General features: G+C 45.3%; 1 protein-coding gene and 2 long non-coding RNA genes across 8 annotated transcripts; 2 read left to right on the top strand and 1 right to left on the bottom strand.

Moving 5' to 3' along the window:
* Window positions 1-25022: 25022 nt before the first annotated feature.
* LOC128342049 (uncharacterized) lies at window positions 25023-28119 on the bottom strand. The gene is made up of 4 exons (XR_008314737.1): window positions 27963-28119; window positions 26434-26581; window positions 25375-25502; window positions 25023-25129 (listed from the first exon to the last, which is right to left on the bottom strand). It is a non-coding gene; the product is annotated as an uncharacterized LOC128342049 (long non-coding RNA).
* Window positions 28120-46410: 18291 nt separating this feature from the next.
* LOC128342050 (uncharacterized) lies at window positions 46411-64090 on the top strand. The gene is made up of 4 exons (XR_008314738.1): window positions 46411-46606; window positions 47311-47448; window positions 47581-47633; window positions 62305-64090. It is a non-coding gene; the product is annotated as an uncharacterized LOC128342050 (long non-coding RNA).
* Window positions 64091-93649: 29559 nt separating this feature from the next.
* Window positions 93650-285796, top strand: SEMA3F (semaphorin 3F). Of its 6 annotated transcripts, none has more exons than XM_053298939.1 (19): window positions 93650-94239; window positions 114153-114312; window positions 221997-222157; window positions 224760-224822; window positions 227195-227314; window positions 227675-227764; window positions 237664-237757; window positions 253999-254118; window positions 264142-264281; window positions 265957-266071; window positions 269304-269373; window positions 270215-270359; window positions 272673-272895; window positions 276986-277074; window positions 277695-277736; window positions 278106-278263; window positions 279219-279286; window positions 281134-281267; window positions 281875-285796. In XM_053298939.1, exons 2-19 carry the CDS (start codon window positions 114201-114203, stop codon window positions 282307-282309), a joined length of 2379 nt encoding a protein of 792 aa, XP_053154914.1. In that variant the 5' UTR covers window positions 93650-94239; window positions 114153-114200; the 3' UTR covers window positions 282310-285796. The 6 variants fall into 6 exon arrangements, with proteins under 6 accessions (XP_053154914.1, XP_053154915.1, XP_053154919.1 ...); XM_053298940.1 differs by having other exon boundaries at window positions 93650-94417; XM_053298941.1 differs by lacking the exon at window positions 93650-94239 and adding an exon at window positions 96479-96600.
* Window positions 285797-288358: the final 2562 nt, after the last annotated feature.

Here is a 288358-nt window from a genome sequence, read left to right as displayed (position 1 = left end):
TTCTTTGAAAAGCAGTCTGGACCCAGAAATCCATGCATATGCCTAAAATAACTTTTTGGCTTCTTATGCAAGTTTCTAATCTAATCAGTCCAGTCTTACAGTTTGTTGTTCCTTCCAACATTTTATTTCATTTTGGAAATGGGCCATAATACTTTGCATATAGATCAGAGAACTAGGGGGAGAAAGCAGAACTTGCATTCCTCCTCTCCAAGCAAACACAAAGAAGCCAACAAAAGATCAGACTTACCAACAGCCAGCCAGCCAGTCTACCTGCTCTATAACCAAACTGGTGATTGGATTCTTCTAAGTAGCTATAAGAAAAAAACTTCTCCATCCTCTGGGCACTTTGATTAGCTGCCTGAGGAGTCAATCAGCCTAGTCCCTCTCTGATTGGTTTATAGGGCATTCCTACGACCACCCACCTTCCAAAAACAGAAGTGAGCATGCTTTTTGGCTCCTGCCTTATTAATATTGTAAAAGATCTGGGGCTTGTCATTTATTTTTTGCTACCGTTGCCCACCTTACCGCTTTTAAAGCAGCTGCAGGCAAGAGCAGCAGGGAACAACAGAGGGAGGCAGTAGGCACATAAAGGCAGAGAGAACATGGCTGACTTTAAGGTGAGTGTTGCCCACTTTGCCCACAGATAAGATCTGCCCCTGGTATGACACTAATTTATTAAGTTAAATCATGGTTAAAAAAATATAGTAACCCACAAAATATTCATGCATGAATTATCGTATACATAATAATTAGAGGCATGAGGTTTTCAAACTTTATTCGCCCCACATATTCTGCTATCCAGACCTTAACTATGGTAATATACTACTGAATGATATATAGGGTAAACTGTCAAAGAGGTGCCATGACAGGAAAACCATACGGAGTTAATTTTCGGTTAGTAAAGTCAGCTCATCTGTGACATCATATTCAGAAGCCTCAGCTGGCTTTGTGGTACGGGATGTGAGATCAGAAACAGTCCTCATACTCCATGCTTCAATAACCTAAACATCTCCCTGAAGCCTTTCTCTAGCTCCTGCGCAATATTTCTGAAGAAGACTTAATCTTTAGGCTACAGCTCCTTGTTTGTGTTATTAAACCTTTTAAATGGTTGTTTAATGCTATCAGGATCACCAAGAATAAACATAAACTGTTCAAGAAAGCTAAGTGAGATTAAGCAATCCTATTTAGACTGATGCAAAAGTGCTTGGTAATGTTGACATGAAGGCACTATAAAATATGTTCTTGACTCCTCACTTACTGTCATTGGATTGCAGCATGTATGCCTCAGAGAGTTACTTCACATATTAGGTCAGAGAGACACATGTTTTGCCATATAGGTACAAATCACAGTGATTTGTTTCTGTAGTGTGCCCCACCCCCATTTCACATATCTTTTAACATATGTTCTAAAATATAAATGTTGCATTTTAGCATATACAAATTGGCATAGGCTAAAAGCCTAATATTTGAAGCAGATCAGAGCCTAGATTCTAAAATATGTGGAAATATTTCCATATTCTAAATGAAGGAAAATCCACTGAAGAGTTGTCCCATATTTCAGGAGAACATGCTCCACAAGTTTGACTGAAGACAACTAGTGGTTTTGGAGATGTACCAGTACATGTGAGAAATAAAAATGCTGTTTTCATTATTTACACTTGTTGATAAAGGCTGTCCTTTGCCAGCAAATGAGAAATATGAACAAAGTTTGATAATTAGCCAAAGGCAATTGGCTGGCCTTGAGATTTAAAAATAAATGTCAAAAATGTTTGGGCCACAAGGCTTGTTTTGAGCATTTGCAAATTAATTGTGATAAACTCTTATCGGTAAATGATGGAAATGAAGATGAAATTTGGTAATTTACCAGACACGCTTGGTTGATCTTGAAAGTTTGCCAGTAATCATTATTTCTGTGAACTTGTGATGACACTGTGATATGCTACGATGCAGAGGCAGCCCAATATATTGCAGTGCCTGCGGTGAAGTGTCAAATGCTGCCTTGCCCCATCTCCCTGGTGGAGGCCAGCCCCCTTTATTGACCCTTGCAAACTTTGAAAATGGAGCAGGGAAGGTTGCCAGCAGTCTCCTCTAAAATCCTTGTGCTTTTTGCAAGCTTTGCAAGGAGGGAGTGTGAGGAGAGGTGGTCCTTGCAATGCTTATAAAGGTCAGATCAGCCCCAAAGAGTTACTCCAATGGCAGTGGGAGTGGGGATCTTGCTGCCCTGCTTAGAGCTGCCAAATGGAAAAGGGGACAGTTGTCCTATACCTTCAAGAGATGCACAGATGAGGGTATTTCAGTAGATGCATGTGAGGGAAGGAAAGCTGCACCCGCTGAAATTTCCTCTACTGTGCATCTATTAAAGTACAGGAGACCTCTCCTCTTTTCCATATGTCAGCCCTAGCCTTGTTGGCACCCCAATAATCTGCTGCCTGAGGTGAATGCCTCACTTTGCCTCATGAAAGGGCCACCCTTGCTACCATAACACAATACCTGCAGAAAAACATTCTTGGGAAAGTCTGAGAAGCTCTACTCACAATCAGTGAGAAGAGCTTCTGGTGGGTTTGCAGGGAGAGCAGGCTTAACCCGCTCTCCCCACAGACAAGCAGCCTCTAAACCCTGGGTGGCTGGATCAGCCGCCCACATGACTGCCACCTCTGTCACGGAGCTGGTGGAGGCTGCAGGGATCGGGGGGCACCTGGCCCCTAGAAGAATGCCCTGCGAGTGCACAGGGCATTCTGGAGAGACCCCTGAAGCCGGGAGACTGGCTGCTGCCTCCTGGTCGGGGATCTACTCGTGTGTCGACACGGCATGAGGTTAAAAAAATGAGGTTAATGGAGCGCTCGCTCTGTTAACCTCATTTAAGGGGAGGAGGAATTAGGCAAGCTAGCCGCCTTGGAATCACTGGGCTCGCCCATGAGCCCAGTGTTTCCGATGATCAGTCAAAAGCGGGCTAGGTTCCCTTAGCCCGTTTTCTACAGATTGTGGGAATAGCTTCTGAATCTTTTGCAATTTTGTAATAATCACTCAATAAATTTTCCTCTCACACTGCCAGAACTGGTTTACTTGAGTTGATATCTGTTACTTGAAGTCTAATCTTCGAGGAGTTATACTGTCTCCTCCTGAAAGACATCCCTTATGTACATGTCGAGCCTAGACTTCTTATTTTCCTTAATGTCAAGATTTCTCAGCCTAGGTTCCAAAACATGCTTGATTGATTACGCTGATGAGAGTTTCCCCAGATCCATCAGCGGGGGTATTCAGATGTACCTGGATTGTGTTACACACACATGTATCAGTCAGTTCGAAGAAGTACCAGCCCAGAGGGTTTCACTGATGAAAACAGCAGGCAAGGAGACAGAGATGTGAGAAACAGAACTTAGTAAACATACACAGGCCAACACAATGCACTCAGTATAGCACTTTCATGAGCCCTATTCCTTCATTCATTTATATTGTTAAGTGAACCCTCACCTTTCCCAGCCATACTATAGACTATATAGAAATCTGGTGGCAAATTTAATTCACAATGGTGCTGTGACATATTGAGGTCATTCACACAATCAAAAACTATTCTACCCGGGTCTGGTTGCTGTGTAGGCTCCCAATTTTTGGTTGTGTGGAAGCAAGATAAGAGGAAAACCTGGGTAGAAGTGATTGTGTGGAAGCAAGGTAGGAGAAAACTCCTACCTTGCTTCCGCACAATCACTTCTCTCCAGGGAAATTGGGAACACACACAGAGCTCCCAAACCTGGGTAGAACACAGTTTTTGATTGTGTGAATGACCTCATTATGATGCCTCCTTCTATTCTCCCTATATTCATGTGTTCAGATAAATTAAAAGAAGGCAGGCATTTACAAATATGATCTGGTCCTGCAAAGCACACAGAAGAGTTGAATGTTGTATAATTTCCTGATTATAAAAGGACAGGAAAACAATGGGTGTGGCCATATAGCTCTGATTAATAAGAACATATATGAGAGTCCTTGTCTGAGGCAGAATCTCAGCGGCTAATACAAAGAGCATAACAATATAAAGAACTGACTTGCTAGAGCAAAGTCAGACCAAAGACCTATTGCTTCAGCATTGTGTCTCCAATGGTAGTCAACCATATGCCTCTGGGAAGCTCACAAGTAAAACACACTGCCAAAAGCAAATCCTTGTTATTTTCTACTAGTTGTCTGGTATTCAGAGGTATATTGCCTCTGAAAATAGCCATCTTGCTAATTACTGTCCTTAACTACTGTGCAGTTAAGGAATTTGCCTTAACTCCATTTGAGCTAATGGCTACTGCCACATTTTGTGGTAATAAATTCATTGTTATATGTTATGTGAAGAAATACTTCCTAGTCTGTCCCAAATATATGCTAATTGAGTTCAGTGGGTGAACTTATTGGAGTATTGAACGTATTGGAGTATTATGAAAAACACAATGATAAACAGATAGCCATGATTTTTCTGGACGCAGAGAAAACTTTTGACAATGTCTCCTGGCAGTTCATGTGGAGATTATTTGATGCAATGGGAGTTGGTAATAATTTCATTAGGGCTATTAAGACAATTTATTTGGAGCAATATGCTAAAATTATTGTAAATGGGGAATTATCAGATAATTGCAAAATACAGAAAGGAACTAGACAAGGATGTCCACTTTCCCCATTACTTTTTATATTAGTATTGGAAGTGCTCTGTAGAAATATTAGAGAAGATGTTCAATTACAAGGCCCAAAAATTGGAAAACAAGAGTATAAACTAAGAGCCTTTGCGGATGATGTAGTGTTTTTTAATAGAAAATCCATAGACGAGATCAGAAGACTCTTGGACAAAATACAACAATTTGGTCAACTAGTTTTATATAAATAAGATTAAAACAAAGGTCTTGACAAAAAATATGGATCAGAGATCTAAGGACAGACTTTTTGAAATAAGTGAACTGAAAGTGGAGAAAAAAATCAAATATTTGGGCGTCTGGTTGACAAATAATAATTCTTTGTTGTTTTCAAATAACTATACTAAAATATGTTATACAGTAAAAATCGACTTGCAAAGATGGTCAAGAATGAACTTATCTTTAATGGGAAGAATTTCAGTTGTGAAAATGAATGTTTTACCTAAAATGCTGTTTCTTTTTCAGACTATTCCTATAATTAATATGTTAACTTGTTTTAAGCAATGGCAAAAGGACATAACTAAATTTGTTCGGCAGGGTAAAAGACCAAGAATTAACTTTAAAAATTTAACAGATGCTAAAGAAAGCGGTGGTCTTACCCTGCCAGACTTAAGGTTGTATTTTGATGCTGTCTATTTGACGTGGTTAAAAGAATGGATAACATTGAGAAATCCTAGAATACTTGATTTGGAAGGATCTGATAGAAGGTTCGGATGGCATTCATATTTGTGGTATGACAAAAGTAAAATACATAAAGATTTTTTGAATCACTATGTAAGAAGGAGTCTAATGAGAGTGTGGGTAAAATATAAAAAATGGCTGGAACCTAAAACTCCGTTATGGTTATCCCCGATTGAAGCTTTAGTGCGTAAAGAGATAAATATGAAACCGCAATGGGGTACCTATAGGGATCTGTTGTGTTTTCAAGAAAAGGGCTGTAAGTTAAAAAATCTAATTGAAGTACAAAATTTGGTCAGTAATTAGTTCAGTACCATCAGTTAAATGAAGTTTTTAAGAAGGATTTCAAACTTGGATTTGAGGATCAAATGTCGAGATTTGAGAAGGAGCTATGTGAAAATGATGAAAAACTAGTGTCTAAGATGTATAGGCTGTTGCTTTTGGAAGAGACAAGAGACGAAGTGGTTAAAACAACTATGATAAAATGGGCTCAAGATGTGGGTCATAATATAGATATGGCAGCTTGGGAAAAATTATGGAAAACTGATTTAAAGTTCACTGCATGTTACACTTTAAAAGAAAATTATTATAAGATGATGTATAGGTGGTATTTGACGCCAAAAAAATTGGCGATAATGTATAAAAATGTTTCAAACAAATGTTGGAAATGTGGACATTGTGAAGGAACTTTTTTTCATATGTGGTGGTCTTGTAGGAAGTTAAAGGCTTTTTGGGACATGATATATAACGAGTTAAAAAAATTTTTTAATGACATTTCCTAAGAGCCCAGAATCCTTCCTGTTGGGAATAACGCAAGGAGAATTTTCCACAAGCAATTTAACATTCTTAATGTATGCAACCACGGCGGCCAGAATAGTATATACACAGAAATGGAAGGACAATGAACTGCCCACAAAAGAAGATTGGCTGATAAAAATTTTGGAATATGCGGAGATGGCAAAACTTACAGTACTGCTAAGAGATCAAAATTTGGAAGGTTTTAAAGAAGATTGGAAATCATTCTTACTGTACCTAAAGAACTATTTTCCTAATATTGATTTTTCAACAGGTTTGAAATTTAGTAATATTAGCAGGTTGAGTAGATTAAAATCGAGTTTGGTAAGATATAGGTTATATGTTTTGAATTATTATGGCAAGGGTTAATTGTATAGTAGTGATTCGCGCGGATTGGTGAGCTGGAAGTCAATTTTTGTTTAATTGAATGTAATGAGATGTTTAAGATATTGTTAAAATCAATAAAAATTTAATGCAAAAAAAATTGAGTTCAGTGGGTTGTTCAAGACAGTGTGTGTGTGTGTGTGTGTGTGTGTGTGTGTGTGTGTGTGTATAGTCAAATTTGTACACCGCCCCAAACTTTCGTCTCTGGGCAGTTAACAAGAGCATAAAACAAGTAAAAACATATACAAAAACTTAAAACAATTTAACAATTTAAAAATCACCCGCAGATTAAAACCTTAACATTTTAAAGAACTGAAAAAGCTTGGGTGAAGAGGTAGGTTTTCAATTACTTTTAAAAAAATTGTCAGAGATGGGGAGGATCATATCTCAGTAGGGAAAGCATTCCACAGTCTTGGGGCAGCAACCGAGAAAGCCCATCTCTGTGTGGCCACCATCTGAGCTGGCAGCAACTGGACATGGATCTCTCTGGACGACCTCAATGGGCAGTGGGGCTCATAATGAAGAAGACGTTCTCTTAGATACCCAAGGCATAAGCCATTTAGGGCTTTATAAGTTATAACTAGCACTTTGTATTTTGCCCAGAAGCCTATTGGCAGCCAGTGTAACTCTATCAGCAAAGGAGTGATGTAGTTTCTCCAAGATGATCCAGAGACCAACCTGGCCGCCACATTCTGTACCAACTGAAGCTTCCGGACTACATACAAAGGCAGCTTCATGTAGAGCGCATTGCAGAAGTCAAGCCTGGAGGTTACCAACATATGCACCACTGTTTTGAGGTCGTTCATCTCAAGAAACGGACGCAGCTGGTGTATCAGGCGAAACTGATAGAAAGCCCCTCTGGCCACCGCCTCAACCTGAGATACCAGGGAGAGGTGTGAATCCAGAAGTACTTCCAGACTGCGAACCAGTTCCTTTTGGAGAAGTGTGACCCCATCTAGAACAGGGAGATCAAAATTGTCTCTGGAATTCTGACCCCACACAATAAGTACCTCTGTCTTATCTGGATTCAGTCTCAGTTTATTCTCCCTCATCCAGCCCATTACTGCTTCCAGGCAAGCATTCAGGGAAGTTATGCCATCTCCTGAAGAATGCATTTAACTTCCCTAAATGCATTTAACTTCCCTAAATTGCTAGTGGGGTTCATGATCACAACAATAAGATGATCTAAGCACCAAACTAAGGCCAAATTTGAATGTAATGGAAACCTGAGGTCCCTACACCTCTGGTTTCCCAAGCCACACATCTGAATTGAGGAAACTGGAGTTAAGGATTAAAAGGGACCCATGGTTTCCCTCCCCAAACTCCACTCTGAACTTTCAGTGACGTTTCCCTGCCCTTAACTCCAGTTCTGCAGCGCCAGCATTACACCTGAATGCTGGCACTGCAGTTTCAGCTCCATGGAACTGGAGTTGCAGGAGGAAGTGCCTCCCTCACTCCAGCCTAATTGGCTGTGCAGGCTGTCCTTCTGTCAAGAAGGAAGGCCACACAGCCAGCTCCCCCACCTCTCTGCAGTCTTGCAACTTTTGAATTCAGACAGGAGAACATCTGAATTCAGATGGGAGATTGGGGGGGGGGGCACAGAACCATGGTCAATTGGACCTGCAGTTCCGCGTTATGTGTGAATCCAGTCTATATGTGATGCTCAGTCACATGTTGCATTTTCCTCAAGGGTACTGTAGGGGGGAGGGGTTTCTTCCATCCCTGCTCCTTTTCCTCCCCGATTGGAGCAAAGAAATGGATGCATGCAGCTTGGCTCTTATTCACAACAGAAGGCTCACTGACTAACCCACAAACCATTCTACTGAGTTTTATCAGGACAGCTGAAGGTCAACAGCAGAGGAATACTCACAGTCAAAATTCTAGTATTTGCAAAGTTCCTGGGGAGCACTGGGCGTTTAATATCATAGATCCTCTGAAAACCAGCAGCCCTTAACCTTCCTAAAGGATTGTTACTCATTTATATAGCATGTCCTGAATCACAGTGAGGTGGATGAACACATCACAGTGAGACAGCACTTGAAAGAGATTCTATGTGGTAAAAATATATTGTCTATGTTTCAATCCCCATCCATTTGACTCAGAATGAGTCCTTCATTTGAAGCTGGATACTATTCCATTTCTATGACTGCAGGTTCCTAGGGAGCTCTGAAAGTTCATGCAGATGCATTGCTAACCACAAAGTAGTTACAAGATGACTATTGGTTTAGTTCTGCTTGTTCACCATTATCACAGTTTTTCTCTAATTTTAACCATTTCTCTTCCCTGGCTCAGGTATTGGTATTAGTATTAACTGTTGTAGAAGAAAGTTTATCTCCTAGGGACAAAGGGAAGAACTAAACACTTGATGTTGGGAAAACACCACTTCTGTTTAGTACCATAAACTTGGGCAAAAGGAAATATACGGTGAAGGTGAAAAAAGGAGAGAAAAGGTCAGGTATTGTGTATAGGTGGTTAAAGCAATTCATTCGACTTTCCCAACATCTAGTCTGTTTAAGACTGCTATATGGAAAAGAGGTCGCCTGTACCTTCAAGAGATGCACAGCAAAGGGAATTTCACAGCAGGTGCGGCTAGTCATGCAGAGGGAAGAAAAGATGAACATGTTGAAATTCCCTCTGTTGTGTATCTCTTAAAGGTACAGGAGACCCATCCCCTTTTCCATATGGCAGCCCTAGGCCTGCTTGTCTGAGATGGCACTGGACTTCCTGGAGGATAAGGCATATGTACTCCCTTTTACTTTTTATTACATAACTGAATCCTTTACCAGGACTAGAGTAATGGGCATTTCCCAGTACACTTCGTTGTCATCTGCCTCTGAGTAGACAGTTTGCAAATTGATTATGCAAATACAAAATCCAGCCCAAAGGTGATTTTTGCCATCATCTAATGGAATAGTGGTAAGTCTGAATGATATTGGAATAAATAAACTGATAGAGCTGGAAAGAAGTCAGCAGAGTTGTGTTCACATATGTCTATGGAGAATCCTTTGCTGTGAGTTCCATAGACACTGGCTTTACTGAAATAATTTAGACCATCTTAACATGTTATGTTAGCCTGGGTTTATTCAGACTTAGAGGAAAATAACCCCTTGCAAAGGCCCAGCTAATACAGAGATTAAAGGCACCAGACGTGTGGCTTATTCTGGCACAAATCCACTGAAAATAATAGACACAAAGGGAAGTTACTTCTTCCGGTTCTGGGACCTGGAGTTCTGAGCAAGATCAGGAAACTCCAGCTAAAGCAATGTGACCCTAAAACTCACCAGGATGTATGTATATATATTTGATTTACTTATATAATTATTCAAAATATTCCTGAGGTTTTGGGTTAGTACAGTCATTGTTTAATAAAAACAAAGTTTAAAAATATAAAATATACTAAAAATTAGCCTATATTTATTCTCAGCTACAAAATGGGATTGCCTGCCTAACAGAAAATATCTTGTTCAACTTCTGGAAAATCCTTAGTGTCTGTCTACTTAAACAGCTGAAACTTACATTTTTAGCTGTCTTTATTGGTTTTATTACAATGAACAAATACCAGTCTGCCCTTAGCAAGCCTGATAATTGCTAATGCTATTTTCCTAGCTCTGCAGGCCCACAGTGTCTGGAAACGGGTTCTATGTTGTTAATACTGGCCCTTTGCAGACTTTACATTGTACACGCATTCAAGTGGTGCAGACATTGAGGCACTTCACACAATTGCTGTGAAACGCCTCAATGAGGTCTGCGGGAAGAGCGGGCTTGGATCGGCGGTGGAGCCCTGGGCAGCTAGATCAGCCGCCCACACAACTGCCAGCTCCATGTTGCAACTGGCGGGGGCTGCAGAGATCGTGGGCCACGTGGCCCCCGGAAGTCCCAGGATGCTGGGATTACTATTACTATTATTGTAATTATGATTACATCACTATTATTGGCTTCCCTAACTGCACAAACAGACAGAGCCTATGCGCTTACAGTCTGTATGCATGTAGGCACTATAATGAGGTTTGTGGCCTGCTGCTACACTTTCTCCTCACATGTTTACTGTATTCAGTTTTAACATCTGAAGAGGGTTTAATTGCATGTGTTTTTGTGTAACATTTGAACAGGCGACTGCCTCTTTAGGAGAAATCCTATATTCCAACAGCAACATTAAGACATATTAGCTATATATGGTCATTTATTGTATTTTAATCTTATTGTATTGTATTTTAATGTCTCAAGAAATTTCATATTGAATGAGCCCAAAAAGCTCAGCTGAGATAATTTGCATTTGAAAACCAGCTCTGCACTCAGCTGAAGCAGGGGTGTCGCTATAATTGAGCGGATGGGTTCAAAGAACCTGGCCCACCACCACCACCGCCTGAGGACCCCCCCAGCTCCACCCCTCCCTATTTTCTTCATTATCTCCCTCACTCTATTGGGGAGAAGGACAAACACGGCCCCCTCTCCCCTAGCTATGCTCCTGAGCTGAAGTTTTTGTTCTACCTGTCTTCTTCTTGTGGAATTGTATGGGCACTTAGCAGCCATTAGGAGAGTCCCACCTTCCAAAGCAAATAATCAATGAAGTCACACTTTCTTCCTGGAAGCAAGTTATTTGCTTAATTATCCTCCAGCTGTTTCTTGCAACCCTCTCTACATAGCTGGAAAACACCATTGATTACCTTTTCCCTTTTCTATGATAAGTGCAATGTACATAATTAAGTGTTAAATGAGAACTGATGATTGGCAATTACTAACTCTGCACTATGATTAGATTCCTGAGTCCTTCAAACATACAGTAAGGAGATTTCCCTAAGAGTTCTGGCCATGGGGAAAATGTTGATGTCTGACTACTTATGTTTCAGCTAATGTTGTTTGTAGTGCAAGTCTAATATTCCAGCTTGTTGCACATGTCTACCTACATTTGGATTGGGGCCCAAGGTAAGAGGTGCACCTAGGTTATTTTGTTTAATAATTATATTATTAAGAATAACCTAAAGGCCTTTGGAAACCCCCCCCCCCCCACACACACACTGCAAATTAAGCATCATTATGCTCGGCTGGGTGACCACACCACCCTGCATGGACAGACTAAAGAGGATTGGGGGTGGGGCAGGGGCTGTGGAGGTCCTGGACTTTGGCCCAGAAGTCCAGGGGTAAGAGCGCCTCTGCTCAAGGTTCTTGACTTGGCTCAGCTCCTGATGCAATACAAGCAATTCTACTGCTACTTCTCTTCAAATGCCAAACCAGCAAGATAGATAGCTATACAAAAGCAAGCCTAGAAATAAAAGCTGGATTACAGTTGTGCTTTCCTTGGGAAACTATTCTAAACAATTCTTTGGTTTGAATTAATTAGCTAGTAGGCTAGCAAGCCATTTCAATCAGGAAATATTTTAGCAAATATTTTATAAGTCTCTAGAGTTTTCTAGTGCAGGCCAAATGTTGTGCAGGTGGAAGAACCCTTTACATGCCTTTGATCTTCAGGCTCACTCTTTCCTTTTTGTTTTTTCAGACAGTAAAGTGATACTCATTAAGAACTTGGCAGGTCCAAAGACACAAGGCATGGATCAGCTTGCATACAGTGAGATGTGACAGAACTGAACCTACAGAGGCCAGACCCAAGTCATGCATAGCTTGTAAACAGATTATAATCTGACCAGGTCAATAGCTTTAGTCCCTTCTGGATTTGAGGTTGTTACTACTTTGGGATGGGGGAAGCTCCATCATGTCTGTCAATTTGCTTCTGATGGGACCAGGAGAGCAGTAATCCCAGGTCTGGTTTTCGTTATCACTACTACTGCATGGTTGCTATAGTAACGCACTAGGCCGCACTGCAGACTTTTCTTTCTTTATGGTATGGTTTGTATGTGATTGCATATATATGTGAAGATCAGAGGCACACATCCAAATTTAAAGTGGGAATATGGGGTTATCTTCCTGTTCCCTGCTTTTCATTCTAGATTAGCTTCCAAATTTACAAAAACCAGAACACTACCTAGAGAGCTCACAAGTCATTATTTTTACTTGAGAATTTAGAAAACAGGGGTATATTTTTTATTGTTAAACAAAATATAATTCCTATCCTAGAATCCTGTGATCTCAGGCCAGCAACTTGCGCTGGATGTTTGAAATTCAGACCAATGGAGGGAATCCTGAGAGACCCTTGCAGTATGCTACAGCTACACACCTTTGTAAATAAGAGTGTCTGAAACATAATGTCTTTATGAATACACTGGGGTGGAAAAGTAATACCTTCCTAGCCATTATGTGGTCAAACTAGCCATTAGGTGGGAGTTCCATGTTTGGAACTCCCCATGTCTTTTACAAAAAGCAGACACAGGATGCTCAATCTGGAACACCTTCCTTTTAAGGCAAGGTGTTACTAGAACTGCACCAGAGTGCTGGCTAAACACTCTTATTATGCTTTTGGGCTAAAGTGGGGAATCAGCTTGGCTATGGGGGAGCAGTCAGAGGATTAATCTCTGTCAGGTTTTGGTCTGGAAATGATGATGAAGCATGGATGCAGTTTAAAGATTTATTTAGGATAAAAATAGGGTACAGGAAACAAAGGATGGGTTAGGCAAAGCAATAAAATAGTAACTAGCAGTCTTAACAAGAATCTCATGAAGAGGAATTTAGCTTAAGGTCCAAATTGTAAATAAATCAGCTTAAGGCTTGTAATAGAACGGGCTGAGAAACGGAATAGAAAAGGGGTCAAGAAGATTCAGACAGGCTGAAGGTTAGTTTACCTATCCTTGTCCAGTGGTGCATCCTGTGCAGAATGGAGGTGAGAGCAGATTTCCTTGCCAGGGGAAGGCAGCAAAAAAGTGAGGAGAAGAAGAAGAGGCAAGTGGTGTGGAGCTGCCACTCTTGAGAACCTGACTAGTATAAAACCAGGCAGACCCTGATTCCGAGGCAGGTTCAGGTCCCAAGGCCACGTGGAAAGGGCAGGAGTACTTGTACTCCAAAACATGGCCGGGGGCAATACAGAGATCATGCTCCTATACTGGAGGGGGTAAATCTCGTGCAGGACAAAGAAGTCCATAGCTGCATGAATTAGTGAACTTGGGTGTAAACCCAAGGAACAAAAGGCTGGAAATGACTTAGGTGAAGTGTATGTGCAGGTTTGAATGGGTGACCTTAAGCTTACCTGAGAACCAGGATGTCTCTCCCAGGTGGGGAGATAAGTTTTTCTTAACTCCTAACGACTTGGTTCTCACCATCTCATTGGGTTGTTAACAGAGGGGTGGGGATGTGCCACACTTTTCTGAGTTATTGCAGAGGAGAGTCATCTCTTGCAGGAGGGTGGGCTATTCCCTCTGAGAATATGTTTTTAACCTGAGGTCTACTTCACTAGCTTCCTTCTCTTTGACAGAGAGACAAAAAGAGGTTTGGGGGGATGACTCCCTTACAGTCTTTGTTATCATGACCTCGGAGTGGTGTTGCTTCATGTCTTGCTTATGCTAAGTGGCCATTTGCAAGTCTTGCCACTTACGGGCATGAGCAGAGTTCACGATCCCATGAGCTCAGGTATTCCAAGATGGAAGCTGTGGTCCCATACTTTCAAATCGTGCTGTTTGCAGTCCCAAGATGAGCTGTTTTGACAAAGGCTACAATCTTTTTGGTTTGAGGTTTTTAGCTGAGCACCTTCCTTATGAGGCAGGGCTTTTTAGTTTAGGAAAAAAAGATGGAGATATGACAGAGGTCTATAAAATTATGCATGGTGTGGAGAGAGAGAAAAACTTTCCCACATCTCTCACAACACTAGAATCAGGGGTCATCCCATGAAATTTATTGCCAGAAAATTTAGGACTGACAATAGGAAGTACTTTTAACACAGCATATAATTAATCAATAGAATTCTCTGCCACAGGATGGCCACCAGCTTGATTGACTTTAAAGGGGGCTCAGACAAATTCATGGAAGACAGGTATTTTGATGGCTATGGGCTATCTCCAAGCTTGGAGGCAGGATGCCTATGAGTACCAATTGCCTGGAATTAAGGGGATATGCCTTCATCTCTTGCCTGTGGGCTTCTCAGAGGCATCTGGTGGTCCACTTTGTGAAACAGGAAGATGGACTAGATAGGCCTTGGGCCTGATCCAGCAGAGCTGTTCTTATGGATTGGGACCACAGCATGAGAGAGAGCAGTTAACCCTTTCCCTTGTGTGGTTTTCTTGCTGCTGTTTGTGTGCCCATACATTTTTTCAGTTGCGGTAAACAGCAACCAAGTTGGGCTGAAAACTTACTTGGGGAGACTGAAGGGTTAGGGCAGCTCTCTTGGTATCCTTGTTTGGAATTTAACTGATCCCTAAAGTAACTCATCCCCTTAGGACATGAGTGTGGCATAGGTGGCAATTCATTGCTTAAAGGTAGAATTGGGACCATTCCTTGGATCAAAGTGGGTTTTGTTTGCCACAAAGGCATTTTCACTTTTTAACTGAGAAGCTGTACTTGTTTCCCCAGCAGCCGTACTGAAAATGACATCTATGCCTGGATGGCCCAGTAGCTTCCTGAAGTTACTTTGCTATCTCTTGGGATAGTATTAAGCCTGGGTCTCTTAAAAATTCTTCATAGTTAAGTTATTGATCCTAACAAAATCCTCTAGCAAGTATAAAGCTGCCTGGAATCTCACAAGTTTGTCTTTTAAGCTCTGCTTTGTATCGATCTATAAACTGTTTAACCTGGTGGCTGGGCATGAAAGAGGAATTAGTCACTTCCTCCTATTCTGCTCTTTCCAGGAGTCATAAGAACACAAGAACAGCCCTGCTGGATCAGGCCCAAGGCCCATCCAGTTCAGCATCTTGTTTCACACAGTGGCCCACCAGATGTCTCTGAGAAGCCCAGAGGCAAGAGGTGAGGACATGCCCCCTCTCCTGCTGTTAATTCCAGGCGATTGGTACTCATAGGCATCCTGCCTCCGAGCTTGCTGTTCCTCAAATTTTGCCACCATAGGCAAATGCCTACTCTGCCTCTCCGTTAATCTGCCACTGAGAGAATTCCATAGATTAATTATGTATTGTGTGGAAAAAATACTTCCTTTTGTTGGTCCTAAAATTCCCAGCCTTCAGTTTCATGGGATGACCCCTAGTTCTAGTGTTGTGAGAGAGGGAGAAAAATATTATCTCTGTCCACTCTCTCTACTCCATACATAAGTCTCCCCATAGTCCCCTCTTTTCCCAACTAAAGAACCCCAGATGCTGTAGCATCTTGCCTCATAAGGAAGGTGCTCCAGGCTCGTGATCATCTTGATTGCCCTCTTCTGCACCTTTCCCAGCTCTACAATGTCCTTCTTGTTGCAGAATGTGAGCTGTCCATGTAGTTTGCAGAACAAACACCAGTGCAAGGTTTAAGACAACTTTACTTGTGAGACAAACGCTTATAGGTCAGTACAGAACTATCTGACTCACTCACAGGAACAAAAAGAAACAGGAAGGAGCATGGAAACTCCTAACTAGCCCAACCAGTACTGAGGAAGCTAAATTCCCCCACTTGCTTCGTAGCAGATTACATTTAAACAATACACAGTAAGTTACCCTGCAGCTGTTGCATATCCCAACACTTCTTAAGTGACCAGAACTGCACACAGTAGTCCAAATGTGGCCACGCCATAGATTTATATAAGGGCATTATAATATTAGCTGTTTTGTTTTCAGTCCCCTTCCTAATCACTCCTAGCATGGAATTTGCCTTTTTCACAGCTGCCACACACTGAATCAACACTTTCAACAAGTTGTCCACCATGACCCCAAGATCTCTTTCCTGTTCACTGATAGCGTACAGCATATATGAGAAGTGTGTGTGGGGGGGGGGGGGGCGGGCGGTGTTTGCCCCAATATGCATAACTTTACACTTGTTTACATTGAACCACATTTGCCATTTTGTCAACCACCCCCAGCACAGTACCTCCAGTGACTGTTGCTGGTGTGTATCTCATGTTTCTTTTTAGATTGTGAGCCCTTTGGGGACAGGGATTCATCGTATTTATTTATTTCTCTTTGTAAACTGCCCTGAGCCATTTTTGGAAGGGCGGTATAGAAATTGAATTATTATTATTATTATTATTATTATTATTATTATTAACCACTCTCCCAGTTTTGAGAGATCCTTAGGGAGCTCCTCACAGTCTGTTGTGGATTTCACTACCCTAAATAGGTTAGTGTCATCTTCAGATTTGGCCACTTCGCTGCTTACTCCGACTTCTAGATCATTTATGAACAAGTTAAAGAGCACTGGTCCCATTACAGCTCCTTGGGGGACCCCACGTCTTGCTTCCCTCCATTGCGAAAACTGTCCATTTATTCCTACCCTCTGTTCCCTGTCGTTCAACAAGTTACCAATCCACAACTGAACCTGTCCCCTTTTCCCATGACTGCTACCTTTACTCAAGAGCCTTTGGTGAGGAAATTTGTCAAAAGCTATTTGAAAGTCTATGTCAACTGGATCACTCTTATCCACATGCCTGTTGATACTCTCAAATAACTCCAGAAGGTTAGTGAGGCAGGATTTGCCCTTACAGAAGCCGTGCTGGCTGTCCTTCAGCAAGGCATGTTCTTCTATATATTTAACAATTTTCTCCTTATGTATGTTTTCCATCACTTTATCAAACACAGAGGTTAAGCTAACCAGCCTGTAATTTCCTAAATCCCCCTGGATTCCTTTCGAAAATTGAGGTTACATTAGCTACTGGTACAGAGCCTGATTGTAGTGACAAGTTACATATTTTTGATAGGAAATCAGCAATTTCACATTTGAGATCCTTCAGAACTCTTGGGTGGATACGATCAGGCCCTAGCGATTTGTTAATTTTTAGTTTTCAAGACAGTTTAGAACATTCTTTCTCATCACCTCAAGTCAACTAGTTCCTATGAAATTACACATAGGTTATGTCTTCATTCTTGAACACTGAAGAGGTTTGACTATGCCTTATGCTTTCTTTTCCACATATAAATTAGTCAGAAGAATTAATGGATGTCTGGATCTACTAGTGTATTTTTTGGTCATCATGAGTAGTTTGCAGAGGCAGCAATACCTAGCAAGGTAGAGTGAGGCTGAAAAATCAGCCACTTCTGTGGATTAGTTCTCATCAGAGTTCCAGCTTCATTCAAAATTTTCTCAAAATAAGGATTAAAATCATGTAACTGCTGAACATTCTTTGAGCATTCCTTACAAGGGACTTGCGAGAACTAGACTTCTTTAGCTTTCAAGACAGAACTACATCAGGCATCACAGGGGAGAGAAGCTTGCACAGGTAAGAGACACTTGTAACATCAGCAGGAAGAAAATTTTCCTGCTGAGGACAATAAACTCTATGTTGTATCTGTACACTACATCAGGGGAAATGTCCTCTGGGTATTTATACCAAAAACTTTTCAGCAGAAGAAAACAGTGATGTGCACACACCTTAAGTGGATTTTAATAAACGTTGGTTTTTTAAAAATGCATTGCAAGAAATCCATAGACACCTAGGAAGCTCACTCTTATTTACTAAAAGTGAAACATCCAGACAGACAGAACACTGATATTCACCATCTCTCAGGATGAGGCCAATGTAACCACAAAGGATACTAGGATAAATCACTTAAGTGGAAAGGGGGACATTCTATCAAATGCTAAAAATGAACATTCTACCAAATGAACAAAAAGATTTATTCAGCTTCCTTCAGATACAACAGCAGATGCCCTATGTGCCAAACTGTGATATCTAACAATGTTTACAGCTCAAACATCTGCTAGGGAGCATCCTTGGCCCTGATGCTCAGTCCTTAAATACACGATCGGAAGGCTAGGAAAGGGCATTTAATTTCCTCCAGAGCTTCAGTATGTTTTTCTACCTCAGACACTCAAACATACTAAAGCTCTGGAGGAAATGCCCTTTCCAAGCCTTCCCATAGTGCTTTGCAGTCTTATAAAGCAACAGTCTCAAGCAGATTGGATTAGTACAACCTTGATGAAGATCATGAAGTTGAGCCTCAGGCCAGAACACTGGAACAACATTCCTGCAAAATATGTATCCATCAATCTGCACTCAAGAATCATCCACAATAATATTTTGCTTTCAGTGTCTCCTTATTGGTTTTTTATCAGGCTGGATTTATACATGAAGACTGATGCTGGAGGGAGATGTAGCTTAACTGAAATAATTGTCTTTTTAAAAAATATCATTTATTTTGTATGTCTCTGTGTGAGTGTGCATAAACAGGCAAACAATGGGAGGCAGGGAAGACTGACGTCCTGACTAAAGAAGTGCTGGTGCAGCGAGGGAATCAGAATAACAGCACTTCCAGACTAACTGCACTGGCACACTAGGGAAGGGGTGATTTTTTCAATTATTATTAATTCGATTTCTATACCGCCCTTCCAAAAATGGCTCGGGGCGGTTTACAAAGAGAAATAACAAATAAGATGGCTCCCTGTCCCCAAAGGGCTCACATTCTAAAAAGAAACATAAGACACACACCAGCAACAGTCACTGGAAGTAATGTGCTGGGGGTGGATAGGGCCAGTGACTCTCCCCCTGCTAAATAAAGAGAATCGCCATGGTTAAAGGTGCCTCTTTGCCCAGTTAGCAGGGGTTGATTAATTACCTTCCCATCCCCAGGAAACACTCTGTGCCACCCAAAAATAGGTCCCTGAGGGCAGCACAGTGGCACAGATGACTTCCTGGGGCAGGGATAATTTAAAAATCGCCGCTTCTCTGCTGTGGTGCTGTTATTCTGATCCTCCTGCTGCACTGGCACTTCCTTAGTCAGGTTGTCAGCCAGTGTCCTCTTTGTTTCGCAGCTATGCTGTCATCCTTTCCCTTGGGTAGTACATTATCTGTACAAACCAATACAACTCGGGCCAAGTCCTTTAGTATTTCCCTCCCAAAGTCCATCCTAGGTGTTTTGAGTCTCCAGCCACTCGCTGCAGTCCTTCGCCAGCGCAGCTTGTTTGCCCTGGCTCCTTGAATGGAGCATGAGGCAGGGACCTGATTGGTTGAGCCGGGTTTGGGGGTGGAGCTAGCCCAGGCTGTTAGCCGACTCCCACTTCTCTACCTCAGTCTGGCTTGGGAAAGCGACCCCCTCCCTCCCATCCCTGACTACAGTGTGGGACACTAGTTGGGGCCAGGTAGGAATTTTGTGGACCCTCACCAGATTGGCCTTGTGTGCAGGTCCTTTTTCACCTACCTCACACTATACTCTTAGTTTAAGTTCCCTTGGTCACAATGACAGGTACAGTGCAGATTGCAATCATTAGTGTCTGGCTGGTGAGCACCTTAGGCACGTGCTTTGAGAAAAGGGTGACCCCTAGCCATGCCCTAAATGCTTTATGGCTCACAGATTTATGGCTAGGATTGCCTCCAATCTGCATAAGCAGCACCTTCCTGAAAGGCTTTGTGCAGGGGGTGATGCTGTTAGCAGATGTCCATCAGATCAGCTAGGAAGGGCAGCCTCAGCCATAGGGAAAAGGGGCTGTCTGGAGCCAAGGTGTATCGCCCATGGTGTTTTAGGACAGGCTCGCACCATTTATTTATTTTTATTTTTATTTATTTAAAATATTTCTATACCGCCCAAAACCTGCGTCTCTTGTTTGCGAGCCCCTAGTTACTGTACTGTAGAGGGTAGAGAGCCAACCCCCATCTGTTTGAATTGTTATCAATAAATTTGTGGCCCTTTATCATCAGTTTTGTTGCCTCGTGTCTTCATTGTCTGATGCAATCGGAAGTTTTGACTTAATGGGATAATTGGCATGGAATGAGGATCATACAAGAAAAGTGGATAAACTAGTGTACCACACACATTGATCAATGGTTGTAGGAAACCATCATCTTGAAGCCCAGTAGCACCTTTATATTCCTTCATCAGGGGGCCTCAGACAATAGGTTAACCCATTAGTTAGCAGAGTAAGAGTATCAGCAACATCAGGCCTTTCCATTCATCTCTTTCCTGAGCTGTTGCTTCTTGAAACCTGAGCTGCTTTTTTTAGAAACCAGAGATACAGTCCCTCTGTTCATGGTACCTGTATTTCTAATCCCTCCTCCTTCACTACATTTCCCCCTTATCTGATTTCAAACACAAAAAGTTAACATAATTGTCCACTTCTAATTTTCTGATTCCAGGCTTTCAGATTCATTTTGCCCCCATAATTAAAGGCCTGCCTAAAATATGGGATGCTCTTCTCTTGTAAATACTTAAAGACCAGTATTAACTCTCTACCTGACATCTCCTGACTTAAAATAATAAATTTGGATCGCACATTTCCTTTTGCTCAGTTCCAAAGCCTTCCCAAATTGTTTAACATCAGAACTGGCTACATGGTGTTAATAATAACTTCATTTCACCACTGCATTAAACATCCTCTGTTTTGATGCTCTTTTTTACTTAGAGATGGATGAAAACAAATTGTAGTATACAAACTGTTGCAAAAAAGAATTTTGATCTGAAGAACTGGGTTGTTTTACCTGTTGTACTGGTATCCCTTTTTTACTTATTTTGCTTTATTTTCCTTTGTTTTTTATTTTCCTTTATTTTTAATGTGATTTTTTAATGCCTGTTTTATGGTTGTAAACAATCTCAAAAATGCATTTTGATGAGGTGGGATAGAAATCTATTAAATACTATTTTAAAAAATTAAAAACCCGATGTTGAGCATTCTTTTCAGTTACAATACTTTACAATGCTCCAAACTCTTGGTTGCAAATTCCGATTCCCTTCCCACATGTTCTATTTCTATCAGCAATTTTCACTGTCTGTCAAATTCATGGTTATATATTTCATACTCTCCAGGTGGGAATGCCAGATGTTTCCTATTTTAATGGGTTGTCTCATTCCAAAACAATATTGCCCAATAGGACAACAGAGATCCTTGATTTCAGGGTATACCTATCTCCATAGCACTGCATTGAGCAGCTCCACAAAGTCCCTTTTGTTTGGACATCTAAAATCTGACATTACTGTCTTCATCCTCAAGGGGCAAGTCACAGAGTTGTAGTGCAGGAGCTGCTTTTGCAGATGGAGTCTTTTACTATGCAACAACCCCCAGTCCCTTTGGAATAATGCCAGATGAAACTTCACTTCCTTGCTTTACTTCACTTCTCTGCTTGAGTGAAGTAAAGGGTATGGATTATTAAGAGCTCATTAGACCCCTTCATGCCTATTCTACTGCTCCTCCTCCACCTAACACACCCAGGTGAAGCTAATGCATCCAGACAAGTGAACAAAGAGAGGTGATTAGCTCTCTCTGGGCAGTGTCAAACTCCAGGCAATGGTGGCTTTGGGGAGGGGATCCAAGAGATTCCTTGGTTCTTTAAAGGGCCTATGCAAAAAGCACTAGAAAAGGACATATTAACTAGCTCTTAGAGGGTGGAGGGGTGAGGGGGAGGTAAACGTATCCCTAGTCTTTGGGCATGTGGTGAGAAAATAACTTATACAAGGTGACAATTTGAGATAAGTCATTAAAAATCAAAAGGGAAACATCATCCCATAGGGCACTGGGAATGCACAGTGTGAGCATGCCATTAATTACAAACGATTCTCATCGCAGCACACCCTTGTGTCCTAATTCTTAAACCAATCTGCTTTTTCACATATGCCTGAGTGACTCAGGCCATGCTCAGTTTGCCACTGCTCCAAAGCACACTGTCTCACACACTGAACCACATGGTGGGGCTAAGTGCAAGTGCTCATTTGGAGAAGGCAGCAATGCTGGCAAACCACAATTAATCCATCACTTGGATCTTGAATGAGATCCTCAAGCCGTCTTGATTTCAGTGGAAATGATTTTCACATAGGATCAGACTAGATGTGAGGCTCCATTGTAGACAGTTTGTTCCTGACATTTTTTCCTTTGACAAAATGCAGCCATGTGCAAAAGGAGAAGACACAGTAGAAGAAGGGCTTTTAAACTTTCCCCCCATCGGCAATATTTTCACAAAACTTGCCCCTACAAATTGATTTCCCCCCCGCTGGGTGCCTATATTATATAGGTGCTTTATTTTTCCCTGTTTGGCAAAACAACAACAACAAACAGCTGGGGCGTTTGTGCTTTTAGTGGGGAGTCTGCCAGAAGAAAAAGAATTCAGAAATGCCTCCCCTGTCTGTCCCTTTCACGTTAGATTTCAGCCAAAGCCTTTCTCTAAGTTCTTGGGGAAAATGTTCTTTGTTCTTAGTGCTCTAGTTATGCTAGTCTGCTCCTAGTCCCACAGTTGGGCCACCATGTCCTGCAGGGGCATAGCCAGGTTGGAGTGGGTCCTGGGACAAAAAGTGAAGATGGCCCCCTGTCCCCTCCACCTCCTTGCCTTCTTTGGAGAGGTGGGAGGGGAGAGCAAAGAACAAGCTGTTGCTCAGCTGGTGGGTCCCCTCTTCGTCAGGGAGCTAGGGATATTTGTCCCTCCTTGTTCAATTATAGCTATGCCCTTGATACACTGATTTAATAATAAAATTAGTATTTCTATATTAATGCATCATCTGCTGAAAATTCCAGAGATCTGGTGTCCTCTGCTGAAGATAGCTGCAGTGCAAACTCACCAGGGCTTAGGCTTCTTGCTACCTGATGCTCTCACCAGCAGTAGACTGAGGTCTGGGAAAACAGCAGCCTATCTCCATTTTATCCATTCCCAGCAGCCTCTGCCACAGTTGCCAGAGATTGGTTGGTGCAAGGTCCCCAGGACTTGGGCTTCTTGCCAATCTATGCTTTCTCCATCAGCAGGCAAAAATCTGGGGAGGTAGCAGCTCATCTGCAAGAGGCAAGAAGATGGGCAGCAAAGGCTCTGGGGTGGTGACCTGCAACATGTCTGCTGTGTTTGTTTTCTTGCCTGATTTGTATCTGCAGCAAGAATAAACTGGCTGCTTTGTTGGAAAACAAGGTAAGAAGGCAAGAGAAGTGGATTTCTACATTTTACCTCCTTAAAGAAAACAAGGAGTTATTCAACAGAACCCAAAAGATACTGCAGTAAGAACAATATCAAGAGCAGCAAGAGGACAAGATCTGTAGGGGAGAAAAAACTGCATGGAAGAATGTGAGTGTCAAGAGAGCTGGTCTTGTGGTAGCAAGCATGACTTGTCCCCATAGCTAAGCAGGGTCTGCCCTGGTTGCATCTGAATGGGAGACTTGATGTGTGAGCACTGCAAGATATTCCCCTCGGGATGAAGCCGCTCTGGGCAGAGCAGAAGGTTTCAAGTTCCCTCCCTGGCTTCTCCAAGATAGGGCTGAGAGAGATACCTGCCTGCAACCTTGGAGAAGCCGCTGCCAGTTTGTGAAGACAGAACTGAGCAAGATAGACCAATGGTCTGACTCAGTATATGGCAGTTTCCTATGTTCCTATGATCCTAAGAGCACAGGAGTCGGAAGGTATCTTGAGTCACTGGAAATAGCAATTTACTTTCAGTAGCTTTTCTGAGTATCAATAGCTCTGAGTATCCTGATAGAGGAGAGTTACTGCAGGCTACATTAGGTGGGGAGGAAAATGATCAACCCTATAAGAAAAGAGAGGGCTCATCCAAACCTGCAAGAAGAGAAAAGAAAGAGTGGTGATAGTTGGTCACTCCCTACTGAGAAGCACAGAGGTGGCTGTGTGCCTACTAAACCTGATAGCTTATGAAGTGTGCCGCCTCCCAGTACACATATTCAGGATGTGATGGACAGGCTGCCAAGGCTTAGCAAGTCTTGATCATTATTCCTTCTTGCTCATCTGTGTTGGAATGAATGACCAGGCCAGGCACAGCTATACACAGACAGCTACAAGGCTTTGAAAAAGGGAGGAGGACCTTGGGGCTCAGAAAATGTTCCCATCCATTCTTCCTGTAAAAAGGAAAGGACTACAAAGAGAGAGAAGAATACTTCAGTTGGATGACTGAATATGCAGATGGTGTGGGCAAGAGATGGTGTTCTTGTACCACAGTCTAATTTTTCGTAATGAAGAACTCCTGGCAGGAGATGGGCTGCACCTCACAAGGACCGCGAAAAATGTGTTTTGCTGAAGCCTGACAAATCTGATCAAAAGGGCTTGAAACTAAATAATGTGGGGGCTGGAAAAAGCCAGAAGGCAAAGTATGTATTAAAGGCAGAGACTTGGGTGCTACAGGAGAAACTCAAGTTGTTCCTATTTTCACTGTTGCACTGGCTCTCCTAATCTGTTTCTTTCTATCTTCGTTTTCTCCAGATTCAGCCCCATTGCATAATGTAAGGGAATGTGAGAGATCAAGCAAATAGGATGCATAATTTAGTTAGGGGGTGAAGTTTCTTATCTAATGTTCATTGTTATACCTTGCCTACAGGACAAGCCATAAGCATTTTGGCTGCATTCTCAGCTTCTCATGGAAAACCTTGGTGAGATTGAACAGCCTGGCTATCCCTCCTCTGACATAGGCAGCTGCCACATTCTATTCGCCAAGATTAATCAGTTGTGTATTTAATGGCCACCTGGGACAGAATATTATGGCTTAAAGCTGCTATCCATGGTTTAACAGGACTTCCTGAATTCACAAAGTACTTACACTTCACTGACAAGATGATTTCTCTTCTATTCATCTGTTTCAGTTTGCTGTGTGGAGCCATTTCTTGGCCAGGTGTCACGGTGGAAACCCTGTTCTCTCATGCAGCCAAGTGCAGATGAAATGGTGAAGCATGTTTAACCAGCTTTGCTGCAAAAGAACATGCTTGGTCTCCAAAATGGAAGTTTCTGGGGATGGTATTCTAGGTAGTTCTTCAGACAAGCTGATAGAACCTCAACATCTGCTACCTTTAACTTTACTGATGCTCCCTGATATGCTCCACATGCAACTTTCAACTATAGTGATGATAAATGGGGATAGATGAAGGGTTGGTGAAGAGTCCCTGCCCTAGACTGAACAGATAATTGTTTTTAAATAATATCCAGGAGGTATACCTGTGCAGGTTCACGGAGGCTACTCCATGTCAGGACCTTGTGGGATCTGGCCAGAAGATGGTCAGTTGGAAGGGCCAGAAGCAGTCCAGATTAGGCCAAAGGTTAGGTCCAGAACAGCAACCAAAGATCTGGGAAGCAGAGGCAGAGGAGGAGTCAGGTCAAGCAGATGTCAAGGTCTGGGGCAGTAAGCAGAGATCAGAAGCTCCAGAGGCAGGTACATAGTTACAGACAAACAGATGGTTGGATTCAAAAAGGCAGGTCAGGATCTAAGGGGCCAGAGGCCAGAGCTGGATCAAAGGTCGATTCCAGATAAGATGGCAGTTGGGATGGGATGGGGTGAGGCAAGGCAAGTCTGCACTGCCGCTCACATCTACAAATCACTCAGACTGAGAAGTCACACCAGAGGCAACAGTTATATATGGCCAGTCAAGAGCCTCTATTTGCTTTCCTGATGACTTGGTCTGGTTGGGCATGGAGCTGCAACAGCCTCTATGGCCATCCTCTAGCTGGTGCTATGGCGCAGCCAGAGTCAGGCCAATAGCTCCCTCTGCTTGTGAGCTGCTCCTGTGTTGTCCACTGGGAGGAAGGCAGCTGAGCCCTGCTGCAAGCCAGACTCCCTGGTTTGAGCTCTCAGTGGCTTATACTACGGCTCCAATTATGCTGGTAGAGCCTGTGCATATATAGTATAAGCACACTTAGGCTCTGTTCAAAAGTTCTTCTGGTGAGCACAGCAGTTGGGGCAGGGCCAGTGAGTGTGATCATATTATATCAAACAGGAACTCACTCATTGTAAAATTAACCATGCAACATAGTGCACAACAGTGCGAACACTGGCACAAAATTATACCAACAATAAAGCCAAAGAATACCAAACCCAGGAGTAGCTTCATCTTATTCCAAAGGCTCTCGGAAAGAGACAGTTTTGGCTGTACCTATAAAGGCATAGTGCAGTGGCTTAGTGGGATACCTGGGGAGGGACATTCCTTGAAAGGACTAGTGCCACTGGGGGAAAAGGCCTACGTCTAGTAGATGACCATCAAACATTGCTCAGCAGATTACCTGCAGCAGGCCTCAGATGTTGATCAGAGCAAATGGGGTGGTACACACAGAAAAAGGGGGTCCTCAGGCTCTAGGAAAGGCTCAGGAAGGGCTCTAGGAAAGGCTCAGACTCAGGAAAAGGTACTCAGGCTCTAGTCCATATAGGTCCCTGTAGAGATCAAAACCAGCATGTTTAATTGGGCTCAGAAAAACACTGTTAGCCAGTGCAGAGTTTCTGGACACCTTTCAAGGGCAGCCCTGTGTAGAGTACATCACAGTAATCATGCCCGGAGGTTACCAGGGCATTAATGGATGTGGCTAGGGCTGGCCTCGCCAGAAAATGGCATACAAACTGGCATACCAACCAAAGCTGGAAAAAGGCATTCTTTGTCAACACTTCCCTTCTGGTTTTGGGGTGGGGAAATTCATGATCGAGGCTGGAGAAGGGTGAAGGAGGCAGAGCTACCATGCATTGTGCATTGTTTAAAAGCAGGAGTGACTCTAATCTGGTGGAGCAAAAGGGTAGCAAAGAATGTTATTACATTGAGGTCATTCACACAAGCGAAAACAGTGTTCTATCCAGGTTTGGGAGCTGTGTATGCTCCCAATTTTTGATTGTGTGAAAGCAAGGTAAGAGGAAAACCTGGGTAGAAGTGATTGAGATGATTCACACGAGCAGCAGAAACTGGGCTAAGGAAGCCCAGCCCAGTTTCTGCTACTCGTGTGCATCAGTGGCAAGCCCACCTAAATGCCCTCCCTCTTAAACAAGGTTAGCGGAGCGAGCGTTCCACTAATCACATTTTTTTGGTCTTGGGTCTGGCATGGCTGCTTGTAGCCGCGGTGGACACATTCCGGAAGGGGGGGAGAGGGAACCCCAGGAATGCACTGCACACTCGCTTCCCTTCACTTGACTCCCGGAACTTCCGGATGAGCTGCGGACAGGCGCAGGAGTGCCAGAGCGAAGCTGCCACTCGTCTGGGTGGGCAATCTGCTCACCCAGCAACAGATTAGTGATCATCTGCGGGGATAGTGGGTCAAACCTGCTCTCCCCGCAAACTGGGCATCTTTTCCTCCTACCTTGCTTCCACATAATCACTTCTACCTAGGTTTTCCTCTTACCTTGCTTCCGCACATCCGAAAATTGGGAGCACACACAGCTCCCAAACCTGGGTAGAATACTGTTTTGACTTATGTGAATGACCTCATTAAATACTTATAGAGGTAAGGTAATTAATGTTGTTAGTTTATTTACCTTATTCATGAAGCTGAATATTACCTTATTCATGAAGTTGTGACAATCAAATCTGTCTACAGCTTTTTTCAGATCAAGAGACTTTGACAATTCCCCCCTCCTCCCAAATACCCATGATAGCCAAGTCCTTTAACTGGTCATTTGTCATGTGGTTCAGAAAATGGGCCAGATTCTTAGAAAACACTAAGCACTTTCACATATCATCTGGGGGGGGTGATTTGGGGGAAAGAAAACCCCACTGCACCCTCCCTGATCCCGAAAGACAAGCAGACTCTCCGTTTTGGGTTTGCAAACTCACCATCCAGACAATCAATGCAGGTGCAGTTTCCATTATGAGAAAAGGGAACTGGGTCCTCCAAGGTATCCCACAAAGCATTGTGTTTCCAGTAGAGAGGCAGCCCTCTGTACACTGGCAGCTCTCCTCTGATTGGCCCCTCTAGCGGCAGAGCTATCTGACAAACATGGCCACCGGCTTCCAGGAGCTGCTTAATGCTGCAATTTCAACACACAAGCAAACTCTGAGGTAGGACAGCTGCTATTTTCATCCTCCCTTGGTAAAAATCAAGGTACATAAGCAGGCTTCCCAGGTTTGAACGGGTTGGGTGGGCGGGGTTCCTGTGCGTTCTCACAATCAGCAATAGTTGTCTTTACCGCTTCCTAGCCTCTGATTTCTAATCGTGAGAATGGGCTCACTGTATTTTTGGATTAGGCCCAAACCTTTCAGTTTGCTTTTGGGGCTAGTTTCTTCTTCCTGTTGAAGACCATGTGACAGAAAAGACTAGGGTGGGGAGAGAGCAGTGGCATAGAGAGGACTTAGGTGACCTGTGTTCTCACAGGAACTCCCTCCTCCCCCCGCCCACCCGCAGCAGCAGTGCTCTCCCTGACCCAGGTGCCCTGCCCCTGCCGCTCAGCTGGCCAGCACACATGCACAGAGGCCATCTGTGTGGTCAGTGCAGCAGCCACGTTCCATGCTGACCACTCAGCTGGTGTGTGTGCACATGTGCAGAGGCCAGCTGAGCGATGGGAACAGGGCTGTCTCCCTGCGGGCTGCTGGGTCAGGGAGAAAGCCGCTGCCACTGCTGCAGAAAGGCAGCTGCGGGGTGACCGTGGAGGTGAAGTGAGCAGTTCAGTAGGCTGCCGGGAGGAGACGGGGAGACCCCAGAAATGGGCAGGGCACACAGGTCCTGGGACTCCTGAGCCCTATTACAGCTCTGCCTCTGGGATAGAGGTCAGTACCAGACCAGCTGAAATCTGCAGGGGAGAATGACTCTGCATCCCCCTGCACACATGGTCTCACCCAGTCCAGTTCTTGGTCAGGAAGGAAGCTGTGGGGTTGGTCTGGTTCTTGGGAAATGGAAAGCATCTCCTACCTACCTGATTGCACTGGCTTCTGCTGCTTGTTCCGGGGTAGAGGAGTAAGTGAATGAGGCTTCTTTGAACAAAGAGGCCTTTTAAAATAACCAATTCAAGCTATAGGTACATAATACACAATGGCGGGATTGTTGGACTCTTTGCTGCAGAATTCCAGTCTGGTGGATGAGGGATCAAAAGGAGGAGCAAGACTTATTTTAGGGGAGTATTCACTACTTCTTGCTAACCCTTGGAGTCATCCCTGTTTAAAAGCAGAGGAAAAGGCTTGTCAAACACTGAGTTGAAGCTGGTGGTTCTGGCTGAGGAGGAAGTGCCTGCTTTGAAGTCACAAAGCTCCAAATCCTTTAAAGCACTCTCCCTTTTAGTTTGCAAGTGGTGCACTACCGCTTAAGTGGAAAAAGTACTTTGAAGGCTTTTGGCCTGTATGTCTGGATAAGCCCTGCTTGGCGAAGGTCATTGGCCCTAAGGGAGGGTGCACAGTATATCTAGTCTGAAGGAGAGTTTATACAATCAATATGTCTGTGGTTCGTTACCTGACCTAAGAGCAGTCATCTGTCAATTTTTAAATATGCTTTGTCTATGTATGGGAATATGTGGGTAATAAATTAATTTTATTTTACTGGAAGAGAAAGTCAGAGGAGTCGGAGGAGATTCTCAGTTCCCCACCCCAATACAGAAAACAGAGAAGTTACACTGCATGCGTGTGCACAACATGGATAAGCTTTTGTTCAGGGGTTATTCATTAATAAAATTTTATTCCTGAATAAGAAAAGGAATGAAGAGAGAGTAGCATTGTTGAATGAGGTAAGGGAGCTAGAAGCGAAACACAAACAAAGGATTTACAGAGGATTATAAATCCATAGGAAAGATAAGAGCATTGGATTGTAGAGGGTGGAGAAATCTTTAACATGAAATGTTTTGAGAAAGCAAACCTGATAAATTATTGAAAAGATGGAGGGGGAACTGAATAACAACACCCCAACATGTGTGTATGTGTGTGTGTGTGTGTGTGTGCACATGCATACACACACACACACACAACATATCAAGGTCAAGAGATGCACATACATTATTATAGATATTTTAGTGGCTGCACAGATCCGTGTAGCAAAATACTGGAAATGACACACAGTGTGTATTCTTAAGGAATTGTAAAATCAGAGGCTTTATTTAGCAGATATGGAAATTTAATAATCTGAATTCATAGCAATACTGAAGCTGTGGTAAAAACCTCAACTACAATTTGTATAATTGTGTCAGTTGTTCATGGCAATCTTTTAAATTTGAAGCAAGCAAGCAAACAAACAAATGATTTTACCTGGAGTGATTGCAGTATATTTTTTAAAAGTATCTTTGTAATCTACAGAACTTCAATAAGAATAACGTTTAAAAAACCAGACATTACAAGACAACACTATGTTTACTGATCTGGTGATATTTCTTGTGAATTTAGAAACATTTATTAAAATGTATGTACTTCTCATAGTCCAGTGTATGATTCAATCAAGGTTCTTTAAAAACATAATTCAGTTTTCTAAGACTGAACAGGAAGGCACTGAAATAATAATAACAACAACAACAACAACAACAACATCCCCCAGTGAGGCACTACCTTGACGTGGTTGTGGGGCTTATGTGCTCTGATGAAGGTGAGAGCTATGCCAGAGGTCCAACCATACTGGACAGGTCTCACCAGAGGAGCCAGACAAAGAGTGCCTCTCCCATCAACAATATGGTGAGACGTAACTTTAATAAATCTATACCGGCTCGGTCATCGCCCGGGTCAACAAGGACCGCGCCAGGTGCTATAGTCCCTGGACATCTGGTGGCAAGTGGGCTACAGGACTCAGGATCTTCAGTTGAGCAACCAGGGCTGGAGACTGCAAGGCTACTGGAAGAAACGTCGCTTAACCGAAAGAAATATACAAAAAATGCCAACAAGGAAATAATGATCTGCTATTACAAGTCTAGTCCAACTAGAAGAGGTTATTTAAAAATAATGTACCAAATTTGGAAAGAGAAGCATCCAGATACAGAAATAACAGAACAAAGGCTAGCAGACCAGAGAAGATTCATAATAAGAAATAAAGTATTCACAGGAGTTGAGTTGGAAGAACTGCAAAGAGCAACACAGGCTCAAGATATGGAAGAAGAATTACCACCAACTGAAGCAGTTGCTCAGGCACAGATGGAGGAGATGTTGGAAATAGAGGATACCACCGTTGCTGAACTGTTTCAAAATCAAAACCAGGCAACTGCCCCTTTGCCTTCACCTCAAAAACCCAAATGCCATTTAACAGAAAAGCAACAAGAACTAAAGCAAAAAATAACTGAGCACATGAACCAAACAACCACCAGGGCTCGACTTCCCGCTCTAAAAACAGTTGCCAAAAAACAACTTGCTCAGGCATTAAAAGATGTCAATGCTGCACTTGCAGAAATAACTACCAATAATTTGCAAGAAACAAACCAACTAATGTACAGTGCAGCAACAATAACAACACAAGAGCTCGGATATAAGATCAGTGGACCTGTAAAAAAAGAAAGCAGTACATCACCTAAATGGAAGATTCGATTAGAAAATAAAATCGCCAGGCTTAGATCAGATGCTAGTAAATTGAAAGATATGAAAGACAAGAAGCTGAAGAATGAAAACACCAAACAGTATATGATCCAAAAATACCACCTAGATTCAAGGAAAATTAGAGAAGTCCTGGAAATAATAAAGCAGCAAATAACAGCAGTGTCAAAGAAGATTAGCAGATATGAAGCCAGAATTACACAACACAGGCAGAATCTCCAGTTCCAGTCGAATCAGAGACGTTTCTACCAAAGCATAGAAGGAGAAACTGCAAGAAACGTAGAAACACCCAATAAAGAAGAAACAGTGCAATTCTGGGGGAAATTATGGGACAATCCAATAGATTATAATAAAAAAGCAGGCTGGATGAAAGAGGTCAAAAAATGTAACCAACAAATGCAAGATCTAATAATAACACCAGAATTAATAAGTGAAAGAGCAAAGAAAATTAAAAATTGGACTGTGCCAGGCGACGATGAACTGCATGGCTTCTGGCTTAAATACCTAACAAGCCTTCATAAACAACTATCAAAACAGTTCAATCACATTATGAAAGGCGGTGATATTGAACAATGGCTAACAACTGGGAAAACTCGTCTCATAATGAAAGACCCAGCAAAAGGTGCAGTTCCAAGTAATTATAGACCGATCACCTGCCTGCCAACCATGTTCAAATTATTAACTGGAATAATAGCAGATGAAGTCATGCAACACTTATTAACTAACAAACAGCTTCCAGCTGAACAGAAAGGAAATTGCCCGAACACCAGAGGCACAAAAGAGCAGCTGCTGATTGACAAAATGATTTTAGAAAACTGCAAGAGAAGAAAAACCAATCTAAGTGTTGCATGGATTGACTACAAGAAAGCCTTCGATTCATTGCCTCACACATGGATACTAAAATGTTTAGAAACAACTGGTATCAGCAAAAACATTCAGATATTTATTTTAAAAAGCAATGAGCATGTGGAATACACAGTTAACAATCAATGGCGAGGCACTTGGACAGGTTAGCATTAGAAGAGGCATTTTCCAAGGGGACTCACTATCCCCTCTATTGTTTGTAATTGCCATGACCCCACTTTCACAAATACTAAACAAAACAGGCCTCGGATACCAAACATCTAAAACATCCAGTAAAATCAACCATCTGCTGTACATGGACGATCTAAAGTTGTATGGAAAGTCCCAGTCAGAAATCGAATCACTGCTAAACACTGTCCGTATATTCAGTAGCGATATAGCAATGGAGTTTGGACTAGACAAGTGTGCTGCATTAATAATTAACAGAGGGAAAATAACAAAAAGAGAAGGAATAGAACTGCCCAATGGAAGCAAGATCAAGAACCTGGAAGAGAAAGAACCTTACAAATACTTGGGCATTGTCCAGGCTGATAACATCGCACACACTGAAGTTAAAAGAAAAATTGGAAGTGAATACATCAGGAGAGTCAGAAAAATCCTCAAGTCCAAACTCAATGGCGGGAGCATCCATAGCCATAAACACCTAGAACATCCAAGCCATAAACACCTGGGCTATACCTGTTATCAGATACACTGCAGGGATAATAGACTGGACCCAGGCAGAGCTAGAGACGCTAGATCGTAAGACCAGGAAAATCATGACCATCAATCATGCTCTGCACCCCCGCAGTGATGTAGATAGGCTATACCTCCCTCGCAGCTCAGGTGGAAGAGGAATGCTGCAAGTCCATCAAACAGTTGAGGAGGAGAAAAGAGGCCTTGAAGAATATATAAGGGACAGTGAAGAAGATGCACTTCAAATGGTCAAGAATGCGAAACTATTCAACACCAATGAAACAAAACAGGCCTACAAGAAAGAACAAGTCAAGAACCGAGCAGAAAAATGGAGAAATAAGCCCCTGCATGGTCAATATTGACACAATATAAGTGGAAAATCAGACATCACCAAGACCTGGCAATGGCTTAAGAATGGCAACTTGAAGAAAGAAACAGAGGGTTTAATACTGGCTGCACAAGAACAGGCACTAAGAACAAATGCAATAAGAGCAAAAGTCGAAAAATCCACAACAAACATCAAGTGCCGCCTTTGTAAAGAAGCAGATGAAACAGTGGACCACCTAATCAGCTGTTGTCAAAAGATCGCACAGACTGACTACAAACAAAGGCATGACAAGGTAGCAGGGATGATACACTGGAACATCTGCAAAAAATACAAGCTACCTGTAGCCAAGAATTGGTGGGACCATAAAATTGAAAAAGTTGAAGAAAATGAAGATGTAAAAATATTATGGGACTTCTGACTACAAACAGACAAACATCTGCCACACAATACACCAGATATCACTGTAGTCGAGAAGAAAGAAAAACAAGTTAAAATAATCGACATAGCAATACCAGGGGATAGCAGAATAGAAGAAAAAGAAATAGAAAAAATCACAAGATACAAAGATCTACAAATTGAAATTGAAAGGCTGTGGCAGAGAAAGTCCAAAATAATCCCAGTGGTAATTGGCGCCCTGGGTGCAGTTCCAAAAGACCTTGAAGAGCACCTCAACACCATAGGGGCCACAGAAATCACCATCAGCCAATTACAAAAAGCAGCTTTACTGGGAACAGCCTATATGCTGCAACGATATCTATAACCATTGACAATAAAATTCTAGCATCCCAGGTCCTTGGGAAGGACTAGATGTCTGGATAAAACAAACCAGTCAATAACACCTGTCTGACTGTGTAAACAAGTAATAACAACAACAACAACAACAACACTTTAATTCTTAGTGCCCAGAGAACAATTAAATAACAAATTGTTCTCTGGGCAGCTCACAACAGAGGATTAAAACATACAATAAAAACATGTAACACATTAAACCATAACAGACCACAAAAAAGAGGTGAAAATACAATACAAAGCTGCTTAAAAACTCATTTTAAAATTAGTTAAATCTATCAGATCAGATCTATTGGTTGACCCAGTAACTGAACAAAAAGTAACAGAAGCAGTAAACATTTCAAAACTATATTAATACTGAAATAATTTTACAGACTGAAAAAGCAAAAGACTTGCACAGAAAACAAACACATGGCATCGTTTGAAAAGCAATAAAGGAATACAGAGAGCATATAGCGTCAGGGTCATTCATGGCATTGACCAGATAAACAGAGGTGGAATACAAGTATTATGTTAAGATCAGATCATTCAAAAATGATTTATGTTGTGTCGAGTAATGCTGTTAATCGGGTTGTTATTAACATAAGAAATGAAATGAAATGAAACCATTGGGCTGCAAAATTATTTTTTGGGCTAAGCTCCGAGAGAGAGAGAGAGAGAGAGAGAACATCACTGAAAGATTTGGAATTTCATTGTGATTAAAATTGCTTAAGGTTCAATACTCAACACAATGACAAAGATAATAAACACTGTTCCCTAGTACCCTCACTCCCATTTTAAGATGATAGGATAAGTATCCATTTACACACTTTTACAAGTATTTTAGTGGTCTGAATTGTACATAACGTGTTTTTTCACTGCAATACTATCCTCACATTCTGCTGGCTGGACAAGTATAAAATAGCTACTAAATTCGTTTTACTGATTAAAGAAATACTGTTCACTACAACAATGTAGTAAATACAACAAAAACTAGTAAACTGCAATGGTGTGAGTGATGGGGGGAAGGGCATGGTGAGGGCACAGTGGTGGAGAATCAGGAATGGGTAGCTTAGTCTGAACCCTGCCCTCCCCCAAAGCTAAGTCCAGACTCTCCCACTGGCATACAGTAACTCTCACAAAAGAACCGGAATAACAAACTTAGACTGAATCCAAATAAGATGGAGGTACTTATTGTGCAGGATTGGAAATCATGAGACAATTTTGATCTGCCAGTTCTGGATGGGGTCACACCTCCCCAGAAGGAACAGGTATGCAATCTAAGAGTGCTTCTGGATCTTAAGCTCTTCGTGGTTGAGGCTAGAGGTATGCACAAAATCGACTGGCCTGGTTTGGTTCGAGTCTGAACCAGCCGTGAAACGGACTGGACCAGTTCAGTTTTGCCCCCCTCAACCCCCCCAGTTCCATTTGGCTTGTGGGGGCTTACCCCCTCCAAGTGGCTTATCTGATACCACAAGGGGGTCCGCGGAGGTTCCCCTTTCCCCCGCAAGTACTTAACCCCTCAGAGGGGCTTCTCCAAGGCCACAGGGGAGGCACAGAGTTTCCCCCTCCCCCCAACAGCCTCCCTTATGTCACCCCGGAGGCTTATGGATCTGTTTGGATTCCAGACGGCCCTCGGGGAGTTTCCAGTGTCCAGAGCTGGTGACCCTGTCAAGGCCCTGGTTGATCTCTGGAATGGAGAGATGGCCCGGACTGTTGACACGGTTGCTCCTAAACGCCCTCTCCGGATTGGTGGAGCCCGATCTGCTCCTTGGTTTTCCTCGGAGCTTAGGGCGATGAAGCAACTTGGGCAACGGCTGGAACGACGCTGGAGGAAGAGTCGTCACGAATCTGACCAAACACGGGCTAGAGCCCATTTTAGGGACTACTCCATGGCGGTGGGGGTGGCGAAGAAATGCTTTTTCTCCGCCTCCATTGCGTCTGCTCAGTGGAGACAAACAGAGCTGTTTCGTGTGGTAAAAACCTTGCTCCACACATCCCCCAGACAATGGGGCAGGAGTCATCTACAGCTCTTTGTGATCAGTTTGCCTGTCACTTTGCAGATAAAGTCGCTCTCATCCTTGCTGACCTGGACTCCAGAGTTTTGGTAGTTCTGGCAGACGTGCCTTTGGTACCATCTGGTCCCATTGTGTTGGATTCTTTTCGGTTGGTGCAGCTTGAGGATGTGGACAAGATCCTGAGCAGTGTGCGGGCGACTTCGTGCGCTCTTGACCCTTGCCCTTCATGGCTAATAAAAGCTGCCAGGGAGGGGACAGGCAGATGGCTGGAGGTGATCGTTAATGCTTCATTAAGGGAGGGCAGGATGCCATCGTGCCTCAAGGAGGCAGTGGTAAGACCACTATTAAAAAAGCCCTCCCTTGATCCCTCCAACCTGGACAACTATAGACCTGTGTCTAACCTTCCCTTTTTGGGCAAGGTGATGGAGCGTGTGGTGGTGTCCCAGCTGCAGAGGGTCTTGGATGATACGGATTATCTGGACCCTTTTCAATCTGGCTTCCGCCCTGGGTATGGGACTGAGACTGCCTTGGTCGCTCTAGTTGATGACCTATGCCGGGAACTAGACAGGGGGAGTGCGTCCCTATTGGTTCTGCTGGACCTCTCGGCGGCGTTCGATACCATCGACCATGGTATCCTTCTGGGCCGCCTCTCGAGTATGGGAATCGGAGGCACTGCGTTGCAGTGGTTCCGGTCCTTTCTTGGGGGGAGGGTCCAGAAGGTGGTGCTGGGGGACTACTGCTCGGCCTCGTGGCCGTTGGCCTGTGGGGTCCCGCAGGGTTCGGTCTTGTCCCCCATGCTGTTTAACATCTACATGAAGCCGCTGGGAGAGGTCATCTGGGGATTTGGACTGAGTTGTCAGCAATATGCGGATGACTCTCAGCTCTATCTCTCCTTGTAATCTGATCCTAGGGAGGTGGTGGATGTCCTGAATCGGGGGCTTGAGGCCGTGATGGGTTGGATGTGGGCTAACAAACTGAAATTGAATCCAGATAAGACGGAGGTACTGTTGGTCAGTAGGAGAGCCAATCGGGATGAGGAGATTTTACCGGTTCTGGATGGGGTTGCACTCCCCTTGAAGGAGCAAGTACGCAGCTTGGGGGTATTACTGGACCCGGCTCTGCTTTTGGAAGCTCAGGTGGAGGCGGTGGCCAGGGGTGCCTTTGCACGGCTTCGGCTAGTGCGCCAGCTGCGTCCCTTTCTCGAGAAGGCAAATCTGGCCACGGTTACCCATGCCTTAGTCACGTCACGGCTGGATTACTGTAACGCGCTCTACATGGGGCTGCCCTTGAAGAATATCCGGAAACTGCAGCTAGTGCAAAACGCAGCAACAAGGGTTTTATCCGGAGCTGCCCGTTGGGAACACATCACCCCCATTTTGAAAGAGCTGCACTGGCTGCCGGTTCATTTCCAGGTCCAATTCAAGGTGCTGGTTTTGACCTTTAAAGCCCTTAACGGTTTGGGCCCGGGGTATTTGAGGAACCGCCTGCTCCCAAGGGTTGCTGCCCGCTTGACGAGGACATCTGAGGGGGCCCTGCTCCGGGTGCCAACAATGAGAGAGGCCCGGCTGTCGTGCATTCGGGACAGGGCCTTCTCTGTTGCTGCTCCTAGACTCTGGAATGCTCTCCCAGTGGCCATTCGTTCCTCGGACTCCATCACGGCTTTTAGAAAGCTTGTAAAGACTTGGCTTTTTACCCAGGCTTTTACATAATAGTTTTTACTGCTGCTTCTGTGTGTTTTTATCTGTTGTATTATTTTTATGCCTGTTTTTATATGTTTTTATACTTTTTAGCTTGATGTTTTTATTGTCTTTTTATTGTATGTTTTAACTTTTGTAAACCGCCTTGGGGTTGTCTTTTAACAAAAGGCGGTATATAAATGCAAAAATAATAAAAATAAATAAATAAAAAGTGCCCAGTTTGGGTGATCTTCAGCCCTTTCCAGGTCATGACCCCGGCCATGCAGGGGTCCATTGTGCATGCACGGCAGCCTTCAAAATGGCCACCGTGGCAGGAGAAAGGCACAGAAAGGGCTGAAGATCACCTGGAACTGGCACTTTTTGACATAAGGAAGGCTGGTGGGGGGAGGGGGGAACTCCGTGCCTTGGAGAAGCCTCCCTGAGGGGTTAAGTCTAAAACAGTAATAATATATTTTTTAAAAAAAACAAAAACAAAACCATGAACTTCCCTGAATGGCCACGTGTGTTTGTGTTTCGGTCTGATGTCGAGCCAAACCGAGTGTGTAAGGGGGTTCGACTCGACATTGAGCTGTCAAACCGAACCAGTTTTACTTGAAACAGGTTCAGATCCAAACCTGTCCACATATCTCTAGTTGAGGCAGTGGCCAGAGCTGCTTTCTGTCAGCTTCGGCTGATACATCAGCTGAATCTGTTTCTTGAAATAAACAGCCTCAGAACAGTAGTACATATGCTGGTAACCTCCAGACTTGACTACTGAAATGCACTATATGTGGGGCTGCCCTTGTACAGAGTCCGGAAACTGCAGTTGATACACAATGCAGCAACCAGGTTGGTCTCTGGGTCATCTCAGCGAGCCCCTGGTGGCGCAGTGGTAAAACTGCCGCCCTGTAACCAGAAGGTTGCAAGATCAATCCTGACCAGGGGCTCAAGGTTGACTCAGCCTTCCATCCTTCCGAGGTCAGTAAAATGAGTACCCAGAATGTTGGGGGCAATATGCTAAATCATTGTAAACCACTTAGAGAGCTCCGGCTATAAAGCGGTATATAAATGTAAGTGCTATTGCTATTGCTATTGCTATCTCGTAAAGACCATATTACTCCTATATTAAAAGAACTACACTGGCTACCAATAGGTTTTAGGGCAAAATACAAGGTGCTGGTGATAAACTATAAAGCCCTAAACAGCTTAGACCCAGGGTATTTAAGAGAATGTCTTCTTCACTATGAGTCCCATCGCCCATTGAGATAATCCAGAGAGGCTCATCTGCAGTTGCCACCAGTCGTCTGGTGGCTACACAGGGACAGGCCTGCTCTGCTGCTGCCCTGAGACTCTAGAACAGTGATTCTCAAACTTGGGTCCTCAGGTGTTATTGGACTTCAACTCCCATAATCCTCAAGCAAAGGCCACTGAGGCTGGGGATTATGGGAGTTGAAGTCCAATAACACCTGAGGACCCAAGTTTGAGAATCCCTGCTCTAGAATGTGCTCCCCAATGAAATAAGAGCCTCCCCATCTCTGACAACTTTTAAAGAAGTATTTAAAGACATAGTTATTCTAAGGATGTGTGAGCAGGTTTGGAACCGAACCTGTTTGAAGTTGAACTGGTTTGGTTCAAAGCTCAACCCTGGACCGAACCCCTCCCCCCCTCGGCCCATTGGGGGGGTTCGTGGACTCTATCTATCTATCTATCTATCTATCTATCTATCTATCTATCTATCTCTATATAAAAAATTTTTAACTTACCCCCTATGGGGGGCTTCTCCGAGGTGGTGGTGGGTCCCGCAGAGGTTCCGCCTCCCTCTGCCAGCCTTTCTTCCTTCAAAAACAGTCCTGTTTGGCCGTTCTTCAGCCCTTTTGGGCCTTTTCCCCGGCACGGTGGCCATTTTAGAGGCCCTCGTGCCTGCGCAATGGGCCTCTGGCCACACAACGGGCCACAGCTATGGGCCCAAGGGAGATGGGACTGTGGGCTCTGCCATGATCCCAGTCATGGCTGGGGCCCTGAAGACCTCCAAACGATAGTGTGAACAGGCCCTATGTCTTAAAGAATTACTCCTGAACTTTCTCCAACCTCTTCCCACCAAAGGTACATAGTACACGCACATAGCTACATATTGTTTTTTCTTCCCCCTCGAATATGAGGACACTGTACAGGTTTTTAACACCCTTTCTTACTCAGCAGGTTGCAGCAATGCCTTCCATACAAAGACCACAAAGGTAAGTGTAGTTTGAATAGTGGAGGAGCTTGTAGGCCGATCATTTACAATCTTTTCCTAGTGCATGATGGGTAATTATCTGTATTGTCCCCAAATCCAGATAACTGCCCATCACGGTCAAGGAAAAGATTGTAAATGCTCGACCTACTGTTCACATAGATTCCCAGAGAACTGTCACTGTATGCTTTCAACTTTATTCTATTTTTCAATATAAGTGCAGACCTCATACTGATGTAAAAATAACAGCATAGTCAAGATTTTCATTAAAACACTGTCTGATTCTAACTTTATGAGCAGATTTTCAAAATCAAGTGGGTGGTTGCCTCTCAGCCAATGATACAGAAATGATTTAATCTGTGAATATCAGTAGAACTGCTGCTTATATCCTTCCATTACATTTATTAGATCCCCATATGGAAGAACCTATTGTTTTTTAATTAAATCCATGAATTGCATTACCTCTTGCTTCCCCTTCCTTAAAGTTATTATGTTCAAGAGTGGACTATTATATATAGCTGATGCTATCAGAGAAGAAGCTGATCTTAGTACTTACTTAAATATTTATCTCATACCCTTAAAATCAAATTGCTGATAACATGCTTCTTAATTTCCTGTGATCTTTCTTTCTTTTTAATCTGTAAAGAATTACTACGTATTCTGGTTCTAAATCTCCTCAATTAAAAAAACAAAATCTGTTCTAAACCAGGCTTAGAGAGTATTAAACTGAGAAGCATAATAGTAATTCAACAAATCTGGCACAGCAAGTCCAACATTAGAAACTAGTGCATGCATTGTTATCTTAGAGAGTCCTACTTTTTGGGTTGTTCCAGGCAGATTATAACTATACATTCTGTGACTCATTAATTGCTTTTATACATACTGGAAGATTTTGAAGTATAAAGTTGGTATGTATCAATGTGGTATTTTTACAACATAAATGTTAGTCCTAACCATAATACCGCTAGTGTGGGCCATTTTACATAGGCTTATTTGTGAGTTTGAATCAGTGGCAGAAAATTATTTTTTTAATATTGTTCACTTGGTTCTGATACCAAGTTAATACCTAAATCTCTCATGAGAGTTTTGGCCCATCAAACTTAGAAGGAAAGCACATTTTTTTGGCCTGAATCTTAACCATATTGATTAGGAAGTACATCCCATTGCACTAGCAGCACTCTGAATAGACATGCTGTTGGTTTCCTAGGTGTGCCTTTTAATTGTTTGACAGAAGCTCTCATTTACCAGTATCGATCATAGTCCACTGATCTTCTTGAGCATAAGTGCACTGAACATATATCCCTTTACAAGGGGATTCAGTCCTCTCAGCGGATGATAACCACAATAACAGAAGCCCAATCAGAATGAATACCAAAAAGGAGGGAAAGTACCACCAAGTCCGGGAGGATGCCAGCATGGCTAACAAGTAAAGTCAAGGAAGCTATAAAGGGGAAGAAGAATTCCTTCAAAAATGGGAAGGCCTGCCCAAATGAAGAGAACAGAAAGGAACATAAATGCTGGCAAAAGGAATGCAAGGAGACAATGGCTGCATTCAGGCGTGCACTCTAACTGCAGTTAACCCTGACCGGAGTTAAAATTCCTAACTCCAATTAGCATTGCAGACCTACAGCAAACTGCCATTAGCCTAACTGGAGTTGAGGGAGAGGGGAGTCCCTCCCTGCCACTAGGCCTCCCAGCCAAATCCCAGCCAGCTCCGTGGCAAGACTGTGGGCAGAGCATCACTGCATCAGCCACTCGGTCACAAATGGCTGTGATCTCCAGCGGGGCGTGCTGAGCATGATTGTGCATTTTCAGAGTGCCCCGCCCATCACTGGCAGGGGAAACACATTGAAAGCACTTTAAATGCCCTGGGATGCCAGCACCGCTTCTGCCAGCCATGGCACCTCTGCCCCCCCCCCCGTGGCCCTGCACCCTGAAAGCACCATGCCACCTCCAATTCCTGGAGGGGGGTGGGGGTGCCAGAGCAGGGGTTCCACTTCCAGTGTCAGAGGGGAGGAGAAAAGCCACCTTTGCTGGAATTGGATATGCAGATGGGGGAGGGCAGAGGATGCTGGGGGATCTGCCCCACCATGACCAGGGAAGATGTCGCAAGGAAAGACCCAGCAGGGCACTCTAGCCAGAGCCATCCCAAAGCCACTGCAAGCAGCTTACTATCCAGTAGACTATCACTCTAATGAGAGGGCCAGTCTGCTGGGGATATGCCTGGTCCATCCAGGCATTATCTCCACCCATGGACTGTGAGCTCACAATCTGAGGCATCCACTTAACCATCAGGGAATCCAAGGGGTCCCTGCTCTAGGGGGGCCCCTGACTCTCTTTGTTGAAAAATGGAGGGACCCCCAACTTCTCTCTCCCCAAATCCCTCTGCAGCCTTGCACATATCCCAAGGGACACCCTCACATCCCATGTGCCATAACTTGGCAGCACCCATGGCTGTGGGGTGGGCAACCGGACAGTTCATTCGCTCAAGTTTTTAAAATCCCAGGGCTGGTCTGTCTGTGTGCCATGTACAGATAAGCAGGTGCGGGGAATCGCAGGAGAGGGCACTTTCCACTGCTCCCCTGACCCCGGGGCAGCTGGGCTGACTGCAGGGGCTGCTGGTGATGGTGCACCTGTGCACAGGTGTGAATGGCCGGGCAGGGGGCTAGTTTCCCAGACACTTTGGCCGCCATCCCTGGGAGCAGAAAAGCATTCTCTGGGACACCTTGCCCACCGCTTCCCAACACACAGCAACACAGCTCCACTTGGAGCACCCATAGCTTGACATTCTCATGAGTGGGCGTAGTCCAAGTATGACCATTTTGTTGCCACACTCATCATCAAGCCTTGATGAGGAGTTGCCAGGGCCTTGCTCATGAGTAACTAGGGATCGTAACCCCCCCCCCCCAGGGAAGTGGCTGGGCCCCACTTCCCCACCCGTTTTTTGTATTTTTGTTAAAAATAAATAAATAAATCTCCCCCGAAACCTCCCCACACTCTTCCGCTGTGTGGACCTGTAAGCACCCAGAGGGCATCTTTTCCTTTGCCCTCGTTCGTGTGCAGTGTTGGTGGAGCGCTGGACACTAGCATAGACCTTTCTATGCATTCAGAACTCCCTGCCCATCCACCCACTCTATGCAGATCTGCAGGCACGGGAGAGGAAAGCCCCCATTCTTGGGGTGGCTGTTCTGGGGTGCTGGAGAAGGTATACCTGTGCACATGGACATGTGGGCAGGCAGGGGGCACGGTATTGTGGCAGCTTGTCTGCTGTCCCCAAGACTAGGAATGTGTTCCCTGGATAGCACTCCCCGTGGCTGTGAGCCAGAAAACATCCTTGCTCTATGCAGAGCATCCATGACCTGACACTCTCATGAGGGAGGTGTTAGGTGAAGAAGGGATGGTTTGCCATCTGACCAAATAGGAGATCTTTCTGGGCAATACACCTCTTCCTTCTGCACTGTGATGGTCCCTCTCATGGGCTGTCTAGGGGTGTCCCCATGTCACTCTCATGCCCGGCCACTAAGCCCTGGGTCAGGTGGCTGAATCCTGAAAAAGGATCTCAGACGATCCAAAACTGTCTTCAGTGGCCAGCCCTGATCATAAGCAAGCCTCAGGGGGGCATGAAGGGATGTGCACGGACTGAGGAGGCGCTGTCCGACGCCGGGGTGTGTGTCTCACTTTAAGGGCAGGGGGGTTGTACTTATGCCTCCCACCGCTTTCCCCCCTCCGGTGCTCCAATTTCCATTGAAATTTGGGGGGTGGCAGCGTTCCTCCCTGCTGCCCCTGCCCCCTTGTTGACCGGCAAAAACAGAAGTAACTTCTGCGCATGCACACACCACTGATGCACACATGCCCACCTCACACATCACATGTTGTGTGCGCACGCTGCACGGGGGGCATGCGTGCATCAGTGGCGCGTGCATGCGTGGAAGTTACTTCTGCTTTTGCTGGTCAACAAGGGGGCAGGGGCGGCAGGGAGGAACACTGCCGCCCCAAAAGTTTCAATGGAAATTGGAGCGGCGGAGGGAGAAAAGCGGCGGGAGGGGTAAGTACAACCCACCCAGCCCGCCCTTAAAGCGAGACACCCTCCGGCGTCAGACCACCGGACCGGGCCACTTGCGAACCAGATCGCAGGCAACATGGCCTGCGGACCGGTCCATGCACATCTCTGGGCATGAACCCCCAAAAGGAGACTACCCCAAAGGAGATGGGGATGGGCCCCCCCTTCCCCATCCTTTCTGTGTGGAAAATAGAACTTGGCAGCTCCAGCTCCCCTGATTGGGTCTGCCTTTCAGACCCTGCCAATAGGACCCCTGCCAATAGACAAATCATTTGCATGGATGGTGCGGGCAATGGGCAGCAGAGTAGACCCTTCCAGCCATTTGAAATTCCTGGGCCAGAGCCAGCGTCGAGGTATATTTAGATCTCAAGGCGCAGTATTCCCGGGAGTAGAGAGCCCCAGTTTCCAGCCACCCCGGGACAGCTGTATCACCCATTTGGGGCCTCAGGTAGGCGTGAACATCTCCACATTGGCAGATGGGTTGGCAGGGCGTAGGGTTTGACAGTGGTTTGGCAGCAGTCACCAAGATCAGGACTGCACTTGCCCAAGTGCCTATCCCTGCATGGAACATTCTCCCTTGCTTCCTTTAGTCTTCCATTCTCATGAGAGAGGAGTCTGTGGTATAATTCATCACGCAGCGAGAGCACCACCTCGTGCAATCGGAGTACCATTTCATACGTTGTGGCATTTGATGGCATTTGATGGTTCTTCTCTCATGAGGAGAGCAGAGGAGAGCTGGTCAGGAGAGGAGAGCTGGTCTTGTGGTAGCAAGCATGACTTGTCCCTTTAGCTAAACAGGGTCCGCCCTGGTTGCATATGAATGGGAGACTTGATGTGTGAGCACTGTAAAATATTCCCCTTAGGGGATGGAGCCACTCTGAGAAGAGCAGAAGGTTCCAAGTTCCCTCCCTGGCCTCTCCATGATAGGGCTGAGAGAAACTCCTGCCTGCAACCTTGGAGTAGCCTCTGCCAATCTGTGTAGACAATACTGAGCTAGATGGACCAATGGTCTGACTCAGTATATGGCAGCTTTCTATGTTCCTATGTGTAAGACTTAGGGAGCAAATATCCCCACCCAGGGAAGGCGCTGGGCCCTGCTTTCTATGTGAAAAATAGAACTTGGCTGCTATGGCTTCCCTGCTGGAGGATCTGCCTTTTGGCTTCCCCCTCCCAGAGCTGTGATGGGGTGCAGTGCTTGTGCTGCCACTTGGGGTGTTTGTGCTTTTGGACACCCATGACTGCTGCCCCTGAGTAGATGTGCAGCTTGACAGGTTGACCAGTCTGGGATAGCGTGTTGCCCTGTAGCCTGGCAACTCCATAGCTGCACACCTGACAGGAGGGGCGGGGCTGGTTTTCTGAGCGGCTGCCAGCGAGAAGTGCTGAAAGCATGAAGCAGCCACGTCCTTGGGCAAGTCTGTGCTGCTGTGTCTATGATTTGGGGTTGGAAATAGGCACTTAACCACGATTATGGGCAAATCTGCCTTCAGGCGTAACAGTTCAGCGGCAAGACTGTGGTTGTCAGCAGCGAAGCTTAGAGAAAACCTCAGGTTCCAACTGGAGTTTGGCAGGACCAACTGGAGTTAATTTCAGACTGTCTTAACTGCAGCTTTGTCTGTTCGGGTGTACTACAGTTGCAACCTCTGGCAGCTTTAACTGCGGTTAAAGTGTATGTGTGAACCAGGCCAGTAAGGGATGCAAAAAGAGAAGAGTTTGAGGAACATTTAACTAAAATGGGGAATAACATTTAACTAACCAAAGGGAATAACAAAAACTTCTTTAAATACATAAATACATTTGAAGTAGGAAACCTAAGGAGGCATTTGCTAAGGAGGCATCTGCTAAGGAGGCATTTCGTCTGTTAGGTGATGAGGAAATGGAAGGGATTATTAAGGAGGATATGGAGATTGCAGTGAAGTTAAATGAGTTCTTTGCTTCTGTGTTCACAGCAGAAGATACTGAGCATATACCTGTGCCTGAATCGAGCTTCTCAAGGACAGAGGCTAGAGAACTGAGTTAGACAGAGGTGATGAGGTGATGTTCTAAACTGTCTGAAAAAATTAAATATTAACATTTCCCTAGGGCCAGATGGCATTCACCCAAAAATCCTTAAAGAACTCAAATATTAAATTGCTGACCTCCTTGCAAAAATATATGACTTATTGTTCAATTAGGCTCTGTACTGGAGGACTGGAAAGTAACCAATATAACACTGATTTTCAAAAAGGGATCCGGGGGAATCTGGGAAATTACAGTCTAATTAATTTAACATCTGTTCCAGGCAAATTGATGGAAAGCATTCTCAAGGATAAATTTGTCAAGCATATAGAAGAACAGGCCCCACTGAAGGAGAACCAGTGTGGCTTCTGCAAAGGTAAAGCTTGCCTCACCAACCTTTTAGAGTTCTTTGAGAGTGTCAACAGGTGTGTGGATAAAGGTAATCCAGTTGACATAATATACCTGGACTTTCAAAGAGCTTTCAACAAAGTTCTTCATCAAAGACTCTTGAGAAAACATAGCAGTCATGGGATGGGGGATGGGTTCATGTATGGATTGTAATTGGTTGAAGGGCAGGAAACAGGTATAAATTGACAGTTCTCTAAATGGAGGGAAGTAAGAAGTGGGGTCCCCCAGGTATCTGTACTGGAACCAGTGCTTTTTAATTTATTCATAAATTATCTAGAAGTTGGGTTAAGCAGTGAGGTTGCCAAATTTGCAGATGACACCAAACTATTTAGGGTAGTTAGGGAAATCCAAAAGAGATTGCATGGAGCTCCAAAAGGATATCCCTAAACTGGGGGAGTGGGCCACAAAATGCAAAATATGGTTCAGTGTAAGCAAGTGTAAAGTAATGCATATTGGGACAAAAAAAAACCCAAAACATACCCATCTTCACATATACACTAGGGTCTGAGCTGTCAGTGAGAGGACCAGGAGAGGGATCTTGGGGTCATAGTGGACAGCTCGTTGAAAGTGTTGACTCAATGTGTGGCAGCTGTGAAAAAGGCTAATTCCAAGCTAGGGATCATTAGGAAGGGAACTGAAAATAAAACTCTTAATATTATAATACCCTTATAGAAAACTATGGTGTGGCCACATTTCGAGTGCTATGTACAGTTCTGGTCACCATGCCTCAAAAAGGACATTGTAGAACTGGAAAAGGTGCAGAAGAGGGCAACCAAGATGATCAGGGGCCTAGAGCACCTTCCTTACGAGGTAAGGCTACAGCATCTGGGGCTTTTTAGTTTAGAAAAAAGATGATGTGTTTGACAGAGATAAATCTCTCTCTCTCTCTCTCTCTCTCTCTCTCTCTCTCTCTCTCTCTCTCTCTCTCTTGCATAACACTAGAAACAGAGATAATCCCATGAAAATGATTGCCAAGACATTTAGGGCTGACAAAAGTAAGTACTTTTTCACACAGAATTCTCTGCCACAAGATGTGGTGGCAGCCAACAGCCTGGATGGTTTTAAGGGGGGGTTGGATAACTTCATAGAGGAGAAGTCTATCTATGGCTACTAGTCTGAGGGCTATAGACCACCTCCAACCTCAGAGGCAAGATGCCCCTAAATACCATTTGCAGGGGAGTAACAGCAGGAGAGAGGGCAGGCCTGCTGGACTAGATGGGCCTAGCATCCAGCAGGGCTGTTCTTATGTTTTTATGATAGATGCTATCAGAATTGATCAGGAGATTTATCTGTGGACCTGATTCATAATACTATGCATGCAATCCTGGGTACTAGATGTGTTTTTGTACTTGCAGATACATTCAGCAAGGTGATTCATGCACACAAGGCTGCTTCCAGATATGGATCTTGTTTGCAGGTGTGATGCATTCCCAGATAGCACACCAATCTAGCCTTCCTACTAAAATTTGAGAGCAACATTATCTGCATATACAAGAGATTTTCAAACTATGTTCCAGAGAATCTTAGGGTTCCTTGGCTCCATCGCCAACCTCAATGCATTCAAGAGTCCCATTTGCATTCAAAGTCCATGTGCATACACTCCAAAGCTGTAGGTTCCATATATCCAAGATACAGAATACACGTACAGGAGTATATGTACATGTGGGTGTATATGCATAGGCTCTGAGCAAAGGGGGGCACATGTGGATTCAGTCCCCCCTCCAGATGTACGTACAAGCCTTGCATTGCAATGAGAAGATTAGAAATAGCAGAGAAGCTTTCCTGAAAGAGAATGTGTCCAATGTTCGCTATTATGAATCTCTTCTGCAATGTGCAACTGCAGAAAAGTGTGTTTCGGTAGATGGATGGCAATTCATGGGATTAAAGATAAATTCAACTTTCCACAAAGAATTAACAATGCAACATCCCATAATTACCACAAGCTGTGCAGCAGTCGGTGACTTCTGGAGAACTGGGAGAGAATCCTTCATGAAAGCCACACCTCTGCAGTGGAAATGCTCACCACTCATCCCAGAGATAAAGGGAGGTTTGTGGGGCTTATCCTGCTTTTACATCTTCATCTGGCAAGGATTTGTGCTTTTAACTCTAGGACAGATAGGAATTCAACAGGTGTGACTTCCTCTTGAATGAAGATGCAGTGCAACTTCACATGTTAAATAAAAATATTCACCTAACGTGAAGCTGCCAAAGGCACACAAGCCTTCGTCTGAAGGGGTGTGGGTGACTGACAGTGCCTTCCCTAGTCTGCGAAGTATAATAATAAGGCATGTTGTTCTGGAGCCTTTTGTGTCCAGTTCAAACTTTATTTCAGTCATCAACCAGCAAAACGAAAACACACCAATATCTATTCACAGGTTGTGACAACTGTTCAAAACAGAAGACAGCATCATCCTAATTATCCTCAGAAACCAAAAACAAAACAAGGGGTGGGGGGGACCATCTATAGAGCCTTTTGTGTTGTTTCCCTTTGCTCTGTAAAATATCAGGAAAGCCCTGAAATCTGAACTCCTCTCATCCATTCTTGTATTATAAAACCTGATTTCTGGACCAATTACATTCGGTCTTATTGTGAACATACTCTGTCACCCATTAGTCATCCATTCAGCCTTCCATAAGAAACTGCTTTGTGTCCCCCTCTAGGCACCCCTCTACTGCAGACAAGTGTCATGCCCCAAACGACCCACTTACTCTCTCCCTGCTATCATTTCCCCTGGAGAGCTAGTATATTGGTGATAATCTGAACTCCTCCGGTTGGGAATAATAATACTTGTATTCGAATCCTTGCTGGTAGGTTTCCCAGACTATGGGAAACACCTATATCAGGCTGCAGCAATACAGGAAAATGCTGAAAGGCATAGTCTCATGCTATGCAGGAGATGGCAATGGCAACCCCCTCCTGTATTTTACCAAAGACAACCACAGGACTCTGTGGTCGCTAGGAGTCGACACGGACTCAATGGCACAACTTTACTTTACTTTATGTAGACTGCCAGTATTCAAGCAGCAAGTAGTGGAGTAAACTCGTAATTAAACAGCAGATCCTTGTGCTGTTCACTAGAAGAGGCTGCACATTTAAACAAAACATATTTCAGTCCCCACACCTTTCACCTGCAAAGGTAAATGACCCGGAACTAACTGAAGAATCCAGCTGGGTTGATAAGAGGCAGCCTTCCAGCAAGGAGCAAGCTTGACATCACCCCCACTTTCCAGGCCTGTGGCTAATATCTCAGCATAGCCTCACTGAAAGGAAAGTTTTGTCTCCAGTGTATTAGCAAACTTGGAGCACCGTAAACGGAGCAGTGGCAGAGGGCTCTCTGGCTGATCATTCTTATCTGAGCAGATAATACTTATCATGGCCCCATAATCTGACTGCAAGATACAAATAACCTTGTGCAAATCACCTTGGTCATAGCTGAGTGCCTCCCAAACCAACTGCTAGCAGTGGGGTTACCAATCCAGCTGTCTCTGCCAGGGCTTCTGTGCTGTCCAATATGTAGGCATATCAGTGGGTGAAGCTTTTCCAGACATGCAGGAGACTAGCTGCAGGCAGGAGACATGCAGCAATGGGAAAAGGTTCCATGTATTGAATTTTGTCTAATCAGGCTGCTGTTAGAAGCACTTTGCCATTCTCCTCTTTAATAAAATGTCTCCTTGCAGGGGGAGACGTCTTTTATTACTGTTGAGCAAAAGCTACCTCCTCTGAGGAGCAAAAGAAGCTATGAAGAAAGAATGAGGCCAGGTGAGCAGATAGTCTGAGAGAGGGCAAAAGTGGAAATCAGTGTGAGGTGAAATCATGTGAGGGTTAGGGTGAGGGGAAGAATCCTTTCCCTCTCACACTATTTCCACTTTTGCCCATTCTGGGACCATCTGCTTCTCGGGCCTCATACTTCCTTCACAGCTTCACTTTTTCCTCAGGGGAGTTGACTTTTGCTCAGCAATAATGTGCAAAGTCCTGGAACCTGAACTATTTGCTCTGAAAAAGGTGACAGACAAGTCTGTTAGGAGCCAGGAGTACAGTTTGGCCAGGAGCCCATGAAATCCTGGTGTTAATTGCTAACATGCTCTGATAACCAGTTCTCTCTATCCTGGTGTGGTTCCTCTGTCTTGCCTTTTCAGCCTAGATGTGACATGATGGATAGTTATAATTTGTGTGTCTATTATTTTCTCCTCCATGGCTAATAGAAGCTCTTGGTAGGGGGTGAGTTAAATCAGGCAAACAGATAGGGGCAAAGTGTTAAACTCACCACCATAGCCCCAATCCAAGTTCTCTTCCACAGCTGCTGTTAAGCAAGGTGGGAGGAGATATTGGGAGATATCATGATGGAACTCTCATTTCACATCTAATATGACCCTAGAAGAACCAGCTGAATAGTTTGATATGAAATGTCCACTCCTTTTCTGAAAATTGATCGCAGATCCTATAGTTTTTCAGATAGCATGAATTCACAAAAAAGAACAGGATAGTACATTTTCAGTGACTTCAGAATTCTTGACATGATCTTTGGTCTATGGGGATGAGCTAGCACAAGATACATGTAGTGGTGCCCTGGCTTTTTTATTCAGTTAATGTATTAAATTAAAACCCCACCCTTTCTTCATAGGGTGGTGTACATTATGACAATGACTGGAATAACAAAATTTAAAAAGTCTTTTCCATCCTTAGCATTATCCTCCACCCCTTTTATCTTCATAACAGCCCTGTGAGTTAAGTCAGACTGAGGTTAGAAGCAGAGTCATGCAAGACCTTCATGGCTGATTGGTGATTAAGAATCTGAGCTTCATGTCTGAGAAAGGATTAAAAACCTGGGTCTCTCCAGGTCCAGTCCAACACTCTAGTACACCACTTGTGAGGCTAATACTAAAGTTGTCTCTATGGCTTGCCTTTTCTGACAGTCCATTACATTTGGTCACACACAGAGCTGTATTTATAAGTTCTAATCCCTGCTAATGTGGCAAAGAGACACCTTTTAACGTGGTGATTCTCTTTATTTAGCAGGAGGAGAGTAACTGGCCCTATCCACCCCCAGCACAGTACTCCAGTGACTGTTGCTGGTGTATATTTTATGTGGTGTTTTTTAGATTGTGAGCCCTTTGGGGACAGGGATCCTTCTTATTTATTTATTATTTCTCTGTGTAAACCACCCTGAGCCATTTTTGGAAAGGCAGTATAGAAATCGAATAAATAAAATAAAATAAAATAATGGGACAACATTCTTTATCAACAAGAGAATCTTATCTCAGGAATAAGGGCAGAAAGGATACCTCAAAAGGTATGTTCTATATGTTTTCATGGTGGAGGAGGGGGGTCTTTTTCTATATGAATTCTGAATATCAGTTTTCACGTAAGAGCTGGTCCTTAGGCAAAGGGAAATTAGAGCATTATTTTAGACCCTCAGTTGTCACTCTTTTTCTTCAAGAAAGCCCTGCTGGACTGCTTGGGCCTTTCTTTCAACTGACCCATGTTTTGCTTCCTGAGAAGCTGTCAGCTTACCACCTGGCCAGTTCTTTTCTGTAATGCTCAAGCTCTATTGATTCTTTAGTGGCCTATTTCTCAGGGCTGGTGTTTTTTTTATTTAACAAAAATGTGCTAACTAAGGTCACATCTTGAACATGTTTATGTCTTCTGAGCTTGTTGACTTCTCCACTGCAGTGACAAATATCTTCATAATAAGTGTTTATTATTTTAAGGGGTCAGAAAGCAATTTTGTCCAACTTCTTAAGGAGTGGGGGTTCCTCTCTCCCCACTCCTGGAAAACTGTTGTTTATTTAATCATTTTCGGCTACAAACTGCAGAAGGAAACAGAATTAATCACCAGCTAGTTCGTCAGAGTCAAGACCAACTCTCCCAAACAGAGATATTAGCCATCCCTAAAGTAACACTTCCCATCCCTTGACCTTCTCTTGCCTTGCCTTCCTGGTCATCCTGTGTGCAGTAAGAGCCAAATTGTAGCAGGCTGCCCTGGGATCTGTCATGTTAAATTATCAAGGTGTGTCACTGCACAGTCCCCCAAGTTTAATGTGGCTTATTATAACAGAACCAAGTCAACACAGGAACTCTCACTATAGTTGCTAATCTGGCCTCTGCTTCATGCTTTACCCAGTGCAAGCAGCACTGCTCTCTGTGAGGACTCGGCAACATCTAAGTGCCCCCTCCGACCCCTAAGTGTCACATTAGATACATTCTTGGCACTAATAGCAAAGTTCTTCCTGCCCAATTCTTTACTATGTCAGAAGATCAGAAATCCTCTTACCAGAAAATTCATATGTTAGAAAGGAAATCTAGGCAGATTTTCATAAGTGTACCATATTTTACATATATTTATCTCTTTATGAACATAAGAACATAGGAAGCTGCCATATACTGATTCAGACCATAGGTCCATCTCGCTCAGTATTGTCTACACAGACTGGCAGCAGCTTCTCCAAGGTTGCAGGCAGGAATCTCTCTCAGACCTATCTTGGAGAAGCCAGGGAGGGAACTTGGAACCTTCTGCTTGCAAGCATGCAGATACTCTACACAGAGTGGCCCAATCCCCTAACAGGAATATCTTATAGTGTTCACATGTAGTCTTCCATTCAAACGCAAACCAGGGGGGACCCTGCATAGCAAAGGGATTCATGCTTGCTACCACAAGACCAGCTTCTCCAAGGTTTGCAGCTTTGTCTTGGCGATGCCAGGGAGGGAACTTTGAACCTAGATGCTCTTCCCAGAGCAGCTCCATGCCCTAAGGAGAATATCTTACAGTGTACACTTCTAGTCTCCCTTTCATATGCAACCAGGGCAGATCCTGCTTAGCTAAGGGGACAAGTCATGCTTGCTACAACAAGACCAGCTGGTTACACAGTTCTTTTCAGAAACAGAAAAAGGGTGGTTAGGACAATAAACAACATGTCAGTTTAAAACACAGAGCTACATGAAAGTCAAGCAACTTTATATATTCTTTTATATAGAAAACATCTTTTCTGATTCAGCCTTGCAACCGGACCAGGTAGCTAGAGGGATGAGGCTACATTAATATTTAGTCTGAATCTCAAGATGTATTGGGAACATTCAGGCTATAACTAAAGACTGATTTTTGTGTACTGCTGCTGAGCTGAAACAGGGTGTTTTCATGAATATTTTTACAGACTGCAATGTAGCTAAACTTCCAGCGTTTTTTCAGTGGCAGATGGCACTTAATCAATCAAATCAATCAATCAAATATGACATATTCATATTTGATTGATTGATTTGATTGATTAAGTGCCATCAAGTCAGTGTCTACTCTTAGCGACCACATAGATTCTCTCCAGGATGATCTGTCTTCAACTTGGCCTTTAAGGTCTCTCAGTGGTGCATTCATTGCTGTCGTAATTGAGTCCATCCACCTTGCTGCTGGTCATCCTCTTCTTCTCTTTCCTTCAACTTTTCCAAGCATTATGGACTTCTTGAGGGAGCTGGGTTTTTGCATAATGTGTCCAAAATACAATAGTTTGAGCCTGGCCTGGTCATTTGTGCCTTGAATGAAAATTCTGGATTGATTTGTTCTATGATCCATTTGTTTGTTTTCCTGGCTGTCCATGGTATCCTCAAAAGTCTTCTCCAGCACCAAAGTTCAAAAGCGTCAATGCTGCTTCTATCTTGCTTCTTCAAAAGTCCAGCTTTCGCATCCATAGAGTGTCATGGGAAAAACCATTGTCTGAACTATTCTAATATTTGTCGGTATAGACACATCACGGCATCTAAATATCCTTTCCAAGGCCCTCATTGCAACCCTACCAAGTGCTAGTCTATGGCATATTTCTTGACTGCTGGATCCTTTTCTGTTGATGGTCGATCCTAAAAGGCAGAAGCTATCCACCACTTTAATGTCTTCATTATCAATTCTGAGGCTGGTTGTTGTACCCGTTGTCACAGGAACATAGGGAGCTGCCATATACTGAGTCAGACCACTGGTCCATCTAGCTCAGTATTTTCTTCACAGCCTGGCAGCAGCTTCTCCAAGGTTGCAGGCAGGAATCTCTCTCAGTCCTATATTGGGGAAGCCAGGGAGGGAACTTGAAACCTTCTGTTCTTCCCAGAGTGGCTCTATCCCCTGAGGGGAATATCTTACAGTGCTCACACTTCACATTCAAATGCAACCAAGGGAAACCCTGCTTAGCTAAGGGGACGTCATGCTTGCTCCCACAAGACCATTTCTCCTCTCTTGTCATCAGTTTAGTCTTCTTTACATTTAGTCGTAGTCCCATTTTTTCACTGTGCTCTTGTCTTTCTTTACTAGAGCTTGCAGATCATCTGCATTCTCAGCTATCAAACTGGTGTCATCAGCATGGCGCAGGTTATTGATGTTTCTTCCTCCAACTATAAAACCACACTCATCTTCTTCCAATCTAGCTTCTCTCAGTATATGCTCAGCATATAAATTGAATAAATAAGGAGAAAGTATACAGCCTTGTCTGGTTCCAGATCGGCAAAGGAGTAAGTCTGTTTTACCACGTTCCGTCTGGACTGTGGCTTCCTGTCCTGTGTATAGGTTTCTCATGAGAACAGTGAGATATTCTGGGATGCCCATTTTCCTAAGAGTATTCCACAACTTGATATTGTCAATGCAATCGAAGGCTTTTCTGTACTCAATAAAGCACACATTGACTTCTTTCTGGTATTCTTTGGCTTTCTCAATTATCCAGCATGCATCAGCAATGATGTCTCTTGTTCCTTGGCCTTTTCTGAAACCAGCTTGAACATCCAGCATTTCCCCTTCCACATAGGGCTCTAATCTGCGCTGGATGATCCTGAGCATTATTTTGCTAGCATGTGAAATTAAGGATATTGTATGATGGTTTGTGCAATCTGTTAAGTCTCCTTTCTTTGGTATGGGTATGTAGACTGACCTCTTCCAATCTGTTGGCCACTGTGTCATTCTCCAAATTAGCTGGCATAGTTTGGTTAGAGACTTGACTGATTCTTCTTCTGTTGCTTGCCATATTTCTGTAGCTGTTCCATCAATTCCTGTAGCCTTCCAACTTGGTAATGACCAGAGTGCTGATCTAAATACATCTTCCCATACTGGAGGTTCTTGCAAGTAGGAATATCTTCTAGAGTATCTTGGATGTTGACACCCCTGCCGTACAGATTTTCAGTATACTCCTTCTATCTCTGTAACTATCAGTCCTTTGGCATCCCTTAACATACCAGTTTGAGGTTGGAAGCTCCTTCTGAGTTCAGAGTTCAGAGATCTTTTGGAAAACTTTCCTTGTTTTTCCATGTCTATTTCCATCCTCAAGGTCTTTACAGATGTCTTTGTAGTATTGCTCCTTGTCTCTTCAAACAGCTTTCTGAAATTCCCTATTAAGTTCCTTCCTGAGGTCTTTATCTTTCTTGACTTTGGCATCTCTCCTCTTCTGGGTAATTTTCATCGTCTGTTCTGACATCCATTTTGCTTTCTTCTGTTTCTTGGTCTTTGGCAGTCTCTTTTCACATTCATCCTTAACAACTTCTTTGATTTCATTCCACAGTTCCTCTGACCCCCTATCAATGAGGTTCAGAACTTCAAAGCAGTTCTTGATGTTCTCCTTGAAAATGGTGGGTACATTCTCAAGATCATATTGTGGAAGCTGGATAGCTTTGTTTTTCTGCTTTAGCTTGACTTGGAACTTGCACATGAGCAGTCTGTGATCTGTTCCACATTCAGCCCCCGGCCACATCTTTGCTATTATAACTGAGCTCTTCCACCTCCTTGCACCAATAATGTAATCAATCTGATTTCTGGGTACTCCATCTGGTGATGTCCATGTGTATAGATGCCACTTTGGTTGTTTGAAAAATGTGTTAGCAATGAAGAGATCATTGGCTTGGTAGAAACTCCTGCTGTTGTTCTCCTGCGTTTCTGTTTCCTAGGCCATATAGTCCGACAGTGTTTTCCTCCTTACCTTTTCCAACTTTGGCATTCCAGTCTTCAACCACCAGCATCACATCTTGCTTGCGTGTTCTGTCGATTTCATACCGAACTTGAGCATAAAACTCATCAACTTCCTCTTCTTCTGCATCAGTTGTTGGGGCATAGACTTGAAGAACTTTCATGTTAAAGGGTTGTCCACAAAATCTAATTGATATTATTCAGTCACTGACTGCATTATACCCAAGTACTGTCATTGCTATATCCTTCCTGACTATGAAAGCAACACCATTCCTTCTTTGGTTTTCGTGTCCTGAGTAGTAAACGGTATGATTTTCTGACTGAAAGTGTCCCATTCCAATCCATTTTAATTCACTGATGCCCAAGATGTCAATCTGTAGTCGATTCATTTAATCTTTCACTATGTCGAGCTTTCTCATATTCATGCTTTTTACATTCCACATTCCCACAGTAATCATCTTTACAGCTTCAGATTTTCTTTTCCCGCACGGCAACATCAGCTGCTAGATGTCCAAAAGCCTTTAATCTAACCACATCATAAACACCATCGGTACTCTGAGAGATCCTCAGGTCTTCCTCAATAGCATGTTGAGTACCATCCGACCTGAGGGACCCATCATCCAGCACTACATTGGCAATCATTCCATCTTGTGTGTATCCATGTGGTTTTCTTGGTAAAATACAGGAGTGGTTTACCATTGCCTTCTCCTGTGCAGTATGAAATGATTCCTTTGTCGTTGTCACTGAAGTGATCGTCCGCCTCCAGCAGCTTCCTGTATCGCTGCTGCCCAATATAGGTGCCTGCTTGCTTTAGCTTGGCAGCTGGGATGACTTTTGCACTTTGAGTGACCCTGCTGGGAGTATGCCTCCTGGTGAACTTCACTCATCCCTCCCAAGAACACCCCACCACCGCCATGATGAAGCAGCATAGCAGGACTTGGGGGGGGGGCATATTAGTATAGCCAAGTCAAACTGGCTACATGATGATGTAACTATTCTCAGGAAAAGATTCAGTTAAAAGAACTGTGCAGAATCAGCAGCTGATTGAGTCTAGAGTCAGACTAAAAACAGATGCATACAAAGTGAGCAAGTTATGTGTATGCGTGTGTTAGAGAACATTTCAGCCTCCATCAAACTTCTCCTTTCACACTAAAAAGGTTTCCTTAGGAAACAACCTAATTCGTGTGCACTGAGCTTTTGCAGCATGTGTACAAGATAAGAGTCAGCAGCATTACAAGGAAAAGGATGAGGAATTTTAGAAACCAGCTCAGACCCAGTCACTGGTGGACAGGATGGATACCATAACTTGATGCTACTCTGATGGATGAAACATTTTATGGAGTAGTGATTATTTTGGCATCTGCCATCCATCATTTCCTTGCCTCTGACTTTGAGGGCAATTATAGGTCCAGACCAGAAATCCTTCCCATACATTCCTCTCTAATCCAATTTTCCCCATACTGGGCTTTTCTATATTTGCTGGGGAGTGTTGCTTCCAAGGATCTTCATCTCCATTTGGAATGATGAGGTCATGGGGGGGGCAATTTTGGTTGGGTGGAGGCTACAGTATATTTTAGACCCTTTACATGAAGACATGCAGTGGTACATAAAGGTATATTACAGCTCCCAGCACAAATCATGTCACACTAGCCCCACAGAGCTCACCACCAGAGAGCTGGTATTTAGTAGTCCCTACCTGACGGATGGGCTATTATGGTTTTCCTGTGAACAGACCATCAAAGTGCTGGAAAATCTCCCATCCCACCTTCACCTCACACATCATCACTCTTTCTTCATATCTACCTTTGGAATAAGACAGGCTTTCCCACCTCTGATTCATTTATTGCTTGAGAAGCAGAATGAAGGAGACCTTATCAGGCAGTAATCCTTACGATGGGCTGCTGCCAAGTCCCCCAGCTCCCAGAAGGCATAATTATCCCCTCAATTTCTCCCCTTTTACCGAACTCTAGATCCACCTTAATCCTAGCAGGGAAACTGGCCCATCCTCTGGAGAGATCATGAGGTGGCTGGACAGCTAACAGGGCTGTCAAGTCCTGCAGGCTGCAGTGTTTGTCTTGGCTGCTGTTTGATGTTGTCCCATCAGCCATCTCTGCCAGGAAGGGATGGGAAGTCTACAGGATGTTGCTGTGAAGCTCACACTGAAAGTACTCCCTGTCAGAATTGATGGATTTTATGCTGAGTGAGAAGAACTGAGACAAGGGGAAGAGAATGGTTGGATAAGAGGAATGGTGGGTGCCACTGAGGAGGTTGATCTGTCTAGCACTGCCTTAATGGGGACAGGGAAACTCCCTGTCACTGTCTTCATTATGTAAGCTTGGAAAGCCTCGAGGGGTGAGGAGGTTAATCAGGGAGCAGCCCAAGAACAGGGGTAAAATCAAAAAGTGAAATATGAATAAAGCTAGAGGGGAATCTATAATAGTAACAAAAGCTCTTGTACCACCCTATGCACTTTCAAAGGGGATAATTATGCCTTTGGAGAGTCCCTTGCCTAATATTTTTTGCTAAGACTTGGAAACATCCTGATCACTAATTTTGTGGTTGGGAAAATAGGGATAAAAGGATAAAATGAGTCATTCGAGGCCTTTGCCGAGTAAGGAAGCAAACAAAGCAGTGAGACTGATGGCTAAGACTTGTGTGCTCCCACACACTGGAGAAAGTGCTATTAAAAGCATCACCTAAATGGTTAAATTTACTCCATAAGAATATCAGAACTGCCTTATTAGATCAGACCAAAAGTCCGTCTAGTGCAGTGTTCTGCTTTCAGTCTGAACAGCAACCAGAGGCTTCCAGAAAGCTCACAAAAGGGCATGAAAATGATGGCCTTCACCTGTTATTTGTATCCAGTATTTGGTGTTCAGGGTTATATCTGTCTTTGCACCTGTAATGGAGATTCCATTTCACTAGCAGCATGGCTTCATGCAGGGGCATTTCCCCCCATGAGGCAAGCTGAGCTTCAGGCAACAAGTACATCATAGGGCAGGAAGTGTGGGCACCTTGCCCAGCCCTCCACTGTGGGCATCATCCACTGTTTTCCCCCCATAGCTCCCACTTCATCTCCACTGCTGCCTCTGATCTTTTCCTGGTGCGCCCCACTCCTCACCCTACCCCTTCCTCGCCAACTCTGCCTGCCAGGCCAGAGGCCAGTACTGAGAGTGCCCCGTCTCATCTTCCAGATGTGCACACTGTCCTGGGACCAATGCACACCTCTGCTTGCTGTTTCAGGCAGCGTGTGTGCATACAGTTTCATGGGCCCCTACCTCTTACTGCAGCCACACTCGCCTTTCCAGCACCAAGTTTGTTTGCTTTTGGTGCTAGAGGGAAGAGGAGAGGAGAGCTGGTCTTGTGCTAGCAAGCATGTCTTGTCCCCTTAGCTAAGCAGGGTCCACCCTGGTTGCATATGAATGGGAGACTAGATGTGTGAGCACTGTCAGATAATCCCCTCAGGGGATGGAGCCGCTCTGGGAAGAGCATCTCTTGGTTCTAAGTTCCCTCCCTGGCTTCTCCAAGATAGGGCTGAGAGAGATTCCTGCCTGCAACCTTGGAGAAGCCTCTGCCAGTCTGTGAAGACAATACTGAGCTAGATAGACCAATGGTCTGACACAGTATACAGCAGCTTCCTATGTTCCTAAGAGAGAGATAACAGGAAAGATGAACCTGGTGCTGGTTCAGCGATGACAATGTGAGTCGACCACATGCATCCAGCCTTGCTAGCCCCTGCCTGCTCTCACCACCACCGCTGTGCTAGCACCAGCAACCGGCTCACTTTCTTCCACTGTCTCTCCCTACCTGCACCCAAGTGAACACACTTGGTGCTGGAGGAGAGAGTGTGACAGCAGCAAGAGCCGCAAGCCAGCAAAACTGGAGGTATGCCCACTGCCTGATAGAGCAAGCAGTGGTGTTCATTGGCCACCCTCCTCAAGTGGCAACTAGCTATGAACCACCTTGGGCTCAATTCCATTCTGGAGCCCCTGGCCAGAGACTGACAAAGGCCGGGGGGGGGGGAGGTTTCCAGGTCCAACTCTCCTAGTCCGACCTCCTTTCTGTCAGCACCACCAACCCCTTTCTGAAAGAAATTCAGTGGAGTGGGAAGAACTTTCCTTGTGTTGATATGTTCTATTAAAGGCTGTCTGAAGGGATGATAAACTGGAATTGAAAAGGGACCGGACTTTTGAGCTAACAGAGGCATCCGTGAACAATGTTTCTCTCAGGCATAACACTTTTCTCTTAGAAGGCCTACCTGGGCAGGGAATGAATGAATGGAAGAACCCATTCCCACTCTCTAGAAGCCTCCCTTTCTCCTCCTAATCTGCTTCTTATCTTGGCATCTCTTCTCATTCTTTTCCTCTGAATAATTGCATCGTTCATACCTCCCTTCAGCTTATATATTAACCCAGTCAGACTTCTGAAGTGCTCTCTGTTTCTGAGTATTATCCAAAAGCCACAACTTAAGTGGCTGGGAATTCTCCTGTCTCTTGATGTCAGGTGCTGCAAAGGGCATTCCTTGCATCATTCTATCAGAGAGGGACTCTTGTGTCCTGAGAAAGATCCATCCACACCTTTGGTAGTAACTATCTCTTGCATACCACCATAGTTCAGCATTCATCTGAACTACTTTATGCACACTGATAAAGTATCATGTTTGAAAGAACTTGCTGCAGATATCGCATTATCAATCTCCCCTTGAAAATAGGTACATGGGTTGAGTATATGCTCACAATTTAAATGGAACATAGGAAACTGCCTTATACCAAGTCATACCATTGGTCCATCTAGCTCAGTATTGTCTATACCAGGGCTGCATAACTTTGGCCCTCCTGTAAATGTCAGACTACAACTCCCATCATCCCTGATTATTTGCCACTGTGGCTGAGGATTATGGGAGTTGTTGTCCATAAACAGCTGGAGAGCCAAAGTTGTTCAGCCCTGCTCTACACTGACTGGCAGCAGCTCTCCAAGGTTCCAGGCAGGAATCTCTCCTAGCTCTACCTGGAGATGTCAGGGAGTGAACCTGGGACCTTCTGCATGCAATCAAGCAGATGCACTTCCACTGAGCTATGACCCCATCCCCTATGGGGAATACCTTACTGTGTTCACATGTGATCACCCATCAAAATGCAAACCAAGGCAGACCCTGCTTAGCAAAGTGGACAATTCATGCTCGCTATTACAAGACCAGCTCTCCTCACCATAATAATGGATAGTTATGTTGTAAATGTGCATACTAACCTTCATTCCAATATCTCAGTTTTCAAGACAGATAGTTTACATCTTTCCTGCCTCCTTTGAAAGATATGTATGGCAGAGGGCAGGGGAGCGAACTGGGATTTTGAAATTAAATGTAAAATGCTGTCTTGAATATGCAGATCCACCTTCTTTCTGATACCTCAACTTTCAAGTCAAATACCACATTAAAAGCAATTCTGTATTTTCTTCCCAACTCTGAAAATGGGTGCAGGGATTGAGCTAGTAGTTGAACTTGAGATGTAGAACTGTGTCCTGAACATGTGTGCTAAATTTTATTCCAGTACCTCAGTGGTGAAGAGAGTTATTGTGTTACAAACAAACACGCAAACAAAATATCAAAGAGGCTAGTAAATCCAGAGGTCTCACTTCACTCATCCAATTATTTCATATTGACCAAGGTGGACCCAAAACACATTAAAATAACCCAACGTCAAAGCAATTTTCCTTTGGGAAATACACGGGTGTTTTTCTTGTTTTCTTTCAGCTAAGTGGAAAAGAAAGCTTTCAAATACTGGCTGTGAGACACCAACCCTTTACCTCCCTGCTTTTTCCATGCCAAGGAAAACGAAAGTGCAAGAGAGAGCCAGATGTTTGCAATTAACTACCTGACATCCCCCCTGCCCTCCTGCTATGGCACTTCCCAAGGCCAGTGAGCAAATGGTGTATCAGAATCCCAGGTTCCAGGTCTGAGTAATGCAGTGCAGAATTGCAGGCCTGTCAACACTCCTGGGATGAAGAAGGCTAAAAGAGATCCAGGATTATACCACTCTTCACCTTGTAATAAGAGGCTCTACTCAAATACATAGCACCCTGGGAGAAGCATCGCTTATATAACCACTGCAGGTGGCAGATAGAACAGAGGGGGAAATCAGCAAGAAAGGGGCTGTTGGAACCAGTGATTCTAATTGGTGATTTGTCCAATTATAGTATCACAACGTCTGAGGATAAGGGCCCATTCAAATTTTATCGTCCCTCCATGTGAAAACTACCAAAAACAAAAAAGAAAAAGCTTCTTCAGGGCATCACACCACACAACAGGCATATGATGTGGAAGCACCATAGCAGCACATGATCCAGTGGTGTAATTGTATAGTCAGTCTTCATGCCAGCACTAGCTGATTGCGTATAATTTTTTAGATTGTGAGCCCTTGGGGACAGGGAGCCATTTTATTTATCTATTTATAGCTATGTAAACCACTTTTGGAACTGTTTGTTGAAAAGCGATATATAAATATTCGTTGTACTTGTATAAATGTTCCACAGTACAGAGCTAATGCACAGGGTAATCAGCCTTCAGATCTTAGGCCTGTTGTGTGTAACACTATCTGTGAAGCATGTTCTGGTGATCTTCACAGTGGGATGATACATCCAATGGAAATATGGAAGGTATATTACAGTGGCTGAGCCAGTTGTCTAACATTTGAGCAATCACACATCTCTCCTCCAAAAACTCCCATGTGACCTTGGACAAATTGCTAGCCAAACATCCACACTGCCAGAATTGGTTCCACTTTGGCCAAGTGCACAAACAACGATTTTCACATCACCTCTGTTCCACATTATTCAGTAAATCCCACAGTAAAACTATGGCAAGAAGGCAAATTGAAACAGCAGATGGTTTCAAGGTGACAGTCCTTTTCCAAAAATCCAGAGTGCATTTCTACACTCAGCCACAGCATGACTGCAGTCTTATCATGTGTTGCCATATCATCTTCATTACTACCTGCCAGGTGATTCTGCCTATGCACAAACATATTCTAGATGGGCTTTGCTGTCACTGATTATGGCTTGATTGGCATGCACAAGGGACAGGGCCTTTTCAGTGGTGATTCCCAGGATCTGGAACTCCCTAACACAGTGGGTTTATGATGCTTCCTCCCTGTCAGCCTTCAAGAAAGCTTTAAAACCCACCTATTTGACAGGCATTTAACAGATCACTGGTGGGGAGCTTTGTAAGTCTTGTTTGATGGTTGCACTTAGTATGTGATTTCTGACTTTTTAGGATGTGTTTTTGAATGGTTTTAATTGTGATTTTAAAATGTTTATGTTAGCTGCCTTGGGACTTTTGCACACAAAAAGAGAGATGAGGTATACACTGAAAAATAAATAAAATAAAATGTGTGCCCTACACAAAATTGGCTCACATTTGGTCCCATGATCAAGACCACCCAAGACCCAATTTGATCATGTGCAAATGCCAGTGAAATCCAACTATTTAATTTGTATCAGCTGCAATGTCCAAACCTTTCTTTCCTTTTTGCTTAACAGAAACCAACAAATTATGTGATGATACAGTCTGCGAGAGGACACAATATAAAATACACATGCTGAAAATGACATTAAGGATAATAAATATGCACCCATTCCTTCCTAATACTAGCTCACCCAGTATGTCATTATATTAACACAGCATCTGATTTCAACCAAGTCAGCTTTGTTTAATTAAGAAATGCAGGCGAGAGCGTTACCATGGGAGGCAACTCCCCCAGCCTAGCAGGAGGCTGGCGGTCTTGACATGCATGCTCACTGGACCCCATCAGCTTTCCCGTCAAAGAGTAGATGAGATACTAGAGCTTTGGGGCTGCAGAAGGAAACATAATTCTTATGTTGACAGAATTCTTTATGTGTTAGCTTTGGACTGGTAAATTTGAAATCTATTATCCTAAGGAATCAGCATGATTTTTTAATTGGTATACTGATGCCTATAACAAACTTGGTGGAAGAAAGTCAAGCAATAGGCAGGCAGTTCTGGAAAATGATGAGGTGTTGTTTCAAATGCCACTTCCAGTCCACTCTCTGACCACACTGACCAGGGAACGCTAGAAGCACTCGAGTCCCTTTGAAACCAATGGGGCAAATTAGTTGTGACTAACAGAAGCCCCATTATTGTCAGTGGGAGTTAAAGCAAGACTAACAGCATCATCCTGTTCCTGTGTACTCAGAAACATCCCCCCCCGCCTGCCATATTATTGTCATCCTTACAACAACCCTGTAGGGAAGCCAATGATTATGTGATGCCATCCTTGACCACCAGCATCTATTCTCCTTCTCACAGTAAACACCCACAAATGTGCAGTACACTTTTTGTCTGCTTATAGAGTTACATACATTCAGAACCATAGCCTTGTCTGCTATGGCAGTCCTGGTCTCCTGCTGTTTCTAAGCTGGTAAGATGGAGTTACCAGAAACATTCAGACAGGAGTAAATAAGTATAGAAGACTGAGGGGAAATCAGCCCAGAGCTACAGGCAAAGCAGAGTGAGTCATCTAGATGCAGCCGGGTAATAAAACCGGAATGTTTCTGAGAGCAGCAAGACACTGAAGGCAATTCCTGCAAAACAGCAGGAGATCCAAGTGCTGTGACAACGCAAACATGCAGCTCCAGCAATAAAGTCCAGAACTTAAAGCAGCTGAAGCCAGCCTGATAATGTTCTTGAAGGATTCCTATCCAGCAAGAAATGGTAACAGCACAAAGAGCACTGAATGCAGCCCAACCAGGGGCGTAGCTATAATTGAGTGAAAGGGTTCAGAGAACACGGGCCCCCAGCTCCTGAGGGCCCTCCAGCTCCACTCCTCCCTATTTTCTTCATTATCTCCCTCACTCTGGGGGGCCACGAGAGAGAGGGATGAACACCACCCAGCCATACGAAAAGATCCAGCAGCAAGCAGGCACTGGCAGTGCAAACATCAGGCTGAATGGCAGGGTCCTGCCAGAAAGATGGAGGAAGTTTGCTCCATTTCTCAAGAGTGAGTGTAAATGCCAGGCAGCCTCATTGCACTAAATGATAATCACCTACTTTTCGGATAACTTGAAAAATCTTTGTAAGATTTTTAAAAAATCCTTTTCATCCCCCTGAGTCTGTCCCCAGGAAAGCCAATCTAAGAAACAGCAAGAGGGAAAGAAAAGACCAGGCCTGAGCAGCAGAGGAAGTCAGAGATTGTTGAATCCTGCCTCAGGAATAGAAATGACTGGTTGTCATGTATAGCACTGCTCTGCTAACCAAATAGCTCTAAGCGAATGCCACTCATCAGAGAGAATAATATGCTTGTGCTTGACTGACTTAGCAAGGTTGTGGGTACCTTGGATGTTGGTTTCTATCTTGCCTGAAAACTTGCATTCAGGGTATGGCGGTGAAACTGTGCCGAACTATACCACTTCAGATTACAAGTTGGGGCTCATGTGGTTGAAATACCCCTAAACACAAAAATATTCTCCCCATGTAGAAAATTTCTGTCAAGGAGAATTATAGACTAGGAACTTGTTACCTCCATGCTAGTTTTTTATGTGCAGATACATTTTGTGCATGGAAAAACATTTTGTCAAATGAACTCCTTCCTTCTGTCTGAAGAGGTAACATCCAGTCACAACTTAACCATTTCATCTGCCATTTGTGAAAACTACACTTTATTGTTTGTGACTATGCTAGTTCATATACTGTATATTTGTTAAAACAATCAAATGGTTCTCACAATCAATCTAATGTTAGTTTGGCAGGGATCTGAGATTCCTGTGGCGCTGTGAGAATTGTTCACCAGTCTCCAGTTGGCAGTGCACCTGCTCATCATGATGCTGAAATTGCCAGGCTGGCTTCAGATCCTGATTACAGATCTTGGTTTCATGTCAGGTTGGCATATTGCCAACTGGAGATAGGCAAAAAAATCCTGAGTTTTCATGACACACTATGTTGGAGCATGTGTGCTTCAGAAATGTCAGATTCCTGCCTAAGGGATAAATATTGACTGTAAGAACCAGACTTATGTAACACTGACTATGAAGATTCCTCCCCACTTTGAATGCCAAAGTATGAGGCTATACTTATGATGGGAGAAAACTGGGCTAAAGCAGCCAAACCCGTTTTTCTCCCATTGTGAGAACCACCAGGCTCTCTGGTGAGGAGACACCCGCCGGGAGGCTAAAATGAGACTCCCATGATGGTCTCAGTATGCAGGCAAACTGATATTGAGTAAAGTGGTCCTTCAGGTACTCCAGGCTCAAACCATATACTGTAGGACTCTAAAGGTCATAACCAGCGTATTGAACTGGACCCAGAAGCAGATCGGGAGCCTGTACAGATCAAACATGGCTGGAGTAATATGCTCAGAGGACCAGACTCCCACTATCAACAGCATTCTATATCAGCTACCATTTCTAAATACTTTCAAAGGCAGCCCCCATAGAATGTGTTGCAATAGTCCAGCTTGGATGTGGCCATGCATCCACAGCCATGCCCAGATCTGCCTTCTCCAGGAAGCACTGAAGCCAAAGCTGTGCAAAAGGACAGCCACAACCTTCCAAGAGCAAGGCTGGGTCCAAACCATGGCCCTGTTCTCACAGACAGAACAACTGCAGTTAAAAAGATAACCTTGACCAGCCAGCCCTGCGTGTTCCTGTGGAGCATGTTGTGAGAATCCAGAATTTCTGAGCAATCCTGGTTAAATCATTGAAGTTAACCAGCATTTAACTGGGATTGCTAACCAGGTTCCAATCCTGTTTAGCGATCCAGTTAAATGCTAGTTAACTGCAGCACTATAACCAGGATTGCCTAGAAATTCTGGGTCCTCATGACACACTCTACAGGAGCATGCAGGGCTGGCCACTCATGGTTGACCCTCTAACCACAATAATTCTGGTTGTGAGAACAAGGCCTGTGAAACTGATCTTTCAGGGAGAGTACCAGGAGCGTAACTACCATTAGGCAAGGGGAGGCGGCTGCCTGGGGGCCCCCACACCTCGAGGGCCCCCCTAGAGGCAAGTTACATGTGAAGTGAGTGTGTATCAGCGAGGGGCCTATTTTAAAATTTTGTCTCTGGGCCCACTCCAGCCTCTACCCTATCTAGAACAGGCTGAATACCTATTCCTACACTAGAACCTAGTAAGAAAGCCAGTGCAAAAGCTAGTTAGACCTTTCTTGTAGAATGAGTGATAGAGAGTACCATAAGGCAACAAGGATGTGCAATTTACTGTGGAATTAATGGGAAATTTATCTGAATTGGGCTCATTCAGGTAAATTTTCATTAGTCATTAAATTAATACCTATGGAGCCTGATGGCACATGAAACATTGGTCCACGTGGCCCCCATTCATGTTCATATCAAAGAGGTGAGTGGGCTTATTTGCAGCCCAGCTGAGTGTATTGCTTTAAAAAACACTAAATCCTCTTTTTTAAAATTGATAAGGAGCCTCCAAGCCTTCTGGTGGCTGCGATCATGTTCCCCTCCCCACCTCCACAATGTCCTAGACATTGCATTAGTGAGGTGTATGGTGACAAAAAACCTAGTGACTACCATAAAAATATATTAGCCCCCACTAGTGGCCACCATGTTTTCCCACAATGGCCTGAATGGATGAAACATCCTGAGAATTGTGGGGTAAAATTGTGGAAGGAACTTTTCACTTTAAAAACAGTGGCTGACATCCTGACTAAGGCAGCATGGATACACCAGGAAAAGACATCCTCTTTGAGGAGGAGACCGTTCCTAGCTGTGCAGCATTGGACAGAAGGCAGGGACGGCTGAATTTTGACAATCTGCTTGCCTCTAAAAATGGCCTGTGTGTATCACCCAAAAATATGTCCATGAGGGCTGTGTGACCCTCCGGGGCATAATTTGGGGTGGTGCATGGCATTTCTGGAAGAAGAGCAGTTTACTGAAATTTGCTCCCCACTGCTGCACATGTGACACTGAACGGCTGGGGAAGCTCTCTGCAGTGCATCTCATTCATCTTTGATGTCAGGATGTCAGCCAGCTTCTTTTTAAAAAACAGAAAACAAGGCCACCATTTTGCTGTGCTACAAGTTAAGCCCCCACACCCTTATAAAAATAAATAGGGTAGCAAAACGGATGGGATTCATCGGCGGAAACAAGTAAATTTTAATGAATGAAAGACCAAAAAATGGGTGCTTAAACAATGAAAACAAATGATGAACTGAACAAACATTCTTGGACACCTCTACAAAGCAATTATCTGAGTAGCAAGTATTTGGTCACCTAGAGTTATATCTGATGATGCTACGACAGGCTTTCACAGAACCAGCTGGTTCTAGAGAAGAGATTCCAGATCTGAAACACCATCTGTGATTCTTCCCTTGCAAGATAAATCCGGGAGCCTGTCCTTGTTGTAACCTGGCTGTGTGCCTATGCTCCCAGATATATTCCAGAAATGGAGGATCCCTTTGCATCTTGCTGTAGGATAGGACAGACAGGCATGAATGGAAGAAGAATTCCAATGCACAGCTTATTATGTGCCTCTCATGGTGGATCTGCAGTAAAGGGCTTCCCTTATCCTCTTCACCCCAGGACTCCGGGTTTCCTTTCCAGTGACCTGTGGAGCACAGTGAGGACGTTCTATTTCCACAATGCCTGGGGGAGCTGTTAGAAGGGGCCTCACGTTAATTTTGGAGGCCCACTATGCTGAAGAAAACTGCCTAGCAAAGGTTGCAAAGATTTGTTAAGCTAAATATAACTTCTGAATTGTTGTCCTTCTCTTGCTGCAAGAGACTAATCTCTATTGAGAAGCACATGTTTTGGACTTCTCAACTCAGCTCATCTTTTCTGCACTCTGTTAGGACAAGTTGCAGTGGTCTGTTGGGCACCTCTCCCCGAGGGCATTTGGGAAAACAACAGAGGAAAAACTGTTTATTTTATAAATAAAAGCACAGCAGAGATCTTCTTATTGTTGTGAGGTTAATGCTTCCCAGACATCCGCTGCAGGGGGAAGCAGGCAAAGGCAAGCCTTAAAACCACCATTGTTATTGCTGTTATGTCACCTCCCAGGGTTGCTTTGGCAATCACAGTTGCATCCCATCTGAGGGACATCTCACTTCTGCACTCTGACACTACACTGGCATCCTTACTGTCCAGCAGAACAAGTGAGCAGCTTTAAATATATAGATAAATGCTTTCTCCTGTTGGCTAACACATAGGAAGGCATTCCTCACCCCCACCCCAGGTGACAATGGTGTCATGGCTGGTACAAGAGTCTACCCTCCAGTTAAGTGTCCTCCTTGCATCTGGTTAGCCACTGTGCCAATCAGGATGTGAGACTAGATGGATCTTTGGTCTGATTCAGCAATTCTTATGTTCTTTGATTAGCATCAGATATTTCATCATTGCGCTTTCTAGTCTTCTCCAGAGCTGCAACTCTATTTATACTGATCCAACTATAAGTATCCACTTCAGGCAAAGAGTTTATTTGTAGATGCACAAGGTCTCCTATTGTCTGTTTTCTATCATCAAAGGGGAATTGTGGGTCAGTGTCTAGAACCAAGGAAGCAAAGCAATCAGTACTTCAATAAATCTGCTAGACTTTGCAAGCTGAAGCGAAGGAAGAGTGGGCAGGGAATGGGTTGCTTTAAAAAAGCAGTTAAGGGGGGTTGATTTTGCCTGTCCACCAGTGTTCCTTCTAAGGCGTTCAGATGTGCATGCACACCTAAGTTTTTATAATGTCTGTTAATGGATCTGCTTTTTAGATTTAAGAAAGAGCAAAGATAGGGAGAGCCCAGAGGGGCGCAGTGATTATTTTATTTGTTTGTTTGTTTGTTTGTTTTATTGTTAAATTTATATACCGCCTTTCATTAAAACAATCCCAGGCAGTTTACAGCAAATTATCATACAACCTCGTCCTTCCTTTAGTGGCGATTGGACCCTTGTGGCTCAGGCGCAACCGAAAGACTTCTTTCCTCAGGGATAGAACCAGGCGATAGCACCAGAGAACCAAAAGCAGCTCGGGGGTTAGGCAGCAAGGGTAACTCCAAAAGGGGTCTGTTCTCATGCAGCCAGCTTCTCATAGCAGTGAGGCAAGCTGGGTAGATCAGGCCAGCAAGGAAGACCAATCTGGAGATTGGAAGCATGAATGGCGAGAAGAGCAAGACATGGCCTGGTGTTATGGCGGGTGCCCAATCTATCACCCCAACAGTGGGTGACTTCACAGTGTAGAGAACAAATGAAGCACACTGGTTCAAGAAACCAGGGCCATAGCCCCAAATGAGCCATGAGTCTGCTTAGGCCTTCCCTAATATAGGGAAAGGAGCAAGGCTAGTCCCCGTTCAATTTGCTTGGCAGCTGTTGAATCTGGGGGGAATTGTCCCACTGCCTGCCAAGTGACCTGTCCCCAATATGCCAACAAACAGGGAGCCCACAATCCCATTAGACTCCTGAGCATGTTAAGAGTGGGAACTATAAGCCTGTGGACCCAGACATAAGCAGATAGGCTTCTGGGAGCATTCAGAATAGCAGTGCTGGCAACATGTCCAGTCAGTTAATTAACACAGCTGTCCACTACTAGAAGTAGAGAAGTGAAAAGAGGATGCTTAACCCTTTCCCTGCTGGTTAGTTTCCCCTCTCAAAATCAACCCCCAACCATTTTTCTCCTGCAGAGGAAAATGTACATATTTTTATTTGAGGGGAGAAAAGAAGCTGGGGAATGATTTGAGAGGGGAAATGGCCAGTAGAAAAAGGATTAAGCGGTGTATCCCCTTCAGCCCAGCATGCAGGCTCTAACAGCTTTATTGAAATATTGCTAGGGATTTGTTGAGGCATGTTATTAAAAACAACATGGGGGAAAGTTAGGTGGAACTTCATGTAATGTGCTTGGCCCAAGTCTCCTCCCTACCATGCTCTGGACAAGCACAGCCAACAACCAGGCAGCTGATGTTTCAGGCTCATCCACTGACTCCCTTCAGCAAATCGGCATTCAATGTGCAACATCAGGCAGCCCCACCTGCTACTTCTTCCTCTCTCTGATAAGCAGGCACCATGCCTAAGCAGCCTGGGTGCCTTGTCTCATCCTGAACACACACAATCGAATAGGCAGCATGGTGCAGTAAAGCTGCAGAACCCTGGAGAGCTCCAAGTGAGAAACTTGTTCCAACAAGGGCAAATAGGTGGATCAATGGTTTAAACGCATTCAGGCTTAGACTACTCCTCCAAGGCTCCATCTCCCTGCCTGAAGAGCAGATAAATTTTAAAGGGCAGCCCTCTGGCCTGGAGCCTTGCATTCCTCTTCTGCACTCACACATCCCTCTTAGCCTGTTGTGTGCAGTGCCAATGCTCAGGCTCAGAGGAGCACAATGTTGTCAGTGTTGAATGGGCTGGTTCTTCAAGGGGTTCAGGTTCACGTTCAGTGGGTAGTGGCTCTGGGGTCTCTAGCTCTGGGGCTCTAGCTCTCCTGGCTGGTAGGGCCAGGCAGTAGCTTAGAGTCAAATCCTGGGACTGGGTCTGGCCCTTCCAAACTGACTGCATCCCTCCTCCGGGGCAGACTCTGACCTATTGCTCAGGGTGGAGGTCATGACGTCGAATTACTCTAGTGGAAGCCTTCTGGTCCTTGCACTAACATTTATTCCAGTCATTCTCTGGCTGCAAACTCACAGTGTCTCTCTTAGCTGTAAGCAACATGTGCTCCAAGCAATCCTCCTCCCCCTCTCATCCTGCCTCTACTCCCTAAGGCACTAGTTCCTACATCTATAGTGATTTATTTGATTGAGCAATTCTCAGCTCCACTGGGATGCAGGAGATATTATTTGGTTACTTGATCCAATGGCCTGTGGAATATATTTTCAAACTAACAGGCAAACTGCTTTACTAGCAAGATAATTGTTTTACAAATAAGGATCATACCATACCAAGAGGCTGAAGAGTCATCAGGAGAGAAAACAGTTTTAACAGGGAGAAGATTTGTTCAAAAGTATTAACAAAGGCAGTCATTCACATAATAAATGTAGTTTCCTAACTTTTTGATTACATTGGTCTCTTACTTTTCCTTAACCTTTCCATACAACCTTCTTTCTACATATGTATAAAAAGTTGAACTTATGGTAGCTATCCATGTGCCCAAAGTTATTCACACTTCATAGAATAGCAGGAATTGATACTCCTCTAGATGAGAAACTGTGGAACATTAACACCTCATCCTATCTTGCAAACTATGAATGGTGCTCCCTTTGCCCTACCCTGATCCTGTCTCATATATCATATGGCAGCAAAATCTACCCCTGGACATGCTCACACATACAGCTGGACAGTGTTATTGTGGAGGATCTGTAGCAGAATGACCATCCACTATGGGTTCATGTGCAGGTTGGTGGCTACCTACCTGCTATATAACTGATAATTTTCCTCCTTATGCATATGGGTCTACTCAAGAGGTCAGTGGTGTAGTAGGTGGTGTGGCTCAAAATAATCAGTGGCATCTCTCTGTCCAAAATATATGTGTGAGGAAGTCCTTAGGGACATGTGGTTGTTTGAGGCTGAGTCCAGCATTAAAGGAAGGCAGGATGCTGTATAAGCAATCCCTTTCAAGCCGTTCTCAGGCAAACTGATGTGTTAACCTCATGTTCTTTGCTGCTGCCTCCTAAGTCTGTTGCGCTTTGAACATTCACACATTCTTTTAAAAAAGAAAGAAAGAACCAAATCACCAAGAAATGGAGACCAGCGTCATTTCCTCTCCAGCTGTAATAATAATACTGCAGCAGAAGATGGGGAAATCAGGAGGGAAGCTGCACGGAGCATTTGCTTTGCCACCCCTTTGAATTGCTGGAATAGAGCAATAGTGAGATATTGAAAGCTGTCAGGGAGCTGAGGCAGTTAATGATTTTCCTAGCTCTGGAGAGCAAGGCCTGAAGCAAGATCTGAATGCTATTTGATTTCAGTTTAACCTTGGAAGAGCAGACAGTAATTGTTGTTGGTTTTGGGGTTTTTTTTTGTTTTTCTGTGCAAAGTTGGTGGAATTCTGGAGTGCAGCTCAATCCAAGTTCATCCACGGCCCTTTGGAACAGGTTCCAGCTGGACCATGGCCATCTGAGCAGCATTTAGTGGTGGCGGGGGGCAGGGGTGGTTGGTATACCAGCATCCCCCAGTACAGGATATTTGCTGTCAGCAAGACTTGAACTTTTAGTCGCTGACTCTAATAGTCCTGCTCATAACTGCAGTCAAGTGGGGAGAAAATTGCAAGTTGCAGAGCACAAAGCTCTCTGACTAATATCATTGCACAATATTGCCTTTGCCATGTGCATGACAGCACAATACCATTTGCACCTCAGAGGCACAAAAACGCAATCCCAGTAGAGTGCAAGCTAACAGTCTCCTCCTGTATGCTCCTGAACTAGATAGCTACAAATTTGGAAGCCGGGCTGGAGAGAAGCAAAGATGCTGGTGCTTCTGTCATATGGGAACATCTGCCCCCCCCATCACCAAGCAATTTTGTGTGTACATCATTGAGCATGAGCAGGGGACAGAATCTATTCAGGAGAAAAGATTCAGCACACACCCTAAGCAGAGAAGGTCATCCTTCTATCTATAAGCTAACAGGGATGGTCTGAAATGTTTTGGCCCTTTCTTGAAAAGATTAAAGCAGCATTCCCCATTATGTTCATTCCTCCCTGCTGGAGCAGATCCTAGAGATTTTGATGATGGCAATCCCCCATTTTTCACATACCTAGCTAGCCAAGCAGCCTAGTCTAGCCTTATGGTTTGCTGAGACTTGAGAATCATTTCATGGGTTACTCATGTTTGCCATCAAAAGTCAGTTCAACAGGGAGCTGCAGCCAATCATGGCTCTCAAACAGTACAAGAGAGAGACTGTAGCTCAGTAGAAGACCTGCTTTGCATATAGAAGGACCTAGTTTCAATCCCTGGCATCTCCAACTAAGGTGGGGAAAGACACCTGCCTGAAATCCTGGAGACCAGTGTAGATAAGTACAGATTCAGTCCGTATAGATAAGTGTAGATAAGGGCCATTAATGGTTTGAGCCTTGGATATCTGAGGGATGGCCTACACTCAGAGGCACTCTTACACATGGCCTCCAAGGTCCAGGGGGCCTCCAAAGGCCAAGGGGGCACCTGCTCCACTGCTGCCCCACCGCTGCCCCACCGCTGCCCTATATCGCTGCCCCACGGCACTGAAAACTTCAATAATTCTAGCCACCATGTGCACAGCCGAGGATGGGGGTGAGCCGAGCGGGCCTCCCTCACCTCCGTGATCCTGGTGGCGGCAGGCGGAGCGGGAGCGGCTGCTGAGCCTTACCATTTGGCCCAGCAAGCCCTGTGATACTTGTGACACTCTGTTCCAGCTGCACAGGCACGTTGGTTTGCTTCACAGTTCTCAACGGCTGCTGGGCCCAATGGTCAGGCCTAGCGGCCACTCCCGCTCCACCTGCCACCGCTGCCGCCAAAGGGGTCAGTGAGGCTTGCTCGGCTCAGCCATACCCAGAATTATTGACGTTTTCAGTGCTGTGGTTCGGTGCCATGGGGCAGCAGCAGCAGCATGCTTCTGGGGAGGCTTTAAAAAAAATTGTGGTGGGGGGACACTGGTGGGGGGGGGGCAACGGCCAATTTCCAGTGGTGTGGGGATCACCATCTGGATCTTGTCTCCTGCCTGCTGCTGAGCTTCCTACAGCCCTGTTCCCAGCCCTACCTGGAGATGCCAGGGATTGAACTTGAGACCTTCTGCATGCAAAGCACATTGAGCATCTGGTGTGTATCCAAAAATGTTATATTTGAAATGACCTCCAATGTGAATTTCCTCACCCCTCCTCCTGGCTTCCCACAGTGTTCCAACCTGCAGGCCACTTCATGTCTGAGTTAGTCCCAGTCCCTAGGCCAGGTCCTGTTAATCTACTGCAGTTAACCATCTCATGCCATGCCCACTGACTAGACTCCTAATCTAACCTTCCTGCTGGGACTTTCTTGCCACCAGTTCCATAGCTTCCCATTTCTTCTCTATTACATCAAGTCATCATTCCTCAACAACAAGGAAACTCATACCAGAGTAGCCCTTTGAAAGGAAAGTCGCACCCATGCACTGCATTCACAGTGATGCATATGTTCCCTACTAAGGTTAGCCTTATTTACAAGTTCCTGAAAATATTTTGGAGGATCCTTTGCTCATCTGCAGTGGAGTCATTAACAAGAATCAGAGTGGTGGGGGACTCATCAATGTTTGTTAAGTCTCAGAGGAAAGAGTATTTTCACGAAGTGTAAGTCCTTGTTAAGACAAGCATCATCTGTCAAATGTTTACATTTTGTGCTACTATTAAAGGTATAAGAGACCCACCAGGAAAAAGATGGCAACACTTCCAGCATGATGTGTGAGCTAGAAAGGCAGTTGGCTAGGCTGGAGACAGACCATTTTGAAGAAAGTTGAAGGTGGTGCAACCGACACATAATTTTCCATGGTGCATGACATGCACTTGTTTCATTTGTCCCACTGTCGTCTCTGATCAGACAGGTTTTGCAGATTCTTCTTACACTCTCAGGACTTGCATAAATTGTGAATAGAGACAATAAAATGCACACCATAGGAAAGGATGCCTCTATCATACCACCTTCAGTTCTCTGAAAAATTGTTATAATCTGCCTCCAGTTCTACAGGCTTAAGAACATTTAGCCCTTTGTTTGTTAGTGTCATTTGCATTCCAAAACAATACTTAGTGGGAGGTAAAGCTGCTTCCACTTGCTGTCTAACATCAAAGAGCAAAAAACACCCCATAAGAATCCTGGAAATGCACCAGCTGATGAAAGAGCCCCCTGGCCTTCTTCCCAGGCGCTTCATTACTAGACTCCCTGGATATCACTTTTTTCTTCGTTCTATACATATAACACAATTATATACTGTTAAAAATACCATATTGTATAAGATCTTTGCAGAAGAGAGAATATTGTTTAATTATTTGGCTATATATAATATTGAGAAATGAAAGAGATGCAGAATCTTAGACTTGTGCAATCGAGTAGAAAACATAGGACTCTTCTGAGCATACTCCTGAGAAATCATAGCACATCATACAGACTGGTGGACGGTGTGTGTGTGTGTGTGTGTGTGTGTGTGTGTGTGTGTAAAGGTTCCAAGGTCAGGCTGAGCATTGCCAGCAGGTTTGATCTGTGCCTTCCCTCCACAGAGCTCAGTATATCATATATGAAGCTTTCCCTCATTTTCTCCTCAAAATAATCCCGCAAGATGTTCAGGCTGGCATGCTAATGAGGCAGGGTGAGGTGGCTGCCTCGGGCCGTGACTTGGCAGAGGTGGTGGTGGGAGCACTGTGAGCATGACCTGTACCCACCTCCACCAGCAACTTCAATACCACATTAATCCCCCGCCCCACCCCTCCCCTCCCTGGCTATGGCCACACTACCCCTGCTGCTCCCCCTTGTGCTCACCTCACTCCCTGCCTTTTCAAATAGCACAGGGCAGGGAACAGGCTGGAAGGAAGTGTGGAGGAGTAGAAAGGTGCCCAGCACTCTCCTCCTCTTCCCTTCCTTCTGCTCTGTTTCCTGCCTTCTGCTCTTTGAAAAGGTAGTGGTGGCCATGGGGAAATGAGTGTGCAGCACACTTTGTGCACTGCAAGCAAGGAGATCTGGGTGGTGATGGGGAGGTTGGGTGTCGGGGGGATGCAGTGGCATGTCATTCCATTGGTGTGTGCTGTGGGTAGGAGGCGACAGCTCTTCATTTATAGCCTGCCCTTCAATATGGTTCTCCCCAGGGTGGCTAACTAGCAAGGACACATCAGACTTGTTCACATGACTGTGAACTGGGTAGGACAGTTTCGGCAGCCACACATGCTCCTGATTTTCAGTCATGTGTGCATGGAAAACAAGGTGAGAAGCATGGAGCATGATGGTCTGCTAAGCTCCAGCTGGGTAGAGTGGTTTTTGCTCCTTCCTTGCTCAGAAGCTGGGGGTGGAATCTGGGTAGAGGGTGCTTGTGCTTGTCCTACCCAGCTGAGGTTTGGCACACGATCATGCTCCCTGCCTCCTGCATTGTTTTTTACTCATACATGACCAAACACTGGGAGCACGCGCAGCTCCCAAAACAGAAGAAGAGGACATCTGTCCTACCCAGTTCGCAGTCATGTGAACAAACCTAGTAGAACTTAATATAACAGAGATTTAAACAATGGGGGGGGGGCGACAGCAGGACAATAAAAGCATAAAGCCAGAGCAGCAGTTAAACTCTAAAAGAATTAGTCACAGTTTTTAAAAGCCTGACTTTAAAAAATGTGGCTATCAGCTCTTTTAATAAGTTACACATTTAACAAGGTGCTGCCAGCCTCACTGACTATAATCTGTTAATTCTGGCTGTATATAGAGATATAGATACAGATGTAGATACAGATACAGTCATAGAACAACAGATAGGGAGGGGGAAGGGAAGGGGGGGAAACATACCAACCACTTTCCTCTGAAACTTGATCATTCTGGCTATAGCTTTGCAAAAGAAATAACTTTTAAGTATTTTGGCAACCATAATTAAGTGACAAAATCCTTAATTACAAAATTAACTTTTAAAAATCCTTATTTTAAAAGTTGCTTGACAAAGCCAGCGAGCCACTTGGGCCATTTGAGGTCAACTGACCCTGGATGAAGGAGAAACTACACCATTCAATAAGTAAGAAGTCTAGATAGAATGCTTTGCCATCTGTGGTGCTATTCGGAACATTTTTTTAAATTCTATGTGAAGAAAGAGTCTGCCCTGGGCCCTGTGCTTTGTATGAGATAGAGATAACTGAGCATGTAAGTTTTAAACTGTAAATTTTATCAAAGGCTTCGTAGCATATTTATAAGACCCCTCCTTATAACACCCCATCCTTTTACCAGGGCGATCAGAAATGTTTTATGTGCTAGCAGATCAGAAATCAGAGGTAATTTTTGCAGTGGCCAAATTCTGTACCGCAATTTGTATAATAAGCTGTAATTTACTCAACAAGTAGCAGAGGGTAGAAAGGGAATTGGTTATGTTGTAATATGTGATGTTTATATAGTGAATTTATTGTTGCTATATTGGTTATAGACCACATAAAACTGAAATTTAATTGAAATTGAAAAAATAAGTAAGAAGTTTTAGGAAACTAAATGTGATTTTGAAATCTTGCAGAAGTCGTTTGAACAACATGAGAGAATCTCCCATTTACATTCACAGGGAATGTTCACTCTTCAACAGCCTCCACTCGAATACCCTTTCCGTTTGACATTTCCTAGTACCAAAGATGCCATTACATGGGCATATGGCTCAAGCAGACACAAAAACAAGTCAAGACTGAAATGTGAAGAATTTCTATATCCATTTGCAATAAACCCTTACACAGAACTTCAGTGGAACGGACTCTTCATTGACTAGCATTAGAGACATAACAGAAGGAAACACATGACTGTCTTCAGTCTCATGTACATCTGAACACATTTAGCAAATCACATCTCTACATGGTACTTCCCAAGCAGAGTCCACACTATACCAGGAACTGCTGTAAGGCTGGCAGAGATCCCACTGTCTTTGTATGGCACAATCTACAAAGTTAGCCAACACAAAGGTGTTTTGTTAAATCATCATCACCATCATCTTCATGGTCAATATTTTACTGGGTTTCCAGAAACAAAAAAATAGCAAATAATCATTTTGACAGGAATTAATATATAACAATCTTAACTGTGCAAAGCATGGCATCTTTCATGAATGGCTACAAGTTTTCACAAAGTTGTCCCATAGATCCATTTTGTCAGATCTTTCTCCCAGAAAGAAGAGAAGCACATGCAGATATGTCTCTAGAAAGACAAGACACCGATCTGGGGAGACACATTTCTTATCTGAGGTGCTGATCTGGGGAGATACACTTGTATTATTTATCTAGGATTAAAGTATCTTCCAGAGGGACATGAACAAATGTGAAGCAGATCCTCCTACTGTGGATACAGGAATGTTCCAAGGTCCGTGGATCTTTAAACATCAATGGAATATGTACTTTATAGCAAGGACACAGAAAAGCCATCCAGTCTCCGTTTATCAGTAGACTCCAGGGCTGTGAATAAGAACCGATCATCCAATCAGATCCCAATCAGACTGCATCAGTTCATCAACTCACATGGGCAGCCTGCATCAAATCAATCTGATAGTGCAGGTAGGATAGGATTGATTCAATGCATCAGGGCAGGGGGTTGGGGACTATCTGGTGGCAGCGCAGGAGTTTTCCTTTATTTTCCTGAAGAAAATCTGCTGCCTGTGTGGGCAGCACTGTTCCCTCTAAGGTATGTGCACATGCACATGCTCACAAGTTTTCTGATGTTTGCTCAGTTAATTTTAGATCCTGCTCAGGTTGAATTAAGAAGGCCCCACTCTGAATGCAGGTGCGCACACAGTGCCTTGATACTGTTGCCCAGAACAAAACTCATTTCACACAGATGAAAAAAAGTTAGAGGGACCGCTGGTGGGAAGCAACAATGGTATTTAAAAGTTCCACTTTTCTCCCCGTATTTAGGGAGCTGCCTTATACAGTCTATTGGGGCATTATGCCCCCCGCCCAATGCCATCCAGGAGCCCTGCAGTCTCCCAGCCCCAGCAGTCAACCGTAAAAACTAGCTGGGCCAGGCACAGAGAACCTGCATCTCCGCTGCTCGGCCAGCCCACTTCTTTGGCTGGTGGGCTGGCAGGTTGGCCCGCTTCTCCCCCCCCCCACCCGCCCCTCGCTGGCACTTTATGGCTGGCATGCTGGCCAGAAAGCCGGCCCACCACCTCCTCCCACCCGCCAGCCCATCTGCCAATTCCTGCTGGCCGGGCAGCCTGCCACTGCCTGCTTCCAGCAGCCAGTCCGGCCCAGTTCTTCTTACTCGCCCGCCCCCACCTGGCACTTTCTGGCTGGCGGGCCGGCCGGAAAGCCAGCCCACCACCTCCTCCCACCTGCCCGCCAATTCTCAGCGGCTGGGCCAGCCCGCCACCTGTTCCCAGTGGCCGGCCAGCCCACTTCTTCTCACCTCCATGCCCCCGCCCAGCACTTCCCACTCCCTCCTCCTGCCCTCTCGCCCGTCGATTCCCGGCGGCTGGGCCGGCCCACTGCCTGCTCCTGCCGGACGGGCCAGCCCGTCGGCCAGCCCGCCACCTCTGCCTGCTTCTCCTGCCAGCCGGCTGGCCAGCCAACCACCACCTGCTCCTGCTGGCTGGGCAGCCCGTCAGCAGCCGCTATCCCTATTTTCTCCCTCATCCCTGTCACTAATCGGCAGCTGCCTGTGAACTCTCGCGAGAGCTGCCACACATGGGATTAGTGATGGGTACACCTACCGGTAGGAGAAATAAATATGTAGATGGGTCCAAGAGAGCACTAATTATCTTAATCCCATTTAAGAGGGTGGCCTCTTTGTGGGGTTTGCCACTGTGCCGCTGCCGGGAGCCACGCAGCTGCAGGCAGTTCTTACAATCAGCAGAGACCAGGCTTGGCTTTCCTATCCCGGTTTAGACTGATTGTAAGAACAACCTCATTGTTTCATTCAGTAAATGGCAGCTTCATTAAAAAAAAAAAAAAAAAACTAGTGAATGAAAAAAGGCACCAAGGGCTTCCTCCCCACCCCTCATCTGCCCTATTCAGACATGGTGAGTGAATGTTCATGTACAGCATGGGATTACGGCAGCAGGCCCCATTGCTGACCTACTCAATTGACCATTTGCATGAAGCTCGTGAGCCATATATTTGAGCTCTGTGTTGCTTTGGATCAGGTGGCCTGTATCTTGTGAATCTGAGAGGTCCTCTGAGAGGTCCTCTGGGAATCTGAGAGGTGACTCTGAGAGGTCCTCTGGGAATCCTGCTGTAAGAGCCAGTAGCTCTTTGAAATTACAATTTGATACTACAAGTCTGCCAAATTGAATAAATAAATAAAATAATTTCTGGCAGTTCATTCATCCCGACTATTTCTTGAAGTTCGTATGTCCACCTATAAACCTTTTGATGTGAAATAACCCTGTGTGCAATTCAGAGGGGAAAAGAGAATTCCCTATTGCAAAGAGAGACTCTTATGTGCATATACAGTAGTTTATGCATGTTGTCTCTATGCAAACATTAAATTGAATGCATGTACGCCCATTACACATGCATACCATGTAATAAGAACATAAGAACAGCCCTGCTGATCAGGCCCAAGACCTATCTAGTCCAGCATCGGGTACCTCTGAGGCACCTGCAGGCAAGAGGTGAGGACATGCCCTCTCTCTTGCTGTTGCTCCCCTGCAACCGGCATTTAGAGGCATCTTGCCTCTCTGAGGCAGTAGGTGGCCTATTGCCAGCAGACTACTAGCCATGGATAGACCTGTCCTCCATGCATTTGTCCAAGCTCCTTTTAAGTCATCCAAGCTAGTGGCAATCACCACATCCCATGGCAAAGAATCCCATAGATTAATGATGGCTGTGTGAAAAAGTACTTCATTTTGCCAGTCCTAAGTTTCCTGGCCTTCAGTTTCATGGGATGACCCCTGTTTCTAGTGCTGTGTTGTGAATGAGGGAAAAATTTCTCTCTGGCCACTCTCTCTACTCCATGTATACTTGTATATACCTGCATCAAGTCTCCCTGTACTCACCTCTTTTCAAAACAAAATAGCCGCGGATGCTGTAGCTTTGCCTCATAAGGAAGGTACTCCAGACACCTAATCATCTTAGCTGCCGTCTATTGCACCTTTTCCAGTTCTGCAATGTGCTTCTTAAGAAAGGGTGATCAGAACTGTATGCAGTATTCCAAATGTGGCCACACCATAGATTTGTATAAAGGCATTATAATATTAGCAGTTTTATTCTGGTCAGAACCCATCGGCATGTATGTGCAGTTGGAAGATTTTGCCCCAATATGCATTAAACTTTAAACTTGCTTACACTGAACTGCATTTGCCATTTTGTCAACCACCCATCCAGTTTGGAGAGATCCTTTTGGAGCTCTTCACAATCCACTTTGGATTTCACTACCCTAAATAGTTTGGTGTCATCATTTGCAAAGATGGCCACTTTGCTGCTTACCCCAACTTCTAGATCATTTATGAATACGTTAAAGAACACTGGTCCCAGTACAGATCCTTGGGGGACCCCATTCCTTACTTCCCTTCATTGTGAAAACTATCAGTTTATTCCTACCCACTCTTTCCTGGCCTTTAACCAGTTACAGATCCACACATGAACCTGTCGCCTTATCCCATGACTGCTAAGTTTACTCAAGAGCCTTTGGTGGGGAACTTTGTCAAATGCTTTTTGGGAGGAGAGCTGGTCTTGTGGTAGCAAGCATGACTTGTCCCCATAGCTAAGCAGGGTCTGCTCTGGTTGCATATGAATGGGAGACTTGATGTGTGAGCACTGCAAGATATTCCCCTCAGGGGATGGAGCCGCTCTGGGAAGAGCATCTAGGTTTCAAGTTCCCTCCTTGGCTTCTCCAAGATAGGGCTGAGAGAGATTCCTGCCTGCAACCTTGGAGAAGCCACTGCCAGTCTGTGAGGACAGTACTGAGCTAGATAGACCAATGGTCTGACTCAGTAAATGGCAGTTTCCTAGGTTCCTAAGTCCAAAAAGCATTTGGGCTTCTGCAAGCTCCGCAAACCCAGTTTTAGGAGAGGGGTACTTGAGTGGGTTACCTGCTCTAGAACCACCGGGCTCGCAGCTGAGCCCAGTGGTTCTCACGACTGCAGGAAATCAGGCTAGCCTGATTTTCTGCAGTTGTGAGAATAGCCTCTATATATACATTTTCATTAGCATCCAAGCACTCCAGCTCACCCATCTTGGCTTGGAGGTTTCTGGCATTGATATATAAACACCTATATGCCGAGTCTCTACCTGGCATTGGTCTATGCTATCTCCTTTACTATCACTTGACTTTTTGACCTGCTGTCATGTGTTTCCATCTTCTGGTTCTACTCTGTCCCCTTCTGGTGTATATGAAATGTTTGCACCCTCTAACCTTAGGGGATTTTGCTTGCTCAACTAGATACCACCCAGTTCCTGTTGGCAATCCCCCAGGTGTCATTTTCTGCAACCTTTTTGATTTTAAGTGCCAGCAGTCTTGTTCCATCTTGGTTCAAGTGGAGCTTGTCCCTTTTGTACAGGCTTCGCTTGCCCCGAAATGTATCCCAGGGCCTAACAAATCTAAACTTCCTGGCACTTCCTGGCTCACCCATCTTGGCTTGGAAGTGCGCACGCACACACACACCCTCACACATAACAAAACATGTGCACTACAAGATTTGGTTTTTGTTCTCCAGTCTCTTTCCTACCATGTCCCCAGAAAACTTCTGGTCTTTGCTCCATCTTTGCAAACTGAACAGAAAAGGGGGATGGACTCACTCTTCCGTTCAATAAATCCAAGGAGGTTATAAAGAGGACAGGAACCAGTTCATCTCATTAGTGAATTGGAACAGGAAATAATGGGCTTGCACAGTGACCAGAGTAACGTAGATTAAACAGAGGGATGGTTTGCAATGGTGCAAAGCTGGAAAGGCAGGGGACCCTGCCTGTCTTACTATTTTTTGAATAATCAGAGGCTCAGTGCTGTGCTAACAAAGGAGTGGTTCCCGGAAAGGAACCTGAATAATAAAATGCAGCACGTTGTTTGACTCATTGCAGCCTAATCTCATAAGCAATTTAAGGGGTCCTGCTGGTATTAGCTCCATAAACCACCATAATTCTTTAAAGCCACTAAAGGGCCAGTCTGGAATCTTACACGCTTGAGCCATTGGAAGAAGTTAGGACAGTTTTAAATTTGAGACAGTTTAATGCCTTGCACCACTGTATGAGATCAAACCCTGGTTAAGCCAGTTAACTCTTTTAAATGGTTTCAAGGCCAGGACTAAGTATCAAGATTAGTTCTAGAACACTTAGATCCTAGAACATTTAGATTGCCTTTGGTAGTCCTTTGGCTCCTGCAAAGGTTATCAACTGATACATGGGGCTATTGTGTTCCAATTCCTTGCTGGCAAACTGCGAGTACTATCTATTCCTGTTTTTAAATTGCCCCATGCACATACTAGATATGTTGCATGTCAACCTGTCCTAGAGAAATCTGTTACCCTGCTAAAATTCCTGTTTCTCTGTAATCCTGAAACTATAATCTAGCGATGTGCATGGAACCAGATGGGGATGGTTTGAAGGCGGTGGGGGTCACACTTTAAGGGCAGGGGAGGGTACACTTACCCCTCCCTCTGCTTTCCCCCCACCGGTGCTCCATTTTTCAAGGCTCCTTCAGGGTGGCAGCACACCTCCCTGCTGCCCTTTCCCCTTTTTGTCCGGAAGTATCGGGCACGTGCTACTTATAGTCTTGGTCTAATTTATGGTCTATAGGTAATGATATTATAGGTAAAGTATAGGTAACTTATAATTGTGGTCTACGTGCACTCTCCCCTGCCCTTAAAGTGCAAACTGGCCGGTTGCTTGAACCGGTTTGGAGGCCCTTAAAAGGGCCTCCGGATGGGTTTGTGCACATCTCTACTATAGTCTTGGTCTAAGACATAATAAAATATATCCTATTGCTATGAGAAACACAACCTAGAAAGCAGCCTCCCCAAAATGAGCAAAATAGATTGCCTTCCATTCCCGTGCTCATCCCATCCCTCCTGCTTATGCAAACTCTTAACCTTCTAATACCTTTAAGCAGCCAGATCGCAGAGACACCATTTTTGGGTCCTTATTCGCCACTACTGTACTGTGCTATGTTTGGAACATGCATGACAGTCCTCATTATTATTCTTTCCACCTCATCCTTCTCAGCAGGTAATACATGAATGGACACCTGCCAGGGCACCTTTGAATTCTTGTGCTATGAGGAAGGTAAACTGGAATGTCTGATTGGCCTTCTTTATCTCATTTCTTACTTTATATTCTTCTCTCATCCTCCCTCCTGCCCGTTTCCTAGCCCTCGCATTTTTAATCGCTCCTTCTATGGAATCTTTTCATGTCACTATTGCTTTTCTTTGCCCTTCTCTAGAATGTAGATATACATATTTTTTTTCCAGCTGTTATCTGCTCTAGGGACACAGTAAACATACTAATGAAGAGATAAAGAACATGCACCTAGATTTGTGCAGAGCATCAGAGCTGCAATATTTAAGAAACTGTTCATGTTGTACTGCCTAATCCCCACCCCCGGTTTCAAAACCTGACTGAGGTCTGGTCCATGCCGCCACAACAGGATAACTGCGAAGGAAACCCTGCTGCAATAAGAAAGCATGTTGGGGAGCCAATAGATGGCACTCTTTCATGTGAATATGCTCCCTGGTACCCCTTAATATGTGCTAAAGAAAGACACTCTGATGCAATCTTTCTCATTAGGCATCATTTTACTTTATGGTCACTGAAAAGTTTGTTTCAGAGCTACGTTTCAAATGTTTGAAGGGTGAGCTGACTTACCAACATCTTTAAACAAAGAGCTACACTTTAGAAATGTTTGCAATGCACGAGAGAAGCAAACCAGTTTGTTCTATGTAACCCAGCATATAGTGCTATCATATATAGCCCTATATGGTGTTTCTTCTACTGCTTGCTTTCTTCTTTCTTCTCCTGCTGCAGTCCTAAACCTACTTACCAGGAGGAGTTACTCTTATTAGGAAATGAATCCTAATTAACACTGTGGGACTTAATTCTGAGTGAACATGTGCAGGATGGTGCTGCAGAACTGAGATCCTGGGCAAACTTGGGAGTAAGTTAAGTCTCATTGAAGTCAGTTCCCATAGGATCAGGCTGGAATGCATTATGTGTGTCGAGCAACATAAGTGCTCTTTTATACATTACACACATAATCTTTCTCTTTTTACTGAAAATTCTTACCGGGTTTTAAACTGGAAATAAGAAATTTTTAATTTAAAGGAACAGTGTTCTAGCAGAGAGGCTAGTGTATTCCCACCCACAACAAAAATGCATATTAGAGAGTGTTATGATAGTATGTGTGTGACATGACTGCAAAGTTATGTTGAATTCCAGAGGGCTAGCTGTTTTAGTCTGTTGCAGCAAAACAATGGAGAGTTTTGTTGCATAAACTGACATAAACCTGCATGGACTGGAGCCCATTTCATCATCAATCACCTAAGTCAGGGGTTCCCAACCACTGGTACTCCAGATGTTTCTAAATTACACCTCCCTTCAGCCCAAGCTACAACTTTTTTGAGACTGAGTATGATGGGATTTGTAGTTCAGCAACATCTGGAGTACCACTGGTTGGGAACCCCTGACCTAAGTGAGTAGGTGTGTGTGTGTGTGTGTGTGTGTGTGTGTGTGTGTGTGTGTGCGTACATCCTGAATATAAAGAAAATAAGGAAAGCAAAATGTGTTTTTAATGAAGTCAGGACAAAACATCAAGCAATGCAAGAGACAGCTGCTGGTGCATAGGACAAATTATTCTAGAATCCAATCAATGTATATTTATATACCTGCCCAGTTAGGTAACCATTTTATACATCTGTTGAAGTGGGCTCTTGCCCATTAAAGCTTATTATGCAACAGCAGATTTGTTAGTCTTTAAGCCTCTTTGTCCTTTTGGATGGTATGGGATGAAAGACATCACCTAACATGAAGCTGGATGGAAAATGCTGCCTATTTTCTGCATTTTTAAAAATACAGATATTAATATGCTACTTCCATGCTGGATATCAAGACACATTTGTACACACCTATCTTGAGAAGGCTGCAAATGTCACACAGGAAGAGCTTCATGCATGTCGATGTTACAGTAAAGACCAGGCATGTCTTTTGCAAAACTGTGAAGTTGTTTGGAAAGATCTGCATTTTAGTGGTAAAATATGATGTGCCTATATGTGTTGTACTCATAAGACATGTGTTTCTCCATTTATGTTCTAAAACAAACACAAGGTATATCAGAAGCACCACTCCGTTCCCAAATAGAGGAAGGAGATTTCAGTTCTGGATCAGAACTGGAAGCTATTGAAAAAAGATATGATTCTATTGGTGAGTCCAGTTTATAGGAAATTCTAGGAAGCACCACATTATTTCCTTATTACATTAAAAGTCACTCCTAGGTTGCCAGAACCTAAGGGGTATACTCGTGGGTCAAATGGGCCATAACCCAAAGTTTGGCTTTTAAAAAGCCAAACCTGCCAACCTCACATAAACATATCCATAAACTATTGCCACAACAAAAGTATGATACTTTATCAAAATAAAAGTAAAGTAATAAAATGATGATGATGATGATGATGATGATGATGTATTAACAAGCATTCAAAATTACACCAGATGGTGAAAATTAATCTAACAATGCACTTATATAGAAAATAACATGATTAGAAGTCACTTTATGTTACTAGATGTTTCTTTCTATGATGGAGCATATTAAGTATCATGAATTATGACTGCAACTTGCTTTGACTGGTAAATTAATCAACTAAAGTTTTGGTTGATTAATCCATGGGGGCCCAATTTAAATTAGTGAGATAGAGAGCTAAGACACTGAAGCTGTAGTAGTTCTGTTGTACTGAAACAGAGGATTTAAAGCATGCAATGGTCTTCTTGTCAACATAAGTGGTGCCATTTTCATGATTAGAAAATGTTGTTGTTATTTCACATTTTATTCAATACCACAGATAGGCAACAATACTGAGATTTTGGTGATATGCACTCTCGGCGACCACAGAGCCATGTGGTTTTCTTTGGTAGAATACAGGAGGGGTTTACCATTGCCTCCTCTGCCCAATATAGGTGCAATATATATATTCTTGGAAACATACCAACGGGGATTCAAACCAGCAACCTCTTGCTCGCTAGGCAAGTCATGACCCTGGTGGCTACCCACATTTTATTTGCATGCCCACTTTCAATTAGGAAGTGAACCAATTGTCTTCAAATACTAAGACCATCTATTGTTAACAGCTTAACTAAGTTTTCCATCTGGTCACTGTATTAAATTTATTTTCTGAAGATCAAACATGACATTTGCTAATTTAGCCTAGAATAATGATAAATAATAAGAACAGAGGAAAAATAAGAAAAACAGAAGGAATAGAACTGCCCAATAGAACCAACATCAAGAACCTGGAAGAGAAAGAACATTACAAATACTTGGGCATTCTCCAGGCTGATAACATCGCACACACTGAAGTTAAAAGAAAAATTGGAAGTGAATACATCAGGAGAGTTAGAAAAATCCTCAAGTCCAAACTCAATGGCAGAAACACCATACAAGCCATAAACACCTGGGCTATACCTGCAGGAATAATAGACTGGACCCAGGCGAGACACTAGATTGTAAGATTAGGAAAATAATGACCATCAATCATGCTCTGCACCCCCGCAGTGATGTAGATAGGCTATACCTCCCTCGCAGCTCAGGTGGAAGAGGAATGCTGAAAGTCCATCAAACAGTAGAGGAGGAGAAAAGAGGCCTTGAAGAATATATCAAGGACAGTGAAGAAGATGCACTTCAAATGGTCAATAACGTGAAACTATTCAACACCAATGAAACAAAGCAGGCCTACAAGAAGGAACAAGTCAAGAACCGAGCAGAAAAATGGAAAAATAAGCCACTGCATGGTCAATATTTGCACAACATAAGCGGAAAATCAGACATCACCAAGACCTGGCAATGACTTAAGAATGGCAACTTGAAGAAAGAAACAGAGGGTTTAATACTGGCTGCGCAAGAACAGGCACTAAGAACAAATGCAATAAGATCAAAAGTCAAAAAATCCACAACAAACAGCAAGTGCCGCCTTTGTAAAGAAGCAGATGAAACAGTGGGCCACCTAATAAGCTGTTGTAAAAAGATCGCACAGGCTGACTACAAACAAAGGCATGACAAGGTAGCAGGGATGATACACTGGAACATCTGCAAAAAATACAATCTACCTGTAGCCAAGAATTGGTGGGACCATAAAATTGAAAAAGTTGAAGAAAATGAAGATGTAAAAATATTATGGGACTTCCGACTACAAACAGACAAACATCTGCCACACAATACACCAGATATCACTGTAGTCGAGAAGAAAGAAAAACAAGTTAAAATAATCGACATAGCAATACCAGGGGATAGCAGAATAGAAGAAAAAGAAATAGAAAAAATCACAAGATACAAAGATCTACAAATTAAAATTGAAAGGCTGTGGCAGAGAAAGACCAAAATAATCCCAGTGGTAATTGGCACCCTGGGTGCAGTTCCAAAAGACCTTGTAGAGCACCTCAACACCTTGAAGAAATCACCATCAGCCAATTACAAAAAGCAACTTTACTGGGAACAGCCTATATTCTGCGACGATATCTATAATAACCAACAGTACTGATGATAAAATTCAGCCATCCCAGGTCCTTGGGAAGGACTCGATGTCTGGATAAAACAAACCAGTCAATAACACCTGTCTGACTGTGTAAATAAATAACAATAATAATAATAATAAATGAAAAATGAAAATAAACAAATCAAAGGATTAATACAAAAAACAGCAGATGAGGAATCGACGAGAAAAATGGCACAACAAACCATTGCACGGTCAGTTCTTTAACAACATACAATAGAAAGTCAACAATAGCACAACATGGCAGTTAAAGAAGGGGACACAGAAGAAAGAAACAGAAGGTCTCATTTTTGCAGCCGAGGAACAATCATTATGAACAAATGTTATAAAAGCAAAAATTGATAAGACCCAGAAAGACAGTAAGTGTTGGTTATGCAAGGAAGCGGATAAGACGGTTGAGCACCTTGTATGTTGTTGTAAGAAAATCACACAGACTGATTATAAGGAAAGACACAATAAAGTTGCTGCAATGATCTATTGCAAGAATTACAAATTGCCAGCAAGCAAGAATTGGTGGAATCATCCAATTGAGAAGGTCACAGAAAATGAGGAGGCAAAAATCCTTTAGGATTTTAGAATAAAAACTGATAGACATTTAGCACATAATACGCCAGATCTGACAGTCATCGAGAAGAATCGGATTCTGATAATTGATATTGCAATCCCAGGGGATAGACGAGTCGATGAAAAACAACTGGAGAAAATAACTAAATACAAGTACCTTCAGATTGAAACTGAGTGGCTCTGGAAAAAGAAAACAGTAGTGGTACCAATAGTTGTTGGTGCCCTTGGTGCAGTACCAAAAGAACTTGTACACCATCTTGACACCTTGGGCATCTATAAAATTACAATACATCAGCTACAGAAGGCCACACTACTCGGGACAGCACGAATACTACAATGTTATCTTTAATTTTTCTTTAGTTATCCTAGACCCTTGGAAAGGGCCTGATAATTTACCAAATCCAGTCAATAACATCTGGTAAACTGTGTGTAAATAGCATCATCATCATCATCATCATGTATTTGTTAGCTGCCCCAAAACACATTTTCTCGGGGCAGCTAACAACACAGGATTAAAACATGCAATAAATAAACATGCAACACACAATTAAAATGTGCAATTAACACATTCAGTCATAACAGACAAAATAGGAGTAAATAAAATACAAAACACAATACAAAGCAGTTTAAAAACTCATTTTAAAATTAGTTTAAGATAAAATAAAATCCAAAAATAAGAATTTAAAAGGTCCGAGTGAACAAAAAGGTATTTAACTGGCATCTAAAAGAACAAAGTGATGAAGCCAGGTGAATCTCACGGGGGAAACTATTTCATAAATGGGGTGCAACCACCGAAAAGGCCTTCTCCCTAGTAGCGAGTCACTTCACCTCATTTGGCAGGGGCACCCAGAGGAGCGCCTCCAAAGATCTTAAGATTTCCAAAGATCTTAAGGAGTGCCTCCAAAGATCCCTCCCTGGCCTCTCCAAGATAGGGCTGAGAGAGATTCCTGCCTACAACCTTGGAGAAGCCGCTGCCGGTCTGTGAAGACAATACTGAGCTAGATAGACCAATGGTCTGATTCAGTATATGGCAGGTTCCTATGTTCCTGTCTTAAGGTCCAGATATGGGGCAAAGCCCTCTCTCAGGTAACCTGGTTGCAAGCCAGTTAGGGCTTTAAACATTAAAACCAGCACTTTGAATTGGGCACGGAAAAGGACTGGGAGCCAGTGCAGCTGACAAAGCACTGGAGTAATATGCTCGAAATGTCCAGTCCCAGTTAATAATCTTGCAGCCCTGTTTTGTACCGTCTGCAGTTTCTGGACCGTTTTCAAAGGCTGCCCCATGTTCAACATATTGCAGTAATCTAAGTGAGAGGTTACCGGAGCTTGAGTAACTGTGGCCAAGCTATCTCTGTCCAGGTAAGGTCGCAGTTGGCGTATCAGCTGGTGATCCTGATCCTGAGCACAATTTGCTGAGATGTGTCTTAACCCTCATTGATCTGGAGTTGCATCCAAATTGCTTTGAAAAGCATACTCTGGTATTTTAAGTTATTCAATACTAATGCTCCAGCTGCTTAACATACATCCAAAACAGTTGTTGAAAGTTACTTCTGTGTTTAGTTAACCATGTGCAACAGAAGAAGATACCTTGCACTAAGGATGCGCTCATGAATTATTAATTGACGTGAACAATACAGGGAGAGCGAGGCAGGGGTGGATGGGGAGGCAGAGGAATGATGCATCCTTTTCTTACTTAGCCCGAGGCCAGAACTTGTCACCTGTTCCAGTGCAGGACTTTTGGCTGGTCAATCATTGTCTGTCCCTAGAGTGAGGAATGTCAGATTTCATGACTAGAGTCTCCTTGCTGCCCTTAGTCTCATCATCACATTTGATATTTTTCAAACACATCTGACATCTCTCCAGTGTGCACAGAACAAGCGTGTACATTGGCACTTCTGTCGTGTTGTGCAAGTACCCGTTTAGCCATGTAAACACATACAGCTCAGGAAGCCAATATAAGCAGTGTTCAGATTACCTTAATGTGGGGAAAATGTCATATGTTAAGCAGGACTCAGTGTGTTCATTAAACACATACATGTTCATAAACACTCTGGTAATCTTCAACCTCTGCAAGGACATAACATTCCCCTCACTTGTCAGTGACATTTATGCAGCCAGGTCTGGGGAAGAACATATTTGAAGTAAATCAGGCCCTCCTGCTCTAAGGACACACCCACACTTTTTTTTTTAACGTTGACTTCAAAGGTGGAGCAAATCTTAACTGAGGATTGTGGACTGATTTCACTTGAACCTGTGTACTGCTCTTTGTGCAGAAGGGTTGGAACCGTTGATCCCTATATGTAAGGAGACTCAGACCCCTCACTTCTCTTCAGAGACTTGAGGGAAGCAAAGCTCCAGAACCGCCGCAATGTAGCCTGCCGATAATATTTGCACCGAGACTGTGCTCCATCCTCCTAGCTTCTCCGCAGGTTCTGGTTGCTTCCACCCCAACCGGGCCTAGAGGCAGGCAGGTCTTCCGTCAACCCCATCCACCAAAGGGTTAACCTGACTTGCCTCAGCTGCCGAAAAGGAGGAGGCGTTGGGTTGGGGAAGGGAGAGAGATAACACTCTCTCCTGCTGTCAGTTACGCCCGAGTTTTCTTTGTTGCTGGATATTTGTTGAAGGATCTGTCTGGGTGGATTCTGCAATACTACAAAGCAGGGCCCCATCCTTCCCTCCCCCCACCCCACGCCCGTCTTTCATTCTCTCTCCCCGGTATTCTTTTTCACTCTCCCTTTTGCTTTCTCTGCCTCTCTTTCTCCTTCTCTCACTTCACCCCTCCTCCTCCTCCTCCTCCTCCTCAGCCTTCTGTCTCTCGCCCCCATCCACCACCACCCCCCATGGCACGCGAGACACTCCCTTGCAATCCACAGAATAACTCAGCCAGACAAAGGACTCGGTTTATTTATTTATTATCCCCATTTCCCCCGGCGCCTGCCTTATCTATCTCGTTCTCCCTCTGGCTTCAAGAGGGGGAGAATCCCCGTCCCCAAAGCGCAGGCTAGGTTGCCAGAGGCGTCGTAAGGTGTAAACGAAAGGCGGTCTGGATGCACGTTAGGCACCTCTTTCTTTTGCTTGGGAACACGAAGGAATAGGGAAAGTGGGCCCTGGGTAGAGTCACGGCGAGGGACTCTACCCGGAGGAGAAAAGTCATTCAGTCTCCTCCGGTGAGAGTTGCTCAGAGCGCTGGAATCCCGCAGTTCGCTGCCTTTGCCTTGCCAAACCAAGCCCAGCGAAGGGGAGGGGCGGTACAGGTGGAAAAAGAGGTGACGGCGGGGAGGAGAATGGCAACGGGTCCAGCCCCCATTTCGCTGCCCGGAGGTGGAGACGAGGGCGGGACTATGCAAATCACAGGCAGTAGAAGCCAATTGACTGAATCGGGCTTGGGTACTTAATGTGTGAGGGGAATTTTTTTTTTTTTGTGAGGGGGAGGGTAGTCCCCCCTCCGCTTTTTTGCCAAGCAGGCAGAAGGCCACATTAATTATTATTATTTCTTCTTCTTCTGCCTCGCGCGCTCGTACGCGTCTGTCGATCGGCCGGCACGCAGCAAGAACTTCGAAGGGGCAACCGTGCATTTACACTCGGACAAGCGGCGAGAAAGGCAGCGAAAAGTCCAGTCAGCTGCTCCGCTGTAAAGAGAGTCCCACCCGGCTTAGCTGCCTTTGGAACCGGTTTGGCGGTGAATCGAGCGTCTCTATGGATTGGAGGAGAGACCTACTCGGGTCCTGAATTCGAAGTCCGGGATTCCAGAAGGTGCTGCAGGACGCTTGGAGCAGCAGCACCGCTTCCAGTTTGATCGGAGAAAGAGAGGGATGGTGGAGGGACGCCGCTACCAGGACGGCTGGTGAGAAATGCCCGTGTGGTGTCCATAGCGGGTTTGCGCCTTTCTCTTTCCCTTCTGCTGTGGAGTTGGGAGCGGGAGCTTCTCGGATCCTGCCGGCGAGCAGCCAAGTGACCCGCCTGGGAACCGGCTGAGCTGGCGGCAGCTTTTGCCCCTGCCCTGCCTCCATCCAGAAAGAAAGGTACGCCTCTGTCCAGGGAGAGCTACGCTTGTAACGGGAGCGTTGTTGCGCACAACCCTTTCTGGTTGCGGCTTCGAATTTGCAGAGAGACTTTAGAGTCTGTCAAAAGAGCAGCCAGTCTGGTTGGGGCGGGTCTCTGCCCTAGGAGAGGTATATGATCGCCCCGTCTAGGGAAGGGGGCGAGCCGGGAAGGGCGGGGGAGAAAAGGTTGATTTACCCCGCACGACGGTGGGTGTAGATTCCACTTTCTGAGCTACTGTCGCTCGCATCGCTCCCCTTTCTCCTTGTCATTTGATGATGAGTGCATGATTGTGGGTGCATAGTACATGTGGTGTGTTGGCAAGCAGAAGGAATCAAGGAATCATGGTCAAGGCCAAGGGAGCGGGGCAAGGACTGCTCGAAACAGCAAACTTCCAGCGGCCTCTTCACTCATTCCGTCCGAGAAGTGACACCGGCTGATTCAGTCCTTTCGCTGCGCCCAAAAAGTTGAGCAGACATCCAGAAAGTGGGAGCGTTGACGAGAGGAGGCAAAAACCGGACAGCTCTTGCTAGGGGGAGGAAATTCTTCTTAGACACTGGAGTGCCCAGGTCAGGTTGAAGTTTTTATTTCCCTCCTCATTTCCCAGAAGCCTCAGGTCAAATGCACCGATTTAAAAACCCTGTTCGAGGGGAAGAGAGGTTCCTCGTCCAAAGGTGTCTCTCCTCTCGGGCTAATTAGCTGCGCGTGGGAGTCTCTTTCCATCCGGCGATCCTGCTGCGATCGCCTCGAGTCCGTGGATGGTGGTTGCTGCAATCTGCTCTGGCCAGCTGCCGAGGACGGATTGGGAGGGGGGCAAGTTGAAAGCTCCGAAAGTGAGGGCTGCTGCGACTCGCGCGACCAGGCAAGTGGGTTAGGCTGCCAGGGAAGGCGCTGAAGAAAGTCCAAAGGCTGGAGAGGGGACACCTTCAGGTCAGGGGGCGGCCGTCTTGGAGCCCGCTCCTCTCTTCACAAACCATTTACATCGCTGCCTTTCAGCTTCGTGTAAACACATCGGTTGAAATTACGGTCGCGGTGCGTGACTGGATTGCACGCTGACATTGAGTTGTCTGATTCGTCCCGGTCTCTGCGTTGGGTCGGAGAGTGCCCAGTCCTAGAAAATTCTTTTCCAGAGCAGAATTCACTCCTCGGCACGCTCATCTGAAAGTCCCATATTTACTCTGGTGTTTATAGGACGAGTGCGGAGAAGCACGCTTTGCAATCCCATGCGCGATTGCTCAAGTATGTTCCATAGACATTACTCTCCCAAGTAATGTCTGCACAGAATTAGACCGTTTTCACAAGTGATACTAAGGGTGCATTCCTCCGTATATTTACCTGGGAGTAGTAAGTCCCACTGACTGAACTCAACGAGTTATGCAAGTAAGCATAAGCGGCAGAAAGACTCCTTTGAGCCGCTTTCGTGCCGCGTGTGAATGCGGTTAACGTGGGCTCGAGGCTAGAGCGCCGGCGGATGAGACACCGAACTACGCTGTGGCCAGCCTAGGTTTGGTGCGTTTTCGTTAGGGACTGAGGTAAACCTTGCGTGTGAACGTGCAGGCGGGCACACAGGTGTATATTTCTTTGGAGGCTGACGGGGCGCGTTTCCTGTGGCTCTCGAAAGTGATGGATGAAAAGCCTTTGCGATGGATGCCCGCGGTCCACAAGTCCCGACACCCACCGAGGCGAGGGCTCGCAGTGCTCCACCATTCCTCCACCTTTCTTCTCCCTCTTTGGCTGATTTCCCTGGTGGCGCTCCTCCTTCCCAGTAGCCCCGCTAGGAGGATGGTAGGTGTGGCTCTGTGGTGAGACTCCCTGAGGGCTGCTCCTGCTTGCTGAGCCTGGTGGTGGGGTTTGCCTGCCAGGGCCGCGCCTCCCTCAACCTTTCGCAGCCCTTTTGCCAGTCCCTCCCCTCCCCTCCATCCGTGCGCCGGTTTGCTTCCTCGTTGGCTTTAATATGCCTAAGCGAGACACAACTGGCGGGAAATTAATTAGCGCAACACTCGCATTCCTAGGAAGCCGAGTTCTACTCTCCGCCCTAATTGGGCCAATTACTTCCCTCGCCCGCCCGCTTCGTCCTCGCTCGAGGGCTCAGCTTTCATGTCAGTTCGCGGCGAACAAGAAGTGTGAGACGGGAACAATTGCATACCTCGCACGTGAGGCTGAGGTAAACCATTCATGCAGAAAAGAGGCATTTGTACTGCGAATGAGCATCTTGGGCAATGAAGGTTTTCTATTCATTATATTACCAAGCCGACTGAATCAAGAACTGCTTTAAGCCTCGTGTGTGAAAACAAAGGTTGTCAGCTGATTAAAGAATCTTAGCTGACAGATTTATTTGAGTGTTTGTCGGTTGATTAAATGTGTCAATTGATTAAATATGGATCTTTTACAGTTGAATGAAAATAGTTCTGAAGCAAAACACATGCTTGGTTTTTATATAATGCCCACACATGTAATTGCACTTATCCTTTTAGAAGAGGTGTTCCTCCCATGTGAGAGAAGGAATGCCTCTGTTAAGGTGGTGTTTGTCATCTGCAGTTTTCAAAAATATTTGAAAGGTATTGCTTTTAATTTCCAAAATCTGGCCAATTAATTTATACTTTTTAGTTGATCCGCTGTTTTAAATAATCAATTATTTTAATTGCTTCCCAAGGCAGAAACACAGAAAGACCATATAGGCAGATGGCTGCTTTCTGGTTGTACTCTTCTTCGGGGTAGTCCTCGTCTCATAGTGCACTTTCCACTTTCTTAAATGACACTTAAACCAGTTGTTGCTGTTTTTTAATTATCTGGGTAACTGTAAGATAAAACCCATGACAGCTCGAAAGTATGTTTGAATCAAAAACCTTCTTTGATGCATTCTGTCTTGTACAGGCAGGATGTTTTCACACCTGAGGCTTAGACTGGTGTGCTGTTAAACTGGTATATTATAATGCAAATGTAAAACCTGCATCAGACTGTACTGTATATTGCACAGTATATTCTCTGATAACATTCACACCTGGCATAAATGGGGGAAGACAAGTCAAAAGAGTGTTTGTAGTAGCATATGTTAAAGTGGGAACTGTAATTAAAGGAAGTACTTATTTACACAAAGTAAGTTAATGCATGGAGCTCATTGTGGTAGGAACATTCTAAGGACCATTTTAATAACTAGATCCCCAGAGGAAGATAAGTGGGATTCCAGGTGCACGGAACCTTTGCACAGGTGTAAAGTCTATCTGCCAAGATGGTCATGGAGTGCACTTTCCTTCGCATCCTGTCCCTCACAACATGAGAACTAGAGAAACACTAGAGGACAGGCCATTCCATAATTGCATGCTGCCTTGAGTTTTTTTTATTTTCTCAGAGAAAATATACTAGGTTACAGTGGTGATTGGTTTTACCTGAATGGCTATTTTTGTCCTGCTTTTATCTACTGCCAACATCTTCCCTGTGGCATTGTAGATATAGAGTTGGTATTGTATTGCTGAGGTATAACATCAAACAAGGGTAACTTGTGCATCAATATCTCTGAGAGGTGAAGGGCCACGTGGATGCAAATAATAGCTGCAACCATTCAGCATGATATTAATTTGTTTTGTCCCAAAGTGAGTGTGAGTGATATCTTTTTGCAGAGCCATACAGGCATGGTAAGAGCTGGCTATTATTTAAACATCTTTAGTCTGGCTAATACTTTTTTTTTTACAGCCAGATATCTTAGCAAGTATTCTATTACTTTTTTTAAATGGTTGACCTCTTGGTTGACCAATGGTTGGTTTATGTTGGGGTTTATCATTGTGTTTTCTATTGTAAGCATGTACTACCTAGTACACCGGGGAAGCATTGTGCCATAAAACCGTTAAAGTACTATTCTACCCTCTATGGGCTTGGAAGGAAGTGTCATGTGTATAAACACTAGGTAGGGGACAGTATGTGTTTGACTTATCTTTAAACTGATAGATTGGTCCCCTGTCTTTCACCATTTCCTTGTATACCTGGATAGAATTAAACACAGAACATGAGAAGAAAAATGCCATCGGATGAGACAGGAAGGGCTTCTCATACCTCTCTGTCTGGGTTTGGCACCAAACTCTTCCTTATCTCAAATCCGTTTCTCCATTCTTTCTACACTGGGTAACAGGCAAATATGAACAGTCTATTCAGCAGTTACAGGGAGATTCCCCTCTCCTATGAATGGGAAACTGAGCAGGCCACAAAAGGAGTCACCTCTCTTTTTTCTAAACAGGCTGGGACTGTGGTCTTAAACTGGACTGGCTTTTTCAGTGGAAGAACAAACCGTAGTGAGACAGTGAAAAGTTAAAGCAGCTCCCATCACTGTAATCAAAACATACTCCGCTGAAGCCATCGGACTCAGACACAGAAATCACCTCATTGATGCACATGGTTACGTATTGCTGTTAAGGAAGAGCATATTCAGTTTTTGGTACTTCTAGTTAAAAAGTTGTCAGATTTCAGAATTGAGAAATATCATTTGCCTGACAGGTGTGATAGCTGCTACCCTACATTCATGGTCTGATTTAGTATAAGGCATCTTCATATATTTCATGCATAGCCATGTAGGAGTAGTTGTCTGATGTACCCTTTTTGTGTCTTCTACAGTTGGTAGAGTTCATAGTGGATATACTATGGAGGAGATTAAAAATGAAGAGGGGAGGTTACAAAGATAATATTTTGCTCCTCTCTAAGTGAACTGTTGTGAGAAAGCCCCACCATCAACTGGCCAGATGAAATACAATATTCAGAAATAATTATTCCTGTCTGCCCAAAATATAGTGCTGTAGAGGGGATCAGAGAGCTCAGCATAGTTATTAGCCCTGTGCTCTGGCCAGAAGCTGCAAAGATTGTGTTGGTATCATTGTCCATTTGTGTGTGTGCATGTTATTAGTCATGCAGTTCTTAATAATTCTTTTCATTTCCCTGATCCCCTCTCTTTCTGCCTTTCCCTGAACATTTCCTGTACCATAAGCTCCCGTCTCAGGGGGTTCAGATGCGTGCACTGACATTTATAAACTGAAACTGATCAGAGACCCCTCTCTTCCTGAACAGACGTGCCAGGAGCCAGCAGAAGGGCTCCCCAACCTTTTATTTCTTCCATTATGACATCAGTTTAAAACTGGCTGGATTAATCTCTGTTTATTTACAGGGACTGAGAAGTGACTGAGTTTCATATGCAAAAAGGATCCCAGGTCTCCAATCATGGTATACTAGTTCATTCCTAAATCTGAACATAATGGACTGCTCAGTCTACTTCCATTAGGACAGAGACTGCAATTGTAGAGCCATAGAATACTTCTGAACAATAGTATTCTCTTGATCTCTTTGTTTTTCTCTTCCAGTTTCCTCCTTTCTGTTCCCCTTTTCTTTCTGCTGTACTCATTGCCTCCCTCCTCGATTCCTTACACACTTCTCCTCTCCCCCTGCTCTTTTTCTTTGTTTGCCATCATACTCGCTCTTACTGGCATGCACTGCACAATCCAAATGCAATATTAGAATTTGCCAGAACTATTTCCCGAGGCCGGCAGGGGTTTGACTTAACTGCAGCTGACTGTAGCTTTTATTTCATGAGGCAATTTGGTTTTTAGACATTCTGGTTCCAAAAAGGCCTGATGTGTGCGCGCGAAGTGAAGAATCTCCAAAAGAGCAAGTGTGAATGCATGTGGAAAGACAGACAATTAATACAAATATTTACTTAGTGCAAAGGAAATTGCTGTGATATATTGCCCCCAGGAAAGTTTTACTCCTGCAATTGCTGTGGATTGCCCACAGCTGAAGAAAGCTGCATTCTCCTGAGGGCCCATCCATTACTCTAAACATCCTTAGAGCCAGTCTGGATTTGTTTGACTGATTCCAAGGATTTTCCTGTGAAATCCCTGAAGTTTGTTTCTGTCGTTAACTCCCACTTCCCTGCAGCTTTCCAGTCAACCAAAGGGGGCAGTGTTGAGAGTAGTTGTGCTGTTTCCTCCCAATGGCATTTTTCAAAGTGTAGCAGAGAGGGCACTGCAAGCCATTTGGTTGGTTTACCTCTTTTTAGTTTAGTTTTGTGGGTTTCTGTTTTTGTTTTATTTTTTTTTACTGCAAATTGTTCTTGGTCAGCCTGACAATATCTTTTAAGAAGCTGGCTGAAATGCTAATGTTTATGCTATACATTAGGTTTGAGGTTTTCAGATACTGTGGTTGCAGGGAAGAGACTCTAAATACCTAGAAAGTTTTTGCCTGCTCATATGTGCATACACTGTTTTAATAATTTTATCATGGTTTATAACTGTATCCATAGGTACTCTTAGTACAACAGAAACAGAACCAGGGAAGGAGACCTTTGGTGCATTACTGTTGCCATAATATTCCTAATGTGGCGGGGAGCAAGGACTCAAACTCTTGTGATCCATACAAACATGGGCCTTTTTAGAGCATCTGCTGTGGGGAGATGGGGTTGGGGCAGTTTCTTCTTTCTGAACAAGAAGAGGAGATGGAAAAGCTGGAGGACAAGAAAATATGGGGGTGGGGAACAGGGGCAGATTAACCTGACTTCCACTACTGCTCCAAGGGAATATTGCATTCAGAGATGCACCCCCCTTAGAATCTTAGGAGAGTTAGCAAGGTGGAGAACTGAAATGCTTCCTTCTACCTAGGATCAGCCTGGTCCCAAGTGTGAACTTCTTGCCTGTGATAACATTATGCAGTCACCCAAGAAATGGCAAATAAGGCAGATTAGAGGAAGGACCACAGCTCAGTGGTAGAGCATAGGTTTTATGTGCATATGATCCAGGTTCAATCCTGGCATCTCCACGCAGTGCTTGGAACAGGGGCGTAACTATTATTAGGCAAGAGGAGTCGGCCATCACCACATGAAGGCTACGGGCACAGGGGCAGTCTCTGGAATCAGGAGTGGGCCTTAGCAGCTGCCAAGTGATTCTGACATGTGATGACGACCCTGCTGCTAAACTAGATGGACTGATGGTCTGATTTGGCATAGAGGAGTTTTGTATGTGCAGATGTTTGTTGCAGCAACTGGAGCCCTTTGCAGACACTAATGTCATTTGACTGTATAGGCAGGAAACCTTGGGCTGGGCCCAGTCAGTGTAGCATTGTTGATTGACTTGCATACATTATGTTGCTTTTGTTGTTCTAATCTGCTTGTCAGTCCTATCCACCTGTTCCATCTCCAGTTCAGTTAAAATCAATGAGAGTTTTATGATTGCATTCCATGGAAGGTGGACAACACCCCAAACCTGTGGCTCCATGGAAGAAATAGCTCCGTTGAGTGCTAACCCAGGGTCATGTGTAGTGGCAATTGCCCTGGAATATCTCTCCATTTATAGGTCTCTTCCATCAGAAACTGTGGAAAGCAGATAAATTATTCTGGGGTTAGCTGTTGAGTTGCTATGTCACATATGACTACATGCCCAATTAGCTTCTGGTATAAAAAGCATCTCATTCAGGGAAACTGAGGACCAGGGAACTACCAAGTGTTGGTTCAGATCTAGGGGAGATGGGTAGAGGGCAAAAGTGCACTCCATGTTGGAAAGTGGTTTGCACATATGTGTGTCTAAGCTAGGGTGGGGAAAGCTGTGTGTAGCTTATACTTTAGGATGCAAAAAGGTAACGTTGTAAATTACACACACTGGGTCCCATCTGAATTCTGGCTAGCCACTTTCATGGGGCCCCTGGCACTCTATCTAGGCAAGCTTGTCAAATCTGTTCCAGCTTAGAGCCTCAGTGGAGCCCAGCTGGTCTGGTACACACACACTCTCCCCCCCCCCATCCTACTTTTAAGGAAAATGTGTTTTGTCTTTTTTTGTCTTTTAAATAATTAAGTCCAGATTTCTTCTGACTAGAAAGTGGAGAATGTACTGTACGAGTAATTCCTCCCCTGGTTCACTGCATTTCTGTGCTCAGCGGGAGGGCAAAGAGGTAGTGTGTCTAAGAGTTGCAGCCCCATCCTCCTCCTCTTCTTTTCTTTCTCTGTGAGGGGAAGGGAAGGGGCACTCTTGTGGGGGTGGAGGAGCCCCTAGTGGGTGGGCTGCTGCTGGCTCTGGCTCTTGCTGCCATAGGATAGGGCTATAAGGACTCTTTTCATTCCTGAGAGGAGACGACTTGATTACTGCCCCTCAATCAAACCCTGTTTACTTTACCAAATGAGAGCAGCATGTGAGCTGGTTAATTGCAGTTGGGCTCGTATGGCCTGGTATTCATTCTTTCTGGAGGCTCCTCCAGCTACACTAAGCAATTCAGATATTCTGGTGCAAGAGACAGTGGCCCTGGCCATCACCCAGTCTGTGAACAGACAAAAAGGGCCCTCACATATCTTAGACTGCCACATAAACTTGTAGTCATGCTACCAGCAAAACCAATAACAGTGATACATGTTCTTGATTCATTTTGTTGGTTTTATTTATATGTAGAGGCACAGAAAGTTGCTGTAATGAATGCATCTCAAATATATACTGTGTATATTGTGGCTGGCTCAGTGTTTGGACCTCAGCCATGCTCCTATCTTCTCTTCTAAGTAGGGTGTGTGTGGATTTGGGCCCATTTCTTGAGCCCAGGATAGGGAAAAACCATACATACTCAGTGTAAAACATGAACTTAAAATCCTGTGAAATAGATCGGCAAAACTTTAGACAGCTTTCATTCAAATGTGGCCCTGTGAATTCTCCACAACAGAAAGTAAGTCCCTGTCCCCAGTAGCCACTCTGTTAACCTTGGAAGGAAGGGACACTTGGAGCATGGTCTCAGCTGATGCATGGATAGGTTCATAGGAGGGAAGGCAGACCGCCTTGTTTTCCTGTGGGTGACAGATAACAGTGAGCTAACAGAAGGGTGCAGTAGGCAAAGCCAGAATGGATATAAAGCTGAAAGCACCCTCTGTGGGGTCCTCCAGTTAAGAGCGGGTGAGGATAATATGCTTTCTAATTCTTTTAAAATATAAAAATATATTCTCAGCTCTGTGTTTCCCATGGGGATGGCAACAAAGAAGCAAGGAGGATAACTTTTCTCTCCCAGGAGGAGAGGTGGATGTAGGCATGAGAGGACAAGGGGCCACTTAGGCCTAAGTTGAAGATCAGCTGCTGTTCTTCCTTGCATCAATTGGCCTTCTTCTGATATTTTAGCCAGTATAATTTCGGCCCTGAGCTCATCTAGAAGGGTCAGTTTTTCTAGATGAATGTTGGAAGTTTCTGAGGCCAGTTTTGCATTTTTAAATGTATATCAGTTATGTTGCACATAGAGTGCAGTTCTTTCTTTTCTTTCTCTGAAACCTTGAGAAGAGTTTGGAAGCAGCTATTGAAAAGACAAAGCTCAGACCAGGGAAGTTTTGCTACCCAGAGTTTTGTGAACAGGTGTTTGCAAACAGACCTTGAAGGAATTTTGCGTGGAGGAGTTTAGTGGGGAAGTGTGTGAGGAGGTGCACAAGCTCAAAGGAGACATCCAGCATGAGGAAAAGGCGATAACTCACTTTTGTAATTTTTCTTGGAAGGTGGAGCTTAAAACCTTTTTATTCATTCATTTGGTTTCTATACCGCCCATCCAAAAATGGCTCAGGGTGGTTTACACAGAGAAATAATAAATAAATAAGATGGATCCCTGTCCCCAAAGGGCTCACAATCTAAAAAACAACAACAACAAACCCATAAGATAGACACCAGCAACAGTCACTGGAGGTACTGTGCTGGGGGTGGATAGGGCCCGTTGCTCTCCTTCTGCTAAATAAAGAGAATCACCACATTAAAAGGTGCCTCTTTGCCAAGTTAGCAGGGGTTAATTAGCTGACAGTTGCAGCTAAGACCTAGCTTTCAAGTAAACAAGGTCTATATAGTCTAAATAGCCAATAAAACAAATTATGAAGGTAGAATGCCATCAGGGGAGCGGGTGCTTCTCAGTGTATTGCATGATGTTGCTTGTATGACTATTAGGACTGTGCACGGAACCGCCAAACTGCGGTCCGGCACTGGGGTGGGGGGTGGCTTTAAGAGCGGGGGGAGGGTTTACTTACCCCTCCCGCCGCTTTCCTGCTCTGGTGCCGTAATTTCAGTAGTAATTGGGGGGGCAGGATACCTCCCTGCCGCCCCTTCCCCGCTGTCGCTGTGAAAAACTCCCAGGAGTCCTTTGCTCGTGCGCACGTCACAGATACATGAAGCATGCGCATGATGTGTGCACGCGCAAAGGACTCCTGGGAGTTTTTCATAGCGACAGCGGGGAAGGGGCGGCAGGGAGGTATCCTGCCCCCCTAATTACTACTGAAATCACGGCGCCAGAGTGGGAAAGTGGCGGGAAGGGTAAGTAACCCCCCGCGCTGCTCTTCAAGGCACCCCCCACCTGAACTGGACTGCCTAGGTCCAGACCGGTCCGGGCCCATCCCTAATGACTATCTGCCTGCAGAGCAGAAGTCGTAGGTGTGTGCTCGGTGCAAAGAGCTCCTGGCTCTCAGGGAACAAGTTTGTTCTTTTGAAGCCAAGGTGGCTGACCTGAGAAGCTTAGGGAGGCAGAGAGATGTGTGGATGAGACTCCTAGTGATGTGATACAGGCATCCCACTCCCAGGCTGACAGCTCCTCTGCTGTCATGGAGAATGAAGGTCTCAGGAAAGGACTATATCAATCTGAGGAAGAGGGATATGCTCCCTTAGAAGGGAACCCTTCCTTGGATGATGCACCCCTATCCTCTTGCACAGAGGATAGTCCTCCTGAGGTTGGGGGTCTCCTAGTAGTGGGTGATTCAGTTGTTAGGGTTATAGAGAGATGGGTTTATTACCCATGTGTAGTGTGCACAGTGACTTGCCTGCCTGGTGTGAAGGTTGCGGACATCACACTGTATCTGGATAGACTGTTAGGCAGGGCTGGGGAGGAGTCAGCTGTTGTAATTCATGTTGGCACCAACAATGTTGGGGAATTCAGTCAGGAGGTCCTGGAAGCCAGATTTAGGCTGCTAGTTAGCATATTGAAGTCCAGGACCCCCCGGATAGTATTATCTGAAGTGCTACCTGTTCCACGTGCAGATCCAGCAAGACAGGGTCTCAATGTGTGGATGAGATGGTGTTGCCGGGAGGAGGGGTTTAGATTTGTTAGGCATTGGGATACATTTTGGGCCAAGTGAAGCCTGTACAAAAGGGATGGGCTCCACTTAAACCAAGATGGAACCAGACTGCAGGCACTTTAAATTTTTTTTTTTTTAAAGGGCCACAGAGCAGATCTTAAAAATGACGCCTGGGGGATTGCCGACAGGAACTGGGTGGTATCTGGTTTGTCAAGCAAAGTCCCTCTAGGTGTGAGGGTGCAAATATTTTAGACAAACCAGAAGGAGGCAGAGTAGAACCAGGAGAAGAGCAGATGGTCAAAAAGTTCAAGTGATGGTAAGGAAGATAGCACACACCAACACCAGGTGAGAGACTCGGCATATAGGTGTTTATATGCCAATTCCAGAAGCATCTGAGCCAAGATAGGCAAGCTGAAGTGCTTGGTTGCTAATGAAAACATGGATATAGTGGGTATGATGGAGACCTGGTGGAATGGTGAGAACCAGTGAGACACTGTTATTCCTGGATACAAACTACAGAAAGTAGTTCTCCGTCAAAAACAGGGAGGGTTGGATTGGGGATGGAGCATCACTGTATGTTAAAGGAGGGATAGAATCCAACGAGCTAGAAAACCTAGGAGGACCTGAGTCCTCCACAGAATCATTATGGGTGACAATATGAGAACTGAAAGGAAGTGTGTTATTAGTGATGTGCTATCGCCCTCCGGATCAAAATGCTGAAAGTAAACTCGAGTTGGAGAGACAAATCAGAGAGGCATCAAAGAGAGACAGAGCTGTAATAATGGGTGACTTCTATTACCTGCACATAGACAGGGCAAATTCACATGTGGGGATTGACAGAGATATTTCTAGACATACTAAATGACTGTGCTTTAGAACAGTTGGTTGCAGAACCAACCACAGAGATGGCAAACTTGGACTTAATCCTGAGTGGTGCTCAGGACCTGGTGCGAGATGTTAGAGTTGTAGAACCATTGGGAAACAGTGACCATAGTGTGATCCAATTCAGCTTATATGTGAGTGGAGCATTGCCAAGATAGTTCAACACAGATGCACTGGACTTCAGAAGAGGAAACTTCTCAAAATGAGTGGCCTGGCTATAAGGAAGCTGAAAGGGAATGTCAAGAGGGTCAAATCACTTCAGAAAGTATGGAGCGTATTCAAAACCACAATAATAGGAGCTCAGTTGGAATGTATACCAAGGAGGAGGAAAGCTAATACCATGTTCAGGAGGACACTGATGTGGCTAACCAGTAGAGTCAGGGAAACTATACAAGGGAAGAAGACTTCCTTCAGAAAATGGAAGTCCTGGCCAAATGAAGAGAACAGAAATAGGAACTCTGGCAAAAGAAATGCAAGGAGACAATCTCTCTCTCTTCATGAGCCTTCTCTGATTGGGAGGTTGATGGCCAGCAAAAGCCATCAATCTCATTCCTTAGAATTGTGGATGATGTTTCCATTTCTAGCCATTCATTCAGGTCATCCATCCATCCTTCACTTCCTCCTCCTTCCTCTTGATCGTTTTCCTGCTTGCTTTCCTTCTAGCATTAGTTCTGGTATTTGATATTTTATTCCTCTTAAGGATATGTCCACAATACTCCAGTTTGTGTCTCTTGATTGTCTGTATTATTTGTTTAAGGATATAACTTATACTTTTCAAAGTACTTCTTCATTTGTTGTCCTGCTGGTCCATTTAATCTTGAGTATTCTTCTGAGACACCACATTTTAAAGGCTTTCAGTTTTTTATGTGCTTCTTTTTTGGTGGTCTAGGTTTCATATCCATACAGGAGAAGAGACCAGATGTAGCATTTCATCATTCTTATTCTGAGTTGCATAACTAGTTTACTCTCACAGAGGAAGATCTTATCTTACACGGCTCCGGATTTCTTTTGTTTGGTCATGATAAACATTTCCCCCTAGATAACAGTATTTTCCTACTTGAACTAGCTTTTTGTTATTACATTGTATTTTGAGGGTAATTCTCATTTTACTTATTCACATTGTTTTATTTATTATAAGGCCTATTTCCTTGCTTTTTGTTGCTATTTCTATGACTAGGTTTTGTAGATCTTCCTGGGAAGTAGCTAAAATGACTGTGTCATCAGCATATCTTAGGTTGTTCGACGTGGTCTCTGTGCTTTACACCTGCTCAGAGACCTCGTCGGAGTTTTTCCAGGCAAATTATCTCCAGCTCCCTCCCCTTTGGTGCTGTGCGCATGTCCCTGTGATCCTCTGCTCAGTCTTTCTTTGTCCATCGACAGACTAGCTTCGTTCTCAGTTGCTCTGAGCGCCTGCAAAATCGAAAGTACCTTTAATATCACTATTCTCTCCTCTACTTCTCTTCCTCTTATTCTAAATTAAATTTGTTACTTCTCTCTCTGTGTTAGCATTTTATTTCTTTTGTGGCCCCCTCCCTCCACGTCCCTCGACGAAGGGGGGTGCTTCAGTTTTTCGACCGTTTCCCTCCCCATATGGCCAGCAAAGTCACTTTTAAGCTCTGTGTCCATTGTAGAGCTAAACCCCCCTCTATGGATGGACACAGTAGTTGCCTTTACTGCCTTAGAGAGGCCCATAATGTACAGATCTGCTTATTTTTGCTAAATTTTCCAAACAAGCCCGCAAGAACCAGGCTTCATGAGTTTGTGCCTGGCTGTGGGAGCAGGCCCTAAAATCTTCACAGTCGACGTCTTTACCAGCCACTATGCAAGCTGGCTTGGAAGATCTAGCAATGCCCTCGGGTTTTCAGCCTACTTCTGAGCCTACTGCAGATCCTGTGGCTCAAAATATCCCACCTTCAGGATTGATTGGCTTGGCGTTTACCGCTGCCACCACTCAGAAAACTTTAGGCTCCTTGGATTTGAGTGTTTCAGTCACTCAAAAGAAAAAGAAGAAACTATGCCCTACAGGCAATGTGCCTAGAACCCTTGTGATGACACAATCTTCTAAACCACAAAAACGTAAATTTGCAGCCGCAACAGCCTCTTCTCAACCTGCTCCTAAGAAAAGCAAAAAACATCAGATTGAAACCCAAGCCACGAATCCCGACACCGGGCAGATTCGCCAGCCTCAATCCAATACATTCTGGACCAAGAAGGTCATCCCAATCCTGATACTGAGGACCCTCTCAAATTTGAGGAAGAACCTCCTATCGAATTCAAGGAAGAGGAACAACATGCATTCGAAAACCAATCATTTGAGGATGCGCAGAATTGTCAATCTGAAGCAGAGAATGTAGACTCCGGCCAAGAAGACCCTTTGGATCCCGATGAAGGCCCTAGAGAGCAGCCTTATGAGGGAATTACAGCCTCTGATTTTGAAGACTTTAGGTCTGAGCTAGAAGAGCTTTGCCTAATCAGAGGGCAGCTGGCCATTCTAGACCTTTTTCCAACCAGCCTCTTTCTCAACAATCTAGACACATTGAACAATACTACGAGAACTGGGACAAAAGGCTGGGACAAAAGGCTGGCATACAGGTCTCATCGCTACTTTGACCTGTACATTTCACAAGCCCATGCCCCCCCAGTCAACACACTGCTAGGGCATCAGCTTCCTGTTTTCACTCCCAGTTGGACCAGTGGGACCCTCGCAGACCATCTACAGGCTCTTCTGCCATTACTGTCCGCTCCAATCCCCCCACCCTGCACCGTTTCTGTGCACGCCTGCCCATACACACAGCCCATACAATCTGTCAACAATCGTGAGGGGGAGGCGCCGCTCTTCCATGAGTTCAGGCTGCCATCCACATGGCCCCCACCCACTGCATTGCTCAGCACTCCTTTCCCACCTCTTACCATTGACTGCCTCCCGTCCTGTCCCTTCACCATGCATTCCAAGCTCACAGCGGATGTGGTCCGTTGTCTCATTCCTAATGGACACACCCTCCCTCCCTCCCTGAGCACTGTCTTCATCTCACCCACCCCGGTCTGGTTGGATCTCAGTCCCACACCCTGAAATAAGCCCAGGAGCCCCAAGGAACTCCTGCAATGGTACACAGACAACCCCAGGCAGGTTGCACCCCTCCAGCCTCAGGCTGTTTCCAGCACTCCCCAAATCTGACATGCACTCTCCTGGCAGCCAGTTGTCCAGTCCCTGCTGCATTCCACCCCTTCCCAACCTGGGGCCCAGATGGACAGGCCCACCATCCACTGCCACCGCCACCACCACCACCACCACCACCACCACCACGTGGGAGGCCTGCTCATCTCACCCCCAGCCATTCAAATGGTGGCAAAAATGGAAATGATGGGTGGGGTGGGGCAGCGGGAGGCTTCTGGCAGGTTTTATTTTTAAATTCTTGGTGGGGGGGTCCTCATAGTAGAGGAGGGGCTCTGAAGCCCTTCGGGTCTGGGCTTCAAAATGACCTAGGTGTGCCACTGATCAAAAGCAGAAAACCTGCCAGGAAAGGGGGTTGGACCCTTAGATGATGAGGGCGTGAAAGGGATAATTAAGGAGGATAAAGAGATTGTAGAAAAGCTGAATGAGTTCTTTGCGTCTGTCTTCATGGCACAAGATATTGAACATATACCCGTTCTGGAACTGAGCTTCTCAGGCTTGGAGGCTGAAGAACTGGGCCAATTTGAGGTGATGAGAGAGGATGTTCTAAACTGCCTTGAAAAACAGGGCTAGATGGCATCCACTCAAGATTTCTGAAGGAACTCAAAGGTGAAGTTGCTGATCTCCTAGCAAAAATACTGTATGTAACTTGTCCCTACAGTCAGGCTCTGTACCAAAGGACTGGCAAGTAGCTAATATAGCTCTGATTTCAAAAAGGGATCCGGGAAAGTACAGGCTGGTTAGCTTTACTTCTGTGGATGGTAAATGGATGGAAAACATACTTAAAGACAAAATGTTTAAACTTGTAGAAGAAAAGAACCTGTTGAAGGAGAACCAGCATGGCTTCTGCATGGGCAAGTTTTGCCTCACTAACCTTTTGGAGTTCTTTGAGAGTGTCAACCGGCATGTGGATAAAGGTGATCCAGCTGACATAGTATACTTGGATTTTCAAAAAGCTTTTGACCAAGTTCCCCACCAAAGGCTCTTGAGTAAACCTAGCAGTCATGGGATAAATGGGACAGGTTCATGTGTGGATCAGTAACTGGTTGAAAGACAGGAAACAGAGGGTAGGAATAAATGGACAGTTTTCACAATGGAGTGAAGTCAGAAGTGGGTTCCCCAAGGATCTGTACTGGGACCAGTGTTCTTTAACGTATTCATAAATGATCTAGAAGTTGTGGTAAGCAGCGGAGTGGCCAAATTTGCAGATGACACTAAACTATTTAGGGTAGTAAAATCCAAAAGAGATTGTGAGGAGCTCCGAAAGGATCTCTCCAAACTGGGGAAGTGGTCGACAAAATGGCAAATGCAGTTCAATGTTAGCAAGTGTCAAGTGATGCGTGTTGGGGCAAAATCTTCCAACTTCACATAAATACTGATTGGTTCTGAGCTGTTGGCAGGGCCTCCTTAGACCAGGGCGATTGTCCCCAGCCCCGTGCTCCTGCAGGTTCCACACCTGCCTCCCTGCCCTGCAGCCGGCGTGGGCTCTGAGACGCCTCCTCCATGCCCTGGATGCTGGCAGCTTGTGGATGGCAAGGATTGGGAGGCTTGCTTGCCATTAAAAGGCTCCCTGCATGCCGGGGCAGGCTGTCAGCTACAGCTCCCTGTATCCAGCTAGCAGCTGTTTGTCGGGTGAGTGGGGATTCCAGAGCTCTCCAGTGAGCTGCAGGCAGCTGGGAAGAAAGGAGGCAGAGCGGCCAGTGCTGGCTGCCCACCAGAGCACTGCACACACCCTCTCTTCTGCCTTGCCTTGCCCTGCCAGCCTGTGCTGATTAAGCCTGTGCCTTCCTCCTCCTCCTCCTCCTCAGAGCCGGCAATGGAAGTTAGGAAATTTCCCTTTTGTGGTTATTCCCCCATGTATATGTATGGAATGGCTTGCTATAGGGCTTTGATATCAGGCACAGATGTAGGGCAGGGTGGGAGGGTTCTGTATATTTTATTTATACAGAAGTGGATTGGACAATTTATTGAAGTTTAATTGGTTCTCTCCCCCCCCAAAAAAAAATCCCATGGGGGGACCCTATAAGTGGCTTGTTTCATGGCAGAAAATTACAAAAACTTATGGAACTGAAGTCTCCCCTTGGATCATCATTCTACCCCCATGTGGAGCAATCTGCCCTTTGCCTTCATTAAAAGTTGAGACTGATTTATGGCTGGAAGCTCAAGTTAAAACCTAGAATGAAAAGGCTGAAAAAATCCAAGAAGAAAGCAAAGCTTGGGCTAAAACTAATCCAAATAATTATTTTAAGATGCTCCAAACTGTGGTTTATGCCAGGGCACACTCACAACTGGATGAATCATAACATTACAGCAGTGCAGAACAAGAAGCGGGTTGAAGTTCAAGATTTTCTGTTCTCCAGCAGCCCATACAAATTGGCCACCAATACTCATACTATGCAATGACACATTTTCTACCCATGCAAGCAGTCTTAGCTGTTCAGGTGCATACTTGCATAGAAAAGTGTAGCTCACAGGTACAGTTTTATATTTTGGTTAGGTAGACATTTCCTACCTAAATCATAGCACTGTAGAGTTGGAATAAGCTTTGGAGGTCTCCTAGTCCTCACCTGCTCCTCAATGCAGGAAACTGCTACAGCTTTCAGACCTGTAGCAGGTGGGGTGGGTGCCTCTCTATTTTCTCGGCCCCCCCAAATTTGTTTTTACAAACAAATAAAGAGGCGAGTCTCATGATCGGTGAGACCTACCATAAGGGGGTTTGCAGGGAGAGTGGGCTTAGACCCCCAAGCTGTCTCCTCATGTGTTGCCGCAGTGTGGAGCCATGGCGTGGCAATACACAATAGGAAAACCCGGGTCAGCGGAGCACTCGCTCCGTTAACCTGGGTTAAGGGGAGGGGTATTTAAGCAGGTTACCACTTGGGGGAAACTGGGCTTGCCTGTGAGCCCAGTGGTTCCCACTGTCCGTGAAAAGTGGGCTAAGCTCCCTTAGCCCGCTTTCCACTGATCGTGAGAATCGCCTCAATATTTAAGTAAATGGATGTTGCTTGCAATCAGGATTGATGGGGGCCGGTTAAGCTGGCCTTCTCCTCCCCCCCCCCATGGCTCTTGCTAAACATTTAGGCTGGTTATGGGCTTGACAGCATCCTTGATAGTCTGGTCAGTCCCTGTTTCAAAAATATCTACAGAAAGAGAGCCTAGCACTGCGCAAGGCAGATTGTTCCATTGTCGAACAGCTCCTATAGTTTGGAAATTCTTCCTCATATCTAGCCTAAATCTGCTCCCTTGTAATTTCTTGGTTTTAGTCCTGTCCTCAAGAGCAACTGAGAACAGCCCTTCAGATATTTGAAGACCATTATCATATCCCATCCACACCCCATTCTTTTCTTCTCCATGCTAAACATACCCAGATCCTTCACCGTCTTTGTTGCCTTCCTCTGAAGCCATCCCAGTTTATTAATCTTTCTTAAAATGCAGTGCCTAGAATTAGACACTATTCCAAATGAGGCCTGACCAGTGCAGAATAGAGTAGAACAATTACTTCTTGTGATCTGGACACTGTTTTTCTGTTAATGCGATCTTGAATTAGCTGTTTTAGCAGTGGCATCGATCACACTGCTGCTTTATTTTCAGCTTGTTGTCCACTAAGACACCTAGGTTCCTTTTACATGCACTGCTGCCAAGCTGGGCCTCCTCCTTTCTGTACTTGTGCATCTGGTTTTTCTTACCAAAAATGTCTTCCACTAGTTCATTAATACACAGTGGTGACAAAGGAAGGAAGAGATTCATTCTTCAGTGCAATACAAAATGAGCTTGGTCTGATTGAGCCATATTAATCAATAAAGAGGAAACCAGTGTGGTCTGTGTTTTGCTTTTTGCTTTGTCATTATGTCTAGAAACATGTCCATATAGCAGCCAGTTTCTCACAATCCCAGTTGAGCATTGCGGGACAGAAGCATGAAATGTTCTGGGCTGAGAGAGTCAATCTTGGGGGTCCTATCTACCATGCCCCTGCCCCCAGTGCTGCCTGTGGAAACCCAACAGTGCCTGTTGTACTACTACAACAAATATTTATATACTGCTTTTCAACAAAAGTTCCCAAAGCGGTTTACATAGAGAAATAAAAATAAATAAATGAAGATGATTGAGTCCCCAAAGGGCTCAAAATCTAAAAAGAAACATAAGGCAGATACCAGCAGCAGCCACTGGAGGGATGCTGTGCTGGGGTTGGATAGGGCCAGTTGTTCTCCATCTGCTCAGTAAAGAAAATCACCACTTTGAAAAGGTGCCTCTTTGCTCAGTTAGAAGGGGACTTGTACAACTCATTGGGCTCTGTGCAAGCCTTGTAGTGTTCAGAGTTCAGAAGCACCTTGTCCACCTGGACTTTGGTTTTCAGAAGTGCTGCCACAGCATTCCTGTCCCCCCAAATTAGGTGTTTTCTAACCTAGTCTGCTTATAAGTGTAATTCAAATGAAGTTATTGACTAGGACTGTATATTGGAGAACTGAGTTAGGCTTCTGAAAGGCAGACTGAAGATCTTGCAAGTTTTATTCACTCACGGGTGGAGTGGAACAGAGGAATAGAATGGCCTTCAAGGGAAGACACTTTAGTTGCACAGTTCTTGTCTCAGGTCTGTGCAGGGTAATAATATTTGTGTATTCTTCCTCTCTGCTAGACTGTTTAAGAATTCTGCCTGGATTTTGGATCCACACCTCTCCCCATCATGCCCCTGGTTGGTTTTTTGCTCTGGGCAACTCTGCTAATAGTGGGCTGGTGGCCATCCTACTCCAAGGAGTACCTGTTTGCTACTCCACGGGTGCAGCTCACCTTCAAAGGTAAGTACAGTTGCTGTGTTAAAACAAAGTTATGGTACAGTGGTGGTCTTATTTGGGTTGCACTTTCTTAACAGCTTGTGGAATGTTCTGTATCCAGAATGGTTCTCAGAGGGCGCCCAGATCCCAGCCTGGAAGTTCAGTTTCAATTTCAGACTCATTAGAATAACCACTCCCACTCTTTGCATGGAAGCTAGTCTCAGCAACACATTTTCTTGGGATCATAGCCATTATTATGAACAATACTCTTCTGGAATGGGTTCTGAGAAGCCCCTGGGCTAGCAGCCTACATCAATCAAGCATGTAGTGCATTGCACCTCAGTGTCTCTCTCCATCTGGAGATAACTGGCCTTGCAGCTTGTGGAGTTTCCTCTGATTGTTTAGAGTCAAGCACCATGGCTGGCAGTACAGACAGCAAATTGACAGCTCAGTGAACCCAAGCTGCTATTTGTGCTGAGAAGTTGGCAGCAAGTCACATATGAGTTCCCTGGGAAGGGACTCTGTGATGCTGCAAATAGATCCTCCTGCTGCCCATGCTGAGGAGGAGACAGGTGTTGGGATGCAGTCTGTAAATCTTCAGGGTTAGCTTGTGTGAGGCACTGATTGCCTATGAAGGATGCTGAATTAAGTTAACAAATTGACCTCAAGGACTTCCAGTAGGAGGTTGACAGGGTAGCATCAGCATGTGACTATCCACTGGGAGCAAACAGAGGTGGTGTGTTAGGAGCAAATTTCCTCCTAACCTTTCCCCGCTCCTTCAGGCCTTTGGGAGATAGACTAATGTATGTCTCAAGGCTGGTGTATTTGCAGGCTGCAACTTCTGCAAGGCATGTAGTATGAAGGTCTCTGCTTCCATTACATGTTCCCACACTTTCTTCTGATTCTTGTAGCATGAAATTACATTATGTTTGGCAAATGAAGAAAGGTGAGAGATTTACAGACCAAGGTGCTCTGGGAAGATAATGAGAACAAGACACCATTTCCTGCAAATGGTGTGGAATCCAGTGGGCTTGATGTATAGTTATTGTTGGTGAAGGTTTTTGTGGTGGTGTTTTTTAAGATATGATGGTAAATCCACTCAATTGCACTATCATTTTAATTGAAAATACATGATTTCAACAGTAACTCATACCTTTGTTACCTCTCATTTGGATTACTGTAATGCGCTCTGCCTAGGGGTTCCTTTGAAAATGTTTTGGAAGCTTCAACTAGTCCAGAATGCAGTGGCCCATTGCCTCCTTGTGAGTTGCCATAGATTTTATAGTGTCACACCTCTTTTACGGTCGCTGCACTGGTTACCTGTTCGCTTATGGGTCCAATTCAAAGTGCTGGTTCACACCTACAAAACCCTTATGGGCTTAGCACCTGTATATCTCCGGGATTGCTTCTCTCGGCTGGTTGTATCCCAGCCTATGAGGTCTTCTCAGCTGGCCCTCCTTAGTGTCCCAGGCCCTGGTGTAGTGTGTGGTTCCTGGGCCCATAGGAGGGCCTTCTCTGTGGCTGCCCCTCTTCTCTGGAACACTCTTTTACCCCAGATTCATTCAGCCCCCTCCCTGGCTGCTTTTAAGGCCCGTCTTAAGACCTGTTTCGCCAGGCATTTGCCTTATTATTATTATTATTATTATTATTATTATTAATTGTTATTGGTGTTGTTGTTGTTCACTGCCTAGAGTCTTTGGAGAAGGTGGTATATAAGAAAATTTTAATTGTTTCTGACTTTAGGCATTTGCCACAGGGTTTGTGGAGCTTCCAGAAGTTCATCTGCTACAAATCGGAGTTTGGGTTTGTGCATAATGTATGTGCATATTGAGCCATAAACTTGGGAATATTTCTTGAAGCAAATTATAAGGCCATTTATCCTGTAACCGTGTGACTATTTTTCTCCACTGGATTTTTTAATAAGTAGGCTATTACCATGCTGACAGGATATGGGGACTGGTAGGTGGAGATCGTTTAGTTATAGGGAAGCGGGGGAAGCACAGGCTTGCTATTAGATTCAACAGGGAAGCAGCCTCTAAGGTCTATGAGTTGTAATTGCAGGCAATCTGCAGGGTGACTCTCGCCCTGAAACTGCAGGAGTGTGTGTAGTAGGCCTGCGAATCTCCCAAAATGTTGGATTCCAATCTTACCCGATCCAACCCAACAGTGAGACTGTTTGGAACGGCCATAGCAGTCCCTTCCAATTCTCATAGGAAGCTTTGGGGAGCAGAGCTGGTCTTGTGGTAGCAAACTTGAGTTGTTCCCTTTGCTAAGCAGGGTCTGCCTTGGTTTGTACTTGGATGGAAGACTAGGTGTGAGCACTGTAAGATATTCCCCTTAGGGGATGGGGCTATAGCTCAGTGGAAGAGTATGCATGCATAAGGTCCCAGGTTCACTCCCTGGCATCTCCAGATAGGACTCCTGCCTGAAACTTTGGAGAGCCACTGCCAGTCACTGTAGACCAGGCCTGCTCAACTTTGGGCCCCCAGCTGTTTTTGGACTACAAAACTCCTATAATCTCCAGCCACAGTGGCCAATAGCCATGGATTATGAGAGTTGTTGGCCAACATCTGCAGGAGGGCCAAAGTTGAGCAGCCCATGTGTAGACAGTACTGAGCTAGATGGACCAATGGGTATAAGGCAGCTTTCCTGTGTTCCTATAGGAAGCTGCTTGATACTGAGCCATCTAACAGTGTAGTTTTGTCTACACTGACTGACAGCAGTTCTCCAAGGTTTCAGGCAGGAGTCTCTCCCAGCCCTACCTGGAGATGATAGGTAGTGAACCTGGGACCTTCTGCGTGCAAGCAGTCCTCTACCACTGAGTTATGGCTCCATGCAACTTACAACAGACAGCACTCACATGTAGCCATCTATTCAGATGCAAACCGGGGAGGACCCTGCTTAGCAAAGGGGACAGTTCATGCAAGACCAGCTCTCCTCCCCACCCACGCTATATTGTATTTCAGGTTGGGACCAGTTGGAGACCTGATGTCTGTTGGACCACTACCACCCCACCCCCTGCCCTGCCTTGGCTATAGCATCAGAGAAAACTGAGTCCCAGAGCCACCCACACTACGTAGGGACCTAAGAAGGGAAATAACACCCTCCCATGCCTTTTTAAAATAGAAGCCGTGTCAGAAGAGAAAGTGCCTAGTTGAGTGCTTACTGCTGCCTCCACCCGGGTCCCAGGTAAAGGATGGGGGATGAGAATGCCGGAGGGCAGGGTGGGGCAGGTCCAGTCTGATGACTCATATTGGAATCCAAGGAGTTCCGGTTTGACAACCAAGGGGCTCCTGACATTTCTGACCTTGCTGTCATGACAGAACTCCCTCCTACAATGCTCGACAGAGGGCGTCAGTCTGGCATGTCTGTCAGACAGACAGACGCAACTGCAGAGCCCTAGTGAGTAGGCAATCTCTACTACTACTTTAAAATGTTTAATAGATATTTTTTCCAACCCTCTTCTGTTAGAGCTCATGGTAGTTTACATGGTACCTCCCATTTTGTTCTCACAAGGACCCTGTAAGATTGGTTAGGCTAAGAGAGAGTGGCTAGCCCAAGATCACCCAGTGTATCTGGCAGGCCTGCTTCAGCTACACCTCTTAATCAACAGAGATGGCCAACTCTAAGTAAGCATAGGAATCTGCTTTGAGAAATAATGGGCACTGCAGACTCCTTCTGCCCATAGTGACTAAATACATAGGACAACTGATCACCTCTACCTTTGTAGAAGTAGAGTTTGCCATCGAGTTGATTTTGACTCCTGGTGCTCACAAAGCCCTGTGGTTTTCTTTGGTAGAATACAGGAGGGGTTTACCATTGCCTCCTCCTGCGCAGTATGAGATGATCCCTTCCAGCACCTTCCTATATTACTGCTGCCCAATATAGGTGTTTCCCATAATCTGGGACACACACCAGCGGGGATTCGAACCAGCAACCTTCTGCTTGTTAGTCAAGCATTTCCCCACTGCGCCACTTAAGGTGGTCCTAACTTCCTATAAGAAGGTAGAAAAGGGAATTTTGACTGGTGCAGTTTGACATGTAAGAGTGAGTGAACTATCATAAGTGCAAGAACATAACACTGCCTTTACATCTGGTTACCCTAAATTTTTGTTATCCTGTCATTTCAGTAACAAATATTTCAATTGATTTAGGAAGCAGTATGGTACAGCTGACATGCAAAGCTGACATGAGATGTGGACCTGCTTATAAAAGCTCCATGATCAGGGTATTTGAGATGTTATACAGTGCTGGGGCTTATGACACTCCCAGCAAGGCAGAGAATGGCTAACCAAGTTCTGCCCAAGTTTTCTCAAGGAACTTGTGACAAGTAGCAGTTGTCTAGAGATTGAATCCTCTGCTATCTGTCTACCTAGTCCTGTACAATTTGTGATCCACCAAACTGAACATGGGCCACCATTCACTTGGGGGTTGGTAAACCTCCTGCTATTGCAAGGTAGAAGGAAAAGCTACCCAGGTTTTCCTCCTACCTTGCTTCCACACAACTGAAAATTGGGAGCACACACAGCTCCCAAACCTGGGTAGAACAGAGTTTTTGATTGTGTAAATGATCTCTCTGATTGCCCGTCTCTAATGTTTTGTTTTGTTTTTTACAAGCATGGACTAAAGCAACCTAACCCTTTCCCCCCTTAGAGTAAGAACAGACTCATCAGACATCAAGAAAGAGACAAGACCACGATCCATCCTGCTTTTAAGTTCTAAGGGGTGTCTGTCTCTTCAGTTGGGATCCTCCTTTGCTTAAAGATGATTGTATCTCAGGGAAGAAGGGAGAGTTTCAAGCCAATTTCTTTGGAAAATAGTGGCTTTAAGCCATTATGTGAGGGTTTGGTTTCCTGTTGTTACTCTACAATCAAAAAAGGTGGAAAACCTCTACCTTTGGCAGAGAAAAGGAAAGGGTGTTCGGTTGTGTGTTTTTGTTGTTTTGCTGCATCACCTGGCTCCAGAGTTCTGAGACTTCGACAAAAACAGCAATAATAAATAATACATCATAAGACTTGGCAGTAGAGCTGAAGGCAGCTTGGAAAGGGCTGGAAAAGCAAAGACATTCAAAGGGATGGGAGGGTTTGGGTAATGGGCATTGGGCGGGGGAGGGAGTTGGGAGCCACAGGGAACAAGAGATGAGGCAGAGCTGATTATTAAACATGTAAAATGTAGATAAGCTGAGACTCCAGAGAACAGTCTGCAAATATCTCAAGGGCACATTAGGCCCAGGAGGAGGAGAACAAAATGAATTGAACAAGAACTCTGGAGGAAGGAGGTGCTTCCTTGGAAAAGCTATCAGGGAGTGGTCTACGCCTGTGTTGGGCGGGGGGTTGGGGGGTTGGGGGTCTCTTTCAAAAGAGGAGTTGCTGCAAGCAATTGCACTTGGAATAGTGGAAAGCAGCAGCTGTCTGCTTGGGGAAAAAGATTTAATGCAAATCCTTTGCCTGTCTCTCTGACTGTATTTACATGGTCATTGCTTCCATGCCTGTATGTGCAACTGAGAACAGAGTGACAATAATAATGCAGGTAGTGGAGGGAGAGCTCCCTATACAGTTTAGCAGTTTGCCCAAAGCATTTTTTTAAAACTGGTTTTCTTCAAATGCACCAGCATTTTCTAGAGCTGCTGTGGACTCTCTGTTGTGTGGCACTATTGCATTGTAACCATACATTCCATTTCCAGCAACATATGCTTTAATGCAATTACCATTCCTGAGCTGGCCTGCATGCCCAGGGATAGTAGGATTAGTCCTGGATGGATAGGCATTATTAAGCATATAGTATGTAACAGAAATGTTTGTACATGGTCACTTGCAGGTCTGCTGGGGGCTTCTTCTCCAACAGCTTTGATTCCCCAGAGAAGCCTGGTCCTGCCTCATCCAAAGCCGATTCACACAACTGCCTTGTACCATGACAGAAATGTTTTTAATAAGCCTGTGCTGACTCTTAGCTGTAGTGACACCAGCTGAAGTAATCCTGTAACCACAGAACACACAGATCTGTGTATGGATAAGGCTTTCGCACTCAATTTCAACTGGCCCAACAGCATCAGTTGCAATAGATTAGAGAGCAAAAGTAGATGCAAACAGAGAATTCTGTGTATGCTGGTTGGCAGGCACATGGCTTCCTGAGTGGATAGCCATGTAGCTAAAAGTAACCAGGGGCTGAGTAAGTATTATAACTGCTACAACAAGAGGTGGTTGTATGAATGGACCCTTTCTAGAAAACCTGTGAAAACTGGTTTTCCATAAATAATCAAAATGAAGTCATGGGTTTGGATGATAATCTCTCTCAATACAGTAAAGTAAAGTTGTGCTGTTGAGTCTGTGTCGATTCCTGGCGACCACAGAGCCGTGTAGTTTTCTTCGGTAGAATACAGGAGGGGTTTACCATTGCCATCTCCCATGCAGTATGAGATGATGCCTTTCAGCATCTTCCTGTATTGGTGCTGCCCGATATAGATGCTTCCCATAGTCTGGGAAACATACTAGCGGGGATTCAAACCAGCAACCTCTTGCTCCCTAGGCAAGTTGCTTCCCTGCTGCATCATTAGGTGGCTCTCAGTACAGTACTGTATTCCTATTTTCATTAACCTTTCTTGCAGCCCATTTACCTGTTTCTGCTAATACCATCAGCAGACACTATACTTACATTATGGAACCAAGACTGAGAGACACTTTGCTAAAAGCTGAGAGGTTAAATTAATGGGGTTACCACCACCTTATTTTAACCCCTCTTACTGGAAGCCACACGTATTCATTATTGCTTTCTTTTGCACATCTATGCAGATTTGGCAGTCATTTTAAAGGATTGTCAACTTCACTTGCCCTCCCCACCCTCAGTCAGTTTCCATCAGATGGTAAAAACATTTATGTTCTGGATACATGCTCTGCTTTCTGATGGATGTTCAGTACCTTAGGTTATCTCTATTTGACTGGGGCTTTGCATATGTGTGATCTGCTATTGTTGCTTCTTGCTGTTTTCGATGGAGTTGATATTTTAACTTACATTTATTCTAAAATGTCTAATTGCTTTGTGTGCCTTTTGGATAGAGAAGGCAACTGTCAAATATAAATAAATGCAGGAGTTTTATTTGCTTTTATTCACTTAGCTCTTAGATCATATAGCCTTTGAAGTTTTCTCTATAAAATTTAAGGACTAGAACAGATGGCTTTGTTAAGAACAGAACAAAACTTAGATTCTGTTGCACTTCAGAGCACTCCAAATAGTCTCGTGATAAAACCATGAGAATTAGCAGCTTTTGGAGGAAATATCAAATCTCCTGACCTTTCTCCTTTACTCTGCAATGAGATTAGAAAGCCCCCACATACTAAGAGTTTGTTCATTCTCACTTGCTCACACCACTATTTCAGTTTCTCCCAGTTAGTGGGAATTAACCTCCAGCCTTGCCTAAAAGCCAGCTGGGATACCGGAGCTGTAAATTGATCTGTCTTTAATCAACTTGCATCCCACCCCCACCACCCCCAAGTCAATAATTTCTATGTCTCTGCACGTGTGCCTTTTCAGTGAGGTGGTCAGTGAAGAGAATGGGGAGCAGGGATGGGGAAGAGCACAGTGAAGAAAGCAGGAAACATTAGGAGCAAGAGTTAATCAAATGTGGGCTCTTAACATGGCTCAGACCATCGACTCTCCCAATAAAACTGCAGCCAGGACTTAGAGAAAGGTGAGAGATTTAATGCACCTAACACCTCTTCCTCCTTGGCCCAGATTCCCCTTGGCAGATTAACCCTCAGGAACAGGCCATAATTCCATATTAGAGCAGGAAGGAAAGTGGTGGTCGGGGACAATAAGTGAATCATAGAGCCTAGATGTGTAGGATTCCCATCTGAGGATTCCAGTGTGGCAACAACTTGGACTGTGTGTATATGGAGGCATCTCCTAGAATCCAGATTTGGAATAACCAGAGGTACAGACAGCAGTATTATGGGACTAAAATCTGCTTTACACGATGATGGATTTGTAGTGCACCTGCTTTGTGTCCTTATAGTGAACACCATAACATTGGAAGGGGAACGGTGTGTCGGGACATAAGACAAACATGTGCCTGGGTAACTTGGCCAGTTGCAGTGCTTGGTACAAGCTTATTGCTTGTCTGCAGATGCCTGTAGCTCTGCCAGACATTAGGATGTCTGCCACAGGGGCATTCAGTTAGCATGTTGAAACCTCACTGTTTTTGTACTGAGGCTGTTCTCACGTACAGCCTGCCCTGGGCTAGGAATACCCAGCCTGGGTTAGGCTGCGTGTAAGAACCACCAGGATCTGTGCAGATCTTGGCAGCAAGCCCACCAAAGAAGCCTGCTAGCCAGCTGAGGTTAAGGTTGTGCCCGTGCTTGTAACCACATCTTTAACTTTTTGTGTGTCAGCACTGGCTGCTTGCAGCTGGCACTGAGACACTGCAGGGCTCCTGGCCAGTGTCGGAGGGGGATCTGCACAATGTACCCCAAACTCGCATGGTGCCGTGTGGAATTTCTGAGGGCCAGGATGACACATCCTGGTCCCCATGCCTCCATGCCCCCTGGGGCAGTGGTGGACTGTCTGGGTGTGTGATCTGCACACCCAGATGGTCCTCAGAGATGGTCTGTAGGGAAGGCAGGCTTCTGCAGCCTTCCCTGCCACCTGCCCACCACCCTGCCCACCACGTCATGAGAACAACCTTATTGTGTGCCTAGGCCTATAGTCCTCAGACCCTGCTTCAGCTTCCACCTTGTGACCTGGGTCTTCCATGTTCCCCACACTTTCACATTGTTGTTACCCATTCAGGCCTGGGGGCCTCTAGATTTGACATTCAGGTTAATATATTAAATATAGACAACAGAAAGCCTGGAATCTGAAGGGTGCAGAGCATTTTCAGTCAGCACTTATTTCCTTCAGCTGCTGTGTAAGGAAGAAAGGCAGGACTGAAGAAAACAGTGATAACCACCTGTAGGAATTTAAATTCACATTCCTACAGGGTATCATTAGTGTTTTCTTCAGCTTGACATCTGGAGACTGAGAGATAGAAGCACTAGGGTGTTTTCATACTAATACTACTGTCTTAATTCCACCATCAGTCCTTCAGATGTGGGGTTGCAACTTGGCCTGTGGCTTTTCCCGTGCTTTCATGGCAACCTTGTAAAGAGACCATGAAAGTGTCAAAAGAGCATCAGAGAACATATGAACTGTTTGTTAGCACAGGTTGTAGGCTGCAACCTGTGCTAACAAACAGTTCATATGTTCTCTGATGCTTTTTTGACACTTTCATGGTCTCTTTACAAGGTTGCCATGAAAGCACGGGAAAAGCCGCAGGTCAAATTGACATTGAGACAATATTTTCAAGCTGTAAGTAAATGGATATATTGTGACACAAATGAAAATGCCAGGTTGTGTGTCTTGTCCCTCTTCCCTGCCTACTCACTCACTCACTTCACTGAAGCTGCTGCCCTCAACCACTTATTCCTTGGAAGTTAGGAGGAGATAATGCTAATAGGTGTCACTTCCTCAAGCCTCCATTCCTCACTGGGATTATTATTTTAGGGGAGGGTGACAAGGTTAATTGTCCTTGCAGATCTTAGGGAGCCATCAGTTATGGACTTCTGTTGCCTGGCTTATAGATCAGGACTGATTTTCAGATATAGCAGGAGCCTGTCATCACTATCTCATTTTCCAGACCCAGAAGAGCCCAAGGAAACACACAATAGATGGTTTCAGTCTTAAGTTTCTTAAGCTTTCAAAGCAACTGCATGACCACTGTTGCAAACTGAGTGCTGGATGAGATGGACCTTGGCCTTATCCAATCCTTAATTGTTCCCTAATCCAGAGTTAATGGTTCATTGGCTGAGGAGACTATACTTCTAAGTGGACCTGACAGGGCAATAATGCCAGCAGAGAAGTTCAGCTAGATAATCAAATTGGTTGTGTCACTGAATCTCCACATAAGCAGTAGAACAATGCGGCACGCAGAAGGCTATGAACAGCTTCCCCCTTCACTTCCTGCTGCAGCCAGTTCAAAGCCCATTGTCCTGCTTATATCAGTGTTTATGCTGACACTCAATGGGAACACCCAGACCACGGCTGCTGAATCATAATTAGAACCCCTCATTTGTTATTTCCCAGCAGCTCTATATTAGCACTGTGTTCTGCATTCAGGGAGTTCATTCCAGTCCAAGAGCATTAAGAACCACTAGTGACCACCAAATACCACTTATCAAGTTAAAATGGATAATGAATTTGCAAAAACAGAAGGGTCCTGGCTGGGTGCCACTGGAAGAGGACAGGACCTTTCTTTCCCACTGAGTGGCAGAACGTTTCCAAAGATGTAGTAACTATGTTCTGGAAGAGCAGTCTGACATATAAGTACACTTCCCTATTCTGTCTCTGGCAGGCACTTTTTGCTGGGTATCCCTTGTGCCTGAGCTTATTTTGACATTGCCTGGAACTGATATGTGGGGGAATGCTCCCAAGCCTTAACAAGGCTAAGCCGTGATGGGTTGTAGTGTTCACTGGTAGTACTCTGGGTCAAACCTCTCTGCTCCATTTCCCACCCTCTGTGCTGAGGACAGGACCGTGTTCCCAGGAGGGAAGTGAGCAATGATGGAAAATGATAGCAGCATCCTGAGCTTCATTTACAGCCAGTCCTTGTTTCCCAAGGAAGGATGAGGTGGGGGAGAAGATCTATTTATATCAGCTGGGCTTAGCTGGTGACTTCTTAGATATATGCACATATATTTCAGGATTCCTCTCAGGAACAACAGGATGGCTGTTCTTAACCCAGTTCTCAATAAGTATTGATGATTTATATCGCCCTTTCCCCATTGTGTGAACATTCCTTTGCTTTGCTTATCTTTATCTGGCTTGATTGGGTTTGTTTTAAAGACCTGCAAACCTGAGGGCTTTGAATGGATAGACTGATGATAGAAGGGAGGGCTGATCTCGTTCTCCTGCTGCCTCTGAATTTCATCGTCTGTTCTTGACCTGAACTGAGTTGAACATAATAAAAGCAAGAGTTAGGCACAACTGTAGTCCATATCATGGTTGAACAAGCCACGTCCATCATGTGTGAACTCCTGATCTAGGCCTGGGCTGGGCAATCCAGGTCTTTAGGGCTACAGTGTCACATCGGACAGCTGATAGGCCCTGCATGCTGGGTGGGTGTGGGAGGCAGCTCCCCACAGTGAGTGGGAGATAGAGCGGATGTGGAGGGTATGCCCAGAAGTGAGATTCCAGGATACTCTCCTTAGCTTGCCCGGGCAGCAAAAGAACACTCTGTTCTCCCACATTCTTCAGGGAGGTGGAGTTTCCTTCCCATCTCTCAAGTGCTGCAAGTGTTTACAGGACCATGACTGGTGCCATATTATAAAAATACTAATGACAAGGGTTATAGCACTAGTATTATTTCACAGCTGTTGTTATAACTCCTGTCACTTTTGTGACTGTGCATATGAGGCCCAGCAAGTGAGATTACCTAAGCACCATTATTGACAATTGAAATAAGCTTTCAGGGGCTGAACTCTAGGATTAAAATGTAGCTGTTTGAAAGAGCTCATCTGCAAATTCACATAAGCAAAGTAAACTTTGCCAGATATGCGTGGCAATCAATTACTATTGGTAAACATCATAAAATAGAGACATAAGAATATTCTACAAAAATATGGTGTTGCAGCCTCTGATAAAGGATCATCAATCCTGTTTATACTTATAGGGAAGTAAGCCCTACTGCAACTCAGAGAGACTTACTTCCAAGTAAATATGTTTAGTATTAGCCTGACAAAGTATTGCACATTTTCCTTTTAATGAAGCTTTTGAAATATTTAAATGAACACAAATAATTTATTTATTTTATTACATGCACTTATTTTATTTATATTCCACCCTTCCTTTAACAAGCTCAGGGCAGTGTACATGGTTCGTCCATCTCCCGTTTCACCCTCATAACAACCCTCTGAGGTAGGTTAGGCTAAAAGACAATGAGGCTATTCACATGCACATGCAAAACTGGGCTAAGGGAGCCCAATCCGGTTTTGCACGTGCATGTGAATCGCTGGGATCATGCCCAATCCCAGAAGCACCGCGGCGGCAAACCCACCTATGAAGCCTCCCTTGAACACGGGCTCTCCTAACCCCGTTCCCTTGATCATGTGTCAGCCATAGCTACAAGCAGCCGCAGCTGGCAGACTGGGGGAGGGGGGAATCCACTTGTGCCATGAGTTATTGGCACTCCGAAGGGTGGGGCAATGCACGGCGGTGTGTCCTTGCACCCCGACCCTCAGAGCTACCAGCAGTAGCTCATCTGGGTGGGCAATCCACCCACCCAAGGAAGGAGGACTGCTTGTGTGCAGGGGAGGTAATCATTTTGTGGCTTCCTCCCCTCGCCCCTTTAGAGCCCATTCTCAAATCCTGAGAATGGGCTAAGTGACTGACCCAAGGTCATCCTGTGAACTTCATTGCTGAGTGGGACTTGAACCTAGTCCAGCATTCTAACCACTGACTTAACACAATAATATAATTGGCTTCTCTGAGTGAACTTTGGCCATACTTTGAACTTTTGGCCAAACTGAGTGAACATTGGCCTGTTATTCAACTCTTCTGTGTAAGGTGCAGAAAATACTTGGGTGTGTGTATGCAAAAGGAGCAAAGCCTGCAGCAACTTATTTTAGATTCCTATGTATTGTGGGGACAGGGGGTGCTTTGAAAGAGACATTTTCTGGGATTCACCACTCCTTTCCCCATCTCTTTTGTGCTTGGAGTTTTCAAGCCTCTCACTATTGGAAAATGAGTTAATGCTAATTTTCAATAAGGTTTGGGCAACCAGCCTATTCAACCCTCTTGATAACCAAAACCTCTCCTCTTTGCCTCTTTTCTGCTTCTAGGAAATATCTCAATAGGCTGGACTTGGGTCTTCAGTCTCCTCTCTGGAATGCGTCTGTGGAGAATTTTAGTTAACATTGTGAGTTAATGTTTTTGTGTGTGTGTGTTGATGGACAAGGTGCGGACTGACTTCTGAAGGTTTTACAAGGATTACATCCCACTGAACACAATGGGACATGCTTCTGAGTAAACATGTATAGGATCAGGCAGTAAACTGACTGGCTACCTATTTGCGCATTGGGGGAGAAATTTTGCCTAGGGAGCAAGAGGTTGCCAGTTTGAATCCCTGCTGGTATGTTTTCCAAACTATGGGAAACACCTATATCGGGTAGCAGCAATACAGGAAGATGCTGAAAGGCACGATCTCATACTGTGCGGGAGATGGCAATGGTAAACCTCTCCTGTATTCTACTAAAGAAAACCACATGGCTCTGTGGTCACCAGGAGTCGACACCGACTCGATGACACGACTTTACCTTAGTAAACTCACTAGTTACTTAGGCAGCCAATTAATACCCAGATTGGTAATGGGGAGTCTGCAAACAAGTTTTTTCCAAGAGAAAAAGCTAGGGAGCTAGGCAAGTAAAGGACTGATCCCATTCTAATCATAACAATAAAGCAGTTCCTCAAGAGAAGAGTTCTAGTCCTGCTGAGAGGACAATTGAAGAACATCTTGCGCACTGTGGATGTCTGCCTGGTTGCCTGTGGAGAGACAAGACAACATGGAGATAGTGTCAAATAATGGGTTATAATTGGCAATGCCTGTGACTAGGTTCGCATTAGGGTGTGTTTGTGTGGGGTGATTGATAAAGGGTGCCACTACCTAGATTATTTATTTTGTCAGCATATTTTCAGGCTCTGCATTTCTGCTTAGGAACAATCTTGTCTCCACCCAGCAGTTGTAACCAAGGGATATGATCATGCTGTTGCTGTCAGTTGCCTGCAGGTTTTTAAGGCTCAGTCAAATTTAAATTTGTGGCTTGACTGCTGTACCAGGGAAGTTTAGGACTCCAGCAAATTTCCTGGAATGCAACCCAGATGGCAAAGATGATGAAGATTCCAGGGACTAGTTTTGGTTGCCAACAAGGCAGCATTCATGCAAATTCTTGGGTCTTTAAGGCACATCAGCTTCTGAGAAGGAAGCTCTGAACTGTGGTCTAATAAGAAACCTTGTGGATGCTTAAGCTGGGCATGAGGGCACTGTCCTGCAAATGTGAACTGATATCCTCCTTGTTTTACCTGTCAGAAATAAATTAAGCATCCATTCTACAAGTTATGATTTGCCATCTGGCAGCAACTAGACATTGTACTCTGTAAGAGGTGCCTGTAATTCTATTATGGACTAACATGATTTGGCAGCAAGTTATAGGAGGAAGTAAGGCATTTCAGTAGCTATAGATATGTTGCTGCCAAAAGTTTCCCTGCTGTAGAATTACCAGATGCAAATCTCAAATGGAAGAGACACTAGCCCTGTTCAGCCAACCAGCAGGTCCATAGCATTTCATAGGCTCTGTCCAGCAGGTACTGAGCACTCCATAGGCTCTGTGCAGAAGGGCCAATGGATGAGTAGAAGTTGGTGTGAGGATCTGCTGCTGTGATCCCACACCCTTCACATGTCATATGCCCTATCCTCCACATGTTGTATGCTCAGTTGGTCACATTAACAGGGCTATTATAAAGCTTCTGTGTCAGTTCTGCAAAACGCATAGTCTTTTCCAATAAGAGGCATGGATCTCTTATGTTCTTATGCTCCTGTGTGGGAGCATAACGTTGTAACATAAGTGGTACTCTCCCCCAAATAAGAGGCATCCTTTACAGTAAGAGGCATCTGGCAATTTTGGTTTCCATTTTTCCCTTTCTGCTGCAACTAGTAGCTATGATTATTTACTCTCCTTGTATTTACTGCTAGGAATATTTGGGGTTACCTTCTGTTGCTGGATGCCTTACAGCAAGGCACAAGCTCACATTTCTTGGTGCCCTGGAAACAAAGAATCATGGTGCCCATACATGCCTGCCAACAGAAAATACTTGTAGGTTAGAAAGATAGATACTTTATTTTGGTCATTGACCAGCACGATAAATGTACAATAACAACATCCAATGAAGTAGTAAATTCTTCATGAGTTTTACAAACTAAGTAGCAAAACTTGGCCACATTGCTAGAGACTTTCTTTAACATTGGACAGCAGTTGATCTAAATAAAACTTGTCAGTGTGGCCAGGAAACTCCATTAATAATGGTGAAATAAAATTTGTATGACTATCTTTGTAAAATGTGCAGTAAAAAATTATGTGCAGTACTATGGCTCCTGAACCGCAAGGGCAGAGGCAGGCTGTATATGGCAGTTTCTTGAACTTCCCCTCTAGAACTGCAGTAGGGACTGTATTTAGGCGAGCGAGAGTCATAGCTCTCCGAAATTTTGCTGTGGTTAAACTGTTTAGATATTTGGCAGGCCTTACATATAAGGACTGATTGCCTGTATAAATCTCTCTCGGCAATTTTGCTGATTCTTCTTGCAGTTCTATATGTGAGACACGCTGCTTGATGAGCTCTTCCTGGGGGAGACCATAAGACTGTAACTTGTATCTTAGCGCCACCTTCCATTTTGAGGCATAACTGTCTACAAGTGTTAGGGGAGCCAAGCCCACTTGGGAGAAGATCCGCTTCAGCCAAAACATAAAGATGCTCAGCCAAATCTCATTTCTAATCTAAGGACTCCTGCCTCACATCTAAGGACAGTGTTGGGAAAACAACATGGGCCTATCTCAGGTGGTCTCAGGACCGACGCACGTTGCAGGTCACACACTTGATTTGGTCTTTTACTCTGATCAGGGTGGTGTTCTGTGGTTGGGGAATCCTGTGATTTCCCCATTGTCATGTACGGACCACAATCTGGTTAAGGTTGGACTCACAGTCACACCCCACCTTCACAGGGGCGAGGGACCTATTAGGATGGTCTGCCCGAGAAGGTTATTGGATCCCATAGGATTTCAAGAAGCCTTGGAGGGAATCAGTGTTGGCTCTGCCGGTGATCCTGTTGACGTCCTGGTGGAGAATTGGAACAGCAAATTCACCGGGGCGGTAGACATGATCGCACCTAAGCGTCCTCTCCAACCCGCTTCAAAACTGGCCCCTTGGTATATGGAAGAACTACGGGGGCTGAAGCGGCGAGGTAGATGACTGGAGTACAGGTGGAGAGCTCATTTGAAGACTTATGCTCAGGTGATACGTGCGGCAAAGAAGCGATTATTTTCTGCCTGTATTGCATCTGCAAATTCACATCCAGCGGAGTTGTCCAGGGTTGTGAGAGGGCTAGTGAGTGCCCCTCCTCCCATGAATCAGAATTTGGAACCATCGATTACCTGCTGTGATGTGTTTAATGAATTCTTTGTGGGGGAAATCTCTCGTATTCGGCCTGACTTGGATTTCATCTCTGCACTTACTTCAGTATCTAATGTGGAGGTATCCAGTGACTCCTCTTATGTGGTTAGGTTGGATCAGTTCCAGTTTGTGACTCCTGAGGATGTGGACAAGCTGATTGGAATGGTGCGGCCCACCACCTGTCCTCTTAACCCTTGCTCAGAATGGCTTTTTTGATCTAGCAGTGAGGTTGTTGTAGAAGGCCTGGTAGAGATCATAAATGCATCTCTGAGGGAAGGTAGGATGTCTCCTAGTCTTAAGGAGGCAATTATTAGACCGCTTCTAAAGAATCCTACCTTGGATCCCTCGGAGCTGAGTAACTACATGCCTGTCTCCAGCCTTCCGTAGCTGGGCAAGGTAATTGAGAGGGTGGTGGCCTCCCAGCTCCAGACAGTCTTGGAGGAAACGGATTATCTAGACCCATTTCAAACTGGCTTCTGGGCTGTCTATGGGGTGGAGACTGTCGTGGTCAGCCTGATGGATGATCTCCAATTGGGAATGGACAGAGGAAGTGTGACTCTGTTGGTACTTTGGGACCTCTTGGTGGCTTTTGATACTATCGACCATAGTATCCTTCTGAAGCGTCTGAGGGGGTTGGGGGTGGGAAGCACTGCGTTGCAGTGGTTCCGCTCCTACCTCTCAGGCAGGTTCCAGATGGTGTGCCTTGGAGACTGCTGTTCTTCAAAAGCTGAACTTTTGTATGGTGTGCCTCAGGGCTCCATATTGTCTCTGATGTTGTTTAACATCTACATGAAACCGCTGGGAGAGATCATCAGGGTGCTATCAGTATGCTGATGACACCCAAACCTATTTCTCCATGTCAGCATCATCAGGAGACGACATAACCTCCCTAAATGCCTGCCTGGAGTCGGTAATGGGCTGGATGAGGGATAACAAATGGAGACTGAATCCAGACAAGATGGAGGTACTCATTGTACGGGGTCGGAACTCAAGAGATGATTTTGATCTGCCTGTTCTGGATGGGGTCACACTTCCACAGAAGGAACAGGTACGCAGTCTAGGGGTGCTTCTGGATCTAAGTCTCTCCTTGGTGTCCCAGGTTGAGACAGGTTGAGACAACCCTTCGGCTGATACGCCAGCTATGTCCGTTTCTTGAGTTAGACAACCTCAAAACAGTGGTACATCCGCTGGTAACCTCCAGACTGGATTACAGCAATGCGCTCTATGTGGGGCTGCCCTTGTACGTAGTCTGGAAATACAGTTGGTCCAGAATGCAGCAGCCAGGCTGGGCTCTGGGTCATCTAGGAGAGACTATACTACTCCCATATTGAAGGAGTTACACTGGCTGCCAATATGTTTCCGGGCAAAATATAAGGTGTTGGTCATAACCTATAAAGCCCTAAACAGCTTGGGCCCTGGGTTTTTAAGAGAACATCTTCTTTGTTATGAACCCCACCATCCATTGAGATCATCAGGAGAGGTCCGTCTGCATTTGCCACCAGTTCGTCTGGTGGCTACTCAGGGACGGGCCTTCTCTGCTGCTGCCCCAAGGCTTTGGAATGCGCTCCCTAGTGAAATAAGAGCCTCCCCATCTCTGACAGCTTTTTAAAAGTCTCTAAAGATGCATTTCTTCACCCAGACTTTTAACTGATATTGTTTTGATTGTTTTAATGTTGTTTTTAGAATATTGTTTTAAAATGTTTAATTGTGTTTTAAATTTCTTGCTTTTAAATTTTTTGTTATTGTTTTAAATTAATGTTTTACTTTTAATCTTGTTGTAAACCGCCCAGAGACTTAAGTTTTGCGTGGTGTAAAAATATGATAGATAGATAGATAAACAAACATGGTACCTAGAAGATTGTTCTTAAGAATTTAATTTGTACTACTTCCAGGGGGGTAAAATTCTCAAGAGGGCCTAGTTGGGCACTGTATAAAAGCTGTGGATAAACTTTGGCTACTTGTATGTTAAGTACCATGACCTGAATCATATTAACTGTGTTATGGAAATGATCATATACATATCCTGTAATTGTCAATATTACATTGCTGTGCAGAATATTCTAGTGACCATTACAAAATAAAAGAACACAGAATGCCTACATTCTCAAATATTATTAAATAAACCAAGGAGCTCAGGGAGAAGTCTGCAGAGGGCCTTTGTGGGTTAGAGCCCAATCCTGGCCCTGTTGTTAAATCTGCTCTTGCTTATAGCTACACTCACTGACATTAAAACCTGCTTAGGTCTGAACCTGTTCCCTTTGTAAACTATAGGTAAAGTTCAGCCAAGTTTGCCAGTGCAGGACTGAAATTGCACAGCCTTTTGTTTCTTTTGTGCCTTCAAACTTCAAAGTACCATAATTTTGTGCTTGTTAATCTAAATGTATTTGCTGCACTCAATCAATTTGGAACTGCTAGTTTTGTATGATCTGTTGCTGGGGAATGAAGTCCTTGAGATTGGAAAACACAGGGGTAATCTGGGATATTATATTTTCCAAGAGGAATGGAAGTAGCATGAGAAGGGGCTGCTGCTGCTCCTTGAAGGACCACGTGCTCTGCTTGCAGAAGGACCCAAGCTTAGGCCTTTACATCTCCACCTGAGTCTCTTGAGGTAGCAGAGCTGGAAAAGACCTCCAAGAGCTGCTGTCAGGGTAGAGACACTAGTGGGCTAGGTGGGCCAGTGGTATGGCTTTTGGTATGAGGTAACTTCAAATTAAAATAGCAACACAGTTATCTGGACCTGTATGATCCAAAGAATGGGTTCTGCCATTCTCTTTGCTCCAGTGTGCAAGGGCAATTGGGGGGGAGGCAAGTGCCCCCTCCAAAAAGTAGTTGCCCCCCCACCAGTTCCCCATCTCTATTTCTGAAATCTTACATGTGGGACACAACTAGCTCACCCATAAATGCATTTCACCCCTTCTGGGCCCCCCTCGGGGTTTTTTTTCTCCTGGTGCCATCACTGCCAGTGTGACCATAATGACATTCTTAGCAATGTTTTCCCTGACTCTGATAAGCTCAGAGCCCTTCACTGGCTTCTCTAGGAGGGTGGGAATTCATGCAAAATTCATCTACATGGAATGATTACTATTCTCACTCATTCCTGTTGCCACATCAGGACCAGGGAAGCCAGCCCCAAGTAAGGGAAATCTTGGAAAATCAATAATGAAGCCACTGCAATGGTTTAAAATGCTGAAGGGGATCGATCACAACTGCTGTGGGAATGAGCAGTTAACATTAAGTGGGAATTTGTTTGCTTCACTGTGCAAATTATTCCCTGCCCCAGCACCCACCCATGCGTCAGCTGAAGTGCAATTGCATCAAAACGTGACCATGGCAGAATCCCTTCATAGAAGGCAAAAACAACTGGCCCCAGGGACTGGGAACAGGAGACGGAACCTTTCACCTCAGGGTCACCAGGGCAAAGAGTCATTACTGGTAGGGAGGTATGAGGTCTGAGCAGAGCAAGTTGGTGGTCTTAAATGAGCCCGGCTCCTCATGTCTCTCTCTTTCCTCTCTCTTTGGGGATGTCCCAGAAAAGATTATATGGACTGAAATGATGTATAATGTATTTTTGTATTCTTAAGCAAAAGTCTGGCCAGTTTAAGGGATTGCAAAATGGTAGACTGAAGCAGCTACTGGCCCTGCTGTAGCTATGCTGTGATTCACTGCTTGGGGCTTGTAAGATTCCAGGTCTGCCTTGTGGAATCTTTAATGTCAAAACTATTATTTATTTGAGTTCAGTGTCCATTCCTCACCAGCCCTGAGGTTTATAGCAGGTAATAATATTTGTTTAACTAGTGTAAAAACTAGCAAGGTGAAATACTTTGTTTTTTAAAAAGTGTAAAAAGAGATTAAAATTACCCTGCAATTGCTTAAATCCAAACATTAAAACCCACTCTGAACATGAAGATCTTGCAGCACTGGTTCAGACCTTGTCAAGTCTACTGGGAGAGAAAGTTACAGCACTTTGTGGTTTGGTCTTATTATCTATAGACAGAACAATCATGAGGACAATCTTGGCTGATATTAATGGTCACACTAAGGTATAAGTGGGACCACGCTCTTCAGAGCTTTGTACAAGCTTTACATAACATGTGGAGGAAGAGAAAAAATGTATGTTTTGAAAGATATGTATTCTGATGTAAAAGACACACTGTGATATGTCCAAAGTTTCCTGCCATATGTCCATGAATTTAATATATGTATGTATCTCCCATATTGTATGAAGTGTTTCTTTTCAATGGATAGAGTGCTTGATTTGCATCAACAGAGAGATTTGGGTTCAAAATCTGAAGTGAGTCAGATTTTCTGAGCAAATACCTGCTTCTCATCCTCAAGAACTTGTTAGTGGATATATAAGAATAGCAGCACACATCAGTCTTCTTTTTATTTATTTATTTGATTGATTGATTTGTATACCACCTTTCCAAAATGGCTCAGAGCGGTTTACAATTAAAACAAACCACTAAAATAGTAAAGAGCTAAAACAAATAAAAAACAATATAACAACAATTAACAATTTAAAAACATTTTAAAACAACAATTAAACAATTACGGTGATACGTTTTAAGGGTTCTCCTGAAGGCTAATAGAGAATTCAAATTGCGGATTTCCGCAGGGAGCACATTCCACAGCCCTGGAGCAGCTACATTGAAGGCCCGCCTCTGAGTCGCCACCAGACGAGCTGGTGGTAACTGGAGACGAACCTCCTCAGATGACCTTAATGTGCGGTGGGGATCACGCAGAAGAAGGCACTCTCTAAGGTAACTCGGGCCTAAGCCGTTCAGGGCTTTAAAGGTAATAACCAGCACTTTCTACTTTGCCCAGACACATATTGGCAGCCAGTGCAATTGTTTCAAAATAGGCGTAATATGGTCTCTCCGGGTTACCCCAGAGACCAATTAATAACTATTAATTGTTTACAACTCCCATAGGACAGATCCAATAAAAAATCTAGCTTTGGAGAAATAATAAATACAGTTTATCTGAAGACTATCTCTGGTTAGTGGTCTATCTGTGCTTTCAGGCTCCTCCTGAGGAGATCATGTATTCTGAACCACCCGCAAATACCTTTGCTGCAAAAGTGAAACTGTTTCTTCCAGTTCACTCATATGGCCTCTCTCATTCTGGGACCTTCTGGACCTGCAGAGGCAGTACACAGTTCTAGTTTATAAAATAAGAATAGAATTTCTTTAGATGGTTGTTACTGATCCTGGGCCTTAGAAATACAAAATTTCAAATTTGCCTTTTGGTCAGCTGTTTGCGATATGAGCATATAGCCTAAATATATGCTATATGGGATATATTGCAGTGATATATCCTCTATCACTGAGGATAAAGTAAGGCAGATGAAAAATGGCTGGTGAGAGAACCAGGAGAAAGTGTGGTGGGATAATGTAGGCCAAAGAGAATCTCAGCAAAATATGTTGTATCTGACTTTTTGTTTTAAAGTAAATAATAATGATAGATAATAATAAAAGTAAGGACTACCTGATGATGAAGTATTGTAATTGGGGCACACACAGTCTAGCCAAGGTTTACCAGGAGATAAAAGAAAGGGGCTGTTGTATACAGTCATGCTGCTTTGGGATGGCAGCACCTATGCAGATTCATGTGAGAAAAATCTACATCATGCATAAAGTGAAAAGAAGTCTCTTTGTAAGACAGAGGATTCTAAAAAACTGTTGGGTAAGGAGGTGACAGCATGTAATTTGTGGGCATGAAATATCTCCAAAAGATGTGTATGGGGGTGTGGGGTGGGACCCTCTCCATTTCATGCATGGACATGTCCAACCTTTTCTTGGCCTCTTCCTTCCTAACCTGGCAGAGAGAGCAACAACAGGTTCCAATCCTCCAAACCGCTCTTTGTCAGCCCACAGGCATCTGCAGATGGGAGCAGGTGTCAATCACACTGTCCCAAGGTTGTCTGGAAGTGACAACCAAGTGCTGAAAGGCTCTGTAATCTCATTACTTACTAACCCCCAAAGCCATCCAGTTGCCAAAATGCCTCACCTAACACAAGATACACTAAGTCAAGTCTATTCCCTTTATCTACTAAGCCTGTTATCCTATCTAGGAAATAAATTGAGTTAGAATGAAAGGGATCAATTTAGAAGAGTAGCTGAGTTGGTCTGTCACAGCAAAAACAACAAAGAGGCTGTGGCACCTTTAAAGACTGGAAGGGTTTATATTTGAAAAGCAGGGGTAAGGTGGGGGGTTGCTGGCTATTGCCTCCATCTCTAGCTTCAGTGCTACTTAAGCACAACTGATTGTTTCTTTCATTGTTCCTGACGAGCTGCAAACACTGATGGAGATTCCTAATGTTTTGCTGCAAGTTGTACTTCACTCTCTCCATTCTGTTGGGGCCGCCTCTTGTTAAAATTTCAGAAATAATTTCTCCTTGGTCATCTGTAGCAGCGTATCCCTGCATTTAAATGCTCTGCTTGGCTTTGTTTTATTTTGCATTTGCATGGTTACTTCACCAGAATCTCTCACTTCATTTCTTGCCAGTTAAGTTTCCTTACTAATATAGTCCTCTGGTTGGGCTTTATAAGACCAGCCAGCTTTTCTATATTTGTATTTGTTATTCATGGGAAATGGCTGGCAGTAAGACATGGGAAAAATAAAGCATTTTAGCTTTGAACAGTTGGGGTATGCAACATTTGTACAAGTTTATTTTCCATTAGAGCAAATATGTCACTCTGCATTACAGCATGTAAATTTAGTAAAACAATGAACTCTGTGCACTTGTGGAATAGATTTAGGAGTTCTGTAATGTGCTTGCTGGCATGCTTTCTTTTGACGAAGCATGCCCAATCGTCCTAAATGGTATGGCTTGTAAAAATTCATTTCATCCTAAATGGTATGGCTTGTAAAAATTCATTTCAAAACCAAGGAATCTCCCATGCTTCATGGCTGGATGGAGACAGCGATATATGTGAAAAATATCTTTATTATCTCACAGTGGTTTTTGGCTATGTGACAAAAGGCAATGCTAGGGAAAGGGAAAAGAAAACAGGATATAATTTTATATTTTCTCTAACTAATGAATTTTGAAGTTTTTTGCTACAGCATTTGCTGATGTAACAAAGTGAAAAGGTGCTTTTCAGTGTAAGAGAGAGAGAGAGAGAGAGAGAGATTAGCCATGATTTGTCACAGAGTTAGGCAGACTTACATCCACTGAAATCGATGGGCTTAGGTGCAAGTGCCAGCCAGCCTTCTTCACACTTGTCACAAAAACTTACAACACCCCACCGCACATCCGTCCCACTGCTCTCTCGCTCTCTCTCTTTTTTTTAAATGGCCCCAACCTTCCAAGATGGAAGTTGGGATTGGAAAAATGGTATCTTTTACCTCTGGAGTCTGCTGCCTGAAACAATAGCAGCTGCTTGATGCTTCATATTAAGGCTGGTTCTGTTAAACATGCCTTATGGGAAACACCTATATCAGGCAGCAGCAATATAGGAAGATGCTGAAAGGCATCATCTCATACTGCACGGGAGATGGCAATGGTAAACCCCTCCTGGATTCTACCAAAAGAAAACCACAGGGCTCTGTGGTTGCCAGGAGTTGACACCGACTCAATGGCACAACCTACCTTTACCTACATGTTGGAATGTGTCCTTCATATTTTTGGATCCAAAAAATTGGTTGATGGGTTGATTTCTTGACTATACTTTTATTCCTAGGCACTGTGCATGATAAGATGCTGTTTTTTGTTCCCTGACTGAGGTCTAACAAAAGAATAGGGAAAACAATTAAAAAACATAACATAACTATATGTACTATACTATAACTATATGTGCCTACAACAATTGCCTTAATCTCCCTTGTGTGTAATAATGAAAACTAAACTGCTGATCCTGGTAACTTGATGCACAGAAATGTTAACAAACCAGTTTTGTGCTATCTGTCCATCCCTACTCTTCTAGAAACTGAATGTAGAAATGCTGGCCCTGCCCTTTGAATTAGTATCTATTCATGGGGAACAGCTGGAGTATATCTCACACTGATTCTTGCATCCTGAAAAGGCATTTTTAAAAAGTTGACAGCTAAGTATTTTGGAAATGTTTGTTTATTTGAAGACACTCTCTCTGCTTAAACTTAAGAGCTAAAGGCCACAAATACGTATTTAGAGATGGTGGCGGTGGCGGGGGGTGGGGAGGGTAGATTCCGAACCAATCTGCATCATACAGAACCAGAGGTCAAGTTTTTCTCCTTGTTCATATCTCCCTGTCAATCATAGAGAAGCTTTTGCACATTCATATTCTCAGTATGACATTCCTCACCATGCACAGAGGTGCCCATGTGGTGTGTGGCATTGATCTCATGAGTGGAAATAGTACCCCAGTGGCTGTTTGTGAAGGATGTAACCAGAAAGTATATTGGTAAAAAGAGGTCTTTGACTAGTCATGGTGCACCTCTCCAATGGGAGTAAGCACCATGAAGAGTGAAAATAAACCTCAAAGTGAACATGGGAAGATGTTGAGTGTTGGTTTCCTGTCCTCTTTCTAAATGGTGGAATATCTTACTAGTCTGCAGGCAAGGAAGCAGTTGGATTCAACGGAAAAGCTACACTGATTAGTACAATAACATCTGCTTTGATGTCTTAGAATGCCAACCATATGGGGATAGGCTGGAGGGAAGGCATATTCCTACCTCATGCCTCCAAGATGTCTGGAGCCTACTTTGTATGAGCAGCAGAGAGGCAGCCCTCAGTACTGCAGCAGCTCCACTCTGCGTGGCCTGCAAGCCACAGGATTCTATGATAATCATGGCCGCCGGCAGCTTGGGGACAGTTTAAAATGGCAAGACAGCACAGATGACCAAACAAAAGGTAGCATGGACTCTATTTTAGTTCTGCCTCATTTTTAACCTGGATAGCAGATCTGGAGGCTCTCCACACAAGCAGTGTGGAGACCCAGATGGGGTTTGGCGGGGAGAGCGAGTCATCCCCTCTCTCCCCGCACATGAGCATCAAGCCCTCCTTGGGTGGCCAGATAGGCCACCCACACGATTACCGGCTCCATCATGCAGCCAGTAGGGGTGGTGGGGATTGGGGGCTGCACAGCCCCCAGAAGTCCCAGAGTGCCCCGCGTGAGTGCGTGGGGCATTCTGGGGACACCCCCGATAAAGGGAGGCTTGCTGTAGCCTCCCAGTCAGGGGTCTCCTCATGAAGTCACTGCAGCATCCAACGATTGAGAAAATGGGGTTAGCAGAGTGCTCGCTCCACTAACCTTGTTTTAGGGGAGGGCTACTTTGGTGGGCTAACCTCCACCGAACCATTGGGCTTGGCCGCTAGCCTGGTGGGTTCTCATGATAGCGGGGGGGGGGGGGGGACTGGGCTGGGCTTCCTTAGCCCAGTTTCCCCCCATTGTGAGAATAGCCTCCTGGTCTACCTAAGTTTGGAGCTGCTGGGTTGGGAGGCTGCGGGGCAGTTCTTTAATCAGGAAAAATGTGTGGGCGAAGGGGCTAATGTCCCCTGCCGCCCCAGGACACAGGCCTAATTCAGATTGCTCCTCCTCTGCAGCTGTTATTGACCAAACTTTAAAGTGATGGGAAATCCAGTCTTTCATCTCTGTAGTCTCATTTAGGTTGCCCATTACATTCTCAGTGCAAGGTCAGATGTAAACTTTAAAAGCTCTGAAACACTCTCATCAGCCCTGCCTGTGTGTATGTAAAGCATTAAATGGAAAGAAATTCCTCTTGATTACATTGCTCTTGCTTTGAAGGTAGAACAAGTGATAGCATAGGATCATAGGAAGCTGTATACTGAGTCAGACCATTGGTCTATCTAGCTTATTATTGACTGGCAACGGCTTCTCCAAGGTTGCAGGCAGGAACCTCTCTCAGCCCTATCTTGGAGAAGCCAGGGAGGGAACTTGGAACCTTCTGCTCTTCCCAGAGCAGCTTCATCCCCTGAGGGGAATATCTTGCAGTGCTCACACATCAAGTCTCCCATTCATATACAACCAGGGCATACCCTGCTTAGCAAAGGGTACAAGTCATGCTTGTTACCACAAGACCAGCTGGGAGGGAGACCATAGTCCTCAAAGCTGTGAGATATTTGGACTGTTGTCATAACAAGCATTTTGGGGGACAAGAGACAATAAATGCAGGTATACAGGCTCGTGTGGAGCCATGGGAATCCTGCCAACCCATCCCCTGCAAATGTGTGGTGCTCAACTCTTGTACCCAGGTCTTAACTGAAGCAGGTGGAAAATAGCCTGTCCTACCTTGGAGTTCTGTTGTGAGGATGCTTGCACCATTCTAAACAGCTCCTGGCAGCCGGCAGCCATCTTTATCAGAGAGTTCTGTGGCTAGAGGGGCCAAGCAGAGGAGATCTCCTTGTGCAATGATGGCTGCCTCTCTACTGGAAGCACAATGCATTGTGGGATACTTGTCCCAGCTCCCGGTTTAAACTGCGGAGCTGGCAACTGACTCCATTATCTGAGTACAGTACAGGGCTTTCAGATCAGAGGTTCTTCTCGTCTGTCTGCACCAGAGTAGGACATCTTCAAGCCCCCAACCATGCACATATGGCTGTGTGAATGGGCCTATTTTCTACCATTGCTTCTAGCATCTAACACAGGTTAAACACTGGTGAAGTGTTCAATATTGCACCCAGAAATAGGGCCGTCCACATGTCCATATGGGGGTGGTTGCAGGGGGGATGAAGATGTCATATCCTGGTGCAGACAGACAAGAAGACCATAAACTAGGTAAGAGATGAGTCCTAGCCATTTTGGGAAGGTGGGTTCACTCCCATTTTGCAGTCATGTTGTGTTAGATAAAAACAAGGTTGGAAGTGGAGAGCTTGATCCACCTGTCAAGCCCCAGCTAGGGAGGATGTTTTTTTTTCTGCCTACCTCGTTCTGAAGCTGGGGACAGAATCTGTGTAGGATGCACTTGTCCTACCCAGCTGGGCAAGACAGATGATCAAGCTCCCTGTCTCCGATCCATAAGAACATAGGAAGCTGCCATATACTGAGTCAGACCATTGGTCTATCTAGCTCAGTATTGCCTTCACAGACTGGCAGCAGCTTCTCCAAGGTTGCAGGCAGGAATCTCTCTCAGCCCTATCTTGGAGATGCCAGGGAGCAAACTTAGAACCTTCTGATGCTCTTCCCAGAGTGACTCCATCCCCAGAGGGGAATGTCTTACAGTGCTCACACTTCTAGTCTCCCATTCATTTGTAACCAGGGTAGACCCTGCTTAGCTAAGGGGGACAAGACTTGCTTACTACCACAAGACCACCTCTCCTTGTTTTTATCTAATACATTATTGCAAAAGGGAGTGTGCCCAGCTCCTGAAACTGAGTAGGACCTGCCTCCTACTTATTTTATGGTGGTGTGAACTATCCTAGTGTAGTGTAACAGATAGACTGTTCTCATGAGCAGCCTGGGGCAGCCCAGGCAGGGTTACGCTGGTCGTGAGAAATGACAGGATACTCGTGGATCCCTCGGCTCCCTGCCTGCCTAACCCTCATAATTAACCTTGCTGTTAGCTGATATTAAGCTACCTGTTATTGCATGTCTCCTGGGGCTGAATTCAGCCCCAGGAGACACAGAGATAGGCACACAGAGTGCCCATCTGATGGGGAATCTCCAGTGCAATGTATGTTGCATTGTGAGATGCCCAGAGGCCAGAACAAGAGCTAGGCCAAAACAAGAGATAGGCACACAGAGAGCCCATCCGACGGGGAATCTCCAGTGCAATGTATGTTGCATTGTGAGATGCCCAGAGGCCAGAACAAGTTCCGGCTCCTGATCCCTCCACCCTGCGCCATGTAGCTCCAAGCCTGCCCATGTGGGTGCGCGGGAGATGCGCCGAAGATGGCCTGCTTGGTCTTCTGGGGGGAAATTAAGTTGAAAGGAGCTTCCCCCACACACCTACCCTCCATGCTCACCTGGGGAAACCTGCATCAAAACCTCTGCTCCGTTATGAAATTCACTGGGTGGGCCCCCTGCCCCCATAGGTAGTCAACCATAGCAGTGAGTGCAGTCTGGCTTTCTAAAGCATAGGAGGAGGATTGCTTAAAGTCATTGGGTCCTTGTTCTTTGGTGATATTTCAGTTATAGGGAGAAGGGATGGTCTGCCAGCCTGGCTTTTTTGTTGGATCTGGAGGAATCTGCCTTAAAGCTAGGAACAAGTTAAAAAAAGAAGTAGTCTAGGATCTGAAGCAGTCCCTTGGGACTGGGGTGGATGACATGCTTATCTGGAAGCCCAGTTCCTTTTTTCTTTCAAGGATTGAAAGGAAACTTGGGAGGGGAAGAAGCTGGTGGAAAATACTGGGAATGTCCAAGTGATTTATCAAAAGCAATTAGCCATGGAGAGTTTGTTTTCTCTAGGCAAAATAATAGTGTCTGCCCACCAAGGGGTTCCTTCCTGAAGGGACTGAAGGACTCAGTATGGAAAGAGGAAGGCCACAATGAACAGATTAGAACTTGGGGCCCAAGTTCCTTTTAAGAAATGGCATCCCTTTAACTCACTGTATACTTTGCAATATTGTTTCAACTCTTTCTCCAAACATTGAGAGAGCAGGTTGCCAGGAATGGGCTTTTGGGGATTGCCTATGGTTGCTTGTATGAGGACAAAGCCTCCTGGATCAAAGCTTCACATTTTGTTCTCTTGACCCTATTCCCATCCATGCTTAAGGCATTTATCTGTTCAATGTGCTAAGTATTGACCAGGGTAGAAGCTCTGGTTTGCTAACAGAGATAATCTATAGTTGTTGCTATGAATTATTTCTTACACATTTTTGATATGTACAGTACCAACTTGCAGTCCTTGCAGCAACCCTATGAAGTCAGTTACATTCCCATTTTACAGATGGGACTGAAACTTTTGAAATTATGGCCTGAACATTTAATCTCCCAGATCCATATCATACCAGGAGCCGACCAGGTATGTACCACAGAGACTTGATTGGGAGAGGCTGGTGGACCAGTCTGGTCCCAGATTCTCTCTCCAGTGTACTCTGTTGAGGAGCAGGTGAGGGGATGTGGGCGGGGAGACTGAGTGGCTGTGGTCACCGTATCTTAAGAAGGATATTGTAGGACTGGAAAAGGTGCAGAAGAGGGCAGCCAAGATGATCAGGGTCCCGGAGCACCTTTCTTATGAGGCTAGGCTACAGCATCTGGGGCTCTTTACCTTGGAAAAGAGGCGACTAAGGGGAGACATGATCAAGGTGTAGAAAATTATGCATGGTGTGGAGAGGGTGGACAGAGAGAAATATTTCTCCCTCTCTCACACTAGAACCAAGGGTCACCCCATGAAATGGAAGGTTGGGAAATTTAGGACCCACAAGAGGAAGTACTTTTTCATACAGTGCATAATTAATCTATGGAATTTTTTGCCATGGGATGTGGTGATGCCCACCAGCTAGGATGGCTTTAAAAGGGGCTTAGACAGATTCATGGTGGACAGGTCTGTCAATGGCTACTAGTCTGGTGTCTGTGTGCCACCTCCAGCTTCAGAGGCACGATGCCTCTCAGTACCAGTTGCAGGGGAGCAACAGCAGGAGAGAGGGCATGCACATACCTCTTGCCTGTGGGCTCCCCAGAGGCATCTGGTGGGCCACTGTGTGAAACAGGGTGGTGGACTAGATAGGCCTTGTGCCTGATCCAGCAGGGCTGTTCTTATGTTCTTGCTCGACTCGAATTCAACAGATTACAGCATAGACCACATGTGAAGATCTATTCTCAGGCAATATATGCAGCAAAGAAGTAATTATTTTCTGCCTGTATTGCATCCACAAGCTCACATCCGGTGGAGTTGTTCAGGGTTGTGAGAGGGCTAGTACGTGCCTCTCCTACCTTGAATCAGAATGTGGAACTATCAGTTACCTACTGTGACATTTTAAATGAAATCTTTGTGGATAAAATTTCTCATATTCGGGTCGAATAAAACTCAGACCCCACAGTTACTGCAGAGTCTGATGCAGAGGTGTACAGTAACTCCTCTTATGTGGTTAGCCTGGATCAGTTTATGACTCCTGAGGATGTAGACAAGCTGCTTGGAATGGTATGGCCTACGAACTGTTGTCTTGATGCTTGTCCGACATGGCTTATACTATCTGGTGGTGGGGGGGTTGTAGATATTATAAATGATTATCTGAGGGAGGGCAGGATGCTTCCTTGTCATAAGGAGGCAATCATTAAACTAGGGTTGCGTGTTTTGTATTTTTTCAGTTTCAATTTGTACCAAATCCGAATCAACCCCATTTTGTATTTTGTCCAAAATTAAGTCTTCTGAATCACCTCAGTTTTGTTTTGTATCTGAATTAATCCAAATCTGAATTAATACAGATTTAAAAATGGGTCAAATGGTCAAAAGAGTGGGTGAGAGTTATAGTGCCCAATGAGTGGAAGCTACCACAAAAATTTCAAAGGAATTGGTCAAACTGCTGATTTTTGGTGAATTTTTGAAGTTTGCATGTCTTTCAGATTTTTCCCATAGGGTATGATGGAGGTTTCAGGAAGCTTTGCGTGGGGGGTGGGGAGGGGTGGCCCAGAGTGGAGTGTGGTTGGTGGTAGTGCCCAGTTGGTACAAGGAAGCTACCACAATTTTTTTCAGAGGATTTTGGCAAAGGACTGATTTGTAAAGAATTAATGAAGTTACACATCTTTCAGATTTTCCTCATAGGGTATAATGGAGTTTCCTGCAGTCCCATAACTCCACTTGAGGGGCACTGGGGTGACCCAGAGCAAGTGGCAGTGTAGTGCACTTAGGTTGCCAGCCACCCACATGGGTTGCCAACCCATGAAGTACAGAGTTTTGTTGTTCTGAGAGTAGATTCCCTAGTAGCATATGAGAGTGGATTCATGATTTTCCTTAAAAATCTCATTTGCTACCAGAGAATCTAAATGCAACACATCAGAAACAACAAAGCCCAGTACTCCAATGGGTTAGTAATCCAGAGGGGTGGTTGACACCCTCTGTGCACTACACCATCACTCACTTCAGGCCATCCCGAATGAGCCCCTGGTGGCGCAGTGGTAAAACTGCCGCCCTGTAACCAGAAGGTTACAAGTTCGATCCTGACCAAGGGGCTCAAGGTTGACTCAGCCTTCCATCCTTCCGAGGTCGGTAAAATGAGTACCCAGAATGTTGGGGGGCAATATGCTAAATCATTGTAAACCGCTTAGAGAGCTTCCAGCTATAAAGCGGTATATAAATGTAAGTGCTATTGCTATTGCTATTGCTATCCCAGTGCCCCCCAGGAGGAGTTATGGGGCTGCTGAAACCTCCATTATTCCCTAAGGGGAAAAATCTTAAAGTCCCGTAAACCTCAAAAATTCCTAAGAAATCAAGAATTTGGAATTTGCCCTATTTTGAATCTGGGTGCACCACCCTTGGGGCACTGCCACCCAACCCACTGTTTTGTCCCTGAAGCCCCACATAAACAAGTTGAAAGAGTGAACAGAATGATGAACAACAACAACACTTACTTTTTTGGCAGTTATTTGAGAATTTTGCAGCGGGCGGGAGCCTGTCCCTGTGGCACTAGCACAGCAGCACAACCCATTTGTGGATTCAAGCAATCTTTCAATAAAAACACTCCCTCCCCATGGAACAGTGACCACAGGTCATTTGAGATAGCGAAATAGACCAATGAACTGCCTATGGAACAGCTTCAAATGTTCATTTAACTGAAGTGGAGTGAGCTGTAGCCCAAACAAATCAGCCTACTGTTCAGAATTGTTGAGATTTATCATCACTGCATTTAAAAAAGTGCAAAACCATGGATCATGGTTACAAGAAAGAGAGAAGCAACTTAGATGCCTGGGGATGTCAACAGATTGACAAGGGTATTCCCCACCCCCTCCTTTTGTCTCCTGTAGTCCCATGTGGATGACCTGTCCCTGTAATGGCAAAAGTTGTGAACCACTGGCTTAGACATCATGTCCCACCAAATTACATTGTGGCCTAAATTACATTAGACTGCTCAACTTGGGCAACAAAGCTTAGACACCACTATAACTCATAAAAATCAGAAGAAGAAGAAATAGCTCTTCAAAAGAGCCCTGAACAAGTCAAGAGATTCTTTCTAAACCTTTGGAAAGAAAAACCTGTGTAATTTCAGAACTTTCCTAACCAGCTTCTCCACATTTTATACCATGGCTTTTAGCAAGAGCTTTGGAATTGCATTGAGCTCCCAAAGATATTTGGGTAGTTCTGTCTCAAAATGATGTCTTCCAAATCCCTTTGCAAGGTCAGTTTGCATTTCAGTCACACTGAATACAACACATACTTAACTAAGCCATTCATGCTCAACAGCCTTTTGCATATCTTATCTTCTGCTAATCACTCAGTGCCTCAGCTGGAGTGGAGAAGTCGGTTTCAACTGCAATGCTTTTCTGAAGAACAAAGCATTCTGTCCGAAACACAGTCATTTCAATTTGGAAACAAAAATCTCTGTGTTTTAATTCTTGATTTTGTTTTAGTTACAAAACCTCCGAAATTGCCATTTTCGGGCACAAAATGTTTTGTACCCGAATCGAAATGCACAAGCCTACATTAAACCTCTTCTGATGAAGCCTGCATTGGATCCCTCAGAGTTGAGCAACTATGTGCCTGTCTGACCATCGGTGGCTAGGCAAGGTGGTGGCCTCCCAGCTCCAGGCAGTCTTGGAGGAAACTAATTATCTAGACCAGGGATTCTCAGTGTTGGGTCCTCAGATTATATTGGACTACAGCTCCCATAATCCCCAGCCCCAGTGGCCTTTGGTTGGAGATTATGGGAGTTGAAGTCCAATAACATCTGGGGACCCAGCGTTGAGAATCCCTGATCTAGACCCATTTCAAACTCGTTTTGGGGCTGGCTAGTGGATGGAGATTGCCTTGGTCGGCCTGATGGATGATCTCCAATTAGGAATTGTCAGAGGGAATGTGACTCTGTTGGTCCTTTTGGATCTCTTGGTGGATACTATTGACCATAGTATCCTTCTGGAACTTCTGAAGGGGTTGGAGGCCCTGCTTTTCAGTGGTTCCGCTCCTACCTCACAGGCAGATTTCAGATGGTGTCTCTTGGAGACTGTTGTTCCACAAAATCTGAACTTTTATGTGGTGTCCCTCAGGGCTCCATATTGTCTCCAGTGCTTTTTAACATCTACATGAAACTGCTGGAAAAGATCATCAGAAGCTTTGGTGCAGGGTGTTATCAGAATCCTGATGACACCCAAATCTTTTTCTCCATGTCAACATCATCAGGAATTGGCCTCACTTGTGTGTAGGTGCCACACAAAGCTATGCAGCACCCACACATGAGCATTTAGCCTGCTTTTTGGGTGCCCTTGTGTCCAAAACCCAGGCTAAGCATCAGGCTCCTTATGCAGGCTTGCCACCGCACTTCCTTAGCCCAGTTTTCGGTGCGCATGTGAATAGCTTCAATGTCCTTTACTTGGGATTCTGGGCCCAAGCCTTGTCTTTACATACTCTGGTAAAGAACCATGTTAAAAATACAAATGGTTGTGCATCCCTGTTCACAGAATTGCCATGCAGTGTGCAATCAAACAAGTAATTAGGAGGATTGACTCTGACATGTCTGCATGAGATTGTGAAGTAGCAGGGATTATGCAAAGCTAAACGCTCCTCCCTCCTCCTCCCCCATCCCAAAGAAATCAGCAGAAGAAATTAGCAAGGTGTCCATGGTGAATGAGTAAATATGCGCATAATCAGCCTACATTTTTGAAAGGACTTTGGTAATGAGTGGGGAGGGGTGTAAAAATGGCCAGCATAAAAGACATTTATTCAAACAATAACCTAGGAACATTGTGGGAAGATTAGTGCTTGATTAATGAAGTACAAACCTTCATGTGAAGAAACTGAAAAGTGTAGCACTCATCAAGACAGGTGGTACAATAAAGTGCGGACTTTGGCATTTTGGGGTACAAATCATGTAAAAACTGAACACTGATATACATACTCTAAACTCCCAGGACATCAGTCTTCCCAAACTGATATGGTAGCAAGAATGTCTTTTTCTCTGCTCATCTCAATGATTTGCAACTTCTTGTTTATTTCTTGTTGGCAACAAACAAAAACATAAAAAAGCACAGGCCTGAACAGCCGGAGTTTGCAGCCATGAGCCACGCAGATGCCTCACTTAACCCAGTTCTGCAGAGAAACCTAGCAATGGCGGCTGGTTCTCAAGGATACTCTTACATTTCCACATCTAATTATCTTGCTCTGGCAGTCTTATTGATCACATCCATGCAAGGAACAAGATATCATTGTTGTGAATAGTTTCAAGGCTAGTATGCAATGGAAAGACTATCTGCAAAAGGTGATGGCTTCTTTAGTAAGTAGCCACTGAAGAGGATGGGTGAAGATGAGTCATGATCCCCACTCTCATAGTTTATGTTCAGCACCCATAGAACGAGTGTACAGTGTACATGGGCACAGATTCACAAGTTATGTTGAATACACGTACAACAGTGTACTTCCTATCTGTATCCTGCATTTCAGGTGGCCTGTATCCAGGTGTAATTTTCAAATGAATGCAGGTGCAGTCATTCACACAAACACATGGACAAATGTACATACCTGTACACTTGTGCAATCTAATGTCAGAATAGGGCTGTGGCCTCAGCTTGACTCTGGACCGCTTGGAGTTTCATAGGTGAGGGTGGTTATGGTTCTAGATAAGTGTTTGCAACTTTAGACTGGAATCCTTCAGGAAAGAGTATGCCTCATCCTTTCTTGGAAAGAGTTTGCCCCTACAAACATTCTTGGTGGATCTTTATCTTAAAACATTTTAAAATACTAAACACTCCTGCTTGCGACACAGTATAGAGCTCCCCCCACTTTCCTTCGGGTATGACAAGCTGTTGGCTCCTGCTGTGATTCAAAATCAACCTCTGACTTGATTTTCCTTGAAGGTGTCGGGTGATCGCACAACAAAGTGCTCCTCCATTTGAATAAGAAGTGGCTTGCCTTCAAAAACACTTGAGCTGACTCCAAAGAGTCATTTCATCCCGAATGGCTTATTTGGTTTCCCACCACCTGTGAATTAGTTAAATGGGAAAAGAACTTGGCTCAGGGCCAATGGGACTCTCATTACTTGTAATTAGCTTAATTACATCATAAATAGCCCATCAAGGGATAGGAAGCAAAGCTCAAACAAATCAGCAATTCTGCTTTTATAACGCAACCCACATGGCACTTTGATCAAACCAATAACAACAAATGAGCTAAATGGGGAAAGAGACAACCCCACAGCATGGGCCTTTGTCTCTGTCACAGCGTGGGTCTTGGCCTAATGACAGAGACTCCTAGAGCTGGAGGTGTCTCTGTTTAGTCCGGTGAAATAAACATGCCATGTAGCTGGTTCGATTCACTTCACTTCATGCGTAGGTTTTCTTGAAGTGACAGTTTAAACTCTGAACATGACCTGTTCTTCAAGACCCAAAGGTGCAAGGTACTCTTTACAAACAACGATGTTTTAAATATATATAATATTGAGGCTGTTCTCATGCACAGGCAAAACTAGGCTAATGAAGCCAAGCCCAATCCTGCCTGCACTTGAGAACCGCCAGGATCCCGCCTGATCCCGCCAGTGCCTCAGCGAACCGCTGAACCAGCCACCCTTTTAAATGGGCTTAAGGGCACTAGTGCTTCCTTCGCCCTGTTTTTTAAAAATTGTCTGCCAGCCCCAGTTGCTTGTAGCTGGGGCTGGGAGACTGCGGGGCTCACAGGCGGTGTCAGGGGAATCCCCATTATGCACCACACACTCACACAGTGCATGATGGGAGTTCTGGGAGTGGGGCGACATGTCCTGGCCCACGACTCTCCCCGCTGCCCATGTTCTCTGTGCCCAGACCAACAGCAAGGATAGTCTGCGGGGGAGGTAAGCTTTTAGAGGCTTCCTCCCCTTTCTCACAGATGGTGAGAAAGGGCTCATTGTGTCTTGTGCAGTCACAGAGTGCTTGTACCACTGATACTGGAGGAAATCTGTGTGCCAGTTTTTACATGTTCTGATTGGGGAAAATGTGAGCCACCCTCTTTACAAAATTGTAGGTAGCTATGTTGCTCATGTGTCCTTGTCCCAGCAGCCCTCTGTGTGTCTTGGAACTGTCTCACGCCTCCCAGAGTCTGCATAAAAGCATCTCTACTAAGTCTCATAATCACATCTGCGTGGGGCACGAGTGCAGCTGCTCTAGTTAGAGCAGCCACTGTGCTCAGCATGGCCAGTCCCCCCCCCCCACACACACACACCACTTGCTGCCAGAAATGGTGGTAGGCCAGAGGAAAACCCCTTAACCCTGGTGGTGATTGCCTGGATGATCGCCGGCTGAGGTTATGCGAACCACAGGCTAAACTTTGCTTAACCTTAGCTAAACACTGAGTTTGAAAGTGGGGCTTGGTGTGGGTGCAGCACCGGGAACGACCTCACTCCTGGCACTTCACAGGCACAGCCTAGCCCAGGCTGGGCTGTCCTAGCCTAGGTTAGGCTGTGAATGTGGATACCCTTGCAGTCGAAAAAGGAAGGGTGCTTCTGTACTGGCCTGGGACAGAACAAGGCCAGTTGCTCTCCCCTTATTCAATTTAAAGAGAATCACTACTCTGAAAGGTGCCCTTTTGCCCATTTAACAGGACAAATAATTAGATTCTGCAAACTGCAAACTGTTGGGGCAATCCCAACATGCTCGCATGTGCACGCGTGCGCACACACACACACACACACACACACACACACACACACACATCCTTTTGCTTAACATCAAGCCTGCTTAACATCAAGTTCTAGAGAAACTGAAAGCTTGCTGCTTAACGCATTGTGTCTTTTAAGTTGATCCCAATAAAAGTTTTACCCTACTTTGGACCCTGTTTACAAAATCTGATCCTATTATTGGAGTAAGATAGTGGGGCTATTCTTACGATCACAGAAATCGGGCTAGGAAAATCCTAGCCCGATTTTTGTGTTCGCCAGAACCACCGGGCTCACAGCCGAACCCGGTGGTTCTGGAGTGGCTAGCCCGCTCCTGTAGCCCACCTCTTAGCCCGGGTTTGCGGAGTGAGTGCTCTGCAAACCCGGGCTATCTACTTGTGAGTAGACCCCCGGCCGGGAGACTTAAAAGCAGCCTCCCGGCTCGGGGGTCTCCCCAGTATGCCCTGCGCACTCGCGCAGGGCATACTGGGGCTTGCAGGGGCCGCGTGGCCCCTGCTCCCCCACCCCCCGCTGGCTCCGTCATGGGGCCGGCCATGGTGTGAGCGGCCTATCTGGCCGCCCAGGGCTCCCTGCCCACTCGTCTGCGGGGAGAGTGGGCTCAGCCCGCTCTCCCCGCAGTTTTAATAAAAGCCGGTCTCACGGATCATGAGACCCACCTCAGTATCTTCTAATAGGAATATGTTGACTGTGAGCGTCATATTTTGGGCTGTTTGTTTACTTGTTCCTTACCTGGTGTTGGGCATCTATGGAGAGAGGGTACTGGCCTTAGTGAAACATGGTTGTGATGCAGCTGAGCCCTTCCTTTTGCTGTACTTTGGATTTTTCTATCCTTGCCCTTTTCAGAGACAATTTACATTATGGCAGCAATGGGAAGTCTGCATCTCTAAGCACAGGGTAGATATGTATCAGGGAGCTGCAGCCCTTTGTGGTTCTACAGCATAGAGTAGAGCCACAGTCTGTTCCCCTAAGTGTGTTCACAGACTAGTCTCTCCTTCACACTTTATACACTTTCCTTTACATGCACCCTACAATGGGGCATGTTCTGCTGCCATAAGGTATGAATTTGTCTTTTAGCAGTAAATGGCTCTAATCTGCCTCCACTTTACTCATGGAATAATTTCCTCCAGAAAACCCATTTCAGCTTGACCCAAACCGTGTGTGTGTGTGTGTGTTGTACAGATTCTGTCAGCCAGTTCAACAGTGCTGTAACTATCTCAGGTTTATAAATATTTTGTGGGTAGAAAGAGAGAAGGCAGTTTCTCTGTCAAAGAGAAGAGCTGGATAAATCCAAACTTTCACTCTGCCCGCAATACTAACAGCTGAGTGCTGGTTTTCTTTTTCTCTTTTTCTTTTCTTTCGCCACATGAGGAGTGGAAATTGTTATATCTGAGGAAGAAATGACAAATTCCATCCTTGTCTTAATAAGAGAGCTTCATTCCACCTTAGCCTGCAGGATTAATCCATAATGATCTCCCCTACATTCCAAAAATCAGAAGGAAGAAGTGCTGTATTCCGACTCTCCCGATGCACACACCGTATATCTGTCACCTTTGAAATTCATAAGCCCTCTGGATCATTTGCCAAAGTCCTGTGTTCTTTGAAGCTTCAGTAAATCAAATCCCAGCTCAGATTCTGTATAAATATAAAATATACCCTCAAACTGTTGCGGATTACTTTTTCATTTCTACTTTGCACTATGTAACATTTAACTGTGCACACAGGCAAAGCAAAAGTTGCCTTCCATACAGTATAACAATCTGCATCGAGAGATGTGTACTCCTATGCCACCATGTAGAATGCATATCTGCTCATGTAAGTCTTCATTTCATGTAGAAATGCTAACTGAGCAAAGAGGCACCTTTTAAAAAAAGTAATTATTCTCCAGTCTAGTAATTATTTAGCAGGGGAACTGGCCCAATCCATCCCCAGCACAGCATCCCTCCAGTGGCTGTTGCTGGTGTCTTTTTTTGGGGGGGGCGGGTAAGATTGTGAACCCTTTGGGGACAAGGAGACATTTCATTTCATTTCATTTCATTTCATTTCATTTATTCCTGCGTAAACTGCTTTGGGAATTTTGTTGAAAAGCGGTATATAAATATTCATCGTATTCGTAGAAATGACTGCATGGGAGGGGAAAATTTATATTGTCCCATTGTCCTGCCCTTGACTGCCCTACATTAAAGGTTATGTCAGCACAGGAGCCTTAGCCTACCTGCATACACCCAAATGTACCACTTAAAGACTGTATAGGAAGTGTAGGTCCTGTGTAAGTGGAACCTTGAATGAATAGACAGTGGGACAGTGCCTCTAGGAGTGATCCTAATGTGTTCATTTCTAAACAAAATTAAGATCTGTACAGAACTGCATTCATCAGCATAATCTCTCTCTCTCTCTCTCTCTCTCTCTCTCTCTCTCTCTCTCTCTCTCTCTCTCTCTCTGCAATACTGTCAACTACTGAAGCCTTCTCCACACATTATATTTTTAGCATATCCTATATGCTAAAAATACCAGGTTTAAAACACACAGTTTAAACACGCTTGATATTAACTGGATACAAGCACTTGCTACCAGGAGCTCCGGATTGGCCAAGATTCTCCATAGTACATACCCTCATGGTAAAAATGCTTGTTTCTTCCTTTACACACCATTTTTCAATTGACTGTCTGCATTAGGTACCCAGAATCAGCCTTCCTAGGCTTTTGTGTTTGACTAATGTATTCTATGTACTGTTGACTGTTGCATGCAGGAATATATTAAAAAAACACCACAATAATATTTATTTTTTACTAGCAACGAGGCTGTACTCATGTCTGGGTGGGCAATTGGGAGGCGGGGTGGAACCTGCCTTCTCTCCAGATGATCCCTGATGCTCTCTTTGGACCCGATCCATGCTGCACAGAGTAGCGTGGATCTCTGGAGGCTAGGACTCGTCATCCTGACCTCCAGGAATCCCACAATGCACTGTGCAACAAGTGCAGTGCATTGGGGAATTCCCTTAGGAGTTGGGCTGCTTACAGCCTGAGCATACATATGACCCCATATCTGGGGTAAAGGTCACGCTTGTGCCCTTTAACCCAGGCTTGCGGAGGAGGCAGCGCTGGGATCAGGCTTGATCCCACCACTATACATGAGCAGTCCTACCCAGCAGGAAGCAGGAGGAGCGCAACAGGAAGAGAAGCAGCAGAAGGAGCAGCAGTGGTCTTGCTGCTGTCAGGTCAAGTAGGGGCACTTAGGCAGCCAGCCAAAATGGCATGCCCCTGCTACCCTTTGGACCGGACCATTGGTCCAATGTCTGGTCCCCCAGAGGCCAATGGGGCCCCTATATGCTCAGAAAGATTGTTACCACTGCCTCCACTGGCCCACTCATGCCCTGCTGGGTGGCCAAGGATGTTGGTGAGACTTGTGCAACAGCCGGGCCCAGGCCACCTGATTCCTCCCTCCCTCCCTCCCTTTCTCCAGCCAGCCAGGATCCATCCTAGGAGTTGACACGTGCAGCAGCAGAGGGGCAAGATAAAGCTGCCCAGCAGACAGCAGCTTCCGCCCTGGTCAGCCATGAGGCAGCGCGGGGAAGAAAGGGGGACTGGAGAAGACTAAATGGGAGTGGGGGAGAAAACAGAGTGGTGGTGGCAGCAGCAGCAGCCGCCACTGCCACAGCAGCAAGGCAACTGTACTTGCTCCTGGGGCTGGCTGGGGAAAAGGATGGGAGAAGATTCACTGTTTCTCACCACCACTGCTGGTACATTTCTCCCTCAACCTCACTGCCCACTGCCAAGTGCCAAAGAAGAGTTTCTTCACTGTGTTTCTCCCCCGCCCCCTGCCTTTGCTGGGGCTGTCACTGGCACACTCCAGGCAGGCTAGGGAGGAAGAGGGGAAAGTAGCAGGACTGTCCATGCAAAATATGGTTTGTGCAGGTCAGTGGGAAGTATCTTAGTCAGAATTTATTCTAAAAATACCAAAGGGGAAAAAAATCTCCAGCTTTCCCTGAGCATGTTCCAGTGTAAAATGTAGTGCATTCAGCTAACAGAAGTGGCAGGACTGTCCATGCAAAATGTGGTATATGCAAGTCAGTGGGAAGTATCAGAATTTCTTCTAAAAATGGCATCTTATCTTGTGGCGACCGGGGGGTGGGGTGGGGTGGGGTGGCGGCCCGGAGCTGGGAGCAAAAGGCCTTTCAGTCCAGGCTCCAAAATTACCTAGGTGCACCTCTGCCTGCTGCTGTTGCTTCTGCTGCCTGAGGTGGCTTCAGCACAGCACCTCACTGGCGGGCCAGCCTTGGTCTAGAACCTTTGGTGTTGTCGTTCAACAACAGCTGGAGTGCCAAAGGTTGCACTCCAATCAAGGTTGCCTACCCCTGGTCTAAACACAGGCTTACCACCACATTTGTGAGAACTAGGCCAGTGACTGACCTGTTATCAGAAGGTAAAATTAGTTGGTTCAGACATCACAACCAATCTTGGTTTATTTTAGCCTAAATTGGAAGTCGATGCTTGTGCTACCATGGGGGAGGACACCCCCCCGAGCCTTGGGGATGTCATGTGGAACCCAGGCTTAACCTTAGTTCCACATTATGTCTCAACCAGCCCTGAATGTGAGAGGGATAGTGAAGAGTCCACCAAACAGTTCTGAACCTGGGTCATAACTTTGATTTGCGTTTTGTTAACTACTGGCTTGCACTTTCTATATCTGAGGTAAGGCAAAATAAGACTGAGCTGCCATCTTCTAATCCCAATACAGTGTCTCTGTTTTTTGGAAATCTGAGCTTTAGATCATGTAGATCTTTTCCACCCAAGAACTGTGACAACAAACCTTTAGCTGAATTTATAGCTGAGTTGAATTTATAGTGGCTCTACAAGCTGTTTTCCGTCAAGAAACATGTATACCTCTGTGCACATTTCCCCCTACAACAATGTTGGAATAAAGTAGTGAGTGAAGTACTGTACAGAGTGATGTACAGTTTACAATGATCCCCCACAGCATCATGGTTATAGGACTCGCTGGGTTTTGCTGCTGCTGGGATGCTGAGTAGATCATATGTCTACAGAAGGGAAATGCCCATCTGCCTAATGGTACTGGTCAAGCATGAAGAACATTTCCTCTAGTTATACCATTTGATCTCTGTCCATTTCAGCTCATTAGTTTGCATTTTGAAACAAAGGTTCCTCATTAAATTAATGTTTAAATTAATATTCCTCATATTTAAAGTTTAAATTAATGTTCCTCATATTTCAGGTGATAGCCCAGGAAATGTTATCTACCTATCTATCTACTTACTTACTTAACATATTTGTATATCACCCACTACCAAAGTCTCTAGGCAGTTTACAGCAATAAAATGAAGAAATTTCAACAATTAAAACATTTAAAAAATCAAATTAAAATGCCCATTAAAACTACCAAACAGCTAAAAAGGTTTGTCTGAAGAGATGCATCTTTAGTTGTTTCCTAAAAGCTAACAAGGATGGAGCAGCTCTAATCTCACTTCAGTAGTATTCAATGAGGCTCTACACATAATCAACATATGGAGCCTAACCAGGCTTAGCCTGCTCTCCCCCACAGATGAGCAGAGAGACATCCCTGGGTGGCTGGACCGTTTGTCTGCATGATTACCAGCTCTGTCATGGAGCCGGTAGGGGTGGTGGGGATCGAGGGCTGCCTGGCCCCTGGAAGTCCCAGGATGCCCCGTGCAAGTGTGTGGGGCATTCTTGGGAGACCCCCGAGGCCAGGAGGCTTGTTGTAGCCTCCTGGTTGGGGGTCTACTCATGTGTCACCACAGTGTGGAGCTGCGCCATGGCAGCACACTATCAGTAAAACTGGGTTAGCGGAGTGAGTGCTCCACTAGCTTCATTTTCAGGGAGGGGGTTCTTAGGCGGGCTAGCCACCACTGAATTACTGGGCTTGCCCACGAGCCTGGTGGTTCTCATGAAGGAGGGAAACCGGGCTGGGCTCCCTTAGCCTGGTTTCTCTCCATGGTGAGAATAGCCTCCATAATTCTGAAATAGGCAAATGTTGATAAGTCTGTGACAGTGTGCAGATGCTGTGACAAACCCATCACAAGACAACCACAACATGCCTGTTCCTGAGTGTCCATTAGGTTCACATATGTCCTGGAGGTGTGCATTGTCATGTCAGTGTGGTGAAGTGGGGTGAGTGAAGGAAAGAATTATCCTTTCAGTGATAGGCTTCCCCATTATGGTAAATGCAAACCTGGAAGCGCAACAGAAAGTACCTTCTAAAAGTGGCCTTTGCTATCACAAGGGTTTGGATCTACTGTTATTGGTTTTGCACCCTTTTGACTGTTTGAGGAGGACATGGTAGCCTACTTCAGTTGTGCAGTCTGTGCTAGAATCACAACTATATTTGCAGTGATGCAAAAAGAAATATAGCAACTATGCTTGCTTTATAGATAATTTAACTAGACCTTGCCCTGGTTCACACAATCATTCAAATCTAGGTTTCATGTGGGTTATCAACATTAGTATAATTGGGTGAACTCACATCAAAGTGGTTTATAGCCCAAACTGAATCTGAGATTCCCACCTTGATGTGGATTCACACAAACCACTGTCAGTAACCCATATGAAACCTAGATTTGAACGACCGTATGAACCAGGCCCTTATATAGACAAATATGCACATGATAATCTCAGTGCAAGCTGTTTCTGTTTTGTTTAATAAGAAAAGCCATTCAGGAGGAGAAGATGTAGAGTAGAAATGTAAGGGGACTCAAACCCTTTCCCTGCCCTCTGCTCTAAATTTATCCCTCTTGAAGCAACTAAATTTAGTTGCCCTCTGCTCTAAATTTATCCCTCTCTTTTGAAAAAGCATCAGGGCTCTTTTACACAGATTTGTTTGCAATATACTTTAGACGTGGAGTTAGGGTTCGGGTTAAAGTTCTTCTGCCAAGGTGCGGAAAATCTGAAGAGCATGAAGCAGTAACTCAGACAATGTTTGTTGGGGACTGGAAGAATTGCTTCTACAACTCAGCAACCCCAGCTGAAGTTGCCACAACTAATATTTTCATCTTCAAGGTGTCACAGGACCTTTTGTCATTCTGACATCTCCTGAAAGTGATGAAACCTTCTCAACTGTGTAGCTTTCCTAAGGGAGGTCATAATTCCTTGGCCATTCCATGGCTTAGTAGTTGCTTTCTCTCCTTTTCACGGCAGTCGGCATATCTCCAGCCTTCCTTCCTGTCCATGTCTTGGCAGGCTTCATCCGTCATGCTCTTCTTAATACTTCCCTCCCTGCAAGCTTTTTTTTTTTCATGTTTCTTCCCCTAGTACGTCTTCCTGCCTTCAGGAGACTCCTAATCAAGCTCAGCTGGGGGAGGTGATGGACTCCTGATTGCAATAACAGAGTTGCGGCTTCAATCCATTCATCCGCATTATGTGGCAAACTTGCTATCTCAAAGGGAAGAGACACATTTCCTGTCTGCTCTAGCCCTCCCCCTTAGTTTGGCAGGCCGCAGTCTGGCTTCCCTCACATGATCCCAGCATGCAGCTACTGTAGCTGCAGTTTTTGTATGTGAAAAAAAAAGCCCCAACAGCAAATGCACAGAACCTTTGGGCTGGAAATGTTTAATGCCTGCAGCTTCCAATCCTGCCTGGGTCTTATTCTACCTTGCAGAAGTTAACATGTATACACTGGCCGAAGGCCATAGTACCGTCAGTGAGATTTGCACCAGTGTGTTCGGAGGATGGAAGTAGATATTTTTGAGTGGGAATATCTCTTTTGTTCTGTTATGGTGAGGCAGTTCTGACTGATGCTGGGTTGAAACAAGCCATGAGAAAGCAAAACATGTTAACTAATTGGAACATATTAAAATAGGCTCCACTGGCCCCATAACCTGTTTGGTCGGAGGTCTCCACACAGTACCTAGGTACTATGGCTGCCACTCTATATACAAAGCCTATTCTCACATCTCCACCAGGGTGGGGGAGGCAGGGTTTCACCTACCTTCCCTGCAGATGATCTGCTATTACACCTTCGGTGCACCGCCACACACCCGCACGATTCATGGTGCTCCATGCAGCGCAGATCACTGGAGGCCAGGAGGGCTCATTTTCCTGGCCTCTTGATATCCCCAAGGCACCATGCGATAAGCCCAGTGCCTTGGGGGATTCCCCCGGGAGTCAGGTGCTCTGGATGCCCAACTATGTGTATGCTCGGGCTGTGTGCAGTCCAAGCATACACACGACCTTGGGTCAGAGGGTGCATTTGTGCCCTGTAACCCAGATAAAAGCTCAGGTACGAACGTTGGGCTTGCCACAGAGGCAGCACCGGGATGGGAATCAATCCCAGCAGTGCACATGAGCAGCCCTACCCAATTAGGGCTTCCCTCACCTGGGCAGGGCTTCTTCATGTGCATTGCCTTACAGAGGTGCAGAGGCGTATCTAGGGAAAATAGCGCCTAGGGCAAGCACTGAAATTGCGCCCCCTGTCCAAACATCCAACACCCATCTTTCAGATAACTTTACCATAATATCAGCTCAAAAATACAAGTCAAGCTTGTTAATCTTTTAATATTTTAAAAACTACTTAGCAGTGGACATAGCCAGACCAAAAAATGCTGGAAAACTACAAATTTCAGTATTCTGGGGCTCATGAAATACCCAAATACTATGTGGAGGTGTACTTGGAAAACTAAACAGAAGTGCCTGTCTAATTCTCTACTATGCATTGTAGCATCACTATTACGTAAGTTTTAAAAATAATTGGAGAATTTGGCTTTTCCCAGATACTCTGAAAATAATTAAAGGATATGCAGAGTAAACTGTGTCACTGCTTAGAATATATTCTAGTATTTCAGAAAGACAGTTAAAATGAGAGAAAGAGAGCAAGAAACTCCCAGTGGGCCTTAATACTGAGGATTTCACACGGATTCAAAGACAAACTCACCATTAATAGCCATATTATTAAGACATCACATTTAACTCACTTATCACAAGAAGCAAAGTAAGAATACAAAGTAATACAAACCTAGCTCATAAGTTTCAGCTCAGTATTCACAGTCCCTGATTCTCTGTACATAGTGCCAAACTGAATATATGTACAGTGACATATTATATTATTATTATTTTTAAAAAATTTACCTGTAGCCCCTTCAGGGGGCTTCCTAAAGGCTGTGGGGGGGGGGCGTGTCTGCAAAGGTCCCCCCTCCCCTCGCTGGCCTCTAGGGCCTCGCAAGGACCATTTGAGCATGTACAATGGGCATTTAAAAAAAATTTCTTTAAAAAAATGGCCACTGAAAACAAAATGGCCACCATGCATGCTCAAATGGCCTCTGCAAAGCCTGGCATGGCCTAGGGTCTCACAGAGGCCATTTGAGCATGCACAGTGGCCATTTTGTTTTCGGTGGCCATTTAAAAAAAAAATTAAAAATGGTGCCCCCCCTTCAAGTGGCGCCCAGGGCAGGACCCTGCCTGCCCTACCCTAGATACGCCCCTGCAGAGGTGGAATCATCATCATTTAGGGTAGGTGCCAAAACGCACTGGCTGACGTGCGGAAATTTACTCAGAAGAGCCCCGTTAAAATTAAAAGGACAGGTTAGACATGCCTAACTTGTCCTTTCAATCTCAGTGGTCATGAGAAAGAGCTCACTTAGGCAGAAGAAGTAATCGTTGCTTTGCCATATAGTTTCCTGCAAGAAACTTGTTGACACAGAGGAAACCTTCCTTTCGCTCAGGAAACTTATGTTTGTTTATTATGTTGTTTATTAGATTTCCATACCACCCTTCCAAAAATGGCTCAGGGCAGTTTACACAGAGAAATAACAAACAAATAAGATGGCTCCCTGTCCCCAAAGGGCTCACATTCTAAAAAGAAACATAAGATAGACACCAGCAACAGTCACTAGAGGGGTACTGTGCTGGGGGTGGATAGGGCCAGTTACCCTCCCCCTGCTAAATAAAGAGAATCACCACATTAAAAGGTGTCTCTTTGCCAAGTTAGAAGGGACCATCTTTGGCAGAGAATTCTGCAAGAATCCCAAAGGCCAGAAACACATATGCCTAGAGTCAGTGTCAAGGTTGCTCTTGAGCATTGGGCTAGTTGGGTGGGTGGGTTAGACAAATTCAGCCCGCACAAGAACCGGGAAGGTATATCATCGTTCAAATCTCCAATCAGTCATGAAGCTCAGTGGGTGCCCTTGGGCCAGTCAACATTTCTCAGTGTAGTCTATCTCACAGGGTTTTGAGAATATTGTGAGATCCTTGGAGGATGAATGGGACAGAAATGTCACTCATAATAAAAAACACAGCCAGTCTCATGACATTGAGGATTTGGGTACATAGATTCCAAGCAAAGTTGAGGCCTAGCACCTCTCATATTCCTCTGGGGCAGATGCATAGAATCAGCACAGCACTGGCTGTGCTTTTCTTTATTTTTCCTGCTTGCAACTTCTTTTGCATTTTTCTTCTGGCTTCTTTTCTCTGTTCTCAGGGAGCTTCTGTGCTCTTCCTAATGAAGCTGATTATCTTTTGTCTTTGCTTGTTTACTCACCTCTGTCTAGCATTTCCCCTGTTTGTATTTTACTTCTCTGCATGACACTCCACAGGGAGAAGGACCATCTAAACAATCCCCTCAGGAATGAGCAGCCATTAAGAAAGTGCACCTTCTAAGTGGTGAAATAAGGCACTGGTTATTCTGGCATTTCATTTAAATTCAGTCACTCAGCCTAGAAAGGAAAGGAAAAGAAAAGAAAAGCTGAGCCCCATCACACACACACACACACACACACACACACACACACACACACACACACACCCCGGTATAGTTCCTGCTGACAGGAACACTGGGAAGCAGTTATTGAATATAAACATGCTGTGTAATTTACATGTTAATTATGTTGAATGTGCTACAAAGCCATAATTAGAAACTAATTGGGTGAGAGCACATGTAATTGGTTTTGCTGGCATAGCGGACATTCTTGTGATGCACCTGGGGAGTCTTCCTGGTCCAAAGTGGGAATTAGCTCTTGTCGTCTGCTATGTCAGTCTCCGGTGCCCAGGTACCTTTAAATACAAGACTGAGTTTCAGCCAGAAGTTTTATATATTAGCAAACTCTCTGTTTTGTTTTGTCTTGTTTTGTTTTAAATCAAAACCATCCTCTTTTTAAAAAAAACAATCTAGGCTGGCTTCACTAAAGTACTTGTATGAACATCTTCCAGATGCATCTTCCAGCAGGAATTAAACCTTTCTACCTATGATCTAAATCCAAAAGAGTAATTTGTTTTGGCTAAAAGTCAAACAAAAGTTGTTTTATGTCCAAAGTATAGTGTTAATATAGTGCTGAAGAAATTGTGTGTGGCGGGGAGAGGGGTCATCTGCCTTTTCATAGCGTTATTTTCAAATAATGGCTGGATTTCTATCTCTTAAAGAATACAGACAAACCTGAACCTCTGAGATAGATAGGTAGATAGATAGATATAGATATGGCTGCTGCATATTTGCATAAATTGCCTTATTCAAATATATGCAGGTTTTCTTTTCTTCATTGCTTAGCAGCAAGGCTGAGCTAAAAATACATTTAGCACTAGGTACTAGTCACCATTATTATAATGATGTCAGCTTATAAGATGTGGTAGAGGACATAAAAGGTGCATGGACTCCTTCTGAAGGGCTTGCAGTCTACCTTAGATGGATGAAAAGGGTGAAGGGAGAGGTTAGGGATTGACACGTGAACAGCCTGAATAATACAGAGGTTACTAGATCAGTCAAAGACATTTTGCCTCTCCAAGCCATTGGTGCATATGGATCTCTCCAGATCCTAGGTGCATCTCTTGGATCATATGCTATGCCAATGGGACCTTGGGGGAAAAAACCCTCTTGTGGTTGCTTGCATAGTCAGGCCAGCCTTGAGATCATTCAAGTGACCATAGTACTGCAGGCAAGATGAGGCTAAAAGATGAGACAAAATGCAGGTAGAAGAGGGATGAACAGGAGAGGAAAATGGCTTGACCTTCAGGGTCTCTTCTGATATATTGAAGGTTTTCTTAAGATCAGTGGAAAGTGGGCTAAGGGAGGTAACCCGCTCAAATACCCCTCCACTTAAATGGGGTTAGTGGAGTGAGTGCTTCGCTAACCCCATTTTTTTCAATCGTGTATTGCCACACCACGGCTCCGTGCCGTGTCAACACATGGGGAGACCCCCGGCCGAGAGGCTGCAAGCTTGGGGGTCTCTCCAGGATGCCCCGTGCACTTGCGCGGGGCACCCTGGAACTTCTGGGGGCCGCGCGGCCCCCAATCCCCACAGCCCCAGCCGGTTTCACGATGGAGCCAGCAGTCGTGTGGGCAGCCAATCTGGCCACCCAGGGCTCCATGGGCAATCGTCTGCGCATACCTCATTTCGGCGAGTCTCACTGATTGTGAGACTCGCCTCAATGTTTTACACTTGCAGAATGGCTTTTTAAAAGGGTTCATAACACATGCCCATGAAAATATTTCATGGGAACCTGGTTACCCAGGTAACGTTTCCAGTGCTGAATCAATTAACAGGAATGCAGTTCACACAAACCCATCCGGGGAAAGTTACAGCTACATTACACTTTTACATGGAAGAGCTCATTAGGGATCTGCACAAAACCGGTTTGCCCGGTTTGGTTCGAATTCGAACCAGGTTCAAACCAGGAGGGAGTGGTTCGGTTTTGGTTTTGCTTGAACCTCCCCCTGGTTTGGTTTGAATTTGAACTGTTTTGAACTGGTTCGAACTGGTTCAGACATCCAAGAATTAGTAGGATGGTAGCTGGCACCCATGGGTACCTGCCACCCAAACCCCAAAGCAATTGGACACTCGTACGATTTTTTATGAATTTTTGAAAAATATTTTTTTCTCATAGGGTATAATGGGACTCGAACCAGCCCATTATTCCTTATTGTGGAGCACCCATGGGTGCCAACAACCATGCAAACCCCGAAGCAATCTGACACCCCTATGATTTTTTATGAATATTTGAAATATTTTTAATTATTTTTCTCATAGGGTATAATGGGACCTGAAGCCGTCCATATCCCCTATTGTGGAGCACCTAGGGGCACAAAAGTGGGATGGGTGGTAGACAACCAGGGGTGCCTACTATCCACAAAGTTCCAAGGCAATCAAACACTCCTCTGATTATTGGTGAATTTTAAAATTATTTTGGAATTCCTCATAAAGAATAATGAGGATTGCAGCAAATGTATAGCTTCACATTGGGGAGAAAGGGGTGGCCTAGAGCAAAGTGTGGTGGGTGGGAGTGCCCAAGGGTGGCCAGGTAGCTATCAGAATTATTTGAAAGGAATTGGGCAAAGGGCTGATTTTTAAGTGATTTTTGAAGTTTATGTCTGTTTAAGGTTAGCAGAGGAGAGTGGATTCATGGTTTGTCATTGAAAATCTTATATGCTACCAAAGAATCTACACTCAGAACACTTCAGAAACAACAAAACCCAGTACGCCATGGGTTAGCAACCCATGGAGGTGGTTGGCACCCTCGCTCTGGGCCACCCCAGCACCCACCAATAGCAGTTATGGGGCTGCTGAAACCTCCATTCTTCCCTATGGAGAAAAACCTCAAAGCCACTTGTGGGGTGCTGGGGTGGCCCAAGAGTGAGTGGTTGTCTAGTGCAAAGAGGGTGCCAACCACCCCCATGGGTTGCTAACCCATGGGGTACTGGGTTTTGTTGTTTCTGAAGTGTTCCGAGTGTAGATTCTTTGGTAGCATATAAGATTTTCAGTGACAAACCATGAATTCACTCTCATCTGCTAACCTTAAAGACACATAAACTTCAAAAATCACTTAATAATCAGCCCTTTGCCCAATTCCTTTCAAATAATTCTGATAGCTTCCTTGCCCACCCTAGGAACTACCACCTACCACACTCTGCTCTAGGACACCCCTTTCCCCCCCGACGTGAAGCTATACATTTGCTGCAATCCTAATTATTCCCTATGAGGAATTCAAAAATAATTTTAAAATTCACCAATAATCAGAGGAGTGTCCAATTGCCTTGGAGTTTTGTGGGTGGTAGGCACACCTGTCTGTCTACCACCCAACCCGCTTTTGTACCCCTAGGTGCTCCAAAATAGGGGATATGAGCTGGTTCTGGTCCCATTATACTCTATGAGAAAAATAATTGAAAATATTTTAAATATTCATAAAAAATCGTAGGTCTGTCCAATTGCTTCAGGGTTTGGGTGATTATTGGCAACCATGGGTGCTCCACAATAGGATATAATGGCCTCATTCGAGTCCCATTATACCCTATGAGAAAAAAATAAAAATAAATTCCAAAAATTCATAAAAAATTGTACGAGTGTCCGATTGCTTTGGGGTTTGGGTGGCAGGTACCCCTGGGTGCCAGCTACCATCCTACCAATTTTTGGATGTCTGAACTGGTTCAAACCAGTTCAAACCGGTTTGAATCGAACCACCCCCTGGTTCGGTTCGTATTCGAACCTGCAGCTTGAACCTGATGGCTGCTTCGGTTCGAATTCGAACCTTTGAACCACCCTGGTTTGAATTCGAACCGGTTCGCACATCCCTAGAGCTCATAGGATTGTTTCAGGAGGCAAAGTCGGGGTGGAAAGCATTTTATATCTGAATCTCCTCACAGAAGCAGGAAGGCTGTTCTACTTCCAAACACTGAAGCTGAATGGTAGAAAGGAGTGAGAGAGTGACACAAAAGGGGCTAATAGCAAATGAGGCAGGGGATGAAATGTAAGGTGCCGGGTGCTGGGTGTTGGGGTGGGTTAGGTCAGGACATTTTAAAAGTGGCAGCTAAGACCTGCTTCAGACAGTTCTACTACTACAACAAGAGGTCATTCACACAATCAAAGAAGCTCTTCTCATGATCAGCGAGAAGAGCTTTGGGCTCCCCGCAGATGATCGCTGAGCCGATTACCAGCTCCGTCATGGAGCTGGTTGGGGCAGCAGGGATTGGGGGCTGCCTGGCCCCCAGAAGTTCCAGAATGCCCCGCGCAAGTGCATTGCCACCAAGATGGGTGATTGGGTGGGGCGCACAAACTACACTGCAGAGCAGCATAGGAGGTTGGCTCACGATGCTGCATTATTATTATTTTTATTTTTACATCTATATCCCGCTCTTCCTCCAAGGAGCCCAGAGCGGTGTACTACATACTTGAGTTTCTCTTTCACAACAACCCTGTGAAGTAGGTTAGGCTGAGAGAGAAGTGACTGGCCCAGAGTCACCCAGCTAGTTTTATGGCTGAATGGGGATTTGAACTCGGGTCTCCCTGGTCCTAGTCCAGCACTCTAACCACTACACCATGTTGGCTCCTAGTGCTACTGTTTCCACATATGATGCTAAAAATACCTGGAATTCAGATGCTTTTAATGTCAGGCTATGAACTGATCTGCTTTCGTATGGATTGCACCTTCTAGCCAGTGCAGGCTTTATATTCAAATTGCTGTAATAAGAAGTGCAAAACTCTCTACATAAGTATTGCCTGTGAAATAGTCGCAGAAAAAAGGGACCGAGCTCAGCTGGATGGAAGGCTGCGCTGGAAGTGAACCAGCTGTTATTCCTCCTCTGCTGTTCCATAACTTGATAACAGGGAGTCACAAAAAGCAATTAAAAGGTTGTAAATTTTTAGAACTGATACAGGAGGATTCTGCTTTATGGAGCCTATAATCGGCCTGTGGAATGTAATGCCGGCACTGAGCACAGAGCCAGATACCATGGGGAACTTGGGATAAAGGACTGGGTATTTTCATGATCACCGGCATCTTTTATAGCTGGCGGAGAGAAGATAAGGAAGGTAATTAAATTTTGTGCCTTAGGGTGAAACATGATCTCCTCCAGAGGTTCAGGCTGGAAAGTCCCCACCTGCCTCTGTGAGCAGCACAGAGTCAACTGTGGGCAGGTGTGGACTGGCTCTGAATTGGGTGGAGGAAAGTAGAGGCTGCCTTTCCCTGGAGGCAGATAGGCAGAATTCAGGAGAAGAATGGGCGCAACTGAGGCTCTCAAGACAGGACTTAGTGGACATTTGGGCTGTAATCCACAGCCTGTGTATTCTAGAGGAATCTTGCTAAAATCAGCAGAGTGGTTTTGGAGCAAGAGGGTTATAAGCAGCTTTGGCTAATCCTAAAACAGGATTCCAGATGAAATCCGCAAATTGGGTTGAGCTGATTTGTTTGATTCAGTAAAGTGAACCCTGTTCCTACAGTTGCAAGCCAAGAAGTGGAAGCATTGTGTAAAGGCTAAGGACACTCATCTCGTTGTACACAAAAGTGGTAAGTCTTACCAGGCAATCTACCTGCACGACTTTCCAGAGTTGCTCTTGATTTTGGAGCCCTGCCGTTTGGCATCCAATCAACTATTTCTTGTTTCAGGGAGAATCTAGTTCACATCTTGTTTTCATTCACTAGACAGAAAGGAAAATACGTTCTGGTTTTGCAGCCATCAGTAACTCCAGCAAATAAGAATGCTGAGCACTTTTGTGTAGGTGTCTCTGCCTCTGTCTTTTAACTTGAACAGATAACTTTAGGTTTAGGATCTATTATATTCCGCTTTGCCTTGGTAGTACCAGTGTTATGTCAACAGAGTCTTATGAATAGGAAAGCCTGCTTTTTTATTTCAGAAAAAAAGCATTTTAGGGATTGGCAAGAGTGATGCCCTCATCTTCTTCTTCTCTATCCCAGTACGCAGTTTTGAGTGCTCATTGATTGGTCAGTGTCTGGGAGTTCCGGGATTATCCCCTACCCACAGCCAATTAAAAGGGGATTAGGCTGTCAGCCAGCCATGGCAATGGGGTTTTGTTGGTCTCCTTTGGTGCGGGGCTGCTTACTCTATTGCAAGATAAGATACTTTTTAAGGAAAGCAGTCCTTCTAATTAGTTGTTCTCTTCTGAATAACTTGTTTCATTTGGGAACATGGGTGCTGTGGAGATAACCAGTCCTTGGATCCCTCACAAAGCGAGGATCCTAGGGAGAGAACAGAGGCATTTCCCAAACCCTGGGAGCGGAATTGAGACTGAGCCACAGAATAGGGATTCTGACTTTCTCAGGCAGGCAAAGCTTCATCACTGCTGAGCTGCCAACACATTGTGGAACTGCTATGTACGTATGTGGAGTGCCAGTTCAACAAACTCTGTATTCAAATAGGTCTGGAGAAACACACACAGCTGGTAATTACTGCAGATTTGCACTGGTATCTCTGGCAGTGGTGAAAGTAAGCAGAATCAGACAAAAGTACCCCAAACCATGGAATTTTAGCAAAACACACATCACCCAAATTCATTGCTAAGCTTAGAGTATGCATATAATATTATGAAAGTTCCAGGGAGGAAAAATAATATTCTTCTTTTATCACTGAGGGTATAATTCAACTTTGAGTCTTAAAAGATGCTTGCATGGTTTCCCTCCCTTCAAGCCAAGAAGCAGGGATGAGGAACAATTCTTAGTCTAGAAGCGTAAGGGGTAGATACTACATCATGGGCCTGCGGTCCTAGGCTCTGCTAACTAGCGCTGCCTTTGACCCTGGACGAATCTGTTTTGACAATCTGTGCCTTATTTCTCCCATCTGTAGGAAAGAGATAATATTATTTCTTTTGAAGAAGGCTGTGAGAGCCAGGGATGAGTAGTGCTTTGAAACAAATTGGGTTTGTTATTAACAGTGGCTCAATTGACTTCAAAAGACTAATGCATAAGTGAGGGCAATCGAGGTTGGAAAACTCCCAGGCAGGCTCCAGGTCACCTGGATTTGCTACTGACCTCCAGGAATTTGAAACATTACCTTAACATCTGATGCGAACTAGAGAGAGAAGATTCCACACTCTTGTTGGAAGAGAACAGAAACTGGTGCAGAAGCAAGGGGAGAATATGTATTTTTCAGATTTTGCCCTAGATTGCTTCTGTCAGTCAAGGACAGAAGTTCCTGGTCCTGCCACCTTCTTAGGATGGTTGTGCTGAGGAAAAAACACTACAAGGTCATTCTCATGACTGAAAATGTCAGGTGTGGATAGGGCTGGTGGGGAGGCAGGCTCCTCCCTAAACATGATCAGAGTTCTTCAGGCAGCTCTGCCACTCATGTGGCACATGAGCTGCTCCGCACCGAGTGGCAGAGCTGGGAGCCGGAGAAGGGAGTCCTCCGGCATGCCAACCATATACCGCACTAGGAGTGCGGTACATTGGGAGATTCCCCCCTGCTGGGTGCTCTTCCTACCCAGTTTTGTACCTGCTCAGGCTGCAGGCAACCCAAGCATTCAGACAATGGGGAGTGGGGGGAGAAGGGCGCCCTCATGCCATTCTACTCCACTGTTAGCCCAGGTAAAAAAACCTGAGCTACCTTGTCACAGAGGGCTGGGATCGAGAGTGATCCTGGCGCTTTTCACAACTAAGCTATACCCAGGTAGGGCTGCCGAACCTGGCTATAGCCAGTCATGAGTAAATGACCTTTAATCTTTTTTTTTTTTTAAACACAACTTATAGGAAAGTGCATGAGGAGTAGGAAGATTCTTTTCACTCTTGGATCCATGGATGGATAGATAGAGGAAACAAGCAGAGTTTGGGAAGAACTGATCAGGTCATTTAGTTGTAAGTCTATGCCCTAGTTCCTTGGTGAACCTTCATTCCCCATCAGCTCAACTAGTACTATATATAGGACAGGTTCTCATGACCACAGGAGTCATGGTTGGATGCTGCTCACCCACATCAGTGTGATGGTGTGAACCAATGCCGCTCCAGGAATCCTGGTTCCGTCCTGGGGTGAAAACTAGCGTTGGCCGTCTAGGATCTGAATAAGGATGGCAGAACTTGGGACGGTCCAATTCAAGATCCACTGATTATATGAACCCACAACTCTCACCCATCCTAGTTACCTGCATACGACCCCTCACCTGTGCATCCACCATAGACATCCCTGGATAGGGCGGACATCACACATTGGTACTCTGGCACCCTGACCCTACATGGCTCCCAAGCACCAACATCTTCAACTACACTCTGCCTCACAAGACACCACGTCACGCTCACCTGCAATGCCCACCTGTCTTACTGCCCATATTCCTGTCCCTTTAAGCTACAGTATAGCATGCCTTGCCATGCCCAGCAGCTCCACACTCCTCCTACAGATGCTGGCAGGGGGGCCTAGCTGCCCATTTAACAGCAGCAAGCTCTACTACCTGTAGGACCAGCAGCATGGGATGATGCTTGCCCACTTGGGGGATGGGGGGTTATGGGGCATGTGTGCATGATTGTGCAACATATGCCTGGGGAGGGACAGGGCTGGAATGTTTTGGACAGGTGGTTCCTGGCCCCTCCTCCTCCAAGGATGCCCTCGATTGGAGGACAATTAATTTGTGCTGGCATAGAGGGGAGATGCCAAGGTGATGGGGAGGGGAAAATTGATGGGCAGAGATTCTCCTCCCTGCTAAGCCAGCCGGAGAGCAATGTATCCCTGGAGAATATGACCTCCCCTTGCCTCTGCTCAACTGTTCAGTCACAGTGGCTGACAGCTGGGGTGGTATCCTTCTATGCCCTCCCCTCCCGGGCAGCAGCACCCTGTTGACTGACAATATCCCTGGTCGGGTACCAGAAACTGGGAAAGGTGCTGTCCAGGATGCCCCGGGGTCTTGGATTTGACTAATTCCACCCTGGGGTTCAGACAGGGATTGTTGATTGAACAGCTTGCCTGCCTGTGCAGTCCAGGTCAGTCCCTTTCTGCTTGGCTGCCTTCCCTACTCCCTGCTGTGGTGATCCCCAGGTCAGCCAGGTCATGGCCCAGCTGAACAACAGGCAGCAGGTGAAAGGGTTAATTTGCCTCATGCTCACTTGGATGCTTCGCCTGCCTCCTTTGGCAGGCTGAGCAGCTCTGAAATACTCCAGAAGGTTCCACAGGCATCCAAGAGTGCTCAGTGCTGCAGCGCCCCCACTGTGTCATCATAGCCAATGGAATTGGGGCTGGTGATGTCATGAGCAGTGGGGGCAAGCTGAGAAGGCATCCTTGAAGGCAGGGGTGGGGTTTGTGGTAGCTGCATGGAGCTGCTGTTTGGCCCAGGGAAGCAGTCATTTGGGACATCGGAACATAGGAAGTTCCATATACTGAGTCAGACCATAGGTCCATCTACAGGTGAAACTCGGAAAATTAGAATATCGTGCAAAAGTCCATTAATTTCAGTAATGCAAATTTAAAGGTGAAACTGATATATGAGACAGACGCATTACATGCAAAGCGAGATAAGTCAAGCCTTAATTTGTTATAATTGTGATGATCATGGCGTACAGCTCATGAAAACCCCAAATCCACAATCCCAGAAAATTAGAATATTACATGGAACCAAGAAGACAAGGATTGAAGAATAGAACAATATCGGACCTCTGAAAAGTATACAGTGTACTGTGCTTGATTGGCCAGCAAACTCGTCTGACCTGACCCCATAGAGAATCTATGGGGCATTGCCAAGAGAAGGATGAGAGACATGAGACCAAACAGTGCAGAATTGCTGAAGGCCGCTAATGAAGCATCCTGGTCTTCCATAATACCTCATCAGTGCCACAGGCTGATAGCATCCATGCCACGCCGCATTGAGGCAGTAATTGCTGCAAAAGGGGCCCAAACCAAGTACTGAATACATATGCATGCTTATACTTTTCAGAGGTCCGATATTGTTCTATTCTTCAATCCTTGTCTTCTTGGTTCCATGTAATATTCTAATTTTCTGAGATTGTGGATTTGGGTTTTCATGAGCTGTACGCCATGATCATCACAATTATAACAAATTAAGGCTTGACTTATCTCGCTTTGCATGTAATGCGTCTGTCTCATATATCAGTTTCACCTTTAAATTTGCATTACTGAAATTAATGGACTTTTGCACGATATTCTAATTTTCCGAGTTTCACCTGTAGCTCAGTATTGTCTACACAGACTGGCAGCGGCTTCTCCAAGGTTGCAGGCAGGAATCTCTCTCAGCCCTATCTTCGAGAAGCCAGGGAGGGAACTTGGAACCTTCTGCTCTTCCCAGAGCGGCTTCATCCCCTGAAGGGAATATCTTACAGTGCTCACACATCAAGTCTCCCATTCAGATGCAACCAGGGTGGACCCTGCTTAGCTGAGGGGACAAGTCATGCTTGCTACCAAAAGACCAGCTCTCCTCTCCTCTCAGCTCTCCATTGGTGTGGTGTGGTGGAGGGCTCGAGCAGGGATGGTGATCATCTGCTTTGCCTCACACCCCATCTTGGATGGAGTCCTCCCAAGGATTGTGTGAATTTGAATTTTTCTCATTCTTACAGCCTAGTACATTATGCTAGAAAATTATCCTGTGCTTAGATTATGGAGATGGCCAGATAAATACCCAACTGGACTGAGACTGTCTTTTAAAATGCACCAGGCCATAATGAGTCTCCCACATACTCCTCCCCACACCTCCTACATTTGTCTGAAGGGCAATGACTGCCCCTCAGTGTTACTTACTGCTGTCAGCATTTTGTGGGGATTTAGGCTTGGGAGGAGGTCAGAGGTCATTGTGTAGACTCAGCTGCCTGTCCATCACCTTTACAAAGGTCAGATTAGCAATCCTCTGGCTGTCACTGTGAATCAGACATGCAACCAGGGGGAGTGACAACTGTCTATTAGAGCCCCGTTGGCTCTCGGTTCCCCCACCACCACACACACACACTTTGTGGACTCCTTAACAGGGTGGGTGTGTTCAACCCACCTCTGATCACTCAGGCATGATGCCTTTCAGGTCTGCTTTGTCTGCTGGTTGACGTTTGACTTTGAGTGCAGGAGGGTGTGTTGAAAAGCTTAACTCTGAATGGCACAGAACAGCAGGGGCTGCAGCTCCACAGAGCCCTTTATACGGTGTCTCTACGTTCCATTCACTCACCAGGAATACACTGAACAAAACCTGGAAAAGCCCTTTTGGAGACAAACAACCCATTTGCCGTACAGCTCTGGGGACAGTGAGTGTGTCGTTTAAAAACCAAGAGAACAGGTGGCAAGAGATTTAACAAGTTTCCAGAGGCCTGCAAAGACCTTTTCAGCAAATGTCTAATACTGGCACAGGCAAGGACAGCACAACAGGGGATCAGTCACCAAGCCAGGATTTGGCTTGGAGATAAAACCCAAAAGGCAAAGGTGTTCCTTGCAAATGAGGAGGGCCTTGTATTATTGGTGTGATGAGAAGAAATTCAGGAGAAAAAACATCCAGCTCATGAAAATGCCTGAAATACCAAGGGCATGTCCAGATGGTTCTAATTTCAGGTGCACACTACTTCATTGCATCTGATTCCTGTAAGCCAAATGTGAGGTGCTTTTGCCTGTATTGATCCTTTACTGGTCCCTCCAACTGAAAGGGATTGGTGTGGGGTCAGTGTGCATGGCTCTGCAGTGTGCATAGCTAGTTTCCAAATCATAGTAAGCCCCAAAGTTGCTGCGATGAAAAGTTACCTTCCTTTTGGGGGGATACTTTTTGTACTCCTGGTTGAGTACTCCTGGGTCACATTACAGAAACTGGGCAGGGGAGAAATTCTTCCCTTTACAGATACACAGGGATCAGGAGGAACAAATGTAGGCAAGGTAACTCAAGCAATTTTCTCTGTTTCTCATTCTTCTTCTTCTTATGCTTCCATTTTTATTTAATCTTTTGATGAGATAATTAATTTATCTATACTGAGTGAATCAATTCATGTTTGTATTTTGCTCTGACCAGTGTCAAGAGGCACGTTTGTGTACTGGTGTGTTTTTTTTTTTAAACCATTCGAGGAATCTGTTCTGATTGAAAAAGGATATCCTTCCAATCATTTACTTTAGAGTAGGAATATAGACCTTTAGGTTCCAGGCTCTCGACTATTCTCACTCAATTTCAACATATAAGGTTGGTTCCCAGCATTGATCCCACCCATGTCAGTTCAATGAAAACTGTAGCTCCCGTGGAGTGTGTTGCGTGAACTCAGCATTTCTCAGTGATCTCTGTTGGGCAATGCACCAAACTGATTTAGCTGAGATCTGTAATCTAGAAGTTGGCTTGTCAGTCTCAGCTAAATGCCAGTTTGGTGTGTTGCCCACCAGAAACAACAACAACAAAAAGTCAGAGTTCACACCGCACACTCCACAGGAGCACGTACGGGATGGAGCTCTCCAGTTTTCGTCTAAATGATATGGGATCAATTGTGATAATTAGCCCAAAGTGATCATGGGGAAAATTCTGCCATACTAATTTAGCTTTGAGCTTGTGTTAATAATTGAGATGGATGAAAGTGCTAGATTCCTCTCCACATTAGGTTTGGGAGACCTGGATTTTTCATCTGAATATCCAACACATGCACAGCAAGAAGTACTGTTTCACCTAAGTGTTTCACCTCTTCACGGAACCAGTGTTCCCTCTAACAGGGATTCCCAGATGTGGACCACAGCTCCCAGAATCCCCAGCTACAGTGGCTTTTGCTTTGGGATTCTGAGAGTTGTAGTCCACAACATTTGGGGATCCCAGTTAGAGGGAACATTCCATGGAACTAATTAGATTTCAGTAAGTTCCTGGTCTGTTCCAGCATGCTCTCTGCCAAATTTCACCTGAAACAATATCTGGCAGCAACTGTAGTTGAGAGGAGTTGTTTCTCCAGAATGCATGTTGAAAGGTGAATGCCGTGCCAGAAAATGCATGCAATCCATGTGCCATTGGCTGGGAGCCAACATGCTTTCCCAGTAACCACCACATAGTGAAGTGATCATGCCAACTGTTCTTCCGTATGTTTGCTGTTCTAAGATATAACAAGTGGTAGGGGAGGGATGGTCAAAAGTGCCCATGCTTTTTAATTGTGTCCGTTTGAATCTGGCTATACCAGCTAGGAGACTGTAGATGAAGTTACAATGTTGCTGATTCTTTATTACAATACTGCTCTGTATTTTACTGAGCTTCTTTGAGTCATTAAAAGCTTCTATATAAGAATCTATATGGATTGTTTAAAATGTTAATACTGTAAGTTGCCTTGAGGGTTGTTTTTTTAAGGGAATGGTGAGGTATAAATCTTTTGGCAAATATATAAAAACAAATATAAAACAAATGCTTGGGTGAAAAGGATCACCATTTATTTTTTAGTAATATGAGATTATAAGGAAATATAGAATGAGTTCAGATACAGTTAGAAGAACCTGGATAACTGAGACTCCACTAATAAATATTGCAGTATAACCATGCAGACTTAATTTGGGTGAGGGGGAATGTGCTGATTTTGAGTCGATGGAACAGGGAGATGACACTTCATTTATCCAAATCTTGCACAATATAAATCATCATGATACTGTTTTATAGATTAGTTGTTAAAAGGCTCTAACCTTGTCTTTGGGGACTCTTAACACAGAATTAGTTGTTCTTTTGTTTTCTCCTTAACCATTTTTATTTATTTTTATTTTTTTGCTTTTTCTGGATGTGTGTGAGGCAGAGTGTGCGGGTTGTTGGTTGTTTTGCACCAGTGTTGCATGCAGAATTAGACACCTCACTGTGTGAGTCTCCTTTGGGAAGAGAAATGAGTGTCACAGAGTCATGGCCTTTTAATAGCATGGTGCTGTTTGTTTATACTACACACCAGACCTTGCACACATGTGCCATCAAGTTCACACAGGCTGAAATCCTAACACTGGCTGGTTCCTAGGAAGCAGTTCTGCCCCCTAAACTGATTATAGCTATAGTGTTTGAAATTACTCCTCCAAGAGGAATCTATACAAGACTTACGGCCCTCCAATCCACCCCCTCTGGATGAATCCTAGGCTGAACCTTATATAATCAGATTTGCACAACTGAATGTACCTACAGGGTTATTAGTACTCTGTGTTTCAAAAGCCCAAATTCAGTGCTCAAAATACATGCTGCAAATTGTTGTATAAACTTCTTAATAAGTATTATGTTGGAAAAATCCAAAATTTATAATTTTGCAGAATTTCTATTTGAGCTGAGTAGCAAGGAAGCAAGAGGAGAGGTATGATGGATAATGCTGAGGTCAGTAGAAAACAAGATTATAAAAGAAAACCAAGTAGTGATGGGGGACATAAAAGCGCCACTCTCTTCCTAGTCACTCTCTAAAAGTAAAGTGTGCTGTCGGAGTTGACTCCTGGCGACCCCAGAGCCCTGTGGTTTTTCTTTGGTAGAATACACGAGGGGTTTACCATTGTCATCTCCCATGCAGTATGAGATTATGCCTTTCTGCTTGTTGCCAAATGTATCTCTAAAACCAGGAGAACAAGAAATGTTTTATAACTGAGGTTTTCAGGAACACACACACACACACACACACACGATTCCACGCACAGTCACAGAGGATGAATGTGGTTTGGGGTATTAGGGCTACTTCTAATATGACATTCCGTAATACATTTTGGAAACATCTGTAGGGTGCACCAACAGGGATTTAGGTGCACGTAGTTCTAATGTTAGAAATGTCAGGATATGAAACTACCGTGAATGTTTTGAGAGCTTGTGAGACCAGCATTTCAAACTTGTGACGGATTATTCTGACATTACAAGGACATGTGTCTGCAGCCATTGTTTGTTTTCTTAAACATATATATTTTTTATTTTAAAATGTCAGTAAAGGAATGTACCATCAGAAACAGTCCTCAGTGCCTTTGGGTGATATACTTAACAATATACTGAAAGGTTTTAACTGCGGTTAGCTATAATCCCCATCTCTTATTCCCCAGCTTTGTCCTTGAAGATGTTCTCTGTTTGTGTTTTGCTTATTTTTATCCTGCCTTTGATACATAGTTTTAATGATGTTGTAACTTTTTCCATTGATTCAATTCTGCTGCTATTTCGCCCTCTAAAAGCAGACAAATATCTTCCAATGTGTCTTTTTGTTCTTCTCTGGTTTGTTAATGAACATCTGTAGAGTAGAGATGTGCTTTGCGGTTGGTTCCTCTGGACAGTATGCAATTTGCATTTGTGCACAATTTTCAGGTACACTGCATGCTGTTGTGCAGAAGATGCTGCACAATAATTTGCTGATGTTGCTTTCAACACATATCAGTGTTTGGAAGTGAGAGAGAAATGTTTGTGTGTGTGTGTGCGTGCAGTGGGGAATTTATTTCCTCTGTCACTGATGGCTTAAGAAGCATTCCTGAATGTTCTCAGTACTAGATTTGAACCAGGAATGTGGTGGAGGTCACATCTAGAAGGTAGCTGACTACACTTCCTTTGCAGGAAGTGTTCTGGGAAAAGGCAGACATCTCTCCTCACTCCCTGCCTCCATATCTGAGGACACTACTTTCAACTGGAAACCAGTCATGCAGACTTTACAACCTTTCCTAAAGCAGCAGCCATCCCAGTCAGGCATGTGGACTCTGGAGCAATCATCACCAGCTTATGTGCCCTGCATGGTTATACTGTGGCAGGAATAAGAAGCATCAGAACAACACATTTTGAGACATGTGGGCATACATATAGTAGAGAGGGATCTTGGTGGTGGAGTGCATACTAGGGATGTGCAGAACGGTTTGATTGCAAACTGGTCCACTGAGCTGGTTTGAGCGGTTCAATCGCAAACCGGACCATCCTTCAGGAATGGGGACATGTCCAAGATAACCCAAACTGAACCCAGTTCGAAGTGAACTGGTTCGACATTTCAAGCAGCTATAGTGGGTGGCCTTGATTGCCATTTTGGAGGGCTTTTGTCTTGTTTTTCCTTTGCTGATTGGTTTCCTGCCGCTGCCTTCTGACTGGCTTGTGATCTCCTTTCTTCTTGGTTGGCTTGTTATCATTCATGCTGTCAGGGAAACTGTGCCCCTATTGGCTGGGTGGGGGGGATCAGGGAGGGGGAGCAAAAAGGAGGAAGTTCAGGAACATAGGAAACTGCCATATACTGAGTCAGACCATTGGTCTATCTAGCTCAGTATTGTCTTCACAGACTGGCAGTGGCTTCTCCAAGGTTGCAGGCAGGAATCTCTCTCAGCCCTATCTTGGAGAAGCCAGGGAGGGAACTTGAAACCTTCTGCTCTTCCCAGAGAGGCTCCATCCCCTGTGGGGAATATCTTACAGTGCTCACACATCAAGTCTCCCATTCATATGCAACCAGGGCAGACCCTGCTTAGCTATGGGGACAAGTCATGCTTGCTACCACAAGACCAGCTCTCCTCTCCATACTTGTTTGGCTGGAATATCAATGCTATTATCCATAACCGCGTTTGGGCTTATCCAGATATCTTTCCTTGCAATCCAGAGTCTTTCCCATTTCAAACGCTGTGGTTTGTTTTGTTTGTGAGATAGGGATATGCACGGAACCAGCTGGCCTGGTTCAGTTCGGGTCCAGACTGGACTCAAACCAGACCAGGCCAGTTCGGTCCAGCACCCCCTTGAAACCCCCCCACCACACCCAGTTCGGTTCAGTCAGGGGGTGTTCACAATCTTTTTTTTTCTCCTTGTAAAAAAAATTTTTTTAAGGCACTTACCCCCTCCGGGGGAATTGTTGGAGGTGGGGGGGTCCATGGAGGTCCCCCCTCCCCCCGCCGGCCTCAATGCAGCTCAAACTGGCCCATTTGGCCAGTTCTTCTTTGGGCCTCCCCCCTCGGCCTTACCCCATTCCCCCCTTTCCCTGGCTGGGCTGCCATGCTGCCTCCACCTTCTCCCTCCCACCACCCTGCTGGGCCTCTTCCTCCTCCAGTTCCAGCTGCAGATCTTGGAGGAGGACAGGTGACGGGAGGAGGACAGGTGATGGGAGGAGGACAGGTGAAGGAGCCGGAGGAGGACAGGTGACGGTGGCAGATCCCCACTGGCAGCCCTGAGAGACCAGAGGTGGGGGCCTGAGGGCAGGGGGAGGAGGAAGCCAGAGGAGAACAGAGGGAGGAGGACAGGTGGCAGACCCCCCTCCCCCCTCCCCCACCCCGCACCGGCAGCCCAGAGAGGCTGGAGGTAGGGTAGAAAAATGGTTTTTAAAATGAAAGAAACAAATGGATCAAACTACTTTTGCCGAAACATAGTCCATATTATACTTTCCTTTATTCAAATATTGTATCTATTATTATTTCTAGCAGTGATGCTAGCAAAAACTAGGGAACAAATGGGGTAAAGGTTCGTTCCAGACAAGGGCTTCACAAAACTTCCAGTAACCAGCAGAGGGGGCTTCTGTGGTCTACCGGGCTGGTAGCAGTTGTCCTATACCTCACATTCTTCCTTTTAAAATATATATATTTTCAGCCTAATGGCTCAGAGTAGGCAACACCAACTGCACATAAGTGAGTTCTTGGTCCAAAAGCAGCTTACTATCCTCTGCTACTCAAGACAAAGAGTAAGCTACTGAATCGGTGGCTTTATAATATGGTAGCCGATAGGGTCTGCACCACTCAGTCAGCTGCTACATTTTTTGCCCTCTACCAGACCTTCTGTTGTCCACAATCCCAAACCTGAAAGAAACCTGGGACCTGCAAGTGTAATCATGCGTGCAGTTCAGCTCAGACGTTGAAGGGGGAAAGAAATCATTGTGAACAAGAACAAACTGGTAGTATTGTGGAGAAGGTCAGCTAGTAAAAAAAACCAAACTACAAAACCACTGCAAAACCAACCTCAGTAGTTTGGTTTTTTAAAGTTAAAGTTTGCACCATAACAGCCATAGCTTCAACATTTTTTCCTCCCATTTGAAAGGCTACCTTAAACCTCATTTTCTGCATAAATGTAACTAACTTTGCTAGCAAAGCAGTACACAGTATACAGGTGAAACTCGGAAAATTAGAATATCGTGCAAAAGTCCATTAATTTCAGTAATGCAAATTTAAAGGTGAAACTGATATATGAGACAGACGCATTACATGCAAAGCGAGATAAGTCAAGCCTTAATTTGTTATAATTGTGATGATCATGGCGTACAGCTCATGAAAACCCCAAATCCACAATCCCAGAAAATTAGAATATTACATGGAACCAAGAAGACAAGGGTTGAAGAATAGAACAATATCGGACCTCTGAAAAGTATAAGCATGCATATGTATTCAGTACTTGGTTTGGGCCCCTTTTGCAGCAATTACTGCCTCAATGCGGCATGGCATGGATGCTATCAGCCTGTGGCACTGATGAGGTGTTATGGAAGACCAGGATGCTTCATTAGCGGCCTTCAGCAATTCTGCATTGTTTGGTCTCATGTCTCTCATCCTTCTCTTGGCAATGCCGCATAGAACCTCTATGGGGTCAGGTCAGGCAAGTTTGCTGGCCAATCAAGCACAGTACACTGTATACTTTTCGGAGGTCCGATATTGTTCTATTCTACAATCCTTGTCTTCTTGGTTCCATGTAATATTCTAATTTTCTGGGATTGTGGATTTGGGGTTTTTATGAGCTGTACGCCATGATCATCACAATTATAACAAATTAAGGCTTGACTTATCTCGCTTTGCATGTAATGCGTCTGTCTCATATATCAATTTCACCTTTTAATTTGCATTACTGAAATTAATGGACTTTTGCACGATATTCTAATTTTCTGAGTTTCACCTGTAGTGCAGGCAGGGTCTACAGCTGACATTTATTATTTGAGTTATTTAAGTACAGAAATTTGGCTTTGGATATTTGTATCATATGGTTTGCTTGTGTGTACCTTACACAGAATTGTAAGGTATACACAGGCGGCGGCAGCAGAGACCAGAGGTGGGGTAAACAGAGGCGTATCTAGGGAAAATAGCGCCCAGGGCAAGCACTGAAATTGCGCCCCCTGTCCAAACATCTGACACCCATCTTTCAGATAACTTTATCATAATATAAGCTGAAAAATACAAGTCAGGCTCGTTAATCTTTTAATATTTCAAAAACATTTAGCAGTGGACTTAGCCAGACCAAAAAATGCTGGAAAACTACAAATTTCAGTATGCTGGGGCTCATGAAATACCCAAATACTATGTGGAGATGTACTTGGAAAACTAAACAGAAGTGCCTGTCTAATTCTCTACTATGCATTGTAGCATCACCATTACATAAGTTTTAAAAATCAATGGAGAATTTGACTTTTCCCAGATACTCTGTAAATAATTAAAGGATATGCAGAGTAAACTGTGTCACTGCTTGGAATATATTCTAGTCTTTCAGAAAGACAGTTAAAATGAGAGAAAGAGAGCAAGAAACTCCCAGTGGGCCTTAATATTAAGGGTTTCACACTGATTCAAAGACAAACTCACCATTAATAGCCATATTAGCAAGACATCACATTTAACTCACTTATCACAAGAAGCAAAGTAAGAGCAAATGAATACAATCCTAGGTCTTAAGCGTCAGCTAAGTATTCACAAGCCCTGATTATCTGTACATAGTGCCAATCTGAATATGTGTACAGTGTCTTATATTATATTAATTTTTTTAATTTTATTACCTGTAGTCCCTTCAGGGGGCTTCCTAAAGGCTGGGGGGGGCAGTTGCAAAGTTTCCCCCTCCCACCACTGGCCTCTAGGGCCTTGCAGGTACCATTTGAACATGTGTGGTGGCAATTTTTAAAAATAATCTTTTTTTAAAAAAATGGCCACTGAAAACAAAATGGCCACCGCACATGCTCAAATGGCCTCTGCAATGCCTGGCATGACCTAGGGCCTCACAGAGGCCATTTGAGCATGCACAGTGGCCATTTTGTTTTCGGCAGCCATTTAAAAAAAAAATTATTTTACAAAATGGCGCCCCCCTTCAAGTGGCGCCCGGGGCACGTGCCCAGCCTGCCCTACCCTAGATATGCCCCTGGGGGTAAAAAGAGGTTCCATTTTTTTCTTTGACCTTTCTAACATTAACCCCTGCTAACTTGGCAAAGAGGTACCTTTTAATGTGGCGATTTTCTTCATTTAGCAGGGGGAGAGTAACTGGCCATAGCCACCCCCAGCACAGTACCTCCAGTGACTGTTGCTGGTATCTATCTTTTGTTTCTTTTTAGATTGTGAGTCCTTTGGGGACAGGGTTCCATCTTATTTATTTATTATTTCTCTGTGTAAACCGCCCTGAGCCAGTTTTGGAAGGGTGGTATCGAAATCAATCAAATACATACATACATACATACATACATACATACATACATTTACATTACATTACATTACATTACATTACATTAGAACTAAGTGCACCTAAATCCATGTTGGTGCATCCTACAGGTGTTTCCAAAATGTCTTGGGGAATGCCATATTAGAAGTATTTTATTTTATTTTATTAAATTTATACACCGCTCCAAACTTTCATCTCTGGGCGGTTAACAATAGCAGAAAACAAGTTAAAAACACATACAAAAACGTAAAACAATTTAACCATTTAAAATAAACCAGCGATTAAAACCTACAAAATTACAAATAGCTGAGAAAGCTTGGGCAAAAAGATGGGTTTTCAGGTGTTTTTTAAAAAATTGCCAGAGATGGGGAGGATCGTATCTCAGCAGGGAGTGCATTCCACAATCTCGGGGCAGCAACCGAGAAGGCCTGTCTCTGTTTAGCCACCAAAGGAGTTGGCGGTAACTGGAGACGGACCACCTCAGATGACCTCAGTTGGCGGTGGGGCTCATAGTGAAGAAGACGCTTTCTTCAATACCCAGCTTTTCAGGGCTTTATAAGTTATAACTAGCACTTTGTATTTTGTCCGGAAACCTATTGGCAGTCAGTGTAGCTCCATAAGTAAAGGAGTAATATGGTCTTTCCGAGATGACCCAGAGACAAAGTGGCCCTAATACCGCAAACCGTTCACCCTCTGTGACTCTGCATTGAATCTGGTATGCATTAATTATTTCTGGGGGGCTGGGGAAATTTTTTTAAAAATTGATTCATGGTGTGTGTGTGTGTGTGTGTGAGAGAGAGAGAGAGAGAGAGAGAGAGAGAGAGAGATGTGCATACACTGCCTTGATAGTGCCGCCCAGTGTTCCCTCTAACAGGGATACTCAGATGCTGTGGACTGCAACTCCCAACAACTTCAGCTACAGTGGCCTTTGGCTGGAGATTTTGGGAGTTGTAGTCCACAACATTTGGGAATCCCTGTTACAGGGAACTCTGGTGCTGCCCAGAACAAAACTCTTTCCGCTCACTGGTGATAAAAATTAGAGGGAACAATGCCTACCACTCAACCTGCTTTGGTGTCTCTAGGAGCTTACTCCATGGGGAACAATGGGGTGGTTTGAGTCCCCCATTATTCCCTTTGGATGAACCACTTAAAAATAGAGTTGGTAGGTCAGACTGATCGGCCCACCCGGGGATTTGACCGAACCGGTTCACGAACCTGTGGTCTCGTTCAAATTCAGTTTGAATTTGGACCAAACCACAGGAAATGGTCCATGCATGCCAGAAGGTTCCAAAATCAATTTAGTATCTCCAGTTAAAGAAGCTTAGGCAACACTCACTGCAGGGTTGGAAAAGCCCCCTTCCTGTGTACTTGGAAAAAGCCAGCCAATACATACTGGGCTGGAAAGACTATTGATAAGATCTGATACATTAATACATCCCAGTTAAAAAGATTTATCCAGGGTTAAATCTGCTTTTAAATGTCACAAAATTATTCTTCAGAGGAGCAGACTACGTTAGACTATTATATAAAACCAAAAAAAAATTCTTGTGGTACCTCAAAATGCATGACATTTATTGTGATAAAAACATAAATTGGCTTGTAGAGCCTAGCCCACTTTGTGAGATACACAATTGTGCTTACATTCCAATCCTAACTGTGTTTATTTGGCGGTAATGCCTTCTGATTTCAGCCGGACCTTCGTCCAAGCAAGATCACTGTCCAATCAAACTACCCCCACTAAAGAGAGGGTTCCATGTAAAAGTATTGGGTTGAACTGAGAGAAATGATTCAGTTGGGACTCTGCTTGCCAAGGGCTAACTGAGTAATCATGGGAAGTTTATGAAGAGTCAAGTGGTCTTGCATGTCACACTATTGTCCCAAGGCAGCTTCTGGCACTATGTTTATAAAGAGACGCTAGCAAGTTTGAGCTGGGCAAGAGTGACCTATGTAATACCAGAAAGGAAACGGAAAGCATTTCTCATTCTCAATAGCATTTTCAAGTTGAGCTGGAATTTTCAGCGGTACCACCATTCTTTTCTCTGTTCTCTTTTGGGGGCTGAGTTGAATAGGCATTGGAAGGGCTCTCTACAGATTTTAGCCTTCTAAATAATGGGATTTGTTGCCTTTTGCCGGGTTTAAATTCTTTCCAGGTTTGCTGAGAGGAGGAATTGGTGTCCATTGCATCTCCATCTTGAGCTCATTTTTCCCTCTCAGAGTTGGATTTGGTTCCTGTTGGAGTCCTGATTTGTAGCTCTGTGGGGTGCCCTGGTGAGTGCAGGATACATCAGCCTCAAGTGGCTCTTGAGTTCCTGCAACCCCCTACCATCTGCCCCATAAATTATGACACTTGGTCTGCTTTTTGAATTGCAGTTTGCTTCTGCTGGCTGTGTGGTTAGGTGAGGTTGCCCAGCCTTACTGATGAGGATTCTGCATAGTTTGTTTCTGGTTTACCATTCTAAGCCTTGCCCAGCAAGGTGCATTCAGAGTCAGCTTGTGCTTCTATAATTGGTATAACTTTGCTTTGACTGTGTTGTTCTGCAATCTGTGCTTACACTATTTTACACATATTCAGTGAATGTAGGACCAGCACTGGCATCTGTTATGTACTCCCCCCACCTCCGAGTCAGGCTCCAAAATTGGAAGTATTTCCTTACTTATTTCCTTACTATATTTATAGACTACCTTGCTGCCATAATGGCTCCCAAGACAGTTTACAGTAAAAAACAAATTAAAACAATTCACAATTAAACAATTCAACTCTAAAAATAAAAATAAAAGCCATTTGGTCAAAATGTCAAACTGAATAACAGCATCAGCAGGACAATCAAATTAGAGCATCAGAATAAGTAAAACAACGGTGTGGGGGAGGACCCAGTTTGCTTAATATAAATTCTGGAGGTACTGTGAAAAAGCAAGTTTTCACACACAGACACTGAAGCTATTCTCACGAGCGAACAAAGCCGGGCTAAGGGAGCCCAGCCTGGTTTTGCACACTCGTGAGAACCAGCAGGCTCGAGGGTGAGACCAGTGGCCCTACAGCAGCAAGCCCGCCTACGTAGCCACCCCCTTAAATGAGATAAATGGAGCAAGTGCTCCATTAACCCTGTTTTTTGGATCATGTATCAGCCGTAGCTGCTTGCAGCCATGGCGGACGCACTCGGGGGAGGAGGGAAGAGGGATCCCGGAAATGCACTGAACACTTGCGCAGTGCATTACTGGGGCTCCAGGCGGTGGGGCATCCAGTCTTTGCTACACATGTGAACAGCCTCATGATGTAGTACTTCCTAAGGTGTCTGACTGACCTGACACCCCACCCCCAAAGCATCTATTCAGCCTGCATCCTCAGTACGCTCATACAGTTTTATGAAATGACACAAAATGAAACTGTAATATAATGGAAAGCACTAATAATTAAATGAGTATATATTGATGAGAGGCAAAATTGGTTGCCTTTTTTCTTGGGTTATATTATCCATTGTTATACATCTCCTTGGTTTTCCAAGCCCAACGGTGATAGACATCTTTTGTCTGTTTGCTTTGGATACGTACCACCCCATTGCATTTGTTGGAAGGCTACTCTGTCCTGCTTCATACTGATGCAAAGGATTTTGTTATGCTGCCACTGAGCTCTTAACGCCATTCCTCCCAGTACTTAGTCCACTGTGCGGACAAGGAGATAGAAGTTGGCTTCTCTGCTGTGTTTCCATATCCTATCTGCGGCTGGTCAATATCTATAGAATTCAAATAACCCAATAGCCTTATGTGGATGTTATACCCTCCCCCATGCTATAATTGCATATGGTGTCAAAAGCAGATCACAAGCCTCAGCCTCCTGGTCACAGAAATGCCTGCCATAACGCTTACAGCGTTTGCCGCTTCCGACGAATGCTGCTGTAACTATGAGCAGCATAGTGAGGGAGGGGGGCGAGTGATGGGCTGGGGCAGGACTTCCAACCTACTTTCAGCACCATACACAATTACAGCAGAGATTTTTAAAAATAAGGGTGCTCTACACATGATCGATGTATAGAGCTGGGAGGGGTTTGGTGGAGAGAGCAGGTCAAGCCCGTTTCCCCACACATGAGCGGTTGTCGAGCCCTGGGTGGCTGGATCGGCAGCCCACACGATTATCAGCTCCGTCATGGAGCCAGCAGGAGTGGCTGGGATCGGGGGCCGCTAGGCTCCTGGAAGTCCCAGAACGCCCTTTGCAAGTGCACGGGGCATTCTGGGGAGACCACTGAGGACAGGAAACTTGTAGTAGCATCCCGGTCGGGGGTCTCCTCGTGAGTCACCATGGTGCGGAGCCAAGCCACGGTGACTCCTGATCATGGAAACAGGGTTAGTGGAGCACTCGCTCCGCTAACTTCGTTTTAGGGGAGGGCTACTTTGGCGGCCTAGGTGCCATTGAACCATCAGGCTCATCCGTGAGCCCGGTGGTTCCCACAGTGGGGGGAAACCGGGCTGGGCCCCCTTAGCCCAGTTTCCCCCCATCGTGAGAATAGCCTCAAGGGGTATCTGCACTGTCTTTCAGACTGGTAAAATTTCAGCTTCCATGTGAGCCTCTTTGCAGTTTGGGCATTGGAGCTAGGCTGGGCCTTGGGCAACATGGCATAGGTGCAGGTGAGGGAGAGTTGCATTGTTCACTAGCACTGAGGTCCCAAGTACTATCCAACAGGTATACATGATATTCACACAATAGCAGTCCTCCAAATCACAGCAGCCCCACTAGCTGGAAAAATAAACACATTTTCCCTAAACAATATTATGACCCAAGTGCTGGAGAAATGTATAGTATCTATGGAATAGAACAGAAGCAGTTGTTTGAGGGAAGATTCTGGATCCTGTGCAACAAATAAGCAATAACATTCCATTAAACCCCACAAAGTAGAGGCCTTTAAGGATGGAACCGGACCTAGCCTTCTCCAGACCAGCACAAGTTAGCCAGTGCAATGGATGGCATTTTTGATTGTGGATTTGCCATAGAGGAGAAATATGCTTTTGTCTATTCTAAAATGCAGGTACAGATAAATAAAAGATACAGAATCCCACCAGTAATGGCAGTAGGGGGGAAATTCAGGTGAGAAAAGCATGCAAAATGTGAACATATGAAGCTCTTGATACTGAGTCAGACCAGTGGTCCAGCTGGCTCAGTTTTGTCTACGCTGCCTTACAGCAGCTCTTTCCCAGTTCTGCCTGGAGATTCCAGGGATTGAACTGGGAGCTTCTGCATGCAGCTTCTGAGAGGTAAAGTTCTCCTCTCACATGATTAGTTAGGGAATGGTTCTCTGGAGGGGCTCCCTTTCATACCCAGGCACCCTTGCTGTCATGTAGAACGGCATGTAGAACTGACTAGGAATTTCACACACAAGGAGGATAGCTATAAATTGGCTAGAAAGTGCTGGTTATATAAAGCTCTCAACAGCTTGGATCCAGGTACTTAATAGAGCACCTTCTTTGTCGTGAACCCTGCCACCTATTAAGATCATCTAGGGAGGTCTGGTTACAGTTGCCACTGGCTCGCTTGGTGGTGACTTGAGACCAAGCCTTCTCTGTGACACCACCACCCCCGGGGGGGGGCGCTTTGGAATATGCTCCCTGTCAACATAAGAGCATCTCCATCCCTGAGTGCTTTTAGAAAGACCCTCAAGACACACCTGTTTTCTTGGGCTTTTGACTGAAATTAATTTTAAACTGTTTAATTGTTTTTATCCCATGATATTATTTTAACTTTTTTATTCTGTGAAATTGTTTTTACTCTGTTTTGTATTTGTTGTTTTAAATTGTGTACACCACCTAGAGATGCACATATCAGGCAGTATATAAATATGATAACACTGGAGAAATTTGCCCATGGTGTACATTTATGTTCATTTCAGAGTGTTGTGTTGTACACACTGATTTTTACTGTTATCTCTGTGTTGTAAGAGCCAAACTAGACATTATAAGAGACATGGAATGCTGCTTTCTTTTCCACGTAACATCCAATCCAGCAATGTGTGATATGATGATATCATCATGCTGTGCCCCTCCCTGCCGTCATTAGGCAATGATATAATTGGCAGAGTCCTGTCTCTTGTAACATCTAATTTGGGCCCAGGTCTCCATAATTCTGTCATCACCTTCCCAGATCACTTAGAAATGCCAACTATTTCTCACTTATCACTGTATCTCCATTACTCAATATTATATGCTGCTGCCTCTCATTTCAGCCTTGAGCTTTGGTTTTATCTGCACATAATGCAGGACTCCAATCTCCATCAGGCCCAGATCCACTAACATGAATGGAAGGTTTCTCTTTTTACTCTGAATAGGAGGATGCTGTTCTGTAAGCCATCAAGGGATGCTGTCCCCTAAGCCATCAAGGGAACTACAATGTTAGCTCAGTCTCAGCTCAGCAGAAAAGAGAGCAACCAGGTGGCAGAATGTTTGTGCAGAACTATTACAGGGAAGACATTATCCCTTTTCCAAAGAGACTTGTCGGCAATGATCCCCATCTAGCAGGTTGAACATTTTCATGGAGGTTGATATAAAAATAGATCCATGTGCTACACTAAAGAGACTGCTGCAAGCAAGAGAAATGAGACAAAGTAGTGATGGATGGATGGATTGATGAGCAATAAGAAGACGGATGGACAGACAGACAGCTAGGAACTTGAGCCTCTCTGACTTTATGAAGAGGGTTTTATAATCCCATTAGAGCAACCAAGTGAAACAAAACATTGGCCTCCACCCCAGTCTGATGGGGAGGAGTTCTGCCGGCACCCTATGCAGACACCAGATGGACTCAAGGGGCAAAAGGGGTGATAAGACAGGCTGAGAGAAGGCGCCCGTCTGTCTCTCTTTCATTTAATCTCCCTTTGAGACTGGATTAGCCAGGTGGAGAGCCCTCTGCTCCTCTGCTGGAGTTTGGGCTGGATGAAAAGTCCAAAGCAAGCCTGAGCCCATACCCCAAGGCTTGCTGGGCAGACTAGCTACAGATCAGCATCCATCCTATTCCTTTGTCTGTAGACACATATCCACAGGACCGAGGGCAGGGCATATGATAATACCGGTAGCACAGAAACCAGCTCAGAAAATCCTGCAGTGGCCTACAGAGTTTTTAAAGGCAGGAGATCTGAAGCACTGATGATTTTAAAAAGGCATTTGTGCTTGCTTTGTACCCTAGAATGCTCCATGCCTTTATGAGTGTGTGCACATTTGAGCCCTCTTCCCCAACAATTAACCACCCTTTTGATACTTGTAAACTTCTTTGCAACACCTCAGCTTTCTGTGCTTGGCAGTGAGGGTTGCTTAGATCTTTCCCCCATGTTGATTTCCTTCATATATTTCCTTCTCATTCATAGCACAACAGTAACCCTGAGGTCTCTGCATTAATAGCTATAAGGAGCTTGTGATGGCATTTGGTATGATGAAGGAAAGGGTTGGTTATGATGCATGTGATTTTTTAAACTATCCCATCCTGGTCATGGGACCTTTCTCACTTGTGTAGCTTTCCAGGAACCCCTGTAAGGCTGTTGCCTGGTTGTAGCAAGGCAATGGTTTTGCGTGTGTGGGAGAAGGCAATAATGATGTCATTAGCAACCCCTCCTGGCCTCCTAGGGATTGCACAGGTTGTTGTTTTCCTTGGAAAAGTCTTTAAAGTGTGAGGTGATTAGAACCCAGCAGGGGTGATAAGAGACCTTGCTGGGCTAGAGAGATTACAACTCCCAGTTTGGGGTCTAGGAATTAGCCTGAAAAAACTAAGCTTGGTGGAAGGAAGGATTCCAGATAAGTGGGGAGAGGAGTGACTCCAATCTCTCCTCACGCTCCTTCTGCTGATTGTAGTCACCTCAGTGCAATGTGTTCTGGAATGGGCCTTAGAAAACTTCACACGCTTCAGGATACTGATTAATTTTTAGAAAGAAGTGTACTTGCATTAGGAAACAGTCCATCATTGTAGGCAATTTGCAAACATTTTCTACATCTTTCACTCATTTGCCTCTCTCATAATATGGTTTTAGAGTGTGTGTCATATGTACAAGCTGAGAACATAATGGGTGAATCTCCCCTTAATGTTTGTGCTTCCTGTTTAGCCTAATGCAACCTCCTTGGGCTGTATGGGGAGCTGGGCCTCCTTAGGAAATAGATTAGCAAGATGGACATGGCATTATCCACATTGTATGTAATGGAAGAGACCCTTGTAGCTTTGCAAGAAATGTGGAAACATGGTATGAGTCAACCTGCAAATGGTGATCTCTGGAAATAGAGGTGGAAAATCAGGTAGTTGAGTGTATGGTGAATACATGCAAAAACTCCTTCATTGGCATGCCCCATAGAGAAGGGTTATCCATCTGGCTAAGGTCTAAATTTTCTCAGCTGAGAAAACAAGAGGGAATTGTGTTCTTCTTCTACTATGAAAAGTGTTTTGTTTTTCTTTTTTAAGGTCAGTGAATCTGTTGCTGTAGTAATGGTCTTTTCAAGGTTCTCTGGATTCAGTTTGCTGTCAGGCATAGCTGCTAACTTCCTTGGGGAAGGTGCGGGGCAAGAACCTTTAATTGTGTCAGAAGTGAGAATTCTCAGCATTGACCCTTATAACTGCAGTGACTTCTTTTGACCACTAGAGGCATGGTGAGTTATGTTAATAGGTCTCTCTTAGTCAGTTAGAATTATTTCGTTGTTGAAGAATAGTTCCTGTTTGGGTGTGTTCTCCAATGTCTCTCTCACAGCCTGTGATGTTTTAGTTTCTTAATAAACCTTTATTTGTTTTCTTGAACTCAGCCTACTGTCTCCAGATAATCTCTTGGGCTAAACATCTTAACCACCAGAGCATACTCTGCTGTGTGAAGACTTTAATGCAGGGGTGTAGCTATAATTGAGCAGATGTGTTCAAAGAACCTGGGGGCCCCAGTTCCTGAGGGGGCCCCTGCTCTACCCCTCCCTATCTTCTTCTTTATCTCCCTTACTCCAAGGGGCCACCAGGGAGAGGGGTGAACATGGGCCCCTTCTCCCCTAGCTATGCCCCTGCTTTAATGTTTCTCCTCACACCCCTCAACGAATTGTGCCTAGAAAATGTATTATCAACTAGCCATTTTTCAGCTGCGTGTGCTTTGAAGCAAGCACGTGGTGTCTGTGCTTACAGGAATGTTCCGGAATAGTATGCATATTGGATCTGCTCCAAGGATCTGGAATTTTTATGTGAGTCTGCAGCTTTATATATTATGTGAGGTTCAGGGATGGAGACGAATGTGGCAGCTGATAAAGTATGCATTTTCAAACGCTTAACCTGAAACAGTATGCTGTCATCTCCCAAGTATATGACATGTCACAGGATGACTCTCTGTGGTTCAAAGAGATCACAGGATGACTCTCTGTGGTTCCATGAGTTGCCAGCCATGTAAAGTTCTGCATCCTTCCATAGATTTTGCACCGTTACATAGATTTTGCATGCCTTCCAACATTTCACAGATGAAAACAGGGATACATTCGCAACAATCAATTCTCATCCCAAGCCCTAGTCACTATTACACATGGCTAAAGACTAGATTCCACACACTATATCCTGTGCATGGCATAGTGCCTTAGTGTTGCAGAGCCATTTACATGCAGGTGCATTAGAGACATGATGTGTCTACCCACCCACTTGGAGATTTAATTTTTAGAAACTCTGTGGGGGAAGTTAGATCCTGAAGAAAGACAACTCTTAACAACTGACATGATTCTTTTCAAACCAGGCATCCCTGAGAGGCAAAAATAGAGACAAAATAGGGGCAGTGATTTAAAGGTAAAGTTTGCCGTCAAGTCGATTTTGACTCCTGGTGCCCACAGAGCCCTGTGGTTTTCTTTGGTAGAGTACAGGAGGGGTTTACCATTGCCTCCTCCCACACAGTGTGAGATGATGCCTTTCAGCATCTTCCTATATCACTGCTGCCTGATATAGTTGTGTGTAGTCTGTGTATGTTGTACACCGCCCCAAGCCTTTGGATGAGGTGATTTATAAATGTAATGAATGAATGAATAGTAGTACCAGCAGGAATTTGAACTAACAACCTTCTGCTTGTTAGTCGAGCATTTCCCCACTGCTCCACTTAAGGTTACTCAGGCAGTGATTTACCAGGCACATATTCCAGAAAATAGGGACATAGGAACATAGGAAGCTGCCATATACTGAGTCAGACTGTAGGTCTATCTAGCTCAGTATTGTCTTCACAGACTGGCAGTGGCTTCTCCAAGGTTGCAGGCAGGAATCTCTCTCAGCCCTATCTTGGAGATGCTGCCAGGGAGGGAATTTGGAACCTTCTGATGCTCTTCCTAGAGCGGCTCCATCCCCTGAGGTGAATATCTTACAGTGCTCATGCTTCTAGTCTCCCATTCATATGAAACCAGGGCAGACCCTGCTTAGCTAAGGGGACAAGTTATGCTTGCTTCCACAAGACCAGCTCTCCTCTCCCTCAGGACTAACCCTGGTAAATAGGGACAGTTGGAGCCTATGAAGTATGTGAGTGTAGCACTAATGAAAAGTATTCTGGGTGCAGCAAGGTTTGTGAAACAAGTACGTGAAAAATGTAAGACTTGGAACAGACTAGATAATGAGGCTCATTTTCTGGTGGAAGCACATGATGCTTTGATTGGTGGGGGTTCTTAATAAAACTTCTCATATTTCTGTACCCAGTAGATGGGTGCAAGGAATCGCTCCCTGATCAAAGCCAAGTTTTGTCCTATGTGAACAGGGTGTGTTTTAGGCTTTGTGCAACTAGTATCATTTGAAGGAAATTAACCAGAACTAAAGTGACTTCTCAATATTACCTTCTTCCCAGTGCTCAGATTCAGCAGCCAGTCCCTCATCTGACAATGATGTTAGGAAAGGCATGGTTGGAAAACTTTGCAGCTGTTATATAAAAATTCGCTACCATTCATCATTATTTTTGGAAGACGGCTCTTCTTTGGAGGCCCTTTAGAATGCCTCCTCTTTGGGGGGTCTCTTGAGTTTGCTCCCTGGTCATTGTAAGATATTTTCTGGGCCATGGGGAGCAGCTGACCTGGGGTCTGCTTCATCAAATAATTATCCATTGAGCTCCCAAACAATATCAACAAATCTGCCCCAAACAAACAATCCATCATCCTTATTGGAAACAGATCAGAGAGGCATAAACAATCCCAGCCTGGCCTCCGGATCTCTCTCACTCTGCTTGTGTGCTGCCATCGATTGAGTTTCCTTGGCCAGCTGCACTGAATAAACCAAACGCAGATTCATTAATTATCAAGCTATACATCAGCAAGGCCTCTGGAGAGCACATCATCCTCACAAACTGAGCCATCCTGCCCCAGGTCAGGAAAAAGCCTTTTCTCATTTTAGGGCAACATGAATTCTTGGGAAAGCAAATAAATCACCCAATCAAGAAGAGACAGGGAGGGAGGCAGGCAGGCAGTGGAGAGATGGTCATGGCCAAACGTGGATGTTGATCTCACATCCTGAGACATCACATCCTGTAACTAGGTTAATCTTGGCATGGCTGGGAGAGGAGGAAGTATCCCATGCTTTTGACTGTGTCATACATGGAAGCTGCCCATTTTCAGGCCTTACCCTTTCCTATCTATTATCCTGCTAGCTGTGAATCAGTTCGGTGATGAATTCTAGTTAACAACTCACAAATCCATTTCCCTCTGTTTTGAGAAACTCCCTCAACCTCTGGGAACAGTTCCACTGAAAAATTGCTGTCTTCCTTTTACTCCTTTGTCCCTCCACCTTTTCCTTACCAATGGGGATGAGTCACCCAGAAAGATGACAGAAAATCTACTAGGTACTTGCTTCCTGAACTCACCCAGTTTCTGAGTTTCTGCTGGGTAGGAATTCTTCTCAGTTCTCATGACCAACTTATTGCAGGTGAGACTTTTCACTGCTATAACGCAGTCCACAGCAATGTTCCATGATTTCCCCAGTTTATTTCCATACCGGCTTCCCAAACTCCCCCTGTAATAAGACAGATCTTTTCCTTTCCACTGGAAAAACGAGACCAAATAACATCCTTAGCACGTGAGGCATCTTTCCTATCCAGCATCCCTAAATCATCAAGCAATGCTTTCCAGAGAAGAGTGTTCCACAAGCAGTGGGGAAGATGCTGTATGCTAGAGGTCCGTGTAGGAAAGGGATTAACCACCATGTTTTCTTGGAACTGCCTTGTTGTTCAGTGGGACATGCTTCTAAATTAGCACTCTTAGGAATACAACCTGAATATTCTAAAGTTTAATAGAACAAACTTAGGTGGCTCAAGCAAAAACACTTCGGCGACTCAAGCTACAGCTAGTGATGGGTGAGCTATCCTCAGCTCACTTTGGAATCAGGCTGGCAATATGAGTTTCATCAAAGAATGCCTGATAAAACATTTAAACTTTAATTTAAGAGTTCTGCATTGGCTCATAATTGTTGGTGCATGCCTGCTTCCTCTCAAGGAGGCATATGTGTCCTTTCAATGCTGCTTGTAGTGCAGGGGCAATGGAAGGAGGGACTGGGGCATTGGTAGCAATATCACTTCAAAGGAGACCCTTGTTAGGGTAGCACAGCTCCTTCAATATCTTCCCCATTCCCCCCCTGAGAGAAAACAAAGCCGGCTCACAGTATGCAGCAGGATGAGTTGGGTGGGGGAATTCTTCCAATACGAATTGCTTTAAAGGTCAAATCTAGAAGCTGTATGCATTGAGGGCATACCTGACTTTATGTGAACTTGCACATATCCAGGCCAATTAATTGCTCAGGAATCGATGTATTGTTCTGTAAATTACATTTCCATTTGTAAAAGTTCTAGTCTGTAAGGTGGTTTTATCTTTGAGTGGATATCCTCTGCCTACCTGCCTCCAAAAGAACGCACTCTCTCTTCAGATATGCCAACATTGCTGACACATTTTTTAGTATCCTATCACATCTTGTCCTTTATGTCTTCAGCCAGGCTTCTGTGTTAATGAATTGATGGCATGTGCTTCTCTCTCTCTCCTCAGCAGCTTCCCAAAGCCTTGGTGTTTACTGTTGTGGGGCCAGGGGCATAACGGTAGATGAACCAAGGGGTGAGGTGGCATGGGGCTGGGGGGACAAATGTCCCTGGATCCAAGACTAAGGAGGTCCCACTGGCTGGGAAACAGTTCACTCTTTGCTCTCCACTCTTCCCTCCCACCTCCCTGATTAACTGGCAAGCTGCTGACTCCTGGTCCAAATATGGTGTGTGTGTGTGTGTGTGTGTGTGTGTGTGTGTGTGTGTGTGTGTGAGAGAGAGAGAGAGAGAGAGAGAGAGAGAGAGAGAGAGAGAGAGAGAGAGAGAGAGAGAGAGAGATTATAGCATAGGAGCAAGAGAAGGGCATTCTGAGAATGTTTTGTTTTTCATCATGTCCCTATCATTCTTCTGCAGCAAAGTCATGGATGGGGGGCAGGACAGAAGAATTAGGCAGAGAGGCCATCTTCATTTCTTATCCCAGGACCCACTTTAACCTTGCCACATCTCTCTGTGGGGCAGTTATATTGATGATGATGATGATGATTACATTTATATCCCACTGTTCCTCCAAGGAGCCCAGAGCGGTGTACTACATACTTGAGTTTCTCTTTCACAACAACCCTGTGAAGTAGGTTAGGCTGAGAGAGAAGTGACTGGCCTAGAGTCACCCAGCTAGTTTTATGGCTGAATGGGGATTTGAACTTGGGTCTCCCCGGTCCTAGTCCAGCACTCTAACCACTACACCACGCTGGCTCTCAATAACTGGGTTAGGACTGGATCATGTCACAATAGTGCAAGGTGTGTGGGTCCTTGATTATATAGGGCAAAAGAGCTCCTAAGAGATTCAGAAGTGGCATAGAAGTGGCATAGAAAATGGTTTTCTAGCTCTTTTCTCTCCAGTGATCTGGATAGAGACTATTCACCAGGTACTCTGAGCATCCATATGCCATCCAAGCAATATGTGTGCTAATTTCAATAAGCAGCCTGAAGGCCAAGTACAGAACTGTCAAACAAGGACTTTGTGAGTGATCCTTCTACAAAACCAGCCGCTGGCTTGCTTGCCTGGGAAGAAGCTGGGCCTGCATCATTATCCATGTTGCAGCCCACTTAGGTACTCTGTTCCATTTCCCCAGTCTAGTTCAGTTAGTCAAGAAAAAGTTGATAATTTGTAGAGAGATGGACATTTCCAGTCAGGCAGCCCTCTCTCCCTGCACCTGTTTGCCAAGAAGACACCCCCATCCTTGTCTAACCCAGCAGAGCAGTCACTCCCTCCCCTCACCTGGATCTGCCTTTCTGTGCTCTCACCCAGATCGCTCTGCAGTGACGCCAAAGTTAACGAGAACCTGCCACATCTTTTGCTTGGGTCATTTGCAAGGCACTGGGGGGGGGGGGGGCTACCTTTCTCTGCTATGTTCTTCATGTGCTTGATGGGATTTCTAATGCAAAGAGACAGCAGCCTGCATAGGGGCTCATGACAAGCCCACTGCACGGGGGAGTGGGGGGGGGGCTGACACAGTGCTCACTTGAGAGCAGAACAATCTGTGTTTCTCTGCCACTGCTAATTCACTCTAATTATTTCTTGTCTGAATATGAGTGACTGTACCACAGCTTTCTACCCCCGCCTTCTTAACTGGGTGCTGCCAGAGCTGCCAGTGTTTCTATGTTCTGTTTTTTAAATCTCATATTTAATTTCCAATCTTACATGCTCTGATCAAGCAGTGAATGGACTCTCCATGATGCTGTGGTGCTATGGATATATTGTAGCTCAGGGAAAAGATCTATAATATCAGTAATATTGATCATTGTTCCTATGGAAACTGTATTTTGCAAGTATCCCTGTATTTTAGTTGACTGATTTCAATCTAAAGGATTCAGAAGCATTGACCTGAGTATATCTTACTCATATTTGCCCTTTTCAAAATAACACAGGTGATTTCCTTGCTTTGTAGAAAATGATTACCTAGTATGTCTCCAAGTTTGTCTACCTGCTTTAATTTTCCCAAATATTATTGGGAGTGGGCGGCAGCAAAACCCTGGCTTCATAATCTCTTGAGATGGAGCGCCCTCATTTCTACTCTTTTGTGGCCTGATCTGAGAATAAGTCTGGAGCAGAAGAGTTATTCTGTTTAGATCTGGTCTCTCTTCTATACTGACATTAAACACAGGAGGGTTAAGGCAAGAATCTTCATCAGCAGTGGGAGCCACACACATTCCTTCTTTGCTTCCTTTCCATTTTACCTTGACTATGCGTTGCCTCTTTAAGAGCAAGTAGAACTTTCCTCCTATATATTATTATTATTAGAGATTTGGTCCTTAGGTAACTTCACATATATGCTGATGGGATCTGAGCTGTTGGTGACTGACCAGGAGAGAGATCTCGGGGTCATGGTGGACAGCTCGTTGAAAGTGTCCACTCAATGTGCGGCAGCTGTGAAAAAGGCCAATTCCATGCTAGGGATAATTAGGAAGAGGACTGAAAATAAAAATGCTAATATTACAATGCCCTTATACATAACTATGGTGTGGCCACACTTGGAGTACTACATACAATTCTGGTCACTACACATAAAGAAGGACATTGTAGAACTGGAAAAGGTGCAGAAGAGGGCAACCAAGATGATCAGGGGCCTAGAGCAACTTCCTTATGAGGTAAGGCTGCAACACTTGGGGCTTTTTAGTTTAGGAAAAAATGACTGTGGGGAGACATGATAGAGGTCTATAAAATTATGCATGGTGTGGAGAAAGTGGATAGAAATTCTTCTCCCTCTCACATAACCCTAGAACCAGGGGTCAACCCATTAAATTGATAGCCAAGAAATCTGGGACCAACAAAGGGAAGTACTTTTTCACACAACACATAATCAACTTGTGGAATTCTCTGAGAGAATTAGAGCCATTCTTCAAGTTTTCCCCTGCGTTCCCAATACTCTCACCAGACGAGAGGTAGGTCTTGCTAGAGTTGAATCGGGTTACTGGACCTGCATTATAAAGTTTTGGTTAAAACCGGTTTTTGCCAATGTAGGTCTGGCTTCCTTAGTAATGATTGATGATTTTAATCATAAGTAGAAGACCTTAGTTAAAAATAAACTTCTTCAATTTGGGTTCTCCCATGAGGAAATTCTTAGATTAGGACATGATCAGGCCTGGCAGGTTATTAAGCAGTGTGTTGCTGATACAGAATTACAAGTGGATACAGCCTGTCTAAGGAGTTGTATATATTTGGGGAAACAACTTTTTAATTCCAAACCAGCAGCATATTTAGATAATATTCTTATCCCTAAATGTAGATGTCCATTTGCTCTTGCCTGCCTAAATGCCCTTCCGACGGCTGTCAGGGATGGCAGATATAAAGGGATTCTGTTTAACTTAAGGATTCGCCCCGTGAAATGGGTGCTGTAGAAACTACCCCTCATGTTATTTTATACTGTACATTTTATAGTGATGCTAGTTCAAAACTAATTTCTCCTCTTTTGGGGAAGTTTCCAGGACACTCTGATGAATTTTATTTGGAGTTTTTGTTATCTAACTTTTGCAAAGAGTTCACTTTCAATGTGGCTAGGTTTTGCTACATTGTTTATATTACACATTCGAGTCCTATGTAACGTTTTTGCTTTATTGTCTGGTCTATGATCGTAATAAAGTTTATTCTCTCTTTCTCTGCCACAAGATGTGATGGCAGCCAACAGCCTGGATGGCTTTAAGAGGGATATGGATAACTTCATGGAGGAGAGGTCTATCAACAGCTACTAGTCAGAGGGCTATAGGCCACCTCCAGCCTCAGAGGCAGAATGCCTGTGAGTACCAGTTGCAGGGGAATAACAATAGGGGGGCGGGTATTATTATTATTATTATTATTATTATTATTATTATTATTATTGAATATTTATATACCGCTCTTCAACCAAAGTTCCCAAAGCAGTTTACATAGAAAAATAAACAAGACATAAATAAGATGGTCCCCTGTCCCCAAAGGGCTCACAATCTAAAAAGAAACATAAGACAGATACCAGCAACAGCTACTGGAGGGATGTTGTGCTGGGGTTGGATAGGACCAGTTGCTCTCCGCTTGCTAAATATAAGAGAATCACCACTTGAAAAGGTGTCTCTTTGCTCAGTTAGCAGGAGTACATGCCCTCAGCTCCTGCCTGTGGGCTTCCATCGGCATCTGGTGGGCCAATTTATGAGACAGGATGCAGGACTAGATGGGCCTTGGGCCTGATCCAGCAGGGCCATTCTTATGTTCTCTGCTTCTGGAGTCAAGAAACTAGACCAGTTAGATTACAGAGATGATCCAGCCTGACCGGTTGCGTTTTTCTACAGTTGCAGCCCCAGAACTGCCGTAAGTGTGATTTTCAAATGTCACACTCTTGGGGATTAAAAGCAGGCAGTGGCTGGTTTTAGCAAATACAAAGATATTTCTTTATTGAGGGAGCTGCTGATGTACACTACAGCACCATATTAATTTCTCCCTTGGACAACAACCAAGTGTCTGGGTCCCAACCATGGTCTAAGGGCCCACAATACAGCCCTCTTGCTGAAGCAGGTCTTGGTGTGGTCAGTGCCTGGATCCATATATACCACCTTTGGGGATGGGGCCATAGGTCAGTGGTGGTGTATCTGCTTTGCATGCAGAAGGCTTCTGGTTTGCTCCCTGACATCTCCAGGTAGGGCTGGGAAAGACTCCTGCCTGAAACCTTGGAGAAGCTGCTGCCAGTCAGTGCAGTCAATGTTGAGCTAGATGGACCAATGCTCTGACTCAGTATAAGGCAGCTTCCTATGCTCCTGTGTCTCCCAACTTCTGACTCAGATGGTACAGTTGCAAAAGGGAATAGTTGCTAGCTAGGGAGGGAAAGAGTTTGTCTTTTTTCCTCTTACATCACTCTGTAAAGCAGTACGTACGTTGAGAATGCTATGTAAGAAATACACCATCCTCATGGTGAAACTGCTTGTCTAAAAAAAAAAAAAATCCACAGGGAGCTGCTGCCAGTGAGTGGATTGACAAGTCACGTGGCCATGCTGTCAGTCACCATCCCTGATCACTGTAATTTGGGAGTTCAGTCAGAGAATTTCCATTATTCATCTTCCAAATTCAGGGAAGGGAGGAAACACATTTGCTTCCACTGGCTTGTCATCCACTTGCATGTGTTTGAGCTTGGAAGGTGGGAGGGGAGAGATGGACACAACGCTAATACTCCAAAGCAGTTTGCTTCTCATTAAATCCTGAAATGCTTTGCAGGAAAAAGATCTTTTCAAGTGAGCAGGCTCTAAAATAGGCACAATGAGGACTTGCATGGATTCCAAGGCCACTTCCATGGAAAGCATCTTGCTGTGTTATTCTGCATGTCCACCAGGTTTGGGAGTGCAAAGAGAAAGGCTGACATCCTTCTGAATGCTTCCCATTTAAGAAAAAGGCCTATCTAGTCCAGCATCCTGTCTCAGATAGTGGCCTGCCAGATGCCTCTGGGAAGCCCACAGGCAAGAGCTAAGGGCACACCCTCTCTCCTGCTGTTGCTCCCCTGCAACTGGTATTTGGAGGCATCTTGCCTCTGAGTCAGGAGGTGGCGTATAGCCACCAGACTATTAGCCATTGATAGATCTGTCCTCCATAAATTTGTCTAAGCCCCTTTTAAAGTCATCCAAAAGACGCATACATGCAGCATGTGCATTCCTGCTTCTGAAGTGGAGGCGCTCGTGCACTAGTGTGTGTGTATGATTTTCATTGATCTCCCCTTTCATGCAAATACATCCCTGTGGGTCATGTGCAAATTTCACCAACCCCGCCCCCCGCACAAGTGCCTGTGCTTCAGAAGCAGGAACCTATTCATGGCATGTGTGCAGCATTAGGATGTCAGCCACTGAGAGGGAAGCTGGAGGGAATTCATTGGATCAAATTGCTGATGACAGATTAACTTTCCTGTTGTGCTACAACTTCTCTCTGTCTTCTTGAGATAATCTCTCTGTTCCTTGTTTCACCGTGCTGAACCACTGTGCTGCCCAGCCTTATAGGACAGCTGGGGTTAAAAATGCTATAAGCAAGAAGGAATGCTTCCACATTGGGGATTTCTTCAATTGTGCCCAATGATGTGCAGGAGAGTGTGGTGATAGCTCAGGAAGTAACTTGCGTTTGGGCTCATGGACCCTGGCAGATGACTTTGGGGGCGACTGAAGGCCACAGGCAAAAGCTGTACCCTCTATACCACAATTCTAGAGGACAGTGGTGGGAATTATTTCTGGTGGAGACTACGTTTCATACCTTATGAGACAAAATTGTGTTTTTTTAAAGAAATGTATGCCTAATAGGGCATGATTGCCAATTATGGCTTATCTGGTGGATTTGCATGCCTTAAACATCAGCGCACACATCTTGCAAAACACAATATGAGTTTGTTACATTTTTTGCATATACCATAGGAAATTGCCTGCAGCTTGCAGAGTCAGAGCCAGGGGATGTCAACTAACCTCCATAGTCGCATTCCATGTGCATTTAGCCTCAGTTCCTGCCATCCTTCCCTGTCTAAGCACTCACTTCCTATCCAGTTTTCCTCTAGGCTCCGATTCTTGTGTCTTGTGTTCAGTTGCCTATCTTCAGCCTGTTGCTGGAACAACATGAGATCTGCCTTGTTGTTTTTGATCCTGATTTCTGCACTGTTCACTGCTACACTTTCCTGAGAACACCCCTGCTTCCTGCCTGGTTGAGTCTTGGATCTGGTTGAGTCTTGGATTGCTGCCTGCCTTTGGGTGTATTTGCATCTGCTGATGCAATCCAGTCTATGCAAATTTAAAACAATGTCTTTTCTAGCACTGAGGCTGAATTAAAAACCACCAGGAAATAAAGGAAGCCAAATAGATGACAGCTACCTGCTTTGTGTCATGCATTAGTTCTCTTCAGCACAATCTAGCTCCAGGTTTTTCATTGACAGCTGAATGTAAATTTGGCCTTCCCTGGCTGAGGAAGAGCCTATTGCTTCTCAGTAAAGATCAGGCCCCATCCCAACCATGACAGTGACCTCCACCCTCATCCCTGTTCACGCTCCAGGTTTCTGGTCATTGGCTTGGCTTGAGCAGAAGCCTGATAGCAGCTATGCTACCCATTACTTTTTATTGGGAGAGTGAAGGGGAGGAATATTTAGTCCCTTTCTGCTTCCCTGTCCAGCACGGGATAATGCAGCAACTCCATATGTAAGCTGACAGCACCATCTGCAGGGAGCAGCTCCACCCACCAGAGCCTCCCCTCTCTTCCTGCAATGCACCCATGTCTGGGAAAGCCAAGGTGCTTATATGATGGTTGCACAGCAGTGAACCACATCCTGGTGCAATGCCATTCTTGGAGACTGGTGTGCCCAAATGAGAAAGCTATAGGGTCAGTGGCTAATCCGGGTTATTCATTGACATGAATGGACTGAGGCAGGCTCAGAGGCAGGGGGCAGGGAGAAGCATGCAAGGAACGCAGGGGCCCCTGCCTCCCTGTGAGGTGGAAGCAGCTGGGGAGGATGCAGAAAATGCAGAACCTAAACAAGGGTTAATACTGCTTTGGCCTCACTCACCCTTTCCCTATTAACCGCCCCCTCCCCCATGTGCTCTATGGGGCGGGGGGGGGGTGCCCTTACAAACCGCTGCCCTGCTTCAGTGCTTTGACAAGCAAATTGAGAAAGAAACAAATGTTGGAGCTGCAGCCAGATTCTCCATCCAGATGTTTGTGTTGAGCGCAGACACAAATATAGACTCACCCCCCTACATTGACATTTGGACAGCCACGCTCTTTGAGACTTGCACAGGCGTTTTCAGTCACACAGACTCTTAAAAAGGAACTATACGCTGTGCACTGCAAGTTTCAGATTTGCATGGGCTTGCTGACAAGCTAATATACTTTTTTGCATAGATTTGGTGATGAAGATGCACACATATATGCAAACACACTCATACTGACCAGAGGGTCTTTTCAGATTATTTTAAAACTGTATATTTTTTAATAAGACCTATTTCTGACAAAGATCTACAAAGACCTATAAAAAACAAAGGAAAGCATATGCATGCCAGTGCTAGAGTGGGGAAGCACACCACATTCACAAACCTAAAAGAAAAATTAGTACTAAATTCATAAAATAACTGGGCATCGTCAGGGAGGGGGAGCCACTTCTTAAATTAAAAGCTATGTGTTCCACCACTACAGTGGAGAAACACTAAGCCTGTAAATAAGGGATTTTTAATAGTTTGCTTTTAAACTAAATTTAAAAGTAATCCACCAAGGGTTTTGCAAAAGGGGAAGATTGTCTTGCTCATTATTTATTTATTTATTTAACATATTTGTATACCGCCCAAAATGCAAGTCTGTGAGTGGTTTAGAACACAACAATAAAAACAACAAGTAAAAAGGTTAAACATTGCAACAATTTAAAACTTAAAACAACATTAAAACTATTAAAAATCATCAAACCATTAAAACAGTATCTAATTCTGCCAAGCCGAAGCATTTTACTGCTGAACAGCGTGTAATCTGGAAAGCGCTCAGCACATGATATGGTGATGGTGATTCTTTCCTGGTCCCCACAAAAGTAAGGTTGGCTCAAGCCCTGTTGTCTTTTCCCTTTCAAAGTGGTTCAAAGCCCACATGATATCTTGAGATTTGATTAGTTTAATTTTTGCCAGTGAGGAACTTGTGGAACTCTGAAGCACAGACCTGAATGCTCAGCTTTCTTTCCCAGCCCATCCAAAGTGCTGCTGCTTGGGGGTGGGGATTGTGAAGAAGTTGCCTGTAACATAGGAAGCTGCCTTGTACCGAGTCTGACCATTGGTCCATCTAGTTCAATATTGTCTACATAGACAGGCAGTGGCTTCCCCAGGTTGCAGGCAGGACCTTTACTGTGGAGTTTCTGCAAGTTTGAAGTTGCCCCCCAAAACCCGACACAAAAAGTGGATTTTTTTACCCCAGATATGAATTGGGCTACACTCTTAACATGCAAGGAAAAACCCGAATTGTGTGTGAAGTGCTCCCTGATAGCTTACAGGGCTTTGGGGTAAATTTGGCCAGTATGTGAACACACTTCCATTCCGGAGGAGATGCAAATTAAAAGCCAGGTGTGAAAAACTTCCAGGAGTCTCTCTCAGTCGTAACTTGGAGATGCCATAGAGGGAACCTGGAACCTTCTGCATGCAAGCATGAAGATGCTCTCCCCAAAGTGGCCCCATCCCCTAAAGGGAATATCTTGCAATGCTCACACATGTCTCCCATTCAAATGCAAGCAAGGGTGGACTCTGCTTGGCAAAGGGGACAATTAATGCTTGCTACCACAAGACCAGCGCTTATGATAGCAGCCATGAGGACAGAACTCCTGCATGGCCCCCTACAGTGACTCCAGCTGAAAGAGACCAATGGCAGCTACGTCTCCTGGACCACTCCCTTTGATATCTTATGTCAGGAAGGGCTGGAAGTGGAAAAGGAAAGAATTCTGCACAGCCAAAGTGTGTCTCTCAGGGCAGATTCTGGAGGTTTTTCTTTTCTTGCAGAAGTTCTTGGATGACCTTGAAAGGCTTATTATTTCAGCAATAGCTGGCATAGCTGAGATTGCCGCAACACAGACAAGAAATCAAAACAGGCACATTCCACTTGTTTGCTCCCCACCCCACCCGCCTTTCGAAGTATGCAAATGGATCTAGACTTTCAAAGAAGAGCAGGCCCCAATCCAGTCAGGGATTCTGCACGCAAAGTCTGCATTTCTGGGTAGATGGTCAAAGCAGTCAGCATACCCCCTCCACCAGGCCAGATAAGAACGGGCTGTGGCTGAAATGATGCCCTGCCAGCAGCACTAGGTAGCTTCTTTGGGTATATTGCAGACATGTGAGCTGAATGTCAGCTCTCATCCCACCTATACTCCCTGTGCCAAAAAAGAAAGGGTGTCATAACCTGTCTTGGTACGGGAGAAAAAATTATTTATCACAGTTGTATCCTGCCCTGCCTGAGGAGCTCAGGAGGCAGCTCCTATTGTTAATGATTGATTGATTGATTGATTGATTTGATTTCTATACCGCCCTTCCAAAAATGGCTCAGGGCGGTTTACACAGAGAAATAATAAATAAATAAGATGGCTCCCTGTCCCCAAAGGGCTCACAATCTAAAAAGAAACATAAGATAGACACCAGCAACAATCACTGGAGGTATGGTGCTGGGGGTGGATAGTGTTTTGGGGGTGGATTGTGATGGGTTATCATCACAACAACCCGTGGAGTGCGTTAGAGAGTGATTTTTGCAGGGCCACCTAGTGAGCTTCAAGGCTGAGCAGGGATCTTCACCCCAGACGAAATCCAACGCTCGAGCTGTCCGAACTCTGATGTCTGTTCAGTGACCTCCCCTAATCATCATGTTCCATATTTCAGGAAGGAAGGAGGAATACCAGTGAGACTGGTGGGCAAAAGAGGGGGGAGATAGTGCAGTGGGGCGGGCAAGTATAGGAGTGGATGGAAAGGATAACTAGACTGAGGAAGGCCTGTTGTATTTCTGGTGACACTGAGGGTGATAATGAAACCCTGGCTTGTACCCAAGGCATCTGTAGCACTCCTGGCTGCCATCTGTGTGCCTCATTTAGTGCCTGAATATTCATGACCCTCATTATACTCTTTCAAGCATTTCTCCAGCATAAGAGCTAAAAATAACTTGGAGGGGGTGGGGAGGGTTTCTTCTTTCCATATACTATAAAACACCCAGGACCTGGTTAAGACGTAGAGGCTCTATCTACTATCACAGCCTCCCACTCTCTTTCAGCCTTGGCTCCCAAATGGACCTGCAGAGCAAGCTTATATTTTTTAAAAAGACGGCGTGCTGTGGTCAAGTATTGCCACCACCCTGCAGCGCCAGGAGGACCATGGTTCCCATCCTGGCTCCATGTGCTATTGCTCTTTTTTTCCTTCTCTTCTTCCTTTTCTGGCTGAACTCTCAGGCATTCGGGGAGGCAGTACCGAGAGTGCTTCTCTGTGAAGAGGCTGTGATTACAGACTGTTATTGCTTGAGGGGAGCTACAGGGTCTTTGGAGACTCCCTGCTGGGTATGTGAGAAATGTCAACATGGGGGAGGTCTTCAGACTTGAAATAAAAACTCCTGCAAATTTCAATCTTGGCAAAATGTCTGAATTTGCACTTGCGTTTTTCAATTTCTAAAGTTTTCAGATTTGGAATTTGAACTTTAGGGATACTTTTCTTAATAAATTTCAAGATCTGTTCATCTGTTGATGAATTTGAAGCAACAATGTTCTGCATCAACTTGCCTAATTCAGTTCTTTGTATCTCCCTGCCTCCCGCCCCAGCTCCTCTAGTTGCACCCATAATTGGTATTTTTAAACAATCAGATTAGGAAAGCATATGTTTGATTCCCCCCCGCCCCCAGCAGATTTGAGATGGGAGAAATGCAGGGGACAGGATGGGGAGATAGATGCACGTAAGGCCAGAACTGGCAGGCGGCAGGAGTGGATGGCTGGAGTCAGCTAGCTGCTGTCTCAGGCAGTGAAGCAGCTAATTCCACACAGCTTATGGGGATTCCTGAGGAATGACATCTGCATTGTTCATCTTCTCAAAAAGAGAAATGCTGTAGCAGAAGTGTTGAGCAGTCTCAGGGCCTCTCTCCAGATGAAGGAGAAATTTCTTGTTCTTTTCCACACGCAATGTTCACAAAAACCATGCAAGTTCTCAACTAAGACACAAGGCATAAAAAGACTGAACTTGGTGCTCCATAAGTTGATGTGGTCAGCGAAACTTTATGGGCCAAGCAAAAGGCCGGGCCAACCATGATGCAGGCTGGAGCAGCTGCCTGAAGTGACAGATTTGGGATGCTTAATAGCCCAGCATTGTTGGTGGTTCAGTTTATTACTCTTGAAGTGGGGAGGTGACATTTGGATTTGCTGTTTTAGGCACCAAAATAGCTTGGTGATGCTTGACGAGCTATTTTATCTCTTACAGTATAAAAGAAGGGCATTTTGTTCTCTAGACATCTCAGCTGTTGATAGGTGCATCATGCTTGAATAGCACTGTGTTGAAGAATATTATAAAAGCTATGAAACCCTTGTATGGTGTCGTGTAGCTCAGCACCTGATTTGCTCTGTGATACTCTCTCATAGTCCCAAAAGGAAAGTCAGCTGGAAGGGAGCAGCACTGAAATAAATCTTGTAGGGCTGGCCCAAGCCCCCTTCCTACCTCCCGCCAGTGCCCCTGCCAATCCACTGTCTAAGGTGGCCATCTCATTCAGCCTTGTGAGTGGAGAGCAGTCATGGAGTCTGGAACTATACCTGTTGAGATTGGAGGGGCTGATGCATTTGTATAGAATATTGTGTTCTGCCACACATAGTAGGCTGGCTCACACGATCTTTAGTAGGGCAGGACAAGCATCCTACCCAATTTTATGACCCTGTGCTTTTAAGCAACAAGGTGGGTAGTGGGGAGAAAGTGGTTGTCTGTGAGGCTGCTGCTGGGTAGGAGGGCTTCGTCCTATCCAGCAGCTGTACACAGAAGCAGCTGTACACAGAGGTAGAAGGGAAAGCCCTCCTACTTAGTGGAAATCTCGCAGAATCTCATTTGTATGATAGGGATGTGCATGAAATTCGCACGAATCATTTCAAATCAAATTCAATCAATTTGATTTGGAACCATTAACAGAATGGAGATTTGTTCAAATCGGTTCACATTCAGGCAAATTTGAACCGATTCAAATGAATTTCCACTCTGTCCAAAGGTTGTAAATTGAAATCAGTTCAAATTCTATTCAAATTCAAATTGATACACACAAATTTCATGCACATCCCTACTAGGACTGTGCACAAATTTGGTTTCGGTTCGGTTTTGCCCCCCTCCAGACCAGGCCCCGTTTAGTTTGAATTCAAACTGGTCCATGCCTAGTTTGGAGCCCTGCTGGCAAAAGGGGACTCTGGAGAGGATAAAGGGGCCAGCTGGAGCAGTACTCAAAAAGTACTCAAAAGTCTCTCATATAAACCAAAGTACACACTGGTGGTACGAGTGGCAGCCATGGGGAAGGGTGGCAGCAACTTCCCTGCCCCCCACCACCCCACCCTCGGAGTGTCCAGGCCGGCTTGGGCCTGATTTGGACCTCCGCATGTTTGTGGACACCATTTTTTTAACCTCCACACATGCACATTCGTGTGACCCCATGTGCATGCACAGAGGTTAAAAAAAATGGCCTCCATGCACATGCAGAGGCCCAAAGAAGGTCCAAACTGGGCCCAAGCCAGCCCTAGACACTCAGGGGGAGGTTGTTGGGGACTAGGGGAGCCACCGCAGACCCTGTGGCCACCACTGGGTACTGCAGTTTATATGAGTGCCTTTTGAATGCTTTTAAAATACATATAGAAGCCCCCCATTCCTGCTGGCCTGTTTACTGGTAAAGGGGAATCCTCAACAGCTTCTCCTTTGCTGGTAGGGCTCTGAACCAGGCCCAAACCAGCGCAATCAGTTTGTTATGGACCCAAGCTGAGTGGGACCCTGTTCAGTTCAAGGTTGAGCCCCTTGAGTCAAACTGGTTCAAGTGCGAGCTGGCTCGATTTTGAGCCAGTTCACACATCCCTAATCCCTATTGTATGATAGAGGTCTGGAAATAGAGACTCATATAGCACTGTGAATAACATACACAGTGTTAATAACAAAATAACATAAACCTTGGCATTTGCACCTATATCTAGCTGGGTCCTTTGTTGTAAGAGTTCAGAGGTTCAGAAGTTGGCAGCTAGGGTGTAAAAATTCCCTCTAAAGTCTTAACCATTTGAACTGTGCACTGCATGCTCCTTACATACCAACAGAATGTGCCTTAGAGGCATGACTCGCCACAATTAGGAAAGGGTGGGATCCCAGCCTCTTGCCAGTGTCATTTGCTCTGTTCCCATGTCAAGCATGTTGTTAATTTATGTGAGGCACACACAGTTGACTCATGGTGCCAGAGAGGCACATGAGTCTTGCAAGGGTTATTTGTGGAGAGTGTTCTTTTGGATACTTTCCTTCGAAGGGCTCTCAGCATGAACCTTATGCTAGGAATCTTTATTAAATGGCCTGGAGCCAAGGACAACAGTAGGCAAGGATCCAAGCAGAGGACAGGTAGTAAAGAGGAGGAGAGAGAGGTGTGTGAGCAGCTTGAGCACGTTCCAGGAAAATCAGATATTCAGTGTCTCCAGTGCCCAGCATTGGTAAGGAGACAGGACAAGGATACAATATCCTGCACGATGTTGCAAAAAGAGGCACATCTGTGCCTAGCTTACACCCTTTGGGAATTCTCTTTGGTGCTGTTCTGCAAACTATTGCTGTATGATCTTGAACCAGTCATGTATGTCTTACATGCACAATCAGATTCAACAACTGGTACTTGTTATGCACCCCATCATATGCCAGGTGAGCTCTCCTAACCCCTAAACTGGCATGCCTTGGTTCCTATATGCTCTCTTTTGGGTGGCAGCAGTTTGATTTCAGTCAACTCCTCAGAGGGTGTGAGAGCTTCCCTTCTGGGGCAAATAGTAACCATGGGGGCAGGGAGGGTTGCAGTCTGGATCAGGATATGGCAGGAGTAACAGGTTAAAGCCCTCCTCCCCTGCACCATGGCCCTGGTCTATATCCCTTGCCTGCACTGCTCTTTAGTCAAGAAACATTCTGCACATCAGGGCCAATAAAGTGTTTAACATAATGCTATTTGGCCGTGAGCCGCAAGCTCCTCTTAAGACTTTAACCAGCCATAACTTCAGTCCTTGGGAAACCGCAGTGCCTGATAACAGCAATGCCTGATATGAGCCCAGAGCCCTTCACAGTGTGTCTGTTGCCTACAGTATAGACCAGGCCTGCTCAACTTTGGCCCCCCAGCTGTTTTTGGACTTCAGCTTCCATAATCCCCAGCCACAGTGGCCAATAGCCAGAGATCATGGGAGTTGTAGGCCAACATCTGCAGGAGAGCTGAAGTTGAGCAGGCTTGGTATAGACAAACAGTTGTTGGGAATTCTCTTTGGTGAGAGATACCCTTCTATTACAGCAGAGTGCACAGAGGCAAGAAACAGTGGAGTCTGCCCAGGCATGCGTGTTTGCTGAGAGCAAAAGAAACTTGGAGCCAATTCATAGTTTCAAATCAATATAAGGAGTCTTTATGGGAGAACTCAATTCTAGATAAGAAAGTTCGTATCTCTAATCTATCTAGCTAGCTGGATTTAGAAAGATGCTGTCTGCATCTCTGCACACATGGTGCAGAGAGAGAGGCGAGCACGTGTGATAGGGAGAAGAGGAAGTAAGTAAGTCCCTGAGAGTAGCAATCTACATTTCAAAGGGATAGTGTCAGAGCAGCAGAGAGAAGTGACGACCAATTTCTTGACCTCTCTAGCCCTCTGACTCACTAATCTGTCCCCCTCTGCCACTGAGGCATGAGGCAGCGCAGAGTCCTTCACTTCCAACAACAGTTCCACCCCAAAGTTGAATATTGGCATCAGTGTCCCACTTCTGTATGACCAGTATCAGGACCAGGTCCCTATGGGCCCTTGGTCAAGTGCCATTGTGGACTCCCTTAGCAGCATGGTGGGACAGTTGTGCTGGTACCCAGTGTCTTTGTTTACCTATAGTTCAGTGCTCGTGTCCCCACCGTTGTATCATTAGACATCTAGTCTGGTCACACACAGCAGGGTGGACAAACTGCATTATAGGGAAACAGATCATGAGTGCCAGTAGTGCAGCTGTTGGAGGGTGCTCTGGGCCACTGCTGCTGCCAACTTTTTCAACAGGGTCTCAGGTCCTACGCCCCAATGGCTTGATTCTTGGTGCTGATTCTGTGTATGACCAGATGCCATGAGTATCTTTGTGATGATGGGAAAGTGAGGCATGAATCAAATGCACGTGAACTCCAGAGATGGTCCTGGGAGCTTTGTGAGATGCTGAGTTTCTATCCAAATCCAACACTTCTGATGTCAAACAAAGGCATGGCTTTGGGGTATTTTCTAGCTGCTTCTCTACATGTGTTTTTAAATCATAACTAGGGATATGTAATATCCCAAGATTCTTGAGGGAGAATCTCTCCAAGACAGGGACAAAGAGGATGTTCCTCCCCCAAATAGGTATTTGACAAACTTTAGTTTTTGAGCTTAAACTTGCTTGGCTGATTTACATTTCTAGCTAAGTCCTGGCCATGGAGGATAAATGATTAAAAACCTTATGTGGACGTGTGTCTCCAGCTAGTGGCTGGTTACAGAAAAGTTATGGAATTCTGTGCTATGTTGATAGGTTCTCTCTTTTAGCAACACGGCTGATCAGTGGCCATCAGTAAAGGGATAGCCTTGGCAGAGCAATGGTTAGTGCTGAGGGGGTAACTGGGACTCTTTGGAGTGTTGTTTCTTCTTTAAAAAGTTTGCAATTCAATCAAGCTGCAGAAACAATATCATATAGCACAGAAGGTGATGGTGACTGATCTCACATCAAGAAGAGCAAACTGGTTAAGCCAACAAAGGCTGAAGTTTATCTGGTGAATGAACCTGTTCGCAGAATTCAAGACCGTTTTGGACACAATGGAGGCACAATGCAAGTGCTGAAAGCCACAGGGCTAATCCGGCTTTTTGTTCACCCTTCCATAGCCAGCCTCTGGTCCATGACCAAATCGTAGTTCCTTCTCATGGCAACTAAGCTTCTTTTCACAGCCTCTTATGAGGGATTCTGTCAAAGGCTTTTTGAAAGTGCAAATAAAATGGTGCCCCATAATTCCCCTTTAGCTGCTGCTGCTTTGTGGGCGCATTAATAATGGATGAGGCCAACTTTAGCCCCATGTTTCCAAACACAAGGATCCTGCCCTAGTCACCTTACCCCGCCCCCCGCATATGACTCAATTGTTTGTTTCAACAGATGAGAGTTCATGAATTGTTAGGCCTTATGTATGCATGAGGAAGCAGAGAAGGAGGCCTCAGCCAATATGTGTTATGATCTTGTCTGTAGGTTTGCTAAATATTTATTTTGTTTGCTTCATTTGAATTTTCTGTCCTGCCCTGTCCCAGCAGCATGGTGTGAGCTGAGCACTGAATTTGTAATAGCAGCATGTGTTAACTGATTGGGGCACATCCTATAATCTGTACAAAAAGATCCAGCAGCATACACTTAAGAGCTCTTCTCACAATCAGTGAGACGAGCTCCATGGAGTTCTTCTGTGGGGAGAGTGGATTTGACTCAGCCTCCCCACAGACAAGCAGCTCTTCATCCCTGGGCTGGCTGATCACCCACCCAGACAAGCTGCAGCTCCTGAAGCCAGGGGGCTGGGACACACCACCACACATCTCCCTGCCCCCCCCAGCTCCAATAATGCACTGCGTGAGTGCGTGGTGCATTATTGGGACACGCCCCCCCCCCGAATGTGCGACACATTATCAATAAAATGAGGCTCGCTCCCTTAACCTCATTTAAGAGGGAGGCTACTTAGGTGAGTTTGCCACTGTGTAGCTGCTGGGATCAGGCCCGATCCCGGCAGTTCACATGAGCGTGCAAAACTGGGTTGGGCTCCCTTAGCTCAGTTTTTCACGCTCGTGTGAATAGCCTCTTAAAGTACAAAGTGGCTAATCTACCCTTGCATATGATAACAGGCTATAGCAGCATTAGCCATCTTCCTGGATGAACCTCTTCCAGCAAATGAATAACTATGATTTTCCAAGCCTGTTCCCAGCATCTTGTAACATCACTGGAGAGAGCCTTCTCAGCTGGAGTTAGAGGCATCACACAAATGTGGGCTGGGCTGTACTCCCTGGCTATTTCACCTGCTCCATCAGTGAGATTTCCCAGGATGTGGAGGAACAGGGTATAGTGTGAGAAGGGCTGTAGTCTCCCCCACCACTGCTTTCATGCCTGGCAGCTTCTTGTCCTGGTAAAAATCCTGCACAGCGACTAGAAATCCATGTCCAAGTGTTTATTGTACTAGTGAATATCATCATGTTTAAGGAAGAAACACATGTTTGTAAAATGCAGAGACCCGTACTGCCATTCCACAGTCCCTGCTGTGTATTCAGTCTATCATTTATGTAGATACATTACCATTGGAAATTGCTCATTTGATACTGTGTAAGTGATGGTTATTTGTTGGCACACACTTTTTCCTTTATGGAAATGATCTCTGGGTAAGAAAAACATCACATATGAAATGTTTCCTCGGCCACTGCCTAACCTCTTCACAGGCTCCTATTCTGTCACAATCAGAGCTAGGCCTTTTCTTAGACTGCTTTGCTGTTTCCCTAGAGCCAGCCAGCACAGAAGGGCTCTTCTTCCATTAGTTCCGCAGATGGCCTTAAACCCAAACTCCTCTGCCTTGCTCTTTTGAGGCTCAGGACAGAGGCAAGGAGAATACCAGACCTCCTCTTGTTAGGTGCCTGAACTATGCATTGATATGCATATTTGTGTAACAAAAGCTAGATGTGTGTTGACAGCTTGGATGGGGCAACTTGGAGTGGAAATGTGGTAGGCAGGAAAAGGATTAAACACTTCCTTCCACTGCACACGATCCCACAGTCACTTTTGCTTGGGAAAAGCAGCTGTTGGGCTTTCGCTGTAGTAGGCGTGTGGGTGTAATGTGTAGTTCTGCCCCTAGTCACACTCTTTTGGACCCAGACCAGATCCAACAGTGAGCATATTCCCCCTCGCATATGGAAGCTCCTATCACTGTTTGTAGTCCACTTTCTTCTCTTAGGCCTTAAGTACTTGGTGAGATCCATATTCTTTTCTGCCCTTCCATTTATATGGGGTTCAGGGCAGTGTGCCTTCTCAGCCCTGTGGGGACACTGTAGGGACTCTTGAAATGAAACATTCTGGTATCTGGGCAGGGACTGGAACCCCATAGAGACTGGAAATGGGTCTGAAGTGGAGCCTAGTCAATTTGGATAGGCCAGTGGTTTCTGGTAGGTCCAGAGGTGAGCTGTTGTGGTTTATGATGTGCAGAATTCAAAACATGTGCTGTAGGATGGGGTGGGGCAGAAATTGACCTAGCCCTTTACTATTCTGTCAACTGGACCAAACACTGGAATAAAATAATCCCTGTTTTGTTTTGTTTTGTTTTCCCATTGGTTAGTTTGCACTTCTAACCACTGTTCAGTGCTGTCAGAGATGAGACAAAAGTCACACGAGACCCATGCCCATTAAAATAAGTAGTGGAGGCTTTTTCTTCTTACTCTAGTGAAGCAGTGGAGTAGGGGAGGCCCTTGACATAGCAGATTAGTAGGGGATCCATAAGTAATGGAGTACACATGCTATGGAACGTGTTTGTAAGGACTTAAAAGCAGGGCCTTTTAAGCAGTGGTGCCAATTTCTGGAACTACCTTCCAAAGCAAGCCCATGTTTCCAAAGTGTCTGGTGAAAGTCCTCAGAAAATCTTTAGAAAGGAATTTGGTCTTCTGCTGTTCGTGATAGAATATCTTTCTCTGATTGGGTTTTTTGTTGGGGGGTGGAGTTGGTGATGGTTTAGATTGGATGTTTATGTTATAATTTGCATGTTGCTTGTTTTAGCTGAAGAAAAATGGTTTGTAATTGTTTTCAACAAACAACAAAATGAACAATAGGCACTGCCTCATGCTGCAGGCTAAATCTCTCTTCACATCCTAAATAGCTGCCTGGCATCATCCACGTCAACCTTTGTACTCTTTGGCTTCCGTCAGGGTTGAAGTGGGAAGAGAGAACACACTTCGAGGCCATGGTCTCCTGGTATTTTCTTCCTTGCCCCAGCCAACCGCCACTTGAAAACTCATAAAAAGAGCCTGAATCCAGGGCTTTCTTTTCTCTGATGCTTGCATTAACTTTGGAGAAGGCTTTACTCTTAAAAGTGCCTTTTTTGGACTGCACTTCTAAGTGTGTTGAGGCCACCTCTGACCTTCCCCCTGCCAAGGCAAAGCAAGCCATTTGGTTTCTTTCCAAAACCAGCTTTAGCTGTGGTTGGTACCTTTGTTTATGATAGAGTGAGGACTGCATAGGGCAGGGGACTTCAGGTCTAGACTGAGCAAAGTTAGTTGAGGCCCAGGAATTCAGGAGGCATGTCAAAGCTCAAATCGCTCTGGGATTTAAAGTCCAGGACTGAGGCACATCCCCAGAGCTCCATGCTTGGAAGCTCCATGCTGCATTGCTGGCGGCAATCATGGTAGAAGCTGTTTAGTGTAAAGTATGAAAGTATATATAAGTCTGTAACAACCACCTGTGGACATGGGGTAGCAAAAAACAGAAGTTCTAAACCGCCTGCATATGCAACATCCCGCTGCCAACTATGCAGTTTTCAGCTTAACATTATGGCCAGGAAAGGTTTTTGAGTAGATATTTTGTTGAACTGTCTGTCAAAGCAGAGAGTGACTTTTATTCTGGGATGCACCACTTGTGAGGAGTGTGATTGTGTATAGGATAAACTGTAGAAGATAACTTTCAAATCAAATGTATACTGTATTCTAGGGGAACCAGGGATGTGATTTTAAGGGGGGGGAAGAGAAGGGAGGGAAACCATGTGATCCTGCATGCACTTCAGGCAGCAAAATGTCACGAGCTGACACTATTTTGTATGAATAGATTACAGTGTCCATGTGCATGAAATTTCATGACAAATTCTAGAAAGCATGTGATCAAGCCTAGCAGTCCTATATTTGTTTTTTTAGTACATTTATATACTGCCAGTTATTAAATCTCAAGATGGTTTATACCTCTCTAAAGAGATATGGAAAATTAAAACCATTAAAACCAATCAATAACAATTTTAAAAATTAAGCATTACACATTTTCCTCTTTGTCCACTGATGTCTTCATTTTTGCAGTCCCTTTCTCAGCCTTACACCCAGGGACATAGCTAGGGAAGAGGGGGCCCGTGTCCATCCCTCTTCCCAGTGGCCCCTCACTGTTAATGAAGACAATGAAGAAAATAGAGAGGGGTGTATCTGGAAGGCCCTTAGGAGCTGGGGGGCCCCCGGGTCCTTTGAACCCATCCACTCAATTATAGCTACACCCCTGCTTACACCTCTCCGTTTGCCTTCTTCTCTTAATGCCACATTGGCTGATCTGCTGCTCTGGTATCACAGGGGGGCTTTGCAGGCTCAGGTGTCCTGGCTCCATTGGCGTCGCTGTTCTGATATCATAAAGAGGCTGGGCACCTTCAGCCTCAGCAACTGCACTCTCAGAAGGATTATTTCTGTTAACAAGTGTTGTTAAATTAAGCCACATAATAACTGCTGGCACACTATGAACTTCAGAATGACACCCTGTTGCTGCTGATCAGCTAATCAGTTTCTGAGCCTTTACATGAAAACAGACCAGCAACACACTTGCAGCTTATGTACATGATGACAGGGGTATTAATAGCTGAACTAGAATTAAAAAAACAAGTGTTATCCTTTTTAGTTGTTTCAGACTTTCTGTGCTGGTGAGCAGGGAAGACAGCAGCTTAATTATTGGATATGGGAGAACAGCAGCACACACCAATTTATTCTTGCTTAGAACTTATTGGGGAAACCCAGTGCATTAAACGTAGATTAGTGATGACAGGCAGGGGGTAAGTACAACTTATCTGAAGACTCTCTCTAGTTTCTAATCTATCTGGCCTTAGGGCTGTTTTGAGGAATAGATCTTATGACCCCAATCACTCACATAGGCATTTACTGCAAAATAAAAACTATTTCCTCAGTTTTCTCATATGGCCTTTCTCATCCTGAAGCCTTATGGGCATGGCTTTTAAAGAAGCAGTACACAACATAATGATCAAGGAAGTGAATGACTTATATCAAGTGTTCTCAAACCACAACATCTGGGAACCCAGGTTTGAGAACCTCTGATTTATATAATCCCAAACCAGGAAGAGGGGAGATAATTCCAAATGAGTAGCAGCTCAAGCCCTTATTCAATTTAATTTGTAAAGAGAGGTGTCCCTTGAACACACATGCTGTGTCCTTATACTGTGATGATAACACTGGGAAGAAGGGATTCCTTGAAGCCTGCCCTACCTCATTCTCCTCTCCCATTCAAGTGAGGGAGCCAGTGTAGTCCAATGAACAATGTATTGGACCTGGGCCCAAGATTTTTGGGTTAAAAGCCCAGCACTGCTATAGATTCACTGGTGGCCTTAGCAAACTTCTGACTCACATCTTAAATTAATTCTTTGTTAACAAAAAGTAATTATCAGGACCTATTATACAAGGGCGTTGTGTGAATGTTCCAATAAGATGTACTTTCTCCCTGCCTGTCATCACTAATCTAAGTTTCATGCGCTAGGTTTTTCCAATAAGTTCTAATAAGTCCCAATAGGCAGTGCCGGCGCGTCCATTAAGGCGAACTAGGCAGTTGCCTAGGGCGCCAAAATGGAGGGGGCGGGAGAAACGTGCCTCGCAAAAGAGCGCACGCAATTGATCCACCGCCTCTGCGCTGCTCCAGCTAAGCCTGGAGTGGTCCAGTGTTAAAAATCCTCGTCTTGGATGCCTTTAAATCAGCCAGACGCCCAATGCGTGAGGAATGAGAGAGTCTCGCAGTTCAGCCCGACAGAGCTAGAGGGCGGTGGCGGCAACAGCAACCTCTGAGGCTTGCAGAAAGGCTACTGAAGCAGGCGCAGGGAGAGCCGCCAGGGTCTTTCCCCAGCCGGGTGGGCAGGGAAGGGACGCGCGCGCACCAAAGGAAAGGAGGAGGAAGAAAGGCCGCCCCGAGGAAGGCGAGAGGTGCGGGAGACGCTGCTGCAGTCGGGGGCTGCCTGCCCTGGGGGGAGACTGGACTCATGGGGTACACATTCCTGTCACAGTGACCAGTTGCGCGGGCGGGAGAGGCGAGTCCCGCTTTTGCTGCGTCCGTGGGGAGCTCATGCTCGTTGCATGTGCATTTCGCCTGAGAAATGGGACGGGGGAGGGGCTAATTTAATTTTTTTTTCCCCCGCGCACACCCCCCCAATGTCTAATTTTGTGTGAGGCCAAGGTTCATATGAAGAGTCAACGCTCTGCTCTTGGCTGCGCTGAAGATTTACATTGAAAGAAGCAGCAGCAGCAGTGGGCGTCATCTAGACTAAGTTAGTCATGACTAAGTCGTAGTAGTCCTGTTCAATTAATGGCACTTAAGTTAGTAATTTGTCTCATTGATTTCAATGATGTTTAGTCCCGAGGACTGATGACTAGTTTGGATGCTGTGCAGTGATTTCTTGTGACTTTTTTTTTTTTTTAAGTGGCAGTATTATGAACAAGTGGGGCTGCCGACCATAAAAAAACCTAGCCTTCCTTGTGCCGTTATCAGCAACTTAATCTGTAGCGATCAACAAGCTAAGTTGTTACGGTACTGATGTCTGTAGAATCAAGCTGCTGTGAAAGGCAGAGCCTGGTATAAGGCATGCATTTTGAAAGCAAAGGATTTGTGCCTTTGGCATGCATAAGTACAGAAGCCTATTGCCTTGCTTGTGTTATAACAAAATAATCACTTATTATGCACAACTAGTGAATTGGTTATAATAGCTACTTCTAAGGATCCCTAAGTCATCTAATGGTGCAACGAGGAAGTAACTTGCCTAGGAAGTAAGAGGTTGCTGGTTTGAGTCCCCACTGGTATGGGAAACACCTATAGCAGACACAGCAGCAATTTAGTAAGATGCTGAAAGGCATCATCTCATACTGCGCGGAAGATGGCAATGGTAAACCCCTCCTACCAAAGAAAACAACAGGGCTCTGTGGTCGCCAGGAGTCAACACCGACTCAATGGCCAACTTTAAGGATCCCTAGCAAGTACTTTCCCTCCACTCCCTTTCCCTCAATTGAACGACTGGAGATTTGGAGGGAGCCATTAGGACTTTATTTCAGTGAAAGTCTTCACAAGCTATTTTTTAATATCAGAGACCAAACTCAGCCTTGGACAGAGATAATACATCTGTGTTTGAAATATGATTGGCCGGGGGGGGGGGGGCGCCAGAAGGTGATCTCGCCTAGGGCACAATAAACACTAGCACCGGCCCTGCCAATAGGTTCTAAAGCCCTAAACAACTTAGGCCCTGGGTCTTTAGGAGAATGCCTTCTTCGCCCATTGAGGTAATCCAGAGAGCTTCTTCGTCTGCAGTTGCCACCAGCTTCCCCATTGCTGCCTCGAGACTCTGGAATGCGCTCCCTCCTGAAATAAGAGCCTCCCAGGGGCGTAGCTAGGGGAGAGGGGGCCATGTTCACCCCTCTCCCTGGTGGCTCCTTGGAGTGAGGGAGATAATGAAAGTAGGGAGAGGTGGAGTGGGGGGACCCTCAGGAGCTGGGGAGTCCAGGCTCTACACGCTTAGAGCCTCCCCATCACTGACAACTTTGAAAAAGTCTCTAAAGGCACCTTTATTTGCCCAAGCTTTTGAACTGGACTGTGGCTTTAAATTGTTTTAAGGTTTTCATTTTAAATCTGTTTTATGTTGTTGTAAACCGCCCAGAGATGTAAGTTTGGGGCAGTATAAAAATTTCAAACAAACAAACAATGTCTCCAATACAAATTATAAAATTGCTTTCCCCATGAAGCTGCCCTTTGTTCTCCTAGCTGGCAGTGGGGCAATTTCCAGGATTATTCATGTTTAGAAAGGATCCTTTTGGATAGGATTAACACTCCATGCTCAGTGCAGTCTATATAAGCAATTGTTGTTAGTCATCAATCCTCCTGCATCTGAACTTTGGCTTTGACTGCGAGGGGCGGGGGAGGGAGTGGGGGGGAGGGAGAGGGAGAGGGAGAGAGCGAGAGCTCTCATTAACCTGCCAAGGAGATAGTTCAGACACTTGGCAGCCACTGACACTTGGACGCTGCAAATGTAATATGTTTGTCCAATAACACTCAAAGCACCCCTTGAAGAGACAGAATCTTCAATCTACATAGAGGAGCTGATCATTTGAACTGAGTGGCATACATGCTCTGAGTGAGAGTCTACCCCGAAGTCTCTCGCCCTGAATAGAATATGGAGACTGAGGCTTAGAGAGGTGGTATAACTTAACCATGCACTGCACAGGCAGAACCCATTCCCATATTTATGCCCAGTCTCCCAGTAGTCAACAAGAGGTCTTGCTGCCCAGTGGAGCAGAGCCAGGAGTCCCTGTTCTGTAGATGAACTTGCACTGGATACATTTGAATGGACTGGAACATCTTTCTTTTATTCCATTCTGTGCCCACAGAAAGACTTCTTACAGGCTGTTGCATTTCCATATTTATGTGTGGTGATTGTCAGCCCACTTGCTCTGTAATGAAATTCCCCTTTCCGAGTCTAAGAGCTTGACTTGCCCAAGTCTGACTGTGCTGGCTGGAGTGAAATGTCCAGTATTGGGCCATGTTGTTTTCATGGTACCTGGGAACTCTGGAGATGCTGCAGCCTTTCTGTAAGAAGAAATGGGTTTAAAAGGTGTTGACAGGTAGCAGTGCAACTTGGATAGGAAAGTTGAGTTTCTGTGTGGTTGCTCCTGGACCTGACTCTCTTGGTACAGGTTCCGTGCAGTGCTATGAGTGGTTCAAATTATGAGGGAAAGATGGAGCCCTAATGACATTTACAAGCCCTGCATCCTGACAGCACCGCCCCACCCCCGGTTTTAGTCAAGTCAGGCTTTCCCAAAGCCTTCTAAAAACAGTCCCTAAGGAGGCCATCACAAAAACAAAGGCCCTACCCCACCCTTCCTCACCCCCCCCCCCCCGATAATTCAAGCACTGGGAATATCCATGATGACTAGGCCTCTCCTGAGTCATGGAATAAGAAATCTGTAGTGAGCAAAGGTGAAGGGAAGATACACTCAAGATTTACAATCTGCCTCTTTGTCATTTATGCATGTTCTCATCAATCTGTTAATTGGTAAGGGGGGAAATAGCCTGCAGTTTTCTTTCTACCAGCCAAGAACCTTGACATGCAAATTTATTTGTGGTTGATGGTATTTTGGCTCCTGAAACAACAAATATCCCAGCAGAAAGCCTTGTGTGCACAGAAGTTCACACACAAGAACTTCAGGATAAACTTATTTCTAAAAGCACGAACTTTTTGTTTGGACTTCAACATGAACATTTGTGAATTGTACTTGAAGCACAGTACCAGAAACTGCCTTCTGTAATTAGGGGCATGCATGTTTCTTGCTTGATTGGTTCTAGTGATGTGTTGGGTTACAACAGAGCATAATGAGAGTTCTGAAGTTACCCTCAGAGCCTGCTATGGCAAACCAAATGCATTCCATGACCTGACCAGTCCTACTTAGGTTGGATGTGCTGGCTTGGATCTGCAGTCCTCAGAAATTGGTCCTCTCTACCTGATGAAATGAATGAAATTATGAAATGAATGAAATCAGAATGAAATGAAATCAGAATGAAATTACTTGAGAAACACTGTTTTGCAGCTCATCCCTGTACAGATTTAGGCATGTTGAGTACATTGGTTTTCAACAGGTTTGGATGTATCTAAACATATAGGAACTGGCTGATGAGTTGAACAGGAAATTATTCTTGCCAACTGATATTAGATGATGAGTGTGCAATTTTTTTTTGACACAGACTGCATGTATTACAACTGAATGCACTCAGGCTTTTGGAGCTTGGTAAGTGCAGCAGGGAAATGACTTGATTATCAAGCCAGAGGTTGCTGGTTCGAATCCCCACTGGTATGTTTCCAGACTATGGGAAACACCTATATCGGGCAGCAGCGATATAGGAAGATGCTGAAAGGCATCATTTCATACTGCATGGGAAGAGGCAATGGTAAACCCCTCCTGTATTCTACCAAAGACAACCACAGGGCTCTGTGGTCGCCAGGAGTCAACACCAACTCAATGGCGCACTTTACCTTTAGTTGTTCCCCAATCATTGGAAGGCCATTTTTGGAAGGGTGGAATAGAAATTGAATAAATAATAAAAATAAATAAATCATGCATGCTAGTTGTAGAGATGACTGTAGTATCAAAAAGCACCCCAGAAGAAGCCAAGGACTAACCCAGCCCTTTCCCTGTGTTTGTTTCTTCAGAGCTCAAGGCAACTGGCACTGCTCACTTCTTCAATTTCCTGCTCAACTCAACAGACTATCGCATCCTGCTGAAGGATGAAGATCATGACCGTATGTATGTGGGGAGCAAAGACTACATCCTCTCACTGGACCTTCATGACATCAATCGGGAGCCCCTAATTGTAAGAGCATTTTTCTTTCATACTGGGAGTGGGAAAAGGCAGTGACAGTGGGAGTCACCTTTTTGGATGAATCTGGGCAGCAAGAAAACTCAACTTCAGTGTGGGACAAAATGCCCCAGTGATCTTCTGCACTGAGTTTGGAGCAGAGAGATAGTGAAGCAAGTGGGTCACTTTTAGGAAGCAGGGTCAAACTTGAAAAAAGTTTTTAAAGAACTTTGGGCCTTCCAAACAGAAGTAGTGCAGTCTTTGTTCTTGCAGTGCTCAAAATGTCCTATTGCCTAGTGCCTGGGGAATCTCTAGAGCAGGGGCGTAGCAAGGTTGGAGTGGGCCCAGAGACAAGATTTTAAAACGAGCCCCCCACCACCACCACCATTGAAGCTCCAGCTCATGAAGTAAATATGCAAGTCATTTAATGGTACTAGAGAAAGACATGCTGTTCTGGTAGCTCCAGGTCTTAACACTCACATCAATTTCGGAGGATGAAAACAACTGAAGGAAGCCCGGGCGGGGGTGCGGCTGGGGGAGTCAGTCATGTGACTTGCCTCTGGGCCCCTCCCCCAAGGCAGTGGGCCCCCAGACAACTGTTCCCTTGCCCTATTATAGTTACGGCCCTGCTCTAGAGAAGAGCAGCACATCTTCCCACCACATGTTCACACTAGTTTGTGACCTTTTAAAAAGTTTTAATTGTTTGCTTATATGGAACCTAAGCACTCTTCACTAGACCATGCAAACACAGGAGTACTTGTGAAGCCCATTAAGAGGAAAATAAAAGAGACAAACACCAGCAAGGCTCCCCTTGTTGCAATGTTGTGCCTTTTAACAAGCCATTTATAGGGATGTGCGAACAGGTTCAATTCAAAACCGGTTCAAAGTTGAACCAGTTTAGTTCGATGGCTCAGTGTCGAGCCAACCCCCCCGCCCCAGACATCAAATGGCTGGGGGTTCACAATTTTTTTAGAATTATTTTATTTTTTGTACTTACCCCCTCGGGGGAACTTCTCCAAGGCCATGAGGGGGGTCCATGAATGTTTCCCCTCCCCCCCACCAGCCTTCTTTATGTATAAAAGTGCCCAAAATACAATACAAAAATGTATTTGAGTGACCTTCGGCCCTTTCTGGACCTTACCCCTGTCGCTGTGGCCATTTTGCAGGCCAATGCACACGGACAATGGGTCCTGCGTGGCCAAAATAGCTGCTGTGACAGGGGCAAAGATAGACAAAACTGGGTGCTTTTATACATAAGGAAGACCAGTGGGGGGAGAGGGAACATCCTTGCCCCCCTGCCCCCTGGTGGCCTTGGAGAAGGCCCCCGGAGGGTCTAAGTACAAAAAACAGAACAAAATAATTTTAAAACAATATTCGTGAACCTCCCTGAACCGAACCGAACCCCCCTAAACTGAACCATTCAAGGGGGGCAACACTTAACTGGCCAGGGCCAGCCAGTTTTGTGCACACCCCTCGCTATTTATTTAAGGATATATGTGCCTCTTTCTTCAGCACTGGGGTACACATTATTTGTGCTGATTTTCCAGGGTGTTTTTTTTTTAAAGGTAGCTATCCTCCTCTCTCCAACATACCCTAACCCTTTATATGACCATGGCACACGTTGCTATTATTGCCTTTGGATCAGGGCAAGCACACAAGCGAAGAGCTAAGGAGAAAGTGCAAGGTATATTTAATTATCTAGATAAGTCTTTAAAGCTTATCCAGGTGACTCATCAAAGTGTAAACCAACTAAATGTTAGTCTTGGCAAGGTCCAGTGTAAAGGCAAATGCCCAGCCATCCATGGGAGGGAGTAGCCTTGCTGTGGGGGAAGTCTGCTCATTTCTTTTTTAAAACCCAGGGGAGCTTTGCATGCACTCCAGGGCAGGAGGAGCACATGCCCTCCAAAGAACATGCTCATTTTTTTTAAGAAGCGAAAGTTTCATGAAATAATGGGCGATGTGCTGGGAGTAGGGTAGCCTTGCTCAGATTTGCCCCTTTAAAACAAAAATGGAGCTACAGAGCATTCCTGTATTTGAGGTCTACTGTAAGAGGAAGTGCTTAGTTGCTAAAGAGCACTCAAGGTTTGATTTTTTAAAATGAATTTTAAAAAACCTTAAGGTGGGCATAAGTTTGAGCAGGCTTGAAGGCTATTCACATGACTGGGTGGGCGGGAGAGAAGGCAGGGCCCAACTCACCTTCCCCCCAGACAATCAAGAAAATGCTGCGTGGACCACAGCTTGTGCTCCCAGGTGATCCATGCTGCTCCAAGCAGCGCGGAACTCTGGAGACCGAGGCAATGTGGATATCCCATAATGCACTGTGTGACTGATCATGCTGAAAATAGCATGGTGTTGCTGACCACACAAATGGCCTCTGTGCGTGCGTGGGGTCCAGGTGTGTGTCAGCATAGGGCTGCCACAGCAGGAAGCTGCCTGTAGCAGCAGTCACTCAGGTAAGGATGTGCTTACTTACTTTTAAAGGTGCTGCTGCGCCCCCCCCCCGTGCCACCCTTGAACTGCCAAACCAGTTTGAGGGGGACAGAGAGGGCTCTTCACCTTGGCATGTTTCTACTGAGAACTATAGCCACAGGGCTGAAGATGTTGCTTTGTTTTGCAGATCCACTGGCCTGCATCCCAGCAAAGGATAGATGAATGTGTCCTGTCAGGGAAGAATAGCAACGTAAGTACTTCTGGTGCAGGCCTCAAGCATGTGGGAGGTGTGAGGGATGGTGAATGATGAGAGGAACTCTGCTACCATGGGGTTGTGGATGAAATCTATGTTTGGGATAATCTCTCCATCCATCCAAATTCTTTAAGTCTCAAAGACGCTAAAGGTCAAGCAACATCATCTAGTACTGCTCACAGGTGAGCAAATGTTCACTGCCCTATCACTCACCCACTTAGGCCCCCATCTTCCTCCCCTTCAGGGTAACTAACTGAACCATAATGTGTTACATCATTTACCCAGCGTCTATGTCTCCTAACACTGACTTTCCTGGGCGATGATGATGATGATGATGATGATGATGATGATGAATTCAATTTCTATACCACCTTTCCAAAAATGGCTCAGGGCGGTTTACACAGAGAAATAACAAACAAATAAATAAATTATATAGTAATTTTGAGTTATATAGTAATATTTGAGTATCTGTGCAAAAATCCTCAATATCTAAACATGCACATTAGTGTCTGAATAGACATATGAAAAAGCACCAAACCAACCACATATTTCCACCATTATCATTGATGGGATTGATTTGGCTTTTCTCTGCTTGCAGTTGGGAATGATGGGCTAATAAAGCTTCAGTTGGATAGAAAGATTGTCAAGAAAATGCCATCATAAGTATGAGTCCATGCTGGTTACTGGTGGTCACTTACCCCTTTCTTCTTGCCACTCAGTGACTGTGTAATCCTTTTGTTACATGGCAGCACCTGCCCTAGGAACTGAGCACAGTTACCAGGGGTGAAGAAAGGTTGGAGTGGGACGAGAGACAAGATTTTAAAATGCCCCCCCTCACTGAAGCTCAGCTCATGAAGAAAAGAAATCTTAAATGAGGCTGAATAGTGATAACAAAAAGAAAGACATGCTGTTCTGGTAGCTCCAGGTCTTAACACTCAGATCAATTTTGGGTGGGTGATCTGCCTGCCCAGGAATTGACAGGAGATCATCTGTGGGGAGGGTAAGTGAAACCCACTCTCCCCGCTGACCTTCACAGAGCTCTTCTCATGATTGTGAGAAGAGCTCCATTTTGTCCAACCCCAGCTAAACCCATCAGCCATTCGGCATACGACAGATTTTCTCATCTCAGTAGGAGGAAGCAAGAGGTCAAAGGTCACCAAGCTGTTTCCTACAAGGCACAGTCAGTCTTTTGGCCATTTGACCTTGAACTCCGTCCTCCTGAGAATCCTCAGCTGCTACTGTTCAGGGCTCAGGCTAAAAGCAGGCAGGCTGGCTTAGCAAAGGAAATGGTGTGTGCTTGCATATTTCCCATCCTACTGCACTCTGTTCACTTTGGCTCCAGCCCAGTTCTGCATGATCCCCTAACTGGGGGCATGAGGCAAAGAGGAAACATGAGCTGTGAGGAGGAAGCCAGACTCGGCGCCCACACACACTTGCACGGTGTCCCATGCCTGGCCTTGAATCCAATTAGTTAACAAGCTCAGGCCTCAACAACACTTCATACACTCCGGGGATTACTCTGCCTGCCCTCTGGGCCTCACCACTATCACTTACCCATTAGCTATTGAATCCAAGCTCCACTAGCCAAATCAGTGTCCTAGCCCTTGGTGCCTCTTAATGAGCAATGACCCAGAGACTGCCTTTACTGTATTTCCTTCCTTCCTTCCTTGGGTAGATAAGGCCAGAGACTCCCCTTCTCCTGGTTCCATTACAGGAATTTTCATTAATGTATTTGTTATTCAAAGCATTTTCTCTGGCTTTTGAAAATAAGCAGCAACAGGAGTCTGGGATTTGCCATCCTGACACTAAGATATTTCACTGGAGTCTTAACAGCTATTCTTTTTTTCAGCTCTGAGCTGCAGGCACTTATAGTCTGCTTTAGCTACAGACGCTGCAGTGTAAGATGTGAGAAAGGAATGTTGGCTCCGGAAGGGGTTTTAGTCAGAAACTCTTCCAACAGGAACGCTACAAGGAGGGAGCGCAGGAACGCTGTCTCTGAAGTGCATCCAAATGGTTGTTGGAAGAGGTGCTGTAGGGGATGGGGGCAAAAGGTTTATTCACTAATTCTCAATGAACATTAGGCCTTGGTTGCCTCAGTCTTAAATGGGAGTGAGTGTTGTTGAAGGGGAGAAGAGGACTATTTGATACGTAGCCATTGCATTTGGCCTACTATGCATTCCTGGGGGTGTCATGATCTGTCATTTGATGCTGAAGCAATTACCTGATTGCTTCAATGCATATGTGGAACACTGATGTAGCCCAAGATAAACTGGGGATAGAATTGCTCACCATAGACCAAATGCCTCCTTGAAGTGGATATAATTTTGTGAGGGCTTAGGTTGACTTATGGTCTTTCTATTGCTTGCCAGGGCGAGTGCGGGAACTTTATCCGCCTTATCCAGCCCTGGAACCGAACCCATCTGTATGTCTGTGGTACCGGAGCCTACAATCCTGTCTGCACCTTTGTCAACCGGGGCCGTAAAGCACAGGTGAGGTTTTACCATGCTGTGTGGGATATTACAGAATAGGAGTAACAACCTCAGCGATATATTCGTCTTTAAGATGCAGATGAGATTCTTGATGTGGAGGCACCCTAGGTGTGAGACTTCTCCAGGTGAGGTCAATCCAGTAGTGCTACCTACTACATGGGGAGATGCTGACATACAGACCAAAGGCAGGACATAAATGTTGAAAGAAGGAATCTTGGTTGCGTTAGCTGTGTGTGCGTGTCTGTGAGAACGACAGTATTGGGACTTCTGCATGCTGCATTCTCTAGCCAGACCCTGCCATTCCTGCTTCTCTGGCCGGTCACCCTGCCAGCGCTAACTCTCTGCTCCTCCTCTCCTCAGGCTTTTGAGCTGAACCAGTCCATCCAGCAGGGAGGACGGGGAAGTAGAGCAGTTGACTCCTCCCTCCGCCCGTCTCCAGTGGAACGCAAGGTGGGAACCGCGCTCTGCCCTGCCCTTCCCCAAGGATGCAGCAGGCTCCTTCCCTAGCATGCCCGAGCCTGGGCTCTCTAACCTCCATTTCAACTGGCATGCACCTAACAACTAACTAACAGGGGCAGGGGCCAGGCCCTGTTGGAAGAGGGCTGGCCTCTAAATCCACCCCCCACCCATCTAGCCATGAGCGCGCTTCCTGTTCTGCCTCTCCTTGCGTCTCCTCTCATGAACTAACTCCTCCTTCCCCAGGCTCGCACCAGACTTGCTCCAGAAAAGAACACTCTTGGAATGTTTGACCTCCCTGTACAGGGTCGTTCCCTCTCCCTGAATGGCCTGGCCATCCAGAATGTTTACTCATTTGCAACTTGGACAGATGGGGTTGCTGTTTCAGCTAAATACTTAATTGAAAAGATATTATGTGAATAACCAGGATACTGGAATGATAAGGTCATTTTTGCAGGAGCACGGAATGGATCTGTTATCTATGCTTCAGTTGTTGAATTCCTAATGTTTGCTGAGATCTCTAAGAAAGAAGAGGAAGAAAAAATGGGTTTCATTGTGTTTTTCTTGAGTGTAATGTAAAGGCACAGGCTGCAACTCAGTGAAAAAACAGGCAATGTGCTTTACATGCAAAAGGTCCCAGGTTCAGTTTCTGGAATGTGTAAGGAAAGATCCCTGTCTGAAACTCTGGAGAGCTGCTGCCAGCCAGTATAGACAATATACTGGGGGCTTGGGTTCAGATCCCCACTCTACCATGAAGCTCAGTGGGTGACCTTGGACCAGTCACACTATCTCTCACCGTAACCTACCCCACAGGGTTGTTGTGAAGACAAAATAGGAATGAGGAAGAGCTACATGCACTGCCCTGAGTTCCTTAAAGAGAGAACAGCATATAAATTTAATAGGGTTGTTCATATGACTGTTAATTGGGGTTTCACATGATAAGCGTCCTACCCAGCATCAGGAGCTGTGCGAGCTCCCAATTTCTGATCGTGTGTGAGCAAAAACCAAGGGAGGAGGAGGGTAGAATGATTGTGTGTAAGAGAGGAGCTGGATAGGATGGTGCTGTCCTACCCAGCATTTTAACAAGGTAGGAGGGAAAGCTATCCTACCCGGCTCCTCTTTCACGGCACGATTACTCTCCCCTCCTCCTACCTAGGTTTTTGCTTGCACACAATTGAAAATCGGGACCATGCACAGCTCCCGAAGCTGGGTAGGATGCTTGTTCTACTCCATTAACAGTAATGTGAACAGGCCTACAAAATATGTTTGCTCGTCCTCCTGGTTATTGCAGATGATAACTACTGCAGGAAATAATCATTTTAATTTTCATTCCAATGTTTGTCTCTGTTGTCATTTAATTAGTAGAGGCCATAGTTGGTTGGGCAGGCAGGATGGGATGGTATGAGATTTCCAGTAATGTGTGTTGGGAAGAACTGTGTCATTCCAGTCCCTAACATGTTTCATCCTATGCTACAGCTGGCCAAAGATCCTAGCGTGACAAGGAACCATGTCAGTTTCCCAACCAATGTGGCTCCCCCTAACTAACATTACTAAAGCAGCATGGAATCTAGCTAAATAGAAACAGCCCCCAAGTTGCTCTTTTAACATATGCATCTGTTTTAATTAGGCAGGCCCTTTCTTCTCAAGAGACTAGTGCACAGGCATTGCCTTCTCTGACATATAGATGGGGGGGAAACTACGGTAATGGCTGGTTCCACAACCGGTACCTTTCCCAGAAGCACTGCTGCTTCTGTGTCCACAGCAGCAGCACCACAATAACCTCCCATTGCCCTTAGCATTGAACACTATGTCAGCTAGTATGTTCACTTATTTGTAACATTGTCATTGAGATTGATCAAAGGTCTGGCTCCAGATGTGTTCCCTCTGGATTTCCATGGGATTAAAGCCTCCTTGCAGTCAGGAGGGGTCCACTCCCACATGTGCGCAAGATGATGCACTAAAAGAGCAAACAAGAAATGCTACAGGCCATGTTTGTCCAGGCTGAAGAGGCGCCTGGGCTGGAGTATCAGGAACTCTGGGGCTATAGTCACAGTGACAATAAGAGGACCTGACATTTCAAACCAGAATGCTGTGATTCATAACTTTTGAGCATTCCTTTTGGTGTTGTTTTATTGGAAAGCTAGTAAAATATGAATTCAAAAAGGTCAGCTGCACTCATTGTTCACATGCCAGTGTGTACTGCTTGTGGCAAAAGGAGGGAGGCCCCATGGGCACATCTGGCCTGGGCAGACAAAGCCAGTTCTTGCCCAGATTGAAAACAACTAGCCTGAAAGGTAGTGCTCTGATTTAGACACGCATCTCTTCCCAGCCTTCTCCTAGTGAGGGGGCCCCAACTTCAGAGATGAACTGCCTCAAACGTGGAGTGCACCACTCTGAGAGCAGAGGTCACCACCACTGGTGTTTGTCATCTAAAACTGTGACGCAGTTGTGTTGCTCAGTTGGAGAGCACTATTGCCAGTGACAGCTCATTGTGATTGTTGTTGTTGCTGCTGTTAAACATATATAGTATGTACATACTATATACTTGTATTATATATGTATCTATTGTACTTATGTACCATGTTCAGCTCCTGTCCAGAGTCTGGAAGATTTCTGACTCACTCTGAGGTTTGCAGGGCTTACAGGAACTAGAGTTTTGTGTGTGTGTGTGTCTAGTATTGACACACACTATTCACACTCTTCTAGCCATGTCCCTACAGCAACATGCTCCTTGGTCACATAGCCTCAGCATTTGTCTGCAGGGAGAGCTTCATAAACTCCCTTCTCTGTTCTCCGTGCTTGTTCTTGCAGATAAACACTGAACATGAAGAGGGTCAGGGCTTGTGGCCAAGGGGTGCATTGGTGTGGCTAACTGGTGCAATCCATTTCCCTCTCCCCATGTTCACTGAATAAAGTCTGAAGAGGGTTTTGGCATCATTCCAAAGCCAAAGCTTTGGGAAGGAGAGCTGGTCTTGTGGTAGCGAGCATGAATTGTCCCCTTTACTAAGCAGGGTCTACCCTGGTGACTACACGTGAGCACTGCCTGCTGTAAGAGGTTCCCCTTAGGGGATGGGGCTGTAGCTCAGTGGTTTGCATGCAGAAGGTCCCTAGTTCACTGCCTGACATCTCCAGGTAGGGCTAGGAAAGTCTCCTGCCTGATACCCTGGAGAGCTGCTGCCAGTCAGTGTAGGCAATATTGCACTTGGTGGACCAATGGACTGGCACAGTATAAGTCAGGTTCCTAACTTTCAGTATCTCTCCTTGCTCTTTGTAGCCTGAATCTCCTGTTTGTACGTTATATGCTATTTATATTGCCACTGATTGTGCATTCCATTTCAACAGGCTGACAGCAATGTCAAGAGCAATTCCACTCTGCTCAGTCCCTTGCAGGCGCATAGGGAGGCCAGCAGTGGCCCCTGTTCCACCCGCCGCCCACCCCCCAGCCATGTGCCACTGTGTCTGATGTCAGACACAGCATCTGATGTCAGACACAGGGAACAGGGTTTTGCTCACAAATGGGGCCACACACCCCGTTTCCAAGCAAATTCCCAGTCAGCGCCACGTTCGCAGCGTGGCCGGGAGAGGCTCTCCCTGCTTTAAAGGCAGGGAGGTTCCCGGAGGTGGGCGTCAACATGTGTTTGACATATGTTAGAAAGAGGAAGCAAGTTTTCACTGATATCCTGCCACACTTGACCTCCCAAGCTGTTAACGCAATGGGGTGGGGAAGACAGTGGATTGCATCAGAGGGTAGGAAGTTCCAAAGAGATGGGAGCAGCAAACCCAACATATCATATTCTGCTGTGATCTTGAGTCCTTCAAGCCCACTTATCTATCATTCAGCCAAACCAGCACTTCCACTTGTCTATCTGGGTGCAGGTGGACCCTGCATTGCTACCACAGAATACAGTCTGTGACATTTTCACTGGTACAAGGTGACTCCTATAAACAGGGTTGTGCTTAAACTTCAAAGGTAGCACTCTCAGTTTATTTGAAGCTCAGTTTATTTATATCTCATCTAAAGAAGTTTGTTTGTCCTAAAACAATAGTAGTTTTTCTATGGACAGGCACTGTTCCACTGGAATAAAGAATCTATTCAACACTGATTGCCCTTTTAAAAGTCATTCAGTGAAATACCAACACTGCCATGTGTTTTAGGAAAACAAAAGCATGTCTCAATTTACAAATCAGAGATAAATGGTGAAAGAAGCTGAAAGTAAATATGGTTGTATAAAGTTTAACTGGTTGGTATAACCTGTTTGCTTAACAATGTTGCATGGAAATTTAACAGAGATACTAGTTTTTGTTCTTGAGTTAACTTTTCTTACAAAAAATTAAGAAAATCTTTCTGTGCATGGGCACATGAGACAGGTGCATGAGACGGGTGCATGAGAGAGACACGGATGACGTGCATCAAACATTTTGCATACACACTTGATGAAGCCAGCTGAATGCCACTGAGATATATATATATTGTATATACTCTCCAGCTCATATATCAGGCTCACACCTCCCAAAAACTCAAAAATGGCATGAATTTTATTTTTAGTATTTTACTTATTTCTCTAGTGGACCTCTTTCATGTGATTATTTATGGTGCAGAGAGCTAATGAGATCCCTACACTCTCTGAGAACATCACATAAGAACAGCCCTGCTGGATCAGGCCAAGATCTATCTTGTCCAACTTCCTGTTTCCCACAGTGGCTAACCAGATGCCTCTTGGACGCCTACAAGCAGGAGATGAATGCATGTCCCCTCTCCTACCATTGCTGCCCTGCAACTGATATTCAGAGGCATATTACCTCTGTGTACAGTTTTGGTCATCACATTTCAAAAATAATATTGTAGAACTGGAAAAGATGCAGAAGAAGACAACCAAAAACCAAAATGATCCAAGGTTGGAGCACCTTCCTACAAGGAAAGGCTACAATGTTTGAGGCTTTTTAGTCTAGAAAAAAGAGTAGCTGGGGCAACATTACAGATTTATAAAATTATGCATTGTGTGGATAAACTGTCTCACGACACACAACCAAGGTCATCCAATGAAACATTACCAGAGATTTAGGATGGACAAAAAGAAAAGCTTCTTTAGAGAGTGTATAATTAATCTATGGAATTCATCACCACAGGATGTGAAGGCCTCAAGCTTAGATGGCTTTGAAAGGGGAATTAGATACATTTATGAAGGACATAGCTCAATGGCTACTAGCCTTGAAGGCTAGTATTGAGCTGGGTCTCTTAGGATATGCCTCAGCACGAACATCTGTATAGGTATTGGTTGGCACGTTCAGTCCCAGCCAGACTGGACATTCACATTCCCGCTGCTCATAGTCAAGTCTTTCTTCTTGTTCATTCATTCCAGCTCTAATGTCCCTTATGCTGCACACACTGACTCAGCCCATTCCACTGAAAGTTAGCTGACTTTAGCAATTCCTCAGGTTAAAGGAGGACTACAGAAAAGGGCTTATTCTGTCCAGTCCAATCCATCTTTAAGACAGCTTCAGCACCACTCAGCAAAGCCCAGTAGTGTGATTGCTGCCAAATGGAGGAACTCAATAGTTAGGTATTTAAACAATGTGCCTCACATTTCCCACCTTTTCAGTCGTCCTGTCACTCCGTCCTAAAAACACAAAGACAGTGAACTATTCTATTTTCCACTCTGTGGTTAGAAAAAGTCCTGGAAAGTTCCTGTTTCCGTTTTTGTGGAAATTATCTGTTAATAAATAGACACAATTACAGGACACTATTTGGACAATGGCTGGTTGGGCCCTATTGAACAATGCAAGCAGTTTAGGATGGAAAAATATGGGAAAGAATCAGTATTATTAAACATTTTTAATTGGGTATACTGACTTATCTATACTAAAAAATTACATTTTTAATTGGGTTAACTGACTATCATTTTTTTCTTTAAAAACATTTAAGCCTTTTAATATACAGTATATCAAAAACATCTGAAAAATTATTGTAACAAATCACACACATTCAATGATTCACAATCAGTGATGAAAAACAGAATGTTCTAGCCAAAAGGAGGCACTTTATATCTCTTTTATTTCAGTGGAAGAAGTTAAGCATGTTTCATTCGCTCCCATTGGAATCATGGTATTTCAAAGGGCTGAAATTTGGCTAAATTGTGCTCAACTGTGTTCTTCAAGCCATCATAACACAAACAGCTGCTCAGTTTTTTCCACAGCATTAGTCTTCTGTGTCAAAAGGGTTCCCAACCCACTAAAGCCATAATTTCCAAGCATTTATTTTAAAAGATCCATTCATGTGATGTTGTATTTCTCAAATGTTGATTCTAACGACTCTGGCTGGCTGGCTGATTTATATTTATTGTTACATTTCTATACTGCACTTCATCCTAGGACTCAGAGCAGTGTACAGTTTCTTCTCTGTAGCGCCTTCTGCTACCTACAACCACTGCAAGTATTCTCACCATCCTAGCATAAGGCCAGAGGGAGACCCTGATTTATCATCCGGGAGGCACTGAACCAAATATTATTATTTTGCTGATAGGATTAATCTAAATGACATCTCACTGTTCGTTCTTCAACCTAGGCTTGAGTCGCCTGATCTCTAGTCATGGCTGGTGTGCTGGTGATAATCCTCCCTTCAGGAGATGTGGAAGATCCATGATCAAGATGTCCCATGTGTTTAAAAACTAACTAGCAATGTCATGTGACTGCTTTGAAGATTGGGAAACTGGCGCTGGCACAGAGGGGCTGTTCAGTCTTTTCTTCCAATGCTGTCCCCCTGATATACACCCCTCTCCATCAAAGTTGCTGGCCATGGATCTCTTGCATCATGCCTTCTTTGGCCCACAAAGCATACTTCTCTGTACAAGCTGTGATTTATAACTGAATATACTATGCAAAGCATGTCAATTCTGATCTTATGCCGTGTGCTGTCCCAATTGTTGCTCTATGTCAGAATTTGTTTGGGGCTTTTTTTTAGTCTGAATATTAGTTATTCATTAAATGGCACTAATCTTCATGCAGTAGTCCTTTCGCTTGTTGACACAGAAATCCCATTAATGTTCCCCATCCCGGCCATAGCATTCTGCTTTCATTTAATTGTTTAAAATCATGCTGAATGTGTGCATTCCACCTATTCATCCATCAGTGCCAACAGACACTTCATAATTGTGGGAAGGGAGTGTTGTTTCTTTGGGGGTATTTTGTGTATCTTTTCTCACTGTGATGCCCTGGCTGCTTATGCCACAAAGGCAGACTCTCACCTACCTTTTTAACTCTAGCAAAGTTACTATTGTGTGCATGTAGAGCTGCCCAGCTGACCGTGTACATATTCAGCATTCTTCTTTTAATTTATCTAGCCTGCTGTCCCAAGAGGTCACCTTAAGTGACACAGCGGGGAAATGCTTGACTAACAATCAGAAGGTTGCCGGTTCAAATCCCCGCTGGTACTATATCGGGCAGCAGCAAAATAGGAAGATGCTCAAAGGCATCATCTCATACTGTGCAGGAGAAGGCAATGGTAAACCCCTCCTGTATTCTACCAAAGGAAATCACAGTGCTCTGTGGATGCCAGGAGTCAAAATTGACTTGACAGCACACTTTACCTTACTGTCCCAAGAGGAGGCAGATATGTGGAGAGGAAGCACGTAAAAAGCAGTTGAGGACATTGATGGACAAGCCAAAATGAAAGAATAAGTGCATACAGAAGAGTGCTGCTACCTTTAGTTAGGGGTGTGCAAACCGGCTCAAAACTGGCTTGAAATCAAGCCAATTTGTATTCAAACTGGCTTGGTTCGAAGGCTCAACCTCAAATTGGACCTGGTTCTAGGTTGAAATGAACCAGCCAGCCAGGCTCTGCCCTGGTTCAAAGACACTACTGTGCAGTAAAACAGGTTAAAAAGGGTATTCACAGCAGCCAGGGGTGGTGGCTCTCCTGACCTCACCGGCATCTTCATGGGTTTTGAGGGCCGGTCTAGGGCCAGGCCAGGCTATTTTGTCCTTCTTTGGCCCATTTCAGGCCTCTGCATGTGCATGGAGACCATTTGTTAGACTTCTGCGCATGCGCACTGGCTGTTTGTGTGACCTGGATCATGCAAATGGCCCATGCGCATGAGCAGAGGTCGAACAAATTACCTCCGTGCACACACAGGCCCAAAATGGGCTGAAGAAAGCCAAAGAAGGCCCAGACTGATCCTGGGCCGGCCATCGAGACTCATGGGAATTCCAGAGGGGGTTGGGGGAACTGCTGCTGCTACCCCCACCCCCGCGGCCACTGTGAGTAACCCCTTTTAAGCCTTTTTCCTGAGCAGTAGGGGCTTCAAACCAGGCCTGAGCCAGTTCAAATTCAAACCAAGCTAGGGGCCTGGTTCTGGGGGTGCAGTGCCAAGCTGGTCCAGTCTGAATCCGGTTCGGATTTGAACTGAATCATGCACACACACCCTACCTTTAGTCAACTAAAGCCGTGCAATTATATATGCCTTTTGACCAGTTGTATTTACATTACACAGTATTGTTGACAGGGACTTAAATCCTACACAAATACTTGTTCAAACAAATTAGCAGTTTCATATTAAGAAAAAGATGTTGCTTATCACAGGATATCCAAAGTCCCCAGAAATCTTCAGTTGATAGACAGGACTCATGTTCTTACAGTTACCTGAGTTTCAGAGATCCTAACTGCACTTCAGCTCCACACACTGTCAAATATGTTTGCATGTTGGATGAGACTTACAAACCTTCATTTGTGTCTAGGTACCAGTTAGTAGTAATATGTAATAACTAAAGACTTAACTGCACATTCACACATTGCAAAAGGTAGTTCTTTCTCTCTCCTCAATGATTATAACAACGAAGAAATCTCCAGGTCTGCCAAAGGTATAAACATGTTTGGCACTGCAGAGAGAGTGTGGTGTTTATGTGGAGATGGTCTTGATCTTTGCCTTGGCTGTAATGTGTGATGTTGCCCTGAGGTGATGGTGAGCACCAGATTTTTACTCATGGCTTTGTAAACAATACCTTGCAGATAAAGAGTATTTTTTAACATCAGTGATTACTCCCCACCATTGCAGAACAGGTTTATTTAGGGCAAAGAAAAGTTAGTTTGACAACTTGAGCATGCAGCAGCTATTTGTGGGCTTGTATGACAATTATAAACTGATATGCCTGTAAATTGGTTGGAAGGGCAATACAATAGCTACTGGAAGAATGACTCTGCAATTGCTGTTCTTCTGGTTGATGTGAGATGGCTATAGGATAAAGCAGTTACTGTCAAGAGGTCTGTGTTGACAGCACTGCTGTTTTTGTTGGGCAACTGTGGAGATGTCAAAGAGGATGCTGTCAACTGGCAATTTTAAAATGTGCTAACAACTTCCGTTCCTGCTTCTGTTGTTGACATGGGATACTCGGCCCAGTGCTCATGATATGGCAGCCACATGGAGAGTGCTTGAAAATGCTCCCTTTGGGGTGGCAGCTAACTTCATGAGGTGAGCCATTTGCTCACTTACAGTGAGGATCACTGATTTTCTCTGTGTCAACATAGGGTCTCAAAAATATAATAAAAATAATAAAGATCTCCATGCCATCTGTGGTGGCATGGGAAAAACAGTATTTGCATGGTGAACTAGTTAATTCCCCACATTGAATCAGACTCCATGGGAAGTGATTTAAAACAGCTTCAATAGGGCAGTCATACTGTGTACCAGGATTTCCTACATTCCACGGTTGATAACATTGTTGAGTGAAAATTCAGTCCCAGAGAGAGACTGTGCTTCAAAGGCATGCAATACAATTTGTGTATACAACACCTTGAATGGTATGTGCTTTTAGATGCCCTCTGTTTAAAGGAGCTGTGAAGGACAAAGGTAAGGGTGTGTGATTATGTAGATCATTTATCTACTTGTTACCTTGCATTTCAGGATTACATATTCTACCTAGAGCCAGAGAGGCTGGAGTCAGGAAAAGGGAAATGCTCATATGACCCGAAGGTGGATACCGTCTCTGCATTAATCAGTGAGTTCTTTCATTGGGCGATATCAGGCATCAGAGAAGTTGAAAAGTTGTTCTCTCCTTGTGAATTCTGAAGAGATAGAAGAAAAGGGGGCTGGGCTTCTTTTGAATAATGGACAGAGCAAAAGCAACTCTCAGCTCAGGACAAAGGCTGGACCATCCTCAGAAATGGATGGGGCAGATGGAAATCCCAGATGAGTTAATGGGGGAAAGGTCATGTCCTCCCAGAGACTGATCACTGAGGTGGAGGGCTTTAATTTATATGAATGTGCAGCTGCCCATCTGGTGGGAGAGGAGAAGCTGCAGGGATTTGGGGAACAGCAAAGTTCTGAGAAGTTTCTTGGCAAAACTTCACTGATGACATTTTTGTCACTTTATTGGCATCTAGTACTTTCCACTTATCCATCAAATGTGATGCTTTCTCTCACTGTCCCAGCGTTCCAAAAACAAGGCACCGAGCAGTCAGCTAGATTCACTCACACAGTCCGGACTCAGACTAGCTGCACATTTTATCTAGGCCTCTCTACTATTTTTCACTGACAGGCACATGCAACAATAATTTTGATGGAGTACAGCAAAAGATTGCCTGCTTTTGGGGGGCGGGGGATCCTCCTCAGAAAACCAGCTTTCCTTAATTGTAATTCTATTTACCATGCTATATATTTTCCCTCCCCCTCATGTATCTGATTCCCATACCCTTCTCCCTTTGATTTCTGTTTATACATGAATATATTTTCTCTTCAGGGTCTTATTTTCCTCCTTCATCAGTTACTCATTTTCCCTCAGTGACTCCCAATTTGATCCCAAACATGGCCACACTGAGTTCATTCACACAATCAAACACTCTGATATACCCAGGTTTGGGAGCTCTGTGTGCTACCAATTTTTGGTGGTGTAGAAGCAAGGTAAGAGGAAAACCTGGGTAGAAGTGATTGTGTGGAAGCAAGGTCGGAGGAAAAGCTATCCAGGAAAGCAGGGGGGCCCTCAAAAATGGTTTTTGCTTGGCACTGAAATTAAAAGACTCGGTGCCAGTGTACCTTGCTAGGGAAGGCATTCCACAGATGCACTGATATAGCTAGCCCCTGTGCCTCTGAGGGAGTGGGGCCCACTGGCTGAGTGACAGTCTGCTTCCACCTCTCTGTGGAAGAAGGCAGGGGCCCATTTTAACTTTGCGTCCCAGGGCCCACTCCAGTCTTGCCATGCCCTGCACAGATACAGCACCACCACAGAAATGACCTTCCCTTGGGTACCTGCCTGCCACACCTCAAATGGAGAGGAACCCAGAGCAAGGCCTTCGAGGCTGGTCTTTGTGTCTGGGCAGATGGACGTGGCAGGAGATGGTCCTTGAGGTATCCTAAGTGATTTAAGACTTTTGAAGCCGTGAGCAGCCCCTTGTGTTCAGCCCAGAAGCAGCCTGGGAGCCACTGGAAGTTCTTTCAACCATGGGGAGATGAGCTCCAGACACCTGGCCCCAATCAGTAACTTAGCCACCACATTTTGCACCAACGACAGCTTCTGAACCATCTTAATGGGCAAGCCCACCTAGAGAGCATTGCAATAATCTAAATGGGAAATCTGCAGAGCATGGATGACCATAGCTAGACCATTTATATCCAGGAAAGAATCTCTTGGTATATCAACAAAACTGAGGAAAGGTGTTTCATGCCACTGAGGCCACTTGGGCTTCCATTGAAATGGCTGGACATAAGCACACAGTGGGAAGATAATTCGGAGTGGTATCATTGTCCTGCTGTCCCTGGACCTGCTGCTGCCACAACAGCTGCACCATGCTTCCCCCACCCAAGAGCAAGCTCTCCATTGGCCAAAGTTCTCACTTCCTGCAAATCCCTCAACCCCTTGATATGGTCTGACTGCCTCTGATCTTGTCCAGTCTCAGTATCCACTTACACGACAAGCCCAAAACTTCTTAATTAATTGGAGAGCAGCTGCGGCCCAGGCCTGGGAAAGGCAAGAACTGTGCCCCTTTGCCAGTGGGTTCCTGGCTGAGTCCTGGGCCTGACAGTTATACTAACAAACATCGGCCCATTTCTGTAAGCTACGTTAATTCCTCTATAAGAGGTTCAGAGGCAGTAGTAGTAGGAAGGACATGGAAGGGCACCAAGTAATCACGGTCCACAGCGGGGCGGGTGGGATAAGGGTTTATCTGGATCCCTTTCTCCCCTGCCTTTGTTTTTTAAACCTTCCTCTTCAGTGAGGAGACTGGAACAACAAGAAATAGCTCCTTGTGGAGAGACTTTGCCCTTCTGCTGCCTTTGCACCATATAGCCACTCCCTGAGGCAAGAGGACAGCTTCTGTGTTGGGCCTCATGCTCAACCAAATGTGCATACTGGATAAAACGTCACCACCTTATAGGATTCCTAGTCTTTATATCCACTCTTTAAAAAATAATTCCAGGCATGCTCATGTTCTCTCGATGTTTATGCCCTTATGGCTGAGAGCAGATATAGAACTATCATTTATGAAGGGAGAACAGGAAATGAAGGTGCCTGATACCTCCTGTTTCCCCACATCCTTCTGTGAAGTGTTGCTAGACACCCAAGGAGTCTCATACGTAAACAAGAAAAGACTACTCACGCATTTCAAGCAAAGTCCTGCTCTGCAAATTAAGAATTCTAAGCTCCTTCACTTTGACATTACAAATGAAGTGACAGATGGAATAGAATTCAGGGCTCCAGTGCAGTAGATTAAGGCTTAGTTAACCAATCACACTGCTACATTTCCTGCAGCAGTGAAGTGCTGCTAGATACCCAAGAAGTCTCATACATATACAAGAAAAGTCCATGCCTGTGAGGTATGACACCCTTTGCACTTTGGCATGCAAATATTAGAGAATTTAGTATTGCTACACTAATTTGGGCAGCAATTTTTATTGTGTTGAGCAAGTTTCAAGGGGAAATGTGTGTGAAGGAATATGCTGAAGGATTGTGTCTTTCCTTTCTCCCTGCTTTTCTGCTGTTTTTGCCCATTCAGAGGCAAAGGAGAGTTCTGGCAGAGAATTCCATCCCCCTCCCAGTATCAGCACCAACAACAGGAGAGTATGGGGAGAATTTCCCTCTCCCTTCCTTCTTAGGTATGTCTGTGAAAATTGTGGGTGGTGCTACTGGATGAGTGGAATGGAAAAAGCTGCATGTTTGCTTTTTTGCAAGGGAGCAGATAGGAAAAAAAGCAGAGAACAGGAAACTGTAAACCCACTTAAACTAAATTGGGTGTGAAGGGCAGCTGATATGCCTGGGGTCCCTGATGCCTCAGGGCCAAACTACATGAAATGTGAGAGATCTATGATTGGATCTCCCAGTGTTTCTTTCTTTCTTTCTTTTTAAGCAGCTAAGAGCCCCACAAATGGGATTGGGGCCATGGCACTGGGGAAGGGAGTTAACCCTTCCCTCCACTCAATTTTTATAATCTAAATTGGCCCTCAAAGCTTCTATTTGCCCCACAGAGGAGAAACATATGAGTAATAATAATATGGGGACATATAGGGTGCAGTTTAGAACAGCAAAAAGGATGCTGGGGAAAGATTAAATCTTCCTTATCACACCTAGTTCTTCTAAGTGGTCTCTGTCCATCACACAGATGGGGCTTCTCGCATGCGGAAAGAACAGTCCGGGAAACTATCAAGCTGATTAGATATTTTCTGTCTGCCTTGACTAGGTAGCTAGGCACCTCCCCCCCGCCATGTACCTAGTCACATGACTCAGACCCCCTCTCCTCAGTTCTTTTTTGTCCGCCGGAGAAGTAACATCTCTGGAAATCTGTCAAGCTGTTCTTTAGCTTCCTTTATTTTTTATTCTGACACCTTATTCATATATCTCTTTCTTTCTCATTTTGTGTTTTTCTTTTCCTTGGTTTAAGTAAAAAAAAAAAAAAAAGAGGAGAGAACAGTGAAAGAGCAATTCAGGGGAGCGAAGTCACTCCTTCCCTCACCTCATTAGAACTCTCGGGCTGTTCTCTTCGTTCATGGCCAGCATGCTGCCCTTCAAACGTTGTCTGACCTGCCGCTCAGCCTTTCTGTCTTCGGACGGGCATTCCCACTGCCTTTTTTGCCTGGGAGAAACCCACTTTGCAGCCTCTTGCCCACACTGCCAGAAGCTCTCCAAACGGGCTCAGCGTGACAGGCAGTCTCGCTTACAGAATTTCCTCTGGGAACGAGCCTTGTCAGTGGCGGCAATGGAGCGCCCGAACACGCCATCAGAAACTATTGCTATGGCAGGGCAGTTGTCTACGGAGGTTCCCCTGCCACCAGGAGGGCCTGGGACTCCCCTGAGGACTCCCTCTGCCTCAGTTGTGCCATCCACTCCAATTGTTTTAAAGATTACCTCAGAGGGATCGGCACTGAAATCCTCCATTCTGGCGCAGCCTCCTACTACTGGGGCTTTGCCTGCTTCATCCGCTACAGACCTGACTCCCCCAGTGTCTAAAAAGAAGAAAACAAAGAAAGATAAGATTCAAACATGCTCGGCACCGCAACCCCTGGTGATACCGAACGCAAGCGGCAGTAGTTTGGCTCTGACGCATGCACACCGTCCCTCCGCTTCTTCCTCTCTCTCTCGGAGCTGCCTGCACCTCCCGCCAAAGCTAAACACAAAACGAAACACTCAGAGCCTGCTGCATCGGCTCCTGAGCAAGCTCCCTCTAACTCCCCGGCACCGCCACAGTTGGAAGTTCCTTCACAGCGCTCCCGGAGTCTGAGCGCCCAACTCTCCAACCGGTGCCCAGCATGGCTCACGGTCCAGACCTGGATGTCAGCATGGGTGATGAGACAAGACACTCTGCCCACATTGATACTTCTGAACCAGATGAATCCTTATCAGAAGACTCTGATCTGAACAGTGCCCACCACGACCACTCCCTGTGGTCACTGTATTCTCCACACAGGGCAAGGTCTTACTACCCCTATGGGTGCGCACCTTCTGAAGACTCCGATGTTGAGTTCTTTGATGAATGGCCATATGATCGTGACCCTTATGAGCGTGGGGGCTATGGTGGGAAGCAGTCTGTGATTGTGCCACAGCCGCCACCGTCTGATGTGTCTGTCTCTACAGAGGGCTGTGAACTGCAGAGGGCACCAGCCCAACCTGCTCAGGTGGCTCCCCCCCCACCCCCGCCTTTGGACCTGCTGGGAGCAGCTCCTCCGAATAAGATCTTGGCATCCTCTACCTCCTCAGATTCTTCATCGGACTCTGACTCTAATTCCTCCGCCATAACTTCCTCCTGCCCAGCTACTCCAGCACCAAAACTCAGGGGAAAGGACAAGGACAGACTCCCATCCTCACCTGCTGCAGATCTCAAGTCTTTTTCTGCTTATGTGTCTACGATGGCCAAGGCTCTGGGCATCTACCCCAAAGACACTCCTAAGCCAGCAGCTAACCCTTTATTTGACATACTGACAGATGCGTCTGCTACGTCTGTTGCACTTCCTATGAACCAAGCCCTCCTAGACATAGTCAAGGGCTTCTGGGACAAACCCGCTTCAGTCTCAGCTGCTTCTAGGAGGATAGAAAACCTATATAAAGTTCAGAGCGAAGACTCACAATTTTTACAGAAACAACCCTCTCTAAACTCTATAGTGGTGGAAGCTGCCCAAACAAAATCCAAAAACAAAATGCTCTCTACCCCTGTTGACAAAGAAGGTCGTAGACTGGATGCCTTTGGCAAGCGCCTTTATGCCAATGCCGCCATGGGCGTCAAGATTGCCAACTACCAGGCATGTATGGCAAGATATAATCACCTCCTCTGGAACAAGCTTTCCGAATATGCTCAGGGACCTATCCACTGACCTCAGACTGAGTATCTTGGCGTTCCAGGTCTATGGTTATGAGCTAAGTAAACAAATGCTACATGCCTGCAAACACGCGACCGACTCTGTGGGCAGATCTCTTGCAAGCTCTGTAGCTTTGCGAAGACATGCCTAGCTTCGCTCCTCTGGTCTCAATCATGAGGCTAGAACTAGAATAGAGGACCTCCCCTTCGATGGTTCAGCCCTGTTTGGTTCTCAGACCGATGAGACCTTGGAGAGAGTTCAGAAGATGCATAAAAAGGCAAGGTCAATGAGCTTCTCCTCTGCTGCATCCACTGGATGCTTTCACAAACCTTTTCACTCCCACAGGCCATATCAGTATCGGGCACTGCCTACTACTCCATATGACCATTCCTTTCGCCATTCCAGGTCTGACCAGCCAACGACAATACCCAACTTCCAAACCTAGCCAACAGAAAGCGAAGTCTGCAGCCTTCCCAAAGCACTCCTGACTACCTGTACATGGGCTCCAGGCTATGCCCTTACCTAGACCGGTGGGAGTCGATAACTTCCGATTCCTGGGTACTTGCCATTATCCGGTTGGGCTACACCATCGAATGTGTAGAAAGACCCCCGGATACTGGCAAGCTGCTGACCCCCTTGACACCCATTCTTCAAGAAGAAATAGACTCCCTCCTCTCCAAGGGTGCCATCGAGCGAGTCCCCCCACACCTAGAGGACGGCCTCTATTCAAGGTACTTCACCGTACCAAAGAGGGACGGAGGGCTAAGACCCATCTTAGACCTCCATCTTCTGAACGATTATGTATGCTACCTTCACTTCAAGATGCTCACCATTATGGAAATTATGGCCTTTCTGTCTCACGATATGTGGTTTGCCTCAATAGATTTGCAGGACACTTACTATCATATCTCAATCCGGCCTCAGCACAGAAAGTACCTCAGATTCCAGCTAGGAGACATCTCATACCAATATCGGGCCATGCCCTTTGGTCTTTCTTCGGCCCCACGAGTTTTTACAAAATGCATGATTGTGGTGGTTGGGCACCTGCAGGAAAAGGGAATCCAAATATTTCTGTATTTAGACGACTGGCTTTTGGCAGCAGATTCTCCACAGACACTGCAGGCTCATCTACGCATTACCATAGACCTCTTGGGAGATCTCGGATTGAATGTCAATTACAAAAAGTCTCACCTTCTCCCCACCCAGTGCATACGGTTCCTGGGAGTGATGTTCAACTCAGTCACTGCTGTAGTGAAACTCCCAGACGACAGGATCCTCAATGTGCAACAGCTAGCAAAAGTGCTGATCAGGGGCCCTGCCCATTCTGCAAGGATGATACAGCGCATGTTGGGCTACATGGCTTCAACCTCTGTGGTCCTCTCCACAGCCTGGCTACATATGAGACCCCTACAATGTTGGTTCCTAGATGTTTTCCACCCTCACCGGGACCACAATTCCAAGACACTTCATATACCACTGAAAATTTGCAGAACATTGAGATGGTAGGCACTCTCTCAAACTTGGGACGATCGACCCTGTTCCAGCGATTCACGCCCAGATTTGAGTGACTACAGATGCATCAGAGGAAGGTTGGGGAGCGCATATGGGCACCCTACAAGTAAACGGTCACTGGTCCAGCAAAGAGGCCTTAAACCATATCAATTATCTAGAGCTCCTTGCTGTACACAAAGCTCTTAAGGGCCTTCCTCCCAGAACTCCGGGGAAAACATATCCAAATTATAACCGACAATACAACAGCCAAGGCCTATATCAACAGGCAGGGCGGAACTGGGTCTCGAGCCCTTCTCTCCTTGTCCCTTCGCCTTTGACACTGGGCCCTATCCCATCATTTGGACCTGTCAGCCATCCACATCAGAGGCCTCTCCAACACCCAGGCTGACAAACTGAATCGAACGCACAGTGTCTCCCACGAGTGGAGACTGGATCCTCTGATAGTTCGTCATCTCTTCTACAAGTGGGGAGACGCGACCATAGACATTTTCACCAGCGAAACCAATTGCCAATGCCCCCGCTTTTGTTCCAGGGCAGGTGTCGGATGAGGGTCCCTAGGGGATGCTTTCGTGACTCCCTGGACCAGAGAGTTCTTATATCTCTTCCCTCCTGTACCTCTAGTGGCACGCGTCCTCCAAAAGATGGTGAAGGAATCAGCAAACGGCATCCTGATAGCCCCTTGGTGGCCAAGGAGACCCTGGTTCCCTCGCCTTCGAATCCTCTCTGACAACCTTTTCCTGTGTCTCCCTTTATCACTGTCCCTTCTATCCCTGCAGGAAGGCCGGATCCTACACCTCAACATCAAAATGCTGTGGCTAATGGCATGGAAGATTCAACTCTCTGGGCTCAGGACTTAAGAGACGTATTAGTGGCATCTAGGAAGCCGTCCATGGCCAAGTCTTACAATTCTAAGTGGAAGAGATTATCCTCTTATGTATTATCGCATGGTGAATCTCTCCTTGCCCATGCCCCTCTACCCATGATATTATCTTATTTGCTCTCTTTGAAGCAATCTGGACTATCTCTTTCATCCATTCGGGTACACCTGGTGGCGATCTCTGCATTCTGGGACAATAAGATTTCTGCTTCTTCCCTTTTTGCAAAACAATTTTTGAAGGGCTTATCCTACCTGTACCCGGACACTCCTGTGATGTCTCCCTCCTGGGACCTGCAGTGCGTCTTGACTGCCCTGATGCAGAAACCCTTTGAACCTATGGCCACCTGCGACTTGAGACTTTTACCTTTTAAAACGGTTTTCTTAGTTGCTATTACATCGGCCAGGAGGGTGGGAGAATTGCGGGCTCTAAGATGTGACCCTCCTTTCCTTCAGTTTCATAAGGAAAAAGTTGTTTTACATACTGATATTTCCTTTCTTCCCAAGGTTGTGTCCTCCTTTCATAGATCCCAACCCATCTCGCTGCCAGTGTTTTCCTCTAACCCTGCTACTCCTTTGGAACGCACCTTACATTGGCTCGATGTTCGACGGGTCTTAGCATTTTATGTTGATCTTACTGCCCCTTTCAGGACGACCAAAGCCTTGTTCGTTACATATGGCATGCCTTCAAGGGGCAGAGGGGCCTCCTCTCAGTCCATTTCCTCATGGGTGGTTCAAACTATTAAATTGGCCTACCAGCTTGCCGGCCGTCCCCCGCCGTCCCCCTTGAAGGCCTATTCCACCAGGTCTGTTGTTGCCTCTACGGCATTTGCTAGGGGTCTTCCGTTACAGACCATTTGTCAGGCTGCGACCTGGTCCTCCCCATCTACATCTATGAATCATTATGTCTTGGATGTTAGGGCTAGACAAAATGCCTCATTTGGAAGGTCGATTTTGCAATCAGCACTCGGCTAACTTAGATATTCAGATTTCCTCTTCCAAACCAGCCCTTGTTCCCCGTGTTGTGTTTTTCGATTTTCTGCAGTGTTCAATGAATGTATGTTTTTGACACTTTAATAAATGTTTTTTCTTCGATCGTAAGCTCTCTGTATTCCTTTGGGTATTGTGAATGGCTAATTCCAGGGTTAACCCCTTGGTCCACGGTCTGACCCTCCTCCTTGGTTCTCGAGCTTGTTATGCGCCCATCTGTGTGATGGACAGAGACCACTTAGAAGAACTGCAGGTTGCTTACCTGTAACTGTAGTTCTTCTGGTGGTCATCTGTCCAGTCACACGCCCGCCCATCCGGCCCCTCGCCAGAGCCGTTTTTTCTCAGCAGACTCCAGAACTGAGGAGAGGGGGTCTGAGTCATGTGACTAGGTATATGGGGGGCCAGGTGCCTAGCTACCTAGTCAAGACAGACAGAAAATATCTAATCAGCTTGATAGTTTTCCGGACTGTCCTTCCCGCATGCGAGAAGCCCCATCTGTGTGACTGGACAGATGACCACCAGAAGAACTACAGTAACAGGTAAGCAACCTGCAGTTTGCCCGTGGAGAAAGAGGGGGAGTAGAGGAGAATGTTAATAGTTGGCTTCTCCCTCTTTTTCATGTGCGTGGACACACATACAAACACTGGAATACCTGATTCTTCGACGTGGTCTCTGTGCTTTACACGAATGGGATTTGTCCCTGTGCAGAGACCACATTGGAGCTTCCAAGCTAGAGTTCTTAAATTTTGGCGGTAACCCTGCCCCCTCGGTATATAGGCAGCTGCGCGGGCTTCCCCCTTCAGTCTTTCTTCGTCCGCGATAGAATACACATTGTTGAGCACTCCTTGCTACGCTGTTGAGTATTTACCCTTACCGGTTTTTACCCTATATTTTGTTCAGTATTCCCCTTCATTAGCATCTTTATTTCACCACACACACCCCTTTTCCCCTCGAAGTTCTTTCTCGAGTTCGCTGTTATGTCGTGGCCTTCGGGCCTGGCGTGTTATGGTTTCTCTGCTCTTTCTTCGGCCTATGGCCAAGACTACAAACTTTAATCAGTGTGGTCGCTGCAAATCTAAGATCCCCTCGACTGACAGCCACAAACGTTGCCTTTTTTGCTGGGCTGAAGACCATAAAGTTGGCTCTTGCTTGCACTGTGCGGCCTTTACTAAACAGGCATGCAAGAATTGGGCATCTCAACTTCGTTCTTGGCTTTGGGAACAGGCCTTCAAGTGTTCGGGATTGGACAAACCGCCTATGATGCAGGCCCCTTCGAGTGCTTCTCCTTTGGCCCAGGGCTTACAGCCCATTTCCTCCCCACCAGGGATCTCAGTTAACACTCCAGGGGCCAATGTACCAGTCAATCCCGTGGCTTGGGCTTCGACCTCAGTACCGAAGAGTTCTGTGGCAGTGTCGATCTCGACAGCGGCACTCATTGAACTGCGCTCGGTCCAATCTGCCAAGAAGAAAAAGAGAAAGAAGGCCCGTCATGCTTCTACAGAGCCTCTTAAGAAAAAGCATAGACCGACCTACGATACCGAACACCGATCCCGTATGCTCCAGACGGAGACCATTCTGGATGCTCAGGTGGTCTACACATCTAGTCCCCATGATCCCGTATACGAATCCGAAAGGGATTCTAAACCTGAAGAACTTCCCTCAGTGTAGCCCTGTCGATGGTCCAATCAAGAACTTGAGGCTGCTCTCAATGAGCGCTACGTCCGTCAAGTTGAAGAAGAGGTGGACTACTTTTATGCCCACCAAGAGGTTTGCCAATACCGCCGAGCCTCAGCCACTATGGAACCGCCCCTTCAGCGTTCTGCCTCACCCTGGCCGTCAACCTCGGTACCGGCTTCGATACCAAACCCACGCTCGGAGACAACAACTCTTCCTCCTTCACCTCCACCCCGAACCACTTCTCTCCTACCACCGCGGGTTCCACCGAGAAGTTCTCCTGTGCAGGCGGCCACGGCTACGATCACCCCAGATTCTAGGCCACCTCCCACTCGGCTTTGAATCCGACCTCTTCCTCCTCCGGTCTCAAGTGACTCCTCGGATTCATCTTCGGAGGGACCAGTATCCTCAATTTCAGACAGGATATTGGGCTCTTTGCTCCCTACACTCATTATGGAACCTAGGCCTAGCTCTCCATCAGAAGATTTCAGAATATATACTGACTTCGTCTCCCGTATGGTGACCTCCCTGGGTGTTCAACTCTCCCAAGGAGATAAATCCAAGCCGGACTTCCTTTTTCAATTGATTGAAGACGATGCCCGTCCATCGGTATCACTCCCTTTGAATCCATCCATCTTCAAGGTCACCAAGGCCTCTTGGTCAAAACCCTCCTCCCTGCCCCAGACATCGAAGAAACTCGATTCCTTCTATAAGGTACACGCCTCTGCTGATGAGGACAACTCCTTTCTGAAGCAACACCTTTCCACTGTCTCCATCGTAGTAGAGTCCTCACTCTCTGTTCTGTGGATATACCTCATCCACACCACCTGACAAAGAAAGGAAATAAACTGGACAAGTTTGACAGGCGTTTGTATTCGATTCCCTCTTTATTGACCAAAATTACAAATTATCAGGCCTACTACACCAGATACCAGTCCTTTCTGTGCGACCACGGTGCCCCCTTCTTAGATCATTTGCCTGAAGAACAGCAGGGCCCTGCTAAAGTCTTCCTGCGTAAAGCCACGCAGGTTTCGAAACAGGAACTCCACGCAATCTGTCACCTAACAGAAGGCGCTGCTAAAGTGATGGCAACCTCCGTTGCTCTTTGTCGGCACACCTGGCTCAGATCTTCCGGCCTTATGCCCGACGCTAGGCCCAGGGTGGAAGATCTTCTCTTTGACGGGTCATCCCTGTTTGGAGAAAAGACGGATGATACACTTCAGAAAGTGCAGAAACTTCGTAACACGGCCCACTCTATGGGGTTTCAACCATCTTCATCCGGCCTTAGAAGCCTCAGAAATGGCAGCAACAGTCATACTCCTCCAAGCACCATTACTACCAACCACAGGATAGATCCTTTCGTTCCGCCAGGTACCAGCCATACAGAAAGCACTCCAACTTCACCGGCTCCAAGCAGCAGCTACGCTCTAAGGGGTCACAGCCCCAAACTAAAAGACAATGACTTAAAATTCCCTCCCCGGTGAGGCACCAGACTCTCCCCCTTCATCTCCACCTGGGAGAACATCACCTCCGACTCCTGGGCCCTTACCATCGTGAAGGTCAGCTATGCTATAGAGTTTGCATCTGCCCCACCATACAATCCCCCACTCTCCACACCGGCCACCCCTGCTCTCCTCATGGAAGTCGACTCTCTGCTTACAAAATCAGCAATAGAACTGGTTCACAACCCTCAAACCCCAGGTTTCCACTCCCAAACTTCACAGTACCCAAACCAGATGGTTCCCTTTGCCCCATCCTGGATCTCTGGGAGCTGAATTCCTATGTCACATACCGGAGGTTTTGAATGGTCACCATCCCCATCATCATCTCACTTCTACACAGGAATCAGTGGTTTGTCTTAATAGACCTCAGAGTTGCCTACTATCACGTCACCATCAGTCCTCAACACCATTGTTTCCTCCACTTCCAGATAGCGGACACAACTTACCAATTCCGCGCCCTGCCCTTCTGGTTAGCATCCGCACCGCGGGTGTTCACCAAATATATGGCACCAGTGGTGGCGGCCCTGCAACAACAGAACATTCAAATTTTCCTATACTTCGACGACTGGCTCGTGTTAGCCGACAACCTGCAGTCCCTACTCAGGGACCTCCACACGGTCATTGAGCTCCTTTCCAAAGTTCAGGTGAATCACGAAAAGTCAAAACTCAGCCCTTCCAGAATGATAGAATTTCTGAGGATTCACGCTATCTTGGACTTGTCATCCACCCTTCTCTACCACCCACGTCAACCAGCACGAGCAATCCAGCTCCTATTAGGCCACTTGGTTTCCACCACCAAAGCCCTCCCTCACGCCTGTCTATGTGCCAGGACTCTTCAACACTGGTTCCTTTCGGTGTTCTCTCCACATGAGGATTCCCTCACCAACACCCTATGGATCCCGCTTCGGTTCCTACATTCCCTGTTATGGTGGACAGACCCTGCCAACCTCAGTGCTGGCTCCCCCTTCTAGCCCCCGCATCACGCCCTTCCACTCACAACGGATGCGTCCATGGAAGGTTGGGGTGCCCACACCAACAATTACAACATCCACGGCAGCTGGTCCCCAACTGACGCTGCCCACCATATCATTTACCTCAAGCTGCTAGCCATCTTCAAGGCTCTAAAGGCCTTCCTTCCCCAGATACGGGGCTCCCACGTCCTGGTCCAAATGGACAATACTACCACCAAGGCAGGAGGAGAGCTGGTCTTGTGGTAGCAAGCATGACTTGTCCCCATAGCTAAGCAGGGTCTGCCCTGGTTGCATATGAATGGGAGACTTAATGTGTGAGCACTGTAAGATATTCCCCTCAGGGGATGAAGCCGTTCTGGGAAGAGCAAAAGGTTTCAAGTTCCCTCCCTGGCTTCTTCAAGATAGGGCTGAGAGAGATTCCTGCCTGCAACCTTGGAGAAGCCACTGCCAGTCTGTGAAGACAATACTGAGCTAGAGAGACCAGTGGTCTCACTCAGTATATGGCAGTTTCCTATATTCCTATGTTCCTAAGGCTTACCTGAACAGGCAAGGCGGCACCTCCTCCAGCTCCCTCCTGTTCTTAGCCATGGAAATGTGGTTCTGGTGCATCTGCCATGGCGTCACCCCCCTGGCGGTCCATATTCAGAGCCAGGACAATGTCATGGTGGACAGGCTAAGGAGGACTCAGAAAACATCACACAAATGGCAACTACATCCCCCCACACTCCGCTCTCTCTTCCGCTGCTGGTTCCTCCCAGACATAGACCTCTTCGCATCACAGATGAATGCGCAATGTCGCCTCTATTGCTCCAGGTCCAGGATCAGACCCAACTCTCTGGGGGCGCATTTGCCATGAATTGGATGGGACTTCTAGTCTACACCTTCCCTCTAATTCCTTTACTTCCTTGAGTCCTTCAGAAAATCTCCCAGGACCACCCGCATTGCGTACTCATTGCTCCTTGGTGGCCCAAGAGGCCCTGGTTCCCCCGCCTCCTCCACCTATCCAACCATCGGTACCACCGCTTGCTGCACACACCTCGTCTCCTCTCCCGGCAAGGGGGTCATCTCCTCCATCTGGATTTACAGCGCCTCCATCTCACGGCTTGGTACATAGTCCCAACCTGCCCATAGATCTACAAAGAATAGTCAATGCCTCGCGCAAACCTGCTACAGTCGCCTCCTATTCCCATAAATGGACACTTTTTCAGAACTTTCTAAAGGACAGGGAAGTTCCAGTACACCCCATCTCTGTAGAACATGTTTGTTCTTATTTACTTTCCCTCAAGGAGGCCGGACTTAAGATGCCTTCCTTGTGCGTTCATCTCACAGCCATAGTCTATGCCATCGTGGTTCCAACACCCCACGGTCAAGCGTTTCCTTAAAGGACTCACTCACCTCTATCTGGACCCGCCGGTCATGGCTCCTGCTTGGGACCTGACCTTGGTGCTCTCCTCCCTCATGTACCCTCCCTTTGAACCCTGGCTACAATTTCTCTCGACCTCCTTTCCTGTAAAGTAGCCTTCCTCACAGCCATCACTTTGGCCAGGTGGGTCAGTGAACTCAGGGCACTTAGAGTTGACCCTCCTTACCTGGTTTTCCACAAAGAAAAGGTCGTCCTTAGGCTGGACATTGCCTTCCTGCCAAAGGTGGTCACTTCGTTTCATCACTCCCAACCAGCCTCCTTACCTGAGTTCTTCTCGGAGCCGTTGACTGAGGCCGAACGACGCCTCCACACGCTTGATGTTCGCAGGTCGCTCACCTTCTACGTAGACCAAACCTCCGCTCTTTGCACCTCCAACTCTCTTTTTGTGCTTCACTCTGAACCCAACAGAGGCAAGCAAGCTTCTTCGCAGACTATATCCAGATGGGTGGTTCGCACCATCTCCCTAGCATACCAGATTTCCAAGAAGCCTCTCCCGCCCTCCATCAAAGCGTACTCAACAGGAGCGGTTGCAGCTTCCACTGCCTTTGACAAGTCCATTCCTTTGGACATCATCTGCCAGACGGCTACATGGGCGTCAAGACACTCATTTGTACAGCACTACGCCCTGGATGTCCAAGCCAGAAAAGTCACGGCGTTTGGCAGGGCAGTGTTACAATCCATCTTCGTCTGATCCCTCCTCCAGGTGAGCATGGCACAGGTGCAGCTTGCTATGCGCCCATTTGTGTAAAGCACAGAGACCACGTCGAAGAACAACTGGTTGCTTACCTGTAACTTGGGTTCTTCTAGTGGTCATCTGTGCTCTTACATGCCCACCCAGCCTCCCCTCTTGTAATGTCTTTTCTGCTAGTCTTTCAGATTGTGTACTCAGAAGACTGGAGAGGGAAGCCCGCACAGCCACCTATATACTGAGGGGGCGGGGTTACCACCAAAAAGCAGTTCTCAGCTTGGAAGCTCCGATGTGGTCTCTGCACAGGCGCAAAGCCCATTCATGTAAGAGCACAGATGACCACTAGAAGAACCCAAGTTACAGGTAAGCAACCTGTTGGTCCTGAACTAAAATAATGAGCAGTTTGTGGGATTGAATCACAGATTCCAAATTGATCATCTAGCAACACTGTCTGTTGCCACACCCAAAACAGAATGTTGTCTTTTTTTCATGGGGAGATGGATGAACGACTGATCTGTATCTCCTTGGAGTCGGGTGGGGAACTTGATATGTGTCCTTGACGTATGTTATTCCTATTTGTGCTGCATTTATATAATGTCCAAAGCAACTCTGAGGGTCTTCTCTGTTTCTGCGGGTGCTGTGAAAGCAACATTCCCTTTCTCTTCAGTGACTCAAGCCAAGCAGCACTTGACAGAACGTAAATAAACATAATTGTTTCACAAGCTGGAAGCCAAGCACAGTGCTACTTACCATCATATGCTTGGGCAATTGTACGTTCCATTGAATGGTTCCCTTTTATTTTCTGACCTCTGCCCCTTTGCCCACAGATGAAGAACTCTATGCAGGTGTCTACATTGACTTTATGGGCACTGATGCTGCCATCTTCCGCACCATGGGCAAGCAAACAGCCATGAGGACTGACCAGTACAACTCCCGCTGGCTAAATGGTGAGTGAGTAGGTACCAGTACATGGAATGCAGAGGAAGAAAAGCAGGTTTGTTTATAGTCTTTGTGTCCAGTGCACATGACACACAATGGGGACAGGAATTTGGTGCAGAATTTGGCTTCTTAAGAACTTCAGATTTTATTCTTATTTTTTGTAAAGCAGAGGAAACTCAATCAGTGGGGAGTTGAGAAGTTTCCATTCTCTCTCTTGGAATGCTCTGAGAGTTCTCCACACAGCAGACTTTACCACGAGTTTTCTGTGAGGCTTTACTGCGAACTCAATGCTGTCCAAAAAACCCAATGCAAAAAGTGGAAAAAAATTTAACCTCGGATATAAATCGGGTTGTACTCTAACGAGCAGTGAAAAACCCAAATTGTGTGTGAAGTGCTCCCCGATAGCTCGCAGGGACTTGGGGGTAAATCTGCCCAATATGTGAACGTGCCCAGATGCGGGCTAAAAGCCGGGTGTGGAATACTTCCTGGTAAGAAGGGGAATCCTGAATTGTGTGTGATAGCTGAGGCTCAGACTAAATGTCCCTTTGAGCACACACAAGTGGGACTAGCATGCTTGTTTTTTATTCCGTAAATTAAATTGGCCCCACATGGACTGGGGCTATGATGTGAGTAGGGGGAGGGATTAATCCTGCCATAGTGCCAATCCAGACTGCATTCCCCTCAGGTTGCTATTTGCTCTGAGGAAAAAGCCACCATTGACACCAATGAGATGCTTTTTGCAAGCCAAGTAGCCTTCACGAGAGGTGGAGAGATCAGTTCCTATATAGGGACTGTGGTAGGGGCAAAGGGTTATACCCCAGTACAGTGGTCTGAATTCACATGAAGCACAATTTGACTGCTATTTCTTGAATAAAAAGCAAGCACACTGGCTTCATTCACATGCTTAAAGTAATGTCTACTTTGACCTAGGAGGCAGTAGTTAAGGTGTTCTGCTAGCAGCAAGCAACTTCTCAGTTGTTTTCAAGCCACTTCTGTTCATGCACACTGTTCCAAAACAACTTTTCAGAGCGGGATTCCAAAAGACTAGGGTATATACCATGTCATATCAGCTGTCTGTGGTCGGTTTTGTTCATTTGTCCATATACTGTATAGCCAGCTCAAGGGGCTCAGTTGTGGTCAGTAGACTCTTAATCAAGCTCTCTGTATACCCACTTTTTTTGATGCCTTGTGGGTCTCCTTTGCTACTATTGTGTTCCCTGCTAGAGGCTTCCATAACACCTTCCATACACTTCTGCTACACTCCCTTTCTTAAGAAAGACTCATGGCCCTGGTGCCTCCTCCTTGCCACTTGCATTGTCCCTTGCTTACATTTGCTCTCTAGCCCCCAAGAATCCAGGTGTAGGATTCTCCTGTCCTGTTCATGTGTTGTCAGCAGTAGTAGGGTTGTATTTATTGCCAGTGGAAACAGCCCACAGTGATGTGTTTCTCAAAATACAAAATCTTATTTATACTGTAAATGATTGTTATTTGGGTGTTTTAAATCAGGTTAGTGAAGATGCTGGTGCCTACAAGAACATTTTTAGGGTTTGTTCTTCCTCCCTTCAAGGGGTTTCTCTTTATATAGCCTTTGCCCAGCCATCTGGTTATTTGATGCATGTCTGTATTTGGCTAGTTGCTTCCTCCTCTTACTTCCATGACCTTGATATGCATCCCTTTTTGCTCGTTCAAAAGCATTTTGTTCCGGGTATTATTTCTCTACACACAGTTGGTGGTGGAAGGCAGGTTTGTATTCTTGTCATTTCTGAGAACTGATCCAGGGCATTTTATCTCCTGGCTTCTCTCCTCCAGCTTGTATCCCAGAATGGGCTCCAGAGAGAGAAGGTCTTAGTCTCCTCTTGGTTGCACCTCCAGCTGTTGTGAAGCAGAAAAAGCAGCTGAGTAAACTGAGGTTGGGGATCAGGTTTATGGGGATGTCATTTTAGTAACCTGAACAGAGCAAACTATGTAAGCAAATGCTGGATTACACAGGACACCATTCGCCTCCCATGACCATTCTTTAGCAGTGGTGGCTCTAGAGAAAACAGCAACACATCCCCAAATTACAAAGCTCTCAAATATTCTTAGAAAAACATTGGAAAATAGACAGCTGTACTTGCAGCCACATAAACCTTATAGTGGTATCTCTTAAACCAGGAAGTGGTTTAACCAGGAACCAAATTAAATACATATATTATTGAATTGTGTATATATATGACAACAGAGCTTAAAAAACAACACAGGAACCAATACAGTCTTGAGTCACCATAAACCAGCAGCCATCAAAAGCCTGCCAGAAGAGGAAGGATTTTACTTGGCAGCTGAAAGAACCAATAGAAGGGGCCTGACAGGCCTCTAGGGAGAAGGAGTTTCATCATCGGGACTCCTCAACAGAGAAATCCTTGTCCCAGGTCACTACCAGAAGCAGGGGTGGAGTCACCATTGTGTAGACAGGTCCAAAGAACCTGGCCCCCACAACCTGTGGAGCCACCCCATCTGACTAGCCATGCCCCCCTGCATCTGACATCCGTTTCAGGGGGTGTAGCCGTATGTGGGAACAGAGCTGGATGGCCCTGTTTGCAAGGTGCTTCAGCCAGAGCTAGGTTTCCAGCCTGGCTGGGAGTGCCTTTCCTTGCCTCAAAAGGCACATTCCCAGCCATCTGGGAACTCAGCATTGGTTGAAGCTTCTCACAAACAGGGCCGTTTGGACTAGGGCACCTAGGGGCCACTGCTGGCGGGTTGCACCCACGCTGCAACTGACTTCCTACACATCTGACCAGAAGTGCCTCTAATAGAGATGGGACCAACAGCAGAGCCTCCCAGAAGATCTTACGTCTTAGGCAGGTTAATATTGAAGAAGGCATCCTTAAGATACCCAAGGCCCAAACCATTAAGGGCTTTGAATGTAACTGCTTTTACACATCTGTATGTCAGAGTATAGCTGCCCTGTTCCACAACACTGCCAGTGATGTTTACACACACGCAGCAGCATGGAAGGATGCTCAACTTCTGTTTCTCTGTGTGTTATGTGAGTGCCTTTCTGGAAGTGCCCTAAGAAAACAGTTAAAAGTCTTCACACCTCAGCTCAGTGGCCATCTGTCAAGGATGCTGTAGCAGATTCCTGCGCTGACCACCAAGATCCTTTCCAAATCTAAAATTAGATGATTCTATAAAGCTGTTCACACAACACAAGCTCCCCGGGGTAACCCAGGCAGCTTGTGTCGTCTGGAGCACCGGGAGCACTCTCGTCTCGGCTGCTCCAGACCTGAGGAGCCCAGCATTTTTACCCAGCTCTTTACCAAGGTAGGATGTACTGATGGTTCATTCTACCTTGGTAGGCAGTCGTGTATGTGATCGCCACAGGTAGCTGGGCTCCTCACCAGGCCACTGCCATTTTAGGCAGCAAGCCAGGGGTAAGGAGTGGCTGTGCAGAGCGGAGCAGCCACTTTGCTGCTCCCACGGTGCACTCTGGGATGTGTGGGGACTTCCTCCTCCTGATCCCACATGGGACTCTGTTGCCGTGCCAATCATGTGGGCACACAGTACAGCGGAGTCCAAGGGAACCATCACTCGTAGTAGAGGAAGTCAGGTAGGTTCCTGCCTTTTCCCCAGCCTTCCTCAGCCCTCAAGCTAATGTAGTATGAATAATTTTTATGTATTTGTGTGGGGTGTGTGTGTGTGTGTGTGTGTGCGCGCGCGCTGGATGTCTGGGAAACACATGGAGCAGAGGAAAGCAGGAAATGAGCAAGTATGTAGAAATTGGAGAGAAGACATTAGAGAACTAGTAAGTTTGGCAAGGTGCAGTTTTATAACATTTGAGAAACACTTCCTCACAGCTTGAGCAGGGGGAGAACCATCATTGAACCATCATCAGGTTCAAAGAACCTGGGCCGCCAATGAAAAGGGAGCCCCCATTGCGCGTGACATCACACATAAAGGGGGCGTGGTCCGATTGCCTGAAGGCTCGCCCCAGTCCGTCCCCCCCGTCTAATTTCCAGGCAGTGCTTGCTGCAGCGAGGGAAAGGATGGGAAATAAATGCTGTCAGGAAGCAAATGCTGCCTGAAATGAGATAGGGAGAGATTGGGCTTGGGCTCCTGAGCTTTAGGATGCTGTAAAGTAACTTCCCCTGCCTGTGGTTTCTCTTACTACTCATGCATTTCAAGCAAGGTCCCGCTCTGCAAGTTATTAATTCTAAGTTCCTTCACTTTGACATTACAAATGAAGTGATAGATGGAATAGAATTCAGGGCTCCAGCGCAATAGATTAAGGCTTAGTTAACCAATCACACTACTACATTTCCTGCAGCAGGATAATAAACGGCGGCTTAACTTACTGAGCATTATGTCAGCTCAGCTAATCATCAGCACAAAGACGTGCTTTGGTCTCTGTCACAGGACAAGCCATCACAATGTATAAAAGAGCTTCAGAGCAGGAAAAAGCAGGGTTCAGGATGTTTTCAGTCAGCACAAGTTTGGGACAGAACAAGTGCTAGGGTGAGAAGTGCTGGCAGAAATAATTCAGAAGTGCTGAAGGACAGAATTTCAGATTTTACTCGTGCAAGGAAGTGTTAATTTACACAGGTGGTTCTGGTATATGTACTTGTCCATTTTGCACCAGCTAATTAATTACCCTTTCCCCCCATTGCCCCAATTGGAAAGACTACAGCATGGGATGAAAAGCCAAGTGTAGAACAATCAGCAGTGGAGTCTTAGATTGAGGGGTATCTGAGGGCTGATCCAGGGAAAGTACATGCAGCCACCAGGCATGGGTGTCATGGCATCACAAGCCTCATTTCCATTGGCCCTAAAGTTACAGTTGGCATCTGAGTGATCTCAGAGGTCTGCAGAATCTCTGGGGCATCCTGGACAGCACCTTGCCTGGCATCTGGCACCCTACCAGGAATATTGCTAGGGGCAGGATGGGCAGGGTGCTGCCTGGGAGGGGAGGGCATGGAGGGATACCACCCCCGCTACCAGCCACTGTGAACAGAACAATTGGGCAGAGACCAGGGGAGGATGTCTTCTACAGGAATAGATAGCTCTCTGGCTGGCTTAACAGGGAGGAGTATGCCCATGCCCACCCATCAAATTTCCCCTCCCTATCTGCTTGGCACTCACCTAAGCCAGGACAGATTAATTGTCCTCCACCTGATTTGCACCATCCCCAGCACCTTACACAGGGAGTGCAATTTTTGAAAAGGAACTTCAGCCCCTGAGGTCACTGATATAAATACAGAAATCAGCAATCCCTAGGAACTCCCTCTGATCAACGGCATCCTTGGAGGAGGGGGGCCAGGAGCCGCCTGTCTAGCACATCCTATCCCTGTCCCTCCCCAGTTATGTGTTGGACAATCAAACACACATGCCCCACAACCCCCCATCCCTCTAAGTGGGCAAGAGCATCCCACACCACTGGTCCCACAGACAATAGAGCTATCTGCTGTCACATGGGTGGCCAGTTCCCCCACCAAGATCTGTGAATTGTGAGGCTGCTGGGCATGGCATGCTTTGCTGTAGCTTGAAGGGATGAGAGTGTGGGCAGTGAGACAGGTGAAGGTAGATGTTGCAGTTGAGTGTGATGTGGAGTGTTGCGACATAGAGCATAGCTCAGAGAGACCATATTATGCCTGGTTTGAAACAACTACACTGGCTGCCGATATGTTTCCAGGCAAAATACAAAGTGCTGGTTATTACCTTTAAAGCCCTCAATGGCTTAGGTCCAGGTTATCTTAGAGAGCGCCTTCTTCTACATGATCCCCACCACACGTTAAAGTTATCTGAAGAGATCCGTCTTCAGCTACCACCGGTCCGTCTGGTGGTGACTCAGAGGCAGGCTCCTGGGTTGTGGAATGCACTCCCTGCAGAAATCCACAATTTGAATTCTTTATTGGCCTTCAGGAGAACCATTAAAACCTATCTATTTGGTCTGGCCTTCCAGGGTTTTTAATAGTTGTAATTGGTTTTAATGTTGTAAGCATTAAATTGTTCTGATTGTTTAATTGCTGTTTTATGATGTTTTAATTGTTATTGTTTTACGCTGTTTTATAATTTCTGTTTTAATTATTAACTGATTTTAATGGTTTTGTTTTAATTGTAAACCACCCTGAGCCATTTTGGAAGGGTGGTATAAAAATTGAATAAATAAATAAATTAAATAATAGCTGAAAATGTTGGTGCTTTGGAGCCATGGAGTAGAGTCGGGGTGCTAGAGCACCGGTGTGTGGCATCCGTTCTATCCAAGGATGTCTATGGTGGATGCACAGGTGAAGGCATATCGCATGCAGATAACCAGGATGGGTGAGAAGTGTGGCTTTACCCAATCAGTGGATCTTGGTTTTGAGTGTTCTGAGCACCTCTACCCTCCTACAGATCCTAGATGACCAATGCTGGTTTTTGCTCCAAGACCGATCCCTGGGGTCCCAGTACCAATCCCGCTTCCCTCCATTGTGAAAACTGTCCATTTATTCCTACCCTCTGTTTCTGTCCTTCAACCAGTTACTGATCCACACATGAACCTGTCCCCTTATCCCATGACTGTTAAGTTTACTCAAGAGCCTTTGGTGGGGGACTTTGTCAAAAGTTTTTTGGAAGTCCAAGTATACTATGTCAACCAGATCACCTTTATCCACATGCCTGTTGACCCTCTCAAATAACTCCAAAAGGTTAGTGAGGCAAGACTTGCCCTTGCAGAAGCCATGCTTGTTCTCCTTCAGCATGGCCTTTTCTTCTATATGTTTAACAATTTTGTCCTTAAGTATGCTTTCCATCAATTTACCCAGCACCGAAGTTAAGCTGTCCAGCCTGTAATTTCCCAGATCTCTCCTGGATCCCTTTTTGAAAATGGGAGTTACATTGGCTACTTTCCATTCCTCTAGTACAGAGCCTGATTGTAGGGACAAGTTACATATTTTTGCTAGGAGATCAGCAATTTCACATTTGAGTTCCTTCAAATCTCTTGGGTGGATGCCATCTGGCGATTTGTTAGTTTTTCAAGACAGTTTAGAACATCTTCTCTCATCGCCTCAAATTTGCCATTCTTCAGCTTCCAAGCCTGAGCAGCTCAGTTCAAGAGTGGTTATGTGGTCAGTATCCTTCACCATGAAGACAGATGCAAAGATTGCATGTTCTGTGCAATCTCCTTATCCTCCTTAATAATCCCTTTCACACCCTCGTCATCTAAGGGGCCAATTGCCTCCCTGGCATGTTTTTTACTTCTGATATATTTAAAGAAGTTTTTGTTATTCCCCTTGACACTTCTAGCTATATGTTCCTCAAACTCTTATTGTCTCATTTCCTTTGCCAGAGTTTATGTTCCTTTTTGCTCTCTTCATTTGGGCAGGACTTCTGTGTTCTCAAGGAAGTCCTCTTCCCTTTTATAGCTTCCCTGACTACTTGTTAGTCACACTGACATCCTCCTGAATTTGGTGGTACCTTTCCTCCATTCCAACTGAGCTTCTAGTATTGTGGATTTAAATGTTTAATGCTTTCTGGAGTGATTTGACACTCCTGACTTTCTCTTTGAACTTCCTTTTTACTAAAGTAAAGTGTGCCGTCAAGTCGATTTCGACTCCTGGCTCCCACAGAGCCCTGTGGTTATTCTTTGGTAGAATACAGGAGGGGTTTACCATTGCCTCCTTCTGCGAGTATGAAATGATGCCTTTCAGCATCTTCATATATCTCTATTCCCCTCATTTTTTAGCTGTGTGTTCAGATTGCTGGAAGGCATGCAAATTGCTTAGCTGGCTTTCCAGGTTACTTGGATGGGGTGGGAGCGGGACACATTGAGATGATTCTCACAAATGCCGAGAATGGGTGGCAAGAGTATGTGTGGGGGTGGAATGCTTACCTTACCCCCAGACAACTAAGCCCTGGGACTTTGACATGCCTCCCACGTGCCCAGATGAGTAGCACTCCATGGGGGATCACGGAGTGATATGTGGCTGGAACTCATTGTTGTGGCTGCCACGTATCCCACAATGCATCGTGCACAGTGCATTGAGTTATTCACCCATCTTTGCCTCTTCTCAGGCTGCACGCAGCCCGAGGAGACACATGATACCAGGTTTAGTAAGGGGGTCAGGCTGCATGAGAGTGCCGGGATCCATGAGGATCCCAATGCTTCACATGATCAGCTGGGCTGGGCTGGGCTACCCTAGTCTGAATTAGACTGGTTGTGAGTACATCCTCAGTATCACTGTGGGACACACAGAATAATACAGGAAATCAAGCAGCCATGCACCAATACAAGAAATTAAGCGGTCACATTGAGAGGGAGGGAGGGGGAGAGAGACTGCATATGGGGGCAGATGACTCCATGTCCCCACCCCATTTTATCCTCTCAACAATTTTTTGAAGTAGGCTAGGCTGAGAAATAGTGAGTAGGCAAGATCACACAGTGATCTGACTGAGTGAGGGCTTCAACCTGGGTCTCCCAGTCCTTATCCAACAACCTAATCACTACACTACATTGGTTTATGGGGCAGCTAGAATCTTCTTTATTTTCTGACGTTGGAGGATATACAAATAAATACTTTTGATTTGTATATAAACTAGAAGCTTTCTTTAGCCTTCTTATTGAGTAACAGCTTGTGTTTAGGGGAATCCTTCTGAGTCACTCCTGTTAAACATGGGGGGGGGCAATTGCCCTCAATGCTTCAAGAATAGCATAGAGAGGAGGGAGGGAGGGAGGGGGAGCAGATTAATTGGGATAAAAGGAATTGTTCTTTTCCCCATGTGATTTGACTATTTGATTGCTTCACCATAAATACAACTAGCTGCCACAGCTATAGGACTGCAGCCTCTTTCATGACTAACTTTAAATTATTTCAATGGATCTACTTTAAGCAGGATTAAAATTGGATACATCCTGTTGTGTTGGTGTATATTTTGCCCCCCCCCCCCAAAGCCTGCATTTGCTCATGGAATGGTGAGAATGGAGAAACATAGCAAACATAGCAAAAAGAAACAGGGTATTATGTTGTTTGGGAATTGTTGAGTGTTTAAAAAGCTGGAAATGCTCCAGTTTTTGCAGGACAAAACAAATCACATTAGTATGTTAGATGAGTATTCCATTGTCCAATGGCTATTTTAAAATATATAATACAAATATAACATCAAGTGGTTCCGTAAAACAATTATTTTCCTTTGCTGGGATGATTTACAGCCCCAGAAGGCACAACTTGAGAATTTAATGTTTGAAAAACTTGTTTTGCTTAAAGGAAATGGAAATAAGTTTGGATACATTTTGAACATCTCAAAGTTGTTTCCATTTTTAAGGCATTGTATTTTGTATTTAAGATTCTTTTAAAATACTATTTTGTATTGGTATTGGTTGTTTACCAAGTATTTTGTATTTTGTATCTAAAATACATTTGCTCAGGTATTTTGTATCTAAAATCCTTTGTAGAAGTATTTGCCCATCTCTGAGGGTAAGTACAAAGGCCTCTTCAGACATTATTTTAAAATTGACACTGAACCGGTGTACAGTGTCCTGAGAGTGCACTGGCAAGACCCGTCCTGTTCTGATGCACTCAGAAGCCTCACCCCTCCACTGAACATGCTTACAGTATTTGTCTGAGAGTCAAGCACTGTAAGCGTGAAGATATTATTTCCGTGACCTGAAGGCTGGGGTGCCGTAACATTTTTTAACATGCTGTCTGATTATTCAAGGGCATCAAAATATTTTCATCAACCAGCAAATGCCCCCGATCCCCAGCATTCCTGGGCCATTGTGTACAGGTACAGCATCCCTTTTTTAGACCATCAGAAGAGGGCTCAGCTATTGGCCCATTCAGTATGGGGCGGTGGGGTAGGCAACGAGGAAAGAAAATTCACATACCTTGAGGTAAGAGATTGCTTCATCCAAAGGGGAAGCAGCAATGTGTGGCTAGGTGACCTACTCCATGAGCCAATGAGGAACAGCATGGACTCCACTGAAGCCCTAGGTGGGCCTGTGGAGTTCTGGACCTTGGACATTCTGGAGGCTGGAAAGAACATACCCACATATGTGTTCTTTATTTAACTCCTCTTTGCAGATCCAGCATTTGTCCATGCGCAGCTAATCCCAGACAGTGCTGAGAGGAATGATGACAAGCTCTACTTCTTCTTCCGAGAGAAATCTACTGATGCCCCACAGAGTCCTGTTGTCTACTCACGCATTGGTCGCATTTGCCTGGTAAGTGCTGAGCAGGGCCATCCCTAGTAGGTTGCAGGGCTGGGGACAAATCAGCGTGTGCAGGGCCTCCTTAACATTTCAAAACATTACAGAATCATACTGATTGATGACATACAGTGTAAATAGTGTGTGAGGCTTTTGAACTAGGGGTGTGCACGGACTGGTCCGGGGCCATGCAAAAGGCCTCTGGACCAGTCTGGAATTCGGCTGGTCCAGTGGTTCGGTGGGGGTGGAGTGTGGCTTTAAGGGTGGGGGGGTAGAACTTACACACACACACCCCCGCCGCTCTTCCCCCTCCGGCGCTGGACTTTTCTAAAACATATTTGGGGCGGCAGAGTTCCTCCCTGCCCTCCTCGTTGTCTTCAAAGTTTAGAAGCAGTAAAAGCTGGCGTCATGCATGCGCCTGTCGCGGCATGCGTGCGCCCATTGCCGCCACTGGCACGTGCGCCGCATACATCACAATGACGTATGTGGTGCGCGCCGGCGGCAGCAACATGCACGTGCGTGCTGCAATGGGTGGAATGGGGGTGGTGGTGGTCTGGCTTCAGTTCCAGACTTTTTTGTAATTTTCTGCCATGAAGCAAGCCACTTATAGGACTTTTTGGATGGGTTTTTTAAATGCCGAAACTTAAAAAATAAAAACCAACAATTTGTCCAATATACATATTCCTCCCACCCTGCCCTACATCTCTGCTCAATATCAAAGCCCTATGGCAAGCCAATCCCTAAATATTCAAGTGGTGGGCAGGGAGGATAATCACAAAAAGGAAATCACATCATATCTCCATTATTAAGCAGGCAAAGGCTGGGCAGAGGGTCTGCAGAGAGCTATGGTGAGCAAGGGCAGCCAGCGTTGGACACTCTGCCTACCTGCTTCCTCCCTTCCTTCCTGAGCTTCAGGCTTCAGCTAGGCCTGCATGGAGGTCTCTCTGGAAGCCCCACCCACACACCAAACAGCTGAGAGTTGGAGAGAGAAGGAGTTCTAGCAGCTTGCCTCAGAGCCTTTCAGCCTGTGCTGCATGTGCACACAAAAGATTGGCTCCAGCTGGGCTGCATGTGGGGAAAGATAAGTGGCTGGGACTGGGAAAGAGACTGGGGGAGAGAGAAGGGCAGGCTGCACTGCAGTGTGCCCAGAGCAGGGCCTGTGTCAGCACGGGGCTTGGGGCAATTGCCCCAGTCGCCCTGCCCTAAGGACGGCCCTGGTACTGAGAAAGGATGGGACTGGGGGTAGTTGAAAGCTTCCTGTCGTCTTCTCATGCCTGGACTCTTCTCTGTAGACCCCCCACTACCACCATCTGTCATGAAAAGCAGGAGCCATGGTTACTCTGAGCTCCTCTATTTCCTGTGCCCTGACTTCCCCTGCCACAATGCCTGCTGAAATGAATGGCTCAGAGTGGAGTAATGGGGCATTCCCACTCTTGCCCTCTTCTGACACTGGCTCCCTCCAAGGACATTACTTTGAGTCCGAAAGCCCAATCATAGCCAGGTTTATTTAAAAGTAAATCCCATTGATTTCAAGGGCTGTGTTCACACAATCACAGTGACCCTGGTTATCTCTTTAACTAGGATCCCTGTGGTTCTGTGAATGCAGCCAAAGTGATTTTGCGGCTGTCAGTAGCAGTGTTGCCTGAGTTACACTTCCTGCACCTCAAAATGCTGCTTTCTTTGGGTTTAGAATGATGATGGAGGCCACTGCTGTCTGGTGAATAAATGGAGCACATTCCTGAAAGCGCGACTCATCTGCTCTGTGCCGGGGCCTGACGGAATTGAGACACACTTTGACGAACTCCGTGAGTGCACTGAGGGCAGGGATGTTGCAGGGCGAAAGGGGACATGCAAGACAGCACATTTAAAAGCTAAACAACCTGACAGCTTAACAGAGGCCTGACTTGGGGAGACTTGGGTATGTAGTGATCTCCAAATGGATTCAAGCACCAAAAGCAATTATTTGGTCCCTGACAGCCCTATGAAAACTGTAATCCAGGGGTGGTAACAAGTTTGTCCACAGTTTTCACTTACTAGGAAAAGGGGAAAATATTTCCAGATTGTTAGAAATAGTGATACTATATACTTTACATTTGCATCTTTCTTTGATATGCTGCACGTACATATTTGTATGTGATGCTATGCCTAAGTGCAGAACTGCTAAGGCCTGACTGCTTGATAGTGGAACCTGAATGCTCGTGATGGTGGGGAGCCACTTTGTGCAACAACATACACTTCTAGCTCCCAGGCTTCTATCTGGATGGAGAGTAGAATGGCCTCCAGGAATACCCCTAGTCTAGGAGATACCCAGTCCTCAATATTTGGAAACAAGTGTTGCTCGGATTGAAGCCTGCCTGCAAAGTGGCAGTCATACCTCAGTCATGGAAGTCATACCTCTAAACACAGATGCGGGTGAGGTTGTTCATATGCCGACTCAGAGGAACCCTCTTCTTTATTATTACTTCACATCTACTGGGGCAGAGCCATGGCGCTGAAAAGAGACACCAGGGTCCCAGCCTTGACTCAAATTAAGCACTGAAAATTCCACCTCCCTTGTTAGGCTTCTGATACGAATATGACAAATATTTACATAGATATAAATAAAATAATGATAATGATGAAAGAAATAAAAAATAAAATGATGACAGAAATTTGTGACTAAGACTGCACGGATAGAGCAAAGATGCCCAATGGTTGCCTCCATTGTTTAACTGCCTTCTAATGGGAAACAGTGTGCTTGTGTGGAGAAGGCAGATGGTGAGAAGGAATATGGAGGAAGCCCCCTTATACTGGGAAGCTTGGAGAATTCAAAGATCATTACTTCAGCCCTCTGCCACATCACAAACATTCTTAGGAAATTCCCCTTTATAATAGAAAAGTACTGTCTGCAATCCAGCAAGTTTACAATTGCCACAATCAGAGGGCATGCAGACAAGCCACATGTCTACCGGATAGGGTGCAAAGTGGTGGGGAAAGCCTGCCTAGATAATTGAAATAGTGGTGTGTAGCCCAAGCACAATTAGAAGAAACAACAATAGCCCTTGGACAAGTCCAAGTGACACTAAAAGGCAGTTCAGAGGATTACAGCAAGCACTGCAATGAAATGGGACGGATGAAAACGGGTAAGAGCTAGCAACAGCAATGACCTTTAGATGGAAAATCCTTTTTTTAATCACAGCTAACTGGTGATTAAATGCTTCTGCTCAAACACCCTGCAAGTAAGTTTCCTTTCTCCAGAGCCACTATTTTAAACAAAAACAGAAGGTGAAGTTTTTCAGCTTCATTTTGGAAGCACAGCTGAATGCCATCACAGCCCCTTTCACTTTGCTAGGTTAGCAAACCTTCACCAGCTGCAGAAAAGCAATGCTTTGGGGCCAGGGGTGGCGACTTGCAGAGCTAGATGGGCCCGTGTGGTGTTCAGTGGAAGCCTATCCCCACAAGGAGCCTGCTTATGGGCTTGCTGCCTTCGGGGACAAAAGAAGAAGAATGCCTCCAGCACTGGCATAGAGGAGGCTGGGGGTCCTTCTCCCTGCAAAGGCAGCAACCTCCACCAAGTAGGCTGCCTGCCAGCTTCCTCTCAACACAGGCCAGATAGATGGCTGCTGGTCAGTCGGTGAGCAGCCCCAGAGAGGCTTTTAGCACCTCAATGCCCCATGATGAATAGTCTCCTACTAGGGAACACATTAGCACTGTCCCCTTCCCTACACTTGCTTTGCTTCACTTTCCCAAAATCACTACCAGATGGTCCAGACAGAGGATACCTTGATTCCCTGACTTGCGCTGGAGACTGAATGAACTCATCATACCCTCATCATAGCCAGTGCTCCTACTCGCTCACCGGTGCTCATTCTTCTGTGAGCAGCTGCAAGCTGCATTAGAAGTGACATCCATGAGACACCTGCGTAGGCCTCCTTATGGAATCCCTGCCAGAATCCAAATGAAAAGACAAAGCTACACTTGAGTACATCTCATGGATAGAGGCAATCCAACTTCATTAACATAAATTATCACAGTTTATCTTCTGAAAGAACAGAGCATCCCAGTGTGCTAAGATGTCTTTATTAGGTAACATTAAGGGTATTGGTTCGGTGGGTTATATAGTGCAAATTAGTCTGGGCTGTCTTAATGGCCATCATTGGACTATGCTAAGGTCTGGCCTGGTTAACTGCAACTTTGCATCTGCAAAAACCTGACCCTCAAAAACCTGGTCCTCTCTGAACCTGAGGCAAGATGTCAAATGCCACCCCCCTTGTGTGCACCCTCTTCCTTCCCCCTCTTTTAAAAGCAGATTCAGAAAGGGCATCTTGCCACCTCCCCCAGTAATCTGCTGCCTGAGGCAACACCTCGCCTCATGGAAGGGCTGGCCTGGCCTTGCCTTGCCTTGCCAAGGGCTCCAAGTTCCCGGATTATTTGCACTCTTCCACTGAGGGCAGAATTAGATGTTACAAGAGACATGGAACAGCCACATTTCTGTGCCCATTGAGTGGAACTCAAAGTATGACACACTTTCTTTACACGATGGCCCAATTCTCACAATCCGGTGATCATAGTTATGCCACCAAATGTTGGGTGGAGGAGGGAGGCGGAGGCGTGCATGCTCCCGATTCATGGTCATCTGCACAGTGAAAATGACCAAGAAGTGATCACGTATGAGGGTTTAATCGTGATTGCTCAGTATGGCAATCTCTTTCCAGTGGCATAACTACAACTGCCGGATCATGAGAACCAGACCAGTTTGTACCGCTTCCTCTGCCTTGCATCAGTGGCTGTCAGTGGCAGGGAAACCCACAGTGTGATGGCGTCATTCCTCATTTTGTATTCCACTAGAAGTTAGCAGGAAGAAAAGAGACACAGAGCAGCAGCAGCTTTTTATCTCTTGTGATGTTTGTTTAGTTCTGCCTTCAGTAAAGTGCTTCTGTTTCTGTTGTCTCAAAGTAGACTTTATCCCATTCTTATTTTCAGACTTCCCCCTACACACACACATACACACACACACACACACACACTGAGTTACTAACACTGTCCTTTCTCTTCAAGAGGATGTCTTCATCCAGCAGACCCAGGATGTGAAGAATCCCATCATTTATGCTGTTTTTGCTGCCTCCGGGTGAGTGCTCTGGGAGCAGGGTTTAGAGGCCTCAATGAACTGGTGGTTTCACATCCATACCTTTACATTCAAGGCAAAGTCCCGGCCTTACCTCTGGAGCTGAAAGAGTTCTAGTGCAGACACTCTGCAGTTGGCCCAGCACATGGGGGCAAATTGCTCCATTCCTAGGCAAGAGTGGAGCAGGGGCTTGGATGGGATCATCCTGGAATCTTCTGGCCGAGCTGGGAACAGAGTCCAGAAGTGCTTGCTTGCCAAGCTTGGGGTTTTCCCACAAACCTAGCTATAGCAGCTGTAGCTGATGACTCGATCCCCCAGGGAAGAAGGCAGGTGGAGTCCCCCCCGCCCGCCCCGCAAACACACACACTTCAGGATCTGTTTACACCCCTGCGGGGTCAGGAGGGCATCAGGTCTTTTTGTCAGATCAGCATTGTCAGGCCAGCAGCAGTCAGTGCCATTTTTCTCCATGCTTTTGGCTGGAATGACTAATCTTGGAATGTAAGATCACAGGGAACATGGCTTGATCTCTAGAGCAGCTGCTTGGGGCTGGTCCCAAAGCACCACAATTGCATTGTCGTAGCCTACCCACCCCGCTCTTGCTGGACTGGTGCTCTGTGCCAGGCAGGAAATCCCTGCTTCTCTAGTGTCTGGTTCCATGTCAGTGCACATGTTAGCAAAAGTTTAAGGGGCATTTCCAGGGCTTGCCAAAAACCAAGGGTGAGTGGAGAAGCACACTGCTGCTTGGCAGCTGTGGAGTTCCTGGGAGTTTGTGCTGGAGGTAAGGGTGGAACACTGCAGCCAGCTACTTTGGGGACTAGCACTGGTTTTTCCTCTCCTTACACAGATCTGTGTTTAAGGGCTCCGCTGTCTGTGTCTACTCCATGGCTGACATCCGTATGGTCTTCAATGGACCTTTTGCCCACAAAGAAGGCCCTAACTATCAGTGGATGCCTTACACGGGCAAAATGCCCTATCCCCGTCCGGGCACTGTAAGTATGGGTGAGGTTTCTATGGGATCACTTTGCTCCTGTGGCCCTGGCATGAATAGACACTGTTCCTCCAGTGCTAATATGTATCCATGCATTTCAAGTCCAAATGTTGTGTGTCTGCACTTCAGTAGTGGTTGGAGTGTTGAACTAGGACCAGGGAGACCCGAGTTCAAATTAGCTATGAAACTCACTGGGTGACTCTGGGCCAGTCACTTATCTCTCAACCTAATCTACCTCACAGGGTTGTTGTGCAAATAAACATAACCACATAAACTGCTCCAGGCTCTTTAGAGTAAGAGCAGAATATAAATGTAGCAGATAGATAGATAGATAGATAGATAGATAGATAGATAGATAGATAGATAGATAGATAGATAGACAGACAGACAGACATGCACCTGGAAGCTGTGTAAAAGAGTGTGCACACAAAACAGAGTACACATTTGTGTGTGTTCTTTTAACTAGTGGCCTCCTTGTGTGAAATTGAGCTACATATTTTGCAGGCAGAAGGTCCCATATTCACTCCTTATGATCTCCAGTTAAAGGATTTTCAAATGGAAGGGCTGAGAAAAACCTCTGTTTGGGACCTTGAGGTTTTCTGTTTAAGCAGAAAATGTTAGGCTAGAGTGGCCAATGTGTGACAAAAAAAACAAAACCAAACAAGACCAAAACCCATAATGAGATGCAGAGAATGTATTCATGTAGAACAGATCCCAGTGTGTTTTGAGTCTATTGGTTCCTCATTGTAGGGATTTTGTGTGCAATGATGTCTTATTCTGAGAAGAAAAAATTGGCTTTGCTCCACAGTAGATGGACCAATGGTCTGACTCATTATAAGGCAGTTTCATATGTCCCATTTTAAATTAATTCATATGAAGCAATATGTCTTATGTAATAATTCAGGACAAAAGTACATATGGTTGGCTGGCCTGCTCAAGCAGTAACTCAGTGGCAGAGTATTTGTTTTGCATGCAGAAGAAGGTGCCAAGTTCAGCCCTCACCATCTCCACCTAAAGGAATCTCAAGAAGCAGGTCTTGAAATATCTTTTCCTCACGTGAAGTGAGCCACTGCCAGTCCAGATATTGGGCTAGCTAGATGGATCAGTGGCCTGACTATGTTTGTGCAGATCTATTTCCCCCTTTTAATTTTTCAAGTTTGCAGTGAAAGGATTTATTGGTGGCTTTGATTTCCCTGCTGGAAACTCTTAGGCTGCGCTCCCTGCTGAACACATGTGCCTCTTCCCTCAGTCCCACTGCCTTTTTCTTTCTGCCCCACATTCCCCTCTTTTGTATGTACCTCCTGCCCTCGTTCTCTCTCCTCCTCTGTCCTTGCACTGTTCTACCTTCCTGTGCTCCTCCAGCCTCCCTTGGTATCCATATTCTTTGCTACAAGGCAGCCAACAGCTTTTCAGCCCTGCTCGCTGCTTGACATTTGGCCACAGCGTGGGAGGCTGATTAGTGTTTCCTCTCCAGGTTGGTGGTCTCTGGACTCATTTGCTGGCATCCCTTCCTTGTTGGCAAAATACCCAAAAATAAGGAGAACTCGTTGCTTCATGTTATTGGCCTAGAGAATGCAGCTCTCTTTTGGTCTCTTTTGCTCATACACCCAGCAGGGCCAAAGAGAGCCAGATATGGCCTTGACTGTGCTGTGGGGAGGGCTCCAAAATCACAGGAACAGGCTGTGTTTCTCACAGCTTTGCAGCTGGATCAGATGAGATTCTGAGGTTTGTGTGAGCATTACCAAACACCTCACAACCTAGGAATTATGTTCCTGCTAACATCCAAAGGCATGCCTTACTCCTAAAAAAGATCCAGAGGACACAGCATTGTGCAGCATGGTATTGAAACTGAAGAAAGCTTGGATGAGAAGTTAAGATGGAGTGGAGATGGAGATCTCACAGCCCTGCCCAGGACCAGCAGCACTGGCTCCACCCAATGAGTTACTCTCTGCCCACCAGTCGAGATACAGGCAAAAGACTTCCCAGAATGAAGGACCATAGAGGCTGTGACAGAGTTCAGAGTTCTCTTCCGATTCACCTCAGATTCCTGAGCAGTCAACTAGGGGTGCATATGGGGAGAATTCTTCTGAAAACAGTTGGCCAGAGTGGAAGAGTCCAGGTCCTAGGGACCTGGGGCTATGCTGGGGGCCAGATGGAGCCTACAAACAGCCAGTCACCTATCCCTGTTTTATAGCATATGTATCCAGTATGGCAAGGAGAGGATATATTGCTAGAAAAGCAATTCATGCCTCGACAGGATTGTCGGGGACACCATATCTCACATCTTTGCTGTTTTTCTGCTTTGGGGTTCTAGTGTCCAGGAGGTACATTCACGCCTTCCATGAAATCGACCAAGGACTACCCTGATGAGGTTATCAACTTCATGCGCACTCACCCCATGATGTACAATGGTGTGTACCCCATACACCGCCAGCCACTAGTGGTGAGGACCAACGTCAACTACAAATTCACAACCATTGCCGTGGACCAAGTGGATGCAGCTGACGGGCGCTATGAGGTGCTTTTCCTAGGCACAGGTACCCACTGATGTGCACTGAAGAGAATACACCAATACCTCCCACCCACCCATCCCCACTTCCCAGCCTGGGAGAGGAACACTTTGGGGTTGGTTCACTGGGGAAACCACCTGGGACTGCCTGGCCAGGGGCATTCTTCTGCATTTTTCCATAGCTGACCCATTTAGTTCTCACAAGATTTGGAAGCATGGTGTTTAGCAACACCATCAGTTGAAAGGGAGTGAGGGGAATAGCAGATTCCAGCTCCACTTCCGTTCTCACCAGAATTATTCTTCAACCACAGGAGGGAGCCCATTTGGGATTCCTTTTAGGCCAATATCTCTGCCTAGAGGAGAAATTCAGGCTGAGCGTTACTCTTTAGATTGTATTCCAGAATTATGTGCTTGAATTAGCAGGGGGAAGCGAGATGTGGGAAGCTTAATGAAACCAACCGCCCCCCCCCCCCCCCCCCGCATGCGCAACCTCCCACTGTTTAAACTAATCTGTGGCCCCTGTAGCCTTCTTTTTTTTCTTTTCCAAATTCAATTTTTATTAATTTTAACAACCGTAATATTATCATTCATTACAAATACACACAAAAAAGGTGGACTTCCCGCTCACATCTCTTTGTGAATCATCAACTATAAAATTTACCCTTGCTATAATAATAATTCAAAACATAAATTCAAACCCTTACAAACATAATTAATCTAACCAACCTGCAATTTTTACTAAATTTCAAACCCTGCTGTCAAGTCCATAGTAGGAAAATAATTCTTTACATACATCAAAAATGGTTTCCAATCTTCTTTAAAACATTCCAAGTTTTGATCTCTTAATAGTGCTGTAAGTTTTGCCCCTGTAGCCTTCTAAAACAATAGCTATGGGGACCAGCACAAAAGGTAAGAGAGCTGGGTGGGTCCCCTCTGTCACCCATCTAATTGGAGCACAGTTCCAGAACTCATTCCAACAGACATTTGGGTCCTCCTTTCCCACAGATGGTTCCCTAGATGATCCAATTTCAGCGGGTTGCTTATGAGTCCATTTCAGATGTGATTCAGAGGCAATGACCTCCGTTTTGAATGAACAAGAAGCCCTATCTGAGTCCCATGATCATAAGAAAGAGCTTCCTTTGCTGTATCAGACAACGGCTCCATCTGTTTCCAGCCAGGGCCAGCCAGATGCTATGGCCTTTCATGTGTCTTAGGGAACCTTTCAGTTCAGTGGATATAACATTCGCCTCCCCACTTTTAGAGCAGTATGGCTCCTTGGCAAGTTGAGCCAGGCATCATCTGATCCCAAAGGGGTCCTGTATCTCCCTTGGAAGCCAACAGGGGCGAGCACAAGCTGAACACACTGTCCATGCACACACACTGTGTGCAAACCCACAGGAGTTGAGTAGAGCAGCATTAGCTGAGCAGCACAGACGGGTTATCTGAAGTGATGTTTGACAGTAATGAACTAATGCAGTGGCCGGGGGCGGGGGAGGCATGTCTAGCCAACTAATGGGGGTAGAAACTGCTTGCACTAGGTCTAGTCTGCTGTAGGTGAGCCACTTGTCTCCCAGCAGGCCAAGGGAGCCCAGCCAGCGCCTCAAAGCAGGTGGCCAGGAATGCTAACGACCCAGAAAGTTCTCATTAGCTGATAAATGCTCTGTCTCTGCACAGCTGTTCCCTGGGCTACCCAATTCATTGCACAGCATCCAGCAGCTGTGCGCAGTCCTTCCACCACCTGTCGTAGCCAGTAGGGAGTTTCCGCTTTCTTTCTGGCCATAGGTGTAATGGATCTCTAGGCCTTGGCTGCTTCCTGTTGCAGAAAGAAGCAGGAAAGATTGTTTGATCATAGGAATTTGGGCCACCTCAAGGAAAGAGAGAAGCAAAGTATGTGTGTGCATGAGGTGAACAGCATTCAGTTCTGAATGCAAACAGGGCAAGGGAAGGGCATGGTGGCCTGGGAACCGGGTTTCTTTTTTCGGTTTCCTCTCCAGCCGCAGAGCTGGTAATGTACGAAACTGCAATCTTACTGCCCGAAAGAAAGAAACCAGGCATGGGAGCCCCTTTAGCAGGGGTGCCATTTAGAAAGAGGGTGGGGGCCCCATTTCCTCCTGTACTGTGTTTCAGACCACAGATGATTATTCCTTGGAAGCACTGGTGCCCCCATGGCTGCTTTCATCCCCCATTCCTGACAATGCTACTTATCCCTCCACAAACAGCCCTCCATGGACAGAGTATATCTACCTTGGACCCCATCTGTGTTTTTATTTTTGCAGTTTTCCCCTTTTGTTTTAGTTTATCCCTGGCTGTTCCTATAACGTGCTTCTTATGTACTTAATTGTCTGTGGGCAATTAAAAAACATGAATGCCAAATATGCACATTGTCCTAAACTCTTGCAAGGATTGGGGCTTTCTTAGTGATGGCCCCCTTGCTGCAGAACTCTTGCCCTGGGCAGGTTCATCCAGCCAGTTCTTTTCTGAGGCTTGCTATGACATTTTTATTTTTTGGACAGATTTTTGGAAGAGCTGGCTAGTCCTTCTGATGTTGCATGTATAGAGCTCAAATGTTTGGCTTGGCATCTTTACTCGTTGCATTTTATTGGATGTTTGAAGTACTTCATGTGTGCTAACTTGACACACCCTGGGGAAATGCCAAATTTACAAAATAAAAATAAAAATAAATTAATAAAATATTGGAATTGAGTCCAAAATACATGTGCTTCTCGTCAAGCCTTAAGGGTGTGTGTCCTTCAGAAGCAGAGCTCAGTCCTTTCTCAGCTGCAGTTTAGGATTATTTTGTAGGGACCAAAACCACCAAAGTTTGCATGTCTGTGTCCTTCAGACCTGACAAGAGGGGTGTGTACTTTTTACTTCCATATCTGTATCTGAGTACAAAATGTGCATGTAGAATTGATCCCTCCAGAGGGCTTACAATCTATATTCCTTAAGACAAGGGTTAAGGAAGAGGATTATTTATTAGTTGGGGGTGGGTGGGACTTATTTGGATACGACTGATAAAGGAATAATAGGAATAAGACTTCCGCTTAAGAAGTGAGTCTGAAGCATGAGAGGGAGTTTATACCCCGTGTGATTTCACAGATGGTTTTTGTAAGGACTAGTGCTATTTCCCCTTCCTATCCACTAGGAGGCCACCCCATATCCCTATATGCAACAGGGCACAATACTAGAGACAAAACGGATAATCCTTGAGTGAATTTCTGTCCTGCTGACTGAATCAATCAGTCCCTACTGCCGGACCATCTGCATTCGCTTTCTATAACTGAGGTACTTTGGAAGGAACTAACCACTGCTAGATCTCCTTTCAGAACTGGAGATGTGCAAACTCCTAAGGACTAAGAGCAGTTTCTACAAATAAGAAGCTTCACTCTGCACATTAGATATTTTCAGGGTTGCAAGGATTCCATGATTCCTTCAGATAATGTTACCTAGGACTGATACTCACACCAACACATAGAAATCCATGCTCATGGGTGCAACCTGTGAATTTTGTTAACATAGGGTTGGCTTTGCCCAGGGCTGGCTTCTGATGTTGGTGAGGCCAGACAGTTCCGCAGGCTCTTGACTGGCAAACAGCCCCTGCCCAGCCCGCACTTCTCACTTAAGCAGAGCACTGTCAGAGGCAACATGAGGGAATTCTCAGTCAGTGTGCACACACACCCATCTTCTCAGTTAAGAGGGCCCACTGAAGGCATCTTGCCTGAAGACTCCCAGAGTACAAGAGCTAAGGCTGGCCAGGCCAGTGAGTGGGGAGTTGTTTTCTAAATTGGTTTTCCTCCAGCAAAAGACATTGGGAGGCGAATCCCATCATTGGCTTTCCAGGAAACAGAAAGCCCAAACCACAGTGCCACTGTTCTTTTGTTATAAAATGCAAGCATATTTGTTCATGAGAATGGGTGTCCATGTAGAACCATGGGGGATGAGATTAGGCCCACACTTTCTCACAGGAGCAAGCCAACCAGTCTTTCACTGATTCTCTATAAGAGCATCAGCAGTGTTAATATTAGCATTTAAATGCCATGGTGCAGACTGGTACAGAGTGAGAGAGAAAAGGGCCAGGTAGTGCTAAATTATCTCCTTGTGCACCCCTTATATTGCAGATCGTGGCACTGTTCAGAAGGTTATCGTTCTTCCCAAAGATGACTTGGAAACCGAAGAACTGATGCTAGAAGAGGTGGAGGTGTTCAAGGTAAGGCCGTGCATAGCCCTGCCCATGTATTTCAGGGCCACCTGCATCTTCACGAAGCATATGGGGGTTGAATGTGTAGTGGCAAAGTGTGTGAGCTGTCATTTTCCTGCGTAAAGTCTCACCTCAGTCTCACACTCAGTAATCAGCCTTAGGCAAGGCAATATTCTTAGTCCTGCCATCTGCAATATGGAAATGAACATGCTCACTTGTCTTCCAGGAATCAGGGGATGGGACTGTAGCTCTCTGGCAGAGCATCTGTTTTGCATGCAGAAGGTCCCAGGTTCAATCCCTGGCATCTCCAGGTAGGGCAGGGAAAGACTCCTGCTGGAAACCTTAGAGAGCTGCTTCCAGTCAGTGTAGACAGTTCTGCGCTAGATGGACCAATGGTCTGCCTCTGTATAAGGCAGCTTCCAATGTTCCTATGAGTGTTGCAAAGATTACTAATCTGTAAAATATTTTGAACACTCTCAAAATATTCAAAAGCTCTTTTGAACGGCACAATATAAATGCTAGGACATTGTGTTGTCCACTTAAGCCTCTCCTCTCTCTCTCTCTAAACCTCTGGGAAGACAGTCATTCTCTTAGCCCTGGCTTAACTACTGTCATGTGGTTTCTTATAGGTGCCAGACCCCATCAAGACCATGACCATCTCTTCTAAAAGGGTGAGTATGCAATAGGCTGGTGAAAGTTGGGCTATATTATGCCCCTGTTACTTCAGGGGAAGAATGGGTTTTCCCTAACTGGTTCTTAGCAATATAGCCATCTTAGCCAAAGGTCAAGAAATATGAAACCTGTTTGGGTTCAATACTTGTGCATTCTGTCCATTCCCCATTTCGCTTCATTGTCTGTTCTTGATGCATTGGGCTCATTCCAAAGGCTGGTGGGTAGACCGAAATGTAGATCTGGCTGAGGTGAACAAGGAAGCTTTTCTACCCATTGCTGCTCAAAGAAGCAGCTCCTCTTGGGTACCTTGTGAGAGCAGAAGGATCTGCAGCCTCCCTGACATCTGCATATCACCTGTACCCCAACAGCAACAGCTCTATGTGTCTTCAGCCATTGGGGTGACACACCTGGCCCTTCACCGCTGTGATGTGTATGGAGAAGCCTGTGCTGACTGCTGCCTGGCCAGGGACCCCTACTGTGCCTGGGATGGCAAGTCCTGCTCCCGCTACTCTGCTTCCTCCAAGAGGTACCCTGCATCTGGGAGAATGGGAGGGAAGGGAATTTCCCTCCAGTGTTCAGTCATATGTTGGGACTGCTCTGGAAAAGGGCTTTAAAGAATGCCTGTGGCATTCTTTATATACTGTATATAAAAATATTGTACAAACTGGGGTATTTGTGAGAGATTTGAAAGTGCTTTGTGGTTGACTTTACCAACTTCAGGCCTAGGAACATTCTTGGGAACTAGTTTTATTGACATGAAGTAGGAATCAGAGAGGGGTTAAACCTAAGAAGGATCTTTGCCAGATGGTAACCTTGGTGCAGTGCAGGGAAACATTATATTGGATCTGTCCACACAGTCAGAGTAATGTCTGGTAAAGCAAAACTCAAGACCTGGGTAGCACGCATGCTCCCACAGACTGTGTCATGAGAGCCCGGGGAAATCATTGATCAAGTTGGTACCATGCCAACCTGGCATTTACCCATGATTGTTAATCTTAGATCTGAACTCCAGCTGTCAATCCTGAGTAAATGTCTGGTTGGTGCAATGCCAACCCAAGTTTGCCAATTTTCCCCGGGTTCTCACAACACATTCTGCAGGAGTGCACATGCCACTGAGATCTCAGGTTTTCCCTTGCCTGACATCGCTCTGTGTGAACCAGCTCGCTGAAGGGGTCCTGGGCAATGCATTTGGCAGAAAGGAGTCCTGGGCAGAATATCTGACAAAGTATAATTGTTCTGTTGGGGGCAGGGAATGTCTCTTAGGAAGGGTTTGAGGCAGGCATTACTGGTTCAGGGTTAGGCAGGGATTCACTGGTTGGGGCCAAAGCTGAAAGGCAATATGACAAAGTGGACTACAGGGACTTGTAAGGGCTCATCATCTTGGGTTGTTGTTCTTGCTGGTGCTGCTGTCTGTGACAAGGGCCAGAGACAGGAATGGAACAAAATGGCAACTATTTTGCTTCTATCCTCACTCACCACAGGCGGAGCAGACGTCAGGATGTCCGGCATGGCAACCCCATCCGTCAGTGCAGAGGCTACAATTCCAATGGTGAGTGCCCCATGCACTGTCCAGGGAACAGAAAGCAGCATTGCTGCCTGGGTCACAGCACTGAAGCTCTCAAATAAATGGCTTTACTCCTCTTAGTCCTAGGACAGAGCTGCCCTGCAGATTTGGATTTACTACTACTGCTACTTTGGATATTTATATACTGCTCTTCAACCAAAGTTCTCAAAGCAGTTTACATAGAAAAATAAACAATCCATAAACAAGATGATTCCTTGTCCTCAAATGGCTCACAACCAAAACAAAAAACAAATAAAAAAACCATAAGGTAGACACCAGCAACAGCCACTGGAGGGATGCTGTGCTGGGGGTGGATAGGGCCAGTTGCTCTCCCCCTGCTAAATATAAGAGAATCACCACTTTAAAAGGTGTCTCTTTGTTCAGTTATCAGGGGTCAAGCAGAGTACCAGCAGAGTAGATGGATAAACTAGTGCTTTGGCTGATGGAAGGTTATGGCATCCTGTGATGTTCTCCTGCAATCCATCTCTACTACCCCTCACATTTATTTCTGCAAACCACATAATTATTTGCCAAAAATATAATACAAATGTATAAAAGCCACATTAGCTTTTTGCATTCAGCATAGAAACACAGCAAATGTATTCAGAGGAGACACATTTGCTTTCATCTTTTTGATCTGAAGAACATATTTTGAGCATATTCCTTGGTGCAGAATTTGGACTTTGTTGGCAAAGAATGTGGTCAGCCATGGATAAAACATGGAGTCACCTTTATACACTGGACAGACAGGATGCGGGATGGAAGCACTCAGGCAATAAAGTGGCATGATGAAAGAATAAAGGTGCATTCCGAACAGCATTTTTGTACCTTTTCATTTCACCTTGGTTTATCCTTAAATAGTTCATGCAGTTACAGCAATGTACCTATACACACCTACAAGATACACTCTACCCCGCAAAAGCTGTAGAGATTGAAACCTGGCAGAGGAAAATTAGGAATGTTTTAATTAGTTTATTAGCCAAATTAGATAACTGGAGGTAAGATTAGTGTCTAGAAGTCTAGATCAGGGATTCTCAACGCTAGGTGGGTCCCCAGATGTTATTGGACTTCAACTCCCATAATCCCCAGCCAAAGACCACTGGGGCTGGGGATTATGGGAGTTGAAGTCCAATAACATCTGGGGACCCAACGCTGAGAATCCCTGGTCTAGATGATAGGAAGCAATTGAGAAAATGAAGATCTCCAGTAAAAAAGGAGCAAGTGCAGAATCATGGCCAGGTAGAGGGGCAGCACATGACTTCTGTCAAGACTTGACACAGAACGGTTCTCTCTTTTTTGAAGGACAAGCTTTTCTGCCAGAAAAGCATCCAGTGGGGCACAAATTGTGGCAGATCATAGGATGTGCACAGTGCCATTCCACATACACTCTTATGTGACTTTCTACCTTCTACAAATTTTCAAAGATTCCGGGAAATCAGACAGCCTGCATACTCCCTAAAGCAGGAGTGTCAAACTGTGGCCCTTCAGCTGCTGTTGGCCTACAACTCCCATCATCCCTGGCTACTGGCCACTGTGACTGGCAATGATGGGGGTTGTAGGCCAATGACAGCTGGAGGGCCACAGTTTGACACCTCTGCCCTGCAGGATTTGCCTGCTGGATGATGGATGGATGGATGATTAGCCCAGTGCTGGAGATGGCTGGATAAAACTTGTTAGTGGTGGTGAGATAGTCATGAGTACTGGTGGTTCTAGCTTCTTCCTAGCAAGGGAGGAGTAGCCACTAGGAATATCTTGCTAGGGAGAGCATGACAAATGTTCTCTGGTATCCAAATATATCCTCTTTATTTATTTATCGTATTTTCCACCTTCAGCCAGCAAAAATACAGTAGAGGCTGTCCAATATGGAGTTGAAGGAAGTACAGCCTTCCTGGAGTGCCAGCCTCGCTCCCCTCAGGCCACTATCAAATGGCTGCTCCAGAAGGATAACAGTGACCGAAGGAAAGAGGTAAGAACAGCACGTGCACAGGCAGGACTGGGACTGAGGACCCAATCTGGAATGGGTTGGTGGCAGAGTCGGGCAGGGAGTCTGTAACGCTTTGCCTCTGCTGTGGTTCCAGTCCAGGGGGCTGTTTGACCAAGCAAAAAGGTTCAGTGGGTGCCAGTGGGAGCTTCCCCCCTCCCTTGCAAAATAGTACCATGCTCAGGAACGATCCCCACCCCAACTGAGCTAAAGCAAGAGCAGAGTCCCTTTTAGGTACTGTCTGCAACATGCCCCCGGGCCCTCCGACCATGCAACTGGTTACAAGGCTGCTCTAGTCCCCCCTTGTCCATCCTGCCTATAGCCCCCATCTCAGCTCCTGAATAAAAGGATGGGGAAGGGTGCCTTTTGCCATGATCTGCTGCTACTCAAGACCAAGGTTGTGTGAAAGGAGCTCAGAGTGGATGGAAGGGATATGAGTGAGTGGGAGCTGAGAAGCAAGGCAGGTGGGGACCAAAAAGCTCTCCTTGGTGTGTCTTGTCTCCCCCCCCCCCACCCAACCCTGTGCTCTCATTGATGCCAGCCCAGCAGCTCCACAGTGCTAACAGGGCCTCCCTGCTGTTTCTCTCCCTAGCTGCGCACTGAAGGACGGGTGCTGAGGACGGAGCAAGGGCTGCTGCTGCGGTCCCTGCAGCTCTCCGATGGGGGGCTGTATTCCTGCACAGCCACGGAGAACAACTTCAAGCACACAGTGGCCAAGGTGCAGCTGCATGTCCTGAGCAGCGAAACTGTCCACACTGTGCTTTTCCAGTCGGAGGCCCCGGCCCCCTCTGCAGCAGCCATGCGAGCTGGCCTGCCGGGCACCTTCAGCTCCCACTACCATGACCTGGTGCAGCTGCTCACCCAGCCCGAGATGGGACTCATCAACCAGTACTGCCAGGGCTATTGGCGGCATGTGGCCTCCAACCACAAGGAGACTCTGGCTGGCCTCAAAGCCAAGGAGCTGCATGATCAGAAGAAGCCTCGAAACCGCCGGAACCACCAGCCAGAGATGGATCAGCACACATGAAAGTGACAGACTGACGACTCAAAGGGACTATGTGATGACAGTGCTATATTTCCCCCCATTTTAATATTAAAAATATCTATAAATATATATATATAAATATATATATATATACACACACACACATGCACACAAACACACACACACACACAAACATGCCCCACTCCTCCTCAAGACAGTATTTATTTGTAGGTGTACATAATCTGTGGGCGATGCGGTCTTGTCTCATTGTGAGACAGCGAGGAGATTGGAGATGTCCTGTCTGGCAGCTTGGTCTTCCTTCCCCCTCTTTTATCTGTGGTACTGTAAAATAATTCACATGTGGGGAGGGGAGTGAGGGCAAGGGCAATTTCTCCTCCGGTGTGGTCAGTCAAAGCACACAGCTGGTCGTTGGTAAGGAAGGAAAGGTGTAAGGATGGGAAAGATGGCAGAAGCTGAAAGCAAGGTGACAGTCCTGCTGACTCCATTTCTACAATAGGACACAGTGACACACAACAGTCCTGTGTGGAATCCATGAATCCAGAATGGCTGAGCAGAGGCCTTCAGACTGGGGCCATCATGGGCAAGTCTAAGACTTCTGTGCTACCACCATTGAAAACATCACTGCTTGGTGTTAAAAAGGCTGTTGTTAGGCACCAAGCAGAGTGAAGATTAGAGCTTATTTCCCTACCAGCTCCCCAAGAGGTGTATGTAAGCCCCTGCCATGCCTACAAAGACTGTAGCGCCCCCCTGCCCCCACAATAAATTTATCTGCCTCAAAGCCCATTCTGGCAGGACATTCTCCAGTGTAAAGTACCTTGAGGCTGCACCTCTTAAGGAGCCTGAACCACTGAAGGGAGAAGGAAATGCTTCAGCAAGAATATCCATGCATGTGCCCATGCAGTGCTCCCACTGTTTCTAGGAGCAAACAAATCCTACCAATAGGAAGCCAAGGAACAATGTTACAGTTTGGAAATGATTGCGCCTTTGCTGCTTGGCTGGCAAAATGGCATGCATCTGCAAGAGGGACAGTCTGTGGAAATTGTGATTAAAAGGTAGAAGATGACCAATGGCAACAGATACAACCCAAAGAGTGGGTGGAGTTGGCGGGCTTGCATGTGTCATTCTGTGGTTATGGGGGAGATCACAGGCACCTGGCTTTGTGGGGCTAGTATGCTTGATGGATTGTGGCCAGTGTGTGGGGGCCTCATGCAAGTGGGTTATGCCAGGGAGCTGTAATGTATATATGAACCAAAGCTACTCTCCCATAGTGTATCAGAGACTTCCGAGGCCAAAGACAACATGGGAATGGAGGTGGCAGAGAGGACTGAACATCAGTTATATAACCTTCAGAACACCTGGCTTCTGCTCTGTCAGCCCATGGATAAATCAATGCCTCACTTTCTCTACCTGATAATTTATTATAATTTAATAGTATTTGCTCACTGGGAATCCCAATCCCCAGTCTGGTAGCACCAGCCTACCTAGCAATGCAATACAAGCCAAGGGGGTCAGTATTGTAACTCAAAAGTTTGAATGTTCCTTTAAGTAATTCTGTGGCATTATCATCACTGATCAATCCACGTGGACACCTTTGACATAGGGCAGGTTGGGTAGAGCATGCAAGGATCATTCCTTTCCAAAGCGGGAGGAAGAGTGGGGTGAACAGCAGTTTGCTTTGTCGTCTTGCTTTAATTACAGAATGGTTTCCATAAAGCATGTGCTGAAAACCAGCAAGCATGCATGTGTGTATGGTATCTCCATGACAGCAATCATCAGCACCACCCCCTGCCAGTTTTCTCTGTGGTGAAGGGATGGCGAGCACAGAACAATACCAATGCTGCATAGTAAGTTGAGAAGGCAGCCATATTGGTGAGGAGGAGGTCTTCAAGGTTTAGGAATCCAATTGTTCAACAACAAATTTGGCCAACGAATGCTCTTGGGCTGAATCTTATGTGAAAGTGCAGAGTGAGGGGAAGTGGGTCAATGCCAATGCGGAGGATCAAAAACAGGGCCAACTCTGAAGCCCGGAAGAAGGAATGGAATCTGTGGGCGGAGGGAGGGAGGGGGCATTCCGATTCTGAGCACTGACAGGGTTACGACTCTAGAAATCTTGGGGGAATGCATGAAATGTATTTGGTATTCAGTGCAGAGAAGTAGACTATGGTAAAGGAGATCACCGAGGCTTAATCTGAGCCGGGCTCCTGATATTCAAAATAGGTTCAGGTGCTATAGGCACTGGCAAAAGCCTGGCTCAGATTAAGCCTCGGTGATCTCCTTTACCATAGTCTACTACATCCTTTACTGGTTTCTAAGAGTGCTTCTGTGAATGTGCAGAATGAATGTCCCTCACCACTGAGTAACTACAGCAGTCTCTTCCCTCTCACCCACATGAAGGGAGCCCTCTTGGGACTAGGGAAGCTACACCTTTCCACCCTTAGATGAAAGGGGTGTGGTTTCTAAGTAGCCTTAAACCCATCCCAGCACCTCTCATTTTAGAAGTTAAGCCCTGGGTAAAACAAACTAAGTGGATTGTCCCCTCCTCCACTTCCTTTGGTTTCTTCCTGGGCTTTGTGAACATGCCTTCCACTTTAGATTTTGCTGTAGTGGAGGATTTGGTTCTCTTGGGCTCCTCCTTCAGGCTGATTTAATTGGTGTGGGCATAACTTTTATGTTCCACACCTCCAAAGAGGAATGAAAGCCAAATTCCAATGTTGAATTAATCTGGGCAGCGTCTGTCTCTGGAGTTACACTGATTTAAATCTGCTGGATATCAGCACTTGGATCTCCCGCTGTAGTGCCCTGTGTATGCACTGATGCTGCAGACAGGGGTTCCTATGACATTACTAGCTTCAAGGAGCTGCAGACTGAGGGTAGGGCACACAGCCAAAGACCATTGAGTCTGGAGCTAACACTTCACCCAAAATGTGTAGTCTTGATGGGCTAGGTTGGGAGCTAGGTTGTTTTTTGTTCTTTCTGCTTCTATCTGCATAGCAAGAGACAATCTCCACACAGCAGGACTGAAGCCTGCACTGTGAGCCTTGGTCTCTGGGGTTGTACTGTCTGCTTTTATTAACCAAGAGGGCTTACCTTTTTATGTTTGCAAGCCCTGGGCCCACCTCATTCACCCTCCCACATCCTTGCAGGTAAACCCTCTTAACTTGCCCATTTGAATGATGCGCGTGTACTTTCTATTGTAAATAGCTGTAAATGGGAAATGTAACAAAAACCGAGGATCTGGAGCATCTGACAAGTAGCTCCTTATGATGAATTCAAGCACAGAGCCATTTCGCGCCTGTAATGTGAAATTCCTGTGGATAGAACAAGCTAATAAACACTGGCTTTGTTTTTGAAATCTCAAGAATCCTTGACTCCCACTCTTCAAAATGCCCCCACTTTCCTTCTTCAGGGCTGGGCTCTTTTTGTATTCCGCTGGTTCAGTTTTAGATTTCACCCTTTTCTACCAGAATGGCTCTTTAAATTGAGCGTGTGAATAAAATCTTGTAGCTCATTCTTAGCTTGCCTACATTTTAAAAAAATCATACACTTTTATACATTCTTTGATCATCATACCTCTTGGCAGTGTATTTGCTGATTCTCCAGATAATGTTGACTCATTACATATGACGCCAACCACCCTGAGCCAATTTTGGAAGGGTGGTATAGAAACCAAATAAATGAATGAATGAATAAATAAATAAATAATACATATTGCACTGAATGAAAGTTGAAAATAGTTGCCACATGTTAAATATGATGCAATGAAGGACTGAATAGGCTACACCTATCCCAGGGATTCCCGTAAGCTCCTTTGACTTATTATTGACCTGCACTTTCGATTAAGTGTTGTCTACTGCTCACACTAGCCACCTAAAGGCGCAGTGGGGAAATGACATGACTAGCAAGCCAGAGGTTGCCGGTTCGAATCCCCGCTGGTATGTTTCCCAGACTATGGGAAACACCTATATCTGGCAGCAGCAATATAGGAAGATGCTGAAAGGCATAATCTCAGACTGCATGGGAGATGGCAATGGCAAACGCCTCCTGTATTCTACCAAAGACAACCACAGGGCTCTGTGGGTGCCAGGAGTCGACATCGACTCGACGGCACACTTTACCGTTGCTGCTCACACTAATATGATCTGACTGTATCATCTGTGTAACCAAGTATATCTCCATGTATGTGTCTTTTTGTTGCTTACCACCTGGTGTATATGCACACACAGAGACACATGTGCACAGACTGTGGTGAAGCTCTAGTTATTCTAGCCCCCTCCTCTAAGTGCTCCTTTAATTTTCCGGGCTATGTATTCCCCTTTTTATGAAGCAACCAGGTAAAGGATTTTCTGCCGCTTCTGGTTTATGAGCAGTCAGGATTGGGGTGGGGGAGAGGAGGCAGGTATTTGGTTACTCAGGCCTGGCAGTGCCCCTCCTTGCCCTACAGTCCACAGACAAAAGGTTCCTTGTTATGTTGGCTTCATAAAAGGGCGGGGGGAGAAAGAAATGCTGTCTCTCCAGGGGAGTGCTGAGGCAGCCAGTTAAGCAAACACACAGGGAAATGGGAATCAGGGTCATGGCCTCATTTCCTGCCCTCCCCTGCGAATAGCTGAGCTAGGGAATGAGGTGGGGGGGTGGGGCTGCACTGCTGGCCCAGGGCTTTTTCTTCTCTCTGGTTTCAAGGAGGCCTCAGCACCCAAAATGGGTTGTATGCCTGAGAGGTTTTATTGGGACATGCAGGCCTCAAAAGTCAAAACTGAATGTACAGATTTGACCACAAGAAGGAACCTTTTAAAGAATGACGACGAAGGCATGTTTCTGTGAGAGAGTTACAATGCCCATGGAGGAGTAATTGGTTTCCTAGGGTTGCTTAAAGAGAGGCAGCTTCAAACAAATTCGGTCAGCTGGCAAAACCTCATTACAAACTTTAAATTGGGAGTAGGCAGCTGGGGGTATATACTGAAAATAAGTAGTTCTTTTCACATTGCTTTCAGGCTCAGTACTTTCAGTATATTTGTATCAGTAATGGCTGAAAAAACTTACCTCAGATTTCCTGTTTCTGAAGTCTGAAAATAAGCCTGCGAATACTCTCACAGAACAGAACAAGGTTTTTGCAGGAAGCCATCTTGAATGGCAGCTTCTCTCTTTAGAGTAAAGCTGATAATTGTTTTAAAAAATGCATACAGAAAGGTTGAAACTTTTCCTGTCATGGAGATGTCGTAATAAGAAATTTTTAATCTATTGACTTCTGCCTGTCATGCAGCGACTAAAAACCATGCTATTACTATTATTTATATAACATAGGAAGCTGCCATATACTGAGGCTATTCCCATGATCAACGGAAAGTGGGCTAAGGGAGCCCAGTGCTCCCAAGGTGGCCAGCCTGCCTAAAACACCCTCCCCTTCAATGAGGCTAATGGAGCGAGGGCTCCGTTAACCTCATTTTGTTGCTTGTGTGTCACCGCGGCACACAGTGACACATAAGTAGACCCCCGACTGGGAGGCTGCAAGCAGCCTCTTGGGCTTGGGGGTCTCTCCAGAATGCCTTGCATGCTCGCACAGGGCATCCTGGAATGTCTGGGGCCTGGCCGGCCCACGATCCCCTGCTGGTGCCATGGTGGAGCCAGCAATCATGTGGGCAGCCAAGCTGGCCGCCCAGGGCTCTGGGCAGGATTGTCTGTGGGGAAAGCGGGCTAAGCTCATTCTCCCCGCAGACCCGACAGAAGCTCTTCTCATGGATTGTGAGAAGAGCTTCTCTGAGTCAGACCATAGGTCCATCTCACTCAGTATTGTCTACACAGACTGGCAGCAGCTTCCCCAAGGTTACAGGCAGGAATCTCTCTCAGCCCTATCTTGGAGAAGCCAGGGAGGGAACTTGGAACCTAGACGCTCTTCCCAGAGCGACTCCATCCCCTAAGGGGAATCGCTTCCAGTGCTCACACTTCTAGTCTCCCATTCATATGCAACCAGGGCAGACCCTGCTTAGCTATGAGGACAAGTCATGCTTGCTACCACAAGACCAGCTCGCTTTTTAGCAAAAAGAAAAAAGAAAGAAAGAGAAGTTCCCGAAGTAGT

This window comes from Hemicordylus capensis, chromosome 2 (genome assembly GCF_027244095.1).
Source record: "Hemicordylus capensis ecotype Gifberg chromosome 2, rHemCap1.1.pri, whole genome shotgun sequence".
NCBI classification, from domain to species: Eukaryota; Metazoa; Chordata; class Lepidosauria; order Squamata; family Cordylidae; genus Hemicordylus; species Hemicordylus capensis.
Note: the sequence above shows the minus strand (reverse complement) of the source record. Positions and strands in the feature narration are given on the sequence as shown.

Coding starts and splice junctions, on each gene's coding strand:
- SEMA3F (XM_053298939.1), top strand. CDS start 114,201: ATGCCCCTGGTTGGTTTTTTGCTCTGGGCAACTCTGCTAATAGTGGGC. Junction 227,315..227,674: donor ACCGGGGCCGTAAAGCACAG/GTGAGGTTTTAC, acceptor TCCTCTCCTCAG/GCTTTTGAGCTGAACCAGTC. Junction 254,119..264,141: donor CAACTCCCGCTGGCTAAATG/GTGAGTGAGTAG, acceptor TCCTCTTTGCAG/ATCCAGCATTTGTCCATGCG.